Raw genomic sequence first — 277,859 nt, forward strand, 5'->3', positions numbered from 1 at the left:
TATTTCCCAATCCAACTCCTTGCTAATAGTCTGGGAAAGCAGTAGATGATCCCAAGGCTTTGGGGCCCTGCTCCCATGTGGGAAACTTAGGACAAGCTCCTGATTTCAGCCAGCCTAGCTCTAGCTGTTGTAGCTATTTAGGGAATGAATCAGTGGATGGAAGATTGTCTCTCTCCTCAAAACTCTTTCAAGAAAAATAAATCTTAAAAAACAAAAATTATACAGTTGTTAACAAAGCAAACCAACATAACTATTGTTCTTGCAACTGTTGAGAAAAACTTGACCTCAAACTTATAATCTTCCAAGTAGGAACTTGAAATAGGGATCAAGTGGGCATGTATGGTAATGAGTAGAATTAGCACAGGCCTAAGTAGCAAAACCCCAAGTAAGTTATGAATACTTTCCTACCTTTATTATTGAATTGAACACTGACTATTCCTGGTCAATAAGGAAATAAGGGAAATGATTATTTGCAGTATAGCTTCAGAGTTCCAAATTCAGGCTCTCAAGTTCAACTGCCATTCTCCTCCACCCAGCCTCTCATACCTCCTACATCCAGTAAGTATTTATGGAGCACCTTTTGTGTGCCAGGCACTGTTACAGGGATACTTAATTGCACAAACGAGTCCCCCAAAGAGCCACATTCTGATGAGAAAAATGAAGAAGGGAGTATGATATACAGGTCATCCCACTGAGAATAAGTAATGTTGCAGAAGAGGTGGGTGTTGGAAGTTCGAGTGGCCAGAGGTATCACTGGGTTGTCCTTGGAGTAAAGTCCTGAAGAAAATGAGCAGATAAGTCCCTGGAATGTGGGGAGTACAGCAGGTCCTAATGGGAGTGCTATGGGAGCCAGGGATGTTCCGGGAACATCAGAGAGATGAGTAGCTGTAGCAGAGTGAGAAGAAAAGTTGGAGGAAACAGAACAGGAGCTAGGGCAGTAAGTATAAAGATATGGAGATGGGGACCCTCTAGAGAGTTCTGAGTAGAACGCTAAAATGATCTCACTCCTATCTGAACTAAATCAGTTCATCTACTGTAGGTAGAATAATGGAAAGTAGTAAGGTTGGAGAAGTAGAACCAGTTGGGAAGCTATCATAATAACCTGAATATGATATGATACAGTGACTTGGGCTAGGGTCGTAGCATTCTGGGTAGGTTGGCTAGGACCTGCTGGCTGATGGATGTGGGCATGAAGAAAGAGGGGCTTACAGTACCAGGGTTTGGGACCTGGGAAACTGCAAGAATAATGTTGCTGCTTGACATAGAGAAGGCTGAGGGGAGCAGGATTTGGAGTAGTACAGACGCTCATCTTGAACACGCTTGAAATGAGATTTCAAGTAGCCTGTTGGGTATGAGCCTGGCTCATAGGACAGGGTTGGCAGGTGATCACAATTTGGAAATCAGCAGCAAATCCTGGGACTTAAAGCCAAGAAGTTGGGTGACATTACCAACAAGAAAGCACATGTAGACAGGGGAGAGAAGAGGTTCAATGATGGACACTCAGCATTAGAGTTCGGTCACTGGGGAAGGCACACAGGTGAATGAACAGTGTGTGAAAAGAGCCAGGCACCGTAATCTGTGAATTAACAAAAGGTGCTCCGAGGAAAAGAGGAAGTCATCTGCTGTGTCATGGTGCAGATTAGTATGGTCAAATCTGAGAAGCAACATTTGGATTTGATAACATGGACGAAGTGATGATGTAACAGTATTGCTGAAATAGAAGCAACTTTCTTTGAAAATAAATGTTTTGGAGCTGGATTGGAAGTGGAGCAGCCAGAACTCAAACACCAATGGGATGATGGCACCACAGGCAGAGGATTAAACTACAACATGGCACTAGCCCCTGAAAAACAATTTCTAAAAAATTTTTAAATGATCTCAGTGAGCTATTAAATTTTATGAAAAATGAGATAGTTGGACTACTTATCGAGGGGATGTATTTATATTTCATAACCTCGAAATTGATCAATTTGATTAAAAGGTCAGCCATCAAAAATAGAGAATCAAAAGTAAATACAAAAATGCTTTAATCATTTTCTTCAAAAGCTCCACTTCTCTTAACTTATCCCCTAGAAATGCAGATTTAGGGCCTGGTGCAGTAGCCTAGTGGTTAGAGTCCTTGCCTTGAATGCACCGGGATCCCATATGGGCACTGGTTCTAATACTCGCAGCCCCACTTCCCATCCTGCTTGTGGCCTGGGAAAGCAATCGAAGATGGCCCAAAGCCTTGAGACCCTGCACCTGCGTGAGAGACCTGGAAGAAGCTCCTGACTCCTGGCTGCAGCCATTGTGGTCACTTGAGGAGTGAATCAACAGATGAAAGATCTTTCTCTCTGTCTCTTCTCCTCTCTGTAAATCTTTCCAATAAAAATAAATCTTTTAAAAGAAGAAATACAGATACACAATAGTAAATGTAAATATTACAAAAGCACTGTTTTTGTTTTTAAATGGAAAGGTAGCTTTCCAGAGAGGAGAGAAACACACACATATACATACACATATATATAATTTTTTAAAAAGATTTAATTTTCATTGGAAAGTCAGATTTACAGAGAGAAGTAGATAGAGAGAAAGATCTTATATTCACTGGTTCATTCCCAAAGCAGCCGCAACAACCAGAGCTAAACCAATCAGGAGCCCAGAGCCTCTTCCAGGTCTCCCACGTGGGTCCAGGGTCCCAAGGCTTTGGGCTGTCCTCGACTGCTTTCCCAGCCACAAGTAGGGAGCTGAATGGGAAGTGGAGCATCCGGGACACAAACCAGTGGCCATGTGGGATCCTGGCATGTGCAAGGCAAGGACTTTAGCCACTAGTCCACTGTACTGGCCCCATATATTTAGATTTTATAACTGTTAAAAAGAATGAGGCAGAGAAACCTATATATCCTGTGGGAAGATTTCAGAGTTTAGAGGGGCAGTTATTGTGTTCCAGCTGGTTAAGACGCTGACTGCAGCACTAATGTCCCATATGGGCAGCAGTTCGTCTGGCTGTTCCACTTCCAATCCAGCTCGCTGGTAATGTGTCTAGAAAAGCAGTGGAAAATGGTCCAAGTGCTTGGGCCTCTGTACCCACATGGGAGACCTGGATGAAGCTCCTATTTCCAGCTGCAGCAAATGGCTTTCCTGTGCTGCCATTTGGGGAATGAACCAACAGATGGAAGATCTGCCTCTCCCATCTCTTACTGTGCCTTTCAAATAAATAAATCTTAAAAAAAAAAAAAAAAAGAGCAAGCTGTAGAGTAAATATAGCCATCTTCTTTCTATGAATTTAACATTAAGCATTCAAATAATTTATAACTTTGCATGTATGTCCCTGGGTACATGGGATAAATACCCAGAAATTGTACGAATAGCCTAGGGAAGTTCTGAAAAGATACACATCCCATTTACAGCAGTGGTATCCTTAACAAGACCAGCATTTGTGGATTGCTGCATAGGAGCTACCCAGAGGCTTCACTCTCAGAAAGCCATTACTTTTTTTTTTTTCTGGAGGGGGGGTTTTTTATTCTTTTTCTTCTATTTCTTTTACTTTTTACAGTAACATTATAAAGGTAAGGACTGATGAGTGTTCTCTTTGCCAAGTACTGCATTGAACTTCTTGTTTTATCTCATATAATTCTCACAAGCAGGTAGTGTTTGCTTTTATCTCCATTTCAGAGACGGAGGAAGGCACCTCACAGTACCTTATGTGCCCAATAGCACGTCTTAGGGAGATCCTAATGTTTGTCTTCGGGCTTTGTGGGATCACCTTTTGACTCCAGCTTTGAGTTGCCTTTCCCACCCACTACCTCCCAGCACCAATGTATGGTTTGAGGTGGTTTTGGGTGCTGAGTGGAAAAATAGCTTGCCTGATGCCATCTCGGAGGGCAGGACACTTGACTTCCACAAGCCATTGGTTGTTAGTGCCTCAGGAATAAACTGAAAGATGTATGGAGTGGAGCTGGCATGTTGGCTCAACTGGCTGATCCTCCTTCTCCAGCCACCAGCATCCCAGATGGCCTCCTGTTTGTGTCCTGGCTGCTGCAGTTCCATTCTAGCTGCTTGCTTATGACCTGTAAATCAACAGAGGATGGCCTGATGCCTCGGGACTCTGTACCTACACAGAACCAGAGAAAGTCCCTGGCACCTAGCTTCAGATCAGCTCAACTCTGGTCATTGTGACCATCTGGAGAGTGAACCAGTAAATGGAAGATCCTTCTTTCTTTTATCTCCTTCTCTCTGTAAATACACCCTTCCAATAAAAAATATATAAACCTTGGGCCCGGCGTGGTGGCGCAAGTGGTTAAGGTCCTCGCCTTGCACGCCCGGGATCCCATATGGGCGCCGGTTCTAATCCCGGCAGCTCCACTTCCCATCTGGCTCCCTGCCTGTGGCCCGGGAAAGCAGTCGAGGATGGCCCAAAGCTTTGGGACCCTGGACCCGCGTGGGAGACCCGGAAGAGGCTCCTGGCTTCAGATCGGCATAGCATCGGCCATTGCGCTCACTTGGGGAGTGAATCATCGGACAGAAGACCTTCCTCTCTGTCTCTCCTCTCTGTATATCCGCCTTTCCAATAATAAAATATATATATATATATATAAACCTTGAAAAAACTCAGATCTACAGAATTGATGATCTAGTAAAATAAGCCTCATCCATCAAACCTGTGATTCTGAGTTCGAAATTTCTCAGTTAGGGCCTGGCAGTGTGGCCTAGCGGCTAAACTCCTCACCTTGAATGCCCCAGATCCCATATGGGTGCCGATTCTAATCCCGACAGCTCCATCCAGCTCCCTGCTTGTGGCCTGGGAAAGCAGTCGAGGACAGCCCAAAGCCTTGGGACCCTGCATCCATGTGGGAGACCTGAAGGAAGCTCCTGGCTCCTGGCTTCGGATCGGCACAGCACTGGCCGTTGCGCTAACTTGGGGAGTGAATCATCGGACAGAAGATCTTCCTCTCTGTCTCTCCTCCTCTCTGACTTTGTAATAAAAATGAATAAATCTTTTTTTAAAAAAGGAAATTTCTCAGTTAAAAAAAAAACCCAAGTAGTTCGCAGTTGAGTTTTACAGTGATGCTGCCAATGAAAACCAGTGAAAACAGTAGGCCACGGCCGGGGCTTGACTCATGGGGGAGTCTTCTTTGGTCATCATCATCATCATCACGGTGAAAGCGAGGGGGATGGAGTGGAGACAGGGTGGTGGCCAGAATTTCTGCGGAGAAGTCACCAAACACAGACAGCAGGTATTCTCAATGCATGCCAGGCCCAGGTGGAGCTGGGAGTGGAAGCTTCACTCGGTGAATTCACTGCCAGCATAGCCAAGGGGACCTCGTTGGCTCCAGACTGAAGAGCAGATGGCCACACCTCAGGTCCTTCCTGCCAGGGCCGGGCAAGGCCAGCTCAGTGCCCGCAGTAGCCAGCCAAGGACGGACTCCCGAGGAGCGCTGCCCCTGGTCTCAGAAACTAGGAAATAGGCTGCTCCTCCACCCTCTCCCCAGGAGCCTCCTCAGGACTGGTGCCCTGAGAACTGAGGGGTCTCAGGGCTGCTTACGTGCCTCCCAGGACCTCATCCTCCACCTTACCCACCACCCAGACCGGGAAGCCCATCCCGCCTATCTTCTTCCCTCGTTGGTTTGTTGGGTTTTCTTTTTCATTCACTTCTAACTCTCCCAAGCTGGGCGTTCTCCGTCGACATAGTCCTCCTCACCTTGGGGTGCCAGCAAACCTTCCCTTAAGGTTAAGCTGAGCCTTCAGAACCACGAGCTGGTGCTGGGTTCCGCATCACGTCATACAATGCAACCCTGCCCCGCCCACAACCAAAGATACGCCCCTTTGTCTTTGCCACGCCCACAGAAGCCCTACCCCATCCGGTCGGGTTGCCGCTATATTGGCGTCACCCAGGCTAACAACCTGGAGGGTTTGCTGCACCCTTCCAGTCAACAACGCGCTCTGTGTCACAGCTCACGGCCTCGGGCTCGTCCACCTGCCCTGTTGGGCCTCTCTTTATTGCCCGCCGTGATGCCTCCTGGGCCTCCTCGTCTAGAGCAGGCCTGAAGCTGCCTCCGGCCCTCGTGGGACGAGGCCTCCCTCTGGTGAGCTGGCCGGGCCAGGCTGGGCCAGGCCGTGTGGCCGCCTCGAGCTAGCGTGCTGCAGCCTGCGGGTGCCACATCTTGCACGGAGGGCTTCAGTGGCTCAGGACTAGGGACCATGTGCCTTCAGAATCGGCTTTACTTAGGAGTTTGTTACGGAAGATTGGGACAGAGTGATCAAATACGAGGTCACCGTGGGAATGGAAAGCCTGAACCTGGCAAGAACCAGCCCTGGGAACCCCAAAAGGTGGAAGGGTATGTAAATGACCTTGGGCAGCTATTCCTAACTTGTCAGCAACGGTAGTTGAGAGAAAACGACTGGCAAAGGGGACCCAGGGATAGGCTCCCAAGGGTGGGGTACAGGGAGACAGGCTGCACTCCCCCCGGAGGGGGGGGATTTCATCTGCGCTCCCCACCAACCCCAGGGTCAGGGTCTCCCGAGAGCCTGGCATCTGCTCTGCTAGCAGGGAGATGGTGGGCATGGCGACCTTCCAGGGCCCACCCTTGGGAAATAAAGAACAATGGCACAGCCTCAAAGATTTTCAGGGACCCCGGGGCTTAATAATGAAAATGGTTGACAAACCACTTAAAAGAGGGGGGAGGGGTTGTTTGGCTTCCCATTCAGTATGAACAGATGTTTTTGAATATTTTCTTCACCGTGTGCCAAGTGCAGCACCAAGCTTGCATTCTCATACCACCTTAGCAACCCTGAGCAGTAAGTATTGTTTTCCCAGTTTTAAACATACAGAAATGGAAGCTCAGAGCAATGAAATGACAGGCTACAGTAACACAGCTATTACATAGCAGAGTCCGACATATAAAACTTCAGTCTTGGTAGGAGAATGAATTTAGATAAGATACATACACATATACGGGGCTAGTGTGTGGAGCAGTGGTTAAAGCGCCACCTGGGACATCTACATCGCTCATCAGAGCATCTGGGTTTCGGTCCCCGCTGCACATCTGATTCTGGGAGGCAGCAGCGGATGGCTCAAGGATTTAGCTTCCTGCCACCTACAACAGGACAGCTGGAGAGAGTTCCTGGTTCCTGGCTTTAGCCTGACCCGGCTCTGACTGATGTGGTAGAGTAACTGGTAGAGTAACCAGTGACTGAAATTTCTCCATCTTTATCTTTTGCTTTTTTTTTTTTTCCCTTAAGATGTATTTTATTTGAAGGGCAGTATTACAAGAGGAGAGGAGACAGAGAGCTCTTTCATCCACTGGTTCACTCCCAAAATGGCCACAACAGCTAGAGCTGGACTGCTGCAAAGCCAGGAGCCAGGAGCTTCTTCTGGGTCACACATAGGTGCAGAGGGCCAAGCACTTGAGCTGTCCTCCACTGCTTTTCCAGGACATAAGCAGAGGGCTGCATGGGAAGTGGAACAGCCAGGGCTCAAACCAGTGCCATATGGGCTGCAGGCAGACTTAACCTACTATACCATGGCATTGGCTGCTCCTTTTGCCTTTCAAATAGTTTTTTTTTAAGGATTTATTTTTTATTGGAAAGGCAGATATACAGAAAGGAGGAGAAACAGAGAAGACAATCATCAGTGCACTGATTCACTCCCAACCGTCCACAATGGCTAGAGCTGAGCTGATCCGAAGCCAGGAACCAGGAGCTTCTTCCAGGTCTCCCACGTGGGTACGGGGTCCCAAGGCCTTGGGCTGTCCTCAACTGCTCTCCCAGGCCACAAGCAGGGAGCTGGATGGAGCAGGTCCTCCAAGATTAGAACAGGCTCTCCTATGGGATCCTGGTATGTTCAAGGTGAGAACTTCAACCTCTACGCTATCACGCCAGGCCCACAATAAATTTTAAAATTGAAATTGAAAATTAAAATTATATGAAATTGGGGCTAACATCATGGCACAGCAAGCTAAGCTGCCACGACATCCCATAAGAAGGCACTGATTTAAGTCCTGGCTGCTTGCCTTCTGGTGAAGCTCCCTGCTGATGTGCCTGGGAAAGCAGCAGAGGATGGTGTGAGTATTTGGGCCCCTGCTGCCCTTGTGGGAGACCCCGAGTTCCTGCCTCCCTGATTACTAGCCGATGAGGCTATTTGGAGAATGAACGGGGACAGAAGTGCTATCTCTCTTTGTCAGTATGAATAAATGTATGTCTTTTTAAAAGTGTAGCAACTGTTTATGAGTTTTTGTGGGTCCTATAAAAACAAGCATTAACCTACCTTCAGATCCAGCAATTATCAGGGTGTCTTCTCGTAGTTTGTGCCGTATGTATGAATTACCCTGTGTTGCTTCTGTTTTCTGAAGAGCAGTGCAACACAGGGGAGAGACACAGAAAAGGAAGCAGATCTTCCATCTGTTTCATTTCCCAAATGGTTGCAGTGACTGGAATTGGATCTGGCGAAAGCCGAGAACCTGGAACTCCGTCCGGGATGTCAGAGTTCCAGCCATTTGGGCCATCTCCCATTGCTTTGCTAGGTGCTTTAGTAGGGGCTGGGTCAGAAGCAGAACATGTAGAACTCAAACTAGCACACTGGTGTGGGATGTTGGTGTCACAAGTGGTGACTTGTGGTTTAATTTGCCATGCCACAATGCCCAGCCCCTGAACAATTCTTTTATATTGCATTTTCTCAGTAAAAACAACTATCATGTTTTCTGTCTCCAGACTGGAATGTTGACCGACAGGGAAATCTGGCATATTGGGTGTGACAATATTGAGAGGAACTGCTCCACCCACTGATAGCTGGACCCACCTGTTGCTGCTAAGGGGGAAATGCGAGGTGTGACTATCACTGTTTCAGAGCTCTTCAGGATCCCATTAGATAGAGCCTATTCCCTCAAATTGTTGACTCCCAATAGCAACTGCGTCCCTTGTTCATTCTGCCTCTCTGTAAGGTCAGCTGCCTTTGGGCCTTAAGATGTGTTATTAACCAGTTGCATTCTTGGGCAGCAGGCTGTGACCACACTCCTTTTGATGTGCAGCAACTTCCTTGAGCAGGAGCAGTGTTTTGTGGAGTGTTAGGACAGGAGGTGGGGCTGCTGAGAACCTGTGTTGGGGGCTGTTGGTAGAAACATGAGTAAGGAAGGCAAATCCATATCCATGCTGTGATCTACTTAGGACAAATCTCTGACCCTTTCTTGATGGAAAGAGTCTGGTGTAACTGACTTGCTACAAGCTGGCTGGCTGGGCCTCCCATGGGGCCACAGGAAGGGTTCCATGTTGGTCTGTGCTGTTGGCAGATTAAGCACTTAGTAGGTGGTCAAGTCAGCCTTGGTGGAGGAAAGTCCAGAAGTGAGCTCATCATGGTCTCCAAACTGGCACCATAGGTACCCTGTTGCCTGGGCTTGTTGATCCAGGTGCTGAGAGGCAGGGAGAAAACAGAGCACCTGACATTTTATAAAATATTGTGTAACATGTTTTGTTCCTGTTAAGAGCCTCCTTTGAAGCCAGCCACATGGTTCAACAAGCTAATTCTCTACCTGCCCGTGCTGGCATCCCATAGGGGCACCAGTTTGTGTCCTGGCAACTCTACTTCCCATCTAGCTCCCTGCTTCTTACTTGGGAAGGCAGCAGAGGATGGTCCAAAGCCTTGGGACCTGGCACCTGTGTGGGAGACCTGGAAGAGGTTCCTGGCTCCTGGCTTTGGATCGGCTCAGCTCTAGCCTTTGTGACCATTTAGGGAGTGAACCTGTTAATAGAAGATTTTTCTCTCTCAGTCTCTCCCTCTCTGTGTATATCTGCCTTTCCAATAAAAATAAGCATAAAAAAATATGCCTCCTTTAAGGTTGGACCCTCTGGTGAGCAAACACCTTCACCTTCCAGGTTTACGTGGAGACTCCGCTTTCCATCTTCCGGACCTCCTTGTCAGCAGGGTTCCAGTCACATTCCTTCTACCTTCCTGTCATTGCGTCCACACGGGGCCCTGCTCTCGCCGTGTCTCAGATAAAGTGGACAAGCAAGCGTGTCCACTAACAGGATTTTCTGTACCACTGTCCTCTGGGGCCACCTGGGGCAGGACTGTAGAGCTGTAGCTGTCTACTTTGTCATAATGCGGACAGCATATCTCACAGAGCCATCTGTAAGCCAAGACTTTTTTTTTTGTCTTTCTCCATCAACTGATCACAAGGAAATTTCTATGAGATTTTGAGACTAAGGGAAAAGACACAAGGAAGCAAGAGACACGGAGGAGGGAGTCTGGGCCACCTGCTAGCACAACTTCCTGGGCTGTGACCCTGCCAAGCCCAGTCTGTCATCTGCCATGTCCATGTGGTGAGATTGCTGCTGGGCATCCCCAGTGCCATGGTTCAGCGGGTAACCAAACACGGGTGTGGACTGGTAAATGAGCCGCAGTAAATCGCTGCTTGGGATGTTGGCATCTTGTATCAGAAGACTTTGGACACCAGTCCATTCCCATATGGGATGCCAGCATTGAAGGAAGTGTCTTCACTTGATATGCCACAGTGCTACACCAAACTGCCTCGAATCGAGTCCCACCTCCATTTCTGATCTAGTGACCTGCTAATACACACCCTAAGGGAGCAGGTGATGATTCAAGTATTGGGGTCCCTGCCCTCCATGGGGGAAATCTAAATTGAATCCTGGACACCTGGCTTCAGCCTAGCCCAGCCCTGTCAGTTATAAGCATTTGGGAAGTGAACTAGCACATGGAAGATCTCTCTCTCTTTTTCTGTCTGAGAAACACACAGTGGTATGTGTTTTCTTCCAGGTGCCAGCAGCAAGTTCCAGATCAGTTAGCTCTAGCACAAGCTGTGGGTTTACTCCAAAGCCCGAAAGCCTGTCCTGTGACTTTCTTGTCAGTGCCTGCTGGAGGGTAAGACCACACCCAGTCTGCCAAACACACTTTGGATGTTGTTGGAACTATTAGATCACAAACGCCAAGTGCAAGAGCAGCTTGTACTGCAGTCTGGACTTGGTACCAAAAATTCTCTTGTGCTGGCTCTCCATCAAAGTTATTTATTTAGCATGTTACTTTACATTGACTTCCTATTTTTTTTTAAAGATTATTTTATTTTTATTGCAAAATCAGATGTACAGAGAGGAGAGACAGAGAGGAAGATCATCCATCTGATGATTCAATCCCTAAGTGACCGCAATGGCCGGTGCTGCGCCGACCCAAAGCCAGGAACTCTTCCATGTCTCCCACGCGGATGCAGGGTTCCAAGGTCTTGGGCTGTCCTTGACTGCTTTCCCAGGCCACAGGCAGAGAGCTGGTTGGGAAGTGAAGCTGCCGGGATTAGAACCGGCACCCATATGGGATCCAGGTGCGTTCAAGGTGAGGACTTTAGCCACTAGGCCATGGCGCCAGGCCCAATTTCCTATTTTTTTATTTAATAAATTTAACTCTATCCTAGGCTATGACATTTGTGATGAGCTGGCTATATAAATATATATATATATAAATAAAAAATATATATATAAATATATATATACATATATATAAATAATATATAAATATATTATATATATATTATATATATTATATATAAATAATATATAATACATATATATATAAATAAAGGATATATATATATATATATATATATCCTTTATTTTTATCAAAAAGGCATATTTACACAGAGATGGAGAGACGGAAAGATCTTCCATCTCGCCTGAAAATGAGCATATCCAACACCAGGAGCCAGGAGCTTCCTCCATGCCTTGCACATGGATTCAGGGTTCCAAGAACTTAGACCATCCTCTAGTGCTTTCCCATACCACAAACAGGGAGCTAGATGGGAAGTGGAGCAGCTGGCACATGAATTGGTGTCCATATGAGATGTCAGCAAATGATGGGAAAGGATTCGTCAGTTGAGTCACTGTGCTGGGCCCTGGGTCTATTTTTTTTTTTCCTATGTATAAGTAAAATAAAGACTTGAAAGCAAAGCCTTTCATCCAAATTAGCCCAAGTGCTTTGGGTGGCACAGAGTTATTCCTTTGTGAGACACTTACTAGCACAGGAAAAACATGCTAAGCGTAAGCCAGGCTGGGTCTGGCACAGCAGCCTTGCAGCTAAAGTTCTCACCTTAAAGGCACTAAGATCCCATATGGATGCCAGTTCTAATCCCGGTGGCCCCATTTCCTGTCCAGCTCCCTGCTTATGGCCTGGAAAAGCAGTCAAGGGCCCAAAGCCTTGGGACCCTGCACCCGTATGGGAGACCTGGAAGAGGTTCCTGGTCCCTAGCTTCAGATCGGCTGGGTTCTGCCCGTTGCAGCCACTTGGGGAGTGAACCATTGGCCGAAAGATCATCTCCTCTGTCTCTTCTCCTCTCTGTATATCTGATTTCCAATTAAAAAATTAAAAAGAAAAAAATTAGTAAGGCAGGCCTGGCCCAGCAAGGCCACAGTACACTGCAGGAGGCCAAGGAGGTCCTATTTTATTTTATTTGTTTGAGAGGCATGGAATAAAAGAGGTATATAGGCAGCCACAGCCCATGGCTCGCTCCTCATGTGCTTAGCAACAGTTGGAGCTCGAGCCAGGGTTGGAACCCAGAGCCCAGAACTCTGCAACACGGTTCTTGACTGCCAAGTTGGGAAGGAAAACAAAAACAATTTGTTGTTGTTGTTGCCGATATTGTTTCACATAAAGTTTTTTTTTTTTTAATGTGAAAAAGAGATCTGTCTTCTGGGTCACTCCTCAAATGCCCTCAGGAGCTAGGACTGAGCAGGTTGAGGCCAAGAGCCTGAACTCCAGTGGAGTCTCACTAAGTTTCACTTCAGTGGTGAATAGGTTGCTTCTAGACTCATGCCACGTAGGAACCTACTCACCCTGCCCGGCTCTGGATGGGCCTGTGTGCTAGAACAACACGGTGGAAATGATGCTGGGTGGGATGGTGCTGGTGCAGTTGCTAGTTTATGAGCCACAGTCCCGAGCCTGCAGCCTGCGAACAGTAAGTGTTGGCTGCCCTGAGGCTTTTCTGCCGTGTGTTAGAGCAGCTTTAGTGAGCTTTGTGGGTGGCCGCCTTTGGAGACCAAGGTGGTTAGTTTTTCCAGATGCATCGTCTCTTCCCACAGAATCTGCCCCAGTTTGTGTTGGATTCCTTTCTGCCCCCCTGGTAGCCTGAATGCTTTGAGAAAGCTGGCTTTCCTCCTGGCTCCCAGCTCCCAAGATGGCTTTAGTGTGCGGCCCAGAGCTAACCTTTGTGACCACGAGTTGGATCCAACCTTCAGACAAAAGCTGTCTATGACAGAGGCAGAGAAACAAAAAACAGGCCTTAAAACAAGCTGAGGCAGGGCCCGATGGCATGGCCTAGCGGCTAAAGTCCTCGCCTTGAACGTGCCGGGATCCCATATGGGCACCAGTTCTAAACCCGGCAGCTCCACTTCCCATCCAGCTCCCTGCTTGTGGCCTGGGAAAGCAGTGGAGGACGACCCAAAGCCTTGGGACCCTGCTCCCGCATGGGATACCCGGAGGAGGTTCCTGGATCCTGGCTTTGGATCGGCATAGCATCGGCCGTTGCCCTCACTCATCGGATGGAAGATCTTCCTCTCTGTTTCTCCTCTTTTCTGTCTATCTGTCTTTCTGTCTATAAATCTTTAAAAAAAAAAAAAAAAAAAAACACCAAGCTGAGGCAGCCCTGAAGTCCTCCGTACGTGACCCTTGGCCAAGATGATGGGCACATTCTCCTAGCCCCAAAGGATGTATCAGGAGTAAGACCTCTAAGGTAATCAGTATAAGAAAGGGATTTCAGGATATATATTTTAAATGTTAAGATAAAAAATTCTTTGTCCTGGGATTGACATTGAGGTACAGAAGGTTTAAGTCGCCGCTTGTAACGTTTGCATCCCATGTCAAATTGTGAGCTAGTCTCATCCCTGGTTCAAGATTTCAAGACTGGACTACTTACTCTAGCATTGTCTTTTCTTCCTTTCCTTTCCATTTTTTTTTGTTTGTTTTTCTCCCTTTTTCTCTTCTTACTTCTCCCTTTCTTCAAGATTTTATTTGAAAGGCAGAGTTACACTGTGGGAGGGATATATACACACCTATACATGTAAAGGGGTCTTCCATTTGCTGGTTCACTCCCCAAATGGCCACAATAAATGGCTGGGGCTGGACCAAACTAATTCCTGGAACCTGTAATTCCATCTGGGTCTCCTACACGGGTGCCATTTACCCAAGAACTTGGATCATCTTCCACTGCTTTCCCATGCACATTAGCAGGGAATGGGACTTGAACCAGCACTCATATGGGATGCTGGAATCACAGGCAGCAGCTTAACTCACTGTGCCACAATTTTGACCCAGCTTCTTGCTGATGAGCCTGGAAAGGCAATGGAGGATGGCCCAAGTGGTTGGGCCACCACTGTGGGAGACAAGAATGAAGGTCCAGGCTCCTGCCTTTGACCTGGCCCAGAACTGACCTAAGAAGCTGTTGGGGGGCCCAGTGCGATAGTGTAACGGTAAAGATCCTCGCCTTGAATGCGCCGGGATCCCATATGGATACCAGTTCTAGTCCCGGCATCTCCACTTCCCATCTAGCTCCCTGCTTGTGGCCTGGGAAAGCAGTTGAGGACAGCCCAGAGCACTGGGACCCTGTACCCGCATGGGAGACCTGGAAGAAGCTCCTGCCTCCTGGCTTCTGATTGCGGATACTTGGGGAGTGAATCCATCTTATGGAAGATCTTCTCTGTCTCTCTTCCTCTCTGTGCCTCTGCCGTTCCAATAAAAATAAATCTTTTAAAAAAAAAAAAGGAGAAGCTGTTTGGGGCATGAACCAGAAGGAGGATGATCTTTCTGTCTCTTCCCCACTATCTATTGTTCTGCCTTTCAGATAAATAAATTTTTAAAAAAGATTTTTTTAATTTTTATTGGAAAGTCAGATATACAGAGCGGAGAAGAGACAGAGAAGATCTTCCATCCATTGATTCACTCCCCAAGTGACCGCAACAGCCAGAGATGCGCTGATCCAAAGCCAGGAGCCAGGAAAGTCTTCTGGGTTTCCCATGCGGGTGCAGGGTCCCAAGGCTTTGGGCTGTCCTCGACAGCTTTCACAGGCCAAAGGCAGGGAGCTGGATGGGAAGCGGGGCCTCCAGGATTAGAACTAGTACCCACAATAGGATCCTGGCAGTGTGTACAAGGCAAGGACTTTTGCCACTAGGCTACCCTGCCAGGCCCCTAATTTTATTTTTTTATCTCCTAGTGGTTTAAATAGACTATTTTATGAGACTTGTTTTAGATTTACAGCAAAACTGAGTAGAAGTACAGAGTTCCCCGATACGGAGAGCCTCCTCTGCTGCCAGCCTCTCCCCCACACCGTGAGCCTACGCACTGGCATACCAGTAGCCCTGAGGCCGGAGATCACATCAGCGCTCCCTTTGGGTGGCACACGTTGTGGGGTTGGACCAATGTAGAATTCTGTATATCTGCCCTAGCAACCTCATACAAAGTAGACTGAAAAATTCCCCTGTATTCTGCCTGTCAGCCTGCCTCCCTCCCATCCCTGTCCCTGGCAGGTACCAACCTTTCTACTGCCTGCGTACTTTTGTCTTTTCTTGAACTGCCTATGGTTGGACTCACAGACTATAGAGACTTTGCATAATGGCTGCCTTCACACAGTAATGTGCACTTAAGTTTCTACCTTGTCTTGTTTCTTTTAGTGCTGAATGATATTTTGTTGTACAGATGCTATGGTACCAGACTAAGTCGTAAGCAAATGGGTAGAGGGTGGAGGCTGGATCTAATTACACTGTCTGATGGTGCGCCTTTGGAAAGTGATCAGATTGGGTTAGGTTGCTGGGGTGAGCCCCCTAATCAAATCACAATGGCTGTGTTAGAAGAGACCTCATAGAGGGTGGGTGTCCACAGTGCTCCCTGCCTCTCTGCTCCCTGGCTGGCCACATGACCCTTTGACTCTTTCGCTACATTTGTTCCCCCTCCCACTGCCTTCGCATGGACCACCCTGTCTTGGACTGTGAACCTCCCAAACCGCAGGCTGAAATCAACTTTTCTTTTTTGTTTGTTTGTTTTAAGATTTGGTTATTTTTAATGGGTCAGCAGATTTTATAGAGAGAAGGAGAGACAGAGAAGCTCTTCTATTGGTTGCAAATGACCACAACGGCCAGAGCTGAGCTGATCTGAAGCCAGGAGCTAACTCCAAGTCTCCAATATGGATTTAGAATTCAAGGGCTTTGGACCATCCTCTGCTGCCTTCCCAGGGTACAAGCAGGATTCAAACCAGTGCCCATATTGGATGCCAGTGCCACGGGGCCAGCCCCAGTCTGTTTCTTCATTACTTCTTCTCACATGTTTCAGTTGCGGTGACAGAAAGCTGACTATACCTTTCTCCCCACTCCCCAGTTTCTTTTTTAGTTGAATTCTCATCCTTGGTAATGACTGTTCTGTTCTCTATCCAGACAGTTCTGCTTTTCACACATGCCATATCAGTAGGGTTAAGCAGTATAGAAACTTCTGACACTGGCTTCTTGTATTAACTGAAAGCCTATAAGACTCATTCACATTGTTACATATTTCTTTTCTTTTCTCATTTTAAAGGCAGAGATATATGGAGAAGGAAAAACTGAGAGGTTTCCTGTCCACTGGTTCACACCCTAAATGGTTACGATGGCCAGGACTGGGCCACACCAAAGCCAGGAGGCAAGAGCTTCTAGGTCTCCTACATGCATGTAAGACCCCATGCACTTGGGTCATCCTCCACTGCTTTCCCAGGTACATTAACAGGAAGTTGGATTGAAAGTAGAGCAGCCAGAAAATGCCATAAGAAATACTAGCACTGCAGGTGGTAGATTAAACCTCTATGCCATAGCGCCAATTCCTTTCATATTTCAGTACTTCGTTCCCCTTTATTAAAAGCTGAACAAAAGGGCCCGGCGCCGTGGCCTAGCAGCTCAAGTCCTCGCCTTGAATATACCAGGATCCCATATGGGTGCCAGTTCTAATCCTGGCAGCTCCACTTGCCATCCAGCTCCCTGCTTGTGACCTGGGAAAGCAGGCTCAGACGGAGCAGAGGGCAGCATAGCCAGGTGCGCATGGAGGATATGGCAGTCCATCGGAACCAGCAGAGGATACCTGGCATCACAACAGAGGACAGAACAAATTAATCAACTAGCCCAGCTATATGTTGGCAGTGAAAAAAAAAAAACTGGGCCAATGGAGACTCTAAGGTGGACTATGTCAATCAGTGAATTCTGCAGCAACCTCATCGTGCTTGGAATGGCAAGATTGGCAGTAATTCATAACTGTTGAACTGTCAAAACCACTTGAGTAAGACACTCGGAGCATGCCCCACATCAAGGATCTGGGATGGGTGGGAGACTGAGTGGGGCTTCTCCCTTTATCTCCCGTTTTATCCCAGATACAGGAAAAAAAAAAACATGGAAATAATAGTCTTACCTACTTTCCTGTAGCCTTTGAACCTTTGTGCCCTCGTTAACTATGTAGATTGTCAAAATAAAGAAAAAAAATGGGGAAAAAAGCTGAACAGTATTTCATAAGAATGACTGATCCACTGGTTGAAGAAATCTGTTTCTAGCTTTTGTTGACTTAACCAAATTGCTACAAACATTTGTCTGCAGGTGTTCATGGGAATACAACTTTTTAAGATTTTTACATTGAAAGTATTACATGGAGGGGGAGAGAGAAAGATGTGCTATCTGCTGGTTCACTCTCCAAATGACCACAATGGCTGTTTCCCTTCCCTTCCAGATCCCTGCTTGTGTCCTGGGAAAGCCGTCTAGGATAGCCCAAAGCCTTGGGTCTGCAGTCGCATGGGAGACCTGAAGAAACTCCTGGCTCCTGGCTTTGGATCAGCTCTTGTGGCGACTTTGAGAGTGAACCAGCAGATGGAAGATCTTTTATTCTTTGTCTCTTTTTCTTTCTATAAATCTACCTTTCCAATAAAAATAAATACATCTTTTAAAAAAAAAGCATCCTGACATATACATTCCTCCAGAGCTCACAGGCAGGACCCAGGCAATACCTGGCCCCTGATCTTAGTCATATTTCCCTGGTATCTCAGCTAAGATGTTCATGATCCCTGAAGTCCAGCTGCTCTGTTGTTTTTCTTAAACATCTTTCTGTTTTGGAGACGGACAGTGAGTCAGAGTAAGCCAAAAAGCACTAGCTCTCATCTGCTGGTTCACCCCACTGGAAGGTCTCGGCTGGCCAAAACCAGGAGATAGGCGCTCCATCCCAGTCTCCCATGGGTGACAGGAGCCCAGTCACTTAGGCTAGTTTCTGCTGCTTTCCAGGTGCACAGGCAAGAGCCTGGACTGAAAGCAGAGTAGCCCAGCCTTGATCTCATATTCCAGTATGGAATGCTGGCATCATGGTGTGACCGCTAGGTCACAGTGCCAGCCTCTGTCATACACATCTTCTGCTGACTTCCCATCAACAGTGATGCTTAATTCTCTTCTCTTCCCATTGAATGCAGGTCTTGCGTCTCACAGGGATGTGGTGGTGCAGAGTGACACTGTCAGACTTCTGAGGAGTATAGTTTAGAAAGCTCAGTGAGCGATTCTTCCCTCCCCGCACTCCACACCCTGTGTTTACCCCACCCTGCCTCTTTCTCTGAGCCAGCGCTTGGGACCCCAGCCCCATGCTCTGAGAGTGGCCTGAGCTGTTGCTCAGAGGACAGGCTTTCCTCACCTAGCATTTCCTGGGGAGCAAATTTGAGAAGAAAATGTTATCCATGTTTATCACTGACAGGCTTGCAGATTTCATTTTATACATAGTAATGTTACCAAAGCTGACCTTTATCCTCTGGGTCTTACCTCTTGTCCTCCTGCCCCTGCCCTTACCCCTGTTCTCTGGAGCACTCAGCAAAATCTCTTCAATGTAACAAGCTTTGGGAAACCTAAAGCCAAAAAGGAAATTGTGGTGGTTGTGCGTTCAAGGTATTTCTTCCATTCTTTAGATAGTTTTACATAGACACACACAGCTCTAGCAGAAGACCACATTTCCCTGCATTCCTAGCAGCTAGGTGGACCCATATAATCCCAGGCAATGGAGTGGGAGTGGAAGCAACAGGTCCCATTTCCCAGGCTTACCAATTTGAATATGTGCTCTTCTAGACTCTTTCCTATTCCCAAGAGATGGAACACAAATGGGGTAGTATCCCAGCTGCAGCCAAGCAGATGAGGACAGTAGCCTGGAAGATGGAGGAACAAAAGAATGGCAAGAAACCTGGATCACGAGGCCCTTTGTGGTAGCTTAGTGGCTAAAGTCCTTGCCTTGTACATGCCAGAATCCCACATGAACACCAGTTCTAATCCCATCCAGCTCCACTTCCCATCCAGCTCCCTGCTTGTGGCCTGGGAAAGCAGTCGAGGATGGTCCAAAGCTTTGAGAACTTGCACCCGCGTGGGAGACCTGGATGAAGCTCTTGTTCCTGGCTTTGGATCAGCTCAGCTGTGGCCATTGTGGCCGGTTTGGGAATGAATCGATGGACAGAAGATCTTCCTCTCTGTCTCTCCGCCTCTGTACATCTGCATTTCAAGAAAAATAAATTAATATTGAAAAAAAAAAAGGAAACCTGGGTCACAACCCCTGGTGTCCACCTTCAAATTAGTTTGATCTTGTTGGAGTGACTACACTACAAGTGTGTGTTGTGTATATGAGATGGGGTGGTGTCTGTTATGTCTGATTGACATCAGTCCGACTAATTGGGGAAGTATCTCAACCCTCCCCAAGGAAAAATCAAAGTGGATAAATCCAACCAATGCTCAAGGAATTACCCTACTAGAAAGTCTTATTCATTTCACTTATTTGAAAGGCAAAGTAAAAGTTCAACCTTCCATCTGGTGGTTCACTCCCCAAATGCCCACATCCACCAGGGCTGTGCCTCTCATGTAGGTGGAAATCCAAGTACCTGAGATACCTGCTGCCTCGTGAGATGCGCAATAGCAGGAAGCTGGAATCTAAAGCAGAGGCAGGACTCTTGTCTCCCACAGTCTGATGAACTGCCAGGATCCCAGGCACTAACTGCTGCCCCGAACACCCACCTCTGAGAAGAGACGGGTCTTTTCTGAGGAATGCTGTGTAACTGACCCTGGCAAGAGGGAGAAATTGCCTTCAAATGGCACTACTAGGGGAGATGCTGCAGGGCCCATGGTGTTAAATTGAGGGTAGGATTTGGATATAGGGCAAGGCAGGGAGCCATTCAAACGAGGGGAGTTGAGCACAAGGTGGCCTTCGGAAGGGTCCAGATCCTTTGGGTGGAAACAACAGAGACATTTTGTGATTTAAAGCAGTGCTAAACATAAGCCCATACTTTGGGCTAAAATTCAACGTGGTAATTTCACAGGTTTATTCTCCTAAAAGCTTTTTCATGTTTCTATTAAAGAGCTGTCTGCAAACAAATCTTTAGTTGATGAGAAGTTTAAACATAATTACATCTAGTATATCACATGCATATTTCAGTGCTTTATTAAATCCTTCAAAGAACATAGTTTTTAGAGGGATAATTAACCGCTTTAGAATGTTCACAACACAACCCAACAGCCAGCCATAGGGTTCGGATCTAGATCTGTCTGAAGACCACCGTAGCCTTCCATGTCTTCATGACAGCTGCTGCCATGTGTTGGTGACCCACGGGTCTGGGGAGTGCTAGCTGCTCAGTCCACCCTTCCCCCTTGCAGTAGTAGATTTTCTGGTCATAAGGAAACATGTCAATCAGGACTTGACCATCATGCCAAGTCTCTACTAGGCTATGGTGTTTGGTTAGAGACAGGCATGGAAACCACGCAGGACCAATCAGAATTCTTCCCTGGGATCCTTGCACAGGATCCTTGCACAGGCAGTGAGAACTGCCTCCTGGGTTATTTTACCCCCAGGAAGATTAAGCTGGTGTTGCTCCAAGAAGGAAGACATATTTGGGTAGAAATGAGCAGAAATAAAAGATGCACTAGATCTAGTACTGCTGGGTATTAGACCTAATCCAATGACCTGTTCCCATGATCTTTCCCAATGACTGAGCCAATCAGGTCCCTTTGCATTGAATTCTCAGCACTGGCAACCAAGAGCCCTGACCACGAGAACAGACAAAACTGCTAGGTGTCCACAGCATGAGTGATGGAAAAGAAGGGACTGTCTGTACAAGCTGTGTTACAGATGAGCCTTAGAGAAGTCCCACCCAAGCAACTGCACGCTGGGTGATTCCATTGACAGAGAAGGCCCAGGAAAGACAAACGAATCGAGAGGCAGAAGATGGATTGCTGGTTGCCTGACAAAAGGGCAGAAGGGAGACTAGCAGGAATGGATGTGAGACACCCTGTTGGAGCAAGGGGAGTGTGGTGATGGCTGCACAGCTTGGTAAATTTGCTAAAAATTTGTTGAACCATACACATGAAATGAGTGTTATATATACATAAAATAAGTTATTAAAACACAGATGTGCAAGGTCTAGATTAGCTCCTGTGTGGGAGGTGCTTACGGAATGGTGCCCTTTCCTCACCTGCAAACAGCTTTGGTTTCTGAATCCACAAATCTGTGTGTGCCTGGTCTCTGGGAAGGGAAGTGGGGACATTCTCTTTTTTTCCTTCCTCCTCAGGGAACTCCATGGAGGGTGCTAAGAGGAGACACTGTCCTAGGTGCCATTCTGGCCAGCTAAGCCATCTAGGGCCTGGGGAAGGAGGGAGAGCTCAGGAACTGCTGAGGTTCGGAACTCCCCAGCACCACCACCGGACCCCCAACCCAGGAGGTCATTGGCCGGCATCGGCAGGATCTGCCCTGGAGCCAGGAAGCCACCTGCAGCAGGTTTCCTTGCCTCAGCCCCTCATCCTTTGCAGGTCTTCAGCCTCAAGAAGGGGAACCATCAGCAGCCCAGCAGGACACTCAGACACTGCCAAGGGTGCCGAGTACCATCCCAGAAAGGAACTATTTCTTCTTTTCTTTTTGTTATTGTTGCTCCACTTCCAATCCAGCTCCCTGCTAATGCAGCTGGGAGAGCAGCATAAGTTGACCCAAGTGCTTGGGCCCCCTACACTCCTGTGGGAGACCTGGATGAAGTTTCTGGTTGGCTGCTGGCTTCAGCCTGGTTGAGCCCTTGCTGTTCACCTGGGGAGTGGACCAGCAGATGGAAGATCTCTGTCTCCCCACCCCATAAACTCTGCCTTTCAAATAAAATGTAAAAAAAAAAAAAAAATCCCAGTGCTTCCAGAACCTCTCCGGTTACCTCTGCTGCCTGCCGAGCCCCACCCTCCTCCTGGAATGATCACCAGAGCCACCGTACCCCTCCAAGAACTACTCTTCCTGGAAGTGAGTTGGAACTCCGGCTCACCTGGTCCTTCTGACTTTTTAAGCTTTTTATTTATTTGAGCGGAGTGTGTGAGTATGTTGGGTGGGCATCTTATGTTGGCTGGTTCTCTCTCCAAATGCCTACAGCAGTCAGGGCTGGGCCAGGCTGGAACTGGGACCCAGAAACAACCTGAGTCTCCCATGTGACGGTGAGCCAAGTTCTCCAGCTGGCCCCTGTTGCCTTCCAGGGTGCCCCCTGGCAGGAAGCTGGAAGCTGGAGGAAAGCTGTGACTGGAACCCAGACCCTGACACGGAATGCTCGCAGCCCCACACAAGCCTTCCTGAGCCGCTCCTCTCTGGTTGTTAGTCACAAATGGCCTTGGCCTTCCGGGGCATCCTATCCAAAATGTGAGCACTTTTGCCTGAATTTTCATATCCCCCCGTGAACTGAGTGGCTCACATGCCACCTACGTTCCACTCTCGGGGTGACGGACGTTCCAGGAGAGCCCGGGTTGCACTTAGCCCCATGCTACCTGGTTTCTACACTTGTACGGGGGAACCTGTCAGGTGCTCTGTAATTATCATGCAAGAATGAATGATAGGGGAAAAAAAGTTGGGACAAATCCGCGGGCAGCCACAGCCTTCATGGAAGTCGGGGAGCCCAGGCTGGTGCGTGCGCACGGACCCCTCCCGCTCTGGAACTTCGTGGTCTACAAGATGAGAGCGGGTACCAGGCCCACCCGCAGTGCCGCGGGAAGGCTGGTGCCGCGGAGCTGCTTGATCCGCAGTCTCCTTCCTGAGCAGCCACAGGCTGGAGAGGCCGCCAGGCCTCCTTGGGTGCAGCCCGGGCAGCGTCCAGGAACTCCTAGAAGCAAGCGGAGGACGCTAAAGGAGAGAGGCAGGGCTTTGTCCTGGGAGGAGGAGCCGGGGTAGCGCGCGTCACGCGGTGGCTCGGGTTCCGGCGCCCACGCGCGGCGGGAAGAGATGGTGGGGGTCCCCGCTCGCCCAGGGTAGCCATAGCCTGGCCCTTGCAGGGCCCAGCAGCTCTGCTCGCTGGCCGCTTGACCCCGGAGCTGCCCTTTATTTATTTATTTCGGTGCAAGAGGCGGAGCCATCTATCTTGCAAATGAAAATCTTTCCAGGAAGTTTGTGCCTATTAATATTTCAGTTCCTGGCAGCTGCTTTTAAGTGCTGGGGCGGGGGAGGGGCGGGGAGTGGGCCAAGTTCAAGGCTGCAGAAGAGGCAGGAACCCGCAGCTGCCTCCCGCGGCGGACTGTCCTCGATTGGCCTCGGGCGGCGGGGCGAGAGGCAGCGGTAGAGCTTCCCAGCCACCACCGCTACACCCTTGCAGCAGGCGCCGCGTAGGAAGATGGGACCTGCCTAGATTCCCTACACCCACCCCCCGCTGGGGTGGGGACTCCCGCGAAACAACGGCTGCAAGAACCGCGGACCCCGAGGCTGCCCCGGCCAGGAGCGCACTGGAGCGGAGCAGGAAGCCAGGCCGGGAGGGGAGAGGGGAGCTAGGGACAGGGCCCGCGGTGCTTGCGCCCGGGCTCCAGCGGCACAGTCGGAGGGCACTGCTGCAGGAATTTGACGTTATACAGCCTGTCCGCTTCCTCCAGCCACCTCGCAAGGTTATTATCTGCAATCCACCCAAGCGGAAATTGGAGCTCGGGGGAGTTAAATAAGCCTGTCTCGGCCGCACTCCTGCTTTTGGTCATGCAGGCTGGCAAGAAAAGAACACACTTGGCACCTCATGCAGCTGTGTTCCCCTGTAGGATCAGCCGGCAGCGCGATCCTGCACTAGGGGGAGCAAAGCAGACCAGATTTATGGAATCCCCACCCCCCCCGCCCCCCCGCCCATGACCTGGGCAGGCAGGCCTGCCCTTGCCTCCTGCAGCACCCATCATTTGGCTAAAGGACACGCGTTTTCATGCCCTTCAGGCGCATATTTAGATAGGTCCACCATCCAGGGGTTCCTGGCCAGGGTTGTCTCCAAGGTGTGACCCGAAGTCCTGGTGCACACCACCGGGTCACACTGTCTACCCCAGTCTGCTGCAGACACCAGGGTACGCATCCTGCTCTGGAACTCCTCTCTCCCCACCCCCCAGCTGGCTCTGCATGGTGTGGTCACTATAGTTTGGAAAAGAGGAGGGAAAGCTGTCCCCTGACCTTTCCTCCTTCCAACCAGTGCTCTCCTGTTCTTGAACCCTCTCCCCTTATACCTGCTGCTCCCTTCCTGCAAGCACCTATGTTCCTCCCATGTGGCCTGAACCCCACTGGCAGCTGGGCAGGAGGGGAGGCGGGGACCCATGCAAGGAGAACTTGCCATGGCAGTCTCCCCTGATCCCTCACCTAGGGAAAGCATGCCACGGAGAGCCCCAGCAGAGTTGTAGGAATGGTTGGCAGTGCCACCCATCTCCCTGGGATACTGGGTTCAGTGATCCAGTGCAGGAACTTGAGCCTCCCACAGGCCGCCAGGGAGGGCATTTCAGTGGTCTTAAGCATGGCTGCTTCTGTCAGTCTTCCCAGCTCTGAGCCGGGCCTGCTGCCATTTACTCTCATGCCCACTAGCGTGTGGCAAGGGAGTTTGTAAAATCAATGCCTTCTTTCGGCTTGGGTGGGCCAGCCCCTGCCAGCTGCCTTCACTTCTGCCTGCAGCCCGGCCAGGCTGCCTTTTGCAAGGACCTGGAACAATGACGGTAGCATCAGCTGTTTTAATGCAGAGTTAGGCACACAATCCTTGCTAAAAATAAATACAAAGGAAAACCCCAAAGTGGCTAAGCTTATTTTAATACCTTTCATTTTCCTTGTTCCTGGTTCTTTTGTCTTCCTTTTGCTCCTGCTTACTGCATTTCACATCGGGCCCACCCTGGGTGCTGCCAGGGCTCCCATCTGTGTCCTGGACTCACAGCCCCATCTCGACCATCAGTGCCAAAAAAAAGGGAAGATGCTCTGAGAGACATGTAGAGTGGTGGGAAGAGCATTCCCACTCTGAGATATGGTAATTAGGAAGGAGCTTAGTAGCAGTGGGCCAGCATCTCAACACCCCACCACCCAACCCTCTGCAAGGAGCCCTTCCCATTTGCAACGCCCCAGCGTGAGACCCGGCGAGCAGGTGATGCTTGCTGCTCTTCGCCACGGCAGGGAACAGATCTGAGAGTCTTTGAACTCTGGGGCCCTATACTGCTGTCCAGGCTGGCGCACACCTTTGGGTCTCACACAGGAAGCAGCAAGTGCCCTCCCTTCAACCCCTGGGTGGAAGAAGCAGCTTCCACCTGCTAGGGATTCGCAGATTTTCTCTGCCTGCCCACCCAGCTCTCTGACAATGGCCCATGAAAGCCTACACAGGAAGATGGAACAAGAAGGCAAAGGCGGGAAGGGGGGGGCGGGGAGGGGAGAGCCCAACACCTGGACCCTCTCAGGGAGCTCCCGCCCACTCCCTTTCCCTCAGGGTGTGTTGCCTGTTCCTACTCCCTGTGTCTTGCCCTTTATGTTGGAAAGGAGACATTTTAGGTCCTGTCTTGTAGCAACCCTGGATTGTAATTCCCTCCCGCCATGCACTTCTGTGGTGCTCTGTTTGCTGTGGGGGCTTGTTGGATTCTGCAATCTCACTCTCACTACAAGCAGCTGCCACCGTCTCTGCTGGTACTCTCTATTCTCGTTTCCCTCTCAAAGCTTGCCCTTCTCAGGGTCCTCCCTGCAAGAGGTGGTGCCTGGGCGTTCTGAATCGGTCAGGCTGGTATCCTTGGCTGTTGGGTCTGTGTGTGGATTACGGGGAACACAGCTAGAATTCAGGCAGTTCTCTGAGTGTAACCTGGCCTTTACTTTCTGCCTGGCTTTTTCATGTGTCTTGGGGTAGGTGTGCAAGACCAAGGATGGTCTTCAGCTGAGGATGGGTGAATGGCTGGGGCCTTCTCCTGAGTGTGATGCCTGCTGAGGCAGGAGTGCCCCCTTCCAGACCTGAGGAGGTGATGTTTCCCCACTGAGGAGGAAGCTTCTGACCTGAGTGTAGCGTTGCTGGCCATCAATCGGGGTGAGGTTCCTCATTGCCATGGCCAAGTAGAACCTTGGCATGGTGGTGGTGATTTGGCACAAAAGGGGGAATGCTGTTTGGATTTCTTTCTGTACCAACAGCACCCCACAGGCATGTGAATGTTCCAGAACTCTGGCGGACCCCCTGTAGGAAGCGTGGCAAGCACCAGCTCCACAGCATGACCCAGTATAAGAAAGGCAAAGGGGCTCCATGTGCAGGGAAAGCGGTTCTGTGCTAGGAAGCAGAGTAGCTATGGTGGAATGACGAGGCTGGTTTTCCAGAAAAAGCTAAAACTGCAATAAAGATGGTGCTGCAGATACAGAAGAACGTTGGCTCTTGAGAGACGAGAGAAGGCAGGTGATCTAGTTTTAACCTTTACCTTCTGTTTTGTTATGAATAAAATCTTAAGGTTAAATAAATCCAAAAACTGTTGTGAGTTGACAGATTCCATCTCCCAAATGAGTCGGAGGCAGACTCTTAGTCCTTAGGCAGAAGCTCGGGAATCTGTTCACTGGGTGGTGGACTGCCCTGTACCCCACCACAAGCAGAAGAGGGAGGCAGCCCCGACAGACCACTGCTAGGGGCATCTAAGCTCACACTGGCATGAAAAACTATCCAATTAACTAAGCTAGCCTTGGTGCGAGGTGAAGAAGGGGGAACTGTCAGGAATTCTTATCTTCGCAAGGTTGGACATTCTTTCCTCCCTGGGTTGTAAAAGATCTGTGTTTTGGCCTGGACTGTCAGGGGGAAATTTTATAGCTGAGGGCTAATCTGAGGATGGAGGGGGAGGTCGACCACCTGCAACCCAACTGCCCGCCACCATTAGGAGAAACAATAACACCATTAATTACATCAAGCTGTCCAATGGGCAAGTGTTTATATGGACTATGGTAGTGAGGAACTGAAGCAAGCGTGGTTTACAGAAGCCAGTTTTGCAGTCACCCAAGTTTGCAAGCAGACAGTGGATGTCTTCCTAACATTCTTGTCCGCATATGTGTTTCCCCAACTGAACATTTGTTTTTATGCTCACCCTGAGACTTATGTAGACTTAAGGCCTGACAAAACTGACGCCATTTTCAGACCAGGCTGGGCAGGGCTTCAACACCTGTATGTGAGCTGGGTTAGTGGGAGAACCAGGCTGGGCTAACCAGCAGTACCCGTTGGTACATGCAGGAGCCAAAGCAAGTATAGGGTGGTTGGGCTATGCTGCAGCATTGGCTAGCCAGCACTGGGACTGAAGGAAAAATACTGTCAATCTAGACTGCAGAACCACTGCGAAGTGCCAGATCTGGTCCTGGGAGTGGCCCAAGTAGGGAAACTGTGGGCATTTTCCTCTTGTGTTGCAACTCCCACTGGTGAGCATGAGAACCAGGTCTGGGAGCAGGCCTGGCTAGACAAGCAGTGACATCCACCAGAATGAGTGTGGGCTGAAAAGTGGGGTCAGTTGGGTTGAGCTAGGCTTCAATGCCCATTGATGTGTATGAGACAGAATGGACCAGTCTGCTGCATATAGGAACCAGGGCTGGGGGTGGGCTTGGTGGGGATTATTGAGGGTTGCTGTAACTAGGCCACAGCTCCTGCTAGAATATGTGAGGGCCAAATGTGTGGTGGGAAGGGTCGAACTGGGCTGCAGCATCCATTGGTTTACATAAGAGATGGGGCTGAAATGGAACTGACCCAGCTATTACAACTACCAGTGTGTGCATAGGTTGATGTGGGTGAAGGACAGAACCATACCCTATTCTGGCAAGCACACACAAACTTCATGTCTAGGGTTACTTCAGAAGAGGTTTCTTTGGGGATCCCTCCAACTGAATTTCTGGACTCAGAACTCCAAACATGGGGAGAATCATAGGATCTGTGGTCTGGCCATAGAGTGTATGTGTCAGAACTGGGCCTACTCAGTGGGCTAAACAGAACAGTGGACAGCATACGCAGATGCACATGGAGGATTTGGCAGCCCATTGGAGCCTGCAGAGGACATCTGGTACCATAGCAGAGGAAGAAGGGCAGAACAAATTGGTCAACTACCCTAGCCAAGCTTGACAGCAAATATCTGGGTGAATGGAGACTCTGGGGTGGACTGTGTCAGCAGATGGACTTTGGAAAGACTTCCTCTTCCTTGGATCTGGGAGACTGACAGTAATTCAGAACTATCAAAACCACTTGAACAGAACCCTTGGACCATGCCCCACATCAGCGATCCTGGGATGACATTGGGTGACCGCCCCGCATTCCCAGGTACTGAGGTGGTTGGGAGGCTGGGTATGGCTTCTCTCCTTTCTGCCTTTCCCTCAGATACAAGAAGCAAAAAAAAGAAAATTTGGAAATAACAGTTTAACCTGCTTTCCCCTAAACCGTGACCCTTCTCACCCTAATCAACTATGTAAGGATAAAAACAAAACAAACAAACAAACAAAAACTATGATGCTATTTTGAATTTTGGGGCTGTCACAAAACCAGATGCTGTTTGGGAGGCTGGCGGTGGGAATGAATGTCGCTTGAACTCTGGATGTTGTAGGGGCTGCTGTGATCTGGGGAGGCAGGTCAGAATGGGAGGCTGAGCCCGCAGGTGGGAGCAGCAGCCATCAGCTCAACAGTTCATTAATGAACACCCGGACCCAGGTCATGCATAGGGTGGAATGTACCACACAGCTCTAAGTGCTCCAGCTCCTGGCCTGGGGTGCTTCCAACCAGGTCCACCCTGGGAACTATAAATGCCGGGGTGGGAGCTGTGTCCCCTCTGACTCTGGACTGCTGCCCACTGGGTGCAGCGAGGGAGGGGTCAGATGCCCTTGTCTTAAAGGGGCCCCAGTTGATGGGAGGGTGACAGGTGGGACAGGAGTTATGAAAGGCAGGGGTATGCTTCTTTATTTTCTTCTTCCTTTTTTAAAGATGAATTTATTTTCTATTGGAAAGACATATATATTTAGAGAGAAGGAGATACAGAAAAATAATCCATCTGCTGGTTCACTCTCCAAATGGCCACAACGGCCGGAGCTGAGCCAATCTGAAGTCAAGAGCCAGGAACTTTTTCTGGGTCTCCCACACAAGTACAGGGTCCCAAGGCTTTAGGCCATCCTCCTCTGCTTTCCCAGACCACAAGCAGGGAGCTGGATGGGAAGTGGAGCAGCTGGGACATGGACTAGCGCCCATGGGATCCTGGAAGAACAGTGAAGGGACAGGATTAGCAAATCAGGTCATTGCGCTAGGCCTAGGAGCATGCTTCTAACAGGAGCCCCAGGGGCCATCTGGAACTCCCTGGAGCCCAGGCTGCCTGCAGGGAGATACTCAGAGCCAGACACACTGACCCCAGGTCCAGGCTCCTGGAGGTGGTCATAAGGCATGAGTGGCAGAGCCAGAGCATGAATGGGGTCTCTGGACTCAGGGTGTAGCCCCTGGGGGATACCTGTCCCTAAGGCAGGAGCCCTCAGTGGCCCTCAATGTTCTGTCAGCTACAGACCACATGGGTGGCATGTCCTGACTGTCACCTGACAAAGGGAGAAGCCCTCCACTGGGTGAGGGCAAAGACTTAGAGACGCCAGAGAGGAGGTGCAGGCCATGTCCGTGGCCCCTGGAGTCCCTGGTGGCTTTATGGTCAAGACTCACAGTGTATGTCTCTGCAGAAGGCACCCAGGGCCCTGCCTGACAGATGGGGAAACTGAGTCCCCAGATAACGCAGCTTCTACCCTGGAGTCGGGGGGTGAGACACATTGTATGCACGACCTACCAGCGGCTGTCCTGTCCCCTCTCCCTGCTGCAGAGCTCCATTGCGGGGCCTGTCAAATCAACCAGGACACCGCAGTCACTCCCCAACACCCTCCTCAATGTAGAGTGGGCCAGGGTGGCTTCCCGCAGAGTCCTAGAGCCCCATGTGCTGGCCCCTCCAGCCTCCTGTGCCCAGGGAGCTCTGCCAGCTCGGGAAGTGAGTCCTGTCATGCCAAGGGCAGGGCAGGTGGGGCTGCAGAGCCAGTGGGTGTCCTTGAGTCTGGTGGGGGAGGGGCAGCTCAGCGTACCTGGGGTGATGACGGGGGAGGAGAGAGTCCTTCAAGTGAGCCGCCAGGAGCAGCCAGCCAATACACACTAGGAGGCAGGGTGTGCAGGAGGGAAAACCGAGGCCAGGCCAGGTCCCCAGGCCAGGTGGCGGAGTCCCGACTCCATGCAGGGGTGGATGTAGAGAGAATGAATGAACCCGGCTTGGAGACAGGTTATGTGAGCCCAGAGTACACAGCTGTCCTGGGCCCTATAGCCACCTTGGTCCAGGAAGTCCCGATTTTACAAAGGAATCTCTTCCAGGTCTCTCTCACTCTGTTACCAGGGTGACCGGCCTACAGCGAACTACTGGGAGAAGCCCGTGGTAAGTTTGTGCCCTCCCCACCACCCCTCACCATGTGGGTCTGAGTTTAGACTTGCCGGGCTCAGGGAAGTCTGCTCGTGAATCCCATCCTTGGACGGAGCGGTGACAATCTCACAGCCCAACAGGTGCCCAGCGACCAGGTACCTGGAAGGTAGAGATCTCGGCTCCCACCTCTTAGAACGTCACAACAAAGCCATCTGTATGACGTCATCCATGCCTGCTCTGGGAAAGTCCCTCCGCATGGTCTCCGGGGTGACTTTCACCACGACCACAGTGGATGTGGCGGGGCGGGGGGAGTCTCGGAATGCGCCCCAGGACCCAGAGCGAGGCTCCAGGGGAGGCCGGCACCTGCAGCTACCCTCATCCCGAGGTCACACAGCTACCGCACTCGGTTCTCCGGCCACTGGCCTCTGGCCGGCTCGGGCTCCGACCCATAGGGTACTCGGCCAAGAACCTTCCCGCGCGCCGCTCGGGCCAGCGTGCCGCGCTCGGCGGGGTCTCCGGGAGCCGGGGGCGCGGGAAGGGCCGGGGCGAGAGGGGCGCGCGGGAAGGGCCGGAGGGGGCGGCGCGCGGGCGCCCTCTGGTGGAATCCCGGGCCCCCGAAGTCCCGGAGGGGGCGACCACGGCCCCGTGGGCCCCGCGCGTCAGAGGCGACCGGGCCGCGCGTCCCCTTGTCTTCAAAAGGAACACGCCACACTTGTCGCCACACTCGAGCTTCAGGGGAACGGAGCCCCGGATCTGTGACACCAGCGAGGCGGCCTCGTGGCCGGGCCCTGAGGGAGGAACGGGCGGGGACAGCCGAGCGGAAATGGTGGCTGCGGTCACTCCGCGCCGCCCCCGGGGAGCTTGCCAGGGCGCGGCAGTCCGACCCCACCCGGTCCGGGACGGAGGGGACCGCCCAGCCCCGGGTCCCCAGGCGGCGCCCGTTTCGCCCTTTGTTTCCCTTTGTTCCGGCGGACATCCGCGAGCGGAGGGCAGCGGGGAGCGGCCCAGGCCCCTGGCGACCTTCGCCTGCGCCCACGCTCCTGCAGCGACCCCCCGGGCGCCTTCTCCCGGGAGGCGGAGAGGCTGCCCCAAGCAGCGAGGGCGACCCGGCAGGAGCATCAACCTCCAGCCCCTGTGTGTTTTTAATTTTATTTTCCTTGTTTCCGGGACCCTCGCGGTGGCGCAGCTCCCGGGCGGTGAACCCAGGACCGGGAGAGATGGTTCGCGTGCGCCAATCCCAGGGGTGCCTGCCCGGGGCGCCAACGCCGGGGGCTGCAGAGAGCTCAGAGCCCGACGCGGGGTGCGGGAGCTTGGGTGCGGTCCAGATGTCTGCTTCGACGCGGGGCCTGTGCCATGTCGGCTGTGGCTGCGCCGGGAGGGGACCTGCAGTGGCCTTCTGAGCCTGTGTGAGCCAGGAGGACGCCCCTCCCCACTCCTGCCCGGGGAAGTAGGGGCGCTGAGTCTGGTGCAGTTGCCCAAGGGTGTATACACGCGCGGTCCCCGTGTGCTGCTGTAGCGGACACTCCCTTCCAGGCCCTCGCTGATGGGGGAGAGGAGTTGTGGACAGAAACCCAGACCGTGGTCAGGGCACGCGTGAAGGGGTCCCCGCCGCCTTGGTGGGGTAAAGCTGGGTGAAATGAGCTGGGAGTCTTCCATCCCCGCGCAGAGGGCGGCTTGCTATCCTGTGTGCATTCAGTGCCCCACCAGCAACGAGGCCGGACTCTTGTGTGTCTTGTGGGGGGGAGACCCCTTCTCTCAGCCTCTGAGACATGCTCACTGGTGAGGACACCTCCTTCCCACCCCGTGCCAGGCCAGGGAGGGTCCTGGATGAGCTCCCCAAGTGCCTTGGGCCTGCCGGGGAAGCCCAATGATGCCACGGGCATGGTGTGGCAATCGCCTGTAGTAACTTGCCGGCTGGCTGGGTAAGCAAACAGCTTCCAGCCTTGCCAGCGCCCTGACCTGCGGCAGGAACCACAGGTGCACTGGCAGAGGCCTCGCGCATGCCCAAAAGGGACGGAGCTCCTCCTCCGGGGCTGACCAGCAACTGAATCCAACCCGAGTAGTCTAGACAACACCTGAGTCAGTGTGTGGGTGGGGCCTAGGCAGCAGGGTCCTGTCACTGCCACAGCCCCAGCCAGGGCAGTCCGGAGGGAGTGGGTGACCGCGGTGCTCACCCCGCTACTGTGCTGCAGCATTGCTAGACACAGCCCCTACCCAAGAGTTCCCCGGGCTGCAGGGCACTGCAGAAGGACCAAAATTAAATGGCCAGCTTTGCCTGGGTCGGCCTCTGCCCAGAGCAGAAAGGAATAGCGGGCCCCTCCAGCCCTGCCCGTGGTGGCTCACACAGCAGAGGTTGCCCCCAGACATGGAGGGCCCACGGGTGCTGGCCGGAGGCCCTAGAGACAGTGGCACCCTGTGGGGAGGCCGGTGTGCTGCTGCCAAGAACTTGGGGGAGAAGGGGTCCCAGAGAGGGAAGGGATTAGCGTGGGAGAGCCAGGCCTGATCACCAGGCACAGCCCAGCCGCAGCCACTGCACTGTGGCAGGTTCTTTTTTTTTTTTTTTTTTAAAGAAAAGATGTAATTTACGTGAAAGGCAAAGTTGCAGAGATCTTCCTCTGCTGGTTCATTTTCCAAATGGCCACAAGGGCTAGGCCAGAGCCAGGCCCACGCAGGTGCAGGGTGGCAAGGCTTTGGGCTCTCCTCAACTGCTTTCCCAGCCACAAGCAGGGAGCTGGATGGGAAGTGGAGCAACCAACTAGCCCCACACAGCCATGGTAACTGTTGGCCCCTTGTCTAGTTTTTTGTGTTTTTTTTTTTTTTTAAGGATTTATTTTTGTTGGAAAGGCAGATTTACAGAGACAAGGAGAGATCTTCCATCCACTGGCTCACTCCCCAAATGGTCACAACTATTGGAGCTGGATTGATCCAAAGGCAGGAGCAGGAACTTCTCAGTCTCCCATGCGGGTGCAGCCGTCCTCAGCTGCTTTCCCAGGCCACAAGCAGGGAGCTGGATGGGAATTGGCTGTTAAGGCTGTTCTGGCTGTTAAGGCCATTTGGAAAGGGAACCAGGAGATGTAGGAGTCTCTCCTCTCTGTGAATCTTCCTTTCCAACGAAAATAGATAAGAGAGAGAGACGGAGTGTGAAAGGGGTGGTTCTCTCAGTCCTGCCCACACCTGGGTCCTGATCAGCTCTGGCTGCACTTTCATGGCTTTGCAGAGGGCAGCTTCAGGTTTCTCTGAATGAGTCCAGCTGTGTGTCCCCGGCTGCGCTGGGCTTGCAGGAGGCATGGGTTGCACTGAAAGGGTGCTCACTCTCCCGACGGAATTTGCCTGGTCTCTTCCTGATTTGACAAATGCCCACTTGACAATTATATACTTGAAAGAGAGATGGCGCCTATCTGCTGACCCACTCCCCATATATCAGCCCCGCCTGATCCAGCAGCCCAGGATTTGGTCAAGCCAAAGCCAATAACCAGAAAGTCTCCATGTGGGGTAGATAGGACCCAAGCGCTTCAGCCATTGCCCACTGCCTCCCAAGGTGTTTGCAGGAAGCTGGAATTGGCACGGGAGCTGGACCCAAAACCCAGCACTCCTGTATGGGATGTGGGCATTTCTGTACCAAGCGCCTGTTTTTTGTGCACAAAATGAAGTCCAAAGGTACAAGGTGTGTGGCCAGGTAGGTAAGTGGAGCCTGGGCTGCAGGAGCAGATGTGCCCACGAGAGGGCGCCAAAGCCAGGCAGAGGCGGGCAGCCGGTGGTGAAGCCCAGGGTCTGACCCCCAGCTCCCGCGAGGCTCCGCTAAACATCGGGGCGCCTGCCAAGGGTCATACAGGCTGTGTCCCGCTCAAGGGCTCTGGCCGAGGCGGGGCTGAAACGCAGGCTGGCTGTGTCATTGGCACAGGTGCAGAAAGTACCTGCAGTTCGGGCAGCAAAGGCAGACAATGGGCCCTGCGCCGTGCAGAACCCGCTCCTGCAGAAAGCGCAGGACCCGGATGGGAAGGTGGGAGAGGGCGCCCTCTCCTGGCCACTGGGAGTCAGCGCTGTCGTTAGCCGCTAAGGTCACCTGTGATCAGGCTGTAATTGGGCTCCAGCCTTGGGGCCCCCACCTCGCACACACAGCCCTCACCCAGGGAAGGGTTGGCACAGCCCCTACCCAGGAAGGCTCCACCTCCAGTTCTATCCCACCTATCACTCCATCGGAGTAAGTCCAGAGTTGGCCCCCTGCTCCTCCACCCTGGGTGGCGGCACCCTGGCCTGTTCCTCTTTCAGCATCAGAGGCTGCCTCTGGCTCCCAGGCCTGGAGCTGAGAACCGGCCTTGGAAACAGGGTGAACTTGCAGATATGTGCCTATGGGCTCCTCTTCCAGCTCCTGGCACTGCTGGCCTGGATTCCACCCCGTTTCCTGTCACGCTGCAGGGCCCAGCCCCAGCCCTTCCGTAAGTGTGGGTCTGACCAGTGCACCTCAGGAACGGCAGACTTGTGGAAGGTGGCACCTGCCCTTCCCACATATGCCAAGCCCGTATTTCTTTTCTTTTTTAAAGATTTACTTATTTTTATTGCAAAGTCATCAGAAATACAGAGAGGAGGAGAGACAGAGAAGAATATCTTCCGTCTGATGATTCAATCCCCAAGTGACCACAATGGCTGCTACTGCGCCAATCTGAAGCCAGAAGCCCAGAGCCTCTTCCAGGTCTTCCACACAGGTGTAAGGTCCCAAGGTTTTGGGCCATCCTCGACTGCTTTCCCAGGCCACAAGCAGGGAGCTGGATGGGAAGTGGAGCTGCTGGGTTAGAACTGGCAACCATATGGGATCGCAGTGCGTTCAAGGTGAGGACTTTAGCCGCTAGGCCATCACACTGTGCCCCAAGCCTATATTTATCTTTCTTTCTTTCTTTCTTTCTTTCCTTCTTTCTTTCTTTCTTTCCTTCTTTCTTTCTTAAAGATTTGGGTTTTTTGTTTGGTTGGTTTTTTTTTTGGGGGGGGGAGACAGATTTACAGAGAGGATAAAGAGAATTTTCCATCCATTGATTCACTCCCCCAAATGGCTGCAACTGCTGGAACTGAGCCAATTCAAAGCCAGGAGCTTCTTCCAGGTCTCCCATGTGGGCACAGGGTCCTGAGGCTTTGGGCCGCTCTCTACTGCCCTCCCAAGCCATAATCAGGGAGCTGGATGGGAAGTGGAACAACCAGCTCACAAACCAGTGCCCATATGGAATGCTAGTGGCTATAGCCAGAGGATTAGCCTGTTGAGCTATCAGATCAGCTCCCAAACTCAAATTTCTCTGTTGACACTGAAGGTCCCCTCTGTCCTGCTGCCACAACAGGATCTGATCCAGCAGGTGAGAGGGGTGTCTGGTATTGTCGGAACCCGAGGGGGCTCTGGCCACTTCCCAGGAGACACTTCTTCAGCGATCAACTTCCACGGCAGTCCCCAAGGAGACGTGGGCAAGCAGCAGGGACCTGCACTCACGTGAGCTCATGAACAGCAGCAACTGTTGGGTCTGAAGTCCAGACAATGAAGATGTTGCTGGGTCTCCTGCATGGGGGTGGGGGAAAGAGGCCTGACCCATTTCCAGTGGCAGACCACCCCTAGCTCCCAGGCCCAGAGGAAGGAGTTTTGGAGGAGCAGTGGCTAGGGACCTTTGCCAGAGCAGGGCAATGAGGGGGGGCTGTGATCAGCCATGTGGAGGCCTCCTGGGCCCCAGCACCCCAGGCCTGGCATAGCAGGGCCTCACTCAGGCCTGAGGGAGGTCTCCAGGTTAATGGGCAAAGCTGCTGTTTTGGAGGGCTCGGATAAAAGTGGGCTCCTGCACTCAGGCCAACATGTAACCCCCAAAGTCAGAAATTAAAGGTCTGGGAGAGGGAACTCCCAGGCTTTGTTCAGTCCTGGTGTTGGGAGGGGGGCCTGGTGGGTGGGCCTTAGCTCACGGGGCATGCCCAGGCCCCGCCCTGGAGAGGCTATAAGAGCTGGCGCTGGGCCTCTCTGCCTTCAGCTGGGCACTGGGACTGTGAGTTCCTGGGCATCTCCTCTGCTCCAATATGCCTCCAGCCTCCCCCAGTGGCCAGGCCCACGGTGCTGCCTGGTTCCAGACTGTGCACCTCCAAAACGGTGAGCTGGGTTAGTCCCCTTCCTTCTTCAGTAGTGCTGGAGAAATGGGTGGTTATTGCTGGCTGTCTTTGCAGTGCCAAGAGAAAGGGTGGCACTGGTTTACTGGGAAAGCTTTGGACACAAAGCTTTGTGTGTTCCGGGACACAAGGTGTGGGAAGCCCAGAAGGCTTCGGGTAGGACCGAGGCGCAGCTCAGGAGGTGCTTAATGGCCAGGAGGTTGGCTCCGAGGGGAATAGTTGGGAGGGGGGCGGAGAAGGAGGAGAAGGATGTGGTTGTGGACGTGAATTTCGGGAATTGGACGAAAGGTGGCTACTGCTGCGTGATGGGGACAGAGAATCTGTTATTATGGCGCTCTTGTCCTGCGACCTAGTGGGAGGCCGGACTTGCGGGTGGAGGAGCCGTCGGGGCAGCCGAAGGGGCTGTAGCGCAGGTGTTACTGGCCGTTGCTGGTGAGGTTTGAGATGAGAGGGTCAGGAGCAAGCAGAAAAATGAGGCAAACCTGAGCCTGGCCAGAGCACCAGGAAAGAGAGCTGCTGGAGGGATGGTGGGAAGGTGGGAAGGTGCTCGGAGCTCTCAGAGGCTCCGCTCCCATTGCAGGGTGGGTGCGTGGGTGCGTGTGTTGGTGTGGAGGGGCTGGAAAGCTGGGTTTGTTGCCTGAACCCCTGGCTATGTCCCAGACCCTCAGCGTTTTTCCTCCTCACGTGGGGCTGCAGTCCCGGTTCGAATGGGGACAGGTGCGATCTGACTCCTTGCTGGGAGCGGATCTCGGTGTGGGGGCCGCTGGAGGCGTGTTCCGCAGGTGTGCCCAATACAGGAGTTAAACGGCTCAACGGCAATTTGCACTGAGACCCTCAAGGGAAGCCTGAATGCCCGGAGCTGTGCCACAGGACTGGGGCACCTGGTGGGACTGTGCCCAGCGCGGCTACAGTGGAGACCTCGGAGAGGCTGGAGCGCTTTCAGCGTGAGACGCGGCGGTGTGTGGGCAAAGCCTCAGGTGTCTGCGTGCGGGGCACGAGGGCCACCAGGTTAAGTTTCCGGGTTGTGTTGGGAAAGAAGGGGGCACCTCGCAGAGGGTGTAATGGGACGTAACTATTACCAGGAGTCCCTCTCAGGGCAGAGGAGCTGTGGTGAGGAGACCCCCACCCCGGAAGCCCCTGGGTGGGCTGCTGTGGGGCGGGGCTGCCCGGCCTCTGTGAGCTCAGCTGCTGCCCACAGAGCACAGGGAGCCTTGGGATTTACAGAGAAGTAGACAGAGAGGGAGAGCGTTCATACGCTGGTTCACTCCCCAAGTGCTGAAAATGGCTAGAACTGAGCTGATCCAAAGCCAGGAACCTCTTCTGGGCCTCCCATGCGGGTGCAGGGTCCCAAGGCTTTAGGCTGTTCTCCATTGCTTTCCCAGGCCACAAGCAGGGAGCTGGAAGGGAAGTGGAGCAGCCAGGGTAAGAACTGGTGCTCACACGGGACCTTGGCGGGTGCAAGGCAAGGATTAGCTACTAGGTTATCGCTCTAGGCCCTGCTATTTTTTTTTTTAAATTGAATAATTTAATTTTAGAGGCAGAAGGATAGGGCGTTCCTGTTCACTCATTTATTCTGTAAATGCCTGCAAGAGCCTGGGCTGGGCCAGGCTGAAGTTGGGAGCTAGGAGCTCCATCACACCAGTCCATGTGAAAGCTAGGGCTGGGGCCTATCAGCCCACAATTGTGCTGAGGGACACTGCAGTCATGCCCAGACTAGACAGTAGCCCCTACTCTGGTCTTCACACTTACCAGTGGGAACCACAACCAAAAGCCAAGGCATCTCCTTTGCCCCCCGACCAGGTCTGTTCCAGCCATAGAGCTTGTGTGTACCAGTGGTTGCTGTGACCAAGCTTGGCATAGCTCCTCACTTGTCTTGGCTTTTGCCTTTAGATCCTGGCCAACCTGGCTTGCCCCCAGTCCCAACTCTTCACTGGCAGGTGCTAGAACCTGACCCTGCTCAGTCTGTTCCCATCCCTGGTTCATGCAAACCACTAGGTATGACAGTCTAGCCTGGCATGACCTGCGTTCCAGCCTGGTTTCTGTACTTGTCGGTTAAGGTTTGCTCAGCCCTGCCCAGTCTGGCCTCTTCCAAAACCAACCCACAATTAGCCAACAGTTGCAGTTACCTTGCCCAGCCTGCGCGACCCCCAGGCCTGGACCATGTGCTCACCAGTGGGAGCTATGACCCACTAGGAGGGTTTCCCAAGTTCCCTCATTTGGCCCACTCCCAGACTCAGATCTCATGCATACCAGTAGATGCAGGCCCAGCAGAGCCTGCCCCTCCATCTTGGCCTTGTATGAGCTGGTAAATGTTGTGGCTTGGTCTACCCCACACCCTGCTTTAGGATGCACATGTGGATGCTGCAGCCTGGACCTGCCCAGGCTGTTCTTGATCTCTGTACCTGTGAGTGATGGCAGGCTCCATGGTCACTTCTAGCTCAGCCTATCCCTGCCCCAACTCCTGAGCTAACCAGTGGGACTTGTATTTCCATAGACTTTTACCTATATGTCCCCAACAGAATCTACCCCCGGACCTGGTTCTCTCACGTGCTATTTAGTGTCATGGACCTGCCTAATGTGACATATCCCTCGTTGCTATATTCAGTCAGGTACACGCCGCTGGGCCCATGGGTGCCAATTCTAAACCCTGTGGCCCTGCTTCCCATCCAGCTCCCTGTTTGTGGCCTGGGAAAGCAGTCGATGACGGCCCAAAGCCTTGGGACCCTGCACCCATATCGAGACCCAGTGGAGGCTCCTGGCTTGGGTTGACTCAGCTCTGACCATTGTGGCCAGTTGGGGTACGAACTGTCAGATGGAAGATCTTCCTCTCTGTCTCTCCTTCTCTCTGTATATCTGCCTTCCCAATAAAAACAAAATCTTATTTTAAAAATTTTTATTTATTTTTTAAAAGATTTATTCATTTTCATTGGAAAGGCAGATATACAGAGAAGAGGAGAGACAGAGTAAAATTTTTGGTCCGATGTGTCACTCCCCAAGTGAGTGCAACGGCTGGAGCTGAGCCAATCCTAACCCAGGAGCCAGGAGCTCTTCTGGTTCTCCCACGTGGGTGCAGGGTCCCAAGGCTTTGGGTTGTCCTTGACTGCTTTCCCAGGCCACAGGCAGGGAGCTGGATGGGAAGCAGGGCCGCCGGGTGTAGAACCGGCGCCAATATTGAATCCCTGCGCATGCAAGGCAAGGACTTGTGCTGGGCCCAAAAACAAAATATTAAAAAAAATTGCATTATTTGAAAGACAGAGTTATAGAAAGGGAGGCAGGGAAAGACAAAGATCTTCCATATGCTGGTTCACCCCCCAAATGGTCACACTAGTTTGGTCTGAAGCCAGGAGTCAGAAGCTTCTTCTGGGTCTCTCTCCCACATGGGTGCAGGGTCCCAAGGCTTTGGCCTATTCTCTACTGCTTTCCCAGGCCACAAGCAGGGAGCTGGATGGGAAACTGAGCAGCCAGGACTTGAAGTGGCACACACATGGGATACTAATGCTATGCAGGCTATGGCTTAACTAGCTATGCCACAACATTGGTCCCCAAAACATTTCAAACTGCATTTTCCCATGAATGTTTGAAGTACCCTCAACAGTCCTACAGCCTAACTGTGGGATCCCAATACCAGTGTGGAGCATGCCAGACCTTCCCCCGGTTTGCTGGCAAAGCTTATGAGGGCTGGGGGAGCGTCCAGCCATGGGTTCCAAAGGAAAGCCCCTGAGGTGGCAGTGCTGTGCAGGCTCAGTAGAGGGACAGCAGGGCTGCAGCCAGTTTCCCAGGGACCTTTGCCATTAAGGAAGCAGATGGAAGAGACTGAGCCAAAGGAGAGGGTGGCCACGTGCCCAGAGGGCCAGCAGGAAGCCAGGGTGGGGACAGATTAGTCAGTGGACCACAGACCTTGAAGGAGGAAGCAGTACGCAGGGCCAGCAACTGCCAAGAAGCCTGGGACACAAAGGTGCCAGTGGCATTATCCAGGGGAGGTTGGTGACCCTGGGCGGAGGCAGGGCCAGCCCAGGCAGCGTGGTCAGTACCAGCAAGGCACATGGAACTTCTTCTCAGTGGCCTGTGTGTGTGCTAGAAACGAGGCAGCGCAGGCGCAGACGCAGGCCTGAGGGGCTGGCTACTCCTTTTAGGTGCAACTTGAGTGTGCTTGTGGGCTGCAGGGATGGACTGGAGTTTGATGGATGCAAGGGGTCTCGGAGGAAGTGGGCAGCACATGTGGGGTGGGAAGCTGGGCCAGCCCAGGTGAGGCGGCCACAGGGCCAGGAGGCCTGCAGGTAGCGAGTGAGCTCACCGGTTGGAGAGGGGTGGTCCAGCAGAAGCTGGCACCTGTTGTGGCTCTTTCAGGGAAGTGGGGTTCATGCAAGGGTGCAGAAGTAAGTCAGGCAGGGCGCTCAGGGGGGATGCAGGTATTACCCTGGCAGAGAAGGCAGCTGTCCTGACCTTGTTTGGTTTAGGCAGTGTGACTCCAGCCCAAGGGCCGGCTTTAACAATGCAAGCACCAGAGAACCAGAGAACCATCCCATGGGGCCCAGCCAAAAGGGGTCAAGGCACAGTCACAGGTCAGAGGCCAGTGTTGGAACAAGTCCTGGCTGCTCCACTTCCCATCCAGCTCTCCGCTAACAAGCCTGGGAAAGCAGTGGAAGATGGTTCACATGCTTGGGTCTCCGTCATCCTTGGGGGAGACGTGGATGCAGCTCAGGACTCCTGGATTCAGCTAGCCCTGCCCTGGCTGTCGTACGCATTTCAGGAAGGAACCAGGGGGTGGGAAATTTGTCTCTTTCAAATAAATCTCAACTTCTTAAATATCAACAAGCACAATCCCATTGCAGCACACTTACCAAAATGGCCTGAGAGAACCATGGGAGGGGGGAAGCCTGTGTGGGAACTGCTTTGCTTCTAATCCGGCTTGGATTTGTACTGCTAGGAAGGCGTAGGGCTTCCTTTCTGTTGTCATTTATTTATTTATTTTTTAAGATTTATTTTTATTTATTTTTTCATTGGAAAGGCGGATATACAGAGAGGAGAGACAGAGAGGAAGATCTTCCGTCCGATGATTCACTCCCCAAGTGAGCGTAACGGCTGATACTATACCAATCTGAAGCCAGGAGCCTCTTCCGGGTCTCCCACACGGGTGCAGGGTCCCAAAGCCCTGGGCCGTCCTCGACTGTCTTCCCGGGCCACAGGCAGGGAGCTGGAAGGGAAGCGGGGCTGCCGTGATTAGAACCAGCGCCCATATGGGATCCCGGGCGTGCAAGGCAAGGACCTTAACCACTACGCCACCGTGCCAGGCCCTCTGTTGTCATTTAAAGGGGGCAGAAGTGGACAGCAGCGGCTCCCTGGGTTCTGACCCTGAACCCTGTCATGACCTCCAGGCCTCAGCCTGGCAGAGCCCTCCCAGCCTTTGGCCCTGATCAGCCAGCAGAGGGTCCAGCAAGGAAGAAACCTGGGCCCCCCGAACCCCCCTCTGCCTCCTCACAGTTGGTAAATTCTGGTTGGGTGGCTGGGTACACACACTTTACACACTTGGGGTTCAGGATGGGGGTCCCCTAGGAAGAAAGTGAAACAGAGATGGGGGATGCGTGTGTAGACATAGCCATGCTGGGTAGTGTGGTATAGAACACCAGGAAGTCCCGGATCTCCACTACCAACCCTCAGGACGTGCAGGCTCGCTGCTCTGGTGTGTGACCCAGGGTTTCTGAGGGAACCAGCTGTGGGCATTCCTGTTCAGTCCAGGGAGTGGGAACAGGGCTGCCATTTGCCACAGGACCAAGTCACATTGTAGTTTTCAGCTGCTCCAGCTGTCTGCCTTCATTTGCCCAAGATGGCAGAGGGGTCAAGGCCAGTGCTGGGATGAGAGACTGGGCTAATCCATGTGTTCTCATATACTCATCAGTCTGCAAGAACAAAACAAAGGCAGACATGCCTCCCTCCAGGGCAGTTAGCCCCACAAGGTCCCTGGGGCCACAGGGGGCTCTGCTTGGGGGCACACGCTGCATGGTCGCTGAACAAACCACCTTCACCCTCACCTGTCACCCATGACTAGGACCCTGTGGCCCAGCAGCTGGCGATGGGGAGCCCCCTCTCATTGCTGGACAGATTCAGCAACCCTGTCAGCTGACAGTACAAAAAGCAGGGTTTGCAAAAAGCATCTGACCAGCCTATGAAGCTGACTGGGAAGTGAAATTGAAAATGTTATTGAAATCCGGGACTGGAGCAATAGCCAAGCAGCTAATGTCCTTGCCTTGCACATGCCGGAATCCCACATGGGAACAGATTCTATTCCTGGTGGTCCTGCTTCAAATCCAGCTCCCTGTTTGTGGCCTGGGAAGGCAGTTGAGGATGGTCCAATGCCTTGGGACCCTGCACCAATGGAGACCCAGAAGAAATCCTGGCTCCTGGCTTCGGATCAGCTCAGCTCTGGTCATTTCAGCCACTTGAGGAATGAATCAACAGAAGGTAGATCTTCCTCTCTGTATATCTGATTTTCCAGTAAGAAAAAGTTATTGAAATCCATGTAGCTTTTCCAAGTATGCATTTTCCTATGGGTTATTTCGAAGTCCCTAATACTTAAATTCACCCTTAAATAAATAAGTTCCTTCCTGAAGGTTATGGAAAATGGAAGTTACAACATGCTTTTGGTTCAATCAGTTTTTAAATCCATGCAAGATGTTCTTTAAGTTCATCAACACGGGTACTATAAAATGCAGAACTCAGTTTATTTTGGTTCACAATATTTATTTGAAAGGCAGTTAAGAGAGGGGCAGAAATAAAGAAGAGAGATTGCCCATCTGCTAGTTCACTCTTTAAATGCCTGCAGAGGGAGGGGCTGGGCCAGACTGAAGGCAGGAGCCTGGAGCTTCTTGGGACTCCCATGAGGGTGCAGGGGCCCAGGCACTTGGGTTACCTTCTGTCGTCTTCCCAGACCACTAGCAGGGAGCTGGAAGGGAAGTGGAGCAGTTGGCACCCAAACTGGCATCTATATGAAATACTGGCACTGCACAGTGACTTAACCTGTTACACCACAATGCTGTTCCACATGCATTCTTACTTCAAATTTTCTGTGACTATTCTGAAGTACTTCATATGGTAAGAGAATGTCACTAACCAAAATACAGAGGATCATCCAAGAACATTCATCATTCATGAAAAGGCAGCTTTTACACATGGTATGATAGCAAAGTAAGTTTTCAGGCGAAAAGTTGTACAATAGAATGTTAAGGACACATTAACTATGTTCTACTAAAGGGGGAAATAAAAAATGTTTGACTAAGGCATCACACATACAGTTTGCCATAGTGGTTGGATTCACCAAGGCAAGCCTGGCACAGGATGCGTTCTTTTATATAAGCTTTTATTTACTTTTATGGTAAGGCAGATGTCTAGAAAGGAGAGATCTTCTATTCATGGTGTTCACTTCCCAGGGGGTGGCAACTGCCAGAGCTGAACTGATCTCAACCTTGAAGGTGTGAGCCCCTCCAGGTCTCCCACACAGGTGCAGGGTCCCAAGGCTTTGGGCCATCCTCGACTGCTTTCCCAAGCCACAAGCAGGGAGCTGGATGGGAAGTGGTACCAGCAGATGCAAGGTAAAGATTTAGCCACTAAGGTATTGCATTCAATGTTTCCCTCCTAGCCCCCCCCCCCCCCTTTTAAGACCAGGAAGACTTATTTATTGGATAAGCAGAGCTAGAGAGGGAGACCTTCCATATACAACTAGTTTACTCCCCAATTGGCTGAGTCAGCCTGAGGCAAGAAGCTCAGGACCTTCCAGAGTGCAGGGCCCAAGCCCCTGGACCATCCTCAGTGCCTTCCCAGGTGTGCTAGCAGGGAGCTGGGCTGGATGTGGAGCAGCCGGACTCAAGTCAGCATCCCGTTGTTTCCCTTCAGGAGTTACACAGGGAGATGGAGATGTGTGTCTCCATCTGCTGGTTCACTCACCAAATGACTGCAGTGCCTTGTTTGGCTCAAGCCAGAGCGAGGTGCAGATTCCAGGTATCACACCTGAGCCGTCCTCTGCTGCTTCCCCAGGCACATTAACAGGAGGATGGATTGCAAGCAGAGCAGCTGAGTCTCAAAGCGATGCTCATATGGAATGTCTGTGTTGCAGGTGCCAACTTATCCCCACTGTGTCTTGGTACACTTTTTAGATTTACTTGGAAAAGAGATGTACTTTTTTTTTTTTTTAAATTAAAGTACTATTAAAAGGTCAATAAATTAATAGGGAGAAAAATTAATACACGAAAGGATCAAAACTAGCCAAACACATTGGCTGAACTAGCTAATCCTACAAGTGCTAGGATCCTATCGGGTGCCAGTTCCTCCACTTAGTGGCAAGGACTCCCAAAATTAGGCCATAATTTACTGTTGCCCAGTTACATGAGCAAGTAGTTGGGCCAGAAGGTGACTGATACTCAAACCAGCACTTCCAAATGGGATACTGATGTACAAAAAAGCAGTTTAACCCACTGCGCCACAACATCCTCCCTACTCATCTACTTTGGTCATCTGTTCATTTCTCTACCTGAATTATCACCCATTGATGTCCTTTACCCATTTTTCTTGGGTATTTTATTTAAACACTTATTTTAATTGCCAAGTCAGATATACAGAAAGGAAGATCTGTCTGCTGGTTCACTCCCCAAGTGGCCACAAAGGCTGGAGCTGAGCTGATCTGAAGACAGGAGCTTCTTCTGGGTCCCCCATGCGGGTGCAGGGTCCCAAGGCTTTGGGCTGTACTTGACTGCTTTCCCAGGCCATAAGCAGGGAGTTGGATGAGAAGCAAAGCTGCCAGGACTAAAACCGGTTGTCCATATGGGATCCTGGTGCATTCAAGGTAAGGACTTTAGCTGCTAGGCTACCGCGCCTGGCCCTAAAATCTTAAAGAAAAAAACAAAAGGGACTAATGATCCCATGTCCACCTTTTGGTATCTACTTGTGAAAAACTCATGCAGGTTTGCAAAAGACAAATCTGGTTAGAATAATCAAAAACTTGGAAGAACCTAATCATCAGCAAGAGAACATTAGCCAAAGAGCTGCAGTACAGGACACACAGCAGATGAACAGAATAGAGCAGTACTTCTTAACAGGGAAAGTATCAGAGACACAGCTTGGAATTTAGGGAATTGGTTAACATGTTCACACTGATAATCTACCATGTCACCCCCCAAAACACCCCACCATCAAAGTATAAAAACTGCTTTTTTTATGTGTCATTAAGAAAAAGTTAGAAACCGGCATTTATAATCCAATTTGTATATCCCTCTTTCCAGAAATAAACTTGATCACTTTATCCCAGGGCTGTGATGAGCAATGAGACACAAACCTGCAGTTGAGCTATAAGCAAAGAGCTAACTGGCCCTTCTGTCCTTCACTGCAGTGTCCATGCTGCTGAGACCAGCCACTTGCTGTCCTGGTCCAGAGTGAGCACCCAGGGAAAATCCCAACTTGCAAGTGGAGTGTCCACTAACAACACAGAACAGCTTCTGCTTTGCATTACAAAAGATATAAAGCAAAGTAATAAGCATTTAAAATACTGCAACATACTCAAAGCTGATGGAGGACAACCACCTAGCCTTTTTTTTTCCCCCAGCAAGAAAGCTGAGAATCACAGGTTAGCAGTAACAGAAAATTCAAATTGACTTAAGGAGATTTTGAAGTGGGAATGGAAATGAAGAGCTGGCCTACCACAAGCAGATACACAGACCTGCCCTTTTATGTTGCTGACTGAAGTGACAAACTAAGAAAACGCCTAGACTTGAAGCAAGGATAGCTTTGGTTTTAGACTGTGGCACACAAGCCCCTGAAGAATTATTAGCAGTCGTTTATGACCGACAACTGGCTGCTTCTCTTCAAGACAACATGACCAAGACCCAGAAACCAGATTTCCAAGATGCATTAACATGAACAGTTTTTTTTTTTTAACATTTTTTCCTTTATGTGAAAGGTAGAGTTACAGAAAGAGCGAGTGAGCGACAGAATGAATTGATCTTCCATTCACTGCATCAGCTTGCAAATGGCTACAATGGCTGGGGTTGGGAAAGGCACCTAGAATTCTATCCAAGTGGGCTGCAAAGTTTCCAGTAGTTGAGCCACTTTCCCTTGCCTTCCCAGGCACGTTAGCAGGGAGCAGGATCAGAAGTAGAGGAGCTGAGATTCAAACAGGCACTTAAATGGGATGGTGGCACTGCATCAGATGGCTTACCTCCCCACACGACACCTGCCCTTCACAGGTATCCTTAATCTGGCTTGTGGTGTCCCACCCAGCAGCAACAATATGATTACCTTGTCTTTCCAAATTTCAAAACAAAACAATGAAGCTGCTTCTGGACCACGCTGCATCTCCGCAGGTCACTCTGATGGCCTGGCTCCTGGACGCCTCCCCATGCTGCTGCTTGGCAGTCTTCCCTGAGCAGCAGCCATATCCAGGGAAGAGATGGAAACAGGTTGGTGCTGCACTTCAGCAGGGCAGCAGCCACGTCTTGGGAGACCCTTCTGCTATGGTGGCACAGGCCAGTCTAGGATTTAGTCATGTGCATCAACGGGTCTGGAAACTTTTAAATCTAGCTCTTGCTGCGAGTTAAAATAATAATTAGGGAACTTTTTTTTCTTCAACTGGATCCCTTTTAAACAAACCATTTAGGGCCAGGCGTATTAGCACAGTGGTTAAAATCTTCACCTTGCACGTGCTGGGATCCCATATGGGCGCCGGTTCTACTCCCGGCAGCACTGCTTCCCATCCAGCTCCCTGCTTGTGGCCTGGGAAAGCAGTCGAGGACGGCCCAAAGCCTTGGGACCCTGCACCTGCATGGGGGACCCAGAAGAAGCTCCTGGCTCCTGACTTCGGATTGGCTCAGCTCCAGCCGTTGCGGTCACTTGGGGAGTGAACCATTGGACGTAAGCTCTTCCCCTGTCTCTCCTCCTCTGTGTATATCTGCCTTTCCAATAAAAATAAATCTTTAAAAAAAATTAAAACATTTCTTGCCCACCTAGATGATGAAATTCTGTACCAATGCTTGAGTTTCTATATTAATGAAACATCAACAACTTACAGATAAACATTTTAATTGATTAAATATATTATTTTCAAGATCTTTTTGAAATCGCACTTTTACTGTACTAATCATCAGCCAAAGGCAATAAAAAAGTTTAAAACCCAAAATGTTCTAACATGAACACATGACAGGACCTGCTGCTATGTAAAGTAACACACATTGCTCCCAAGAACAGTATTTTTAGAAGATAATTCATCTTAACCTGTGCAAGGATAAATTTGTAATCAAAGGCTGGAAGAAATATATATTAGTGCCTGCTTTTTAAAAGTTTATTTTACATTTTAAATACAGTATTTTTTCTCATTGAAAAAAAAAGTCAGGGAATGCCTAACTCTGTGGTTCTTATACCATATGTACACAAGAGCTGTCAGACAGCCTGACAAATGCTTGGGATGTAACAGGATGGGCATCTGTGATCTGGGACTTCTGAACCAAAATTTTAAAAACACAAAGGAAGCACTAAGGAGAAAAACAATCCAGTTTCTGAACAAAGAACAGATTAGGTACATACAAAACCAGGTATTAAAAAACAAGTAAATGCACACAAACACAAAACTCAGCAGCCCATCTGCAGTGAAGTGTGTACGCCGCAGCGACTAATGGAAATCCTCCTTCTTACAAGAAGTGATTTATGACGTGAAATTGAAAAAAATTAACTTTCAGTAATAACATATAACATTGCATGTATATTGCCATCTTTATCATTTGTCTAACACCCACCCTTCTCAAAACAATCTTGAGACTAGCCAATTACGTACACAGTTTGAGGCAATTAATCCATATTTGTTTTTAGTAAGGAAAACAAAGATGTACTTTTTCCCATCAATGAAGACATAGATTAAAGCTATAAAATTTTAATGTGGGCATATGTATTTCCAATTTGATAGTGAAATCCTGTCTGTCTTGTGTGTAAGTGATAGTGCAAACGAGAAGAAAACGGGCTGTGTCTGGCAGTAATTTCCATTTCAGTGCAATGTTGTCCCCACATACTGCATTTGAACAATTTTACATATTTTAATTCAGTAGGTGCCATTTTGAGTTTACCAAGTCCCTAACTGTATGCTCTGTAGAGCAAACGGTTTCAATTTGAGATGCTGTATCAAAGCAAGACTTAATCCTGTTTGCTACTGGTAGTATAAAAACCAATAGAGAAAAAAGGCCTGAGTTGCGGAGGTTCCCTCAAGAACATTTGCTACATTTCATGAATCTTGATATTTCAATTGTCTTTTGGGTTGAATATTTAAGATTATTTTAGAAAATAATCCTCTGTAATATAACTAAACAGTGTACCCAAAGCAGAAGCAATCTGGGTTATTCAACCAGAGCAAGATCAAATTGACAATTTTTTTCTATACTCCGTGAGATCTTCAGCCTTAAATTTTAGAAATGGTAACCTTTGATCAAAGCCAGCTGCTTGTAACATACCAAATTCAAGGGTGCTGTAACTACCAGCTCCTTAAAACACACAAAGCAGGCAATAAGGGACTAACCATCAGCCAGGTGGGGTCAACACTGGGGTGTTTTATTTTGGAGACTTTAAATATTTTAACATTTAGCTCATGTAACTTCAGCATCCACTAGTGACTCTGTTGACCAGCACCTGAGGGCTGCATGAGTCTGGGAATCCCTCTTAACCCCAAAGAGTTAATGCTAAAGCATCTCCAGGAAATCCTTACTCCCAACAAGAGTTCACGAACCATCAGACCAAAATCAACAGGGTCAACACTGACTCTATGCTCCATCCAAAGTCAAAAGAAATTTCCAAGTTAAACACCATATTCTGCCTAACCCTAGATTCCAGACTTTGTTAGCATCTTTATCTGGTATAATAGACTCTGTAGTAGACTGATTTTGACCTCCACAAAGAATAGGAGTTGTCAAACTTGAGGAGATAGACTCCTCTTCCTGGATACTGGTGGCTGCCAGCGTACACTTCCTCGTGACAGTCCCGTCGATACACAGGTACAATCTCATCCAGTAGAGGCTTGGTGGCATTCTTTTTGGCTTTCTCTTCGGGAGTGACGTTCTCTGTGAGTAAAGACAAGTAAATGAACAGATCAGGAAACCATATATGCACCAATCAACTAGCTTGTCTTTGAAAAACTGCTTCTTAGTAATCCTCTCAAACCCTTCTACAACATAAATGTGAGCATGCACTAATTAATGGATTTAAGTATCTAAGTACCTCCTATATCCCAGCACTGAACTGGTGGGCCCTGGAAGCTCCATTCTCTTGTCACCACTGCTCCTATTTCTGAACCTCATTTTGCACTTCCACATGCATCCCAATCCTAATTCTCATGCATTTAAATAAGATCAATTTATCTAATCTCCCAGGTCTCCCACATGGGAGCAGGTTCCCAAGGCTCTGGGTCATCCTCTAATGCTTTCCCAGGCCACAATCAGGGAGCTGGAAGGGAAATGGAACAGCCAGGACAGAAAATGACATACGCTGGGCCTCTTTTGTTTTTAATCCATGTGAAACACTCTAGCTCATTTAGCTTAAGACTAATTTGGGGGGCCAGCATTGGGTGTAGTCTGCAACAGACACTGGTGCCTGTTTCATGTCTGGGATGTTCTACTTCCATTCCAAATAAGGAAGGCCCAAGTCCTTGGGCCCCTGTCTTCCTGTGGGAGCCCTTTTAATCTGCCTCTGCCACTGCGACCATTTGGGAAATGAACCAGCAGATGGAAGAGTTCTTTCAAATAAATACATCTTCAAAATTGCACAACTGGAAAAGATGAACAAAATAATCTTATTAACTTAAACAAAGTGAAGAATTAAATGGGATGAGGGATGGCACAGCCACACCTGTCACAGGAATTTTGGCGTAAAGCAATGAATGAAAGATTTTTGTTTTCAGATACATTGAAAACAAGTCCCTTTAAAAATTTTTTTCATTAGGGCCAATCTGATAGCCTAGCAGCTAAAGTCTTTGCCTTGCACATGCCATATGCCACTTGCACATATGGGTGCCACTTCTAACCCCGGTGGCCCTGGTTCCCATCCAGCTCCCTGCTTGTGGCCTGGGAAAGCAGTCGAGGATGGCCGAAAGCCTTGGGACCCTGCATCTGCATGGAGACCTGGAAGAGGCTCCTGACTTCAGATTGGCTCAGCTGCAACTATTAGGGTCAATCAGTGAACCACTGGACGAAAGATGTTTCTCTTTCCTCTGTATACCTGACTTTCCAATAAAAATAAATCTTTAAAAAATTTCAAAAACCCACAGGAGGAGGGATTACGACATCCTACTTCATCAGAGAAAACAAACTCCTGTCTACTTGGAGAGTAAAGAAAAGTCAATAACCAAGAAAAATTGTATTCTTCCTCTATCTGCAATTAAGTCTGAAGTTTCAATTAAACACACATATGGATTAAGACAGATGGGTAACTGAAATATGTGAGTTCAATCTTCAAGTGGGGTAAAGCTATGTTGACTCCTAAATAAAAAACACCAAAATAAACTCACAATTCCATTTCCCACCAATTTTTTAAAGCACCTTTGTATAGGAAATACAAATTTAGAAAAATTTCAGAACTGACAAATTCTTGCTCCTTTAAAATGATCTCACGCATTCAGCTTTTCAAATATACAAAACTGAATTTAAAAGGCATTCAAAAAGCAGTGTGACTGCAAACTGCAAACCCTGGCATACAGAAAAAAACTCATGTTCAGGGCCCATCTCACATAGGACGGTGGTGTTTCTCACAACCGTGTTAGCCTAGGCTGAGGCTGCTCCCTGTCTATAAAGTATTGATCAGGAAGCAGAACGCTGGCTGAATCTGAGCTGTGTCCCATTTCTCTCATCCTACAACCCGGCAGTTACTGAACAGGGAGCAATGGTTCTACCTTCTTCTTCCTCGTCGTCATCACTGGACTCGCTGACATGCACGCTGACAGCGGTGTTAGGAGAGTCTGTCCATTCAAAATACACCCCAAACCCAATGTCATAACTGTCTGTGGCAAATTCCCAAAAGAGATAGGATCCTTCTTCATGGGTAGGTACTCGAACAGTGACCACTTCTCCTCGGCCCACTGTAATCACAGAATCCGCATCCTGCCGAATCTTCTCTTTAAAGTCTTTGATTTGGGGTCGTGTCCACATGGAAGGAGCTGCTATCACTGGAAGCGATTCTAAAGACAACAGGATTACAAAGCTACAGAGAGGCAGCAGCACTCCCAGGACCGCATGCCCAGTTGTACCGAGCTTCCAAGTTTAACATGGAACCTCAGTGCAGCTAACATTCCAAGGTCTTAGAGGGGTAAAAATGCCTCCCTTGTTAGTGTTGCCCCAAAATTACTAAGCACAAGTGCTTGAAGGTCAACAAATCAGTTCAAGTAACAAATGCAATCCACAATCTTACAAGTGAGTTTTCCAACATTCTAATTATGTACGAGGATTTAAACTTTCTAACTGGAAGGAAACAGTGCTTTGACACCAGTCTACTTGTTGAGAACAAGCTTCTGGGGCTATTCCAAAGAGGTTCAAACAGCAGGAAACTTTGGCTAGATTAGTACCCCAAGAATGTGAGAAGTCCTGTTCCTGAGTAGTATCTGTGTACACCACCCTACTCAACAGGAATTACAAAATCTTGGTCTCAATTAAAAACACTTTTACAAACTCTTGCTCAGAAAAAAAAATGGGAGAGGGGACTGGAAACCAAGGGTTTCAAGGTTTATTCTGAAGCTTTTTTATGCTAATTATAAAAATCTCAGAAACCAAATATCTTAATGAACCACACTACCCCCACCGAGCTGCTCTTGTTCTCCATGTTTAGTTAATTCCTACACTCTCACTTCACCTGTCCCTTCCTCAGGCAGGCCTGTTCTGACCTCTGACTAATCACGCTCTCACATACTAAATTGTACATGTTATGTGTGATTCTACCACACCACGGATATACGACTCAAAAAACCTTCAACCAATTATTAAACTGATGAATGAGCTGCCCATTGGAAGCTAGCAGAACTTAAGAAATGCTAGTTTACCTTCTGTGCATCACAGTACCTTAAGTCTCAAAAACTGTGTTTCAGTACATGGTAGCCAGCCTCCCACATGGCCCACAGTGATCCCCATAGCCCGGGTCCTCATGCGCCTGGGAGGCGACCATCCACAATGTATCAGGGTTGCTATGTGTGACTGATACAATACAGTGGGAATGCTGATGCTTTACTTCCAAAATTAGCGCATAAAGGACACTGCCACTTCTGCCTTTTCCCCTTTGGGTTCTATACCCTGGGGAAGCCAACCACTTTGAGCTGATAACATGTAAGCAGCCCTATGCAGACTCCTGCCAGCAGCCAGCACTAACAGGTTCACCAAGTGAAGGACACATTTTGAAAGCAGAATCTCTAGTTCTAGTCAAGCCTTCACATGACCACAGCTTCAGCCACTGTCCTGACTGCAGTCTCTTTGAGATCCGCAGCTAGACCCATTGAGCTACCACTCCTGAATTCCTGACCCTCACAAATGGTGTAAAACTGTTAAATACCCAGTGTGGGTTACTTAAAGATAGTAAATTGGGTATGATTTGCTACACAGCAATGGAAACTCAACATACATATAAATGACATCTGATTTGCTTTCCTGCAGAAGCGGCAGAGGCAGACTACACAAGAGTGCTCCACCTTGACAGATCCAGGTAACTATCTTTGAAAGCTAGTGCCACCTGCCTGACACCTGTTCTTCAGTTTGAATTGCATGAATACATAAGCGGAGCCATACCTTTTGGTCCATTCTCCAGGGCTTCTTCTGCAGTTTCTGGTTCAAGGTCTTTTTCAGAGTTCTCAGTATGGGTTGTGGCCTGTCCATTTACTGACAGCATATCACTTGAAACAGCTGCATTCACTTTTGAAGATGTAGGCAAAGAAGCCCCAGCTGCTACTACTTCCTGTTGTTTCTGTAATGCTGCCTACAAGTCAAGAAATAGCAAAGATATGCTGACCAAGACGGCTAAGACATGAGACATTTATCCTGGTGTGCATTTGGCCTTCACACTTGTACTCAACAAGTAATCTCCAAAATATGATTAATAAAACAAAAACTGATAAGATTATCTATAATGAGTAGGAGTTGTGTAGTACTAAACTGATAATTAAAAATGATAAAAATTTAATGTGGACAAGAAACATTTCTGTGACTGGACAGTCATTAGAAGAACCAGGAAAAATTAAAGTAGGTAGAAATAACTTTAAGTAAAACTGATAAATACAAAAAAAACTGAACACAGTGTGGGAGATGGGGTCAGCACCATGGTGCAGCAAGTTAAGCTGACAGTACTACCATTTCATAAGGGCACTGATTTGAGTCCTGACTGCTTCACCTCTGATCCAGTTCCCTGCTGATGGCCTAGGAAAAGCAGAGACAGATGGCTCAAATCCTTGGGCTCTGCCATCCACATGGGAGATCTGGAAGAATCCTGCTCTGTGTAAGTGTGTGTATGGATAACTCTTTCAAATAATAAAATCTTGTATTCATTTATTTGAAAGGCAAGGTTATAGAGATAAAGAGAAGAAAGAGTGGTCTTCCATTTGCTGGCTCACTCCCCAAATTAGCCTTACAGCCGGGCCTGGGGCAGGCTGAAGCCAGGAATCTAGAGCTTCTTCCACATCCAATATATGGGTTCAGGAGCTCAAATACTTGGGTCGTCTTCTGCTGCTTTCCCAGCTGCATAAGTAGGGAGCTGGATCAGAAGTGAAGCAGCTAGGACTTGCATTGGTGCCAAACGGGATTCTGGTCGGCATCACAGGTGGTGATTTAACTTGTTACCATGCCATAGCATCAGCCCCAATAAATAAATCTTAAAGGAAAAAATTCAAATACATAAAGTGTGAATTAGGAAAATTAAAATTGCTGAAAACAGTCACAAAAGCAATTAATATAGGTAGAAACTGTAATGGGCAAAATCTGATAATATACCCTCAAAGTAAGAAACACATCAAATACAAATAGTTATTCTAACATGGACAAAAACAATCAATTGGGACCTGGTATTTAGCCACATCCTACACTGAGTGCCCGAGTTTGATCCTGGCTCTGATTCCTACCTCCAATTTCTCACCCATGCAGATTGGAAGTCAATGGTGATTGCTCAAGACATTTGGTCCCTGACACTTGCACTCAAGACCTGTACTGAACTCCTGGGTCTCAGCATCAGCCCAGTCCAGAACTAGTTGTTGTGGACATTTGGGGAATAAAACAGAAGATAGGAGTTCATTTATTATCCATCTAATCTCTGTCTCTCAAAAACAAAAACCCAGAGAAAAATTATGATCACAGTTAACTTGAAAACTACTAATCATGGTGCAAAAACATGCTGACCTAAGAATTAAAAAGGCTTACAAAACACAATTTGAGGTAAACAATATTTTCTCAATGAAAATCACTTTATAAGTATTAGATTGTTTATAAATATTAAGTTAAAGTGTCCCAAGTCAAAATGAGACAATAAAAGTAAATCCAAAGTACAAGAATTTGGGGACATTCCCATTCTAAATCAAGAATTGAACTACAACATACGTATAAGAAAAATGCACAAATCCTAATCGTCCAACTTTATCAGTTTTCAGAAATCAAGCATCTCTGTAACTCTGCCTTCTCCACAGGACCCCTTTCCAGACACCGCCCTACAAGGGTAGAATTATTCTCACTTGTAACACTACGGGTTTGAATTTCACATAAATGAATAACTAATATGATATATGCTATGAAATGGCTCTAGTTTTAAATATATACAAAGCCCTTTTAAACCCACAGCTTAGTGATACTATAATATTTTAGCCCATCTGTACACAGTTTCATTTAATGCATCATTTACAGATCAATTATGTAAATGAACATCAACACCCCTTTCTTTTGCTAGTCCAAGCTGGTAACATATTTAACACATTTTAAAATACCTTCTTCCAAGGCCTAGATTTTTAATAACTTCCAAATTAATTTTCCATGTGTCAGACTCCATAAAAGTGCACACAACCAACACAAGTCAGCATGTTCAGAACAACCAGAAAGTGGAACAGCATTTTTCATCGGTGAAATAGCCCCAGCTCAAATGCTCCTTTTCCACCAAGCTGTTCTTGAAGTTCCTTTAGCAGAATAAACAAACCTCAATCTCTGTAACCCCACTGCCCAAGAATATGCATCTACATACAAGAGACTGTGACTACCCACCGAATCTTTTCTACACTGTGGGAAATTCCAGAGAGAGTGAGACTGAGAGGAAATGCCCCAACAGTCAGGGCTGGGCCAAACTGAAACCAGGAGCTGGCAACTTGAGCCAAGGTTCCCAATCAGATGGCATGGATCCAATTACTTGCATTTTGCTCAATATGTACATTAATACTTTATAGGACTGAAGTTCCCTTTATTCTTTTCTTAGTGCCTGTCCACTTTTCCCAGAAGCAATCAATCTGAAAAGCTGAGTTTCTTCTAATCTCAATTACTGTGTTCTAATTATTTCAACAATTCTTAGTATTTTGTCCTCATGACTTACTTCAGATTGACAGTAAGATCTGAACAGGAGAATGAAGATGGCGGAATAGGCGGGATGCTGGACTGTTGCCATTGTCCATGCCTACAATGCTGGTCATTTGACTATGAAGAGCTATACTATGGTAATGATATGGGGGAACTCAATGAGGGGTAGAAGGGGAATTGGGAGGGGGAGAGGAAATCCTGGGGCCTATAGAACTATATCATAAAATCATAATTTAAAAATGACAAAAAAGATCTGAACAAGAAAGTGCATGAACTACTTTATCAAAGGTTTATCTTAATGGCTATCTAAGAAGCAAGGAAAGGGAAATAGCATGTTGAATAGGCTTTAGAGGACAGAGAGGAAAGCTCTCAAAAATAACACTGGTTGGTCCTGGTGTGGCAGCCTAGTGGCTATAGTCTTCGCCTTGCATGCACCAGGATCCCATACGGGTATCCCAAGCTGCTACACTTTCCATCTAGCTCCCTGTCTGTGGCCTGGGAAAGCAGTTAGGGACAGCTCAAAGCCTTGGGACCCTGCACCCACATGGGAGACCTGGAAAAAGTTCCTAATTTCAAATCAGCTCAGCTCTGGTCTTTGTGGCCGCTTGGAAAATGAATCAGCAAATGGAAGATCTTTCTCTTTGTATCTCATTTTCGCTGTGTATCTGTCATTCCCAAAAAATAAATAAATCTTTAAAAACAAAACAAAACAACAACAAAAAACACTGGTCTTGAATGAACTCTGGTTTGGCATCCTTTACTTCTCTGGTAGATTTCTACTGGGGAGATGAGGATGGAATTCCTGACTCTTGGCTTCAGCCTGGCCCAGTCTCACCTCGTTGTAGGCATTAAATTAGCAAATGGAAGTCTCTCTCTCTTTTTAATGTTTTTAAAAGAGGCCATTTGTTCTATACATAAGAAATAAAAGATGAATATAAAATCAGTATTTTCTATGTAGAGAGAGTATTTTCACAAGATAACTATTTTATTCCTTTGACACTCGTGCAAGGTTAACAGGGTAGGTACTTGTTTTATATTCTATTCTTATACAGTGAAGTAAAAACTAATAAATCAGAGCAATAGTAACTAACTAAGATTAAAGCAAAGCTGCAACAGAATCAAGACTGTTTCCAGACTGGTATTACTGTGCCTTTCCACCTAAATTATCCTAATACTAAACGCTACAATGTTGTGGTGAGCACTCTCTAGCTATGGTGCCTACACAAAGTGAAAATGGACCCACTGTAGCTCTGCTAAAGTGGCCTATGGCCTTAGAGGAGAGGACATCAATATATTGACTGAAGGATGTCTTTCCACCAAGGCCAGCTGGCCAGGCCCCCATGCTTCCAGGAGCACTATTAGAATCGATGCCAGACTCACTATAATACCACTGGCCTATGCAGCTCACCCAAACCCAAGGAGAATGGCTATATCATTTGCTACTTCAACAGCATGTTTTCTGTTGTAACTGCCAGTGCAACACCAAGTTCTGTCTAAAAGACAATTTAGAAGTTACACTATACCTTAGAGACTAACTAATGCAAAATGCATTGGCAATTGCTAAAAAGAACTTGAGTTTCCATGAAACTAAAAAACTTCTCTAAGGCTAGAGTCTGGTGGTGTCTATCATACCTGTTGCTGTGCAAGCTGGACTTGATACAACTGCTGCATGTACTGCTGATAGTGTTGCTCCTGCAACTGGCGGATGAGAATTTGCTGCTGTTCGTAGTTCCCTGGATACTGCTGGGCTGCATACTGCTGGAACTGCACGGCAGTCTGGGAGTTTAAAGCTGCCATTATCTGCTGCCTAAAAACATTAAAAAATATACACTAGTCTGACTACAGGAGACTGTTCATAATAAAATAAATGTTATTTATTGTTATGGCTTATAACTCAAAAATATCTACGCTAATAATCTATATTAATCAGCTTGTGTTACAAGCTCTGAATAAAGATTCATGAAAATAAACCTGACCTCTAAATTTTTACTTCAGAACATTATCGCCACCACTATTTTCATAATCCTGAACATTTACTATACACATTCTATGTGGCATGCCATGTTCATTCAAAGCATTTCCACGTCCTAGCCCATGAGGTCCATTATGGTTCAGTGACTTGGCTGAGATTATACTGCATTTGAATGCAGGACGTCTAGCTTCAGAGCTCACAGTAGTGAAATACAATGCTGCAAGATGATGTTGTTACACATGGCAGAGGGGAGAGATGCTGCTGCCCATGGCTTCTCTACTTCATATGTGAAAAATAGTTACACAGCTAGTAGTGGATGACTAATTAGTATAAAGCCAGTAAAAATTTCTGTATGTATACCATTTTATTTAAAGTATGATTTAAAAAAAATACTAAATACATCTGTGCATGCCTGGCTTAAAGATACTAATTTCTACGAACTATTTCAATTCTTTTTTATTTTGTTTCATACAGGCACATGATGCTTAACCCAGTAATGTGATCAACTTGATAAACTTGAAGCCATCTTACTAATGGACAAGTAACAATGCAAGTATCAGTCATATCCCCTCAATGTAGCACGACAAGGAGTCTACCTAGGGGATCAGTCCTGAAAAACAGAACATCATAGTCTCTCTTCAGGACAAATGTGGCCCTGCAGGAGTTTAAAGCAGGCACTGAAGCTTTTTCTGAACAACTGTCCTAAAATAATGAAGTAAATTCAATGGACCCTCACAGTCTGTGGTTTAACCTATATATACCGTGTTACTCCAAGAACCCCAGGCCTTCTTATGGGTACAAGTCACTTCTTCCTTGTATTCACAGCTCCTTCGTCAAGACTATTATTCAGAAACAGTCCCAGATCGCACAAATCCAGGCTCCAACAACTTTGTGTAGGCCAAAAAAAGGGAGTGATAATTTTTAGACAACAGGAGTAAGGCAGCAAATGAAAGCAAAAATGAGATCATATGAGCCCAGAGTAGACCAAGCAATTTCCAGGTTGTGAAAGCTAATCCCAACCAAAAGATGCTTAAGATAAAGCCCTTTCAGCAATATCAAATATGGATTCTTTTCAAGTCACAGAATTTTTCTAGAGTACATAACGGTAAAATTTCAAGTGGCAACACAGTGGCGGTCCATTTCTTATTTAAAATATAATTCACACAACAAGCTTACTTTTGCTGCTCTAACCGGAGTCTCTCCTCCTCTATTCGCCGCCTCTCTTCCTCCTCCCGCCGGAGCCTTTCCTCCTCCTCTTGTCTACGCTTCTCTTCCTCCTTCTGCAGACGTTCTCTTTCTTCCTCTTCACGCCGCCTTCTCTCCTCCTCCTCCTTCCTACAGTAAAGGACAAAGAATGAGTCCTAATAATCAAGCTGTTTAAAATTAATTAACAACTTCATTTCCCAGTGAAAACTGAGAAAACCTTTTACTAAATATGTAGCAATATCCATCAGACTCTGAAACCTACTCACATCACTAGGCTTATCACACTCAAGATCACATCAATATTTACTGCTGCAACAGAAGATGTCCACAAATAAGATACTTTTTACAAAAAGATTTATTTACTTATTTTAACTGGAAAGTCGGATATAGAGAGAGGAGGAGAGACAGAGAGGAAGATCTTCTGTCTGCAAGATACTTAAATAAGGGGCACTGGTTCCAGTCCCAGCTGCTCTACCTCCAATCTAGCTCTCTGCTAACACTGCCTGGGAAAGCAGAGAAGGATGGCCCAGAGTGTTTGTGCCCCTGCACCCACTTAGGAAATCCAGAAGCTACTGGCTTGAGGCTGACCCAGCTCTGGCCATGTGGCCATTGGGAAGTGAATCAGCAGAAGGAAGATCACTGACTCTCTGTTACTCTTTAAAAATAAGTAAGTTTGGGCCTAGCGCGGTGGTGCAAGTAGTTAAGGTCCTCGCCTTGCACGCCTGGGATCCCATTAGGGAACCGGTTCTAATCCCGGCAGCCCCGCTTCCCATCAAGCTCCCTGCCTGTGGCCCAGGAAAGCAGTCGAGGACAGCCCAAAGCTTTGGGACCCTGCACCCGCGTGGGAGACCCGGAAGAGGCTCCTGGCTTCGGATTGGCATAGCATCGGCCGTTGCGCTCACTTGGGGAGCTTCCTCTCTGTCTCTCCTCTCTGTATATCTGCCTTTCCAATAAAAATTAAAAAAAAAAAAAGTAAGTCTTTAAAGGATTTATTTATTTTTATTTGGGAAAATCTTCCATCTGCTGGTTTACTCCTCAACTGGCTGCAACAGACAGAGCTAAGCTGAAGCCGGGAACCAGGAGTTTATTCGAAGTCTCTCATTTGGGCCATCCTCTGCTGCTTTGCTAGGCCACCAGCAAGAAAATGAATCAAAAGAGCAACAGCTCAGATATGGACCAGTGCCCATTTGGAAAGCCAGTGCTTGAGGATGGAGGACTAGCCTGAAGAGCCAGAGGGCTGACCCCAATAAATACATCTTACAGAAAAAAAATAAAAACACTTAAGGATGCCCTCTACAATATGCTCACAGCACTAAAGGATCTTCCTATCTAACACCTGCCTTAACCATTCAAGTACACGCGCTCCAAAAGGACTAAGACTGCTTATCGTGTACCATTACATCCTCCAAGTTTGCAGAAAGAGTAAGTGCTCAACAACCATGTACAGAAGCGTACAATGCCTTAAGAGAAGGACAGAAGACCTAATGTAAAGGAAATGGTAACAAAAAAGCGAACACAAAAAGTTCTAAAAGACATACCCCAAACTGGTCAAAAAAAAAAATTTTAAAGATGTATTTATTTATTTTTTTTAAAGATTTATTTTTATTATTTTTTTATTGGAAAGGCAGATATACAGAGAGGAAGATTTTCCATCCGATGATTCACTCCCCAAGTGAGCGCAACGGCCGATGCTATGCCAATCCGAAGCCAGGAGCCTCTTCTGGGTCTCCCACGCGGGTGCAGGGTCCCGAAGCCTTGGGCCGTCCTCGACTGCTTTCCTGGGCCAAAGGCAGGGAGCTGGAAGGGAAGCAGGACTGCCGGGATAGATCCGGCGCCCATATAGGATCCCAGGCGTGCAAGGTGAGGACCTTAACCACTTGGCACCACTGTGCTGGGCCCAAGATGTATTTATTTTTATTGGAAAACCAGATAGAGGAGGAAAGACAGAAAGAAGATCTTTTGTCTGTTAATTCACTCTCCCAAGTGGCCACAACACCAAGAGCTGAGCTAATTCAAAGCCAGAAGCCAGGAGCTTCTTCCGGGTCTCCCACATGAGGACCCCAAGGCTACCACAATTGACCCTGTCAAATTTTTTTAATGTTAACTGTACTTCCCAAATCATTCTTGAATGTTTGGCCCAGTAAAACACTGCTTGGGACCCCATATTTTTATCTCGAAGAATGTGACAGTTCGGACTTGGCATGATAGCCTAGTAGTGCCTGATGTTCACTTGCACGTGCCGAGATCCCATATAGGTGTCACTTTTAATCCTGGTGACTCTGCTTCCCATCTAGCTCCCTGCTTGTAGCCTGGGAAAGCAGTCGAGGATGGCCCAAAGCCTTGGGACCCTGCACCCACATGGGAGACTTGGAAGAAGCTACTGGCTCCTGGATTCTGATCAACTAAGTTCCAGCCATCACGGCCATTTGAGGAGTGAACCAGTGGACTGAAGATTTTTCTGTTTCTCCTTCTCTCTGACTTTCCAAGAAAAATTTTAAAAACTTAAAATATTTCACATAAATAAATAAGCAAACAAACAAATAAATAAATAGATGTAACAGGGCCCAGCACAGTAGCCTAGTGGCTAAAATCCTGACCTTGTATGTGCTAGGATTCCATATGGATGCCAGCTCGTGTCCTGGCTGCTACACATCCCTTCCAGCTCCCTGCTTGTGGCCTGGGAAAGCAGTCGAGGATGGCCGAAAGCCTTGGGAGTTTCTACCCTCATGGGAGACCCAGAAAAATTCCCTGGCTCCTGGCTTCAAATTGGTTCAGCTCTGGCCTTTGTGGCCACTTGGGGAGTGAATCAACATACAAAAGATCTTCCTCTCTGTATATCTGACTTTCCAATAAAATTAAATAAATTAAAAAAAAAAAAGAATATGAGTTTTTGCCTATGAAAAGAAAGTAGAACTGAAGGAAAGGTAAGAAGACTTTCAGTGTTGGGCCCGGTGCGGTGGCGCAGTGGTTAAGGTCCTTGCCTTGCACGCCCGGTATCCCATATGGGCGCCGGTTCTATCCCGGCAGCCCCGCTTCCCTTCCAGCTCCCTGCCTGTGGCCCGGGAAAGCAGTCGAGGACGGCCCAAAGCTTTGGGACCCTGCACCCGTGTGGGAGACCCGGAGGAGGCTCCTGGCTTCGGATTGGCATAGTATCGGCCGTTGCGCTCACTTGGGGAGTGAATCATCGGATGGAAGATCTTCCTCTCTGTCTCTCCTCTCTGTATATCTGCCTTTCCAATAAAAAAAAAAAAAAAAAAAAAAAAGACTTTCAGTGTTTCATTTTTTTTTTAACAAAAGGAAAGTTCTCTATGTGAATGATATTTATGTATTTTTTTCTGAAATTACATTTTTAAGGACTAGTGCCATGGTGTAGCACCTTAATCCTCAACCTGTAGTATCAACATCCCATATGGGTACCAGTTCCAAACATCAGATCCAGCTCTCTGCTAACAGCCAAAGAAAGCAGCATGTGATGGTCCAAGAGCTTGGGTCTCTGCACTCATGCAGGAAACATGAAGAAGCTTCTGGCTCCAGATGCCCTGGCCCTGCTCCAGCTGCTGTGGTTTCTCGGGAGTGAACCAGTAGATGGAAGGCGTATCTGTCTGTTTCTCCCTTTCTTTCAGTATAACTCTGACTTTAAAGTAAAATACATATGTTTTATTTTAAGATTAATTTTTATTAGAAAGTCAGATACACAGAGAGGAGGAGAAACAGAGAGGATGATCTTCCGTCCGATGATTCAGTCCCCAAGTGGTCACAATGGCTGGAGCTGAGCCGATTGGAAGCCAGGAGCCAGGAGCTTTTTCCAGGTCTTCCACATGGATGTAATGTCCAAAGGCTTTGGGCCATCCTCGACTGCTTTCCCAGGCCACAAGCAGGAAGCTTGATGGGAAGTGGGGCATCTGGGATTAGAACAGACACCCATATGGGATCCTGGCACATGCAAGCAAGGCAAGGGCTTTAGCCCCTAGCCACTGCACCAGGCCCCACACCTACATTCTTCTACAACTCATAAATGCCTGCTCACGTTAGGAAATTAAAGCCATTACTGTAACTTGAGACCCAAGGGAAGACACCTGGTCTAGAACACACACTCCACAAAATATAATCAGTCTAAAGGGCTGCACAGGAGGAAAATAGTCTGTACCCTCAAACTTCACCTTTTTTTTTCTTGTTCTTCCTTCTCTATCTGGTGGGACGCAACGTATGTTGAAAAGAGATGGCAACATCGATTTAAGAGCTTGACAAATTCTACCATCGCATCTTCTTTAGACATGTTTCCCAGGGCTGCCCACTCTCTCCTGCAGGGAATAACAAGAAAGGTTTCCCACGTTTAAGAGTGAGAACTTGTCTGAACTTAAACCAAAATGTGAACTAATTCTCAATTATGATTAAAATGAAAATTAATTATAACCTAAGAAAAATGCTCAAAACTTGAAGTTTCAAAAGCATGTGATTTAATAAATTTAAATTTACTAAATTATACAGGTCACACACTTCAAGTTAACTGCATTTTCAATAATTCCCATACAGTGCTTTAATTTTCTTACATTTAGCCTTAACTGAACAAAATACATTCAATGTACTATGCTGCTGCTCTACATCCCAATAAGGTCATCAATTAATATGTATTTTAAATGGCTGATGCTAATATTATTTATGTTTATAATCAGATGAGTAAACTTCCATAATATTTAGCCATAATCATTTCTAATTGAAAAACAGATAAATAAGTGAGGTCTCCAGCTACAAAGAAAAATGCTATGGTTCTTTTTCTAAACTAATGAATCAGCTACTTACATGTAACCAATTGACACCCTTTCTAACACTATTCTCATTAATTTATGTATACCAAAAAATATTGTTACCTCCGGTCATTCCCCAACACATCAAAGAATCCAACTTCAGGACAAGTGTCTGGATTATATGGACCCATTAGAACCTGCTTATGCAGTGCTACAAGTTTTAGCTTCTCTTCATAAGTTGGATGAAATGCTTTGCCATCTTTCTCTAAAAAAAAGAAATACAAACAAAAATTAGCACTGGCAAAATACATAAATTTCATCACGATATAAAGATTTAGCTATAAGGTATGTCACAAACTGTAAACAATATTAGAGTTGAGATACTTACTTCAGGTTCGAAATTTCAAATACATTCTAAGGCAGAAACCTTCTATGCTGATTTATTTATTTAGAGAGGGTATGAGAGGGAGAGAGGGAGAGAGGGAGAGTACCTGTGACAAGCTATCTTTTATCTGCTGGTTCACTCCCAACAGCCAGGTCAATAGCCAGGGCTGGACCAGGCTCAAGCTTATAATCTGGAGCTTCTCAATCTCCCACACATGGGTGCAGGATTACAAGCATTGAGCCAGCCTCTTTTGCTTTCCCATACACCTTAGCAGGGAGCTGGATTGGAAGTAAAGCAGCCGGGTCTTGAACTGGCACCCACATGGGATGCAGGCACGTCATGCAGCACTTCACGTGCAATTTTATTACAGCCCCTATCTTCTTAAGTCATCTTCATTCTCATAAAGACTATGGGTAAAATTTCCATCTGTTGGGCCAGAGTCTCAAAGAAGAAAGATAACACTAAAAAAAGTGGTAGACACCAAGGAATTCCATTTCTACTAGTTTTGGGTCCACATGTAAATTTTTTATTGTATTTATGGTTTTGATCTGTTTAATGATATTTGCTCCAATAGAGACTAAAATTTGAAAACCTTATTTAATACAGAGTCCTTGGACTTGCATGGAAGTCAAGATAAGACACACTAGTCCCTCTGGGTTTTTTATGGTGTTGCTAAGTAACTACAACTCTCATGGAGTGTCAGTTGCTTTTTACCCAGGACATAAAGCAGGCTCCTAGGGACTCATTCCAGAAGAGCACTCCCTATTTTAGGTGAAAGGGCATTCCAACAGCTCATCTGGCAGGTACACTTAATGGACTGTCACCTTCAGCATCTCAGGTAATCCAAAAATGCTCAGTGTTAGGAAACCTTTGGGACGTGAAAGACAGCAAATCCCACCTGTTGGTGATTCTCTGAGAAGGAATTCCAGAAGCACTGTATCACACACTACAAATACCCTCTCTCAAGTTAAAGTCAGACTTCTGTACAAAATATGAAATGTTAACAACATACTTGATTGCAGTCCTTTATGATGTATTCTTTACAAATGGATAATGTTTAGCAATCAGTCAGTGAAAAGGAAGAAATACTCACTGCAGTCAGGGAAAATGGGTTAAAAATGGGTCTCTAAACTAACACTACTGTGCAGCTGGACCTGTTCCATAAGCAAGAGGGAAGATGGGATGAGACTGCATCTGCCTAATCTTGTAAGTCTGTATCAAAATAAAAGCCTGCAGAAAATGTGTAAGATCTGGACCAGAGGAGAGAAAATTAGAAAAGCTTGGTGTGCCTGAGTCAGTGTCAAAAGTGGACACTGAATCAATAGTCCAAGTGAAAGGTAATAACCTCCTACACCTGTCAGGGCACTCAATTTGGCCCAGGGGAAGCTCAGTTAGAGGCGGGGCAACTGTGTCCTGTTGAAGCAAATCTCTCCAGGACTCCATAACCCAGGCTAAACTGGAGGATTTTAGTACATGCACTCTCCCTTTCCAATTCACATTTATCTAATTGGAAAAATAATCCATCTTCTTACCAAAGCAATCCTAAAAAAGACGGAAACTTATTTGCATCCATTTTCGGTGCTCATAATCTTGATGAGGCTGCAGAATGCAGAGATGGTACTGGGGAAAGAGTGACATGAGGCTCCATGAACTACAACCTTGAAATCCAATCAGGGACAGGCCATACCCAGGGCTGAAGCTGACAGGCACTCCAATAAGCTCAGAAGCCAGCCAGGTAAATCATTACAAAAAATGCTTAATAATGAGGATGCAGAGGAAGTGTCCCCAAACCAAAAAAAAAAAAAAAAAAAAACAAGGATAAAACGAAAATCCTTCTGCCTATTAAAGTTTATTTTCATTTCTTTGAAAGGCAAAGTGACAGAAGCATGGTATCTTTCATTCACTGCTTCACTTCTCAAATGATTACAAAGCCAAGAGACCTGGTTACAGTGCCCTTAACATAAGGGAAAAGTTACAGAGTATTAAGGGTATTGATGTTGCAGCTGAAACAGTTTAAAAATAAAATGATCCGGGCCAGGTGCAGTAGCCTAGTGGCGAAAATCCTCATCATGCACGCGCCAGCATCCCATATGGGTGCCGGTTCAAATCCAGGATGCTCCACTTCCCATTCAGCTCCCTGCTTGCCTGCAAAAGCAGTCGAGGATGGCCCAAAGCACCTGCACGGGAGACCTGGAAGAAGCTCCTGGCTCTGGATTGGTTCAGCATCAACTGTTGCGGCCACTTGGGGAGTGAATTAACTAAGAAGATCTTCTCTGTCTCTCGTTCACGCTGTAAATCTGACTTTCAATAATGAATAAATAAACCTAAAAAAAAGGTGACGCTGCTTGCTGCAGCCATGAGCTGCAAACAATGGAGATCCAAGACGACACCTGCTAGAGGCAGCAAGCAGCCAGAAATAGGACCCCCGAAGGTCCTAAGGCATGCCCGAATGGGCTGACCTTAGGGCTAGAGCAGTGCATACATTATAAGCAAAAGGCTGGCCGCATCTGCTAGCAGGTGCTGGGACTAGTGGCAAGTCCTATCAGGCTAGACCATTGAAGCACCTGGAAAGTGCAAGATCCAGGGCTTCAAGTGGGCATTTTTTCCTAGCAGGGAATTGTGGGCACCCCTCTGATATGCTAGAGCTCCCATCAATGAGCATGAGGATCAGGGTTGGGGTCAGCTCTGGCTGGACAGGCAGTGGCATCTGCTGGCATGAGTGTAGGCTGGATAGTGGAACTGGTTGGGTTGAGCGAGGCTTCAATGCCCACTGATCCATACTAGAGTTGAATGGGATGTTGCACACACTGGCATGCACAGGGAATGGGGCTGGGTCAGACCTGGCAGGGGTGACTGGGGATCGCTCCAACAAGGCTGCAGTTCTTTCTGGTATGTGTGAGGGCAGTGTGTGTGGTGGGCAGTTAGGCTGGGCCACAGCATCCACTAGTTTGTGCATGAGATGGGGCTGGGGACAAAACTGCAACCACCAGTGCAGGCGGTTTTAGGCTGATGTGGATGATGGACTGAGCCGGACTCAAAACTGGCTGGTACACAAAGGAGTCAGGTTGGGATCACCAACCACCGCCCCCAAGGAGATCACTGGACTCAGAACTCTAACCACAGTGAAAATCATAGGATGTGTGATCTGACCGTGAAGTGTATGTGTCAGAACTGGGTCTCCACAGTTGCTGAGGCCTGTGCAGTGGACGGCATGCCCAGATGTTCAAAGGGGACCTGACAACCAGTTCACTGAGGCCTGCAAAGGATGTCTAAAACCATGGAGGGCAGAACAAACTGGATAGCTCTCTCCAGCAAGTTTTTCTCCCCTTTCCCTTTTAAAAAAGATTTGTTTATTCTTATTGAAAAAGCAGCTTTACAGGGAGGAGGAGATACAGATAGATCGATCTTCCAACCGCTGGTTCACTCCCCAAGTGGCCACAATGGCCAGAGTTAAGCCAATCTGAAGCCAGGAGCTCAGAGCCTCCTCTGGGTCTCCCAAGTGGGTGCAGGCTCCCAAGGCTTTGTGCCATCCTCAACTGCTTTCCCAGGTCACGGGCAGGGAGCTGGATGGGAAGTAGATCAGCCGGGACACAAACCGGTGCCCATGTGGGATCCCGGCACATACAAGGAGAGGATTTTGTTTAAGATTTTTTCCATTTTTATTGGAAAGGCAGATATACAGAGAGAAGGAGAGACAGAGAGGAAGATCTTCCATTTGCTGACTCACTCCCCAAGCAGCTGCAACGGCTGAGCTGTGCCAATCCAAAGTCAGAAGCCAGGAGCCTCCTTCGGTTCTTCCACATGGGTGGTGCAGGGTCCCAAGGCTTTGGTCATCCTCAACTGCTTTCCCAAGCCACAAACAGGGAGCTGGATGGGAAGCTGGGCTGCTGGAATTAGAATGGGTGCCCTATGGGATCCAGGCACATGCATAGTGAGGACTTTAGCCACTAGGGCCCAATGAGAAGAAATTTAACCACTAGGCTACCACACTGAGCCCTCAGTCCAGTTTTGACAGCAAGTATCTGCGGGAATTGAGACTAGGGCAGAATATGTCAACCAATACCCTGGGATTTCCCCAACGCTGGAGCAATGAAATCAACAATGTCTCAGAACTTTCAGAATCACTTGAGCAGTACCCTCCGATCATGCTCCACAATGTCCTAGCTTCCCCTGGCAGGCGAAGGAAGAAACACATCGCCAGTCAGCCTACCAGCTGCCACAGCCTACTCACGCTGTCCCAGATGAAGGTGCCTCTGGACTACACCACCACTTCCCAGGAGGAACCCCAGGTAACAACTACTAAGGAAAATAAACTCAAAAACTTTTTAATCAACACTGGAGCGAGGTACTCACTTCTAAACACCTAACAAGACCCTCTTGTCCTCCAAGACTATGGCTGCTACTTTCCACGAGTCCCTCGTTCAGCCTGCTGGCCAGGTTGAACCAGGATGAGCCAAGTTGAAGCCAGAGGCCATGAGCTTCTTCCAGGTCTCCCATGTGGGTGCAGAGGCCCAAATACTTGAGCCATGCAGAGCCCTTTTTCCCAGTTCATTAGCAGTAAGCCAGATTGCAAGCAGAATAGCTAGAATTCAAACTGATGTGCCCATAAGTGATGCCATCATGGCAGGCAATGGCTTTACCTACTATGACATAATACCAGACCCAAAATAAGTCAACCTTAAAAAGAAATAAAAGGAACAAATTTCTCAACCACCTGTAAAGCTTTGAGCTGTCTGAAGAACAAAGAAACTACCACCAGATTGGGGAGAGGCTAGAATGCATACCCATCACCAAAGTACAATTACCAGGATTCTTCGGAATAGCTGTGTTATATCTGGCTAGATTCCCAGCTTCAGACTCATGGCCAAGCCCCCTTCTGAAGCTCTCAAAGGAAATGATAATGAGCCACTTAACTGGACTGCAGAATGTCACAGGACATTTCAATCCATAACAGAAAAGCTCCTATCAGCCCCAGGCCTTGGTTTCCCAGATGTAAGAAAGTCATTTGATTTCTTTGTGCAAAAACAACAAAGAATAAGCCTTGGGGTACTGACATGAAATTTAAGTAACACTGAGAGGCCTGTTGCATATTTTTCTAAGGAACTGGACACAGTATATCAGGAATGCCCAGTGTGTTTTCAATAGAAACTGCAACATATGACGTCTTAAAAAAAGGCTAGAATGTTCACCTTGGGAGAAGCCTATTACAGTGCACACCTGAACTCTCTGTTCGAACAAAAAGCGGATATCAGCTTACTTCTGAGATTACACAAATAGAGGTGATACTACTGAATAACCCAAACGTAAAACTAAAGATAGTGTTCAATATAAACCTAAGCCGTCCTGTCTCTAATAGCAGAAAAACATAATTACTGCATGTAAATAACTGACATTTACTCCAGATCTGATTTGACTACTCAGCCTTTGGAAGAACTGAACTTGGAGATGTGTACAAATGATAGCAGCTTCAATGATAAAACATGCCAGAAAGCAGGGTGTGCAACAGTGACTCAGCGGGACCCAGGAAGTGGCGGTCCTCACATAAGATACCCCTGCTCAAAAGGTAGAGCTCACACCCCTCACAGATCTTACACCTCTGGCAAAGAAATAGGCAACTCTAAGTAAATGGTTCCTGCAGCACATGGAGCTTGTTTAACCTCCAAGGAAAAAAGACAATTAAATATGTGAAAGAGATACTGGACTTTTTAGAAGTCATTATGCTGCCAGAAGAAATGACCACGGTATACTCCCCAGGTTATCTACAGTTGCATAGCCAAGGAAAACAATCAGATGGATCAGGAGGCACAGAGCTAAGACCAAAGAGGCCAACTGAAGGATTCTGCACTTATCATAAGTGTGAATTTATCCCTATTTGAACTTCACTTCAGAAATGCACCTAGCAAGAAGAGATGAATGGGGATTTCATATGGTACTCAATGGCCATTTTCACTTATAATGGGAGAGATGAAACCCATCACTGGTTACATAAATTCACTGTCTGGTTTCACATGCAAAAGACTATCCAAACATCATCCAGAATTATTACTTGTACTAGAAATAATCCCAAAGTAGGACTACCTCTAGTAATCAAGGGATGCAAACTCAAGGAGCAGAACCAGGAGATAACTGGCAATGGACGCTATGGTTAAGCCAAGAACTAGAGGAAATTATGCATACTTGTTAATACTCAGACACTTTAAAGAACAGGCTGAGGCCTTCCATGCTCAAAAACATCTGAGGTAACAAATGCTTATTAAAAGAAATCATTACCCACTTTGAGTTGTCATTTTCTTTTCTTTTCTTTTTTTTTTTTTTTTTTAAGATTTGTTTAATTGGAAAGGCAGATTTACAGAGAGTAAGATCTTCCATCTGCTGGTTTATTCCCCAAGCAGCCGCAACAGCTGGGCTGAGCTGATTCAAAGCCAGGAGCTTCTTCCAGGTCTCCCATTCAGGTGCAAGTCCCAAGACTTTGGGCTGTGCTCGACTACTTTTCCAGGCCACAAGCAGGGAGGGAAGTAGAGTAGCCAGGATACGAACTGGCATCCATATGAGATCCTGGCACATGCAAGGTGAAGACTTAAGCCACTAGGCTACCGTGCTGGGCCCTTTACTTGATCTTAAATTATTCTTCAAAAAACAAAGCTACAAGTAATAACTGATTCCACTTGTTTACAAACTGGCTAACTCATTAGGTAAGATCAATTTATTATTATCTACCCAGGTATGGAAAATAAACCCCTGGTAATTATCTCCCACACCCTAGGCAATGCTGGAAATCTTATTAACATCTAAGTTTCCAAATTCTGCGTGATATACCTGGATATTTTTTAATGTGGAAGATGCTCCTGGTTCTATACATGTCTTGATGGCTGGCAGGTGGGAGGTATTTGCTTACTAGTGGTCTATAACCCTATTATTGGGCTCCTTTCTTGTAAGAAGCCACCTGTCTCCAAAAAGCAGGGTTTAACCTATCTCTCCTCTCTGTAAATCTGACTCTCCAATAAAAATAAGTAAAATTTTAAAAATCTATGACTACTATAAAGTTGTTTGTAAAACACTACTATTTGTTTAGGAGAGTCCATTTTCTACCAGATGATAAATCTGCTTCATTTCAAGCATCTGGTAGAACTTAGTACAGGAAACAATGGCAAATGATGAATAAAATACAGAAACTGACGCCAGCATTTACTAAAATACTAGTCTAACTTTGAGCACTAAAAAATGACTCACTAAATAGGTAAGTTTCAGAGCGTTAAGGATATTGCTTTACTGTCTGCCTTTTTTACGCCTAGACACACTTACAAATGTAAGTGAAGCAGCAGATGGAAAACTTTATTGTAAATACAGTAAATCAAGTATTTTTTAAATAAAGAGGCTTTGTTTTCAGGGTTAACCCCAGTTGAGGAGTCAAACAGGCATTTTCCTTGAGGAACCTCAATACTTTCATCATGCTATGTTCATAGGTACTAGCCACCAGAATCATGCTCAACAAATACAGCTACTGAAGTTGACTTTATGGATCAATTCTGGCGAGAGTAAGCAAAGCATGGGGCCAGCACCATCGATCAACAGACTAGCCGTCCACCTTCAAGTGCCAGCATGACATACGGATATTCGTGTCCCAGTTGCTCCACTTCCCATCCAGCTCCATGCTAATGTGCCTGGGAAAGCAGCAGCAGAAAGTCCAAAGTCTTGGGATCCTGCACCCATAGGCAGAGAGCTGGAAAAAGCTCCTGGCTCCTGACTTCAGATGGACTCAGCTCCTGCCACTGCTGCCACTTGGAGACTGAACCAGCAGATGAAGGATCCTTTCTAGTCTCTCCTCTTTGTAGATCTACCTTCCTAATAAAAAATAAATATATCTTAAAAGAAAAAGCAAAGCAGAACATTCATTCTTGTAAATTGCACTAACATTTCCATTGAGTCTTTTTATCTATTTACTAGTTTTAAGAAATGGGGAGTTCTCTATTAAATACTATTACTAGGGCCTGGCACGATAGCATAGTGGTTAGAGTCCTCGCCTTGAATGCACCGGGATCCCATATGGACACTGGTTCTAATCCCAGCAGGCCCAGCTCCCTGCCTGTGGCCTGGGAAAGCAGTCGAGGACGGCCCAAAGCTTTGGGACTCTGCACCTGCGTGGGAGACATGGAAGAAGATCTGGACTCCTGCCTTCAGATCAGCGCAGCTTCGGCCACTGCAGCCACCTGGGGAGTGAATCATTGGATGAAAGATCTTCCTCTCTGTCTCTCTCTTCCTATCTGTATATCTGCCTTTCCAACAAAAAGAAATAAATCTTTAAAAATAAATACTATTATTAAATCTTCACATTATACTACCATTCTGATTGGAAACAAATTCCATCCCATATGGGATCCCAGTGCATTCAAGGTGATGACTTTAACCACTACACTATTGCACCGGGCCCAGAACAGTCATTCTTGCAAACTGCATTGACATTTTTACTGAGCCTTTTATATATTTACTAGGTTTTAAAAATATGTATTTAATAGTTTTAACAAAGTGTTCTCTATTAAATACTATTACTGAACATTCACATTATATTACCATTCTGACAGGGAATAAATTCTGTCCCTTTTCTTATTTAAAGATTTATTTTATTTTTATTGGAAAGTCAGATATACAGAGAGACAGAGAAGAATATCTTCTGCCCAATGATTCACTCCCCAGGCTGCAGCAACGGCCAGAGCTGAGCTGTTCCATGATCAGGAGCCAGGAGTCTTTTCTGGATCTCCCACGCAGGTGCACAGTCCCAAGGCTTTGGGCCATCCTCCACTGCTTTCCCAGGTCACAGCATAGAGCTGGATGGGAAATGGGGCCGCCGGGATTGGAACTCTTACATTCATTGGTTCACTCCCCAAATGGCCACAACAGCCAGGGCTGGACCAGGCCAAAGTCAGGAGCTTCAGATACAAAGGCCCAAGCACTTGGTCAATCTTTCGCTGACTTCCCAACAGCCCTGCCCCAATAATCATACTTTGAATATGACAGGAGGACAAAACTTTGGAAATGTATGTTCTCCAAAATTATTTTAATTCCCATGCACTTTTTTCTTAATTTGAAGTTGCGTACTTCCAAAGTAATAACAAAGCACAAGAAAAACCAGGATTCAGGGAAAAGCAAACTGGAGTAAAAGGTAAAGGCAGTTTCCAGGAAGACATCTGGGGAAAAAAAAGACTCAAGAATTTAACGACATCTCAGACAGCTGTCTTAAAAAGAAAGAAAAAAAACTTTACTGGGGCTGGTGCCATGTCATAACTGATTAAACCTCCATCTTTGTGCCAGTATTCATTTGAGTGCTGGTACTAGTCCCAGAGGGCTGTTCCAGTTCTGATCCAGCTCCTTGCTAACAGGCCTGCAAAAGCAACAGAAAATGGCCCAAGTATTTGGGCCCCTGCACTTGGGAGACACAAAAGCTGCTCTTGGATTCTGGCTTCAGACAAATCCTGCTAAAGTAATCAGTAGATAAAGATTTTCTCTTTCCCCTTCTCTCTGTAGCTCTGGACCTATATGGGAAACCTTGCGGGGGGAGGGGAGATATGGTGGAAGCTTCAGGCTCTTGGCCTCTTATTGGCCCAGCTCCAACCATTGTGGCCATTTAGGGAGTGAACCAGCAGATGAAGGATCTCTCTCTGTCTCATCTCTGTAATTCTACCTTTTAAATAAAAATAAAGCTGGGCCTGGCGGCGTGGCCTACTGTCTAAAGTCCTCGCCTTGAACGCGCCAGGATTCCATATGGGCGCCAGTTCTAATCCCGGCAGCTCCACTTCCCATCCAGCTCCCTGCTTGTGGCCTGGGAAAGCAGTTGAGGAAGGCCCAAAGCTTTGGGACTCCCCACCCACGTGGGAGACCTGGAGGAAGTTCTTGGCTCTTGGCTCCGGAGCAGCACAGCACCAGCCGTTCAAGTCACTTGGGGAGTGAATCATCGGACGGAAGGTCTTCTTATCTCTCCTCCTGTATATAAATCTAACTTTGTAATAAAAATAAATAAATCTTTTTAAGAAAATAAAGCTAAAAGAACAGTATAAAAATGAAAGCAGGGCCCGGCACGGTGGCGCCAAGTGGTTAAGGTTCTCGCCTTCCACGCCCGGGATCCCATATGGGCGCCGGTTCTAATCCCGGCAGCCCCGCTTCCCTTCCAACTCCCTGCCTGTGGCCCGGGAAAGCAGTCGAGGACGGCCCAGGGCTTTGGGACCCTGCACCCACACGGGAGACCCAGAAGAGGCTCCTGGCTTCAGATCGGCATAGTATCGGCCGTTGTGGCTCACTTGGGGAGTGAATCATCTGATGGAAGATCTTCTTCTCTGTCTCTCCTCTCTGTATATCCACCTTTCAAATAAAAAATAATTTAAAAAAATAAATAAATCTTAAAAAAAAATGAAAGCAACAAAATTTTTTCTAAAAAATTAAGGTTGGAACCCTGACATAACAAGCTAAGCCTCTGCCTGTGCTGCTGGCATCCCAACTGGATGCCAGTTCAACTCCCAAATTCAGTTCCAATCCAGCTGCCTGTTAATGAGCCTGGAAAAGAAAAAGAAAAGGGCCTGGCGCAGTGGCGCAGTGGTTGAGGTCCTCGCCTTGCACGCCCAGGATCCCATATGGGTGCCGGTTCTATCCCGGCAGCCCCGCTTCCCATCCAGCTCCCTGCCTGTGGCCTGGGAAAGCAGTCGAGGATGGCCCAAAGCTTTGGGACCCTGCACCTGCGTGGGAGACCCGGAAGAGGCTCCTGGCTTCAGATCGGCATAGCCAGCATCGGCCGTTGCGCTCACTTGGGGAGTGAATCATTGGACGGAAGATCTTCCTCTCTGTCTCTCCTCTCTGTATATCCGCCTTTCCAATAGAAAAAATAATAAAAATAAATCTTTAAGAAAAGAAAAAGAAAAGAAGTGGAAAAGACCCAGACGTAGCTCCTGGCTTCTGGCTTTCTGGACCAGCCCAGCTCTGACCACTGTGGCCATTTGAGGAGTGAATGTGCAGATCAAAGATCTCTCTCTCTCTCTCTCTCTCTTCTCTCTGTAATCCTATCTTCAAAAAAAAAAAAAAAAAAAAAAAACCACAAAGCAAGCAAGCAAACAAAAAACCCTTAAAAATAAAGGAAAGTGCCTGCCTGGGAAAGCAATTAGAATATAGAAGATGGGAAAAACAGGGATGGTTATTTTTCATTACAAATTTTATGGTACAATTTGACCTTTTCAATTGCTTTGATTTCTACTTTGATAGAATTGTAAAAGGAATAAATTCATACACTTTTTTTCAGTTAAAAAGATATTCTGACATGCAGTCAGCTTAATATGGTCCCCTATGTGTGTGCCCTAATTCCTGGAACCTATATGCATGTTACGGTAGGGGAACCAAGCTTGTAGCAACCTTATCCTAAATTACCCTTTCAGGCGCAATGTAACCACATGAGTCCTCATAGGTGGAAGAGGAAAAATAATTAGAGGCCAATGTGAAGATACTGGTTTGCTGGTTCAGAAGATGGAGGATGAGGCTATAAACCAAAGCGCACAGGGTTTCCTTAGAACCTGGACAAGGCAAAAAAACAGATTCTCCCCTGGAGTCTCTCCAAAAGGAACAAATCTCTGCTGATGTGGTGATTTTATCCCTGGAAGATCCATTTTGGATTTCTAACCTCTAGTAAGTGTATATGTTGGTTTTAAGCCACTGAATTTTGGTAACTTGTTACAAGAGCAAAAAAAAAAAAAAAAAAACAAAAAACACTAATTCAACATACAAAATACACACAGTGTCTATGCTATTATCTTACTGAATCTACAAATATTTAACTTTAAACTTCTCATAAGATAGCACAAATAGCATGTTAAGGGGGCTGGCATGGTGATGCAGCAAGCCAATCTTCTGCCTCCAAGAACTGACATTCCATACAGGTGCCAGTTTATGTCCCAGCTGCTCCACTTCCCATCCACCTCTCTGCTTGTGGCCTGGGAAAGCAGTGAAGGAGGGCTCAAATCCTTAGGCCCACGCTCCCACATGGGAGACCTGGAGGGGCTCCTGGCTCTGGATCAGCTAGGCTCTGGCCATTGTGGTCATTTGAGGAGTGAACTGCGAAAGGAAGCTTCTCCCTATAAAATCTGTCATTCAAATAAAAATTGATACATTTTTTTAAAAAGTAACTTGCAAATAGTGTTATAGTTTGTTACCAAGCCCAAAGCTCTGAAACATAATTACCTTCCACACAAAATTAATTATACAAAAATTATGCTCACATTTCAATGGCTAGCATATAGGAGAGATGTTTTCACATGCTTCTCCTTTCTCTAGAAGTAATTTTAAGTGGATACATCACATTATTCATATTATTATTTGATTAAATGAATGCCATAAATCCAATGGGTTGGAAGACTTATTGAACACAGGTGACTGAGCTGCTAAACCACAGTTCAAATCCCCTCTATATATCCATCTGCCAGTAACTTATGCTTGAATTTCTGGTGATAAGAAGCCCTGTCCCAAAACAGTCTACTCCATCGCTGGGTAGCTGAGCTGGGATCTCTCATTTCTATCCAGAGTCTATTTCTTGTCCTTAGCATCAGATAAAACACATCCTACAGATCAGACCTCAAAATAGTCACAAAATACTCATGACATGTCCTGGGTTCTCAATCCTGCAGGCTAACCACCGCTTTAATTCAATCAAAACTCACAATGACCTAAACATAAGCCCCAGCTTCACTATTTAAGTGTACAATAGGAGAAAAGTCGTCTCACTTTTCTGAATCTCAGCTTTTTAATTTAAAAATGTATTTATTTATTTGGAAGGCAGAATCACACAGAGGGTAAGACAATATGTTTTTCCATCTGCTGGTTCACTCCACCACGCTGAAGCCAGGAGCCAGGAGCTTCCTTCGGGTATTGCATGTGGATGTAGGAGGCCAAGCCTTTAGGTCATCCTGTGCTGCTTTCCCAGGGACACTAGTAGAGAGAGCTGGATCGCGAGTGGATCAACCAGGTATCAAACCAGCACCCATGTGGGACCTGCACATAAAACTGTAGACATTGGCTTAACCTACTATGCCATATCACCAGCCCCAGAAACTCAGTTTTTCCATCAATAAAACAGACATACTACTCTCTTAGAGTTCTTGTGAGGGTGAGAAATCAAAGTTCCAAAGTCTTTGTATAGTGCCTGCACACCACAGACATTGACAACAGCAGCCATTATAATACCACTGCATTCCCCCTGACACAAGTTGATCTCTCTGAGGAGCTCTATTTTGACCTTAACCTTATAACACCTCCAACTGAAAGCAGTGTCTCAGACTGATTGGCCTGATGAAGAGCACAAGAGCCTCTCTTCCCTCATCCACAGTACCACATTGCTATTGCAGCAGAAGCCCAAGATCACATCCATTTCCTTTCAAGGACATACTTCCACTGTTGCCTCACAGGAGGCATACTTTGAAAAACCCATCTCTTAATACTAAAATCAAAAGCACATTTCTGGGCCCGGAATGATGGCTCAGTGACTAAATCCTCACCTTGCAAGCTCTGGATTCGATATGGGTGCTAGTTTGTGTCATGGCTGCTCTATTTCCCACCTAGCTCCCTGTTTGTGGCCTGAGAAAGCAACAGAGAATGGCTCAAGCCTTAGGGATTGGGCCCGGCGAGGTGGCCTAGCGGCTAAAGTCCATGCCTTGAATGCGCCGGGATTCCATAATGAGAGCTGGTTCTGATCCCAGCAGCTCCACTTCCCATCCAGCTCCCTGCTTGTGGCCTGGGAAGGCAGTCGAGGACGGCCTGAGGTTCACCTGAGTGGGAAACCTGGAGGAGGTTCCAGGCTCCTGGCTTCGGATCAGCCGTTGCGCTCACTTGGGGAGTGAATCATCTGACGGAGGATCTTTCTCTCTGTCTCTCCTCCTCTCTGTATATCTGACTTTGTAATAGGAATAAATAAATCTTCAAAAAAAAAAAAGCCTTAGTGATCTTGCACTGGAAGAAGCTCCTGGCTTCAGATTGGCTCAGCTCCACTTGTCATGGCTATTTGGGGAGTGAAATAGTGGATGTAATATCTTTCTGTCTTGCCTTCTCTCTGTAAATCTGCCTTTCCAATAAAAACAAATCAATCTTTAAAAAAAAATACATTTCTCCCATGATGGATTGGGAAAATAAACTGACTGATACATTGTTTGGCAATAAGAAAAAACAATACAACACAGTATTCCTCAATTACTATGAAATACTTAGGAAATTATCTAACAGGTATCAAGTACTTCGTAAATTTTTTAAAAAGAGTTTTTGGAAAAGGCAGAGTTTGGCAGAGTGAGGGGAGGAGAGAAGGAAAATGAGTGAGTGAGAGAAAGATCCATCTTCCATCTGCTGGTTCATTCCCTAAAGAGTTGTAATGGTCAGAGCTGCACAAAGCCAAAGCAAGGATCTCTGGAACTCCATCCAGAAGTCCTAGGTGAATAGTAGGAAGCTGGAAGGGAAATGGAGCAGCTGTGCCTCAACTCAGTGCTCATATGGAATGCCAGCACTGCAGGGAATAGCTTAATCTGCTATGCCTCAACGCTGGTCCCAGTACTCAGTAAATTTTAAGATTTTACACTCCCCATCAATTCAAACACTCCATAATCAATCCTTACTGATTTCGCATTAGCAGTAATGTATACATCTAGAGAACATCAACAGCTACATAATCTGCAAAGAATTTACATTGTTTTTCATAATTCTTACACCCTTTGAGCTTAGAAAGACACAAAGAGCTTAAAGAATTTAGAAGCAGGGTGAGGGGGGAAAAATCCCAGAGTGTACTTTACTATATAAATAATGGGACACAGTAGCTCTCAGTATAGTTAAATCTAAAAAACCTAAACATCTTATTTTGGGTGTTGGTTATATGCTCACTTTGTGAAAATTCACCAAGCTACACAATTAGGATCTGTACATTTCTCTTCATAAATGAAGAAGGGAGTCCTCAGGCAATACTGAAATAATTAAAATACATATACAGGGGCTGACGTAGTGGTACAGCTGGCTAATCCTCCTGTAGCACTGACATCACATATGGGCACATGTTTGTGTTCTGGCTGCTGAACTTCTACCATCCAGCTCCCTACTTATGGCCCAAGAAAGCAGCAGAGAAAGGTCCACGTGCCTCTGTACCTAAGAGGGAGACCCAAAAGAAGCTCCTGGCTCCTGGCTTCAACCAAGCTCAGCCTTGGCTGTTGCAGCCACTTGGGGAGTAAAGCAGCCTTTCAAATAAAAACAAGTAAGTCTTAAACACATACATACAAACAGAGTGCACTGAATCCAAAGAAACACTATTACACTATAGTCTATACTATTACAAAAGACAAAGAAAAGGAAAAATAAACTCAAAACTTCACAGATGTTTCATTGTAATAAACTTGAAACTATCTGTGCCTAGACCATTTAAGTACAGGAGAGACACATTAATTATATAAATTACCAACAAATACATGACAGCTGTATAATATCTCAAAACATTTCTGAAGTCATTTGTAAAAGTTCTTGCAAATGTTTACGGTTAAAGATATCAACAGGAAAAACAACTATTTCAGCTGTCACTGCCATTATTATTATTATTCTCTGAATATGTAACATTCTGCTAATACACTGGATATAAGCAACAGTAATATTAGCAGAACTATATTACCCCATAAAGAGGCCGCCAAAACTTTAGTTCCTCCAAATCCAACCACAGATTTCCTGTGTGTGTGTGTGTGTGTGCGCACGCGTGTGCACATGCAAATGTGAAAGAGTTACAGGGAAGGCAAAACAGAGAAAAGCGAGATTTTCCACTCCTGGTTCACTCCTCAAATGGCTGCACTGGCCAAGACAGAAGCCTAGAACTCCATCTAGGTCTTCCCATGTGGGTGGTAGGAGCCCAATTAATTGGATCATCCTTTGCTGCCTTCTTAGGCACCACAGAAGGTAACCAGGTTGGAAGTAGAGCAGCTGGGACTTGAACCAGAACTCATACTGGATCCTGGCGTCACAAGCGGCGGCTCAACTAAATGCACCACACCACCAGTCCGAGTTTCCCTTCACACAGAACACCCTCAAAACCACTCCCTCCCACCTCCAATACCTGTCTACTGACAACGCCTGGAAGTAACGGCCAATTCAGCCAACACTGAGCACTCACTCCTACCACTCAGAGTAGACAGTTTCCCCACACTTTATTTTTACAGATATCTGGGACGTTCCATAAAAAGATCATACTTAGAAAAATAGCTTCATCTTTTCGTCAGCCCTCAATTTTTTTCAAGCAAATATATTAAAGAAATTCCCAAATGCCATAACACAGCTGGAGAGAAGTTTGAACATCACTTTTCACCTCCATTAATCAGAAGTCCTTGTAATCAATCTGAGAACCAATCACACCACTTACTCCTAGGGCAGGTTTTTTTTTTTTTTAGATTTTTTTATTTTTATTGGAAAGGCAAATGTACAGAGAGGAGGAGAGACAGAGAGGAAGATCTTTCATCCGTTCATTCACTCCCCAAGCGGCGCAACAGCTGAAGCTGAGCCTATCCAAAGTCAGGAGCCATGAGCCTCCTCCAGGTTACCCACGCCGGTGCAGGGTCCCAAAGCCCTGAGCTTTCCTTGACTGCACTCACAGGCCGCAGGCAGGGAGCTGGATGGGAAGCAGGGCGGCCAGGACTAGAACTGGCGTCCATATGGAAACCTGGCATGTTCAAGGTGAAGACTCTAACCACTACACTATCACGCCAGGCCCAGAGCAGGTTCTTCAAATGAGAAATGGGGATAACAGCCTCACAGAAGGGCTTAGAGGACTAAGAAAACAGTGTATATACAGCCTTCAGAAGAATGAAAGGCATTTACTGAGTATCTGCTTCATAATTATTGGCAATCATTAATCGGGAACTTTAAATTAATGTTCTGTGCTGTCATATAGTGAGCTGATGCCATCTGCGATACCAACATCCCATACGGACATTAGTTATAGTCCTGGCTGATCCACCTCTGATCCAGCTCCTTCCTAACACATCTAGGAAAGCAGCAGCAAGGCCCAAATACTTGGGCCCCTGTCACCCACATGCAAGACCCAAAACGGAGTTCCTTCCATAAACAAATCTTTAAAAACAACCGATGCAATACTAAAATTTAAAAATAAATAAAAATAAGAGCAACTGATGCAAACAATTTACCATCTTAATTTAATGAGGTGATAAAGTACTAGAAAAGGAAAAACCTATCCAAAGAACTCTTAAAAACCAAAATACAATTCCCCAGGTTAACTCCACCCAAGAAGTGTTAAGGTTATATAGTGAAGTGAGCTCTCTTGGCCCCTAACCCAAAAGGTAAGACTATCCACTTTAATTGTGTTAACAGAATGAAGAACTTTGTTCCTTCATTTAAACGCCTTCCAAGGTACCCTATCTTAACCTCACATAACGGCGAAACTATTTACAATGACATTCCCATTCTCCCAGGATGAGAATCCAGCTCACCTTTCCACCTCTACGCACCAAGCTGTCTACTGCTGACACACATGCTGACCTTCTAGAATGCTATGTGCTCCCTCAGTCCTTCACACTGCAGCTGTCACTGAGCCTGACTCCTCCTCTGCACTACAAGCTCCATAAGAGCAACAACAAATAACATCATAGTGGTAACCCAACATGGAAATTTTTTCCAAAATAAGAATTCAACAGGGGCCAACATTGTAGCACAACTACTTAATGCACCACCTGGGACACCAGCACCCCATATAGGTGCCAGTTTGAGTCCCAGCTGTTCCATTTCTAATCCAGCTACCTGCTAACGTGCCTGGGAAACCAGCAGATCATCACCCAAAGGCTTGGCCTGTGTGTTCATGCAGAAACCAAGATGAAGCTCATGGCTCCTGGCTTCAACCTGACCCAGCAGATAGAAGACTGATCTTTTTCTTTTTCTTTTAAACAAACAAAATCTTTATAAAAAAATTTTTAAAAATTCAATAATGTTTAAAATTTAGAAGGAAAATCACTAACTTACATTTCCTCATATGTAGAGAATGGAATTGACAAATGTTTATTTTGCTGTAAGCTCACACATACATACCCACACAATCCTGAAATCAATACAAGTCTTCAAAAATCTAAGCATATGAAAAAGCTGCACATATTTCAAGTTTTTCTGCTCCATAATGAACTTATCTTTTTTTTTTTTAAAAAAAAAGATTTATTTTATTTTCATTGGAAAGTCAGATATACAGAGAGGAGAAAAGACAATGGGGAAGATCTTCCGTCTGATGATTACTCCCCAAGTGACTGCAACGGCTGGTGCTGTACTAATCCAAAGCCAGGAGCCAGGAACTTCTTCCAGGTCTCCCACACGGTGCAAAGTTCCAAAACTTTGGGCCGTCCTCGACGGCTTTCCCAGGCCACAAGCAGGGAGCTGGATGGGAAATGGAGCTGCCGGGATTAGAACCAGCACCCATATGGGATCCCGGCGAGTTCAAGGCATGGACTTTAGCAGCTAGGCCATGCTGCCGGGTCCTGAACTTATCTTTCAACTTTCAACTTTATATTTCCATGAACTTTTCTGAGATACCCTTTATTTTCTTATATTGTTTTGCTTTGCCTTTAGAAAACCAAGAGTAGGTAGTTGACATAATGTGTCTAGTCACTGGCATAGGACAACCGTAATCAAGGAAGGAACAAAAAACCTGATTCCTGATTGCCAATCCAAACTATTCAAGAAAAAAAAGCTTTCAAAATTCTTATTCCACAATGATTTCATAAAATGTATTTTTCTTAATTCTTGACATTCTAATGCAAAACTCATAATGTAATGATCTATTAGAAGCCCTCATTAAGACTGATAAAAAATGCCAGGAATTCTCAAGATGTCACACATTAAAATAAAGTCTGCATTACTTGGCTCACTCTCCCTTCCATCATTAGTCTGTCTTCACATCCTTCCGGTTAGCATCCCGGGAGCTAGCCGTCTCTTCACTGCTCTCGGATGCAATGATCCATGCAGAAAGGCAGGTTTTAGTTGCCAAACAGCTATTCCTCCTTCTAAACCACTTGGATGTGGCTCTGAGTGTTGAATTTAACAAGTGAGCGAATCATATCCTTCAGTGTAGCTTTTTCTCTAAGGTGACTGTGACTGATAATTGGCCCCCAAATTATGGGTTTGCTAAAATTCTTGCCACTCATCAGATGATTTAAATAATGAACACAAACATGTTCAAATAATCTCATGGTTAAAGTCACTGAATCTGAAATCTGAGATATCAAATTTTTTTTAATCCAGCTCTAAATGTACATGTGAAACTAGCTGGGAAAAGTTAACCATCTAGGAGTTGATGTGGTAACCAGAACCAAGCTTCCTGAATCTCACAGCGATGTGATGCTTACTGCACCTTATTCAATGTTCTAATCTTTCAAAGAATATATAAGTACCTTCAAACAAGCAAGGTCAGAAAATGAAATTACTCATTTCTGTTAGTCATGACAAAAGTGAAGAATGTTAACTTGGTATTTTTAGATTCCCAATCTCTGCTAACAGGTAACTAAACCTTTAAAAGTAAGATCCAAGAATAAAAAGGGAAGGTAGAATATATATGAATTGTGCAGAAACGACTACATTTTTATACTAGTAGGAATATAGTCATTACTACAACAAACTCAATTCCAGCCAGGGAGCCAGTCCACCTCCAGTGTCAGCATCCCCTGTGAGCACCACTTTGAGTTCTGGTAGCTCCACTTCTGATCCAGCTACCGGATACTGTACCGGGGGAACACAGCAGAGTTTGGCCTAAATGCTTGGGCACTTGCACCCACATGGAAGACCTGCAGAAAGCTCCTGGCTCCTAGCTTCATACGGCCCTAGCTGTGGCCACTGCGGCCATTTGGAGAACAGACCAGAGGATGAAGATCTCTGTCTTTCTCTGTGACTGCCTTTCAAATAAACAAACTGCAGCCAGATAAGCAAATAAATGGCAGCCAAAGATCAAGTGAATTCAAAACCAAGCCACTACCAATTTCTGAAGCTAGCAAATACACTGAGGGCTGAACTTACTGTGCAACGAAAAGGAATCGTTCAAGGATAAACTTTATAACAAGAAAGAATGTAGAATATTTGAATGTTCTGGAAAATTTTAACAATCAATCAATCATTCTGAAAGAAAAAAAAAACCTAGCCTATATCATTACACTGAACTATTCAACTTCAGTTAATAAAATATGGACTCCAAAAGGCACTCCCTCTGGGGGGAAGGTGTCATGAATAAGCGGTTCTGGAATGTATGTGGAACCTAGCAACCCCTTTTAAAGTTTCCTGTGCAGATGTCTAGCTCCCTGACCCTCCCCCACCAAGAGGGCAACATCTTTCAGAGTCAAACCCACAGCCCTCTCAGTAGTCTTTCCCACTAACAGCATGTGACTGCTACCGCCACCATTGCACCCAGTGAAATAAACGCCAAGACATCACACACCACAGCCCTGCTCCAAGACAGGAGACAACGAACGACTCATTACCCGAAAAGCACAGAATGCACTCTTCCATGCCGCCGCCAAGTTACTAGAAGGTAGCGGACCTTCCGCTCAGCGCAGCCTGACCAGCCAGAGGGAGCAACAGAGCTGACTCGACTTCCAGCCTTGCCACATCAGTACTGACAGGCGACCAGCTCCTACCCGGGGGTGCCTGGGAAGCTATGTGTGGGGACCCACGGATTTCTTCCGCTCAAAGAAAAGCAGAGAAATCGGTGCAATCTGATGTAGCCACCATGGAATACAGAAAAGTATCAGTTATTAAAAAAAAAAAAAAAGGCAAGCCCAAATCCAGAATGGGCTCGTCGGGGCTGGGGACCTGGCCACTGGACACCATGGACGCTAGGCTAGTCCCCCACGCCCTGGTCACCTCGGGAGGGCAGGACGCGGACGGTCCCGCAAAGGGTGTGACCCAGTCAGCGAGCTCGCAGTGACAAACTTCGCGGACCCCGCCAAGGACGGCGGCCCAGCGCGGCGCCGGCCGGCTCACCTCGGAAGAAGCGCAGCGCCAGGCCGTGCAGCTCCTCCAGGCCGAAGCCCCAGCGCTGCTCCAGCCGCCGCGCCTCCTCCGCCGCGCCCCCAGCCGCCGCCTCCCCGGGCTCCCCGGGCTGCTCTCCGCCGGCGCCCGGCACCCGGCCAGACCCCGCAGGCGGCGGCGGCAGCGGCGGAGGCAGCAGCGGAGCGCCCTCCGCGCCGGGCCGCTCCTCCGGATCTGGGCTCAACGTGAGGCCGTCGACGGACACCTCGAGTCTCTCGGCGTTCAGCACCGCCGCCATCTCCGGCTGCTGCGCCTCCTCCGCGGGGACAGGCGGCGGCCACGTATCGACTTCCTGCTGACCTCCAACCTCCGCTTACCGACACCGGAACTTCCGCTGCTGAGGCGGCCCCGGAGCTCCAGAGCGGGGCTGGAGCCTGGGACCCCGCCCCCTCCGGGAAGCCCGGCCACACCCCCTTCTGGCCACCGGCCACGCCCCCTTCGCGAACGCTGTGCTAGACCGGCCTTCCCCCGCTCTGGTCTCCTCACAGTGTGTTCTCGACCCCAGTTCTCCGCCACCACTCGGGTCGTCCCGGTCAGCCCGCGGCTGCCTCGGGTCTACCCGGTGCAGGGTGGGCCCGGCCGGGTCCAGCAGGCCGTCTTCACCGCTGTGCTAAGTTGTGTGTGGGGCAGAGCCCTTTTGCCCAGCATGGTTTGGTTTGGTCTCCCTTGCAGAAAATGCCAGACCTGAGCTGAGGATTCATTTCGCTTTCCCAGCCTGTTGCAGACAGAAAGATGGTGGCTTTGCAGGAACTGAAGCTCATAGAGTTAAGGGGACTCTTTAAAGGAGGAAAAAAGTATGAGATGGATAAAAAAAAAATTCCTTACATACTTAAAAGTCATAAATAACCTGTTAAACTAAAACACATACACACAAAGACCACCCCACCCCACCTTTTTTTCCCCCTAAGTTGAGAAGCAGAAAGAGAAAAGGAGCTCCCATCCACTGGTTTGTTCTAAAATTCCAGCAAAGTCTGGGACTGGGCCCGGTGTCCACTGGGAGCTGATGTCTATCCAGGACCCCCACGTGGGCAGTAGGAACCCAATCACTGACCTGCACTGCCGCCCCCAGGGCCTGGCCTAAGGAAAGCACCCTCCATGAGAAGGAAGCCCCCACCCTTCATTGAACCGCCACACCCAACACCAACATGCTGTAATATTTGTTCACTGCCTGGTAAGTTGCTGTAGGATAACCCAGGAACAAGACACATATTCCCTTGGCTGTGAATTAGATTCTAGGGGCACTGACTGAATAGGATCTTTTCTTTATGTGTTTTGGCTGCATACTTTTCATCACTTTTCCTATGGCAATTACTTCATAACATTTTCTATAAAGAAATGTGATAAATCGGCTTTTTTTTCTATGGCACAATTGATTACATTTGTTTGTATTGATAATTGTTTCTTTATATGGGAGCTCATTTCTTTTTTTTTTTTTAATGGTCATGTAAGTCAGTTTTATTGCAAGCACAGTGTTTTGTCAAGCTTGATTTTAAATCTTTGCCCAACATTGTTAGGAATTGTTTACTACTATAGTTTTCATGATTCTGTGACTATATTAAAATTTACATGAGTAAAGTTGAACCTCTCTCCCTTTATTTTTGTATGCAGCCATTGCCTATTTTGCTGCTGGACCTGGTCTTTTTCTATCTTTACTGCACTCTTTAATAGCAGCATTAAACCTTTCATTAAATTAAAACTGTTTCTCAAAAATGAATAAAATACTGAAAAATTATTTGCACATTTCTCTCAGTTTCACAAGTCATAACTGATATTTCTTCTTAGTTTTTAGAGTGAACTGTCAAGTTTGGGAAGATCTCTATCAAACTTTCCTCGTACAAAAAAGCTTTACGGTTTTAGAGCTCTTTGGCTGTTCCTTGGCAAGTGTGTGTTTAAGCTTACTTTTATTTCTTTGGAAGGAGACCAACAGAGACATGGGGAGAGATAGAAAGAGAAAATCATGCTTGTCCATTGCTGGTTCACCCCACAAATGCCCCCAAAACTATGGCTGGGTCAGGCCAAAGCTAGGGTTAGGAGCAGTTCTCCCATGTGGGTGACAGGGACCCTAGTACTTAAGCCATCACCTTCTGCTTCCCAGGGTACATGTTAGCAAGAAGCTGGATTAAAATTGGAGATGGTACTCCATTTTAGGACTCCTATATAAGAATAACTATACCAAACAGTGACTTAACCACTACACCACAGTATTTGCCCATTATGTGTGGGGTTTTTTTGTTTATTTGTTTGTTACTGGTGTCTGAGAGAGATTATTCAGTTTAAGATTTATCTGCTGGGCCCAGTACGGTAGCCTAGTGGCTAAAGTCTTCTCCTTGAATGCGCTGGGATCCCATATGGGTGCTGGTTCTAATCCTGGCAGTCCTGCTTCCCATAGCTCCCTGCTTGTGGCCTGGGAAAGCAATCCAGGATGGCCCAAAGCCTTGGGACCCTATATCCGCATGGGAGACCCAGAAGAGACTCCTGGCTCCTGGCTTCAGGTCAGCACAGCACCGGCCATTGCAGTCTCTTGGGGAATGAATCATCGGACAGAAGAGCTTCCTCTCTGTCTCCTCCTCCTCTCTGTATATCTGACTTTACAATAAAAATAATTTTTTTAAAAGATTTATCTGTTATATTCTAACAATCTGATTTATTAAGATAAATGAAGCACATATTGTTGCATATAAACAGATCAACTGTAGTAAAATTACAAGTTTATGTCCTATAAACAGAACTTCTAACTTCCCTATTCACATAGCTCACATAAAAAAATATACTACCTCTATGATTGAATGGATGCCAGTTTCATATTTTTTTATGAGTGAGAAACTCCCATCTAATTAAGCGTTGAAAGAATCAATTCCTCTGCTTATAAATTTCCCCTTCTGGTGTTTGGAAAGACGTTCTATAGCCAGCTTCTCCTTTTCTTTCTAACCTTAGTTCTTGTCTACTACCCACATACTTCCTGTGCCAGACAGCACAGAGCTCCTGCCCTCTGGCCCTGCACTGTTGTGACACGGTGCTGGCTACTTTGGCATAATGGGCAGTAAGTGTATCCCAGAAAGCCATTCCCACACCCACAGTGAGCAATAATTGAACAGTACACGGAAGTGACCTCAAACCACTTAAATGCATGCCCTTAAATCCAAGCTAAATGTGTCCCTTATGCAACCATCGCTGCCCTAGCTGGATTCTCCAATGTCTATTGCCATTCCAACAACTCCTAATGTACAGAAGGGAGAAACACACAGCATTCTGAAACAAACTCTTCTAAGATTTTTTTTAAAAAGATTTGTTTATTTTTATTTATTGGAAAGTCAGATATACAGAAAGGACAGAGAGGACGCTCTTCTGTCTGATGATTCACTCCCCAAGTGACTGCAATGGCTGGTGCTGTGCTGACCTGAAGCCAGGAGCCAGGAGCCTCTTCTGGGTCTCCCATGCGGGTATAGGGTCCCAAGGCTTTGGGCCTTCCTCGACTGCTTTCCCAGGCCACAAGCAGGGAGCTGGATGGGAAGTGGGGCGCCAGGATTAGAACCAGCATCCATATGGGATCCCAGCGCGTTCAAGGAGAAGACTTTAGTCGCTAGGCTTCCATACCAGGCACAACAGCTAACTCTTTTTGCTACTATTATGGAAAGGCAGATTAACAGAGAATAGGAGAGACAGATGAAGATCCTCCATCTGCTGGTTCACTCCGCAAATGGCCACAACAGCCACAGTTGAGCCAGGAACTAGGAGCTTCTTTGGGTCTCCCACATGGGTGCAGGGTCTCAAGGCCTTGGGCCATCCTCTGATGCTTTCCCGGGCCATAAGCAAAGAGCTATGTGGGAAGTAGCCCGGACACAAACCAGAGTCTTTATGGGATGCTGGCACTTGCAAGTGGAGGATTAGCTTGTTAAGCCACCATGCCAACCCCTAAAACAGCTAACTTTTAAAACAGTAACACAGGGGACAGGCACTTGATGTGTCGGTTAGTTAAGATGCTGCTTGGGAAGCCCGTGTCCTATATCAGAGTGCCCATGCTTGGGCTGGAGTCATGGCTCCATTGTGAGCTGATCCAAGGCCAGGTTCAGGAGCCTTCTCCAGGTCTCCCACGCAGGGGCAGGGTCCCAGGGCTTTGGGCCATCCTTGACTGCCTTCCCAGCTGCAAGCAGGGAGCTGGATGGAAAGCTAGACCACTGGGACGTGAACCAGCACCCACATAGGATCCTGGCACATACAAGGCAAAGACTTTCGCTGCTAGGGTACTACATTGGGCCCCAATATTTTAAAAAATAAGGTTAAAATTTAAAAGAAAACCTTCACAGAAACAGTTGACTCTGTGCATACACTGCTAGGGCCGTTCATGGCCCTTGGAAAGAGCTTCCATAAGAGGCCCTGAGCTAAAGCAAACTCAGTCCCAAAACCAGTGCTAGCACAACAAACCCTAGGTTTTTCCAACTTAGTTTAGATCTCAAGGGCTAACATGAAGTAGTTTAAAAGGAGGCATATAACAAGGAACATATGAATATCTACAGATATAGATAGATATATTTCATACATTTATCTGTATGACCCAGTGCCCTGCCCTTTTTATTCAATATCTGTTGAGGGTGATAATGAGATGGGTAAGCATAGTTTTACTTCATAGAATTATAGATATTGTTTTCCATGGTGTAAGCATTTCTTCTGTAAAAAGAAGTTACTGTGGGCCCGGCGCGGTGGCGCAAGTGGTTAAGTCCTCGCCTAGCACGCCTGGGATCCCATATGGGCGCCGGTTCTAATCCCGGCAGCCCCGCTTCCCTTCCAGCTCCCTGCCTGTGGCCTGGGAGAGCAGTCGAGGACGGCCCAAAGCTTTGGGAACCTGCACCCGCGTGGGAGACCCAGAAGAGGCTCCTGGCTTCGGATCGGCATAGTATCGACCCGTTGCGGCTCACTTGGGGAGTGAATCATCGGACGGAAGATCTTCCTCTCTGTCTCTCCTCTCTGTATATCCGCCTTTCCAATAAAAAATAATAAAAATAAATCTTTAAAAAAAAAAAAAAAAAAAGAAGTTACTGTAAAAGTGAGTATGGATACTAAAACCTGTAGGATGTATGTAGGAAGACAGATAAAACATGATAAAAAATTAATCTATTGATATTTTTATTGTCTTGGAATTGAGCATATTGAATATTCCTCAAAAATCCAAACATCTTCCAGAACAAACAGCTAAATCTCTTCAGAATAGAATCCTGAAAGGCCGTGCTGTGGGTCATTCCTCTTGGTGCCCAAAAAAGATGGAAGGCCATACCTTCCCTACTCAGTGTAGGAGATGAGGTGCAGGCACTCACTAGAACAAGAGGCCCACTGCCACGTGGATGGAAACCACCTGCAAGGCCCTGAGCAGCAGGTGTGCTGGGAGGCCTGCGAGTATGCCTTCCAGAACTCTTCCTGATGACATGGGTGCTACTCTGAGAGCCAAGAGTCTAGGAGACTTTTCCTCTGCATCTTTAATGAGGTATGATTAATGTATAGCTGTGCAAATACTAAAGCTTACAATTTGATGGGTTTTGAAATATGCATATAATTGCAAAACCGTTACTACAATCATGAGAACAAACAGGTGCCAGTGTGACAGGTTAAGCTGCAATTGCCATATCTGAGGGCTAGTTTGAGAGTCCCAGCTCCACTTTGCCATCCAACTTCCTGCTAATATCCCTTGGGTCCCTCCCACCCAGCTGAAGGCCCAAGTGCAGTTTTTGGCTTCTTGTTTTGTCCATTTGGGGAATGATCAGCTGATGGAATCTCTTTCTCTTGCTGGCGCACTCACTCCTGCTCTACCTCGCAAATAAATCTTTTTTTTTTTATAATGTTTACATAGTTGATCAGTCCAGGATCAGGGTGAGACCTTTGTTTCTTTTCCTTCTTCCTGTATCTGGGGGAAAGGGAGAGACGAGGGGAGAAACCACACTCAGCCCCCCGACCGCCTCAGCACCCGGGGATGGAGATCAATGTCATCCCCAAGTCCCTGGTGTGGAGCATGCCCCAAGAGTTCTGCTCAGGTGGTTTCAATAGTTCTGAAATGCTGTTGATCTTGCAGATGCAAGGATGAGGAAACCTTTCCAAGGTCCATTGGTTGACACAATTCCCCTCTGAATCTCCATTTGCTCAGATATTTGCTGCTGTGCTTCACTGTGGCAGTTGATCAATTTGTTCTGCCCTCTGTCCTCTGCTATGGTACAGGTGTCTTCTGCAGGCTCCAGGGGTCTGACATAGCCTCCATGTGCCTCCGGGTCAGTGCTTTGTCAAAGCCACTGAGGAGGTCTAGTGTTGACAGTTGCATTCCCTTGCAGACTTTTTTTTTTTTTTTAAGATTTATTTACTTTCATTGGGACAGCAAATCTACAGAGAGAAGGAGAGACAGAAAGATCTTACATTTTTTGGCTCACTCCCCAAATGGCCACAATGGCTGGAGCTGAGCCGATCCAAAGCCAGGAGCCAGGAGTTTCCTCTGGGTATCCCACATGGGTTCAGGGTCCCAAGGTATCAGGTCTTCCTCTGCTGCTTTCTCAGGCCACAAGCAGGAAGCGAGATGGGAAGTGGAGCAGCTGGGACATGAACCAGAATCCACATGGGATCCGGGCACCTGAAGGGGGAGGATTAGTGAATCGAGCATTGCACTAGGCCTGAGACTTGTCTCTAATCTCTCATCTTTTGGATATGAGGAGGTCCACGGTATTACCATAGAGTGCTGTTTTCAGAAACCTTTGAAATCTCTTCTCTAAGTCCATTCTTACCCACACAAGAACACTTCCAGCTTACCTACTCTGCTGTGTAAATTCCGATTGGGCTCCATCCCATCCACTCATTTTCCAGGTAGAGGACCACCATTTCTTTTTTTTTTTTTTTAAGATTTATTTTATTTTTTTATTGGAAAGGCAGATATACAGAGAGGAGAGACAGAGAGGAAGATCTTCCGTCCGATGATTCACTCCCCAAGTGAGCGCAACGGCCGATGCTGGCTATGCCGATCTGAAGCCAGGAGCCTCCTCCGGGTCTCCCGTGCGGGTACAGGGTCCCAAAGCTTTGGGCCGTCCTCAACTGCTTTCCCAGGCCACAGGCAGGGAGCTGGATGGGAAGAGGGGCCGCTGGGATTAGAACCGGCACCCATACGGGATCCCAGGCGTGCAAGGTGAGGACTTTAACCACTGTGCCACCGCGCCGGGCCCGAGGACCACCATTTCTAAACTTGTTTTCTAAAGTTTCTTCCCTAAAATCCACCTCTCCTTTTTTTTGTGTGTCACATACTTCGACTCCCTCTGTTAAATACTATTACATTGCCAGAGAAGCACTGAGTTCAGCATTCTGTTCCTGGCATTAATGGGAGAACTGGTGCTCAGCGCCTAGGAAAACGCTGCCATCGGTCATAAAATTGAATAGCGCAGCTTCCTTGAGGAATGAAGACTGTTTTGTGCAAATTGACTGCAAGCACCTGGAAGGCAAAGGTCATAGTCACTCCCACCATTGCCAGCACAAGACATTGGGAAACCTCGTCGTATGCAGAGTGTTTTATTGGGTGAATGAATGGAGGTGTGATTGCAACTGTGACCTATAATGGTCATTCAGCTGAGCCACACTGGAGGAGAGCCCAGGATACGAGGTGTGGTAGGAGGCATGAAGATGAGGGGTGGCAGTGTCTAAACGAAGACGCCTGTGTCCAGCAGGAAAGACCATGGTGGGGCAGCAGCATGACGGGTCAGGGTGAGGCTGCAAACGCTGGGATTTTTTTTACCTACTCAGTCACCTTGAGCAGGTTGCTGAACTTCTGTTTCCTCTTTTATAGAAGGGTAATAATTATAGCACCCACCTTTCAGGCTGTTGAGAAAACTGGATTCACATCACTGAGCAGAAGTTCTGTATGACATATACGGAGCTTTAAGAAAAGCTGAGCAGTGTTAGACACAGTGTCCCATCACAATGGAAAAGAGGGGTGAGCCACCAGGGAGGGGCTGTGCGCATATCACAAGATAAAGCGCCAACTAACATCTTTCATTAAACCTACAGGAGCTGGTGCCTACCAAGCTTTAAACTTGAGTCTGTTGCTAGGTTTGTAAAATTGGATATTTAAATGTAAAAATCTAGATGTATGGCTAAGGTTTAAAAAAAAAAAATGAATGCAATCTGGCAATCGTGGGCCCAGCATCAGGGTTTGACAGCGGAGAACGAGGGTTGCCCAGAGGGCATCCCCCATATGACAGACACAGCCACTCATGACATCTGACCATGCTCCACACAGCAGGAACCTGAAAGTGAGCCGTGCAAACTGATGACCAGGTTTGAACTCTAGCAGTTGAGGTTCTCACCAAGCTGGTCACTCATCTGGGTCCAGTCCTGCCTCTGTAACAGGAGACCATAGCCAATGTGGCTTACAGTTAACAGAAATGTATTTCTCACTATCTCGAAGGTGGGAGAAGTCCCGGATCAGGACGCCAGCAGATCTGGGGTCTTGCCCTTCTGACTGTGTCCTCACACACAAATTCTCTGGGGTCTCTTGTAGGAGGAGACCCTCTGAAGGCTCCACATTAATGACCTCACCACTCCCCGAAGGCCCTGACCCTAACACCATCCTGTTTAGTGGCCAAAACATTCAGCACCACTGTAAGGCGTTCATATTGTAACTTGCTAAAACAGAAGAAAAAGAGCAAATTCCCCTCCCCCCACTGCCCCGGTGTGGGTTTTACAGTGGAAGAATTTAGAAATGACATTCTAGGCAGAAGGAGCGTCTTTTGATGAAGTCCTGAGAGTCAGCAGGACTGGGCATGTTCCGTTAATGTCGGTGGAGTCAGGGGAAGCGGACAGGAAATGAACAGCGGAACGAGGTAGAAGCCGGCCACAGGAGACTGTCCCGCAAGCAGGGGGAGCTGGTGGAATCATGCCATGGAAGAAGTGGCTAGCAGCAAGAAGGCCAAATGGAAGCTTCTGACAGCCCCCTTAGCGAGGACGCTGGGTGTACAGTGAACTGAGTCAAGCAAGTCCGCGAGCAGATGAGGGCAGGCAGATGAAGGAGGCACCTGTCAGCGTAGGGACTTTAAGCCCACTTCCTGGGCCTCTATTTCCTTATCTGTAAAAGTGGACATGACTTCTCTCTGGGTCTTGTCACTTCTCTCAGCAAAAGGGCTTCAGAGCCTAAATAGATAAGGTTGTTTTGCTATCGCTACTATCACCATTGCTCCCCAAACCACTCCTAAGGGCCACTGTCCACCAATAAGTCATGTCGGTGCTTTCAGATTCAAAAGAAAAACTCTAGCCAAAGGAATTCAAGTATAGGGAAACATTTCCTATAGTCCTATTACTGGGGGAAAAAAGTCTTCCATTTGTCCTGGAAACTAATATTCCTATCACAGTGGTGATGGTGATTACAACACAGTGTCTTCCAACTAGAGGAGATCAAAGATCTCCTTGTATCAAAGATCTGTTCAAAAAATAGACTGAGGCCTAGGCTTGAACGTCCCTCGCGCCCCCTGCTGGCTAGATGCGGTAGCTCTGCTCCAGTAGGGTGAGGGGCTGCTTGGCATCTTTGGTCACTCCAAGGCCACCTGAGCCTGGGTGGGAGAAGAGAAATGCAGCTGAGATGGGGAAGAGGAGTGGCCACTGAGGCTCTTGGCGGAGCTACCCCAGACAATGAGCTGTGAGGAAGACATTTTCCACATGATCATTATAGAAACCCAAGTTCAGTCAGCCATGTAGATGGACAGACTGTATTTTCTCTCTCTTCAGTCTGTGGAAATTTAAGTTATGCAGATGTTATCAGATGGAAACTAAGGAGCATGTGGCAAAAAAAAATAGCTGTGTCAGGAAATCAAGTAGTTCAACAAATAATAACAGCTGTAATCATTACTGTGTTATTTGGATTTTGAGTTCCTAGGTTTTTAATAGCTGAACTTTAAAGTGTGTTTTTTTCCCCTCTCATTCTACTGAAGCATCAATTCTTATACTGCATTTTCTGTTCTTTTTCTTAAAGACACCATCCATTACCATACCTGTATAAGTGTCAGATCCCACAAAATCCAGTTGTGCTCTCACGGGTATGCTTCAGGAACATACTCCTGAAAGAACACAGAACTAAAGCTCCAAAACAAGCTCCATCACTCACTTGTCCTGAAACCATCTCAAGCTTTTTTTTTTCCCCTCAGCTTCATCACAGTTTCCTACAGGGCTACGCTGCCACACTTGTACCTGCACTAGAACTCCCAGGTGGCCAAGCTAGACTAACCAAAGTCCCCGGAAGAACATGACCTGCGACTCCTCATGCATGCTGTCTTTCACTTCCTCACACAGTGTCTGGGGTCACTGAGTTGTTCTCTAGAAAACTGGCAACAAGCAGCTAGTGCCGTGGCTCAACAGGCTAACCATTCACCTGCAGGCACTGGTATTCCACGTGGATACCAGTTCTATTCTTGGCTGCTCCACTTCCCATTCAGTGTCATGCTTATGGAAAGCAGCAGAGAATGGCCCAAAGCCTTGGGACCCTATACCCACATGAAAAATCCCCAGGAAGCTGCTGGTTCCTAGCTCTTTGGCCATCTCATCTCATTATGCTCATTTGGAGAGTGAACCTGTGGATGGAGGATCTCTCTGTCTCTCCTTCTGTATGTAAAATAATAAAAAAAAAAATTAAGTGGCAAAAAATGAGAAAACCAGCAAAGGTAAACAAATAGGAAAAATGGCAATTGAGTCCCCAAGTGCTGACAAGATGATGCAAAGCAGGTGATATAACTGCTTGGTACAGTGTAGGAAGGCCTCTAGGAAGAAGGCGGGCTTGAGATCTCGCTGAAGTCAATAAGCAGCAAGATGTGAGGGGCACAGCCTAATGGACTCAAGAGAGGCAGGCTGGACTTGGAGGGAGCTGTGTCAAGGGTCTTACATGGTTAAGGCTGCCTATCCCAGTGATGTGGCAGAGGAGTGCTTCTCTACACAGGCATTGAGCTCACAGACCTAGCCCAGTTCTGGCACAGAAGATGTCCAGTCAATGTTTGAAGAAATGGAAAAGTCAGCAACTTTCATGATAATGCCAGGAAGCTTCAGAATTTCAATTGCAGCTCACTAGCTTTCTAACTATTAGAACTTGCCTTTACAGAGTGACAGTGAGGGCCCCAGTGCAATAGCCTAGTGACTAAATCCTCACCTTACATCTACCAGGAACCCATATAGGTACTGGCTTGTGTCCCAGCCACTCCACTTCCCTTCCAGCTCCCTGCATGTGGCCTGAGAAAGCAGTCAAGGATGGCCCAAAGCTTTGGGACCCTGCACCCACATGGGAGACCTAGAGAAAGCTCCTGTCTCCTGAATCAGCTCAGTTTGGGCCTTTGTGGGCACTTGGGAGTGAATCAGTGGACAAAAGTTTTCTCTGTATCTCCTTCTCTTTGCAAATCTGCCTTTCCAATTAAAAAAAAGAAAAAGAAAAAAGAAAAAAAAAAGTGCCAGCACGTGCGACTGAGCACGCTGTAGGTGCCAGGGCTCGGCTGAACTCTTGTGCATTTAGTCTTATTGAGCTTCCCAACAGCTGTGGATGATATACAACTTTGTTCCCACTGAAACCTCAGGGGGAACCAAGTCACAGAGGCTAAGTCATGGATGCTGGTGGTGCACCCTTGCCTGGAGCTGGGGGAGGAATGAGGATGTGTGGCCGGGTCCGCTTTCCCCAAAGCCTCGGCGCCAGTGAGGTCAGCCTGAAGTGCAGAGCCTGTGGAGCCCAAGCTGCCACGAGCCATCTCATCATCACTTTCTGTGGCTGACAGTGTTCCTCGAGTGTGTGGGGAGGGGCTGGGGATCCATGCAAGGCCAAAGTCCAAGGGTCCAGGTCCCCAAGCCCCCAAACACTGAGGCCACCACTCCATCCGCACATCCCAGAAGCCAGGCACTTCACATCCTGACCCCTTTATTTCTGAAACACTTCTGGAATTGGATGTTGGGGTCCCATTGCCCTTTGAGGAAGAAGACACAGAGGCCTGTGAGAAGCTCATTCAACAGCTGCATGAGCAGCATGCCAAGCACACTGGACTCTCAAGCTAATTCATGTGACTTTGGAGCCAGTTCTATCCAGTTGTGCCATCCTGTCCATGAGACACACTTGCTCAGGACTCCCATTGCCACATCCATAAAATAGAACTATAGTAACAGTACCTAGCCAGGGCATTGCTGTGGGCATTTATCACAACTCACATATTCACAACACAGTATGGTGACTGACACAGTCCACTAAATGCCAACTTTCTTTCTACTTTTCTTTTTTTTTTTGGAAAGTCAGAAGACAGAGAAGAAGATCTTCCATCTGATGATTCACTCCCCAAGCAGCCACAGTGGCTGGAACTGAGCTGATCTGAAGCCAGGAGCCAGGAGTTTCTTCCAGGTCTCCTACATGGGTGCAGGGTTCCAAGGCTTTGGGCTGTCCTCCCCACTGCTTTCCCAGGTCACAAGCAGAGAACTGGAAGGGAAGCGGGGCTGCCAGGATTAAAAGTGGTGCCCATATGGGATCCCGAAGCATTTAAGGCAAGGACTTTAGCCTCTGCACTGGATGTTATTTCTACTTTTATAGAAACCTTCCAGAGAAAGCACAGCTCCTGCTCTACCCCCAGGAAAAGCCAGTCTGTCGGGAGGGGAAAGATCTACCTTCAGTGTGTGCCACCAAGCCATTCAGTGAAAATCTAGGCTCACTGGTCTGAACTATGAAAGTGCTTGTGTGCTACAGCGCATTTTGTCAGCGTGGAATGTGCTACAGGGAAAGCCCCAAGAGTTTTGGCACCAGAGAGCTCCTGGGGATACTATCTGCTCTCCCTGCCACGGTGCGTTTGGAGTCCAACCCAACAGGGACTACTCTCTGGGACACAAAGCCCTGCAACCTTCTCCTCCAGCCAGGCGAGGACCAAGTAGAACTCCAGTCTGGTGGCAAGGGCTGCATGAGTGCTACGATGCAGAATCTACTGAATCCCCATTGGGCAGAAAAAGTGACCCATGCAGGCATCCCAGTGTGTACTCTCAAAAAGGTGCCGGGAGCATCTAGGAGGATGTCTTAGTATGCAAAAAAAACACAAAAGGATGTTATTATGGTTACAAAAGCCCAGCACAGAACTTCATGTATGGTTCTTTCATGTGACTTAAGATATTTATGCAGATGGGACAAGTAGAAATTGCCAGGATGGTTGAGAAGGGAGTTTAACCTTCCATTTTCTCCTTTTCTGTACTACCTGCCTTGTTCTAACCATATACATCCTTTTTTTTTTTTCCAAATGCTGTGGAGGTGTCTCTGGGAAGATGCTAAGTTTTTGGAGAACCTTTTGATTTCATACATGATTGTATGCTTATGTAAAACCATCTTTTTTTGGGCCCGGCGCGACGGCACAGTGGTTAAGGTCCTCACCTTGCACGCCCAGGATCCCATATGGGTGCTGGTTCTAATCCTGGCAGCCCCGCTTCCCTTCCAGCTCCCTGCCTGTGGCCCGGGAAAGCAGTCGAGGACGGCCCAAAGCTTTGGGACCCTGTACCCACGCGGGAGACATGGAAGAAGATCTGGACTCCTGCCTTCAGATCAGCGCAGCATTGGCCACTGCAGCCACTTGGGGAGTGAATCATCAGATGGAAGATCTCCCTCTGTCTCTCCTCTCTGTATATCCGCCTTTCCAATAAAAATAAAATAAATTTTTAAAATAAATAAATAAATAAATAAAACCATCTTTTTGTCAAAGTCTACTGCAGGATTTTTTTGTCAGTTGCTAGCGCTAGGGTAGTTGAAATGCCTCCTGAAGCCAACACATAATAGATGCTGAATAAACATTTGTTCAATAAATTAATAGCCATGGTGTAAAGGTCAGAGGCGTTTCTTTCTTACCTTTATTTCTCTCAGAGACTATTTCCTGAACTGAATCCACCACATCAGCCCTTCAAGGGTGTCCACAGTCCCTGAAGAGCAGATTAAGGGACAAGGCTTTGTTAGAACTTTTGCAGCCTGCCCCTCTCACCAGAACCTCAGCTGTTGCGTATGTTCATTCAGGAAACACATACTGGTCCCTTCACATGAAGGAGCTTCAAAAGATTCATGGAAATACACATGATTTTTAGAATTGAATATTTGTTTTCTTTCTTAAAATTACTTATTTGAAGGGCAGAGTAACAGAGAGAGATGGAGGGAGAGAGAGAGAGAGAGAGAGAGAGAGAGAGAGAGAGAGAGAGAGAGATTGTCCATCTGCTGGACCATTGCCTAGATGGCTTCAAAGGCCCTGGCTAGTCTAAGCTGAAACCAGGAGCCCAGAACTCCATCTGGGTCCCCTACATAGGCGGGGACCCAAACCCTTAGACCTTATTACTTTCCCATACACATTAGCAGGGAGCTGCAGCAGAAGCAGAAGTTGGTTCTGAGACTTGAACCAACTCCCACATGGGATGTTGGTTTCATAGTTGGCAACTTAACCCACTGTACCATAATGCTGGCCAGATTTTAAAAATATATATTTATTCATCTGAAACACAGAATGAGAGCAAGAATGAGAACGAGAGAGACAGAGAGCCTTCCATCTGCCGATTTATTCCCTAAAAGCCAGCAGCAGTCAGGGCTGGGTCAGACCAAAGCCAGCAGCCAGGAACTCCATTCAGGTCTTCAACATGAGTGGTAGGGACGTAGGTACTTGAGCCACCATCTACTGCTTCTTCTGGGTGTACAGGCAGATATACAGAGAGAAGGAGATACAGAGAGAAAGATCTCCCATCTGCTGGTTCATTCCTCAAGTGGCCGCAACGGCCAGAGCTGATCCGATTCAAAGCCCGGAGCCAGGAGCTTCTTCCTGGTCTCCTACCTGGGTGCAGGGTCCCAAGGCTTTGGGCTGTCCTCTGCTTTCCCAGGCCACAGGCAGAGAGCTAGATGGGAAGCGAAGCAACCAGGTTAGAACAGGTGCCTATATGGGATCCTGTCAGGTGCAATGTGAGGACTTCAGCCCACTGAGCTACCACCGGGCCTGAAAATACATTCTTTTAGGAATTGTGTCACTGGCAAAGTGGACTCCTGTAAGTCAGTTGTTTATTTCTTGCTTGAGGGTTAGGATTCCTGGAAAAAAAGAATCCTCAAGACCTGCCCAGGCATCAAAATGTTTTCTATGGCAGAAATAAATGACTTTGTGGGACCAGCATTGTGGCATAGAGAGTAAAGCTGTTTCCATGCCATGCCATGCTGGCATCCCAAATGAGTACTTATTTGTGCCCTGGCTGCTGCACTTCAAACCCCTGCTTATACACCTGAGAAAAGCAGAAGTTGACCCAAGTGTCTGAGCCCCTGCCACCCACATTGGAGACTCAGATGAAGCTCCTGGCTTTGGTCTGGATATTATAGCCATCTGGGGAGCGAGCCAGCTGATGGGAGATCTGTGTGTATGTATGCATGTGTGTGTGTGTCCCTCTCTCTATGTACTTCTTTCAAATAAATAAATAAATCTCTAAAAGAAAAATGGTGTTATCTATAGGGGAGAGAGATGACGGCTTGAGTCTTGCAACTGAGAACTCTGAAGTGTTGGCTACACCACTCCTTCAATTTTCAAAGATTTGTAGTAGTTAGAGGTTGATTTGCAATCAGAACAGCAGGGCAAGGGAACTTTGTGCTGAGGAAGGGAGGCTGTGGGATCGTGAGTGGCCAGGGTGCGGTCTGCAGAGTTCAGTTTCAGGTGAAGGCCGTAGATCTTGCCTGCTGATCACCAGGCCTGAGAGAAGCAGTAGGGCGTGGGTGCAGGCTTGGGCGGTTCTAACAGCCAGCAGTAGCCGTCTCACTGCATCTGGTAACAGTGGGAGGTCCCAACAACGCCCAGGAAGAAGTGGTGTGCAGGGCCCAGCACAGGAGGACAGGGCTGTAGCTGTCCCAGGTGCCAGACAGCAGATAATAAAGGTGCTAATCAAATACAACGCCAATTAAAAAAAGACCTTGCAAGTTGCGAGAGTGCAGGCCGGCCACACCCTCTGCCTCAGCCCAGGCCAGTGCGCCAGGTTCCACCTACTGGGTTGCTGTTGTTGTTTTCAAAAAGAAACAACAGCTTTCAAGTTACCTGGGAAGCAGGGCTGGCAGCTGTGGTGTTAGGGTGTGGAGCAGCCATGAGCCTTAAGGAAACAAGATTCACTGCTCAGGGCATGGCATCGGGCAGTATTTTCTTTTTATTTTCCATTCTTAAGAATTTTATGTATCAGTTCTTAATGTTAATATAACTCTACTTAACCTATTTCAATATTTCATGCATTTTAATGAGTATCAAATATAAATAGAACCTCTAGTCACAATAGGATTAATGTGATCATACAAATGTGAATGACTTATACTAATCATCAATGAAGGGGTATTCCCCATTTCTCACTAATTTCTATCATTTTTAAAACTTGCCTTTATCCCTTTATCATATTTATATGAAAGGTAGAAAAACAAAGACAAACAAAGATCTCCCCACTACTGCTCCCTCCCAAGGTGCACGGTGGCAGGAAGTTGGAGTTGGGAGCAGGGCCAGGACTCCAATCCTGGTACTATGATACAGGACACATCTGTCCTGAGGGTTAGCGGAAAGTGGGTGAGACCACTGCCCACAAACTTACTTTTTCCTCCTCCTGTATCTGGGGGAAGTGGAGAGACAACTGGAGAAGCTGCACCCAGCCTCCCAACCATTTCAGTACCCGAGAATGGGGAATGGCCACCCGACATTTACCCAGGGTCCCTGATGTGAAGCATGCTGCAAGGATTCTGCTTAAATGGTTTCGATACTTCTGAAATGCTATCACTCTCACTGATCCAAGGATGAGGAAATCCCTCCAGGGTCCATGGGCTGACACAGTCCACCTAGAGTCTCCATTCACCCAGATATTTGCTATCCCCACTTGGCTGGGGTAGTTGTCCAATTTGTTCTGCGCTCCTTCCTCTGCTATGGTACCAGCCGTCCTCTACAGGTCCCAATGTACTGTCACATCCTCCATGTGCACCAGGATATGCTGTCCACTGCTCCATCTAAGCCACTGAGGAGACTCAGTTCTGACACATACACTCCACAGTCAGACCACAGAGCCTGCGGTTTTCCCCATGGTTGGAGTTTTGAGTCCAGCAATTCAGTTGGGGAGGATGATCCCCAGAGAAACCTCATCTGAGGTGATCCCAGACTTGACTCGTGTGTGTTTGCCAGTATGGGGTCTGGCTCTGTTCCCCACATCAGCCTACACACACACTGGTAGTTGCAATAGCTGAGTGGGCTCTGTCTCCACCCCATCTCTTAGTCAAACCAATGGATGCTGTGCCTGAGCAGAAACTTTACTGCTATACCAAATGTTCACCCCGACTTACTTTTTTTTTTTTTAAGATTGATTTCTTTTTATTTGAAAGTCAGATATACAGAGAGGAAGAGCTTCCTTCTGTTGATTAACTCCCCAGGTGGCTGCAATTGCTGGGGCTGAGCTGACCCAAAGTTAGGAACCAGGAGCTTCTTGCAGGTCTCCCACTTGGGTGTAGAGTTCCAAGGCTTTGGGCTGTCCTCGGCTGCTTTCCCAGGCCATAAGCAGGAAGCTGGATGGGAAGCAGGGCCGCCAGGATTAGAATTGGCACCCATATGGGATCCTGGCGTGTTCAAGATGTGGACTTTAGGTGCTAGGCTATCATGCCAGGCCTGACTTACTTTTAAGTTAATCGTGAAATCACATTCACACAGCACTGTTGGAAACCGGTAAGCATGGCCTTCCTAGGCCCACTTACCAGAGGTAGATTTCTAACATATCTTTCCCTGAAATTTTCCCCTGAATGCTTCTATACAGGTGCAATAAACACAAGCATACACAGTATAGTTGCAACATACGAAAACCACATACAAAACCATGGTGTTTGTATGCATCCTGTTTGGCAATTGGCTTTTTCCATTTCATGATAACTTGTGGTATCTCTTGCTATGATAGCATAGTTATAGCCACTAATTCTTTTTCTTGGGGTCTAGATTTCCTTCCTACTCAGGGAAGGTGCCCCTTTGCACCCTTGGGGACCTGGTCAGGGCAAGGGGAGGGACGATGGGAAGCATAGCAAACAGGCATGATTAACTCCTCCATGCAAGCATCTTTCAGAAGGGCCAGGGGTAGGAGGAAAGGAGAAAGTTAGCAGTAACAGTGGTACAAATACAGCAAAGAAGATATAATTCAGGAGCCTACTGCCATAAGTACAGTGACCCCCACCATGGGGTCCTGCAGCAGGAAGGGGAATGGGGCTTAGCTTAGAATACAGCACAAGCAAATGGGACTCTACCACCAGACAGCTGAGTGAGCAAGGATCATGGCGAAAAATGACTAACATTAGAGCAGTGGAGTGGGGGCTAAACTGACCAAACAGGATTCTCACTGCAGACAGGTCAGGAGGCTCCCACACCATTTGGGGGCCACCGGCAAATGTTGAAGGTGGGAGGTCCTTGCTGCACTGATTGGCAGGATTCTTTGCTAGTGCTGGTTACTCCAAAGAATCCACAAATGGGCCTAGGAGAAAGGGGAGACACCCGGCTAAGGTTTGATTGATCTGTGATCTTCAGCAAGGGTTTGAGACATGCAGCTGGTAGGATACCCACACTACATGGATAAGGAGCAGCGATGGAGTGTTGGGATATGGTAGTGAAGGGGTCAGAATGTGCTGTCAGTCAGGTGCGGTCTCTAAGTAGAAGCCTGGAGGACTGAGTTTTCAGTACATTATTTTGATCCAGACTCCAAAGCATCAGGATTGTCACCTGTATCATCCATAGCAGTACCTACAGTCTTGAATATCATTGAGCCATGAAAGGACCTTGGGCCAACCTCGAAAACACTACACAAGGACAGGAGCCAGGCATGAAGGTCACACCTTGTATGAGTCTTTGTGGACTGTCCAGAAGTGGCAAGTCCATAGAGTTATAGAGCAGGGTGGCAGTTAGCAAGGACTAGGGGCTGTGGGGTCAGGGGGTGGTGGGGGGGAGGCGGGAAGGTGCTCCTTTAGCAACCATGAAGCTAACCTGGAAGCAGAGAGAGGTGGAGATTGTGCACACAGCAAGGGTGCTATTTTCCTGCGTGATATACAGTAAGAGGATGAGTTTCGTGCCATGTAAATTTCACCTCATTCAGGAAAGAAAACAAATGGTTGGAGGGGAGAGGGACTGTGCTTACCACGCGGCCACTGGGAGGTTAAAGCAGGCAAAATCCAGGATAGTTTTGTGCCCAGGACCGGCACACAGCTACAGCCAGCCAGGGCCAGCTAGCGCCAGCTCTTGTCACAAAGGCACTCCTCTGTGTGGAGTAACATGGCTCCTCCTCCCCGTCTCTGAGCAGTAGCAAAAGCCGCTGCACAACACGGGGTCCCACTGTGCTGGGCCCTTTCCCTCTCTGGCCTTTCTCCCACTGCTTCCCAACCCAGGAAAACCTGCCGGGCACACCCCCACCTGAGGCCTTTGCATTCCCTTCCGGCCTCACCTGCAGGTACTTTCCTAGATACTCTGGGAGCTCAGCCAGTCCTGAGCTCCTATTTAAAACTATAATCCTGTGCCTAGCACAGTAGCCTAGTGGCTGAAGTCCTCACCTTGCATGTGTCAGCATCTCATATGGGAGCCAATTCGCACCCTAGCTGTTCCACTTCCCATCTAGCTCCCTGTTTGTGGCCTGGGAAAGCAGTTGAGGATGGCCCAAAGCTTTGGGACCCTGCGCCCATGTGGGAGATCCTGAAAAAAACTCAAGTTCCTGGGCTTGGATGAGCTCAGATCTGTTGTGACCACTTGAGGAGTGAACCAGCAGATGGAAGATCTTCTCTCCATCTCTCTGTAAATCTTTCAAAAAATAAACAAAAAACCCACAACTGTAATCCCCTCCCTATTTCCTCATGTACCACTTTTTCTTTTTTTAATTACTAAGGTATCCTAGAGTTCTTTATTTTTTGTGAAGTACACACACACACACATACACCCCATAGTCAAACCCCCACCCCAATCTGCTGATTCATTGCCTGCAATAACTGGGGCTGGGCCAGGTTAAAGCCAAGAAATGAAAACTCCAAAGAGGCCTCCCAGGTGAGTGGCAGAAACCCAAAGATTTGCTGCCTCCCAGAGTGTGTGTTGTCAGCCCAAAGCTGGCTCAGGCCTCAAGGCCAGGGACTTCACTATGGGATGAGGCATCCCAAGCAGCATCTTAGCTGAACTGATCAGCACCTCCTCTTCGTACTTTCACTTCATACAACTTCTAGCAAACTGTATAACCACACCACACTCAATTCCTACATACTTAACCCTCCTTGTGGTCCATCTCCTCTATTTGCTGGTTTCTTCTCTGTTGTGTTCCCAGGGACCTGGACACTGCAGCTCAGCTGGACACCTCACAGGTGCAGGTGAACGAGCCAGTGGTGGGAGGCCAGCTCATTTCCCCAAGGAAGCTTAAGTCAGACAGAGGGTGTGTCTAGGACTTGAGGAGTGAACCAGCAGATGGTTTACTCCTCTCAGGGCTGGGAAATTCTCTACTCCCAGGGAGGAGGGCACGCTGAGCAGAAGGCAGACCCTGGCAGAGCCAGGCAGTATCGGTTTGGCCTTCCATGCAGTGTTGGAGGACAGGGCCAGCTGGCACCTTAAGGCTCAGTTCCTTTGGAGCTCTGGCTCCATTCCGTGAGGCTCCTGAGTGGCAGGAGGGGGCAGAGGAGCACTGAGGTGGGCAGCTCCGGCCTTGCTATGGCCTCAGAAGAAATCGGGAGTCCCCAGAGTGCTGTCAGGGCCTGAAGGGCACAGGGAGGTGTGGGTGGACCCCTCCCTACCATACACAGGCCATAAGATCTAGGCCTGCTGGGGTCTAGAACCCTCCCAGGAACTGGTGAACATCTAAAACTGCTGCCATCCATGTCTGTTTCAGGCAAGTACAGAAGGGAATGCTGGCCTGGAGTCTTGGACAGGCAGAGGGAGGGGAGCCCAAATGCAAGCTTCAGCACCTGCCCCCACCCCCCCCCCCGCCCAGCTGCTGACAGTTCCAGAGCTGGTAGGGAAATCCTTGCCACTCTGCCTCTTGCCTTGGGCTTTCCAACCAGTCAAGTTAAGGGGGAGTATAAAACCTGATAGGAAAAGTTCCCCCAAAGACAAAAAAGACAGACGGGATTTATTTTAATTCTGGCATCTTTTGTCTTCTTGTGCACCATTGACAAAGTGGCTGGAAACCAAGACTCGAACTTGCGGAGCACATCCCCAAAGTGCTTGGAAGTCCCCCAGAGCCCACTCAAGTGGTGAGAAAGTGAGTGGTGTCTGCGGCATCATGGAAGTCTAGATCTTTCCATCCCAGTCCCCCAGGCATGTTGTATAGCAGAAACAATGAGGTGCTTTAAACACTCCTGGTCCTGGGCCCAGCACAGTAGCCTAGCAGCTAAAATCCTTGCCTTGCATGCGCCAGGATCCCATATGGGTGCCGGTTCATGTTCCCGCAGCCCTGCTTCCCATCTAGCTCCCTGCTTGTGGCCTAGTAAAGCAGTGGAGGACAGCCTGAGGCTTTGGGACCCTGTACCAGTGTGGAAGACCTGGAAGAAGCTTCTGGTTCCTGGCTTTGGATTGGTTCAGCTCTGGCCATTGTCGCCATTTGGGGAGTGAATCAGCAGACAGAAGATCTTCCTCTCTGTCTCTCCTCCTCTCTGGATATGTGCCTTACTAATAAATAAATAAATCTTTAAAAAAATAATAAAAATTTAAAAATAAGTCTTTAAAAAAGCAAAACAAACAGAACAAATTCCTGGTCCTGGGGTTTCCTCCCCAAATGCACATTCATTCCATCTGGGATATGGCCTGGCATTAGGATTGTAAAACAATGTCCCCAGGAGATTCTGCAGGGCTTCTGTCTCCTTTCACACATCTGAAAGGGGAGGCCCAGAGAAGGGAAGGCCTGGTCCAGGTGACCGAGGCTGCCTTTCCAGCCTCTGGCCGCCGGGCCCCACTTCCTGGGCACACGGTGCCAAGGCCCCCCCTCCTCAGGGAAATGACAGCTTCTCTTCCTTAACAGGTTTCCTCTGGCTGCCTCCCCCAGCATCCTCACGCCCCAGGTGTGGCTGATTGGCATGCTAATTCCCCACTGGCAGCACCCTCTAGGTGGCTTCGCAACTACCTGCCAGCTGACCACTTCCTCAAGCAGCAGCACTAAGGCTTCAAACACTCCAGAGAAAGCGTCAGTGGCCGCAGGGCCTTTCATCCCATCCTCGCCTTTCATCCCAGGCTTTTCAAGTGTGGCGACCAAAGAGTCCCCCGGGGAGAAGGTGGCAGGGGACTATCCGTTCCCCATTTCACTGCCGGCAAAACTGAGGCTCTGGGAGAAGCTCTTGGTGGCTTCTGGCTGTCAGCTAATCCCTTTTGAGATAAACCAGAGAACATAACCCTGCAGGGGCTGCAAGAAATTGTTCTAGAAGCAAACAAGGAGCCTGACACCCACACTTGGGTGGATACTTGTGTTTCCTGGAACCAGGCACTTTGCTGCTTCCCTCTGCACCTCCAGGAATTCAAGGCCCTGGCATCTCGCCCCACCCCTGCCTGAGCAGCCACCCTCTGGCCAGACCCCTAGCCTTCAGCATAAACCCAGGGCCCACCAGGAGCTCACAAGGGCAGGTGGGAACCAAGGGGAGCACACCTGAGAAAACACCGTCTGCAAAGCAAGCATGTGAGATGTGCCAGACGGGCAACAGGGGCACCTGCCTTGGGCAGGTGGAGGCCATGGGTGGTGAGAAGGGCTGGGGCAGACTTAGAGGGAGTGTGCCCAGCACCACCCCACCCTCAACCTTGGTTGGTCTGTAGCATCTTCAGCAGCACCAAGCTCACAGGGTGGGGTTGGCTTAGCAGCCAGGGAGCAGCGTCTGGGACCTGCTCCTCGCCTCACACGGATCCACACCAGCTTGTGCTGGCTTGGGGCTGGGCTTGCACTTGCCTCCTAGGTAAGCTCTTCTCCTCCCCCACGGACCCATTTGCCAAAGCCCAGAGAAGTTAAGGGGCTTGCCTGAGGTTCCACAGCCGATGTGAGACTGGCATGAAGACAAATTCAAACCTTTCTGTATTACTCCTGGCATTGGATGCTTGGCCTGAAGTAGGCAGGAACTGCACACTCACACAGCAGTCCAGCATCAGAGGCCCCTGGCCATGTTCATTTATTCATGGTGCACTCATGGAACCTGTACTACATATTAGCACTTGAGCTGGCAGATGGGGTGTGACTGAGTTGGGCTCCACTGCTCCCAGCCTCCCAGCAAAGTCCTATATCGGAGAGACTAGGAGCATGACAGGAGGGCTGGCAGTGCTTGCAGAAGACCTTGATGCAGCCTTGGGGTCAGGCAGGGCTTTTTCAGGTTCACATACCTATGTTCTTTCACTGGCTGCAGACGGGGCTGGTTCCAGTAGCGGAGTGACCCCTGGCACCCAAGTAGACTCGTGCTGGGAGAAGAAGCAATGCGGAGGAAACAGGAGAGGCCTTTCAGAGTCTGAGAGGGGCACTGTCCAGCCAGACCTTCCTCACCCAGGCTCTGGACCCAAAGGGCCACCTGGACCTTCAAGAAAGAAATATCACCAAACCATGCTATCTATGATTTCCATCTCACTGTAGTTCTGGATATTCTGTGCCATGTCGGAGCCTATCCCTGCTCCAGGCTGTCCAAGTACTTTCCACCAGTGCAAAGGCTGGACCCAGTGGGACTCACGGTTCTTCTGCCACCTGCCAGGGTTCATGCCAGGCACTCCCAGGGCAGGAGTGGCCCGGGTTCCACAGCACAAGGCGCCACTGACCCTGTGCCTTCCTCCTGGCTTCCTCCATGGTTTGAAGCAGCACGAGGCCCTGGCCAGTGACATATTCTAGGACATCCCGGCCTCCAGGGCCATGGAACAACTTATACTCTGTATATTACCCAGGCTCACATGCTCTGTCACAGTAACAGAAGACGGGTAAGGACACAAAGAAATGATATTCTGGTTAGGGAAATAGCATTAATCCACATAAATGGGGGCCATTAATCCACATAAACGCACTGGTGGAAAGTACTTGGACATTGGCTCAACTGGCTAGTCCTCTACCTCCAAGCACCAGCATCCCATATGGGCACCAGTTCATGTCCCAACTGCTCCACTTCCCATCCAGTTCTCTGCCAGTGGCCTGGGAAGGCAATAGACGATGGTCCAAAGTCTTGGGACCCTGCACCCACATGGGGAACTGGGAGGAAGCTCCTGGCTCTTGACTTCAAAGCAGCCTAGCAAGCCAACAGATGGAATATGTCTGTCTGTCTTTCTGTAACTCCACCTTTCAAATAGATTAAATAAATAAATAAATAGCTCTGGTAAATCACATTTTACACACACACACAAGTCTTGGTTACTCTACTTCTGATCCAGTTTATTGCTAAGGCAGGTGGGAAGCAGCAGGTGACAGTTTGAGTGCTTTGGTCCCTGCCAGCCTCAGCGGGAAACTTCAAAGGAGTTCCTAGCTTTGGCCTAGATATTCCAGGCATCTGAGGAGTGACCCAGTAGATGGTGGATCTCTGTCTCTGTCCCATGTCTCTCTTTGCCTTGCAAACATTTTAAAAAATTCACCAAATACATTCTCTAAGTATACATATGTATATATAAATATAAAAAGGGTTGATTGTGGCTGTCCCCAATAGAAATATCTATGAGGTTTTTCTTTTTCTATGGTTTATACTTGACTTCTCTGTAATACTCACAGAACACAGTAATTTTTAAAAAAGATTTATCTGAAAAAGTTACAAAAAGAGAGAGGGAGAGACAGAGATTTTCCATCTTGTGTTTCACTCCCTAAATGGCCACAATGGCTTGGACTGGGCCTGGATGAAGCTGGGGAAAACGGGTGCTCCATCTGGGTCTCCCACATGGGTACAAGGGCCCAAAGCAAAGAGCAAATAGTCAGGCCCAGGATTTGGTCAGCCTGGTTCTGACCTCAGCCTCCCAAGCACCTTGTCTCCTGCATGGCTATCTAGCACAGAACAGGGAGAGGAGAGGCCCCACCCATGAGTTCACACATGCCAAGGTCTATTGTAGCCAGTGCCATTGGGAGCCTGCAGAGCCTGCAGAGCCTGCAGTTCCAGGTAAACCCTTGTGGGCCCCCTGGAGGAGGTGTGGAGAACTTTTCGTGGTGTTCTGCAGCCACAGCTTGCCTGGAATTGGCCTACTTTGCAGAGTTCCTGGGGTGGGATCCTGGGCCCAGCACTGCTGTCTGCACCTCCAATGCAGGAGGCCAGAGCGAGCAACCCTCCACGGTGGGATAACACCCCACTTCTGACCTGGGGGCTACTGCGGGGATCTGCTGGCTAGCAGTGGAGGGCAGCATCACGGTCCAGGCTGGGGCTGGGGCCTATCTCTCCCTGCAGAAATACAAGTGGACAGTTTCAAGCTGACCCTCTCTGCAGACCTCTTGTCACTTAGGCTTACATGACTTCTGTACTTCTTCATCTGGGGCGAGTGTAACAACAGATAGGAAGCAGTCCAGGAGGGGCCAGTGTTGTGCAATGTAAGTTAGTCGTAAGCCTGCACTCTTATATTTACAGCAGGCATCCATGGCATCTTCAATTCCTCATTAACCTCTGAGGAATGGACTTACATCCTACAGGTGGCCAGAGACCATATGGACCAACAATGCCTGGATGGCCAATCTCTCTTGCCAGGAGCAGATACAGTCCCGGAGGCATCTCCCAATGAGACTATCAGGACCACCACCTGCAATGCAGACCTCCCACATGGGGCTGGTTCAAGTTTTGGCTGTTTTATTTCACTTCAGCTCACTGCTAACATGCCTGGGAGAACAGCAGAGGATAGTCCAAGCGTTGGGGGTCCCTACTACTTATGTGAGAGACCAGAATGAACTTCTAGGTTCCTAGCTTTAATCTGGTCCAGTCCTGGTCATTGCAGCTGTTTGGAAAATGAACCAGCAGATAGATCTCCCTCTCTCCATCTCTTCAGACAGAGAAGTTTATTTGTGAAATTAACAAGTGAATGTGAAAAAAGCACCTCCTGGGAGAGATCTGGGAGATGAGTTGTCTCCTGAAAGAGGAGAGGCAGGGGTGGAGGAAGAGAGAGAAAGAAAGAGAGAGACATCACTCTGTCTCTCTTTCTCACTATAACTCTGCCTTTCAGATAAACAAACAAATAAATCAATCTTAAAATTCCTGGAAATGCTCTGGGACCCAACCCAAAGCCCCTTGCCCAGGACAGTGGGCCTCCCACACAAACCCTTGTTTGCAAGAGGAGAAAAAGAAGGCAAGAACTGTTGACTAACAACCTCGATCTTCTCAAAAGACTGGACAATGTTTCATGAGGGTCAAATTCAGATTTTACTTTGTTTTAAAGATTTATTTATTTTTATTGGAAAGGCAGAATTGAGAGAGAGAGAGAGGGAGAATCTTCCATCTGTTGGTTTACCCCCCTAAATGATTACAACAGCTAGAGTACATGATTACAACAGGAACCAGGAACTTCCCCAGGTCTCCCACATGCTTGCATGGGTCCAAGGACTTTGGCCATTTTCTGCTTCTTTCCCAGACCATAAGCAGGGATCTGTATCAGAAGTGGAGCAGCTAGGATTTGAACCAGTGCCCAATGTGAGTCTGGCACTGCAGGTGGGAGCTTCACTTGCTGTACCACTGTGCCAGCTTCAAACTTTTCTTTTTAGAACTATATATATATATATATTTTGCTGTTTTGCTTAATTTTATTCATTTGAAATCAGAGAGGGAGAGAGATAGAGAGGGCTATTTTACTGGTTAACTTTGGGGAATTCCCAAATTCCCCAACAGGCAGAACTAGGCTAGGACAAAGCCAACAACCAAGGACTCAGTCTGAGTTTCCCACATGGGCTTCAGGGCCCTAAGTCCTTGAGCCATCATCTACTGTCTCCTGGGGTGGGCATTATTAAGAAGTTGGATCAGAAGTAGAGTGAATGGGATGTGAACCCAGGCCTTCTGATAAGAGACAAGCATCCCAAGTAGCTTCTGGATTGCTGAGCTAAATGCTTGCCCCCCAGGTTTTACTTCTACAGTGGATATAGCTTTAAGAAAAGATTCCCTGGGAAATGTCTGGTGACTGTACTGCCCAAATTTTGCTGCCAAGACCTGCTGGCCTCCCAAGTCTCACACCAGCAGGAAGCTAGATCAGATTTGGAGGTGGAACTGGATTCCAGGCACTTGGATACGGGATACAGGCATCCTGAGCAGTGGTTTCACCTGCAGCACTACAAGGCCTGCTCCTAACAATGTAGTTTTGCCTCAAGGTGTAAGTTTTAGTGCTAATATCCAGCATAAATTCTTCAGTTGAATACATTATAGAGACCCATTTTCTTTCTCTGGTTTCTTTGGCCCCCAGGGTCCTTCCCATGCACTCAGCATGCCTGGCTGGGTGTTCTGGGAGGCATGGGAAGGATTTGTTCAGGCTGGCCCATGGCAGACTGCCTAGAGAAAACTCCTAGCTCAGAACTTGCCTGGCCCTCCCCTCCCCAGCCTCTAGCTCCACGCAGAAGGCCTGAGGCCCATCTCTGTTCTGGTTTGTAAAGCCAGCATTGCCTGAGACAACACACCTTACTATCCCAAGTGGCGTTTTTGTTAAGTTCAGTATCGTCCACATTTTTAAAAACACACTCTTTAAGATTTATTTGTTTTTATTGGAAAGTCAAATATACAGAGAGAAGAGACAGAGAAGATCTTCCATCTGCTGATTTCACTCCCCAAGTGGCTGCAACAGCTGGGGTTGAGCCCATCAGAAACTCGGAGCCAGGATCTTCGTCCGGATCTCCCACACGGATGCAGGATCCCCAGGCTTTGAGCTGTCCTTGACTGTTTTCCAGCCCACAAGCAGGGAGCTGGATGGGAAAGCGGGGCTGTCGGGACTGGAACCGGTACTCATATAGGATCGCAGTGCGTGCAAGGCAGGAACTTTAGCCACTAGGCTTGCACCAGGCACATGGCCATACATATTTTAAATATCTATTTATTTATTAGAAAATAAGATTTACAGAGAGGAAGAGAGAGAGAGGAAGATCTTCTGTCTGTTGATTCACTCCCCATGTGGCTGCAAAGGCTGGAGCTGAGCGGGACAGGATCCAAGAACTTCCTCCGGGTCTCCCAAATGGGTGCAGAGTCCCAAGGCTTTGAGATGTTCTCCACTGCTTTCCCACGCCACAAGCAGGGAGCTGGATGGGAAGCAGGGCTGTCAGACTATGAATTGGCACCCATATGGGATTCCAGTATGTACAAGGCCAGGACTTCAGCTGCTGGACTGCTGTGCCAGGTCCCAGGCTATGCATTTTTAAAAGAAGTACTCCTCGGGCCCAGCGCCATGGCCTAACAGCTAATGTCCTCGCCTTGAACGCGTTGGAATCCCATATGGGTGCTGGTTCTACTTCCCATCCAGCTCCCTGCTTGTGGCCTGGGAAAGCAGTGGAGGATGGCCGAAAGCTTTGGGACCCTGAACCTGCGTGGGAGACCCGGAAGAGGTTCCTGGTTCCTGGCTTTGAATCGGTGCAGAACCACTGTTGCGGTCACTTGGGGAGTGAATCTTCAGACAGAAGACCTTCGTCTCTCTCCTCCTCTCTGTATATCTGACTATGTAATAAAAAAAAAAAATCTTAAAAAAAAAGAAGTACTCCTGATCTTTCTGAGACATATGCAGAAATGTTGGCAGATAGAATAAAATTTCTGAGATTTGTTTCAAAATATTAAATATTCTGGCTTGTGGGTAAGAGAAAGAGTATGAATATAGAAAAGGGACAGCAGCAACATCAAGGTGAGAAACGTTTGAAGCTATTTCATGACAGTTCATTGTACTAGTCTATCTTGTGTGTTTGAGATTTTATGGGATAAAACAGTTTTTTGTTTGCTTGTTTGTTTTAAAGATTCATTTATTTTCACTAGAAAGACGTACAGAGAGGAGGAGAGACAGAAAGGAAGATCTTCTGTCCGATGATTCATTCCCCAAGCGACCACAACGACCTTGCTGCGCCCATTCAAAGCCAGGAGCCAGGAACCTCCTCCAGGTCTCCCACGCAGGTGCAGGGTCCTAAAGCTTTGGGTCGTCCTTGACTGCTTTCCCAGGCCACAAGCAGGGAGCTGGATGGGAAGTGGAGCTGCTGGGATTAGAACCAGCACCCATATGGGATTCTGGTGCTTTCAAGCTGAGGACTTTAGCTGTTATGCCACAGTACTGGGCCCATAAAACAGTTTTTTAAAGAGTGTTTGAGCACCCGGTGTGATGGCCTAGTGGCTAATGTCCTTGACTTGCATGAGCCGGGGTCTCATGTGGGTGCTGATTCGTGTCCTGTTTCCCATCCAGCTCCCTGCTTGTGGCCTGGGAAAGCAGTTGAGGATGGCCCAAAGCCTTGGGATCCTGCACCCATTTGGGAGACCCGGAAGAAGTCTCTGGCTTCTGGCTTCGGATGGGCTCAGCTCCAGCTGTTGCAGTCATTTGGGGAGTGAATCATGGGACAGAAGATCTTCTTCTCTGTTTCTCCTCCTCTCTGTATATCTGACATTGTAATAAAAATAAATAAATCTTTTTTAAAAAATAAAAATACATGGCCATTAAATCATTATATAAACGGAAAAGCAAAAACCAGACAATTCCCACATATCATCTTATATCCAATGTTTAAATGTCCTTTTTTGTCCCAGAAATTAATGTTTATAGGTGATTGGTCTGAATTGAGATTTAAATATTGCATTTGGTAGATGCATCTTTTAGGTCTCTTTAAAGAGAATTTCCTTCCCTCTAACTGTGAGATCTATTGGATGAAGCAGGTGGCAGCTCGTGCCATGGCATTTCCCAGTCTGTGCTGTGGATTGAAGCACTGGAGTGGTGAGTGACCTGGGTGTAGGGACTCAGAGCTGAGTGAGAGTCCTCTGCAGCGTTTTGGCACTAAGGAGTCAGCCATGGTCTGTTTCTACAAGGAGGTCAATGCTAGCAGCCGTGAAGATGGCTGCTCTGCCCCTCTGTTTCAATAGAAGCAGCAAATGCAGGTAGTCTCTTATGGGCTTTTGGGGTAGTGGTTAAGCCACACCTTGCGATGCTATATCCCAGGGTCTAGGTTTGAATCCTGGCTCTGCTTCCCACCCATCCTTCCGGGTGATGCACACCTGGGAAGCAGCAGGGGACGATCTGAGCATCTGCATTTCTGTTGCCCACCTGGGAGAACCAGTTGGAGGTCCTGGCTTCTGGCTTCCGCCTGGCCCAGCCTTGGCTCTTGCAGGCATCTGGACGAGTGGACCAGGTAATGAAAGATCTCTGTTTTTTGTTTTGTTTTGTCTTAAAAAGAAAAAGATTTATTTATTTTTATTGAAAAGGCAGATATACAGAGAGGAGATATAAATCTTTTGTCCACTGGCTCAATCCCCAAGTAGCTGCAAAGTCTGGAGCTGAGCTGATCCTAAGATAGAGAAAGATCTTTCTTCTGCTGGTTCACTTCCCATGTGGCCACAACAGTTGGTGCTGTGCCAATCTGGAGCCTGGAGTTTCTTCCGGGTCTCCTGTGCAGGAGCAGGGTCCCAAGGCTTTGGGCTATCCTCCACTGCTTTCCCAGGCCACAAGCAGGGAGCTGGAAGGGAAATAGCTGGGACATGAAGCGGCACCCAAATGAGATGCCAGTGCATGCAAGGCAAGGACTTAAGCCACTAGGCTACAGCACTGGTCCTGGTTTCTTTCAGGTAAATAAAACAGCTTTAAAATTATTTTTTCAAAAGAATAATCTAACTCTAGAATTTTTCTCTAACATTTATAACTCCTGCATTTCTTCCTCATTTACTAGGTAAATACTTCCATAAGGGGAAAATGTTTAACAGTGTTCCTCCCTTGAGTTATAGTCCAAGAGGAGCGGAAGGTTAAATGCTTGCTTCTTTCTGCTTACATACCGTGTCCCTGAGACCCTTCCATAGGACATTAATTTTGGTTTTCAAAACACTCATCATGAGATAACGGGTTTTGGCATGGCTGATGTGTTTCAGTCTTCCCACGGGGGCTCAAGTTTGGCTAGCGAGGGCTTCTTCCAGTCATTTCTTGGGAGTGCCCATTGCTACCTGGGTAGCTTATTGGCTTTCTCATTCGCAAATACTACACACTGCAGGCCACAGATTTGCAGCCCTTTCTCAAAGCAGCATCTTTCCCCTTCCTAGGAGTACAGGTCCACAGAGTCAGAGCACAAACAAATCACACTAAGCCAGGAACAAGCAACCCATTTCATACCAGGGCTCTTGGGGCATGTGGTAGGGGCTGCTGTTACAGAAGCTGCTTGGGACAACCCACAGCCCAGATCAGAGTCTGTGGGCTCGAGTCCCAGCTCTGCTTCTGACTCCAGCAACCCAGCCAGCTGCTCACATGCAGCCTGGGAGGTGGCAGATGAGGATGCGAGATGGTCACCCCTGTGGGAGACCTGGTCTCTGGTCTCTGCCTCAGTCCTGGGTGCTGGGAGTATTTGGGGAGTGAACCAACTGGTAAAAATCTCTCTCTCCCTCTTTCAAATTAATTAATTAACTAAAACAAACAAAAACCCTGTGACACTGTACAAGTGATAAACTGTAAACAAAAAGTGTGTTGTGAGCTGAGTCTGGGACTGAGGAGATTCCAGGGAGATAGTTCAGCAGAGCTGGCCACACTCCTTAGCAGCTAGGGTCCCAGCTGGAACACAGAGCTGATGAGTTCAAAAGGAAAGCAAGGAAGGAAGGCCAAAGTTAATTCCTCTTCCATCAAAACAAAAGTTGCAGAAGGTTCAGGTTACTGTAAAAACAAAGTGCCCAATTACCCATGAGAGAGTGCAGCTTATTTAAAACCTCATCCTGAAATGGATTAACATCTATTTGAAAGTGTCCTATTACATTCTAGAAACAATAGGGATTGGTTTGGTTAGACCAACTCTGGGTGGCATCTTCGCTGCCTGGAGGCCTCCCAGCTTTCCTAGGTAATGCAGTCAAAGACTGTGTTTTGGAAATATTCAATACATGCAGGCTGGGATGGAATCCAGCACGATCTCAGGTTGCTCTGGGTGTCAGCTACCACACTAATCAATTATTGCTGAGTAAGAAAAGGGGTGCTGCGTTGTCCTGACACCTCACGCTCTACTTGTCCTTGTCCACTGTGGTTTCATAGGGTGTACACAATTTTCACTAATTCTGTGCTCACTTCAGAAAATTGAAACAATTTTCACTGATTCAACATCATGGCACATCCATCCTGAAGTCGGAGAACTTTTATGGCAGAGTTAAACTGTATGATTAGGAGAAAACAAAATAATAGCAGCAAAATGAGGTAGAAGTCAAATGTTGAAGACACTTGCAAGTATCCTAAACTTTTAACCAGCAAGTGATCTCCAATTGCCACTTTCAAAGAAAGTCTGTCTATGCATGTTGAGAATATTTAACATGCTGTTCAGTCAAATTTCCCTGAGTCTGGTACCAGATGAGGTAAGTGGACGATCCAGAATTCTGCTGGAACAGGAAGAGTGGGAGTTTGGAATGCAGATCTAGTGTAAAATGTGATACCAGGGCCCTACTTCTCTGCACCTGCACATAAAAAAGTTTCCCGAAGAAGAGTGATTTGCCAGATGACAGGTTAGGGCTGTGCTGGTGATGGTGGGCACCACAAAATATATGTGGGTATTTACATTTAAATCCATTTGAATGGAGGAGAATTAAACATTCAGTTCTTCTGTGACACCCTTTTCAAGCGCTCAAAGTAGGCACATTGCAGAAAGAGATGTGAAACTAGGTTGAGGACCAAATGGTCTGCTCATTGCTTCAGTTGTTCAACTGTGTAGACTTGAAATGTCCTGAGACTGAAACGTTCTTTCAACTTCACTGGTTTTCCATGAGGAATCGGGATGGGAGAGACACAGAAGTGGCTTTGGGTAAAAAGAATTTTGGGAGAAGAAAAGGAATCATTCTTAAAAAAAAAAAAAAAAAACCCTCAACCTGTTGGGTCTCCAATGCCTCTTGGTTTGTGACTTGAACGGATGTGGTGTTGAGTAAACACCAACAAAAGGTTTCTTAACGTTTTATCACTTTTCTGGCACTTGCATACCCTTTGTGGGGGGTGTTGTCTTTCAGTCTAGTAACCACTGGCTCTGAAAGAAACTTCAGACACCCAAGAGGCCTGGGCAGCCAGAGCAGAGGAAATCAAAGGAGGCCAGGATCAAAGGAGCAAACAGCCCTGCGGATCTCAAGGTGGCAGTAGAACCATTGACTCCCCTGGGCTCCTGAGCCAGCTCCCGGGCAGCAGAGGGGCCTAGTGAACAACAAAGCACATCCCGGGAAGAGAGTACTTAGCACTTGGCGAGGAAAGGCAGGCCTCTGTGATGGGGTGAGTTGGCAGCAACAGCAGCACTGGTGGGAAAGGCCGAGGGCACCCGCGTGGCCCCAGCCCTGCTTTCCCCTGCCGCCTCTGGCCTTAACCAGCCTCTCCCCACCCTGTAGCATGTACCTGGGAGGCCAGACTTCTATTTCTCCTTTGCTCTGCTTCATAGCCACAGATGCTGTTCACAGTCCAAAACAGAATCCATGGCCAGAGCTCAGCACATTGAATGATGGGCTGGCCCTGCTGTCAGAGCTGCACAATCCAAACCCTCACCTTCAGCTGACCCTGAACTTGACTTTGCTGTTGGAAAAGCTGACATGCTCCTGTTGAGAAAAGTACTTGAAGAAACCTTACATTTCAAAATGATCTACTTTAAGAAAATCAGTGAGCTCTCTCCATTTTGCCATGTTTCAGATGGGGAAATGTGTACACAAGTGTTCATGGTATGTTTGCAACAGGTAACTGAATAAGGAATCTAGAACTTGGGTTAGGTTAAAAATTACTTACAGTTTTACAAGGATTTGACCAACAAAAAGAAGAATAGAAAATATGTGGATTTCCAGTGAAAAGACACAAGAGAGACTCAACCCTGTGGCGGCTTCTATCTCGCCATATCCTTGAAAATCCCAGGGCTTCAGGGAAATCCACTCACAGAGGGAAGTACTGGCTTCTCTCAGACCTATTCCATCTGTATTTTGGTTGTACCATTAGTTTTAGTTTTTAATTAGAATTCACCAGTTTTCCCACTCACATCCTTTCCAATTTCCAGGATCTAATCCAGAATATCCCATTGCACTTAACCACCCAACAATGAGCTGGAAAAGGGACTTACAACCATAATGCATACACATATAATTTAGAAGTCACGTTATTCTGAAGGGGATGGAAGGCTTGCTTCCTGGCCCTGGGTGTCCATAGTGGCCTGAGGGAGGTCCCGTCTTCAGCACATCTGGCACATGCCATCCAGTCGTCACTGAAAGCCAAAGGAGGAAGGACGGGGAGAAGTGTACAAGTCTCATTTCCATACAGAAGCTATCATGCAACAGAAACTCCCAGGAAAACAGCCGTGAACACATCAAACCTCAACTGAATGCTGGGGTTCTCACCACCCCATTCACAGAGAGAGAAAAGCCTGAATTACAGTACACATTTAGACTGAAGCACTCCTGGCCAGGGCAGCCATGGCCTTTGCTTTCTCCACAGGTCCACTTTCCTGGCAGGCTTATGTTCCTTCCACCAATGAGGCTTGCACAGAAAGCCCGGGGGAGGGGGGGTTCCACAGAGACCTATTGGAGAATTCCTGTGACCCCAGAGTATCGGACTTACTCTACACCTGGCTGGTAAGCTTCAGCTGGCAGCCAGCAGCTGGCAGACCTGAGCTTTCCTGTGTGCCTGGTCCCCTATAGCCACAGCTGTGAATGCATCCATTCCTGCAGCCTCCACAGGGAACCTAATGGGCCTAGTGTGCCTGAGAGGGAATCACCGCCAAGGCCAGGAGGGGCCAAGGCTGCCCTGCCTCCCTGGTGTAGGGCAGGAGGAGGAGGGCACGCAGCAATCACAGCGATCATGTCTGGTAGTCAGCTTGGCACACCAGCTTTGGCATCACCAGGGCCCTTGTCTGGACTGCAATGTATTTCCTGATTTGTAAACATGCGGTGCTTAATACCTACTTTGTAGGACATGGAAAGTCCCCCAGCCCAGCACCATGACACTTCTCAATGGTTTTTAGAAATAAGTTCAAGAATGAACAAGCATAGAAAAATGCCAGGTCTGACCTTCAGTTCCATACATCCTAGGTCAGAAATCCAAACCATCCAGTGTAGGAAGGGGAGGGGAAGGCACAGAAAAGCAGGCCACGCGGTCTGGCTGCTTGGGGTCAGGGATCTGGTTTCCTGGCACCCCCAGCCTCGCAAGAAGGTTCAGGTCCCAAACTCATAGCAGCAACTCCAAGAACACTTCCTGTTTTGACTGTGGGAACCAAGTTGAAGTCAGCCTGGTTCTTTGGAGATTATCTATGGTGAAAAAAGCCAGGACTTGAGTGCCAGGAAAGACCTTCCTAAGAAGGCGTGACTCCTAAGCCACAATGGCTTCCCGGGGACTGGGAGCAGGGGGATGCAGGCCATTCTGTAAATGACCGCCGCGGACACCTGTCCAGGGTCCAGTCGAGCAGCTGTCAGAAGCTGATACTGAATGTGGCCTTGAATGAATGAAGAGGGGGGCAGGGAGCACAGATCCATAAACCACAACTGAAGACCAAAGGCTGGGCAAGAGGGGCAGGTGAAATGTGCTGTAAAGGGGCATGGCAGTCACATGGAGCACCTGTGACACACACACACACACACACACCACCCACCCCGCTCCACCTTTAACTAGACTCTCGGTCTAGGGTGTCGCTGGGCATCTCCAGAAAAGCTAAACCACAGGGCATAACATGCTGCTGGAACTCCAGGCAGGGCAAGCTGCTTTATCTTCACCCTCTGGGCCAGGATGTGTTAGAGAGGTCCGAGGTGCAGCACCTTGGCTGTTTGACCAACCTGCTCCAGGGTCTGGCACATAGCAGGGGTGGTAAATAAACAGCTTTGATGACGGCAGGCAGGATCACGGTTGAGGCAGAGGAGACCCCGAGCAGCCCCAGGCTCCAGGCCCTTCTGTTGGGTCGACCTGGGCTGTGAGTTGCTGAGCGCCGTGCCACCCCCGACCCCCGGGGCCCACGACTTCAGAGTCCCGTGGGCTACCCCACCCTGAGCAAATCTCTTGGGGATGTGGATTGCGGCTGCGGGGCTGACGGGGCGGGAGGCAGGGGGAGGGGGACAGTGGAGGGCCCCAGACCCAAGTTCGCGCCTCCCTCCCCATCCCACGGTCTGCGGAAGCGATTATTCCCACCGGCGTCTGGCGGGGCCGGGGGCGGGATCACACCCGAAGAGACACGGGCCTCCCCGCGTCCACCGCTTTGATGGCGCCGCCACCGCCGGCTCCCTCCCCTCGGGCCGGGGTCGGTATAACTGGGGCCGGGTCCCTGGCCCAGGCGCACTGGGCTCCAGAGCTATGGCCGCTGCAGGGTCCCGCCCGCTCCAGTTCGCCGACGGCGCCGTATTCCCCGCCTTCCGGCCAGTCCACGCCACCGGGCCCTTTCCGCCACCCCCAGGCACCGGGGCTGGCCTGCTCCCCGCGGGCCCGCACTCCGAGCGCCGCGCCCACGCGCCCCACGCCGGCTTTCTCTCCCGGGACCCTGTGCCGGCCGCGCCGCCACCAGCCAGCCTGGGCTCGCCGGCGCCGCCTAAAGGCGCGTCGGGCGCGTCGGCGTCGCAGCGCCGCAAGCGCACCTCGTTCAGCCCCGAGCAGCTGCGGCTGCTAGAATTGGTCTTCCGCCAGACCATGTACCCCGACATCCACCTGCGCGAACGCCTGGCCGCACTCACCTTGCTCCCCGAGTCCAGAATCCAGGTGAGCTGCCCTCCGCGTTCGCAGGTGCGCCCCGGCGCGGAGGCACTGCGCGCGTCAGAGCCGGGATCCCCAGAACAGTTGCTTCTCTTGGACCTTGGTCTTCCAGACTGTAGAATGGGGATGGGATCCGGTGTCTTTTGCATAGGGTGAAGGTGAGGGCTGAAATAAGTCTGCACTCAGTGACTCCCAGCTCTCAAGAGCTGGTCTCTTGAGACGGTTAGGAATGTAATCCTCAGCAGGAAGGTGACATAGGCTATTTTATGCTCCCCCTCTCCTCCGCTCCCCCCAGGGGAAAACAGGGAGGAGACACAGCTGGAATTCCCCTGTGGTTTTAAGTTTGGGAGTGATGGTTGGAAGGACATGGGCAGGCTCAGCACATTCCCTGCTTGCTACTTTCTTGGCAGGTGTTCCTTTAAGGACTTTGTTTCCAAAGGATGTATGACATTCTGTGTAGAGCCCCAAATCCGTGGCCCTCCTTTCCACTGTTTGCAAGGTCTAGCGCAAAGCGTGTTTATAATGGAGCTTAGATCAAAGTCCCACTGTCTGCAGTTTTAAGCAGCAGCCTTCATTTGACACCAGTAGAGGGTAGCCTCCCTCTCTTTTCCTCTGCACCCTGGTGGTGCACTGTCAGTTTATATATATATATTTAAAGTTTTATTTGTTTTTATTGGAAAGTCAAATATACAGAGAGGAGGAGAGACAGAGAGGAATATCCTCCGTCTGTTGATTCACTCCCCAAGTGACCACAATGGCTGGTGCTGCGCCCATCCAAAGCCAGAAGCCTGGAGTCTCTTCCAGGTCTCCCATGCAGGGTCCCAAGGTTTTGGGCCATCCTCGACTGTCTTTCCAGGCCACCAGCAGGGAGCTGGATGGGAAATGGGGCCTCCGGGATTAAAACCAGTGCCCAAATGGGATCCTGGTGCATGCAAGGTGAGGACTTTAGCCACTAGGCTACCGCGCCAGGCTAGTCAGTTTCTATTTTTAAATTTATGTTCATCTTATTTCATCATACGTTAATCTTATTTCACAGATGGGAGGACAGGTATCTCCCATTTGCTGGTGGGATGCCAGCAGCAAACTGCCCAGGAAAAAGCCTGGAACTCGAATCTGGTTCTTTCCAAGGAGTATCAGAGACCCAAGGACTTGAGCCACCATCTGCTGCCTCTCAGGGTGTTCCTTAGCAAGAAGCTGGGTCCAAAGTGAAGGTGCGACTGGGGCTAGAGGACTCTGATAATGAGGGTGCAGGTGGCCCAAGCAGTTCGCAAACTGGTGTGCCAAAAGCCAGCCCCTGTCCTTTCAACGTGGGTCCTGAGCTTCCTTATTAGGGCACCTTCAGTATTTGTGGAGTAGTGAACAGAAAAATGTATACATAGAAATGAGATCTGTGTATCCCAAAACAGTTTTTTTTTCCTCCCTCCTTCCTTCCAGGTGTGGTTCCAGAACAGGCGTGCCAAGTCCCGGCGACAGAGCGGGAAATCCTTCCAAGCCTGCAGCAGGCCGGAGCTTTTCCCCAACCCCTGTGCTCCTGCAGCACCCGCGGTGAAATGTTTGAAGCCCCAGCTGCCTCCGGAGAGCGCCCTGAACTGCTTGCCAGATCCCAGCGGAACTGGAGGGGGCGTGCCTGACTCTAACCTCCAAGGCCAGCATTTTGAAACCTATTCCCCTCTCTCTGAAAACACGGGATCAAAGCTGGACTCATGGGAGGAACACGTCCTTTCGGCCTTCGGCAACTTCTGAAACTCCTGGGGGAATTCGGGATAAGCTCGGAGGACTGATAGATGGGGCAACGCGCAAGAGGATCTGGTCCTTTCTGAAGTCCACGTTAGAGGTGACTTCCGTGGTTAGTTTTGCTGGCGGTTCCGACAGCTCTCACCCTTGAACGTGCCTCCCTTTTGTCCAGGAACCTTGGCTCCCTGTCGAGGAGTTCTGGCATCTGTTTTCACCTGTGTCTGACATTTAGTGGGGTCTGCACCCCTGAGCCATCTTGCCAGGCCAAGACTGGCTCAGAACTCGTCGTCTTCTTCCCAAGAACCCCTCATAACTGTCAATCACCGTATCTGCTTTTATGGTCTGTCCAAGGATTATGACGTAAACTCCCTCTCACCCATCTTCTCAACCCAAGTTGGATTACCAGGAGCTATTACTTTTGTTTTCTGGGTGCTTTTTCAATTGTCAAGTAAAAATTATAGATATATTTATGGTGTACAGCATGATATATGGATATATTGTAGAATGGCTACATCCAGCTATTTACTGAATTAATCCACATACTTTTTGTAGTGAAAACACTTTAAAAATCTTAGGATTTTCAAGTATACATTGTTATTTTAGTCATAAGATAGTCTCTTGAACTTACTTTTCTGTCTCACCAAGATTTTCTATCCTTTGCCCAATGTCCACGTAACCTCCCCGCTGTTTTCATCCAGATTATTTTAAGAGCCAATCTGTAGTAGCTGCCAGTTGGCATGAAACTCCCAAAACTTTGTTACTCTCCCAGATAATCAGTATCATCTTTTTAAAGAAAACTGTTTTACAGTGAGACAGAGAAGGAGATGGACAAGATCTTCCATCGATTGGTTCATTTCCCAGATGTCAGGAGCCAGAAACTCAATCTGGATTTCCCGTGTGGGTGTCAGGGATGTGAGGACTTGAGCCACCACCTGCTGCCTCCCAACATCAGCAGAAATGCAGAAATTGGGAGCAATGCCAGGCCTCAAGCCCAGGCATTCCAACATGGTATGTGGTGTTTTCATTCTTGGGCCTAACCCTCTACCCTGACATCATCTTTATCTACAATATATATACATCTTAAGGTCACTGATCCAGAACATGTGCCTCTGTCTTAAAGCAATTTTTAAAGATTTATTTATTATTTATTTGTAAGACAAAGTTATAGAACCTTCCATCTGATAGTTCACTCCCCAAATGACTGCAGTGCCTGAAGCTGAGCTGATCTGAAGGCAGGAACCAGGAGTTTCTTTCAAGTCTCCCATGTGTGTGCAGGGGTCTAAATGCTTAGGCTGTCCTCACCTGCTTTCCCAGGTGTATTAACAAGGAGCTGGGTTGGAAGTGGAGCACCCAAGACTCAAACCAGAGTCCATGTGGGATGCCAATGCCGAAGGTGGCATCTTTACTCCTCAGTCATTTCTTCGCTTTGGAACAAACTAACACCTTTCTCTTCCAAAACACCTGATACCCTTCCCTACCCCTTCCCCTCACCACTGCCTCAATGCAGTTCTGATGTGTGAAACTTTCTCTAACCCTGATTTTGGGCCTGTTGCTTTGATCATTCCCACATCATCATTAGCACTTGGTCCTGTACTTCTTGTGAAACTTGAGTGGATAATTAATTAAATGTTTTTCACAAGTGTTTTCATGTCATTTCTTTTTTTAAAATTTATTTATTTTTATTACAAAGTCAGATATACAGAGGATGAGAGAGAGGAAGATCTTCCGTCTGATGATTCACTCCCCAAGTGAGCGCAATGGCCAGTGCTGTGCCAATCCAAAGCCAGGAACCAGGAACTTCTTCCAGGCCTCCCACACGGGTGCAGGGTCCTAAAGCTTTGGGCTGTCCTCGACTGCTTTCCCAGGCCACAAGCAGGGAGCTGGATGGGAAGTGGAGTTGCTGGGATTAGAACTAGCACCCATATGGGATTCTGGCGCGTTCAAGCCAAGGACTTTAGCTGCTAGGCCACGGCGCCAGCCCTCCATGTCATTTCTGTTTAAGTGATTTCTGTACATTAGCTTGCTCATAGTGTGGTGCCTCATGGCAATTTACATTATATGAGCATGCTACTGCGCTGAGAAACTTAATTTGGTTAAGAGAAGAGGCTTGCTTGTCCAGTAACTTCAATAAAATTTTTGGTTTGAAGTTTATTTCTTAATTTTCTTTTTTTAAAAATTTATTTTTATTGCAAAGTCAGATATATAGAGAGGAGGAGAGACAGAGAGGAAGATCTTCCATCTGATGAGTCACTCCCCAAGTGACTGTAACAGCCTGAGAGGAGCTGATCTGAAGCCAGGAGCTTCTTCCGGGTCTCCCACGAATGGGTGCAGGGTCCCAAGGCTTTGAGACATCCTTGATTGCCCTCCCAGGCCACAAGCACGGAGCTGGATGGAAAGCGGAGCTGCTAGGACTAGATCCGGTACCCATATGGGATCCTGGTGCATATAAGATGAGGACTTTAGCTGCTAGGTCACCGCACTGGGTCCGTAATTTATAATTCTTAATGTATGTATAAATGATTCTAAGCTATCACCAGATTAAATAAAGGAAGGATTTTAAATTCCTGGAGGGCAAGGGAAACTGAGTGTGATGTGACCATGGTTGAGTTTTCTGGGTAACTGTGCTAAAGTAGCCTCTGGTCTTTATGGTCACTGAAGAACTTATGGTGTGCTGAGGGTCTTAGAGAACGTGCCAAGGCACTTAAGCAATCATGGAAGAGGTGTCTTTTTTAAAGAATTATTTATTTTTATTGGAAAGGCAGATTTACAGAGAGGAGAGACAAAGTGAAAGATCTTCCATCTGCAAGTGGCTGCAACAGCCAGAGCTGAGCCAATCCGAAGCCAGGAGTCAGGAGCTTTCTCGGGGTTTCCCATGTGAGTGGCAGGGTCCCAAGGCTTTGGGCCATCCTTGACTGTTTTCCCAGACCACAAGCAGGGAGCTGAAAGGGAAGTGGAGCCCCTGACATGAACTGATGATCGTAAGGAAAGCCAGTGCTTACAAGGTGAGGATGTAGCCATTTAGCTATTGTGCCTGGCCCCAATTCTATCTTTTAAGATTGGCACTCTGGCTGCGTTGAAAGAGGGCTGATATGTACTTGGGTGGTATACTAAGAGATGAATTCAGTGTGCCAGGCTTGTGCTAAAGCAGTCACGGTAATGAAGAAGGTGAGATGGATGTGCATGGATTCCAGGGGGAAAAAAATTGAGACAAATCTTTTTGTTGATTCTCAATGGTATTAAGTGAATATGAGTTTTATAATTAGTGTAAAATAACTCAGAACCAAACCTATATAAATAAAAAGTATGTGTGCCTGATTGCTCAGTCTGGCTTTGACAGGTTTCTTCAGAGCTCCAAAAATGTATTCATCAGGGACAGTGTCATTTAAGTCAATATCCAGGTGACACAAAATGACTACTCAATTATACAGAGTTCTCCCCTAAACAGAAATAAAACTCAAATTCTTTGGACAATTTTTAGTGTTAACACATGCTAGCACTGAAAGATAATCAGTGCTTATAAAACGAGCCACTATTTAAGCATGACAAATGAGCCTTCAGCACCACCAAAGGAAAAATGTATAAAACATCCAATTCTAGGCAGAATATATTTAAATCAAAATTTTCTCTAGGTCTACACCAGGCCAAATGACAGGCAGGTGCACTATGTCCAGTGACCACAGAAAAAAAGAAATCCTCCATAAAGATAATATTGGGTACTTCAGAATAACAAATTAATCTGTATTATGTCCCCTAAAAATAAAATTCTTCAAACTTTTTAAACAAAAGGAATATTTATCAACTTATATTAATTGAGAACATAGGCAATAACTTTCATAGATCAATTTATTTAGAATTACAAATATTAAGAATAAAAGATTTATGCATCTCTTAGTTAACATAACAGTTTAGCTCAATATAAACTCTGCACTAAAGGTTTGCTGTGGCACAATACCAACAAAGAATACAGAAGCATTTTTAAACTATACAAAAGTTTCAAATGGAAAAGAATCTTGTTTTATTATACATTAACATATATAAAAGTCTCATTTTATGAGACATCTAAAAGAATCAAAACCACCGCTATAGCTCTATCTGAAAACTCCAAATCTGAGGACAATTTATTATATTTTCACTTTGTAATATTCTATATTAAAACAAAATTCCAAATACATATATTTTTACAAGATTAACATTTTAGAGGGGTTTTCTTAAAAAAAAAGAAAAGAAAAAAACAAAAGAAAAACAAAAATGCAAGAAAACAAAACAACCAAAACAAACCTTTCTTCTGCATTTCACAGCACTGGTTATTACATTTGTTTTCCTTATAAAATCTTTTCACCTTATAAATTGTATACTGCTGGATTTTAACCAGTAATCTGGTTTAAAAGTTGTGCAAATAAACAAAAATATGAAAATAGTGTGTTATCAGTCTTTTTCATCTTAATAAATCTCATAACAATAACACTTTTTGCCCTGAATCAATGGGAAAAGACACGCCAAATCCACTTCTGAAATTTAGCACTTTGCAGTAATGTTTTTTTCCTGCTCCTTCATTTTCTTTCAACAGTTTTTTTTATAAATTATGATAAATTAAAATATTATTATAAAATGATCTATAGAACCATGTCACATTGCAAGTATATGCCATATATACTTGTAAAGTTCATATGTCCCATTATATTCCAGTGGCTTCCTTAACACTAGGACTTTCCACACCTCAGGATGTATCTTCTGAGGACCGAGATGGTGCTCCACTAGGCCAACCGGAGTGAATTTTCCAGGCGGAATTTCCACATTGCCACCAGGTGCACATAAAGACCATGTTTCTTCATGTTCTCCACTGCAGTAGTTGTCTACATGTCTTGGGTTGAATTCATGCACATTTGAAACAATGGTTGTTTTTCTTCCATGAAATTCTATTTTGTTCAGACGTTTTTCAATTTAAAAATACTTGCTAACAAACATTTGTAACATAAGCAATGCTACTGCATCTAAAAGATAAGTTAATATGATGGCAGACAGCACTGCTGGCTGAAGCAGTACAGTATATGAAAAGGACACTAGAGATTCAAGTCTCCCTTCTTTGCCAGCTGTGAGATTACTCGGTGTCAGAAGCCTACTGAAAGGAACGGGACTTATCCGAACCAGCGCCCTCTGCAGTCGGACTCATGCACCTGCTGCTCAGTCTCGGTTAGTGTTATTTGCTGCAAAGGCATGTAAGTTTCCCATCTGGCTCAAGCCGCTCTGAATATGTGCAACATGGATTTCTACATTATTCTGGAAGCAACTGAAGAAAGAAGGAGCATGGTTAATCACTTTATTTTACAACATTATGAACAATTAAAAAAAAAAAGCTGAAGGTGAAGATAGTTGAGGACAAGAGCTAAACTAGATAATCACAGGGAAGAAGTGACTGCCCAGATGCAATTGCCAGGATTCCACTCCCGTGAAGGCTGACACAGCTTTGCGCTGCTCCGAAGCAGTAAAGGGGCCACAGAGGAGCTGGGAAAAGGGGGTGAGCCCCTGCAACTGGGGGAACTCCATTCTCCACACTGAGTTTCCGTCCTAACCACAAATGCAATTAGTTCATATCTCCTGCTCCTTCGACATAAAAAAAATTAATTTGTGAAATTTCTATTGTCAGTAGACAGAAGCTCTGGGGTGGTGCTGCAGTCCAATAGTTAAGCTGCTGCCTGCAATGACTGCATTCCACATGCTCCCTGCTAATGTGCCTGGGAAAGCACTGGAGGATGGGCCGAGTATTTGTGTCCCTGCACCCCCTTGGGAGACGTGGAAGAAGTTCCTGGCTCCTGACTGTGGCCTGGAATAGAGCTGGCCATTACAGCAATTTGGGGAGCGAACCAGTACATGGAAGTACTGTAACTCTGCCTTTGAAATAAATAAATAAATCCTAAAGCATACCTTAAATATAAAAATACAGGAATACTTGACAAATATGCATAATTCTTAAAAGTTGTACTGAAAATCACTATGAATTTAACATAAAAACCATTAGGTGTACCTAAGGAATTACCTGATATTAGAAGCATCTATTGTATTCTTGATATCATTTAATGAATCTGTAAGTGATTTGAATTCAAAAGAATTCAGGTCTCCTCCTTCTGCCAGACACTGAAGAAAAAAAATTTCAAGATCAAGTTGAATTATAACTCAAACATAGATACAAAATCAGCACCATTTGCTTAGCATAAAAATTAAGAAAAAATTCACTGAAAATTACCTTAATCTGTAATAAAATTGCAGTCAACCTGGAGATTAAGTCTGTTAGATTTTTGTTTTCAACACAGGGATGTCCCGTTGAGGAGTTGGCATGCCGAACAATTTCCTGGGCCTCTTCCTCACACCTCCGTCTCAGGTCAGTGGGCTGGTCTGCAGGCTGCAGGCCCTGGTCTGGAGCAAGCTGAACAGAGACCACGGAAACTTGAGACGAGCATTCGTGAACTATTATTTCTGTATGTGTTGGTGTTCTCTTTTCAGCTGTGGACTTTCATCAAACCAGCGCTTGTAACTAAAATAACATTCACTTCCAGCTTCAAATAATTCTCTTATAGCTTTTAATATTCAAATTAGACCAACTATCCCAACAGTATCCTATGCACAAGCCTAAGAATATTTGCTTATTCTGTCTCTTTAGACAACTGTATCTGAAACTGTTTCTCAGTTGCTTAAGCCCTTAATAATTCTGAGGTGTAGCAGTCAGTCATTTTGTGTAATACTCTTCCATGTGAATTTATTTCCTTATGATTAGAATGAAATTTACTTTCTTTTTGGCAGAAATACCACAAAAGTAATGCTGAATTCTTTCTGTGTTTCATTACTGAAGGCATATGATGCTGATCTGTCCCACTGCTGACAATGTTAATGTTTAGTTACTTGGTTAAGTGGCCAGATTTCTCCATAGTGAAGGATTTCTCCTTTGTAATTAATACATATTTGTGAAGAGGTATTTTGTGCAGAGAATGTAAAGATTCTATTTGTTATCAATTTTTTTTAAAGATTTATTTATGTTTATTGCAAAGGCAGATATACTGAGAGGAGGAGAGACAGAAATGAAGATCTTCCACCCGATGATTCACTCCCCAAGTGAGTGCAATGGCAGGTGCTGTGCCGATCTGAAGCCAGGAGCTTCTTCCACACAGGTGCAGGATCCCAAGGCGTTGGGCCGTCCTCGACTGCTTTCCCTGGCCACAAACAGGGTGCTGGATGGGAAGTGGAGCTGCTGGGATTAGAACCGGCACCCATATGGGATTCCGGTGCCGTCAAGGCAAGAACTCTGCCGCTAGAGTGTGTGCCGGGCCCTGTTATCAAACTTTTACCTACCAATTTTAGTATCCATCAACAATTTTTGTCTATGTCAATTATTGTGATGATTGCCAAATCATGTTTTTCATTTTTTATCACTCTACATTTACAAGTTGCTGTGTATTATATGGAAGAACTCTCGCTTAAAAAAAATATCAGCAGAGACTCATGGCTTATTTTATTCTGTGGGTTATAATCTCTTAATAAATGGAGATATAGTTGGTGGGCATTGTCAAGCCAACTCCTTTTGGCATGGCCCCACCATTTTTGGGGACATTTTATTTCCTGGGCTCATTTTCCACCTTCTTGGCCATAGGTCTGAAAGGAGTCTCTGTTAAGGAGCTCTGCTGCTTGTCAGCAGGGCACAGTGTTTAAAGACCACACTGTGGGCACTAGGTGACGTCCTTGCCACTAGGGCATCACTGCTGCCAGGCTTGCTCAGCAGGCAGAGACCAACGGCACACAGTCAACACACTGTGCTCCAGCCTGGAATAACTTTGTCCTTTCTTTTGAAACATAGGAAGGTTTGTCTCTTTCTGCTTGTATTCATTTTACAGTTTCTTTTTTTACTTCTTAAAAAAGATTTATTTATCTGCTTAAAAGGCAGTTAACATCAGAGAGAGATTTTTATCCGCTGGATCACCTCTACAAATGGCTGTGACACCGGAGCTGGGACAGGCTCACGCCAGGAACCAGGAACTCCATCCTAGTGTTCCATGTGGTTGCCTTGGGCCATTTCCGTGCCTGTGAAAGCCCATGTATTTGTGCCTTTACCAGCCATGAGAAGATACCTGAATGAAACTCCTGGCTTTGGCCTGGACTAGCCCTGGCTGCTGCAGTTACTTGGGGACTGAATCAGAGATGGCAAATCTGCCTCTCCCTTTCTCTGTGAAATTCTGATTTTTGAAATAAAAAAATAATTTAAAAAAATGTGATTTAGGGGCTCAGAGCGGTAGCCTAGCAGCTAAAGTCCTCGTCTTGCACACGTCAGGATCTCACATGGGCAATGGTTCTAATCCTGGCAACCCTACTTCCCATCTAGCTCCCTGCTTGTGCCCTGGGAAAGCAGTTGAGGATGGCCCAAAGCCTTGGGACCCTGCACCTACATGGGAAACCTGGAAGAGGTTCTGGGCTCCTGGCATCAGATTGGCACATCTCTGGCCATTGAGGCCATTTCAGGAGTGAATCAGTGGACAGAGGAGCTTCCTCTCTGTCTCTCCTCCTCTCTATCTGCCTTTGCAATAAATATAAATAAATCTTAAAAACAAAAGTGATTGGGCTTTGCGGCGTGGCCTAGTGGCTAAAGTCCTCGCCTTGAACGCCCCAGGATCCCATATGGACGCTGGTTCTAATCCCAGCAGCTCCACTTCCCATCCAGCTCCCTGCTTGTGGCCTGGGAAAGCAGTCGAGGACGGCCCAAAGCTTTAGGACCCTGCACCTGTGTGGGAGGAAGTTCCTGGCTCCTGGCTTCGGATTGGCACAGCACCGGCCATTGCGCTCACTTGGGGAGTGAATCATCAGACAGAAGATTTTCCTCTCTGTCTCTCCTCCTCTCTGTATATCTGACTTTCCAATAAATAAATGAATCTTGAAAAACAAAAAAGAACAAAAGTGATTTGTTTTAGGGGTCAGTACTATGGCATAAAAGGCTAATCCTCTACCCATGGCACTAGCATCCCATATGGATACTGGTTCGTGCCCTAGCTACTCCACTTCCCATCCAGCTCCCTGTCAGTGGCCTGGAAAAGCAGCACAGGATGGACCAAGGCCTTAGAACCCTGAAATCATACAGAAGACCTGGAAGAGGCTGCTGGCTCCCATTTGACTGGCCCAGTTCTGGCTGGTGTAGCCATTTGGAGGGTGAGTTAGCAAATGGAAGATCTGTTTCCTCCCCTCCTCTGTAATTCTTTCATTTAATATAAATATTTAAAACTTATTTATTTATTTATTTATTTATTTATTTATTTAAAAGGCAGAGTCAGAGCAAGGGAAAGATAAAGAGAGAGAGAGAGATAGGTCTTCTATACACTGCTCCATTTCCCAAATGGTCACAACAGTCAGGGCTTGCTAGGCCAAAGCTGTGAACTTCTTGTGGGCCTCCTAAATGGGTACAGGGTTCTAAATAATTGGGCCATCTTCTACTATTTTCCCAGGAGCATTAATTAGGGAGCTGGATCTGAAGTGGAGCAGCCGGGACATGAACCAGTATCCCTATGGGATGGATATTTATTTATTTGGAAGGAAAAGTGAGGTAGAAAGAGATAGAGTACCCATCCTGATTCATTCCCAAAATGCCTGGAATGGCTGCCCTTGCTAGGTCAGGCTATACCCAGGACAGGAACTCCATCCAGGTATCTCATATCAGTGGCTGGGACTCAACCACTGAATCTTTGGCCTAGGGTATGTATTATCAGGAAGTCAGAATTGAGAGCAACTGAAAGCAAATCCAGGCAATATAGGATGTAGGTATCTGAAGTAGCATCTTAACCCCATATCAAACACCTGATCTTCATTCTCCTTCTTTCCTTTTATTCCCGCCCTTCCTCTTTCCTTTCATTTTTAAAAAAGATCTATTCATTTTATTAGAAAGATGGAATTACCGAAACAGGGAGAGCCAGAAAGAGATCTTTCACTGGCTCACTCCCTAAATGGCTTCAACAGCCTGAGCTAGACCAATCTGAACCTGGAGCCTCTTCTGAAACCCCCATGTGGAAGGAGAGACCCAAGGACTTGGGCCATTTTCTGCTGCTTTCCCAGACATATTAGCAGGTAAGTAGGTCAGAAGTGGAGCAATTGGGACTTGATGGAATACTGTTGTCACAAGTGGCAGCTTGCCATGCTATGCCACAATGTCAGTGCCCCTCAGTTTTCTTACAGTGGTAGCATTCCATTGTATGGCTGTACCACAAATTGTTTAGCCAGTTTCTTACATGTACACACCTTTTTAAAAAAATTCTACAAATACCATGATGCCACACTGAATGATCTTCATTCCCCTACAGATTCTTCTTAGGACTTTTAAAAAGTTTTTTTTTTTTATAAAGATTTATTTTTTTTATTATTTTTTCATTGGAAAGGCGGATACACAGAGAGGAGAGACAGAGAGGAAGATCTTCCGTCCCATGATTCACTCCCCAAGTGAGCGCAACGGGCCGATGCTATGCCGATCCGAAGCCAGGAGCCTCTTCCGGGTCTCCCACGCGGGTGCAGGTTCCCAAAGCTTTGGGCCGTCCTCGACTGCTTTCCCAGGCCACAGGCAGGGAGCTGGAAGGGAAGCGGGGCTGCCGGGATTAGAACTGGCGCCCATATGGGATCCCGGGCGTGCAAGGCGAGGACCTTTAACCACTTGCGCCACCGCGCCGGGCCCAAAAAGTTTTAATTTGATACAAACATATACACATAAGGTATATAAATCAACAAGCATACAGACCAATTTTTCACAAATGAAACATGCCTTAGGAGTGAGCAAGCGGGGTAAGGAACAGAGCCTTACCTGTACTGCAGTGGCGCTCCCAAGCCATCCTGCAGTTTTGCCTTCCTAGTATCACCCCCATCCTGAAAGCAGAGCTTCTCAGAAGAGCTCTGGCTGCTCATGAGCTCCACAGAATGAAATCAGACACACTTTGCTGTCTGATTTTAGTGGCTCAACTTTGTGAGATTCAGTCATGGCATTGTGCTGCAGTTAGGTGCCCTCATTCTCACAGATAATAGTATTCCATGTTTATCGTTTCCATTCTACCACTGATGGGTATTGGTGGTTTTAATTTCTGTCAACAATAACCAGTGATGCTATGCAATGCAGGAGATAGCTGAGGGTTAACTCAGGAACTCTGAGATTGCTTTTCGGCCTTTTGGCTAAGATCAAGTGTAGAAACTTTGAGAAAAGCAAATTCCAAAACTCTTGGCAGGTGTTTTCATAGCCAACACTAAGGACCCCTAACCCTTAAAAATGCAATTTTCACATTTGGAGTCCCAAGTTCCAGCTGCAGTCCTAGCTTTGATTCCTGGTGCACTCGTGCTCCCATAAGAAGTGAACTTTCTTTCCTGTAACAAATTTCTCTTGTTATTATTTGTGTGAGCCTCATTCAATTCATTGTCAGGCTGAAAAGAACCTGTACTTGGTCCTCACCTCCCTACTCTCCACTCCCAGAGCACTAGTAATTTTTTTCGTAATATTTATTTATTTTCATTGCAAAATCAGAAATACAGAGAGGAGGAGAGACAAAAAGGAAGATCTTCCATCCCGTTGATTGACTCCCCAAGTGGCCGCAACAGCCAGAGCTCACCCCATCCAAAGCCAGGAGCCTGAGATTCTTTCAGGTCTCCCACTTGGGTGCAGGGTCTCAAGGCTTTGGGCCGTCCTCGACTGCTTTCCCAGGCCACAAGCAGGGAGCTAAATGGGAAGCGGGTCTGCTGGGATTAGAACCAGCACCCATATGGGATCCTGGCGCATGCATCCTTAGCTGCTAGGCTATTGTGCTGGGTCTAGCACTAGTGGTTTTTGGCAAATACATGTTCACACGTGTTTCACCTGTAATCAAGATAACTATTTGTTCAAAGCATTCTCTAACATGTTCTTATTTTAAAATCAATATTCTGCTCTTACAAGAGCTTTGTGAAAATACAATTACTTTGATTCACTAGGAATGGAACCTATTCCAAAGGTCTGGGATACTACAGAAAGATTGAAAAGGAATCCATTTCTGCATCTGTCATCAACTTTTTATGTCATCTTGGGTTGCTTGGCCTGTACTTCTCACGGACAGCTGTTAGTCCAGGGGAAAATCTATTTATCAGAACAACACATACTATTATAAAAGACAGAAACACTTATCAGGAAAACAAAAACAACTGGGAACCAATCTGAAGGGATGTGCAAGCCATCCTCACAGTTTACACATGTGTGCCTATAGTTTGCTCCCCCAGTTCAACTCAACTAGGTAAATAACATTACCTAGGGCTTACTTTTGGGATTTACCTACGTGGCTATCATCATAAAAAGCTAATTGTTTCAGAATTTCACATCACAAACAGAGGTGGCGTTACTGGAAATGTTCAATCTCAAAAGAATGTAAATGCAAGAACATTCTAAATTCATTTCAATCATTTCATTCTCACCCTGGAATGAGTTACAACTTGAGGTAAAATCATATAAAAAATCATATATAAAATCATACATGAATGGCAACTGATAAATATTCCTGTGATCTATGTTATCTGAGATCCAAGAATTCATGGTTCTAATGTAAAGCTTAAAGGAAGGAGAAGCAAAATTGTGTAAACAGTATGACAATTTTGTGAAAATGAGCATTCACTGGGCCCAGCACTACAGCCTAGTGGCTAAAGTCCTTGCCTTGCATGCGCCAGGATTCCATATGGGTACCAGTTTATATTGTGGCTGTTCCACTTTCCATCCAGTTCCCTGCTTGTGGCCTGGGAAAAAAGTAGAGAATGGACCCTGCACCCACGTGGGATACCTGGAAGAGGCTTCTGGCTTCAGATTGCTCAGCCCTGGCCATTGTGGCCAGTGGGGGAGTGAACCAATGGATGGAGATCTTTCTGTTTCCTTTTTGTAAATCTGACTTTCTAGTTAGAATAAATAAATCTTTTAAAAAAAAGTGGGGGGGGGGGGACAAGAAAAAGCATTTGTTGTAAAAGAAAAAAAACAGAAAATACATAAACTAAGATATACCCTTTGGTGTAGTGGAATTAAAAATAATTATTTCTCTATACAAAAAGAAAATTTAAGCACTAATCATTTGTAAACTCAAACAAATAACAACAACAAAAAAATCCAGAACTGAATAATTATGGTATATAAAGTACTCTTCAACATTGATACTACGAGGAAGTATATTTTAAAATGATTTTATTGGGCCTGGTGCAGTAACCTAGTGGCTAAAGTCTTTGCCTTGCATGCACCAGGATCCCATAGGGACACCAGTTCATGTTCCGGGTACTCCACTTCCCATCCAGCTCCCTGCTTGTGGCCTGAGAACAGCTCAAAGCCTTGGGACCCTGCCCCTGTGGGAGACCCAGAAGAAGCTCCTGCTTCCTGGATTCAGATTGACTCAGCTCTGGCCATTGTGGCCACGTGGGGAATGAACTATTTCTCCCTGTCTTGCTTTCTCTCTGTAAATCGGTCTTTTCAATAAAGATAAATAAATCTTTAAAAAATCATATTAAGGGACCTTACAAAGATAATGGCTTAGATTTTTCTAAAATGTACAGATAATTATTAAGCTTCAGATATAAAAGTACAGGCAAATTCATAAATTACCCACCTCATAGCAGTACTGTTGAACTTTATGCAATACTTTGTTTAAGTCCTTATTCAGCTGTTCAAGTTCTAAAACAATTGTTGCATATCTCCGCTGAAATTCAATGCCAATGGGCATGGAATATGATTTCTGAGAAGAAAAAATAATCAGATCTTGAAAATTCTTATTTAACCAATGTAATTTCAATTATATAAAAGTCAAATTGATGTACCTAAAACAAATTAAGTTTATTAAATTTGTCTATAAATATAACAGTTCTTGTAATAATATTTCTATTTTGCAGAATACTTTTTAAAATATATATATGTATTTTGAAAAGGCAGATTTATACAGAAGGAGAGAGAGAAAAAAGTCTTGTATCCACTGGTTCACTCTCCAAATGGCTGTAATAGCTGGAACTGAGCCCATCAGAAGCCAGGATCCAGGAACTTTTTCTGGGTCTCCCATCTGGGTGTAGGGTCCGAGGCTTTGGCTTATCCTCCACTGCTTTCCCACGCTATAAGCAGGGAGCTGGATGGGAAGTAGAGCAGCCAGGATTTGAACCGGTACCCACATGGGATCCTGGTGCTTTTTTTTTTTTAAGATTTAATTATTTATTGGAAAGTCAGATATACAGACAGGAGGAGAGACAGAGAGTAAAATCTTCCTTCCAATGATTCAATCCCTAAGTGAGCACAACGGCCGATGCTATGCCAATCCAAAGCAAGGAGCCAGAAACTTCTTCCAGGCCTCCCACGTGGGTGCAGGGTCCCAAAGCTTTGGGCCGTCCTCGACTGCTTTCCCAGGCCACAAGCAGGGAGCTGGACGCAAAGTGGAGCTGCCAGGATTAGAACTGGAGCCAATATGGGATCCCAGGGCGTTTAAGGCGAGGACTTTAGCTGCTAGGCCATGCTGCCGGGCCTGGGATCCTGGTGCATTGTAAGGAGATTATCAGACAACTGAGCCATCACGCTGCTTCTGACCTTATTTTAGGAGTGTCATTTTATTTGCCAGATATTATAAAATATATATGTATTTATTTATTTGAAAGATGCAGACAGACAGACAGTCAGAGATTATATGCCATCTTTTGATTCACTCCCTAAATGACTGCAACAAGGCTGGGCAAGGCCAAAACCAGGATCTAGGAACTTCATCTGGGCCTCCCACATGCATGGCAGGGCCAGACACTTAGGTCATCTTCACTACTTTCCAAAGCATATTGGATGGAAAGCACAGCAGCTAAAATTCAAATGAGCTCTTTATACTGGATTAATTTATTGCACCAAAATGTAGTCCCTGCCTTTTATTTTTTCTTAATTATGTCTTTTGGTGACACATTCTTAACTTTTTAAATTAGTGTTTATTGGGATCAGCACTGTGTTGTCATCAAACTAAACTGCTGCCTAGAATGCTGGCATCCTATGAGCAATAAGTTCAGGGTCCAGTTGTTCCACTTCCCATCGAGCTTCTTGTTAATACACCAGGGAAAGCACTGGAGGATGGTCCAAGTGCCTGGGCCTCTGCCATCAGCGTGGGAGACCTGGATGATGCAGCTCCTGACTCCTGGAGTCAGCCCTACCAGCATGTGGTAGCTTGATATGTCCCTCTCCCCTGACTGCCTGTGTAACTTTTCTGTTCCAACAAATGTATCAATGTTAAAAACAAAGTAATAAAATGTACACACACACACAGCTCTTTCTGCTTCTACATTTCCTAAATACAACAGCCACGACTGGTCCACACGCATGAAACCCAATGTGAGTTGTCCCTCATGGGTGGCAGGGATTGAAATACCTGAGCCATTATTTGCTTCTCCCCTGTAGTATGTATTAGCAGAAAGCTGGATTACAAATTGAGTAGCTGGGACTCAACCAGGCATTGTGTGGATTACAGGTGTCTTACAACACTGATTTAATTGTTACACCACATATCTATTTACAAAGTTCTTAATTTTTAATATAGCTTAATTTAACAATGTTTTGGTACTGCTGTCAAAATTCCTAAGTGTAATCTCCTACATTCTCCTCTGTTTAAGTTTTATAGTTTTGCATCTTCCCTTTAGATTTGAAACATTATCACTCTGCCTATGGTATGAAGCAAGGATTGAGTTTCTCACCCATACTGATGATTCTACCATGATTTCAAAGATCTTTCTTTTCCCAATGCTCTGTAGAATCACTTTGTCATAGATAAAGTGTCCACATTTATACAGGCCTCTTTTCTGGGCTCTTTATATTCTGTTCCACAGCCTACTCATTTATCTTTTTTTTTTTTAATAATTATTTTTATTGCAAAGTCAGATATACAGAGAGAAGGAGAGACAAAGAAGATCTTCCATCTGCTGATTCACTCTACAAGTGGCCAAAATGGCTGGAGCTGAGTCAATCTGAAGCCAGGAGCCCGGAGCTTCTTTTGGGTCTCCCACGTGGGTGCGGGGTCTCAAGGCTTTGGGCTGTCCTCGACTGCTTTTCCAGGCTACAAGCAGAGAGCTGGATGGGAAACGGGTCCACCGGAATTAGATCCTATGCTTATATGAGATCCAGGCACGTGCAAGGTGAGGATGCCAGTCACTAGGCTACTGTGCCAGGCCCTGTTCATCTATCTTGTGCCAGTGTTAGAGTCCTTATTTAGCCCATCTTTATAATGTCTTGATAGTCAAGAGAATAAGTCACTGTACCTTGTTCTTCCTCAAGAATATCTTAGAGCGAACAGTGTGATGGCTCATTTGGTTAATCCTCTGCCTGCAAGTGCCAGAATCCCATATGGGTACGATTTCATGTCCCAGCTGCTCCACTTCCCATCTAGCTCCCTGCTTATGGCTGTGTAAGTAGTGGAGTATGGCCCAGTTGGGACCCAGCACTTCCATGGGGGACTGGAGAAAGTTCTTGGCTTCTGGCTTTAGATCAGCTCAGCTCTGGCTGTTTCAACCTTTTGGGAAGTGAAGTTAATGGATAGAAGATCATTCTGTATCTGTCTCTCTTACCAACTAAAGAATGGGTAAATGATTTGTAGCCCGCAGATACACAGCACTGAGTTGGTGCTGTGGCTTAGCAAAATAAAAGGCTACAGCTTGCAATATTGGTACCCCATATCACAGCAGAGACTGCAATGTTGACTGTTTCACTTCTGATCTAGTTTCCTGCTAATTTGCTTGAGAAAGCAGCAGATATGGTCAAAGTACTTGGGTCCCTGCCACTCTCATGAAGTTCCAAGCTCCTGGGTACCGCCTGGCTTAGCCCCAGCCATTACAGCCGTTTGGGGAGTGAAGTAGCAGACAGATGTTTCTTTATGTCTCTTCCTATTTCTGTTAATTTGTCTCAAATGAATAATTTTTTACATGATTTATTTATTTGAAAGGTAGAGCTAGGGGCCCACCGTGGCCTAGCAGCTAAAGCCTTTGCCTTGAATGCACCGGGATCCCATATAGGCACTGGTTCTAACCCTGGCAGCTCCACTTCCCATCCAGCTCCCTGTCTGTGGCCTGAGAAAGCAGTCAAGGACAGTCCAAAGCCTTGGGGACCTGCACCCACATGGGAGACCTGGAGGAGATTCCTGGTTCCTAGCTTTGGATTGGCATAGCATTGGCTGTTGTGGTCACTTGGGGAGTGAATCATCAAATGGAAGATCTTCCTCTCTGTCTCTCCTTTCTATATATCTGACTTTGTAATATAAATAAATAAATCTTTTAAAAAAAAATGAAAGGTAGGGCCTGGTGGCGTGGCCTAGTAGCTCGAGTCCTCACCTTGAACACGCTGGGATCCCATATGGGCGCCAGTTCTAATCCTGGCAGCCCCACTTTGCGTCCAGCTCCCTGCTTGTGGCCTGGGAAAGCAGTTGAGGACAGCCCAAAGTTTTGGGACCCTCCACCCACATGGACCCTGAACCATCGAATAGAAGATCTTCCTCTCCATCTCTCCTCCACTCTGTATATTTTCCTTCCAATAAAAATAAATATATTTTTAAAAAGAAAAAAGATTTATTCACTTTTATAGAAAAGGCAGCTTTCTTCCTTCCTTCCTTCCTTCCTTCCTTCCTTCCTTCCTTCCTTCCTTCCTTCCTTCCTTCCTTCCTTCCTTCCTTCCTTCCTTCCTTCCTTCCTTCCTTCCTTTCTTTCTTTCTTTCTTTCTTTCTTTCTTTCTTTCTTTCTTTTTTGAAAGCAGATTTTTACAGAAAGAAAGGACACAGAAAAACCCTCCATCTCCTGGATCACTCCCCAGGTGGCCACAGAAGCTGGGACAGAGCCAATTTGAGGGTGCTGGGTCCCAAGGCTTTGGGCCTTCCTATACCACTTGTCTAGGCCACAGGCAGGGAGCTGGATGGAAAATGGAGGAGTCAGGCCAGAAACCAGCACTCATATAGAATGTCAGTGCTTGCGGGCTGAGGATTACCCAACGTAGCTATTGTGCCAGCCGCTCACATGTACTATTCATTTGTAAGTAAATGCTCTGCATGGGTATTTTACAAATCTGAGTTTGCAGGTCCGTTGTGGTAGTCTAGTAGCTAAAATCCTTGTCTTGAACACATCAAGATCCCATATGGGTGCCAGTTTGTGTCCTGGTTGCTCCACTTCCCTTCCAGCTCCCTACTAATGGTGTGGGAGGGCAGTGGAGGATGGCCCAAATCCTTGGGGTCTTGTATCTACATGGGAGACCTGGAAGAAGCTCCTGGCTTTGGATTAACTCAGTTTGGCTGTAGCAGCCATTTGGGGAGTGAGCCAGCTGACAGAAGATCTTTCTGTCTTTCCTTTTCTCTTTATACCTGACTTTCCAATAAAAAAATAAGTATTAAAAAAAATATTCTGGGTTTCCCACGTAGGGATAGGGATCCAAGTGACAACAAGTGCTGCTGTGACGGGAACCCAAGAACTCTGACACAGCCTGCAGGTATCTCAAGTGGTATCTAAATTACCTTGCCAAGTGTTCTCCCTACATATATGTCATTTCAATACATTTAAAATATGCTTAAATAATCTCAAATAGGAAAGGTGTGTTGAAATTAGTAAGTTAAGACAAATGTTTCTTGACTTTAATAAACTATGTGTTTCAGGACTGGTTTTGTGGCACAGGGGATTATACCACTGCTTTCAATGCTTGTATCCCTTGTGGGTGTTGGAATGAGATCTGGCTGTTTCAATTCTGATCCAGAAACCTAATACTAAAGCATCTGGGAAAGCAGCAGAAGATAGCACAAGGGCTTGGGCCCCTGCACCCATGTGCTCCTAGCTTCAGCCTGGCATAGTTCTGACCACTGTGGACATTTGGGAAATGAACCAATGAATGGATGCTCTCTTTCTTGCTCTCTTCCTCATCTCTCTGTAGCTTGGCCTTCCAACACACACACACACACACACACACACACACACACACACTCACTCACACACTTTAGCTTGAGCCTTATATTGTAGTAACTAGATAAAAAACTTGTCAGAAAGGGGGAGGGGGAAGGGAGAGTCCTGCACCAACTAAATTGTATTTAAAAAACAAAACAAAACAAACAAAAAAAGATTTTAAAATTGTCAGAAATATAATTAAGACACCTGTCATTGTTTTATCATAAAAATGAACACTGTGGGGATGTGTCTGAGTGTTTGCCACAATGGTTAAACTGCCACTTGAGATGTCTACATCCATATTAAAATTCTGATTCAAGTCCCAGCTCAGCTTCTAATCCAGCTTCCTACTAATAATGCATACCTTGGCAGACTGCAGGTGTCAGCCCAAGAACTTGGGTCACTCCCACACTTGTTAGAGAACTGGACTGAGTTCCAGACTTCTGATTTGATCTGGCCCAGCCCCGACTATTGAGGGCATCTGGGGAATGAAGCAGTGGAGGGAGTATCTAATCTCTGTTTATTTGTCAGAGTTGGAGCTAGGTGGAAACAGGGTAGACAGACATTTTTGTTAATTGGTGTTAAGAACACTTAGGATTAAAAATACTAACGCATGGAGCAATGTGCAGTGTCATACAGGACTAAACCACTACTTATGATTTCAGCATCCCATGTAAGACTGCTGGTTTGAGTCCTAACTGTTTGGTTTCCAGTTCAGCTCCTTGTTGATGTGTCTGGGAAAGCAGCAGCAGATGACCCAAGTGCACGGATCCCTATTACCAATGCAGGAAACCCAAATGGAGTTCCTTTTTTTTTTTTTTAAAGTTTTGTTTTATTTTCAATTTTCTTTGTAAGGCACAAAGAGAGAGAGAGAGAGAGAGAGAGACTAAGACTTCCTCTGCTGGTTCATTCCCCAAATGGCTGCAATGCCCAGGGCTGGGCCATGCTGAAGCAAGAATCCTCACATATGTGCTATTAGGAAAAAATGGAGATTGTAACAAAGCAAGAGGAAGAGATTGGAAGAAGAGGGAGGCACAACTCCTACATAGAGGATGTTCAGGGTGAGGGAAGAAGCTGATTCCTTACTCGAGACACCAAATGTTAGAACAGAGATACATAATACAAAAAAAAATGGAGAGTGAACTCACAGCCAAATTGTATTAGAGATTAATAATGGAAACTTACATACATTTTGATTTACTTTTTTTGAAATACTCTTTGTAATCTAGTCAGCATAACTTCCTTAATCAGAGGAAGCAATTCAATGGATTATATGTTCATGCAAACGGATGAAGAATCTAACACACCCAGTAATCCTATTTAGCTATACAATCAACACTACATTGTTAATTTACTTAGCATGTAGACAGTATAACAAGAGCTACTGATGTTGAATGAGAATTTGAAAATAATATTTATCTCAAGATTTTCTTTCATATTTTGAAATCATAAGGTATAGAAGAACACACTATTTAAAAATATTTATTTAAGCAAATAAAAAATTCTTACCAATTTTTCTGCTTCTGTGTTCATTTCTCTTAATTTCTTGATATGCTCCTTTTTAATCATAAGAATTTTTGATAATTTAGTCTAGAAAGAAAAAAAATTAGAATAGAGGCATTTAGGCTTACCAGACACTAGATTTCCAAATTTTCATTTGGATATTTTAACAGAAGTGTCTCAATATAAGTGCAAAGTATTTTAATACTTTAAAATTCATTATAACTTACATATGTTCAAAGAACTAAGATGTCAACTGAATAAGTATATACTGCCTCAAAATAGACTATCGTTTGTCTTAGTACAACTAAAATTGGAAAATGGGAAAAACTGTAGGCCAATATGCATAACTAAAAAGAACTGAAGTACTAATATTAAAATATATAAATTTACAGTGATTTATTTAAAAGGCAGAGTTATACACACAAAGACAGCAAGGAAGAGAGAGACACATATCAATTTTCCATCTGCTGGTTACTCCCCAACTGGCCATAAGAGCCAGGGCTAGGTCAGATCCAAACCAGGAAACTAAAACTCCATTCAGTCTCATACATGAGAGGCAGGAGCCCAAGTGCTTGGCCCATCTTCTGCTTTCCAGGCATATTAGCAGAGATCTGGACTGCAAGTACAGCAGCTGGTACCCAAACTACGGCTCAGATAGGATGCTGGCATTACAAACAGCAACCAAACCACTGTGCTGACCCCTATATGATTTCTTCTTTTTATTATTATTTTTTAAAGATTTATTTATTTTATTGGAAACGCAGATGTACAGAGAGGAAGAGAGACAGAGAGGAATATCTTCCGTTTGATGATCCACTCCCCAAGTGGCTGCTACGGCTGGTGCTGTGCCAATCCCAAGCCAGGAACCTGGAACTTCCTTCCAGGTCTCCCACGAGGGTGCAGGGTCCCAAGGCTTTGGGCCATCATCGACTGCTTTCCCAGGCCACAAGCAGGAAGCTGAATGGGAAGTGGGGCTGCTGGGATCAGAACCGGCACCCATATGGGATCCCAACGTGTTCAAGCCGAGGACCCTAACCTTTATGCTATCGTGCCGGGCCTGATTTCTTATTTTTCAAATCAGCCAAACTAAAGCTCACCAAAAAGACATCTTTTTTTTTTTTTTTTTGCTTATTTTCAAAGTGTTTTGGAATTGCAGATATCCTAAAACACATACAATGATAAAAGAATGTTAAATAGAAATGATCATAGGAGTTGGCATTACGACATGAGGCCAAAATACTGTCCATGATGCCGGCTTTACATATGGGAATCCAGTTTATGTCCTAGCTGCTCCACTTCCAATCTAGCTTCTGCTACTGGCCTGAGAAAGCACTGCAAGTTAGCACAAGTGCCTGGGTCCCTGCCATCCCTCAGGAGACACCAAAGGAGCTCTTTGCTTCCGCCTTCTGCCTGGCCCAGCCCCTAGCCATTGCAGCCACTGAGGAAGTGAATCAGGGGATGAAACATCTATTTCTCTCCATGTCTGCCTTTCACATAAAATAAAATCTAAAGAAAATTTATCACATGAAAAATTTTATTTGTACTAAGACAAACCATAGTCTAGTTTCTAAACAAACAGCAAGATATTCAGAGCAATTCTTACCACTTGGATAAGGAATTCTACTGGAAAACCACCTAATGTTTCAGTGTCAGAACCAGATATTTTACTTCTCCAAGGTGATTGGCCTAATAAAGGATCACTATCCTATGGAGATAAAAGGGAAAGGAATCATTTAGTGACAGATTGTTCAAAAGAAAGAATCCTATTTTTAGGTAAAACAAAAATCCTATTATAATTATGTTCAGATTCAGTAAGAAGAAAAACACTTGACAACTTAAGATATATAGAGCCCTCTTTGAGTCATAATAGATGTGTACTTTACAACAACACTGTCCATGTTCATAAAAATTAAATTATTGATCGCATTTAAAAAAAAATTACTTACTGTAATTGGTGACTGGAGGGGTGGAGTATAATGCAACCGTGGTGGAGTCATAAGGAACCGAGAAGGCCGCTGTTTTTGTCCAAAGGCAGCAATTGGCATTGTCTCATGAGGTTCATTACTCTTTGAGAAAACAGAAATCCACACAAAAAGAAATTTACCAATTGTTCAAGCTTTAGAAACACTGTATTTCATAGGCTACTGTGATTGTGCAATTAGCTAATTCTCCACCTTCAAGCACCAGAATTCCAAATGGGCACCAGTTCATGTCCCAGTTACTCCACTTCCATCCAGATCCTTGCTCATGGCCTAGGAAAGCAGAGAAGGACAATCCAATGCTTTGGAACCCTGCACACATGGGAGACTTGGAGAAGGCTCCTGGCTCTGGACAGGATTAGCACCAGCTGTTGTGGCCAGCTGGGGCATGAACCAGTGAGTGGGAGATCTTTTTCTGTCTTTCCTTTTCTTTGTAAATCTGTTTTTCCAATAAAAATAGAAAAATTTTTAAAAATACTGTATTTCAGCTAGAGATATATAGACATATACTGTAACTGATGATTGTATTAAAGTTTATTTTGTGGTTTAGTATCTCTACGATGCAGTATAATTGTACAAAGACCAAGGGCTACAGCTTAAAGCGGAATATGCAAATACTACTTTCCTTCTAAAAGACTGAGCATGCAAAAGAGAAGAATCTAGGGAAGAAAAATAACAAAGGATCAAAAGAATTTCAAGAATCAAAGAATAATACTAGAGTAGTCTATGATGACAACCTCTGGTTTTTTGCATTTATGCCATCTAATAAATTCTGCCATAATTAAAGCTAACTCTAACTTTATCCCCACCAAAATTTGAGAAATTACAACAACAAAGCAGAAAAGCAATTTCCAAAAAGAGGACATTTGAAGATTGCATCTTTCAAGTAAAAATTTACAAGGGGTCATTCTGCTCTAGACATAGTCCAAATCCTCTTTCTTCCCTGTTGCCAAAAGGCTGAGAAATGATAAGACAGCTTTTAAAAAGCACCTGTCAGAAAAGAAACTATCTTCTGTTCTATTTTTGCACAAAGGAGACAGAATTTTTGTTTTAATTAAAAGGTCACAATCAAGTCACAAATAACAAAAGAGCCCAAAGTGAAGAATTTAATTTTCAAAATGCTTTGAGGAAAACTATTAGAAAACACTAATTCATTTTTTAAAAGCAATTATTCATTTTTCTTATTTGAAAGGCAGATTTACAGAAAGGTGGAAAGACCTCCCAATTGGCTGCAATGGCCAGATCTAGGCCAATCCAAAGCCATGAGCCAGAAGCTTCTGGGTCTCCCACATGGGTGGTAGTGTCCCAAGGCTTTGGGCGATCCTCCACTGCTTTCCAGGGCCACAAGTAAGGAGCTGGATGGAAAGCAGAGAAGTTGGGACATGCACTGGTACCCATATGGATTCCTGGTACTTGGGAGGGAGGATTAGCTAACTGAGCAATTGCACTGCGCCCTAGAAGTGGAGAAGCCAGGATATGAACTGGCACCCTTATAAAGATGCCAATGTTACAGGCTGTGGGCTTAAATCACTGTACACAGTGGTTTAATGTGACCCCTAATTATTCATTTTAAAACTTTATTAGATTGCATATTTACATTAGTTTAAAAATTATTTAGGCGCTGCAACAGTGATATAACACTAATCCTCTGTCTTTGGCACTGGTAACCCATATGGGCATCGTTTTCTTTTCTTATTTTTTTTGGGGGGGGCATAATTTTCTATCCCAGCTGTCCCACTTCCCATCCAGCTCCCTGCTTATGACCTGTGAAGTTGCAGAGGATTACCCAAGTCCTTGGGACATTGCACCCATGTAAGTGGTCCTAAACATGCTTATGTCTTCTGACTCCTGGCTTTAGCTCACCTCAAGCCACTGTGACTACTGTGTGTGACCCAATCGATGGAAGAACTTTCTCTCTGTTTCTCCTTCTCTCTCTAAATTTTTCTATCAAATAAAAATAAATGAAGTAAAAAAAATTATTTGGGGGTGAGTCACATGGTTCAGTCGCTAAATCCTCACTTTAAAGCACAGGAATCCCATATGGGCACCAGTTAGTGTCCTGGCTGCTTCATTTCTCATCCAGCTCCCTGCTTGTGGCCTGGGAAAGCAGTTGAGCATGGTCCAAACGAACCCTGCAACCACATGGGAGACCTGGAGAAAGCTCTTGGCTCTAGGCTTTGTATAATGTTGGCTCTGGCTAGTGCAGCCACATGGGCAGTGAACCAGCAGATGGAAGATCTTTCTGACTCTCCTTCTGTCTGTAGATCTGTCTTTCCAATAAAAACAAATAAATCTTTTTAAAAAATATTTAATTGTTTTTATTACAAAGTCATATATTTACAGAGGAGGAGAGACAGAGAGGAAGATCTTCCATCCGATGATTCACTCCCCAAGTGACCACAACGGCCAGTGTTGTGCTGATCCGGAGCCAGGAGCCAGGAACTTCTTCTGGGTCTCCCACACGGGTGCAGGGTCCCAAAGCTTTGGGCTGTCCTTGACTGCCCTCCCAGGACACAAACAGGGAGCTGGATGGGATGTGGAGCTGCCAGGATTAGAACCAGCACCCATATGGGATTCTGGCAGGTTCAGGGTGAAGACTTTAGCCACAGGGCCACGCCTCCAGGCCCATAAATATTGAAAGAAAAAAAAACATTCAGTGATATTAAAAAATTATTTGGAGCTGGTAATGTGGTGTAATGCCAATATCCCTCCCATATGAGCACTTGTTCAATTCCTGGCTCTCATCCAGCTTCCTTCTAATGTGCCTGGGAAAGCAGAAGATGACTCAAGTACTTGGGCCCCCATATTGACATGGGAGATCCTAAGGAGCTCCTGGTTCTGTTTGGCTAGTTCCGGTTGCTATGGCCGTGTAGGGTATGAACCACATGGAAGACCTCTCTGTCTCTAATTATGCTTTTCAGATAGATAAATGAAAAAATAATAAAAATAATAATAATAAAAATAAAAAATTTAAAGGCCCCACTGCGCCGGGCCCTTAAAAATTATTTTATTAAAGGTGAATAATTTCCATGTTGTGGCTAAATAAAGAATGAATGTAGGGCCTGGCGCAGTGGCGCAAGTAGTTAAGGTCCTCACCTTGCACGCCCGGGATCCCATATGGGCGCCGGTTCTATCCCGGCAGCCCTGCTTCCCTTACAGCTCCCTGCCTGTGGCCTGGGAGAGCAGTCAAGGATGGCCCAAGGCTTTGAGACCCTGCACCCGCGCGGGAGACCCGGAAGAGTCTCCTGGCTTCGGATTGGCATAGTATCGGCCCGTTGCACTCACTTGGGGAGTGAATCATCGGACGGAAGATCTTCCTCTCTGTCTCTCCTCTCTCTGTATATCCGCCTTTCCAATAAAAAAATAATAAAAATAAATCTTTAAAAAAAAAAAAAAGAATGAATGTAAAATGATGATCCAGTAATGAATGAAATAGAACATATCAGAAATTTTTAAATAATCTGAATTCCACTGTTAGCCTGACAGAAAACAGCTCTATAACCCTGAATAAATTACTTAATGTACTCATATCTCAGGTTCAGTATACAAAAAGTGAAGTAGTTAACATTCAAGTTGTATAAGTGTAAAGGAAAACAGGAACAAGTGTAAGATATTTTTTGAAAAATTTTAAAGCCTGTTTATTTGAAATGCAGAGTCACATGCACATACAAATATGGAAAGTGAGAGATTCTCCATCTATTGTTTTATTCCCCAAATGTCTATTTACAGCTAGGGTTGGGCCAGGAGCCTAGGATTCCATCCAGGCCTCCCAATGGGTGTTATGGGGCCAAGTACTTGAAACATCATGTGCTGTGTCCACAGATGCACTAGCAGAAAGCTGTACTAGAAACGGAAGAGACAGAATCAAACTAGCATTTCTTGAGGATGTCTCAAGAAGTGGCTCAGCACTCTGTGTTAAAGCACCTACTGATATCCTAATTTTAAAAGCACTTTTAGGAGGACTATATTTTAACCCAACAACTGAAATAAAAACAGTGTGCAACTTCTTATTGAAGACTGGCCAGGAGGAATCAGTTCTGCTACTTTAAAATACTACTGAGAGAGAGTAAGGTACAATAGAGGGATTCTCATCTCTGGCATATGGAAGACTTCAGTACAGTTCTGCTCCAGGGATTTAGTACAGAACTGGGAACCCCTAAACAGTTCTTCCCTCTGTCAGTTCAAGTCCTGATCCTATCATCAAACACAACTTACAAGAAATCTCTAACAATTTAATAGCTATAAAACATAAATATAAATATAATAGAACACAGTACTTACAAGAACTTCATAGTCAGGGATGGTGTGGGTTCCAAGGCCTGCCCTATCAAAGGTTACTCTATATGTAGCATTACAAGAATCCACAGCATCTATTTGTCCAGTGAACAAACCATCATGAACACCTCGTAATCGTGCTGAGAAAAGAAACAGGCATGATCCTTGAGATATACAAAGAGTTGTCAAATAGAAAACCGTCCTAAGTAACTTACTTTTATTTAAATAACAGAAACATTTTTTGAAAGATTTATTTATTTGATGGGCCTGGTCTGGTGGTTCAGTGGCTAAATCCTTGCCTCTATGTGCCAGGATCCCATATGGGTTCCAGTTTGTGTCCCAGCTGCTCCACCTCCCATCCAGCTTCCTGCTTGTAGCCTGGGAAAGCAGCAGAGGATGGTTCAAAGTCTTAGCAACCTGCACCCAAATGGGATATCCAGAAGAAGCTCCTGGCTTCAGACTGGCTCAGCTCCAGCTGTTGGGGCCACATCTTTCTTTTTTCTATTTTTTCTTTTTTTCTGTCTGTTTAAATAAAGATTTATTATTTATTTTATTGGAAAGTCAGATCTTACAGAGAAGGAAAGCCATTTGGGGAATAAAAGAGCAGATGGAAGATCTCTCCGTCTCCCTCTCTAACTCTGCCTTTCAAATAAATATTAAACAAACAAAAGACATCAATATCCTGTATCAAAGTTCCTAGGATTGATTATCAGGTCTGGATTCTTACTGCTTCCTGCCTATGCAGATGCATGGAGACAGCAGGAATGACTCAAAGAAACTGAGTTCCTACTTTGGCCCTGGTTATGCGTTGAGTACTAAGCCCTGGCCATTTGAGGGGATCTGGGAAATGAACCAGGTAATGGGAGCTCTCCTGGTCTCTCAAAAAAGACGGTCAAAAACAGCCATTCTGTAACACTGAAAATGAATCACTGTAACAAATAATTGTAAAATGCTTATTGCTGAGAAAAATAGTTGAGGTCTCAGCTTAGAACAGACAAAATCTTGTTACATGAGGTTATTCATATTACCACCATTACCATTAACTTTGTTAGCAAAAATGGGTTTTATTACAGAAGGACTGGTCATGAAAACGTGCAGTGTTGTTGTTATAAGGAAGACTTGATGAGGGTCAGTGGGCAAAAATCTGTGACAGTTAGTTAATAGCTAGTTAAAGTAGTAAACTTGTCCTCAGCACCGTGGTCTAGTTGCTAAAGTCCTCACCCTGAACATGCTGGGATCCCACATGGGAGCTGGTTCTAATCCCAGCTGTCCCACTTCCCATTCAGCTCCATGCTTATGGCCTGGGAAAGCAGTTGAGAATGGCCCAGAGCATTGGGACCCTGCACCCACAAGGGAGACCTTGAGGAGGGCTCCTGGTTCCTGGCTTCAGATTGGCTCAGCTCCGAGATTTGTGGCTACTTGGGGAATGAAACAGCAGATGGAGGATCTCTCTTTCTGTTTCTCCTCTCTATAAATCAGACTTTCCAATAAAAAGTAAATAAATATTAAAAGGAAGAAAAAGAATACTTTTGCTTTCTAAAGTTAGTTTCATTATGTTAGCTGAAAGTTACAAGTCAAAATAATAAACTTTTCTTCACCTACCTGTAACTTTGGTTCCAATAACCAGAGGCAAAGGAATTTCATCTGGGAGATCTTTGAATTGTGAAACATCTGCAACATTTCTTTGTTGTAATAGCCTTATTTTCTCCCGTTTTTGCTTTAAAGCTGACCTTTCTTCCTCGAAAAATGCAGAAGAACACCTAAAATTACAAAAGTCATAAAACCATTAACTGTCCTATACAAAAATTTTAAATTTGTCCATTTCGCTGTTCTTTTTCATTTTCATTCTTTTTAAGTACTGTATTTAATTACGGTTCCTAGAAATTCTCTAGTTTCCAAGCATATTACCTTTAATTTCTTCAAAGGAGGGGGGGAATAGGCCCTCACTAGATACAGCTACATAAACAGGTCCAGTTTATTCATTTCTACAAAACCACAGAATTTGATCACTATCTTAGACAAAATTGTGTGTAGAGCTTAAGGACAAAGTTCAATATTCTAATCAGAAGAACACAATACTTTCTCTGTAACCCAGTGAACACACTAATACAGGAATTAAGAATGAAACTTTTCACTGTGTACATTTCAATCAAATTTCTTAAAAATGCTCTCAAGGGCCCATCTTGCTCCCATTTTCAAATTCTACAATGAACAGAAATATTTATACATGACCTTCATGCCATTTCGACTATCACCTTCAAAGGAATACTGTGAACTCCAGTCATGTAAACTGTCTCAAAAACTAAATAACGAGTAAAAATTATATACACAAAAGGGGGCTGTCACTGTGGCTCAACAGACTATTCCCCAGGAATAAACACTGGCATCCCTTACGGGTGCTGGTTTATATATTAGCTGCTCCATTTTTCCATCCAGCTCCCTGCTTATGGCCTGGGAAATCAAAATAGGATTGCTCGGGCCCAGTGCGGTGGCAAAAGTGGTTAATAGCCTTGCAAGTCCTCGCCTTGCACGCCCGGGATCCCATAAGAGGCTCCTGGCTTTGGATAGGTATAGCATCGGCCGTTGCGCTCACTTGGGGAGTGAATCATCAGACGGAAGATCTTCCTCTCTGTCTCTCCTCTCTGTATATCTGCCTTTCCAATAAAAAAAAGAAAAAATAGGATTGCTCAGGCCCAGCGGCGTAGCCCAGCAGCTAAAGTCATCGCCTTGAACGCCCCAGGATCCCATATGGGTGCTGGTTCTGATCCCGGCAGCTCTACTTCCCATCCAGCTCCCTGCTTGTGGCCTGGGAAAGCAGTTGAGGACGGCCTAAAGCCTTGGGACCCTGCAACCCGTGTGGGATGCCTGGAAGAAGTTCCTGGAACCTGGCTTTGGATTGGCACAGCATCAGCCATTGTGCTCACTTGGGGAATGAATCATCGGACGGAAGATCTTCTTCTCTGTCTCTCCCCCTCTCTGTATATCTGACTTTCCAATAAATAAATCTAAAAAAAAAATTATTAAAAAAAATAGGATTGCTCAAGTTCTTGGGTCCCTTCACCCATGTGAGAGACTCAAAAGAAATTCCGACTTTGGACTGGCTCAGCTTCAACCTGTGGTCATTTGGGAAATGAAGTAGTGGATGGAAGATTTCTCTCTCTTTGTAAAACTGCCTTTCAAATAAAAATAAATAAACCTTTATAAAACAGGTAATCTGAAAAAAAAAATCAAACTGCACATTTAATTATATGATACCTAAGAAAAATACAAAACACTTATAATAAATAACTAACAGGATACACTAAACATATAATCAAGTATTCTAAAAAGTTGTGCTTGGCACTCTAGTCATTTTGAAAATAAAGAAAATAAATGTAGCTATGATACTATCAGCTATAATCAATATCAAACAAAAATATGATTTTTACCTCCGTGGTTTTCCCATAAGTCTTCTTATTTTTCCCCATTCTACTCTTGTTAACTTTCTTGTTTTCAAATTAGGAAAAGATTCCTTTAGACACACACAGAAGTCATTATCACCTTCAAAAAGCGGTCTGTAAAATAGAAATGGTATTTTAATGGTTAATATACAATGTGTATGTTCTTAAAAGACATGTAATTCAAAATATACACTCTAATTTTCCCTATCATACTAACAATAAAATGTCAATTTTTATCTCCACCCCCCCCACACACACACAGCACACACAAAAGCACAAATTCAAAATGTTACAACTGAACTAATCCTTGGCATGTAAAACAATTGATGTGTAAAAGTTACTCAGGAAATCCTGTATGTGCTAGAGATTCTAGGAGACACTGATTTTTGTTCAATCTGCAATTTAAGAATATCCTTTGGGAAGCTATCCTGGCTTTGGCATTACATCTGGTAGATACATAACATTAACAACAAAATATCTTTGTCCCAAAGGTAATACCATCACCAAGGAGCTCTGTTTAGGACCTAGCCAAGTTTAGAACACTGGAGAGCTCTAGAGGGTTACATTAGTTTTATGAATCCCAGATCAAACAAGGACATGTTTAAACTAATGGAAGGCCTGTGGGACAGAACAAAACAGCTCCATCTATTCAGGAGTTTGGAAACCAGGATCCACTCATGACAATGATATAAATACCTAGGGTTCAAATATGAATATTCATGAGTCACAAGCTTTAGAGGAGGCAATCTGTGTGGAAAGTAAAGCAGTGAAGTAAGTACAGATAAACAGCCAGCAAAGGAAGGTCCGTTGATAGGCAAATGACCATGGATTAAAAATCAAAATATTTCTTCAATAAATCCTATGGTTGAATAATTGGATTTCAGCCAAATATTTTATTTTGTTATTTATGAATAAATAACGTGCTCAATACCATCCCTAAAATATTAAGACCACCTTCCTAAAATTCTTGAGTTATCTTTGTAATTCATAATTTCTCTATTACACTAGCACTTAACATTTCAAGCTTCATAAAATAAATCATATTCTTTGCAATTAAAGTTGCTTTGCTTAGTATATCTGTACAGTCTTAGTAAATTATAATATGGAAGTAAGCTGTCCTTTAATTTTTCACAGGAATATCTAACCTTTTCTCTAAAAAGAGTGAGGACAAAAACTATGAGAAATAGAAAAAATGAACTGGAATGAAGGACAGACAGACTCAAGAAAAAGGATCAAATTAGACCTATTGAAAATGTTGTAGCTTATAACATTTAAAAACTTAAATATCTAGTCTAAGCAATATTCGTGATACCAACCATGATACATACTTATCTATATTTGAATAGAACCATTCATATATGCACCATTTATGAGCTTTTGGAAGCTTGAGCAGGTTACGTAAACGAAAACCAATCTTCTGTGATGCTTTCTTATCTGGTGTTGACATTGTTGCTGTAAATTTCTATACAATAAAACAAAGATTAATTACAGTTCCAATAAGTAAAAATGAAAATTTTTAATACTGAGTATATATATATGCAAAGTGATAAATTACATATAATTACAAAGATTCAACATGGGATTTTTTTACATTGCCTAACATTCCTTCTTACTTACTGGAGGAGGCTAAGAGAGTGAGAAAAAGAGAGAAAAAATTCCAATCTGCTGGTTCATTCCCCTATGTCCATAAAGGCTGGGGCCAGAAGCCAAGAACTCAATTCAGGTCACCCTCACAGGTGACAGGGATCCAGCCCCTTGAGCCATCACTACTGTGTTCCAGGGTGTGAAATAATAGGAAGCTGGAATTGCAAGTCAGACAGCAATCAAACCCAGGCACTGCAGTGTGGGACAATGGCACCTTAACTGCTAGCTCAAATATTCACCCCTAAATTATTTCTAACAAAAGCAAAGCCCTTAGTTTCATAAGACATTCTGATAAGAAAGGTGAATTATTTGCCTTTACTATGTTTCACTGCATTAAAAATTGCTGGAAGAAAAGAAGAAATATTATAATATGGAAGTACATTGTCCTTTAATTTTTCACAGAAATATCTAACTTTTTCCCTAAAAAGAGTGAGGACAAAAACATATGAAATATTCCTAGACTGCTGTGAGGAGACAAACACATGTAAAGATTCAAGCAGTCACAAGGCCTAGAAGTTTTCATCTGTGCATTTTATACCAAACCAGAGAATTCAATAAATATGTAACACAGATAACACAATCAGCCAAAAGTATCAGAAAACTCAGAAAATGTTCGTGGGTATGGATATTAAAAATCCTTGGAATCAAGGTGGCTGAATAGGGTAAAGACACATTTAAACAGAGAAATATTAGCCAGTGTGAAGCAGGGAGGGCACATTCCAGGAAATAGAAGAGGATAGAACAACAGCCAGAGGGGTACCTGGACTGACAGACACAGGAAAGCAATGAAAACAATGGTGTGGTGTTGCACTGACTGATACCTCAGTAGCATTCAGCAAATGGTGATCTGAACTCCACTGACAGCTAGAACTCCACCAGCAACAAGGTGGAAAAGGACATTTACCAGGAGCCCTAGAGGTGAACCCAACAAAGAACTGCCCATCCTGCTGGTCTGTTTGATTTGACCAGAAGTAGAGAAAGAGCAGCAGGTCCCAGATGGGTGGTGCAGGAACAGGGTGGATTTCACAGCCCAGTCCTTCTCCTAGAGCCAATTTAAGGGCCATTTTGTTTAAGAAGGCAAGGGCTATGGGGCAGGACTGTGCATGCACAGAGCTGGGAGTGATCTCATTTCTGACTCTGTGAACTGCAACTTACATCTTACAGGTCCAACCCAAGACACATGTGGGTAGCCCTCAGATCTGATAGCCAGCAGATCAAGAACTCTACTAGTGGCACATGAAGTGCCATTTCTTACAGTGTAGCAAAGAATTTAAGACTGCAGGGACAACAGTGAGCTGCACATGTGCTGAGCTCGGTGAGAACTCACAGAACACAGTGCATTGCACTGGTCCCACAGGGAAAATAATTCTGACTATGGTAACATATGGGTCAAAATAGGTCCGTGTGGTCCTCAGACCTCATGGCTAACAGGTTCCAACAAGATCAGCACAACAACAACCTACTTATTTAGGACACCTGGTGTCTCTCCAATCCTGGGACCCACTCAAACTGGAAGTGGGAGAAAGGTTGTACAGACAACAGTGCAGCCTCAGCATAGGATCACAGGAGGTGGAGAGTGGTGAGCCAGGAGCTGGAGCCACTGAGACCATGATGCAAATCTAACATAAGAACTCAGACCTGAAACTTGTTGGAGGGAGTGGCACAAGCGACTGCAAACAAAGAGCTGTGTGCCAGGTCTGGCGGCATGGCCTAGTGGCTAAAGTCCTCACCTTGAACACGCTGGAATCCCATATGGGTGCCAGTTCTAATCCCGGCAGCTCCACTTCCCATCCAGCTCCCTGCTTGTGGCCTGGGAAAGCAGTCAAGGATGGCCTAGAGCATTGGGACCCTGCACCCATGTGGAAGACTTGGAGGAAGCTCCGGGCTCCTGGCTTTGGATGGGCACAGCATCGGCTGTGTGGTCACTTGGGGAGTGAATCCTCAAACAGAAGATATTCCTCTCTGTCTTTTCTCCTCTATGTATATCCGCCCTTCCAATAAAAATAAAATAAATCTTAAAAAAAAAAAAACAGCTGTGTGCCAACTGCAATAAGTAAAATTGAACTGTAGACCTGTGGGTGACACAACTTAGAAACCTGCTCCGAGAAGAAACTAATAAGCCGAAGTAAAATGACCAAGAGCAAAAGAAGAGACAGAGGCAAAATGAATATTACAGAAGATTCCCATGCAAAGGAACAAATCCCTTTGCCAATCTCAGAATTGACTGAGGAAGACATCGACACAATGGGGGATACAGAATTCAAAACACTTGTTTTAAAGCTTCTTACCAACAAGAAGCATTAACACAGGAGTTCAAGGAATTAAGGAATATGTCACACTAAAAATGAATCAAATGAAAGCTGATATACCAGAAATGAAGAATATAGTAGAGCAAATTAAAAGTAGAGTGGAGAGTCTCCAAAATAGAATGAAGGAAGTAGAAGAAAGAATCTCAGAACTGGAAGCTATTTTCTTTCTCTTTGTCTTTTTATTTATTTATTTATTTTTACTGCAAAGTCAGCTATACAGAGAGGAGGAGAGACAGTGAGGAAGATCCAAAGTCCGATGATACACTCCCCAAGTAACCACAATGCAAAGCCAGGAGCCAGGAAATTCCTCCAGGTCTCCCACGTGGGTCAGGGGCATAAGACTTTGGGCCATCCTTGACTGCTTTCCCAGACTATAAGCAGGGTGCTGGATAGCAAGCGGAGCTGCCGGGATTATAATTAGTGTTCATATGGGATCCCGACAAGTTCAAGGTTAGGACCCCAGCCGCTAGGCCACTGTGCTGGGCCCGGAAGACATTTTCTGACACTAGGGGGAAACAAACAAAAAGCAGGAAGCAGAGCTGGATCCGGCCAAAACAACTATTCAAGAATTGAAAGACGGTATGAAAAGGTCAGAACAAGAGTTATGGGAGTGGGCCCGGAGTGGTGGCCTAATAGCCAAAGTCCTCACCTTGAACGTTCCAGAATCCCATATGAGTGCCAGTTCTAATCCCGGCAGCTCCACTTCCCATCCAGCTCCCTGCTTGTGGCCTGGGAAAGCAGTTGAGGACGGCCCAATGCTTTGGGACTCTGCACCCATGTGGGAGACCTGGAAGAGGTTCCTGGTTCCCGGCTTTGGATCGGCACAGTATCGGCCGTTGCGCTCTTTTGGGGAGTGAATAATTGGACGGAAGATCTTCCTCTCTGTATATCTGACTTTGCAATAAAAAAATAAATAAATAAATCTTAAAAAAAAAAAAAAAAGAAGTGAAGCTCTTGGTCCCAGCACATTAGCATAGTGGTTGAGATCACTGCCTTGCTCTTGACAATATCCTGAATGGGCGCTGCTTCCCATCCAGCTCCCTGCCTATGCCTGGGAAGGCACTTGGGGATGGCCCAAGGCCTTGGGACCCTGCACCCAGGTGGGAGAAGCTCCTGGCTCTGAATCGGCTGAGCTCGGGCCGCTGGGCTGCTTGGGGAGTAGGCAAGCAGATGGAAAATCTTTCTGTGTCTCCTCCTCCCTGTCAATCAGCCTTCCCCCCAAAAATAAGTTAATTAAAAATAAATAAATAAATAAAGAGAGAAGTCAGCTCTTGGGGCCAGGGCCAGTGCTATGCCTAAACAGGCTAATCCTCCACTTTCAAGTGCAAAGATCCCATATGGGTGCCAGTTTGTGTCCTAGCTGCTCCACTTCTCATCCAGCTCCCTGCTTATGGCCTGGGAAAGCAGAATATGGCTAAAGTCCTTGGGACCCTGCACCCCAAATGGGAAATGTTTGGTTTTAGATCAACCTAACTCTGGCTATTGTGGCCACTTGTGGAATGAACCAGCAGATGGAAGATCTTTGTCTCTCCTCTCTGTAAATCTTTGTTTCAAATAAAAATAAATAAATTTTTTAAAAAACGTAAGCTCTCTCACACTCTTGCTTTGTCTCACCATGTGACATACCCTTTTCCATTCCATAATCTTTTTTTAAAAAATGTATTCAGAGTCACAGAGAAAAGAGAAGGGACTGTGGAGGAGAAAGGGGAAAAGAGAGAATATGAATCTTCTATCTGCTATTTCACTCTCTAAATGGCTACAAAGGCCTATGCCGGACAAGGCCAAAACCAGAGCTTGAAATTGCATTTTGGATGGTCAACAGGAGCAGCTGTGATCCAAACACTAGGGTCACCCTCAGCTGCCTTCCTAGGCATGTTAAAGGGAGCTGAACCAGAAGTGCAGAAGTAAGGACTTAACTTGGTAATCATAGCAGATCATGGCACTACAGCCTCATACTATGATCTTGCAGGAATATCCTCATCAAAAGCTGAGCAAATGTCAACAGTAGACCATTAGGACCATGAGTCAAAATAAACCTCCTGTCTTTATAAATCAACCAATTGTGGGTATTCAGTTACAGTAACAGAAAATATACAAAGAAACATGAGTTCCCACTTCCATCCAAAAACCAGTATCAGACTCAATGTTAAAAACATCAAAAACATTTAAACTAGGAAAACTGGGGGGGGAAAAAAAGCACTATAACCATCTTTTTAAACACTATCTTGAGCCCAGTGCAGTAGTCTAGCAGCTAAAGTTCTCACCTTGAATGCACCAGGATCCCACATGGCAACAGTTCTAATCCTGGCAGCCATGCTTCCCATCCTGTTCCCTCTTTGTGGCCTGGGAAAGTGGTCAGGGATGGCCCAAAGCCCTGGGACCCTGAATCCATGTGGGAGACCTGGAGGAGGATCCTGGCTCCTGTCTTTGGATTGGTTCAGCTCCAGGTGTTGCGGCCACTGGGAGGATTCTTCTTTCCGTATCTCCTACTCTCTGTATATCTGACTTTCCAATAAAAATAAATAAATCCTTAAAAATAAATAAATAGGGCCTGACACTGTGGCCTAGCAGCTAGAGTCCTCGCCTTGAATGTGCCAGGATCCCATATGGGCACTGGTTCTAATCCAGCAGCTCCACTTCCCACCCAGCTCCTTGCTTGTGGCCTAGCAAAGCAGTCGAGGATGGCACAAAGCCTTGGGACCCTGGACCTGCGTGGGAGACTTGGAGGAGGCTCCTGGTTCCTTGCTTTGGATCGGCACAGCACCGGCCATTGAGGTCATTTAGGGAGTGAATCAGCATACAGATCTTCCTCTTTGTCTCTCCTTCTCTCTGTATATCTGACTTCGCAATATAAATAAACATTAATAATAAATAAATCTTTAAAAAAATAAAACCACTATCTTGATAAAACTGGTCACTTAAGTAAAAGGAATAAAAATTGGAAAGATTAGAAAACTACTATTTAAAGATGCTATGACTGTCCCTAGGAAATAATAAAATCAACCATTAAAAACAGGAAGAAACTGTAATAAACTGGGTGAATACAAAGTTGATACACAAAAATTGGTATTTACAAAAAAAAAAATCACTGTCTTTTCTACTTATAAATGAGAATTGGTCACACAATTAAACAGAAGAAATATTTTGCTTAAACAATTTTTTTTTTAAATCTACTGAGGGATTTTTAAGGACCTAAACAAGTATAACAACTAATTCTTGTGCAGGTGGTCTTAAAATTACATGCATCCTGTTTCCCAGAGCTGAACTTAAAATATGCAATCCCAATAAAATTGCCAACAGGACTTTATCTTATGTTAATTCTAAAGCTTATATGGAAAAACAATGTTCAAGAATACTTAGAAAAACTTTAAAGAAAAAATAATGTCTCTCAAGGCACTGAAACAATGTAAGTTCATGTTAAAACATTATAAGCACCTACACAGACAGCTTGGATACAGAAAGCCTAAGATACTCCAAATACACAGAGCAATTTAGCCTGTGATGAAAACAGTATTTTGAGCATATGTATAGAAGATGATTTACACAGTAAATGCTACCAAGACAACTAAATAGACCTCTGCGGAAAAAAGATTAGGCTACAGGCTTCCCACATTCCTTATCCCAAAATAAATTACAGATTCTTCTTAACTTCAAAATTTAAAAATCAGGAAATAAAAAAAATGAGAATTTTAGAACTAGGAAATTGAGACTAAGCAAGGTGAAGAAGCCATTATAAAAAGGGAACTAAGCTATATTTGATATTAAAAATGTTTAAATATATTCTGTTGAAAGAAAGATAAAAATAAAGTCAGAAGACAAACTGTAAAATATGGGAAAAAATTTACAATGAAAATAAAAACCAAAGGGGTAATATTTTTAGTATATAAAAAAAATTATAAAGAAGAAAATAACCAACACTGCAACAGGAAAAAAAAAAAAACTACAAACAAAATTTTTAAACATGTGAAGAGTCTAACCCTCACAAACGCAATATCAACTAAAACAAGTAAAAGGTGACTTCCAAATATACCAGATTAGAAAACATCTGGATTCGGTTATACAGAGTTGGCAAACATATAGGAAAATGGGAATGTTTGTTATATGTTGTAAAAAGAATAAGCAAGTGCAATTACTTTGCAGAGTAATTTTATACTACTTTAAAAACTTTAAATGTGCCTGTCCTATATTCGAGCAATTTCACATTTTAGGCATCTGCCCTAGAGAAACAGTTACAAATTTATACAAACGTGCTACACAATGAATTGTTTGCAAGAATAAAAAGTTTGACACTATTTAAATGTCTTCAAAAGGAGGAATTTATAAATTTGAGTCATACAACATATTGACTACTGCACAACAGAAAATACTGAACCCTGTTTGCTGATTCATCTCAATCAACATGGCCAAATCTTAAAAAAACAGTAGGAAAAAAAAGGATAGGATGATACCTGACATTAAAAAAGAAAACGCTATATATCAATATCTATTTTGTGTAAAAACAATTTTAAAAATATTTATTTATCTTTATTGTAAAGTCAGATATAGAGAGAGGAAGAGAGACAGAGAGGAAGATCTTCCATCCATTGATTCATTCCCCAAGCAGCTGCAATGGCTGGAGCTTTGTGGATCCGAAGCCAGGAGTCAGGAGCCTCCTCCAGGCCTTCCACACGGGGTGCAGGGCCCCTAGGCGTTGGGCCATCATTGACTGTTTTCCCAGGCCACAGGCAGAGAGCTGGATGAGAAGTGGAGCTGCCAGGATTAGAACCGGCACCCATATGGGATCCTGGCCTGTTCAAGGTGAAAACCTTAGTTACTAGACTATTGCACCGAGCCAAAAACATTGTTGTCTAAGGGTAAATAAAAGTTTTTAGAGGATAATAAATTATGTGACAGTGCTAGCACTAGGTGAGTGAAGGCAAATACAAAGATAGTAAATTGAGATCAAAATTAGCTTTTTGCTTTTTATTATCAGCTTTTATTTTAGAATAATTGTATGAATAATTGTAATTTGCAAAGATAGCACGGAGCTCACCTATGCCATGCACTCAGCTTTTTGTGACGTCAATATCTTACAATAACCATGCTGTATTTGTCAAAATTGGCTCAATACCACAGACTTTAAACTACAAAATTGGCATAGTAACTACAGACTTTATTTGGATTTCACCAGTTTTCGCATTAGTCCTCTCTCTGTTCCAGAATCTGGTGCAGAATATCATATCATATCATATTAACAAAATCAACTTTTTAATGTAGGAAAAAGAGGCGTCTGTAAGCCACAAGATGCTTAGCATAAATAACAATTAAGCTACTGTTAAATGTTTTTATCACAAAAAGTGTTGTTTCTTTTTACTGAGTATTGAGCCAGGTTTTTAAATAGAGTATTAGCAGCTCACAATAGATATAAATAAAAGTATATTTAATTCTTGAGTTTGGGGGGAAAAACATTCACATTTTTGAAGAATAAATTACTATATTTTAATGGATAGATTATTTGGTAATATCTTTCTTTAAAAGCAAAGATGATTACACATCTCACAGGATAATTCAGTATAGTGTATTTGCTTTTTAATTCATTTTAATTAATTATCTTTATTTTATTTGTAAAGCAGAGACACAGAAAGAGTTCCTCCATCTGGGTCTCTTCAAAACACACAAGAACCAGGAGTGGGCCAGACAAGCCAGGACTGACCATCATTCAGACCTTCTCTGCGGCTGCAGGATCCCAATACGCCTTCCAAGGTGCACATTAGTAGGAAGCTGGACTGAGAGCAGAGCAGCCGAGATTCCAATCAGGCATTCTGATGACTGATGCTAGAGTCCGAAGGGGTATCTTAACCACTATGCCAACTATCTAACCCACATCTTACAAATTCTTAATATCCTCATTATGGCAAAGCATTACTCAACAATTTAAAAACAGAGTGACTGATACCAGGTATAAGATTTTTAAATTGGGCCCGGCGGCGTGGCCTAGTGGCTCAAGTCCTCGCCTTGAACGCGCCAGGATCCTATATGGACGCTGGTTCTAATCCCAGCAGCTCCACTTCCCATCCAGCTCCCTGCTTGTGGCCTGGGAAAGCAGTAGAGGATGCCCCATAGCCTCGGGACCCTGCACACGAATGGGAGATCTGGAGGAAGCTCCTAGCTCCTGGCTCCTGGCTTTGGATCAACTCAGCTCTGGCCACTGCAGCTACTTGGGGAATGAATCAATGGATAGAAGATCTTTTTGTGTCTCCTTTTCCATAAATCTGCCTTTCTAATAAAAATTAAATAAATCTTTAAAAAAAAAAGAAAGGTGGTGGGGCCCGGAGTGGTGGCGTGGTGGCCTAGTGGCTAAAGTCCTCGCCTTACATGTGCCAGGATCCCATATGAGTGTTGGTTCTAATCCCAGCAGCCCCACTTTCCATCCAGCTCCCTGCTTGTGGCCTGGGAAAGCAGTTGAGGACAGCCCAAAGCCTTGGGACTCTGCACCCATGTGGAAGACCCAGAAGAGGTTTCTGGCTCCTGACTTTGAATCAGCACAGCTGTGGCCGTTGCAACTGCTTGGGGAGTGAATCAATGGACAGAAGATCTTCCTTTCTGTCTCTCCTTCTCTCTGTATATCTGCCTTTCCAATAAAAAAAAAAAAAAAAACTTAAAAAAGTTTTTTTTCAGGGCAATAAAAGCATTTTAAACCGATTGTGATAGTGGTTGAACAATTGTGTACATATATTAAAAATATTAAACTGTACACTATTAAGTAGATAAATCATGATTTGTGGATTACATCTCAGTAAAATTAGCTGCTATTTATTTATTTAACAGAGAGAGGTTCAATCTACTTGATCACTCCCCGAATGTCTGCAATTGGTAGGACTGGGCCAGGTCAAAACGGAAACAAAGAATGCAATTCAGGATTCTTGCCTTGGTGGCAGAAATCCAAGTACTGCGTCATCACAGCTGCTTGTGAGGGTGTGCGTCAGCATGAAGGTGGAGTCAGAAGCAGTCAGGACTCAAATCCATGCACACTCCGACACAGAATGTGGCCTTCTCATGTGGTGTTTTAACCACTGCAAACACCTTCCCCTGTTGATTTATTTATCTTTAAAGTAAAATTCTGTAGATGGGATACCTGCCTTTGTACATCAGCCTCCACTTCCTGACTTCATGATCTTAAGCAATACATTAAATCTCTCTGTCCATTTTCTCATCTGCAACATGAGACTAACAAAACTAAAAACTAACCTCCTGATCAAAGTTTATACCAGTGGAATACATACGAAATACTTAGATCATAACCTGGCACACAGTAAGAATCAGTAAAATTTGGTTTTCATGATTTCTCTGCTCTGGATGGTACTCTGAATAAATATAGAGAAAATGCAATGGATGTAAGGAACCAGAAGTGTAAGGGTGCAAGCCATATCATGTGGCATGACAGGAACCATATCGACATGAAAACTAATAAACGGGAACAAGCGTCTGACAAAATGGCTTAAGGCCCCACCTGTGAGGCGCCCACAGTGGAGTACCTGGGTAGGGCCCCAGCTACTACTCCATTTTGAAAGCAGTTTCCTGGTAATGTGCATCCTGGGAGGTGGCAGATGCAGGTTCAAGTGTTCGGTCTCACTGACTACAGGGAGTTCTGCGGTCCTGGCTACGGGGCATTTGAGGAATGGAACCAATGAACAAAGGATCCCTCTCCTCTAACTTATTAAATTTAAAAAATAAAACTAGAAAAAAAAAACTCAGAGGATATAAAAACTCACATTTTTAAAGTAGGCTCATATCATGTTTGTCCTGTATTGTTCAGAAGTAGAAAGGACTTTGTAAAATTGCTCTAGTAGGAATGATGTACCTGGGAAGGAATGCAGTGGACACGGTTGTGATAGGAAAGTTTCAAAGACCAGAGTTTCCTTTACATCTGTGGATCATCTAAACTATTCTAATAATTTAGCTTTGCAAAGTCAAGCTATTGTTAGCTATTTCTGTAGTCACTGAGTCTTGTATTTAACATGCACGATGCCAAGAAATGCTAATATTTTAGTTTCAATCAGATGAAATGTTAGGTATATTTGTCCTAACATTTTTATTTATTGTATAGAATATTTCATATTCTACTGTTTGAAATTTTCATAAGATAGGTGAGAGGTTTTATTGGGAGGCAGGTAGGACAAATTGCTGGTCACTCCTTAATTTGATGCCAAATTCTTGGTTAAGAAAATCACATTTGGCAAATCTTGTTTTATAACAATTTTGAAGAAATAGTAAAAGGTAAGTAGGGAATGACTATGTAAGAAATTATAAATTTGATAGGGAGAAAAATACATTATCTTTCCTACTTATACAATTATTATTATTTTTATTGAATAACAGAGAAACAGGGTGAGACAGACACACACAGCATCCATCTGCTGGGTCACTCCCCAAATGCTTGCAACAGCCAGGAATAGGTCAGAAGCCTTTCTGGGTCTCCCATATGGGCAATGTGGGCCCAAGTCCTTGAGCCATCACCAGCTGCCTGCAAGGGCACGCACTGCCAGGAAGCTGGAACCAAGAACAGAGCCAGAATTCAAACTCAGGCACGTTGATGAGGGTATAGGCATCATGAGCAGTGTCTTCACTATGACAAACACCCACCTCATACTATCCTTCAAGTTTCTATTTCCTCATCCAAGTTTTGTTTCTTTGATTCTTAAATGTCCACAATGACTTAAAAAAGCAACAGATGCAAAAAAAAATTATTTCATGTGATATATTTTCCTTTCTAGATAATGAAAAGTCTTCGTCATACTTCCCCCAGTGATAAAGCATCTCTCCCCTCTTATTTCTATATTAAATTCCAAGTTGATTCCATAATGCCAAATCTACGTAGTGTCTACTATCCTCACATTTAAAAGAAGGGTGTGCATACATAGGACTGACAGCTGCCTTTCTACTCTAAAGTTGATAAAAAAATTTAACACATTTTCTGGGTAACCAAAATAGGATCTGAGCAGCAGTACCAAGTTTCAAAAAACAACCTGTTACTCAAAATGCAACAGGACAAATAACCTTCATTACCAGGAGTGATCCCTAACTTCCTTTCACACAAAACAAAATTTTAGCACAAACATACCTGTGGAACCATTGCAACCCTCTGGTTTCTCTTAGGTGACCTTGTATTTATTTGTCTGTCATCTTCTTCAGAAAAGAGTCGACTTCGTTTTGAATTTCTGAAAGGCTTCATAGAAATTTTTTATTTAATGAAAAAGCTGAACAATTTCCATTTTTGTTCCAAAATATAATTCTATACTTGGAAAATATCCCTAACTCTGGATTATCAGCATTAAGAAAGAACTAAGTGTGGCTAATACACGGTCCAAAAAGCCAAATGTAAGTAATCTTAGATTTGGGAATTAGTAAGATATATATATATTCATGTAATTTGTTTCCGAGTGAAATACCTGATAATTAAACCAGAGCTAGAACTCAAATCTTCTTAGCACATGGCAGCCTTGGATCATAATGAGGAAAATAAGTTCTGGAAATTTGAGCTCAAATTACGCTGTTGCTTCAGTTAATACCAGCTGGGTATATTCCATATGACTGTTGCATCATGCTAGGCTGGGACAAAGATGCTAATTTCCTCTAGAAGAGTAAGCCTAAATGTATGTAATATTATACTTTTTCAGCTGTCAAAAACTGTGAAAGGGGCAGGTGTTTAGTCTAGCAGATGCTGGTTGGGATCAAGAGCACTTGGGTTGGACTGCCAGCTCTGCTCCCAGCATCAGCTTCCTGTGAATGCACACCCTGTGAGGCACAAGAGGGACGGTCCAGGCAGCTGGGTCTCTGCCCCCCAGCTAGGAGATCTGGAGAGCATGTGTAACTTCTGGCTTTGGCCTGGCTCAGCCAACATCACAGGCATTGGGGAGTGAACCAGAGGATGGGAGATATCTATATCACTCCCTCCATCTCCTTCTTTTTACCTCTCAAATGAAATTATTTTAAATTGTCAACCAAGTTTCCATTTGTAAATAAAAATACAAAACACAAACAGATACTTGATAATTACCTGTAAAACTAAAAAAAAAAGAAGTTAATTACCAAAAGCATATAATACACTTAAAGAGTCTGTAACATGAGAAATTTCAGGCTATCCTGATTTCCTCAGTAGATACAAACAACAGAAATAATATCCCAATAAGATCAAATCCCTTTTCAAAGCTTTCTCCTCCCACTAAAGACACACCTTCATGCCTGTCTGGAAGGGAGTCAGGTACATGGGGCTAACAATATACAGGCAGAAGAAAAAAAAATGTATATATATATACATTCATATATACATTTATATATATATACAGGCAACATCCAATTAGGTGAGAGGAAGTCCCTTCTACCCAGCCCCTTCCCCTGGCTCTGGGCAGAGGAGGAAGAATGGAATGACAGTGATGGAGCTGACAGAATGAGGAAATCCCTCACATCGACTGTGGTCAGCTGCCCCAGCAACTGCAACTGCTGCTATTCCAGCTCTAACAAATACTCCTGGCTGGGCAGCGAAGAAACCTAGGCCTTAAAAGTGCTAATCATACTAGTTATGTGTTCATTTCACTTCCCACCTCTAACTATACTCACCCTCGACCACCCACCACTTATTTATATCTTTTTGCAAAGGTCACACCTAGGTAACATTTTTGCATTTCCAAAAAGAGTTTGATTTGGAGTTGCTGGAATTTGTTTTTCCCCAATTAAAAGAGACCATAATTACTTAGCAAATGGTTAACAATGACCAGATTATGTCTACAGACTATTTATTTAAAAACATCAAATATAACTCAATGATAACCAAAGGCTTGATTGGTTGAAGTTGGGATAAATAAAACATTATAAACTGCTTACTGTGCTGTAATAACTTACATATGACAACAATGGATAATTCAGCTGCATTTCAAAGTGTAAGAAAAATTCATCTCTTACCATTTCCACAGCAGGGCCTGCATTCCTGCCTTTCCAAACAGGTGTTTTCTGTAAAGAACTGTACTTTTCATTCCATGTGTTAGATAAACTTCCTTCTGTAATGAATAATTAAGACTAATAAAATTTAAAGGATTTTATACAATAAGCATCACTTTTTAAATAACAGCAACACATATCAAATATTTATCCATGTGGAAAAAATACAAATTTTAGATTACATGAAAAATTTCTTCTGTATTTTTCTGTCCAACTTCCTAAATAATTTGATAGAGCAATGCATTGTCAAAGGATTAAATGTCCATACAGAAACACAGTTTCCCTTTTTTCTTATCTCTTAAAAAAAGTTTCATTTATTTATTTGAAAGCCAGAGTTACAGGAAGAAGAGGCAGAGACAGAGAGAGAAAGGTACCTTCCATCTGTTGGTTCACAACTGCCAGGGCTGGGCTAGCTGAAGACAGAAGCTTCATCAGGGGTTCCCACATAGGTAGTGGGGACCCAAGTACTTGACCCATCTTCTGTGACTTTCCCAGGAGAATTATCAGGGAGCTGGAGTGGAAGTGGAACAGCCAGGTCTTGAATTAATGTCCATATGGGATGGTGGTGACACAGTCAGTGGCTTAACCTGCTTCACTACAGCACTGGTGTCCTTTTTTCTTTCTTGCTGGCTTTTAATAATCGCTCTTTCCAAACGCAAGGTACTGGGATTCTAACCAGTACTCTAATACAGAATGCTAGCTTTTCAAGTGACAGCCTAACACACTGTACCACAACAACAGCTCCTCTTTTTTCTATAAGAAATTTATATTAAGGGCCTGGCATGGTAGCCTAGCACCTAAAGTCCTCACCTTGATTGCACCGGGATACCAAATGGGCTCCAGTTCTAACCCTGGCAGCTCCACTTCCCTTCCAGCTCCCTGCTTGTGGCCTGGGAAAGCAGTCGAGGACGGCCCAAAGCCTTAGGATCCTGCACCCACATGAGAGACCAGGAAGAGCTCTAGGGGTCCTGGCTTCGGATCAGCTCAGCACCGACCGTTGCGCTCACTTGGGGAGTGAATCATCGAACGGAAGATATTCCTCTCTGTCTCTTCTCTTTTCTGTATATCTGACTTCCCAATAAAAATAAAATAAATCTTAAAAAAAAATTATGTTGGGCCCGGCAGCGTGGCCTAGTGGCTAAAGTCCTCGCCTTAAACGCCCCAGGATCCCATATGAGCACCGGTTCTAATCCTGGCAGCTCCACTTCCCTTCCAGCTCCCTGCTTGTGGCCTGGGAAAGCAGTCGAGGATGGCCCAAAGCTTTGGGACCCTGCACCCGTTGAGATATCCGGAAGAAGTTCCTGGATCCTGGCTTCGGATTAGCATAGCATCGGCCGTTGCGCTCACTTGGGGAATGAATCATCGGACGGAAGATCTTCCTCTCTGTCTCTCCTCTTCTCTGTATATCTGACTTTCCAATAAATAAATAAATCTTTTAAAAAAAGAAAAAAGAAGACTGTTTCCTTATTTGAATATCAGAGTTAGAGAATCAGGAGAGACAGGTTCTGGCTCACTTCCTAATTGGCTACAGTGGCCAGGGCTGGACAAGCCTCAAGCCAGGAGCCGAAGACCTTCCGCTATTTTCTGCTGCTTCCCCAAAAACATACACAGGGTGCTGGATCGGAAGTAGAGCAGCCAGACTTGATACAGGAGGCCAACACTACAGTTAGCTGCCTTACTTGGTACATCATGAAGCTGGCCCCAATGCAGCAGAATCCTAAAGAGTTTTGTATAAGCTAAATCATGTAAAGTAAATTAGTCTATTGTACCAAGTTAGGAAGGATACATTGAATAATTTCTTTTTATAATTTCTGAGTGTCAATTCCATAAAACTATAGGAATTAAAAGCTATCAGATAGAATAGGCATATGGCTAACAATAAGATGCTCCATGGGACATCCACATCCCATATAAAGTTTAAGTGCCAGCTTTTTTGCATCTGATCTGGTTTGCTGCTACTGTGTTCCTGGGGAGGCAGCAGATGATGGTGCAAGCACACAGGAGATCTAACTTGAAGTTCTGGGCTCCCGGCTTTAATCTGACCCAGTCTGGGTTAAATGCTGTTCCAGGCACTTGGCCAGTGAACCAATACATAGACGATCTCAGTCTCTCCGTATCTCAAAAAAAAAAAAAAAAAAAAGTCTGAAAGAGTTACACAGAGACGCAAAGACATAGAAATCTGCCATCCATTGATTCACTCCCTAGACAGCAAAAATGGGCAAAGCTGGGCCAGGCCAAAGCCAGGAGCTTCATCTGGGCCATCAATAAGGGTGGCAGGGGCCCAAACACTTGGGCCATCTTCTGCTATTGTTTCCAGGCTATGAGCAAGGAGTTAAGTGGGAAGTGGAGCAGCTGGAACACAAACCAGCACCCATATGGGATGCTGGTACTGCAGGCACCCATCACAAAGCTGGTCCTGAAAATAAAAAATTCTTAAAGCTAAAGTTATGAGTGAAAACAGCTAAAAGCTATAATGAATAACTTAGAAGAAAAAAAGAATAGGCTCAGAGTGGTAGCCTAGTGGCTAAAGTTCTCCCCTTACATGTTCCGGGATCCCATGAGAGTGCTGGTTCATATCCCAGCTGTACCACTTCCCTTCCAGCTCCCTGCCTGTGGTCTGGGAAAGCAGCAGAGGATGGCCCAAAGCCTTGGGACCCTGCACCCCCATGAGAGATCCAGAAGAGGCTCCTGGCTTCGGATCAGCTCAGCTCTCGCCGTTGTGGCCACTTGGGAAGTGAGCCAGTGGATGGAAGACCTCTCTGTCACTCCCTTCTCGCTGTAAATCTGACTTTCCAAGAAAAATAAATAAATCTTAAATATATATACATGATATCCAAATTAGTCTTACAAATTAAATTTCTAGTTTACGGCATATCTAAATCTTACCTTTTAAACTGACAAGGGCTTTTGCTGAAGAGCCTGTAATTAAAGATAAAACAAATTAACAAGTATTTCATAATCAACATGAAGGACAGAACACTTAGTTTGGAGGCAGAAGAACTGTTTGGTGTTAGCACTGTTGAGATTGAAGTGGTACTGGGATGTGCTGCTAGAAGCAACTCCCAGACAATTCAAACTATAGACCAGAACCCAGACAGAATAAGAAGTGGAGAGAGACATTTGGAAGTCTTGATACATTCCAATTCTGAGACAGGAAAATGTAAAATGAGAGAAAAAAGAGAAGAGTAAGGACAGAAGTAATTCTGGATCCTCATTCATCCTCTGGCATTGGAGGAAAAGAGAAAGCAAATGGACATTCATTGAGGCAAAGATCAGAACAGGTAATGGAGTAGAGAAGACAGAAAGTGGAGATGACTGAGACTGTCATAGCAGGTAAGAAGTCCCTTCGCAGTCTAGAAACCAGGTACGCGCAGCACAAAACAGTGGAGATGTCAGTGAAAGTAGGAGGGGTTCACTAAACAAACCATAACTTACAAGAATTAGCTGGAAGCTTCCATGAAAGCATAATCTTAACTACTTAACAAACTTCTTAGAAGATTTTGCTGCAGATAATTCACTTTGATGAACATCGGACTAAAGGTTCCAGTGTGAACAAAGCATAGGAGCTATAGATGTAGGGAAAAGGAGAATATGAAAAACTTGTTTGAAGGTAATTAGAGTCATGGGTAGGAAATCTCCACAGCCATGGAGAGTACACATAACCTTGAAGCTACCAAGAGGAATAGAGTTCATTTGTGAAGAAAGTGGTAAGCAGTGCTAAATGCATGCCAGTCTGTGCTCCAGGCAATGGGGGCACAAGAGCAATCCAAACAGCCCAAGTCCCAACTTCTGTGGAAAGTATTGTTCTGGAGGGAGGCAAATAGACATCCAGTGATGATAAATGCCATCAGCGAAAAAAGTAAAGCAGGATGAGAGAGAATGTGGAATGGGTGTGAAGAGATGAAAGGTTATCTTTACGTAAAACATTCATGATTAGCTTCTCTGAATAGTGATATCTGAATAGAGACTTGAAGGAAAAAATATAAGGAAGTATAAGAAAGAAGTATATGCTACAAGGATATCCATCTCTGACAAAAACCACGTTAGAGCACCTGACTTACAACTTTGAACACTTTTTCCTTTGTGGCCGTTGAGGCTCAGCAGGTGAAGATGTACTTTGGGATGCCCACATCACATACTGGAACATCCATGCTTCTGATCTAGCTTTCTGCTAATGCGCCTTGAAGGCAAGTACTTAAGTCTCTGCCACCCCTGTAGGAGAATGGGTGGAATTCCTGGCTCTCAGGTTTAGCCTGGCCTGGCCTTAGTTGTTGTAGGCATCTGAAGAGTGAACCAGCAGATAGAAGATCTCTGTCTCTTGCCATTGTGCATTTTACCACACACATACATGAAAGAAAGAGAAAGGGAGAGAGAAAGAGAGACAAGGAAAAGTCAGAAACTTCCATCTAGATCTTCCTTGAGTAGCAGGAACTCAAGAACCTGAACCATATTTCCCTGATTTTCCAAGTGAGTTGGACAGACTCAAATCAGCACTCTGATACTGAAGGCAGGTGTCCCTGCGGGCCCTTAACCCACTGTGCCACACTGCCCACCCCAAAAGATTCTAGACTGAGACCAGCTGTGTCTGAATCTTGGCTTTGCCACTTTCTTACAGTGATATCTTAGTGGGTTAATTGTCTTCTCTACGCTACTGTCTGTCACAAAATAGAGATTAAACAGGTTATTAAGGGAAGGTCTTCAAAAAGTCCTGTGAAAGTGATTATTATGAAAAAGTTCTGTGGATTTCAAAACATATTTGCTCCATAAATAAACTTATTTTTTAATTCCAGTTTCCATGAACTTTTCAAGCACCCCCATGTGTTAACAGGGCTTAGAATAGTGCATACACAAGAGAGGACGGAAGACAGAACAAATCAATCAACTATCCCAGCCATGTGTTGCCAGTGAAAATCTGGGCAAACGGAGACTCCAAGCTGGACTATATCAGCCAGTGGATTCTGTAGCAATTTCATTGTGCTTGGAATGGTGAGATTGACAGCAATTCATAACTGTTGAATTATCAAAATTACTTGAGCAGGACCCTTGGAGCATGCCCCACGTCAGGGACCTGGGATGGGTGGGAGGCTGGGTGGGGCTTCTCCCTTTATCTTCCCCTTGACCCCAGATACAGAAAAAAAAAAAATAGTGCATACAGTACACAGCTAATTTTCTTATAGTGCTTATTCTGGGAATTCCTTTGTTCCATCAAAAACAGTCAATCAGGTGAAGAACATGAACCTTCCAGATGAGTGAATCTGATTAAGTTTGAACTCTGAATGTCTGCCATGAAGACTAAGGACTGAGGTTAGCCCAGGAACAAATTGGACGAAACATCCATTCTCAGAGGTTACATTGTAGTGAAAAGAGGCCCACAATAAGTAAATACATAAAATAATCATCACTAAATAGGATGATCTCCCTGAGGAGGGTTACTTCATAGTTAGGGGAGGCCCCTTTCCGAAGTAGCAAGAAAAGAACTGAGAACGAAAGTGAGCAGAAGAAAGAGATGGCCAAAAGCCCTGAGAAGTGAGAAAAAATGGAAGGGCCTATTGTGCGTGAGAACTACCAGAGAGAGGGAAGTGTAATGCATGGAACCAGGAAAATGAAGAAAAACAGGTGCAATACCTGCCCTGGTGGGCCTACTAACCAGATAATCACACAAATATTACACAGCTGCCACTAAGTTACACTGTGGCTTGAAAAGATTTTTTTTAAGATTTATTTGTTTTTATTAGAAAGGCAGATCAGATTTACAGAGAGAAGGACAGAAAGAGAAATAGCTTCCATCCACCAGTTCCCATCCCAAATGGCTACAATGGCCAGAGCTGAGTTGATCCAAAGCTAGGAGCTTCCTGAGTCTCCCACATGGGTCCTGGGTCCCAAAGTTTTGGGTCACCCTCGACTGCTTTCCCAGGTCATAAGCAGGGAGCTGGATGGGAAGTGGGGCAGCAGATTTTAGAACTGGCACCCGTATGAGATCCTGGTGTGTGCAAAGTGAGAATTTTAGCCGCTAGGCTACTGCGCTGGGCTCAAAAGAGTTTTACATATTTTCAAAAGATTGCTTGGCTGTGGGTATGTGAGGGAGGAAATTTATTAATTGGAGGCTGAAGTGATTACAGAAGAGAGGGTGACAGGTTGGGCTAGAATGATGATAAGCAGAATCCAGTAGGTATAGCATTACAAGACTTGGTAAAGGTCTAAACATTGGAAATCAAGGAGAGAGAAGTGCCAAAGATAACCTGTATGGCTTCTGACAGTCAGTCAAATGCAAAGTGGAACAAACATTAAGACAGAATCTACTGTAAGTATCTATACGCTGGACAGTATTATGAGGTGGACTTTCAAACTGTCAAGTAGAGGGCATCTAAAAGAAGACATGATATATAGACAACAGATATCAAGAACAGGAGCTCTTGGGCCCGGCGCGGTGGCACAAGTGGTTAAAGGTCCTCGCCTTGCACCCCGGGATCCCATATGGCCGCCGGTTCTAATCCCGGCAGCCCCGCTTCCCTTCCAGCTCCCTGCCTGTGGCCTGGGAAAGCAGTCGAGGACGGCCCAAAGCTTTGGGAACCTGCACCCGCGTGGGAGACCCGGAAGAGGCTCCTGGCTTCGGATTGGCATAGTATCGGCCCATTGCGCTCACTTGGGGAGTGAATCATCGGACGGAAGATCTTCCTCTCTGTCTCTCCTCTCTGTATATCCGCCTTTCCAATGAAAAAATAATAAAAATAAATCTTAAAAAAAAAAAAAAAAAGAACAGGAGCTCAGAGGAAAGAGTTGGGGCCTGTTTCCTCATCTTTAAAATCAGTATTAAATCAATTAAAACAAGAATTAGCCGAGCAAATACATAATATAGTTTGCATATATCTGGCTCACAGTAAGTACTCAATAAATGGTAGTTTTTAATCACTGAAAATGTTATAATGGTGACATTATAGTAGCTGGTTGCCTGGACCAAAGTTGGCAAAATCTGCTACTTGCGACATTGAATGCAAACTGTTTTTGCTTTACAGACCTCTGCTCCAGTTTCATTGTTAGGCCCATTAACTCTACCATCAATTCCATATAAATCAAGGATTTATGTACAGTTGGTCCAGGCCATTTGTGTCAAAAGGTGAAACAATTTCTACTTTCTACAAAGCTACAATCTAGCTAAACAAGATCCACACCCCACCTCACCACACACACACACACCTTGCAATGCACTAGAGATGTCACAAAGTAACAAACCACTGGGGTATACAGTTTGAGAGTCAGGTGTTCTGCATGAAAGCATAATAGCTAGAATAGAAACTCGGGAATGAATCCCAATCCTTACAAAGAATGACAGCAAGTTCTCAATAGAGGACAAATATTCCTAGAAAGTTATAAGGAAGTTACTTCAAACACCCCTGATTTCAACAGAATTACTAAAACACCTGTACTGACTGTAATCTCTTAGAGGTAGGTATCATCTGTCATGATAAAGACAAGGATGAAAGAGACAAAAACATTTTCGCGTGACAAGCTCAGCATTCTTATTACTTGCAGACATCCTAAATCATAGGCCCCTGTACTCTCCCAACAAGAGACCTCAACAGGATTCACGGGGAGGTTGTCTACGGCTGCATCCTGGCAGACAACACCTCACACATCGACTGAAATAAAACTTCAAATCCAGGTCCTCAGCCATACTAACCATACTTGAAATGTTCCACAGCTCGGCATGGTGGTGGCTACCCTGTGGGACATCACGAAAGAGACTATTTCCAGCAGTGACAAAAGTTCTCTAGGGAACTTTGTCACAGGCCAGTGACAGTGGTGGCCTGGATAACATTTAAAACACTTTAAAATAAAACTTTTCCCCAATCTGGCAACCTGAACTATTAACTTTATAGCACATGTGACCTCATACACAGAATTGGCACTCACTTGAGCTCTCATTTTAGGAATCTATGTATTTGCTTTGTGCATAGATACATAGTACCTGAGCCTTCTGTGTTTGTTACATGCAATCCCCTCCTTCCCCTCAAATGCTAGGTGTACATGAACTGAGCAATGAGTGCGGGTTCAGGACACTTTGTAACTAACAATTTGTCGTTTTATTTAATTTACACAATAGAGAAAATGACTAAATGAGGTTCCACTGTTTTAAAACCACTGAATCGGTGCTTTGCCCTGCTCATCACGGTGGGCACACTCATCTGAGTTATCAGGGGCAGGGAGCAACTACATGGGGCGGTGTGCGGGTTAGGTGTCAGGCAGGGCACAGCCCCTGCGAGCTGTGTAGGTGTCACTCAAGCGCCAGGAGGACCCCGACGACCCTGAAGACACAGACACACGGAGCAGTCTGTAGGATGGGGTGATCTGAACACTAGACAGCCCGTCTGGATGATCTCCGCCAAGCTCCACGGCCACCTGTGGTCCCAGGGGGAAGGGGCCAAGCCTCTGACACGGAAACACTTCCAGCGGTGGACACACCAATGAGTAGGGTTGGGGGGGGGGGCAGTGGAGATCACCGATGCCTATAGAGGTGGGAGCTGTGACAGGTCAACATCAGAGGCCAAGGACAAGAATGGGCAGGGACCACCGCGTGCCCAGTCCGAGCCCGCCCTCGGGCCCCCCGGCCCGGCGAGTTACATAACCCGGCGGGCGTCTCTCGGCGCCGGGCGAGTGGTGCAGGCGGCGAGGACAGCCCCGGCGTCCGGGGGCCGCTCTGCCTTCACCTCGGCCGGGGGCCGGAGTCGGGCCAGGGAAGCAGCCACAGCCTCCGCCCCACACACAGTGGACTCCTGGGCTTTCGGTTTCCGGCCCTGGCGCTCCCACAACCCCAGAAACCAATACACAGACACCATAACAAAGGCGGCGACGCGGCGGCAACCCCGGAGTAAGGAGGACTAGGGGACCACGGTGGGGCTGGTAGTCAGCCCGCCTGCCGGGTGGTGGGCACGGCCGCTTATCCCGGCCGGTACAGGCGCGGGGCAGGCGGCCGGCGGGAAGACGGGGGTGCTTGAGGTGCTACTCACTCTCGTCAGGCAACTGGTCGAGCTCCGCCATCTTGAACGAGCCGCGCCGCTTTTTCAAAGGCTGCCCGCCGCGGTGCATTGTGGGGCGGAGACTGTCTTTGCGAGGGAGGTTCGAATGCGGAGCTCGCTGCCCGCGGCGCCGCGCCGAGCTGCTCCCGCCGCGGCCGGCTGAGGCGGGCTCGGCTCCGCCCGCCCGCGCCTGCCCGGGGAGGGGGTGCCGCCGAGGGGCCCTCGCCTCGCTCGGAGCTCCCGCCGCCCCCCTTCCGCCGGAGGGAGGGCGCAGGAAGGCAGAGCCGAGAGGCCCGGCGCCCGAGCGCGCGGGGAGCCGTGCCAGCTCCGGATCCCGCCCGGGCCCCGCTCCGGCCCTCGCCGCCCGCCCGCCACCCCTCCGGGGCTCGCTCCCGGCGCGCGTTTCGCGGCTCACGCTGCAGCTGCGGGCAATGCGGACTTGTTTGTTCCAGAGGGGAGCGCGGGAGGGAGGCCGCGCGAACCTTGGCGGGGGCAGGGAGGGGCACCTGTGGGTCCTGCGGCGGTGAGGCAGCCCTGGGTTCCTGGTGGCGTCATGCGAGGGGGTTCTACGTTCTCGGCTCCCGGAGCCCACGTTTTCTCGGGCGCGGGCACCCGTCCCTGCTGAGAGCTCAGGCCACAGCAGCCCCACCGCCTGCAGGTCCGCGATGTGGGGTCCCCGTGGCCTTGCCTGAGCCGGAGCCACCTCTCGGACAGAATGCATGCGGCCAGGAGAGGTCGTGAAGTTGGCAGTTGGGTCTGTCCGCGAAATAACTGCGCCGCTCAGCTTCTTCCATTGCACGTTGGCACACGCACGCAGGGAGCCCGGAGAGGATTGTCAGAGGGCAGCCGGAGCTTTGGTGAAGATGCGGGCGGGTTCCCGCAGGAGCGTCCGGATCCGTCCTGGCTGGCTCTAGAGAAGCCCAGGAAAGATGACACAATTCCCGTCTGTAACATTGCCCGTCATAAACAGCTGCTGCTTTTTTTTTTTTTTTTTTTTTTTTACTAATCTGAAATATGTTGCCTAGTCTTTTTCTTCCAGGAAGGTATTGGGGGTGGGGAAGTGGGCTGGTTAAGCAATGTGAAGACACGGATGAATCTCAGAAACTTAAAAAGTTGAAAAGTGGTGGAATACTATGAGAGTAAGCCTGCAAAGGTCAGTTAGGGCTGGGCACTGGACTTACATACTAAGGAGTTTAGTTTCAAATAGTTGGCATGGCAAGTTCCATTTGTGTTGGGGAGCAGAATTTCGAGGGGGAGCAAGATAGGAGCTTGGCAATGAGTCAGGAAGCTGTTGAGGGCAAAGGGAGGCTAAGATGGGAGTCCGGCTGCCCCTTGTTATCTTAATCCAGTTTGTTTCCTGATTCTCCTCGCCTTGGTTTCTCATCTGTGCAGTGCAGACAACAGGTTGATTTGAGGGACAGAGGAGTTGCTAGATGGGTGAGAGTTCCTAGCAGGTAGTGGTTGGCTGCTGGACCAACACATCACAGCATAAAAGGGAGGCAGTGGCAAGCCAAAAGATTCTGAAAGTCCCTAAGGGTGAGCAGGAGAGAGATTCATTAATGATGCCAGCTTTGTGTACTGGGCAAGGACACCTAGCTGAGACAAGTGGGGAGAAAGCTTAATTTTACAAAGTAATTCTTTGTTCTGATGAAGGTTTACCCTTCCTGCGCCCCATAGCTTGGCCTGGGCTGCCTTCTAGAAGATCAGAAAACTGGTCGCTGATGTCAGCACCTGCAGCCGTCACAGCTTGCACCTTGCTGTCAGTGTGAGGAGGAGATCAAGAACAAGTTCACTCCTCCAAAGAAAAGGAAGGAGCAGAACGTGTGAAGGAAGCTGGTGGGGCAGGCGTGATTGTCTGGGTATCATGAAGCCAAGGCAAAGCCGTTCTTTTTTCCTCCCAGTTTTAAAGCTGCTGCTTTAAAACAATATTTTTTGGTCCTTCTAATTATCTATAAATGAAGACTTGACGCGATCCTTTTCCTAGGCTGGTCCCCAAACCTGTATTCCAGCTCCAGGTCTACCAATACAAGTATCATGTGATCACACTGAAAACACTTAATTCTTCTTTGAGGATCCTTGTTATATATATAGCAAGGAAGTTAGATTTAAAGATTTATTTTTATCTTTGTATTTTAAGATTTATTTATTTTTATTGCAAAGTCAGATATATACAGAGAAGAGGGGAGAGAGAGAAATACCTTCCGTCCGATGATTCACTCCCCAAGTGACCACAACGGCCAGTGCTGTGCCGATCCAAAGCAAGGAGCCCAGATCCTCTTTCAGGTCTCCCACACGGGTCCCAAGGCTTTGGGCCGTCCTCGACTGCTTTCCCAGGCCACAAGCAGGGAGCTGGATGTGAAGCAGGGCATCCAGGATTAGAACTGGTGCACATATGGGATCCTGTTGCATTGAAGGGAGGACTTTAGCTGCTAGGTTATCGCACTGAGCCCTTTTCCCTTTATTTTTGACAGTCTTTGTATAGATGATTAGGACACAAAGGGTCAAGGGCTACAGGAAAGTGGGTATGACTATTGTTTCCACATCATTGCTTTTTTTTTTTTTTTTCTGTATCTGGGGTAATGGAGAGATAAAGGGAGAAGCCCCACCCAGCCTCCCACCCATCACAAGTCCCTGCTGTGGGGCATGCTCCAAGGGTCCTGCTCAAGTGGTTTTGATAATTCAACAGTTGTGAATTGCTGCCAAATGGTCCTAGCAGATGGAGCTGGATCGCTCCGTAGGTGGGAGCCTACTCTGAGTCATCCACATTGGTGCAGGGGCCCAAAAGTTTAGATAGTCCTTCGCTGCTTTCCCAGGTCTTGAGTGGGGAGCTGGATAGGAAGCAAAACAACTAGAACTTGAAATGGTGCCCATGTGGGATGCTGGCATCATAGGTGGCTTTACCCACTGTACCATAGTACTGGTCCCTATTTTAATTTTTGACTTTTTAAGATTTATTTATTTATTTGGAAAGTCAGGTTTATAGAGAGAGGAGAGAACGTCCATTTGCTTGTTCACTCCCTAAGTAGCCACAGTGACCATAACTGAGCCAATCCAAAGCCAGAAGCCAGGAGCCTCTTCCGGGTCTCCCGCGCGGGTGCAAGGTCCCAAAGCTTTGGGCTGTCCTCTGCTTTCCTAGGCCACAAGCAGGGAGCTGGATGGGAGGTGGAGCAGCCAGGACATGAACCAGCACCCATATGGGATGTATCCCAGGCGCATAAGGCAAGGGCTTTAGCGACTGGGCTACTGCACTGGGCCCCCTTATTTAATGTTTTTTTTAAAGATCATTTGTTTATCTGAAAGAGTGAGAGAGTCTTTGATGTTTGAGTTTTTTAAAGATTTTTTATTTTATTTTTTAAGATTTATTTTTATTTTTATTGCAAAGTCATATATACAGAGAGGAGAGAGACAGAGAGGAAGATCTTCCGTCCAATGATTCACTTCCCAAGTGAGCGCAACGACCAGTGCTGCGCCAATCCAAATCCAGGAGTCAGGAACTACCTCCAGGTCTCCCACACTGGTACAGTCCCAAGACTTTGGACTGTCCTTGACTGCTTTCCCAGGCCACAAGCAGGGAGCTGATTGGGAAGTGGAGCTGCCAGGGTTAGAACTGGCGCCCATATGGGATCCCTGTACGTTCAAAGTGAGGATTTTAGCCACTAGGTCATTGCGCCTGGCCCTAAAGATTTATTTGTCCCGGAAAGTCAGATATTCAGAGAGGAGGAGAGACAGAGAAAAAGATCTTCTGTCTGCTGATTAAGCCCCAAATGGCTACAACAACCAAAGCTGAGCTAATCTGAAGCCAGGAGTCAGGAGATTCTTCTATGTCTCCCAAGCAGGTACAGGGTCCTAAGGCCCTGAGCCATCCTCAACTACTTTACCAGACACAAGCAGGGAGCTGGATGGGAAGTGGAGCATCCAGGATTAGAACCGGTGCCCATTTGGGATGCTGACGCATGCAAGACAAGGACCCCAGCCTCTAGGCTACTGTTCTAGACCCTCAAAGGAGATTTTTAATGAGTAAGATCAAGATCCTGAAGCATTATAACTATTGATGGGATGTGACTTAATGTGTGTGATCACACCGAAGTGATGGTTACCAACAAGTGGAAGCTATCTTGCCAAAGCAAAGTGGGAGTGGAGATGTAGTGGTGTGACATATTAAGCCACCACTTGTTATACCTTTATCCTCCATTAAAATGCCAAATTGAAAGCTGTCTACTCTGTGTTTGATCCAGCTTCTTGTAAATGTCCCAGGGAAGGCAACAGGTGATGGGTTACAGAATTGGGTCCCTGTCAGCCACATGGGGAGACCAGCTTGGAGCTCCAGGCTGCTGGCTTGGACCTGATTCAGCTCCTATTGTAGACATTTGGGGAAGTGAACCAACGCATGAGCCATTTTTATCTCTTTCTCTGCTTTTCAAATGAATAAGTAAATCTCTTAAGTAATCTATGTTAGGGCCCAACACGATAGCTAGTGGCTAAATCCTTACCTTGCAACCGCCAGGATCCCATATGGGAAGCAGTTCGTGTCCCCGCTGTTCCACTTCCTATCTAGCTCTCTGCTTGGGTCCTGGGGAAGTAGCCAAGGACAGCCCAAAGCCTTGGGACCCTGCACTGGCATGGGAGACCTAGAGGAAGAAGCTCTAATGGATGGAAGATATTTCTCTGTCTCTCCTTCTTTACATAGATTTAATCTCCCTTTCCAATAAAAGTAAAAAAATGAAAAACCATCAAGGTCTCTAAGATAACCATCTTCCATTCCCAGATGCTGATGCAGCTTGGCAGCTAGGAGTGGCCCCCTTCCCCAGCCCACGCTCCGCTACCTACAGATAAAGGAGAAAAAAATGGTCCTACGCACCTTCTTCCCTGCCCCAGCCATGCATACCCTAATCAGAGGCCCATATGGGTATGCATCCTCCTCAACTATGTGAACAACATTAAGAATAAGATAAAAAAAGTAGTAAGTGAAAGACAACCCTCAGAGAGGGGAAATATTTGCAAATCATATAACTGATAAGGCACATTCATCCAAAATATGATTTGGAAAGTTTATAATTTCAAAAATAACCCAGGGTCCAGTACAGTAGCCTAGTGGCTAAAGTCCTCACCTTGCATGCACCAGGAACCCATATGGAAACCAGTTCTAATCCTGGATGCCCCACTTCCCATCTAGCTCCCTGCTTGTGGCCTGGGAAAGCACTGTCCTGGGACAGCCCAAAGCCTTGGGACCCTGTACCCAAGTACAGGAGACCTGGAGGGGGCTCTGAACTCCTGACTTTAGATCAGCTCAGCTCTGGCCATTGCAGCCACTTGGCGAGTGAATTAGCGCACGAATCTTCTTCTCTGTCTCTCCTTCTCTGTATATCCGTCTTTCCAATAAAAATAAATAGATCTTTAAAAAAGGAAAGAAAACCTAATCCGAAAGTAAGAAAATTATTAACTAGACATGTCTCCAAAAGAGGATGCAATAGACCATAAGTGCCTTAAAGGATGTTCAATATTGCTGTTAGGGAAAGAAAAAATAACATCACGAGACACCAATTCACACACACCAAGATAGCTATACTCAAAAAGATAACAAGTGTTAGCAAGGATCTGGAGACATTGGAACCCTTTTACCCTGCTCATGGGATTATAGAGACATCTCCTATGGGATACAGTAAAGTGGTTGTTCAAAAATAAACCTAGCGGCTCAAGTCCTTACCTTACCCGTGCCCGGATCCCATAGGGGCACCAGTTCTAATCCTGGCAGCTCTGCTTCCCATCTAGTTCCCTGCCTGTGGCCTGGGAAAGCAGTAGATGACGGCCCAAGGCCTTGGGACCCTGCACCCATGTGGGAGACCTGGAAGAAGTTCCTGGCTCCTGGCTTTGGATCAGCTCATTTCCGGCTGTTGTGGCTGCTTAGGGAGTGAACCAGCGATAGAGGATCTTTTTCTCTGTCTCTCCTTCTCTCTATAAATCTGACTTTCCAACTAATTAATTAAATAAAAAGGTACAATCCAGCAGCTCTACTTTAGTGATTCAAGGGGCTGGCACTGTTATATAGGACCCAAACAGATAATTGTATATCCATGTTATTATGTGTGTGTTGTGTTTGTGTGTGTGTGTGTATTAAAAGCAGAGTGAGACTCTTTCATCCAGTGACTCCCTAAAGTCTGTAACAGCCAGGGCCAAAACCAGGAATTCCACCTGGGTTTCCCATTTGGGTGGCAGAAATTCAAATACTTGAGCCATTATCCACTGCTTCCCAGACACCTGTGGGGAGCTGGATTGGCAGCCCCATCTGCCAGGTCTTGAACTGGTGTTCATGTGGGATGCCAGCATCACTAGTGGCTTTACAATCTCTGGCACATCACCAGGCCCTGTAGAATGGGCTTTTTAAGCCACTTATTAAAGTCAAAAGGACACTAGCTGAACAACGTAAAATGGTAAATGTGAAGATGGACATCCAACTTCTGTACTTTCCACCTGATCTTTTCTGCTGTACATTTTGTTTACCAGCCTGTAAACTACACTAGAATGAGAAGCTGCTTTTCCTGTTGGACCCAGGGGGCTATAGGATGATGCACACTGAATCCCTAACAGATACTGTTTCTCTAGAATGGTTCCTAGGAGGGTCATCAAGTTCTTGGTTCCCCTGAGATCCAGCTGAAAGTACCATTTTGTTGGAGGGAGGGAGAGAGAAAAGGTGGGTGAAAGAGAGAGAGAGGAGGTCATTAAACCTATTTCCTAAGGCTGTAGTGAGAATTAAATGGGATCCTTTATGCAAAACACCTGGCTCCCATCCTAGCACTCAAACTCCAGGTCCATACCACTTTTTTCCAACGTCATTTTCCTAAATGGTACCCAGAAGAAATGCTTGCTGTTAGCTGTTTCCTGAGACACTGCTTTTAAAGACATCAGGCTTAGCACAATTTACAGGTCTGTTCCAGGCTATTTATGCAGGGCTTCTTTTTTTTTTGTCTGCATAATGGAGTGGAGGTGAGGACGAACAACACCTGCTTGAAGGACTAACAGATGTCTTAGCAGAACAAACCATGAGAAATTGACATCCTCCTTAGAGACACATACGCCCATATCCTCAGATACAATTATTGTCCAGATTTTCTCAAGGTGTTGGGGGGCATCTATCAGGAAGCCATACCAGAGCAGGCCGTGCAAGGAGGGCAAGCTCAGGGCTGCTGCTTTGGTGCCACGCTGAAGCTACTGCCTATGATGCTGGCATCCCCTGTGGGTGCTGCTGGTTCAGCTTTAAGCTTTTTCACTTCCTATCTGGCTCCCTGCTAATGTACCTGGGAAAATGAAGTCCTTGGCCCCTCCCTCCCTGCACTCATGTGGCTTCTGGCTGGCCCAGTTCCAACTGTTGTGGCCATCTGGGGAGTGAGCCAGCAATGAAAAATCTATGTGTGTTTCTCCCTTTCTCTCTGTATCTCTGCTTTCTATTAAAAAAAAAATTTTTTTTTAAATCTTAAGGAAAAAAAGATCTGAAGAATGGTAGATATGGATTTGATTTTTTAAGTGAATGAAGGAATGAATTGATATCAGAGAAAGAGAGGGAGAGGTAGTGCTGTCCCCTTCCCAATGCCTGCTATAGCCAGTGCTGGCTGGGCCAAATCTGTGTGTCTGACTTTCCAATAAAAATAAATAAATCTTAAAAAAAAATAAGGTAAAATAGATCTTTAAATCTAAGATTAAAAAAAAAAAGGCAGAGGGGCCTGGCGCGATGGCACAGTGGTTAAGGTCCTCGCCTTGCACGCCCGGGATCCCATATAGGCACCAGTTCTAATCCCGGCAGCCCCGCTTCCCATCCAGCTCCCTGCCTGTGGCCTGGGAAAGCAGTCGAGGACGGCCCAAAGCTTTGGGACCCTGCACCCGTGTGGGAGACCCGGAAGAGGCTCCTGGCTTCGGATAGGCATAGCATCGGCTGTTGCGCTCACTTGGGGAGTGAATCATCGGACAGAAGATCTTCCTCTCTGTCTCTCCTCTTTGTATATCCGCCTTTCCAATAAAAATTAAAAATAAATCTAAAAAAAAGGCAGAAAAGGTAGGGCCACAAAGGCAAGAAGGTGGGGCTTTGTTCCCAGCAGGGTTCCTTTACCCTTCTTCCAGAATCCTGACTGCTCACCAACAATGGAGATTCTATAATCCAAAGCTTCACTCACCAATGTTTCTTTGCTGTGCATTGGTGCAAAGCAGGGGAGACCAAGAAGAAAAATGTAAACAGCTTCACCAAATATTTCAGGAGTGGGGTTGTAAGTCAACATTGGTCTTGATTATTTGTAAGTTTTTATTTATTTGTCTTTGAAAGGCAGAGCATCACAGAGAGATTGAGTTTTCATCTGCTGGTTCATTCTTCAAATGACTACAACAGCCAGGGCTGGGCCAGGAATCAGGAACTCCAAGTGGTTTCCAGTGTGTGTGGCAGAGACCCAAGTACAAAGGGCCATCATCTGTTGTCTGCCCAGGCACCTAGCAGGAAGCTGGATGGGGAGAAGAGCAGCAGAGGACTCACACTGGCGCCCTAGGATGGGATACCAGTGTCTCAAGCCACAATTTAAGCCACAAGGATGGTGCCCTTCATTAGTTTTGTCATCTACATATGATTGGCACTGTAGCCAACTTAAGATTTTTTTAATCAAAACAGAACACATGTTTAATAAAGTGCACAAATCTTAAATGTGTGACATCACCTGACCATCTGTTTCTTTTAAATCAACTTTTAAGGAGCTGTTGTTGTGCAAAGCTGGTAAAGCTACCACTTGTGCCACCAGCATTCCATGCAGATGCTTATTTGAGTCCCAGCTGCTTCACTTCAGATCCATGCTAATGCATCTGGGAAAAGCATCAGCGGATGAGCCAAATGCTTGACCATCCACTTGGGAGACCTGGAAGAAGCTCCTGGCTCCTGGCTTTGGAATGGCCCTGCTGCAGCCATTTTGGACACTGGGGAAGTGACCCAGAGGACTGAAGATCTCTCCATTTTCTTTCTTTTATTCCCTTGTAACTCTGCTTTGCAAATTAAAATATATATATATATTTATTATACATATAGTATTATATATAATATATATAGTAATGCATTATATATATATATACACACGCACACATTTTATTTTTTGGAAAGGTAAATATCCAGAGAGGTGGGAAGACAGAGAAGATCTGTCTGCTGATTTACACCCCAAGTGGCTGCAGTGGCTGGAGCTGAGCCGAACTGAAGGCAGGAGCCTGTAGCTACTGGGCCTCCCATGTAGGTGCAGGGTCCCAAGGCCTTAGGCTATCCTTGACTGCTTTCCCAGACTACAAGCAGAGAGTTGGATGGCAAGCATACAAGGTGAGGACTTTAGCTACTAGGCTACTGTACTGGGCCCTAGATTTGTTTAAATCAACTTTGAGGGGCTAGCACTGTAGCATAGTTAGTTAATCCTCTGCCTGTGCCACCAGCATTCCATAGTTGTCCTGGTTTGGGTCCCTGCTTCTCCACCTCCAAGATGGCTCCCTGCTAATGGCCTGGGAAGGCATTGAAGGATGGGCCAAGTTCTTGGGCCCCTGTACTCGTGTGGGAGACCTGGAGGAAACTCCTGGTTTCTGTCTTCATAGTGGTCCATCTCCAGCTACTGCGGCCACATAAACCAGTGGATGAAAGCTTTCTCTTTAATTCTGCCTTTCAACAAGGTAAGGATGCATCTTAAACTCAATCAATAGATAAATCAACATTTACTGAGGTAAAGGTTATCTATGAGACACATCTGTTGTAAGTGTATGACTTGATGCACTTTGACACCAGTGTATGCATCACCATGATTATGATATATAACATGTCCATTACCAGTGAGGGTTTCCTAATATATATTCCTTGGCAGTCAGACCCACGCCCGCCAGTGCTAGGCAACCACTATCTGCTCTTTGTCACTATAGGATGATTTATATATAAAGATCTCCGAATGTAGAACTTTGTACAAAAAGCTATATAGCTACGTCCTAGGGTTGGGGGAGGGCGCCTGGATTCTCTAGCTCAGCAACAATGTTTTCAGGATTTGTTTGAAAGGCAAAGAGAGAAAAAGAGAGATTTGCTGGAATATCATCAATCCCCAAATAAATGACTGAAATATCCAGTGCTGGGCCAAGTTGAAATTAGGAACCTGGAGCTGTCCAGGTTTCCCATGTTGCAGTCAGAAGCTTAACCCACTACGCCACAATGCCAACCCCTCTTTTCTTTTTAAATGAAAGCATTTTATTTTTATTTACTTGAAAGGCAGTGTGTCTGCGTGCATGGGGGAGGGGGTGAGATGAAAGGAGAGAGAGACAGAAACAGCAGTGTTTCACTGATTCATTTTCGAATACCTGAAACAGCCAGGTTTGGGGTTGACTGAAGTCAGGAACTCAGAATTCCATCCAGGTCTCCCACATGGGTGGCAGGGACCCAAGGACTTGAGCCATCCTTTACTATTCCCACAGTGCCCATCAGCAGTTAACTGGAGGGGAAGCAGAGCCAGGACTGGCCCCTGGACACTCTGGCCCGGAATGCAGGGACCCCAGTGATGTCTTAGTCTCTGTAGCAAATATCTACCCAAGATGATTGTTTCTGAGCCTAGTCCTGAGGCCTGGCACAAGTGTCACAGGTGGCTCTGATCGGGCCTCTCCACGGGATTCAGCCTGCCAGTGTTGGTGACTGCTAGTGTCGGCGACTGCACAGCTGGCTCTTGGTCTCATCGTTTCTGTCCCTTTGCTCAGAGCAGCAATTCTTTGCTACATAGCAACATTTCAGAGTGGTCTGCTGGCCAGCCTCCTGGGCCTCTCTGCTGGAGTCTGTTTCTCAGAGTCACCTCTCAAAGCCTTCTTGGCCACTTTTCTGGTACTAGTAATACAATATACATTCTGGTGTGTTATAGACAACAGTCTTAGGTTGGCTGAGCACCAACCCTGAGGTTGTGGAGGGACCACATGTGCTAATGGTCTTCGTGCTAGCAGAGTGACAACTGGGGTAGTGTAGGGGCAGGTGAGAGACCAAGCCCAGTAGGCTTTCAGAGCAGGCTTGTGGATCCTTGCTCTAATCCATTAATCACATGAAGAGATTAATCTATTCCCGACGGCAGAACCCCAGTCACCTTGTAAAGGTCACTTGCAGAAAAGTAGGATGAGAACTGTACACGTAGCTCAGTTACGATCCAAACATTTTATGTATAGAAAGATGACTGGAAGGAAATCTGTTACAATTCTAAGAGTAGTTATCTTTGATTATTAGTTAGCAATTATTGATTATTTTTTACTGTTCCTGTCCTATGTGATTCTAGACCTTAGAAGATTAATTTTGCATACCTGTGTAACTTATTTTGCATCATATAATAATAAATCCTATTTTTATTTATATAGTAATAACAATAGCAGTAATATTAATAATTGTTGTAATCTTTGTGTTTCCTCAAACTTGTGTGTTGCAATATTAACACCAAAGCGATGGTAACCCCAAAGCGGAGGTGGGGCCTCTGAGGGGATTAGCTCATGGGGATTAGGTCTGGAACCGGACTGGGGCCCTTAGGAATAGGGTCCTGAGGACTAGGAGTTTCTTCCACCAAACAAATGGTGACACAGTGAAAAGATGGGGTCTATGAGCTTGGAAGTGGGTCCTCACCAGACAGCAACTCTGCTGGAGACTTGATGTCAGACTTGAATCTGCAGAACTGTGAGAATGAATTTCTATGAGCCACTCAGGCTATGGAACTGTTTCTGTAGCCTAACTACCCGAGGGGGAAGTAATGGTCATAGTAGTTAACGACTACAGACTGCCTGCTGCATCCCAGTCATCGCTAACGTGACTGAATTTGCTCTCACCACCTTGTGAGATCAGCTCCACTGTTGACCCCACTTTACCAAGGCACCAAGAACTGCAGTTGGTTTCGCAGTCCCAGGGCCAGCAAGCAGCAGCCTGGCAGTAGCTACGCCTCACCTTGCAGCAACCGACCAGCAGCTCTGGTTCTCTGTGCTACAGACACCGCTCTTATCAAAGGCTCCCTTTCAATTTAGCTTCTCCATGATGCCTGTTTATTAATTTTAAAAAAAAGTTATAATTGCTGAGATAGGAAAGAGTGACATGGGCTTCTATTAGTCACTGTCAAGCTTTTCTGTTTGAAAGGAATATTTGCATTTTCTGACATTAGGGACAATTAGTCACCCGTCAAATTCTGCATTAATAATGGATTTGTCGTTTGTGCATGATAATGTGTATCATTTGGCCTGCAGCAAGTGTCACGTAGCTGTGACTGAGAGTTCACCCACTAGGATGTCATTAAGCTGTTTAGTATTTTTTGTGCCCACATAAATCCTCTGCCTCGAGTTGGTTCACCAACCACACATTGCTGACATCTCATATCTTTTTTAAAAAAAGATCTATGTATTTTTATTGGAAAGGCAGATTTACAAAGAGAAGGAGAGACAAAGATTTTCCTTCTGCTGGTTCACTCCCCAACTGGCTGCAGCAGCCAGAGCTGAGCTGATATGAAACTATGAACCAGGAGGTTCTCCCAGGTCTCTACACAGGTGCAGGATCCCAAGGTCTTGGGCCATCTTCTGCTGTTTTCCCAGGCCACAAGCAGGAGCTTCATGGGAAGTGGAGCAGCTGGGGCATGAACCGGAATCCATATTGGATCCCAGCTTGTGCAAGGCAAGGACTTCAACCACTAGGCTATTGTGCTGGGTCCTTAAAATTGAATCTTTTTTTTTTTTTAAAGATTTATTTTTATTATTTTTTCATTGGAAAGGCAGATATACAGAGAGGAGAATCTTCCGTCCATGATTCACTCCCCAAGTGAGTGCAACAGTCGATGCTATGCCTATCCAAAGCCAGGAGCCTCTTCCGGGTCTCCCATGCGGGTGCAGGGTCCCAAAGCTTTGGGCTGTCCTCGACTGCTTTCCCGGGCCACAAGCAGGGAGCTGGAAGGGAAGCGGGGCTGCCGGGATTAGAACCGGCGCCCATATGGGATCCCGGGCATGCAAGGTGAGGACCTTAAGCACTGCGCCACCGCGCTGGGACCCGAAATTGAATCTTAATAGCCACCATGGGGACCATCTTTCACAGGAGAGTCACAGGGCCTTCAGGACTTCAGCACAACTGGAATCCAATAACCCCTGGGCACATAGGGCACGACTGTCCTCTGGGTAAGGGTATGAGTGCATAGCAAAAAGCCAAGTTGAGGAAGGAAAAGAGGCCTTGGCTGTGGGCAGGGTGCGTGACAGTGACCTCCATAGTGTCATCAAAGCCTGTGGAGATTAGCACTAGCACCACCATTTAAACTATTCTGGGCAATGGTTTCTATTTCTGTGGTGCCCCTTTCTTTACAAAGTCCCGGCACAGTAGAACGGCAGGGAACCTGCGTGACTATCTGCAGCTGTGGCGCTAAGGGTCTTGGGTCTGGGCTGAGACTCCAGTGGGGTCTGCAGACCCACTACGTGCATGACGGGGGTGGTGTTGTGATGCATTAGGTCAAGCTATTACTTGCAAAGCCAGCATCTCATATTGGACCGCCAGTTCAAGTTCTGGCTGCTTTGCTTTCCTAGCTCCCTAACACACTTGGCAAGGCACTGGAAGATGGCAGCTCTGAGGCTGCAGTGCAAAGCTGTTGCTTCTTTCCTTTTGATCAGGGCAGCAACGAGAGCGAGTGTGCACAGGAAGCGAAGGACCTGCCTCCTGTCCATCACCAGGGAGAGGAGGCAGGAGCTGCTGTCACCATCTGCTTCTCACCAGCCTCCATTAGCACCCTACCGGCTACTCTGCCTGCTGGCTCCACAGCTTGGGCTCGTGTTGGTTCCGAAAAACAAAATCCTTCAAATCTGTATTTCTGGAATTCTTCTCAAGTGCTAGGCAGACATGGAAATCACAACAGCTTAAAGCTTTGCTGTTGGCCCTGCACCAAAATTGCACACTGCCTTATTCAAATTGAAAAGGCCCCGCCTGGTCCCCGAGTGAGCACCACATGGCTAAAATTAGCCAGGCCATCTGCTGAGACAGCAGCTGGGCTATTCTGAGCCCAGCAATCTTGCCTGGAAGTGGAGCTGGGCCTGGGGGGACAGTGTGGGAGAGGCTGGTGGCTCTATGGTCTAGGGAGATGTTGAAGAATGACAACTGACAGGGAAGGCCACTTGTGGTGTTGTTTGCCAGGGGATAGGTCAGGTACCTGCTGTCCGTGTCCTGGTCACTCTCCTTTCTGGCCTGGAGTTTCCTGTTTGGATTCAGACTCCTTGCACAACCATCTTCTGGGATTTCATTAATAATGACAGCTGGCCGAGACTTATGGGAGACTTTATTACAAGCCAGGAACCCCATTAAATACTTATTAGCACCCCAGATTTTGGGGATTCATTACAGCTAGATTCATTTCCTTCTGAAGCCATGATGAAGAGGATTGGTTGAAAGCACCACACAGGCAGTCAGAGCTCAGATGATCGTAAGAATCCAGGGGTTTACCGTGGGGACCCTAACTCCTACTTGTCCTATCTCTGGACAGGGAGACACCCTTCAAAGTTCAGAACCCACTGCATGAAGAAATGGCCTGGGAAAGCAGTTGAGGATGGCCCAAAGCCTTGGGACCCTGCACCCATGTGGGAGACTTGGAAGAAGCTCCTGGCTCCTGACTTCAGCTCAGCACAGCTCCAGCTTTTGTGGCCACTTGGGGATTAAATCAGCAGACAGAAGATCGTCCTCTCTGTCTCTCCTCCTGTGTATATGACTTTCCAATAAAAGTAAACATTTTTAACAAAGAGAGATATGAAGAATTTCGGTGTATAAATGTGACCCAGTGTTGTGGTTGGTGAGAGTACCTCCTTCAACACTGCCACCCCACATGGGCAGAGTCCCAGTGACCCCACTACTTGTACCATCTTCAACCGCTTTCCCAGGCCACGAGCCAGGAGCCTGATGGGAAGTGGGCTGCAGGGATTAGAACCAGAGCACATATAGGATGCTGGCGTGAGCAAGGTGAGGACTTGTCACTAGGCTACCACACCAGGTCCCATGGCTCCACTTCTGACCCAGCTCCTTGCTAATATGCCTGGGAAAACAAAGGAAGAGGGCTCAAGCCCTTAGGCCCCTGCCACCCATGTGGGAGACCTGCATAGCGTTCAGGGCTCTTGGCTTTAGTGTGGCACAAGGTGGCCACTGTGGCTATTTGGGGAGTGAATTAGTAGACAGAAGATCGGATTTTTTTGGAACTCTACCTTCCAAAATCTAAATGAGCATACAGTTTAATATGCATACGCCCCTTCCTGCCAGAAATCCTAGACTTGTCCAAAAGCTCCCCTTCTTGTCCAGCTTCTTGCGTATGTGTGGGAAAGCAGCATGCAGTGGCTCAAATATCTGAGCTTCTACTACCTATGTGGAACACCTGTATGCGGTTCCTGTCTTTGGCCTGGCCCAGCCCTGGCTGATGCAGCCATTTGGGGAATCCACCATAACAGGTGGAAGATCTCCCAAAGTCTGTATTTCGAACTCCCTTCCTCTGCATTACTGGGTCAGCACAAAGAGCTCCTAAGAGCTAGGTCACAGCCTCATCTTCCTTTTTTTTTTTAAAGATTTATTTTTATTATTTTTTCATTGGAAAGGCGGATATACAGAGAGGAGAGACAGAGAGGAAGATCTTCCGTCCGATGACTCACTCCCCAAGTGAGTGCAACGGCCGATGCTATGCCTATCTGAAGCCAGGAGCCTCTTCCGGGTCTCCCATGCAGGTGCAGGGTCCCAAAGCCCTGGACTGTCCTTGACTGCCCTCCCGGGCCACAGGCAGGGAGCTGGAAGGGAAGCGGGGCTGCCGGGACTAGAACCGGCGCCCATATGGGATTCCGGGTGTGCAAGGTGAGGACCTTAACCACTGCGTCACCGCGCTGGGCCCCACAGCCTCATCTTCTAATTAATAGAGCCATTTTCTCTCAGAGACTAAGACCTCCAAACAAAAACTGTACGTGTGGTATTACAAGTACTAGCAGTAAGAGCAGCTTACTCTAACCTCTGTCTCCAGGCTCATGCGCTGTGGCTGGTGGTGATGATACACAGCAGTACATTCTGATCTCTGATGTAAAGCATCTACTGCATCCTCTTCCAATGGAACCTTAGCCCTTCGGGGTATAGCCTCCCAACTGGAAGCATGGTGAGCCATTCATTCCACCTTTACATGAGGTCACTTCTGGGGGCTGGGCCATATGGGGTAACTCGTTGATTGATGGGTACACACCCAGTGCTTAGGAACCAAGCTCCTCAACCAGAGCCATGCTGTGTGCGTGGCCACAAAGATGGAGAAGCACTGAGTCTGCCTGGCATGTGGGAGACACCCTGGCACCTGTTCTTAGGTCAGGGATGGGATACCCTCTATGAACACAAGGGCCAAGCCACGAAACAGCAAGTCTCCAAACATGTATCTTACAACCCAGAGACACACTGGCAAACTGTCACTAGTCTTAACCATGTGACTGGCCCTGACTAGTATTTGACGAGTATTGAAGAGAAAGATAGCATTTCTTGTGACACTCGACCCCTGCTGAGGTACCCTTGGTCATAAACAAGACCCGAGGCCGAGGTCCCAGCCTGGAAACGTGGTGGCAATACCTGCTGCATCCAAGAAGTGATTCGCAAGCTTTTGGGAAACGTGTTCAAGAGTACTATGAGCATGATAAAATCAGTCCGATGGGTCAAAAATATGCCCAGCCGCCGTCCAGGTCTCTGCATATACGCATTTTCTGAAGCAGCCAAGGGACTGGGATGCCTTCTAGCTAGGAGAGTGAGCAGTTTACACCTGAAAAGTTCACAGGGCTTGCATCAGCAGCTAGGCTGCAGCTAGCCCAGGCATCATGAAGCGTCAGGCTGACCCCTCAATGGCAGCTCTCTAAGAGGGCTAGAATGCTGAAGGAGCTCTCTCAACCTCTGAGAGAGGACAGCACCAAAGTGTGAAAAAAAAAACTACGGCTGGAGTTATGTGTGGTGCCTCCCAGCAGCGCTGGGGCCAGCACATGCTGCCCAGGGCCATGAGATGTGGGTCTTGCAGTGCTGGGCAGTACTGCAACTCAAGAACACTCCCGGGCACACAGTTAGGTGGAATAGCTCATGGGACAGGTGTAGAGCAGCACCCCAAGGCTCTAGATTCAAGCCTGGTTTTCCAGACATTTTAATCACTTGCTTGCTGTTAGCTGCTTCCATGACACAGAGTTTGAAAAATAGAAAATGACTTCTGAGATGTAATAGAGTTGGTTCCTTTGAATTTTGATTACAGGGAACTCATTAAGCAATCACTCCAACCTAAAAATACTTAGTTTGGTCAGGTGGTGAGATGGTTTAATCACCTTTCTCTGTGCTGTTAAAAAAAAAGTGAAGAGTATGGAATATTCAGGATTTACAGAGTGAGCTCAAGAGCCTCTGGGATGGCAAAGGGTCTCCAGTCAAAGGTGCCAAGGATTCTTATCAAACTGTAAACAATGAGAATAGGCAAACACAAACCTGTCATAGAAGTCAGTTACCTGTCTATACTTGGACCCTACCTAACTCCTTTCCTGTGCTTGGTACAGCCTGCAACACTCCAGTGTACCAAGCCAAAAACAGTATTGCTGATACACTGAGAGTGCTTCATGTGGCAAACACTGCAACAATGCTTTGTGTCTTTACTGACCTGCATAGGGCCTACCCATGGCTTTCCTCACCAGATTTCACAACACTGGGTTGGAGACCATAGCTTTGCACGAGGTTTACAGAACCCAAGCCCTGGCTTTATGGCCCTGCCCGGGTGGTTTTCTTTGCTCAGTGATTATTGGAGAGGCTACCTGGCCAACAATATTCCTACTGGCCTCTGCTGAAGGGCAGGAGGGCTATTAGACATGTTCCCAGTGTACATATGGGGAAATTCAAGTGTCAACATTTAGCTATCAGTCAAATAACTGCGTAGCCATGTGAGGCAATGAGGGGCACGCCAATCTTCCACAAAACTGTACTGTTATCTCTGATAAACCCAAGAGGACACAGTGTCTTCTTATGCTGGTTCCTGTACCCAGGAAGGTATTCCCAGTGCACAAAGCCTGGTTTGCTGCTGCCATATTCTGGGATTGCAGAGATGCACATATTTGCAATCCCTTTGTAGTCTCTTTGGATCCTGCACTGTGAAGACTGAGCCGCGTCCATAGCGAGAATGAGACCACACACACAACACACAAATACAGGAGTTATTTACATTTTAATCGAGAATGACTATTAGCCCATAGGTTGCTATAGTGGTATTATGGTTCATTTTCATTTGGAAGACAAGATTAAGATTGCTCATTGGAATCTAGAACTTAAAAATGTAACTTTCAATTTACTACATTCTTTATCCTGAGAGCTTTCAAGTTCAAGTATTTCTAGAAAAGGAAAGGGCTGTTTGCTTCTAAGAATACGAATATGTTATAATGTTCCTCCATTTGGTCTCTTCAGACGCATCACCAAAAGCCAAAACCCAAACAAATCCTCCCCAGAAACTAAAAAGGGGGGAAAGAAACAAGATAAAAAAGAAAATCTAAGGTATGAAATTAGTTTTTATTTTTAGCTCAAAATAAAGGTTTAACATTTTCTCAGAATCAAAACTAAAGAGGAACACTTAGAAAAAGGTGGAAGGAAGCCTGCTTTTCTCTCTACCTAGAGAGACCTGTAAGGCAGCCGCTCTACCGTGGCTTGGTTCTTTCCATGGGGCTACACTAAGCAAACAAAACAGAGCAAACAGAACTTCTCCCTGACGTCCTCCTCCAGCCAGCTCCAGATACCGGGGCTGTGTTCGGCAGGGAAGAAGCCCCCAAACACGATGCAAAACAAGGGATGTGAGAAGTTGGGAACCACCTGACCGTGTTCACGTGAAAGCCATCCTAGGGAGATCTAGCACAGGTAGATCAGCAGGTGAGTGCGGCCTCCAGCCTGCTGGGCTCTGGAACGCAGCAGGGGAAGCCACAGCAGAGCTGCAGGGGGCAGCTGGGCCCTGTATCACTGTTCACCACAGGGATGTCTTGAAATTGAATTTCAACTTCAGCAGATACTTCAGATTTACCTGAGCAATATCATAGACGATGTATCTGGAGGAAGGCATGTTAAGGAACCCATGGTTGCACTTTGCAGAGTGAATGGTGGCACCCCCTTCCCCAGGGACAGCAGGGTGCCCAGAGCCCTGAGGTGTGGCCCGGGGAGGCGTGGTGGTGGTGGTGGTTAAGGTCAGCGAACCCTCCCGGGCAAGGGAATCCTGGTACCCTGTGAACCAGGCCTCAGGGAGTCAGTCTGACTTATTGCTGTGCTCCGGGGTTGGTAGAGGGGACCATGCAAGGAACCTGGTTACCCTGAGACACACTGGAAGTGAGTGTGACCAAGGCCACCCCAGGGCATCCTGGTGCATCTGTGTGTCCATCCAGGGCACATGCTTGAAAGGATACTCATTATAAAGCAGACAGGTGTCGTTGACACCAGAGGAAATGCCAGTCCCCAAGGGAACTTCTACACCATCCAGAGTAATACTAGCCGAAGGGTCGGGGGTGGTCTTTCCCAGACCTGCAAAAACAAGTGCAAGCTGTATGAATGGAAATGGTGACAAAGGACGTTGACAATGTTCCAGGAAAAGGGGAATGGTTTTACATTGCGTCTCTGTGTTCACTTTAAACATGTAACTCCTGCACTCTATCCCTTGGGTATAAAACTGTGAGCTATATAGCTCAGGACTTCCGGGCATCAATCTTCACAGGTTGTTCCACAAGCAGCAGCCTTCTGTGGGGGCCACACTTCTACTGCAGAGAATTCTAAAGCTGTCACTTTAAGCAGGCAGCTGAAGGCCCTAACTCCTCATGTGCTGGCCATCTCCAGTAACAGTAGGGTATTCTAGCACCATTATGCCCCAGGAGAGCCTTCCTGCTGCTGTTCAGACAATGAGGTGAACAGTGGGTCTAGGAAGCAGCTGGCTTCCATGCCACTAGGAAGCCCAGCTGCAGCCATATAGAATGGACGTGCCTTTACAACAGGAGCCTTCAACTGCTTTGGTAGCTAGCCAGAACATGGCCTCTGTGGAAAGAAAGCCCATTCCCGGGTTGCATAGGGAGCCAAGCTGTGTTACCTTTGACGCTGTGTTTGCCCTTGGGTAACTTGCTGATATGTGAAGCGTGCTTCAGTTCATACCTATTCAAGAGAGATGGGCTCAGAACAGCTTTCAAAAGGATGGGCCAGCTGAGCTGAGTGCCCTCAGAACCCACTCCATCCACTGCTAGGAGCTAAGGGGTGCTTCCTTTTGTAGAGCTTCTGTCCCACCATCACTGTTATGGGGCCATTCCAAGGACAGGCCCGGAATGGGACTATGAGCAGCTGCACTGCAGGTTTCTGTTAGCCTGTGATCCCTGGACCTTAGGCCCAGGAGATGCCCTTACTTTTTTGGGTGCAGCTGATAGGACCACATTGGCTTAATCAGGTATTAGGTATTCTTTGTGGAGAATGTGAAACTAGGTTTGCGAAACCAGTTCCATGTAAGTTAGTTTCAGAAAGTCTGGCAAGGCCAGGGCTGTTGCAAGGCAACAGGGCAGCTTCTGTGCTATCCCACACCCTCTTCTCAGCCACAGAAAGGGCATTCAGCAGCAGCTCCTGAGGTGAGTCCATGTTCCCTTCTCTGCACCTTCCTTGACTCCTTAACCCGAACTGGCTTCTTTCCTTACAAGCCAAGAGTTCTAACTGGCAGGGACTCCAAGGCAGTGTCCTTCCCCAATGCCCACTCCACCTGGCCCCATTAACTGGCCCCGGCTTCAGAGCCAGGTTACTCACATGTTTCCAAGGGCAACTTCTCCCAACAGGATTAAGCCTATAGGGTCTCCCTGAGATGTGTGACAGTAGTTGGCGCTCTTGGAGACCATGTCAGCAAAATAGATCCCTTTCCCGAACATGTAGCCCGTCTGGAGGGTTGGAAAAGAGAAAGTTGAAAACCTTTTCCCAGGAAGTCAGGAAGTGATTCAGTGTGCCTATGGGAGCCAGGCCCCTGGGTAAGTGCTGTAGTCCTCCCCTTTACCCGCAGGAGGTCTGAGCTTACAGATGGGCCAGGAGGCTGAGGCCCAGGAATTGTTAAGAGTTACTAACCCCCTTGACCCACTTTCCTTTCCTCTCAGACAAGGAAAATCACCTCATAGGGCTGCCGTGAAGACTGAATGAGTCAATACGTGGTAGACCAGTGCCATGTGAACACCCAAGGAGGGCCGGCCATTTTGCCTATTCCCTTCTCTATGTGAAAAATGGGACTGAGAGTGCCTAGGCCATCTGCCCAGTTACATACAAGTGCATAGTACTGGTAAGTGCCATGAAAGCTTTTCCCTCTTCACTGTTTACAACTCTGAGAGGTTGGTAGTGGCACTCTAGGACCCTGTCCAGCTGGCTACCTCTACAACCAGCAGGTGACTGACCCTCCCTCAAGCATGGGCGAGGCTTTCCTTATGGATTACCCCTTATGAGTGAGGAAGATGTGGAAACCCATCTCACAGAGGCTGCCCTGCCAGCCAGTGGCAGACAGGTATGAACACAGGCTGCCCTTTGGCTCCAGCCTGGAACATGCCCACTAACACACTTCATGAACGTTCACAGCAGGCCCTGGTCTGGATACTTCTGACACGGAAACCATGTCTGAGAAATCTGCAGCAACACTATCAACAGGGCTGAGGTCTGGAGGGAGAAGGTAGTACAGGTACTATCTGGGGGCTTTGGCCTCAGGCATCTTTAAACTGGCCCCTTGTTTATGGGGGGCCCAGAATGTTCTCTCTAAAGGATCCATAATACTCCCCTACCTAACCCCACCCATCCCCGGGCCAGACAGGCACGTACCACAGGCGCTTCGGGCGGGGCTATCCGCAGACCTTGGGACAGGATCCCAGCAAAGTTGGTGGTCCTGGACCCATGCCACAGTAATTGTCGGTTATGAAGCTGCTTAAAGGGCTTATAGCGTTGGCTCTCTCCTTCACGCTCTATCTTAAAGATCTGCTCAAGGCATTTAAGGGGAAACAGAAGTCAGGCATTACTCTGGTTAATGCAAAGATTCAACAGGGTATGAGTCGGGACCAGTCTCCCTGTAGCTAGAAAACTGAAGGTCGTTTGCAGAATGGAAGATGCTAGGTAGGCCAAGAAGAACTGAGACCTGTCCAGGGCCTGCCCAGTAGCAACTGGCCATGGCACTCCTGTGCAGATGCTTGCTTACCCGAGCAACCCTATGGTGGACCTCTCAGTGCTTCACCCTGATTCTAAAACCAGGCTTACGGATAGGACATATCCTTTCCTAAATAAAAAGCCACCCCCAAACTCTAAGACTACTAATTTTCTCGTTCAACAAATGAATCACTTCCTCTGGTGATTTGGCAAAGTAAGCCGCTCATTTCTCTCCTTGCCCAGGATGGAGGAGTGGGCAGGCCTAGCTGGCAGGAGATGAAATGGGGTGGGGAAGAAGGGGGATTTCTTACGTCAACAACTTCCAAGTCATATGCATTGTGCGTTGTTGCATGAGTGTTCTTCACATATTTCCTGATGACCTCAGCTTCTTCAGAGTCTTTGTCAACCACCTACAACACAGCATTCGGAGATTAAAGGAATGGTGACCACAGAAGAGCACCAGGGAGGCAAGACGCCCGTCCACGGGCTCAGTGGATGCTCAGACCAGTAACATGTGCCATAGCAGAGGCCCAGGGCCAGCCTAAGTTCCAGGCCTATCCACTGGGCAGTCCCACTTTCCCAACATATCCACCCTTTCTACTTGAGTTGTAGAGGATTTCAGGGTTGTATTTTCTGTGTTAAAAATTCCTTGTTGTGGGATATCAGGACAGCCAGAAGCATGGGCTCAGTGTCAGTGAACAAGACTCTGGAGTAAGGAGTTCCAGCTTGTCATGAATTTGACATGATGGACGGTGATGTCTGGTCCCATGGCTAAGCCATTCATCCGGAAACCTGAAACCCACATTATCAGGACATGATGGACTGCAGTGTCCAGTCACGTGGCTAAGTCATTCACTGGGATGCCCGAGACCCACATTATCAAATGGCCAGGTTTGAAGCTGGCTCTGCTCCTCATTCCAGCTTCCTGTTAATTTGCAATCTGGAAATCATTAGGTGGTGGCACACCAGTTAGGTTCCTGGCTCCTGGTTCTGGCCTAGCCCAGCTTAGCTGTTGTGGGCATTTGGGAAGTGGACCAGTGGTTGGCCAATCTGTGTACTTCTCTTAAAAAAAAGAAAACAAAACAAATATGGCCTGGTGCAATGACTCTGTGACTAAATCCTCATCTTGCAAGTGCTGGGATCCCACATGTACGCTGGATCATGTCCTGGCTGCTCCACTTCCTTTCCAACTAGCTCCCTGCCTGTGGCCTAGGAAAGCACTAGAGTACGGGTCAAAGCCTTGGCACCCTGCAACAGTGTGGGAAACCTGGAGGAGGATCCTGGGTTTAGACTGGCTCAGTACTGGCCATTGTGGGAGTAACCCAGCAGATGGAAGATCTTTCCGTTTCTTCTTCTCTATAAATCTGACTTTCGAATAAAAAAAAAAAATTTAAAAAATAATTATTGAAAGCAGCAAATGTGCACTCAGCTGTCAGGATTTTTGAGTGCAGAGCCATATACCCGGACTCTCAGTATGGCTATCAAACCACTGTGGGGGAAGTGCTGAAAGCTCTACTGTAGAAAGCTGAGGGTAGCATGCAGAGGCCATGTGTGTTCCTTGCACTTCCAAGTCCTTGTTCTAAGTTCAGGGCCCTGGGGAGCCCAACCCCTGCATTACAGCTGCCATTGGGCTTCCCAACAGTCTCAAAAAAGAGTTCCCCTCTTGACCAAAGGAAAGGAACTTCTGGTAAAATTCCTCAAAAATCCCATCTGTACACTGGGGTGGGGAACCTCTTCTCTGCCAAGGGTCAACTGGATACTTATAGTATTGTTTGTATACCACGGGAAATACTCAACTTAAAAATAAGGCTGTTATAGATACTCTGAATTTCCAGTCCTGCCTGTGGTTACCTTGGCAGGGTCAGACCAAATGACAGTGCAGGCCTCATATGGCCTGTGGGCCAGACATTTCCCAGCCCTGCTCTATACCATGCTGAAGCCCCCAGCATGGAAGCCTGCCTTCAATCTTGTCCCATCATTAATAGCCAAGAAGCTGGCAGATTAAGGACCACCAGCAGCAACAACTGGCAGCTTGCAACACCTCTGAGCTCTGGACCACTGCTCTCAGTTAAGACACTTGCAGAAGGGCTGGCTGGGCTTGTTACCTTAATGTCTGTTTTGAGTTTCTCATAGTTGACATCAATGGGGTCCTTGCTGCTATCATCAGACCCACCCCTGAGCAGACTGTAGGCCACCTCAATGTCCAGGAGGTTGTCCAGCATTTCCACCTTGGCCTGCAGCAGAAGGAAAATAAGCGAGTTAACACCAACCGGTCTGGCATAAGAAATCTATAAGTAGGGTTAGGCATCTTGCATAGTGGTGAAGATGCCACTGAAGGGGCCCACATCCCATAGCAGAGTGTTCCACTCCTGACTCCAGATTCCTGCTAACGTGTCTCTAGGACACAACAAGTGACAGCTAAGGTAACTAGATCCCTGCCTACATGGGAGGCCTTGCTCAGCATGGGTTGTTGCAGGCATTTAGTGTCTGAACCAGTGGGCTGAAGATATGTGTGTGACACTCTGCTTTTTAAAGAAATAAATCTAACTCAGCTCTTTCTCAAAGAAATAAAATGCAAACATCCGTGCAATTTTATGTTTCCTGTTTACCAGTTTGAAAATAAAGGGGATGGGGTACAGTTAGCCTAACTGCCATTGGGACATCAACCAGAATGGTAGGGTCTGAGTCCAGCTCCCTGCTAATGCAGACCTTGGAAGCCAGCTGAGTCAGATCTGGCTTTTGTGGGCACCTGGGAGGTAAGTCAGTGAATGGAAGATCTGTCTGTGAAAAAATTAAAAAGTAGACCAACATACAGACAGAATCCAGCACAGTTGGGGGTAGGGGAACCAACATCTCCCAGAGTCAGGGACAGTGGACACTTAGAATTCCTGGGATACCAAGGAGGCCTCACTGCCCTGGGAGGTGACAGCAAACTCTTCTCTCACATGCACCAATGGCAGTGGGGACCAACCCCACATCCCACACTTCAGTCAGGACCTTTCGTGGTTCCCCTAAAAGCAGGCAGGGTGAGAAGCTTCCTGCCCAATAGCTCTGTCTCTTGGCCTGACTGGGCACAGCAAGGGCAGGAAAGGCAATCAGTGCTGCCCAGCTGTCTCCACCAATGTGAGCAGAAACCTCATTTCACAGTGTGGGCATGGCTACCTCAGGATCCTGAGGTGGACAGCCCCAAGAGAACGCGGCGCTACCTGCACGCTGTCCGTGTTGTTCAGGAGTGGGGGCTTCTTCATCCCGAAGTCGTGGGGGATCAGAGTGTAGAAGCGATTGGAGAGATCCAGGATCTGAGAGTCACTGCTGCCCTGGGACACGGCCTGGAGGAGTGGGGAGGAATGAGCCAGGGCTGAGAGCAGCTCTGAGTCCCATACCTGGCTGGCCTTTCTCCTCTCCCAGGTCACCTGCGGCAGGACTGAGCCAGAGCATGCAGGAGCAGGACCTATGCATCCTAGCAGCAGGGAGTTCACAAGCTGTGTTTCTCACAGAAATTCCCTCTGAAGAACAAACTATGCTGTTATGTGAAGCCCTTCTCCCCTTCCAGGGAAAAGGTCAATTATAAAATCTAGGAGGTGGGCTTACAGGTTTTGCTGAAAAGCCCTTCCAATATGTTGCATGTGTGAAAAATTTCTATAATAAAAATTTATGGGGAGGGGTTGTGATGAAGTGCAATCAAAGTCTTGTTATATACCAACCTCATTTCTGAAGTGGGGAGATGGCTTTCACTGTGCCTGAAACAGGTCTAGGTGGGCAGACACAGGGGAGCTAAGCACCACAGTGCTGTTCAGTGCTCTGTGTGCAGAGGGTGTGCATTAAGTGTGAGAAGAGTTGGAAGAGCTAGACCCTGTATACTGTTGATATGGCAGGTAGCCTTGGGGTCCATGGAAGGTCCTGAGGCAACAACCTGGCACTCTTAGATCCAGTTCTCATCAAGGTATGGACTTTGTCAAGTGGTAAAACTCCTTTTGCCACAGCTGGCTTGGGACGTGGGGATGGATGCTACTCTGCCCTTCCACCTGGGAATCTGGACCAGGAAAAAGTGCTTGGACGGAAAACTTGGCATTTAATGGCCATTTCGGGGCCTTTTCTCTAGCACTGGCCAGAAAGTTCACTTCAACTTCTCAGCTTGTTCTTTCTTAAGTGGAGTCTGCATCCCATCCTCAAATGGAGGCGGAGCCTCCAGTCCCTCTAGGAGGTAGTGTGAACTCTGGGGGCAGGATTGTGGTGCATGCTCAGTGAGTGTGAGCTGTGGCACAGTGGAGTAAATTGGCTTAGGGAACACCTGCACCCCATGCTGGAGTGCTGGTTTGAGCCTCAACTACTCCATTTCTGACCCAGCTTCCTGACAATGCATCCCTGCCACCTACGTGGGAAACAAACAGTTCTGGACTGCTCTGCCTTTTCAAGAAGAAGAAAATAAGTAATTAAAAATATGAATGAAAGAAACTAAGACAAATTGTTTCCTATTCAATGACTTCCTAGTAACTGCAAAAAATAAACCCTTCTAAGGACACACAAAAGCAAAGTATCTCCAAGAGCAGCACCACACTGTTCATCAAGTTGATAGGGAGTTCATGACAAATCTGTAATGGAAACCATTTGTTAGTTTTAGGAGCAGTAGGCACTTTTCATATTCAATAAGGTAAAAAAAGAATCTAAACCCTTATAGACTGCAGTCTGGTACATTTATTTCATGAACATAGCCCATGCCAAGGTGAGACGCTGGCCAAGGGAGGTGGCCGGGAGAGCCCCCGGGGCAGCCCTGCTCACCTGCTGGACCTCACTGAGGATGGCATACGCAGCCTGGATCTGCCTTTTGCTTAGCTTCCCCAAAGGCATTTTCTGAAGGTCAATCTGTGGAGACAAGCAGGTGCAGGTGTGTCTGCGTGTCCCCCCACCCTCCCCCAGCAGCTGTGGGAAGCAATCAGAAGGCTGCAGGAATTCCCAAGGAGACCCACACCCTAGGTCCACAGTAAACAGCCCAACTCCAATCAGGGTACTGGGAGCCCATGGGAAAGAGTCTTGCTCAATTTATGGCCAATATCAGCCAACTCTGACTTCCCCAACCCACTCACAGCTCACACAGTCCAGCACTTCCGCAATAAGACACAATTCCCATCCAACTTCAAGGTGAAAAGGAGAGAACACTGGTCATGGTCTAGATCTCAATGTCCTGCCAGGTGCCCTTCCTGAGGTCCTGGGGCCAAAGGCAAGGGAGCCATCTCCCAGACAGGAATCCAACCAGAAAACAAGCAGTAGAGATTTTTAAAAGGCGAAACTTATTCTCAGAAGGACAGGCTTTTGAACTTCTATTCAATCAGTGCTCTCCTTTCCTGATTAGTCAACCCAAAAGGCTCCCCCATTCTGCTCCCAACTTTTCTTCTAACATTAGGTTGGTGTTTGGTACAGTGGTCAAGACACTGGGAAGTTTGACTCCCGTGTCGGAGTGCCTGGGTTAAGGTCTGGGTCTGCTTCTGAGTACAGTTTCCTGTTAATGCACACCTTGGAAGGCAGCATGTGATGAATCAAGTACTTGGGTCTCTGCCACCACCATGAGAGACCCAGACGGAGTCCAGGACTTCTGGCTTCACTTGGGAAATGAACCAATGGATGGGAAATCTGTTACTCTGCCTTTTAAATAAAAAACACACAAACGCATACTATGAATTATATCCCATGCAGCTAGTGGCTGATGCCCTCTTGCTGTCACCTTACAGAGTAGACTGTAGAATTTTCTGTAAGTGGGCTAAATCTTGAACTTCCTGCTACCATGATCGTTGGCTGTTCACCCACCCACCCTATTAGCAACAAGAAGGGATCCAAGGGAACATGCTCCATAACACACCACATTTTCTAGCAAGTCAAATGACCCCTGACAAGAGAACAAGCACCAGAGGCCTTGGCAATCACAGGCCCAAAGACTGAAGGATAGGAACTAGAAGCTGGCATCTGATGATTTCTGCTTCTGGGTTAGAAACCAGCAAATAAGAACCGCCAGGATGCCCTGCATTGATTCAGCCTCCAGGGAGTGCCCAGATAACCAACTCACTAACCTCATATTCCACCATCGCTTTCTTCATACTTTCCACGTCGAATATCATCTTAATGAGCTCCTGAACAGGCTTGGGGAGCTTGGATTTGGTACCAGGGCTGACTGTCAGCTTCTTAACCGCCTCCTCGTCCTTCAGGGGGGGAAAACAAATACAAAGATTAGGAAGAAGGTCGATCTAACAAGCCAGGCAAAGTGGCAGTGATGGTGCAGAGGTGTGGCTGCAGACAGCTGGGACATACAGGATGGAGTGCCACCAGCAAAACTGCTTAGTGTCGGTCACAAAAGGCGTGAGGGAATGACTTTGCCCAAGGACCAGACAATTCCTGGGCATCCACAAGCTCTCTTGGCTGCCACACAGCAAGTACATGGGCTGACCAGACCTGCTGCCCTGCTACCCAACTTGGAAGTCATTTTAGGTCATTGTGGAGGTGAACCTTGGGCGATTGGGTCCCAAGATGGTGAAATCCTTTTTTCCTTTCTCTTGTACTTCCACCCCCAGGACTGTTATAATCCTAAAGTGTATATGTGTATATACAGTTACTATGGACCAGGCCATAAGTCCCATTTCCTGCCAGCCACATTCACAATCGGAGCCTATCCAGGAGCCTATCCTCTTTTTTGTTTCCCCTGCCGCAGGCTGGCTCCCTGAGATCACATGACCTCAGCTTTACCCCTGACATCTGGAATCCCAGGCAATGTCAACAATTCACTGTTCAAGAAACCCCCTTAATCTCTTTTCATTGTCAGAATTGAGCCCTGTGAGGGCAGGGACCTTGCTCTGTCCATCACAGTGTGCCTAGCAACTAATAAGGTGTTAGTTGTGCAGGGGGAAGGTAGCTGACAGAGCTTTGAACAGACAATCTGCTGGGTCTAATCACACCAAACAGTTCTGCACTGTGTTCGCGCTCACGGCCGCTGTGGTCACCTTCAGAGTGCCTAATGTAATTCTGAGTCTTACAGTAACTCCACTAGAGGGTGAACAATCCAGGTGCTGAGCAGCCAATTTGAGTGCACGTACTCTTGAGCCAGGAACTCCACTTCTAGTGGCAGTAATCACAGAGGTACACAGTCTAGCACATGCTTGCAAATATTCAAAGTGTATCAAAGCGGGAGGGATTGTGCTAATAAATTCTGAAATAGGCCGTCAATGCAAAAAATACACCTCAGACTGCAAAGATCTCACACAGAAAGAAAATTTCCTTATTAATAATTTTTGTTGGGCCCGGCGCGGTGGCGCAAGTGGCTAAGTCCTCGCCTAGCACGCCCGGGATCCCATATGGGCGCCGGTTCTAATCCCGGCAGCCCCGCTTCCCTTCCAGCTCCCTGCCTGTGGCCCGGGAAAGCAGTCGAGGACGGCCCAAAGCTTTGGGACCCTGCACCCGCGCGGGAGACCCGGAAGAGGCTCCTGGCTTCGGATCGGCATAGTATCGGCCCGTTGCGCTCACTTGGGGAGTGAATCATCGGACGGAAGATCTTCCTCTCTGTCTCTCCTCTCTGTATATCCGCCTTTCCAATGAAAAAATAATAAAAATAAATCTTTAAAAAAAAATAATTTTTGTTGGTATCGATCACAGATTCAATTTGTAGACTATGAGTCACTTACTTAATCAGCACTTTCTTTTTGCTTTTTAAAATGCAGCTACTGAAAACAGTACCACTGTCTACATAGCTTACATCCCATTTCTTCTGGTCAGTGCTGCTCCAGCTACATTAGGGCAAAAAGTGTGTGGCTATCCACAATAGAGAGGGCAGGATACCAAAGACCAAAGATGACATATACTAGGGATTCAACGGCAGCTAATTCTCGGAGGTTTTTATATTTGGAGTCAAATCCATCTACCTTTAAGTCCAAGGTCTCAACCTCAATATTACGTGAAGTACCCAAGAATTCCCCCTTTGAGAACTGCCAGGCCCCAAACATTGTGAATTAAAAATTGTACCAACCTACAAACCTCTTTTCATTAAAAAAAAAAGTACTTCTCAATTTAAAACTTATTTTTTAAAAAAGTAAATTATGCTGCCAAAACTCAAAACCAAACCTACACAAAATTTTAAGAAATAACCACATATGCATGCTCTGTATGTACTTGTCTATATAAAGACTACCAAACTGTAGCTACAAATGAGTCCAGAACTAGTTTTATCTTAATGATACTCCAGGGTCACATGACCCAGGATGAAGGAAAGCCTCATGCAGAATTCACAGACCAACTCCTGTCATTTTAGGTACAACCTCACACACTGTTCTTTCACAGTCTCTCAAAAGTGTCACTCCTGTTCTTACTTAGGCTCCACCTCATACTTCATGGCACTCTTTTTTGTATCCACTGAGATAATCATACTGTTTCTTCCCTCATTCACATAGTACAGTAACATTTGAAAATGTTGAACCAACCCTGCATTCCTGGGATGAATTCCACTTGGGCATGGGGCATGAATCCTTACATGCCAATAGATTGAGTTAGCTTGGTGTTGAGGACTTTACATTCATATGATCTTGCTCTGTCATGTCTTTCGAGTTGAGAAAGGTTCTTCTACTTAAGGGAGAAGAACTGGCATTAAACCTCATATAAATGTTTGGTAGTATTCACCAGCGATGCCAGCCAATCCATGATATGTAGTTTAAATAACTTGTTTCTTCCTTTCATCAGAAGTGTTTGGGTGGTATAAGTAATTACCTGGCCGTAGTCAATTTCCAGAGGGTAGAACTTCTTGGGATACTTTGTGAAGTTCTTGGAGTGCCAGGCATTTCCGGTCTTTTCCTCATATAACTTCATGAAGTGCTCGATGGCATCCTCCTTGGATGGCATCTGCTCCAGCTTGTTACTGCCAATCACGGTGCCCACGCGGCCCCAGGACCTGAATATCCAGTACCTGTGGGGGCGGGGGAGAAGTGGGACACCAGCTGGTCACGTTTTAGGATAAGTGTCTCTTCCCCACCATTTTGCTAGTGGAGGAAGAGCTTTAAACACTTCTAAAAGATGGTGACTGACAAAAAGAATGGACAGCTGTTAAGTTTAAGATAATTTAAGAATGACATCATATGGCCAAAGGAACTATACAAAACTCCCAAGAACAGGATTAACATCTATCTTTGCAAATAGGCTTAAAGAGTGAATAATGGACTCTGATCACCTTCACATTAAGATTCTCTTATTTCTCCCAGAAAAACACAGCAAGTACATTTGGAGGTCATGTATTTAATGACAATAGCGACAGTAACTGAAGATGTACCGTACTCTAGCAGTAGCATAGATCTTCTGACTCAGCCTAGAGGCCAAGACGTGATGAAAGGCAGAAGTGAGAGCCTTGGCAGGTCTAGCCATCATTTTTGTTTTCCATTTCAGCCAATGGCACACCCATTACCTGGAGTGCCGTGCTGCTTAGCTTTAGCTACTTAATGCTGATTTTTCTTTTGCAAAATGATTTTATTACAAGAGACATACAATAAATCCACATACAAGATTTGCATGCATTTTAAAGCTGAAATTGGGACTTTTTGTGGGTCTTCTGCACTACTGCCTAGGAGTGTATGAATTCATTTTCTGTGGGCTTTTTTCTGTAGACATGTTTAGAAAGAACCACCCTGACTGATGCTGTCCCTAATAGCCCGTAGTACCCTCCGACTATAAAATCCACAGCTAAGCTGCTGGTTGAGACACCTGTGTCCCACACCATGACTGTGGGATGCCTGGGTTATACACTGACTCTGGCTCTCAACTCTAGCGTCCTGCTAATGGAGGCATCAGTGATGGCTCAAGCAGAGGGGATCCCAGAGAGACCTGGGCAGTGTTCCTGGATCCCAGCTCTGGACTTCCTGGCTGTTGTGGGCATTTGGAGAATGAACGCCCTCCTTCATTCTTCAACAAGTAGATAAAAATTAAGAGAGAGAGAGAGAAAAAAAAAAGCCAGAGAATCTCTAAAAATCAGCAATTCTAAATCACTAACTGGCCAGGTGTGATAGCCTAGCGGCTAAAGTCCTTGCCTTTAATGTACTGGGACCCCATATGGGCGATGGGTCCTAATCTCAGGGGCCTCAGCTCCCTGCTTGTGGCTTGGGAAAACAGTGGAGGATGGCCCAAAGCCTTAGGACCCTGCACCCATGTACAGAAAACCTGGAGGAGGCTCTGGACTCCTGGCTTCATATTGGCTCAGCTCCAGCCATTGCAGCCAATTGGGGAGTGAATCATCAGATGGAAGATCTTCCTCTCTATCTCTCTTCCCTGTATATCTGACTTTCCAATAAAAATAAAATAAATCCTGGGCCCGGCGCGGTGGTGCAGTGGTTAAAGTCCTCGCCTTGCACAACCGGGATCCCATCTAGGCGCCAGTTCTAATCCCGGCAGCTCCACTTCCCTTCCAGCTCCCTGCCTGTGGCCCGGGAAAGCAGTCGAGGATGGCCCAAGGCTTTGGGACCCTGCACCCACGTGGAAGACCCGGAAGAGGCTCCTGGCTTTGGATCGGCATAGCATCGGCCGCTATGGGAATAGCGCTCACTTGGGGAATGAATCATCGGATGGAAGATCTTCCTCTCTGTCTCTCCTCTCTGTATATCCGCCTTTCCAATAAAAAAAAAGAATCCTAAAAAAAATTTAAATATAGAAAAGAGCATCCGTCCTCAGTCACCACTAGAATTTAGTTAGTGTCCCTGCCCGAATCTTCCACTTACTCACTGGTCCTGTTTTCTCCTGGTTGAAGCAAGAGACACTGAGTCACTACACAGGGACTACCATGTCCAAAAGCGTCCAAATAAAAAAAGACAGTCAGTGCCCCCTTCCAAATTTGAAAATCTACCCAAGTCTTAATACTTCTCAAACTTGATATTCTGACTTTTAAAATGTATGTTTAAACTTCCAATGGAGACCAGGGACAGCATGTGGGATACCAAACTGATGACTGGGGTCAAGGACAGCAATGCTACTGTGGAAGGAACATCTTCCTTCTCACACGAAAAGCTGCAGGCTACATTTCTGCTCCTTCCCAGATCATGGGAGCGATCTGGCTCTCCCAAGGCTGAAGGCCCAGTACTTCACAGCCCAGCTGTAGGACAGGCCCACACCTGCCAGACTTACTGAGTCCCAGAGCTCACCTGCTTTCCTTGTCATCCTCCAGCAGCTGCAGCTTGTAATAGGAGTTGGTTCCCTTAACGATATCCACCAGGCCAAGGGTGGCACTGAACACCTTCCCGCCTTTCTCCAAGACGTGTGCAGAGTGTTCCAGACCTGTCCCCAAGGGAAGACCCTTCCAATGTTCTCTTGTCCTCTTTCCCTAGAGGAGTGGCCAGTGCTCCCAGGGCGAGGGGTGGATGGGCCTGCTAGGACACAGCGGCACCACCTCTGAGAGGTTCCTTAACAGATGGAGGTATGCTTGGGTCTGGGGGCAACGGTGCGATCTCCCCTGCTCCCCTTTGGTGTGCGGCAGATGAACAGAGCCCTCTGCTCACATTCCTGCCTGCTTACCAGAATCGGGATCTACGGCAGCTCCTCCTTTGAGAGTTAATTTCATCCTCTTTTCAGATTTGTTGTTACCTTGGAATGGGACAGAGAAATGCAAACAGTTCTACAGATAGAACTAATGAGTGGTTTTCTAGCAAGGAATGTATGTACTGCCTAACACCCCCAAGGGGCCTGCTGTCCCATGCCCAGTGAGAACTGATTCGAGAAAACAGGTCCAGGCAACACACAGAAGCTCCACACAGGCCAATCCAGCAGGCCTGAGGTGGGAGCCACGGCAGAGCAAAGTAGTGCAGGGTTACAGATTCCTGCAGTTGGAGGCTCTCACCTTCCTCCTTGGCTGGTCCCTTGCTCTTCTTGGAAGCCACAGCGCCTGACTTTGCTTTTGGAGCCGCTGCTTCCACGGGCTCTGTCTTCACCTCCGCCCCCCAGGTGGACAAGATGTGCACAGAGAGCAACTCCTGCAGGGTCTTGGTGGAGCTGGAGATATCCTGGAGGAAATCCTCCGACACCACGCGGACGTTGGCTTCCTTGACTTCCTCCATCTTCTTATTCATCTTTTCTACTTCCTCTGTTCAAATAAGAAGGGACAGTGGCATGTACAACTGCTCAGTATGTTTAAAACCAAACTACAGGGCCCGGCGTGATAGTGTAGTGATTAAAGTCCTCGCTTGCATGTGCCGGGATCCCATATGGGCATCGGTTCTAATCCCGGCGGCCCTGCTTCTGACCTGGGAATGCTGTCAAGGATGGCCCAAAGCCTTGGGACCCTGCACCCACATGGAAGACCCAGAAAAGCTCCTGGCTCCTGGCTTCGGATTAGCACAGCACTGGCCATTGGGGAATGAATCACTGGACAGAAGAACTTCCTCTGTGCCTCTCCTCCTCTCTGTATATCTGCTTTTCCAATAAAAAAAAAAAATCTTTAAAAAAGCAAATTAAAAAACCAAACTACAGAGTGAACACCCCAGGCCGAAACCAGTGCCGTGGTATAGTAGGTAAAGCTGAGTCAGTCCTATAGTGCTAGCATCCCTTATGGGTACAAGTTAGAGTCCTGGCTGTTCTGATACAGCTCCTTACTGGTGTGTCTCAGAAAACTGTGGAAGATGGCCCAGGTTCTCAGGCCCCTGCCACCCATGTGAAAGACCTGGAGGAGGCTCCTGGCTTCAGAAAAACCCAACTGTGGCCATTCTAGGTGTGAGGCAGCAGATGGACAATCTCTCCCCTCTCTCTGCTAACTCAAAGAAATCAATCTTAAACAACTAAAATTCCTAGGTACCTGCAAGCCCTCACCATCCATTGTTCTTTCATTCTATTTATTTCTTTTTTAAAGACTGATGGCGCATTCAATGTGAGGACTTTAGCTGCTGGGCCACGCTGCTGGGCCCCCTCTTTTAAAAAAGATCCATTTATTGATTGATTTAAAAAAAAATTTCTTTTTAAATTTATTTTTATTGGAAAGGCGGAGAGACAGAAAGGAAAATCTTCCATCTGATGGTTCACTCCCCAAGCGGCTGCAACGGCTGGAACTGAGCTAATCCGAAGCCAGGAGCCAGGAGCTTCTTCCGGGTCTCCCACGTGGGTGCAGGGTCCCAAAGCTTAGGACTGTCTTTTGCTGCTTTTCTGGGCCACAAGCAGGGAGCTGGATGGGAAGTGGGCAGCTGGGACATGAACCAGAGCCCATTTGGGATGCTGGTGTGTGTTAGGTGAAGACTTCAGCTACTAGGACACTGTGCCAGGCCCTCTTTCCAGTTCTTGAGGGTTCAATGCCTCTGGGCACCTGTCCCCCAATGTGGAACCCCAGTGCGAACGTTATCCACAACTGCTCTAGCCCTGGACCATGCTGCAGTGCAGCACATCTACAGAGAGACTCTGCATTTCCCAAACAGTAAGCTACTAATTCTTGCTCTGAACACACATGACATATCTGGCATGACATGCCACAGAGCAGCAGCCCATGGGACAAGCACTGACTTCACAAGGGGCCATTCTTCCTCAACAAACTCCTTCACGGCCATAAGACATGACGGCCACATGACGGCTACATCTGACAAGGAAGTAGAGACTCACTTTGTGTGCTAATGCACAAGGAGGCCTTGCTGGCGGTCCCTGTCACCTTCCCTCCGAGCTTCTCGACAGTGGCCTTCACCTCGTCCTTGTTCCGGGACAGCTTCCCCAAGGTCAGGATCTTCATGTTTGACAGTGGCTTATCTGGGATGAGAGAGGAGACTTTTGAAGTGTGGAGGAGGAGCAGGAAAACCTAGCACTGACTGTTTGGGGACAGGCCAGGACAGAGTGCAGAGTCCCATGACCCTGGCATCCAGCTCCCAGAGGAAAAACTCGAAGGAAACACAGGCGAAGGGCCAGTGGAGAAGCAGAGCACAGGACAGCCTGTACTGCCTGAGAACTACACACAGAAGGAACAGGCAAGGCCTGACTAGGAGAGACTGCTCTGTAAATGGGGTAGCACCCTGGGTCTGCTCCACATACAAAGAAGGCTGTAGCTGGACCAAGTGAGGCCTGAGGGCTGCAGCCAGAGTATAGAATGGTAGGTCGCAAGCTCCCACTTTCTGCCTAAAAGCAATCTGCAGTTCATACTTTAAAAATCTATTTAAAAACCTAAACGAGTGGATGCCAGTCATTCTTGTCCAATACAGCTGCACCGAACCGACTGGATCCAGGCAAACAGCAGCAGCCTCCTATTCACAGTGTTTGGTCAGTCCCGGTTGGCAAGCCTAGGCCAGGGCGCACCTTTTGCCTGCTCTGAACAGGGCAGTGCTGCGGGCTTTTCCAGAGCCAGAAGAGTGGCAGGAGAAGTCTGTGTCTGCCCACTTAAGGGGAAACCTGCCAAGTCTCCAAAGGACAAAACCAGTGTGACCCAGGTGCATTCTGCAAGTGAGAGGAAATCTGGGGAGGAGGCACACACACCTGGGCCCATCCTGAAGCAACACTCTGGATTGGGGACAAGCCCTGCATGTGCCCTGTCGTGACCACGGATCTGCCCTGGTGGACAGAAAGAAGGGCTCTAAGGGGTTTACGTTCAGGACAGAACTTCACTAGGCCATGGCCCTGACTTTAGATCATGCCACATGCCACTGCATGAAGGGGTATGGAATGGGTCTCTTCTGCCTGTAAACACTGATCTGTGCTTGCTAAGCTTTCTCCCTGGCCCTAGCCAGGGACTTCTGTCTCCAGATAAAACAGAGATGGAAACCTCTCACCAGGCACAACTGGCAGGGGCAGAGCAGTTGAGCTGGAACAAGGCTCAGTGCGCAGCCAAGCAGGACACCCCGACTACCTTTCCCAGGGATGGGGGCCATCCTAGTTTGTCTAATGACACCCTTGCCTGATTTCCCAGAATAAGAGTCATCTGCTCTTAATGCCCACTTCCCTCCACCTCCAAGCTCTGCCCTCCACGCGTGTCACCCCACGCAGGTGGAGCTTTCCCGAGAATAAGCAGAGACCCCAGGAGACCTCAATTCCAGGTGCTAGGAGAATCAGGACAAAGGAGTCCTGCTGAGAGGCTCCAAGGGCAGAGCCCCAAGCCCCTGGAACCATACCTGCTGGAGCAGAGGAATTCATAGCAGCAGGGGCGGAAACTGTGGCAGGCGGGGGTGCTGCTGCCGGGGCACTGGTCTCAGGGGGGAATACACGGTCCTGCCTTTTTAGCTTCAGTTTCTTGAGGTAGGTGATTTCCCGAAATTCCTAAAGAATTCAAGATTCTCTTTTTAATAAACTAGTTCCTCCTTGTCATAACCACCAAACATGCGAAAGGGGATCTGGCTTGTGCTAATGAAACAATCTCTTTTTCCTTCCTTCTTACAATAAAGAACAATGCAAAACAGGAAAACGGAATGCCTCTAGGAAGAAAGATGGCATTACTGTCACTATGGTACTTACGTTTAGGACTTTCATTTTACAATCAAACTGGCTTTGTAGTTGTTTTAAGAATCTTTTCCTCTAAGAAAAATGAGCAATGATCAGATCTGCCCAGGGAACCAGTGCTGGGGCCTACTACCACCTCCCTATCTCCATTCTTTTATTTAATTCATTTGCTCCTTGGTATCTCATTCTCCAATTGCCTGCCACAGCCGAAGCCAGGCCAAGCCATAGGTAGGCACTGGAAATTCAGTGTTGGGCTCCTGAGTGAACAGCAGGGACCCAACCACTTAGGGCACTGCCTAGTGCTTCCCAGGGTATACAGAGTAGGAAATTCAAACCCAGGCACTGATATAGGATGCGAGTGTCCTAAGCAGCGACTTAACTGTGGCTCCAAAGGTTTGCCCTCCACCCCTTTCTTGAATTATTCTCAAGAATTAACAGGTTTCTCTGGGACCTTGCATGCCCACTCTATGATTCAAAGAGCCCCAGGACTACATACACCATTACTACCAGGTCAGGGTAACATCTTTCTTTTCTTAGAGGGGAAAAAGAGTGCAGAGAGCCTAACAGACTTAATTACAAAATCTTTTCAACAGCACAGTTCATCCTCTATTCCAGGAGATTTACAAAGTGTCTTTCTCTTGATGGGTGATCAAAAATGCCAGATGCATGAGGCTCTGGAAACAACCACAGTTCCTCTGCTCATTTAATCTATAAATGGACCCTTCTTGGTGATACCAAATCCCATCAACGCCAGCTGGATAAGGGCCTAACAACACAGAATGTCCAACACATACTGAGCACCTAATCTATGCCACCTACCACAGGGAGGCTAAGAACACTGTTTCTGTGCTTGAGGCGGAGGCTCAGTATGGAGTGAGCTAAATATATGAAGACATAGTTAAATGTAGGAGCTGAGTTCTAAACTGGAAGTGAGTGAAGGTGATGGAACAGTTGGATTCCTGGGGTGGGGAGGAGAGGGGGAGAGCACTCACAAGCCAGTCATTCACAGGAAACCCCAGGGAGCTGCCTGTGGCTGGGAGTGAAAGAAGTAGGTAGTAGGATGTGAGAGCAATGGGCAGAGAAAGGCGTTGGTTAAAGGAAGAGGCTGCAGAAGCCCAGAGTCAGCTCATGGAGAGACCTCGACACTTAACACTGGGGCCAGTCCCAACACAGGCTGTGCTGGACAGGATCCTGGATGTGCATGTATTCTTTTTTTTTTTTAAAGATTTATTTATTTATTGGAAAGTCAGATATACAGAGAAGAGAGACAAAGAGGAAGAATGTGCATATATTCTTGCAAACATCTGCAGACATACTACAGTTGGCACATGAACAACCGAATAGTTGGCACTGCTTGCCAGCATCCGATTTTCTCCTTCCAAGATAGTGAAAGGTGTTCAAGTACCACATAATGGTCTCTCTCACGTTAAATGAAGGGGGGATAGTGACAAGGTCAGATTCACTCTAGAGCAGATCACTCAAGTGTCAGGGGCACTAGTCACAACAGCTCCCCGGCTAACCCTTTCCAGTAGCAGAACAGGTGGCAGGGGGTGTGTTTATATCCTTGCCCCAGACAGGCTGGCCCCAGTTCCTGCAAATCTCAAAGTAGAAAATTCGAGGCTTGTCCAGCAGCCAGGGCTCTACTGGTGCAGTTTCATAAACAGTTCTCCAGTTGTGGTTCCACACCAGGTGAACTCTACATGTAGGTCCCCTCGAACAGAGTCCTGGGTGATGTGTGAACTCTGGTCCTGACCCTCCCTCTAGCACCAATGCAAGGAGATGCCGTTAAGGAAAAGCTTATCTTAAAAGCAGGAATTATCATGTTTGTTGACCATATGTTCCTTACTGCCCAGAATACAATGGGCCTCAATAAATCAAAATAATTCATGGCCTTTGGAAGCAGTTGAACAAACCTTGACTCCACCACTTGAGAGGCACTTTGGCTTTGTATTTGTTCAGTCTGCAAACATATGAAACCAATAAAATTTTATGTTCTGTGATAAAGTCTCTGCAACACTGCATTGCAGCCTTGGCAACAAGACCTGGCAGTTGTGAGAAGGCCAGCCAACAGATCCCTTACCTTTGGGGTCACCCAGTCCTTCCGGTTGGGTGTCTGTGTCTTAAACATACACTTGGTCCAGGCAGTGACGTCCCCGGTGCAGTAATAAGCATCACTCTTGAAGACCAGCTGACCCGAGCATTCCTCACAGGGAAGGAGGGCACCGAACAGCATGCCATCAGCTACACGGTCCAGGATCTGAAGCCAGGGGAGAAATGGTCAGAGGCAAGGTGTTTCAGAGGAAGCCACTGCACTTTGCATGGATCTCGCTCACTGAAACACACAGGCTTGACTGGGGCTCTTGAACTCGCTCCTCAATGCAGCTGGCTTGTAATGCAGAAATAAAAGCAGCATCTAGAGCATTCACTGGCTCTGTATGAGGTACTGAGTCAGCCTCAGCTTGAGGGGATGGGCAAGGAAGGGGCAGCTGGGAAAACACTGGGTTTCTGGTGAGCCCCTGGGGAGTTTGGGCAGAAGGTGGCAGAGAGCTACACTGGCCAAAGTATGTGGCATGATCATCCAAGGCAAACACACGGCCACTGCAGTCCCCAAGCAGAATTCTACAGCAAGTGTTAACATGTCGAAACCTCTAATTGGGACTGTCCCACCCAGCCCTGGGGAAATGATGACCACAATGGCAGTGACAACTACCAAAGCTTTATTCCCTGAAGTGAACGTCAGCAGGTGTGCAAACAGAGGGCCTCCCACACTGTCAGGCATGTCCCACTCCAACCCAGGGCCAGCTTACCGCCGACTCCCCAGAAGGCACTTGCTGCTTGTTGAAGATGAGCAGCTCTTTTAGATCATTGGTCGAACATGCTTTCTTCAGCTCATCCTTGATGTTCCAGATCATTTCATTCTGGGTCTAGAAACGAGACCTGGTAGCTAAGAGACCAGCTCTTATCAACTGGAAGAAAGGTCTGCCTGGGACACACTGGGTCCCCAAGCACACACTCAGGAATTAGCTGAGCTGACCCCCAGCTGCTCAGCAGATTTTAACTCCAGTCATGCTCAACAGGTCTCAAATTAAACCTGAAGTAGGGACTCTCAAAGGGCTGGGCTGCAGCAGAGGGGGCATGTGCAACAACTGGGGCTGGAGACGGGCCTGGCAGGTGTGGTTACTGGGAGACACTCCAACTAGGCTGCAGCATGTGCAGGTATGCACAAGGACTGGGTCTGTGGCAAGCTGGCTGGGCTGTGCCACAACAACCACTGGTTCATGTGAGGTGGAACTGACCAAGCTGCATGCACTGGATTGTGTTGGCTGTTAAAGATGACAGACCACACCTGACTCTGTATTGGCTTGTATACTTAAAAGCCTGAGGTTATCCCAGGTGAGGTTTCTTGGGGGATTCCCTGACTGGACCACTGGATTCAGACCTTGGCCACAGGGAGAATCACAGAATGTGTAGTCTGATTTGGAGTGCATATATTGGGACTGGGCCCCCTCAGCTGCTGATGTCTGTGCAGTGCACAGCACACCCAGGTACACAGAGGGGACAGCAAGATTATCTAGGTCAACAGGGGACATCAAATGCCCCATCAGAGGATGGAAAGTAGAACAGGTTAGACAATTCTCTTGGCCAAGTCCTGGGCCTGTGGATGCCCTTAGGTAGACTCTGTCAAGCATCAGGTCTTGGAAAGATTTTTTCAATTCTGGAGGAAGAGAATCAACAGCGTCTTAGAACGATTAAAATCAGTCAAGGAGCACCCTCGGAACACTCTTCTCTGTATCAGGGTGCTTAGGGTGTCAAGAAGTGACTGTCTACTATCCACTGATGCTAATGTAGTCTGACAGCACGGAGTAGGCCCCACCCACTCCTCCACTTGGGACACAAGAGAAAAAAGAAAAATAAAATTTGAAACATTTGTCCTACACACCTTCCTCCATACCTGACCTTTCCTACCTTAATCAGAGGCCCACACGGGCAAGCATCCCTCTCAACCATATAACAATATTAAAAATAACAAAAGGAAGGGTGGGGGAGTCTTATTGATAGCACCAAAGCCTTCAGAATGTACCCTGCAGAAACCAGGTCTCTAGGCTGGGCCCAGCTCCCATGAGTGAATACTGCCAACATCCAGAGGCCACAGGAGCTGGAGGGTGCTGCTCTCTACCAATCTTTTCTTATTTGAAGAACAGACAGACACACACACACCCTCCATATCTGCCAGTTAATAACAAAGCAGAGAGCAGGGAAGACTGTCCATGTCAGTCACAAGGGGGGCAGAGACCCATGTGTGTAGCAGGAAGTTGGAACTGGGGGCAGTCAGGACTTGAATGCAGGCACTCTAACATAGCATGTGGGCATCCCGGTGGCATCTTAACCACTGTAAGAATGCCCACTTCTCTACCACTCTCTAAGTAGGAGTGGTTCCAAACACCAATTTCTTAGCAATATATCATACTCAGTATCACAGAGGGACATACTTAGCTGCTTCTGAAAACATACTTTCAAAATTTTTATGAAGAGTCAACTCTCTGTCGTGTACTTGGACTCTCACAAGTGTCTGGCTAGGAGGTGGACAAGCTTCCTTATGGCAGAGTGGCAGCCAGAGTGCTCTGCCACAGGGTCTCATTGTAGAACTGTGGCAAGTCCCTCACCACCTCAGCCCCAGAGCCCCTCTGTGTGTAAACTAGAGAAGAAAATGCCTGCTCTGTAACACCCCAAAGATTCACAATTGGCAACAACTGAGGACTTTGACTCAAAGCTGCAGTTACACATGTTTGCATATATTTTCCAGCGCCACTGTCAGGGACCCAGCAATTTCCCCTGCTCTCCTCCATCTTACAGCTCAGCACATGGTGGGGCACCATGTAGTGTGACGAGGAAGGCCAGGGTACAAGGTCAATTGCAAGTGGCACAACTCCTTGACCTGTAAGACCACAGCCAGCAGAAATAGAGAGGCACCAGGTGAAGGGAAGCATTTGGAGGTTGTGACTTTGCTTCCTTCTCCAGCATCATGGAAAGAAAACATATGGAAGAGCCAACAGAATACGGCTGTGGCCACTGAGATACAGGCCGTGGCTCTACTGCCGCCAGACGTGGTACACAGCTGACATTTTTATGCCCTGTCACAAATTTCACCAAACCTGTGATTAAGAATCAATGCTAATCTTTATACCACAAGCAAAACTGAATGCTCATACAACGGTTTTCACAAAGCAGCCTGACTGTTCCTCCCAGACTTTCTCAAGCATTTGGCATTTCCTGATGTGTGTCACTTTGATGTCTCTCTCTGATCACTGATCAGACGGTTTTCTCCTCTCTCACCATTATGCCTTTTACCTTTAAACAGGAGATTCTCATTTTGAAAATGTGGGAAAGCTACCTCTTCAAGAACCTCTGGCATCTTTGCACTTAACATCACAGTTTCCAATGCCTGTAAGTGATCCTGAAGGTGCAAACCATCTCTACCATCCTGGTGTGAGGCAAGTGAGTGGGGAGAGGGTCTGGCTGTGGCATTGGCAAAATGTGGATTTTCTCCTGATTGGGAGGAAAGAAAACAAGCTGGAGAGAAGCCATATCATGTGGTGATGTTTGTTAGTCTAGTTAAACAGGATATACCTTCACAATTTACTTGCTAGAAGTTAGAGAAGCGAGATAGCTGGGCTTACCTTGAGTGCCTTCTCCAGCTTACTGTCCTTGTCTTTCTCTTTTTTGGATTTTTTCTTGGCCACTTCATCTATTCCATCCACCTCATCTCCTTTCCTTTTTCTGAAAGAGATGTGGCATCTAAGACTCATAACAAGTCAGGCACCCAGTGTACAGCAGGACACAGTCTGGGGTCACTTGAACACTTGTTGGGCCCTGCTCACACTCCCCAGTGCCCCTAATTCCCCTGTTCTCAGGAGCTCACGGTCTCCCTGGGTAGCACCTGCAACCACCATTAAGAACATAAGTCTCCAGCCAAGTCAGGGGGAGGGGGCTGGAGGGTTGTTCCAGAGCCTTAGAATATGCCACCACATACAAGATTCAAGGCTCAGGTTCTATCTAAAAAACAAAACAAAACAAACCAACCAAACAAACAAACAAACAAAAAACCCCACCATACTGTTTCTTTGCTTGGTTCTGTCAGGGGCTGTGCTGGAGATGAGCCCACCCAAGTGCCAAAAGGGGGCCTTTCAAGCTTAAGCACAGGACTGCTCCTGAGGCCAAGAGGCCTTTTTCAGAGGCTGGGCCGCACTGCCTTTTAAAGTCCTAAGCAGTGGCAGTTGGAGCCTTGCTAACTAGCCCACCCAGTAGCTGAGACATAGTCTTAGCTGACACAGGCCTAATGTGTTCACCTCACCCATAATGTAAGACAAAAGTGCCAAGGACTTTTTGGGATTGTGGTGATGAGCAAATGCAACAGCCTAAGCACAGCATACACAGGTACTTTGTACCCTATGGTCACTATGGCAGTGAGAGTGGCCTGTGACCTGCTATGTACTTCCTGTTCCATCATCATGTCAACAATCTGTGTGTTGTGAACTGAGACCATCTGAAGACTGCTCTGTAACATTGGTCTGGGTCCAGGAAGCAGAATGCACATGGCCCTGCCACACTGCCTTTAATGTGCATCCCAGCAAGCAACTCCAGAGGCACCTGCGCAGGGTCAACAATAAAGATCAGGCAGTGACCACAGATGGTCACTGAAGGTCATTCCTGCCCTGAATACTACCCCACAGGAGAGCTGCACTAGTCCCAACTCCAAGCCAGGAACTTATGACCCACGGCCCACAGCTCCATTCAAAAATGGCCACAACTCTCGCAGCAACATGTCTGGAGACCCCTTCCTCCATGCAGAGGGGAGTCCTGAGTGGGTTAGAGGAAATGTGGCGGTCACCCAGGCAAGGAGAATCCCGGAAAGTGGACCTGACCATGAGGATCCAATTCTGACAGGTAGACTGGACCAACAGTAGGTAGACCTCCCAGGGGAGTAGGCTCCTGGCAGGGACTAGCTATGAGTAGGTGCCGGACGTTCCCTGCAGCCCTTCTCTGCCCTGCCTCTGTACTTCCACAACTCTGCTCTGCCCACCCTCTCACGGCCAGCAAAAGGAAACAGGAGTGATGTGAATTCTGCAGGGCCTTTGGGCCCTTAGCTCCTCTCCAGAAGCCCTGTGCTCTACCCACCCTTCACTCTTGACTCCTGGGAGCTGCTTCTTCAGGGCCTCTTTGTCTTCTGCAGAGAGGAGGTTGAAGCCCTTGAGCTGGCTCGCACTGTACTCAGGCCGGAAGCCCAGCTCCTCTCTGTTTTTGACGAAGCAGTTAGGGTGATACCAGCGGTCGATCATACCCAACTGTGGCTTCTCTGGGTCTAGCATCTTCTTGGACAGGCGCATCTGACCCTATAGGAAAAAAGTGTGTATGGTTTCTAGGGAATGACACAGGTGGAACATTGTGGGGTCAGATTATGCACTGCCAGTGACAGACCATGGTCCCAGCCAACAAATCCAGGCCACGGCAGGACACAGCTCTCTGCAGCTCAGGACTGTGCACGACCCAAGCCCCAGTGCCTACACCTTCAATGGGGGCAATCCAAAAGGATGGCCACTGGCCTACCTGCCTGTACACATGAGGAAACAGTACTGTTTCTCTGAGAATTTTTTTTGCTGATCTGGGGCAGCACAGGAACACCTGGGCCAGGCCCTGATGCTACACAGGAATATTCTATCTCAGGAATATTTTTTTTAAAAAATTTGCTCACTTCCATTTTTTCATAGACAATTTGGTCTCAACATATAGGAAGTCCCCCTTTCAACTCCCCCAAGACTCAATAATAAACCCAAAGGCAAGAACTCAGTTATGTGATTACAGGCCTGGGAGTCTGGGAGCTTTTAGTCAGGGCTGCTGTAGTTACTCCAAACTCATGCCAGGCCCAACAGCACCCTCTGGCCCAGAGCACCTGACATTGTCCTGCAAGGAAAAAAGACTGTCATTCTAGCCTCAAGTTTTTGACAGCTGAAAGAAACAGGAGAAGATCTAAGCAATTCCATGCTTATCCTGCTGGGTCAACTGTTTCCTGAGTGACGCCCTTAAGGAGGCAGAAACCTTCAAATGATGTTGATGTGATTCAATTAGCATTTGGGGGTACCATCAGAGGAGAGTGAGAAGCCTGCAGGGCACTGGCCTTCCCTTCCATATAACTAGGTGTCAGCCTTCAGAGATGAGAACTAGTAGGTAATGAAGTTTCCCTGATCAAATGGAAGAAGGCTGGAGGTTCCTCCCAGAGAAAAATACTTATCTCTAGCCTTCCATGAAACACAGCCTTCTTTGTTTTGGTTGTTTTGAAGTTCTTTGTATATCCTGGAGATTAGCCCCCTATCACTTATGTAGTGTGCAAAGATCTTCTCCCACTCTGTGGGTTGCTTTTTAACTTTGTTGATTGTTTCCCTTGCTGTACAGAAGCTTCTTAGTTTGATGAGGTCCCATTTGTTTATTCTGTTCTCAACTGCTACTGCTTTTGGTGTCCTTCTTAGAAAGTCAGGACCTACTCCTAGGTCTTGCAGGGTATTTCCTACATTTTCTTGCAAGAGTTTGAAGGTTTCTGGATGTAGGTTTAAGTCTTTTATCCATGTAGATTGGATCTTAGTGTATGGTGATAGATGTGGGTCTATCTTTGTTTCTGCAGGCTATCAGCTAGTTGTCCCAACAACATTTACTGAAGAGGCCTTCCCATTTGCTTGGACTGTCATTGGTCTTTTTGTCAAAGATTAATTGGCTGTATCTGTGTGGGTTCCCTTTTGGTGCTTCTATTCTATTCCATTGATCTTCCTCTCTATCTTTGTGCCAGTACCAGGCTGTCTTGATAACCACTGTTCTATAGTATGTCCAGAGGTCCGGAACTGTGATTCCCCCTGATAACTTCCTGTTCTTCAGGATGGTTCTAGCTGTTCCTGGTTTTTTGTGCTTCCAGATGAACTTTTGAATCATTGTATCCAGTTCCATAAAGAATGTTTTGGGCAATTTGATTGGAATTGCATTGAAAATATATATTGCTTTTGGTAGTATAGACATTTTAATGATATTGATTTTGCCTATCCAGGAGCATGGGATGTTACTCCATCTTTTGAGGTCTTCTTCAATTTCTTTTTTGAATAGTTTGTAGTTTTCTTCGAATAGGTCTCCTGCACTTTTGGTTAGATTTATTCCCAGATACTTCATACTTTTCTCTTTATTTTGAATGGTACTTGTTGGGTAGATCTTTTTCCATCTTGGGGCTATTTGCGTACACTATGGCTGTTGATTTTCATTCATTAATTTTGTACCCTGCCACTCTGCCAAACTCTCGTATAAGTTCTAGCAGTTTCTGTATTGAGTCTCCTTCTATGTACAGGAATATGTCATCTGTATATAGTGAAAGCTTGACCTCTTCGTTTCCCATTCATATGCCTTTGATTTCTTTTTTTTGTCTTATGGCCTCTGCAAGTACCTCTAGGACTATGTTGAACAGTAGTGGTGATAGCGGGCATCCTTGTCTTGTTCCAGATCTCAGTGGGAAGGGTTCTAGCTTTTCTCTGTTCAGTATGATACTGGCGTTGGGTTTTTCATAAATTGCTTTGATTATGCTGTGGATTTTTCCATTTATGCCTACCTTGGCTAGAGTTTTTAGCATGAAGAGGTGTTGGATTGTATCGAAAGCTTTTTCTGCGTCTATTGATACTATTACGTGGTTCTTGTTCAGGAAATGGGCACGGGAAATGGGCAAACATTTCACAAAGGAACAAGCCCAAATGGCAAACAAACATATGAAAAAATGCTCCAGTTCCCTGGCAATAAGGGAAATCCAAATTAAGACATCGATGAGGTACCACCTAACACCAGTAAGATTGGTCCACATAAAAAAGAACACCAACAATACCTGTTGGCGAGGATGTGGGGAAAAGGGAACCCTACTCCACTGCTGGTGGGGCTGCAGGTTAGTACAGCCTTTATGGAAATCAGTATAGAGAACACTTAAACAACTCAAAATCTGCATACCATATGATCCAGCAATAGCACTCCTAGGAATATATCCAAGGCACCTGTTTCACGACAAATCAACATCCACCCCTATGTTCACAGCAGCACAATCAGTAATTGCAAAAACATGGAAGCAACCGAAATGCCCATCAGCAGAAGATTGGATAAGAAAGCTTTGGTTCATCTACTCCATGGAATACTACTCAGCTATTAAAAAAAAAAACAAAATGCAGTTCTTTGTGGCTAAATGGGCCCAATTGGAAACCATAATGCTAAGGGAAATGAGCAAATCCCAAAAGGTTAGATACCACATGTTTGCCTTAATTTAACCTGTATTTTTTTTTGATCCTGTCACTGATACTGTCTCAACACATGTGTTTCAAAAAATTGAACTTGCATTGTTTTTGACGTATTGTTTGCTCAATACTATGTCGATCGATTCCATGGCACTGTGTATTGTTGCTGATGTTTTTTGGGGCTTTTGGCTGACCAGGATTTTGCTCTGTTGGCTTTGCCTTCAGACTGGGGAGGGCCTCCCCAAGAAACCGTTAAATGTTATCAGGACAATAAGATGCTGGACTCAATGCTGGGTATGTGCTCGCAATGAAGGAATCTCAACTGAACTTGAACTGTGGTTATGCACCATGGGGGGAGGGTTGTGGGAGGAGCGGGGGAAATCCAAGCACCTATAAAACTGTATCACATAATACAATGTTATTAACAATAAAAAAAAAAAAAAAAAGAAAAAAAAGAAACACAGCCTTCTTCCCTACCGCTGCTGAGTCTAGAGGAGACTCAGGCTCTCCCAACGCCCTAGGGATGGTGGTAGCGACACACACAGGACTGCACCAGCAGCAAGCATGGCCAGACTTGTCTGGAAGGAAGGTACTATCATTGCCAGTTTCTACCAAGATCTTCCCTTCAGTTTTAGCTTTTCAGTAAAAATATAATTTTCAATGCAAGCAGTTCACAATGTTTAGACACAGGGGCCCTGAAGCACTCACCTTTTCTATCTTCTCCATGCAGCCCTTGCACGTGCTTCTGTTGGATTTGGCATACTCAGCTGCAAAGTCACCCAGAGTCTTCTCTGCTTTACTCCCAATTCCATCCTGGCCTTTGCCTGAAGGGTCAAATACACAGCAATGCTCATCAATAACCTCAGAGCACCAGAGCTGCCAAAACTCTCATTCCCTCCCAGCCTCGCAAGGATCTTCTCACCAGGGCGCTTTCCATGTCATCACTGTCTAGAACAACTGTGGTTTGTGACTAAGGCCTCCTGGCAAGGCAATGACTTTCCTCAAACAAGTTTTCCGAAACAGCATTATGCTGTTAGTCAGTTGCCTGACCGCAACTGTTCCCTCCGCACTTTCATTCTCCGTTGCCTCTGAGGTGCCCCCTCCACTTTGGAAAGTTCTTAGTAGGCCTCGGTGATATGGTGTAGTGTATTAAGCTGACGTTTGCAATGCTGGTAATCCGTTTGGGCACTTCTAATCTAGCTTCCTGCCAAACTGTCTGTGAAAGCAAAGGAGGAAGGACAAATGCTTGAGTCCATGTACCCATGTGGGAGACCTGGAGGAAGGTCCAGGATCTGTGAGCTCTGGGGGTGGGGGTTCTGGCAGGGCTGGGTCTCCTGGCCCAGGTCCTCGGGCCTGCCTATGAGAACTGGTCCTTCTGCAGACCTATCCCGACACTTTCTGACTAGCTGAAGCTGTCTAGCCAGATGCCCCAAGGGTCCTTCCTAAAGAAAAGGAAAGGAATGTTGGACTACAAGTTCCATCCCCAGCTGCTAATTCTATGTAAAAAGTTCAAAACCTGACTCTTGTTCTGTGGACTGCAGCTCTGCCCAGACAGCCCATAGCTCTGGTCTGTAAACCTCTCTCCCATGAAGCTTCCCCCACCTTCACTTTTGGGTCTTGGGATTCCATCTCAGTTTGGTAGGAGGGGTTGCCACATGTTCCACCCTTGCATACTCTAAACTGAGACACCAGGATAAACAAATGCAAAAACAGAACAGTTTTGATAAGAATGTAGATAGACTGGCAGGAAGATAAAAAAGTAGTTTCTGTAGAAAACAGTATGCAAGATGTCTGAAGAATTAAACACAGAATTCCATAATAATCCAATGACTTCACTTCCAGGTACATTCGTCGGAATACACAGCCGGGGGCATGAAAGGAGAGTCTTGTCTCAATACCCACATTCACAACACATTGTTCACAATGGCCAAAATGCGGAAATCATCCCAAATGTCCACCAACATATGACTGGACAAACAAAACTTAATTTGTTTATATATTATGTCTTACAAAGCAAGGGAATTCACACAAGCTAAAATAGGGATAAACCTAGGGGAACTACAATCATGAGTGAAGTAAGGTCACAAAACTGAGCATTATATAACCCACTTACGTAAGGGTTCCTAGTGTAGTCAAATGCAGCGACAGGAAGAGCAGCAGTTACAAGGGCCTGGAAGGAGTCAGTTTGGATAGATGAGAAGGTTCTGTTGATGGGTGCATAGCAGTGTGAATGTACTTAATGTCACTAAACTGTGCATCTCAAATGGTTGAGATGACACATTTTATATTACAGATATTCGATCTTTACAAAGTAACATGAGTTTAAAAAATTTGTTTTCCCAAGTATTTGTGCAGGAAAACAGAAATATCATCTCCTGTCTCCCCCTCAACAAATCCAAGGAGATACCTTACAAGGTCAATGATATTTATTCCTCAATTACAGGAGCTGGGATGAATTAAGCTTTGTATGTAACTAAAAATATTGGTAGTATCACAGAACCACCCAGAAAGTGCATGATCTGGGAGCGGGCCCAGTAGGGAAATAGTGGGCACCTCCCTTTTGGGTCACCACTCACACTGGAGAGCATGAGAATCAGGACTGGGGCAGGCGTGGCTGGACAGAATGGCACCCACCAGTATGTGTGTGGGCTGGATAGTGGAGCTGGTTGGGTTGAATTAGGCTTCAATGCCCACTGACATGTATTAGAGCTGAATGGGATGTGAGACAGACTGGACTAATCTGCTGTACATACTGGCAAGCATGGAAACCAGGGCAGGGGGAGGGCCTGGCGCAGGTGTGTGTGTGTGTGTGTGTGTGTGTGGTTATTGTGTAGTTACACTGACTAGGCTGCAGCTCCCACAGGTTTATGTGAGGGCCGAGTGTGTGCTGGGCAGAATCAGGCTGGACTGCAACACCCATTGGTTTCAGTGGAAGACAGGGCTGGAAACAGAACTGACCCAGCAATTGCAACCACCAGCTGATGGGGCGATAGACTGTGCCGGCCCTGTACTGGCAAGTACACAAAAGAATCTGGTCTGGGATCACCTCAGATAAAGTTTCTTTGGAGATCTCTCCAATCAAACTGCTGGACTAAGAACCCAACCATGAAGAGAAGTGCAGGTTCCATGGTTTGTCATGGAGTGCAAATGTCAGAGCTGAGCCTCCTCAGAGGCTCAGACAGAGCAGTGGACAGCAAAACCAGGTGCACGTAGAGGATATGGCAGTCCATCAGAACCTGCAGAAGATACCTGGCACCACAACAGAGGATAGAACAAATCAATCAACTAGCGCAGCTATATGCTGGCAGCGAAAAACTGGGCAGACTCTAAGATGGACCATGTCAACCACTGGATTTTGCAGCAACTTCATCATGCTTGGAATGGCAAGATTGGCAGCAATTCACAACTGTTGAACTATCAAAACCACTTGAGCAAGACCCTCGGAGCATGCCCCATATCCAGGACCTGGGATGGGTGGGAGGCTGGGTGGGGCTTCTCCTTTATCTTCTCCTTACCCCAGATACAAGAAAGAGAGAGATTGTGGAAACAATTGTCTTACTCACTTTCCTGTAGCCCTTGACCCTTTGTGCTCTAATTAACTACATAAAGAATGTCGAAAATAAAGAAAAAAAAAATTGGTAGTTGTTAATTTTATGATTAAGATGCATTCACAAAACAGATACACAGAAAAATTATGCCTTTTTGTACATTGTTACTTGATACATTTAAGTTGTAATGGGATGCAATATAGCTAGATCTCTAAATCTACAATTTCTACTATCTTAAGTAGAAAAGAGAAATCAGAGTTAGGAAAAGTTTTATTACACTCATCCCCTAAAATGGACACACTACTGACTCCTTTCTTGGAAAATTTCCTATAATTCTGCTTACCAATCTGAGTGTTATTACCAGATTCTCAGTTTTCTGCTGGAGTCATGCATATGAAGAATTGGAGAAAGAATAGACAGACAATACAATTCAACACAGGCACAGACAGTTCAGTTCCCACCAGCATGGTAGACTTTTTGAGAACAGATTAAACCAGGTCACATGAGGAAGGCAGAAAAATGAGAATGCAGTCTCAGAAGATTTCCTCCCAAAGGTGATGAAAATGGACTTTTTTTTCCCCCTTCTTCTATAAACCATTTTAATTGTATGGTCATTGCCTACTTCAGAGTCTAAGAGAACTTTGGGACTTGTTCTTAAAGCTTTACCCCATTTTCATCAATCTAATTTCAAGACCTTGCCCCGAAAACAGACTTTTAAAATGAAAACAGCTAGCAAATTAGTTTGAGGACATCAACAAATTGATTCTATTGTTTACAAGAAGCAAAAGATGTTAATACAATAAGGTGGCTAGCTCCTTCATGAAGGAGAAGAAAAAAAGCTGGAGGACACTACAACTTGAAGACATTGAAAAGTTACAGCCTTCAAGGCATCGGTAAAAGGACAGACTCCCACAGAAACAGTCCACTGACCTTTGGCAAACAATCCAGGAGAAAGCTGGAGGAAAGACGGCTTCACAGCAAATGGTGTGAGACAATCACAGGCAGAGAATCTAGACCCGGATCTTACATCCTTCACAGAAAGTAACTTAAAATGGATCACAGACTTAAAGGTAAAACACACAACTACAGCATGCCGCAAGGTACCACAGGAGAAAATGTGGATGCCTGTTGGCTCAGTGATAATTTTTTTTTTCAAAGATTTCATCATGCTTGGAATGGCAAGATAGCAGCAATTCAGAACTGTTGAACTATCAAAACCACTTGAGCATTGCCCTTGCAGCACGTCTCACATCAGGGACCCTAAGATGGGTGGGAGGCTGGGTGGGGTTTCTCCTTTATCCCCCTCTTACCCCAGATGAGAGAGAGAGAAAGAGAGAACATGGAAACAATTGTCTTACCCACTTTCCTGTAGCCTTTGATCCTTTGTGACCTAATCAACTATGTAAAGATCATAAAAAAGGTTTTTAAAAATTTATTTCTTTTTATTGGAAAGGCAAATTTATAGAGAGGAGACACAGAAAGACCTTCAATCTGCTGGTTCACTCCCCAAGTGGCTGCAACAATCCAAAGCCACGAGCCAGAAGCCAAGAGCCTCCTCCCAGTCTCCCATGCAGGTGGCAGGATTCCAAGGCTATGCGCAGTCCCCTACTACTTTCCCAGGCCACAAGCAAGGAGCTGGAAGGGAAGTGAAGTAGGCGGGACATGAACTGACGTCCATATGTGTCCAGGCACATGTAAAGAGAGAACTTCAGCCACTAGGCTACTGCACCAGGCCCTCAGTGGTAACTTTTTAGATAACATCAACACAGAAGTCACCAATAAATTAGACTTTACTAAAACTGCACTGTGAAAGATGTTGAAAAGGATCAGGAAAAAACATTTGCGAAGACATTTGCAATACAGGGCTATTGCCTAAAATAAACAACAATGATCCAAATAGAATAGGATAAAAGATCTGAACAACCTTGCAATTTAAGAAGTACAAATGGGGGCCCGGCGGCATGGCCTAGCAGCTAAAGTCCTTGCCTTGAACACCCCAGGATCCCATATGGGCGCCGGTTCTAATCCCGGCAGCTCTACTTCCCATCCAGCTCCCTGCTAGTGGCCTGGGAAAGCAGTCGAGGACGGCTCAGAGCCTTGGGACCCTGCACCCGTGTGGGATACCCGGAAGAAGTTCCTGGATCCTGGTTTCAGATAGGCATAGCATCAGCCGTTGTGGTCACTTAGGGAAGTGAATCATCAGACGGGAAGATCTTCCTCTCTGTCTCTCTCTCCTCTCTGTATATCTGACTTTGTAATAAGAAAATAAATCTTTAAAAAAAAAAAGTACAAATGGGAAGGAAATAAGCACACGGACCAATGTTCAACATCATTCAGCATAAGGGGCACAAACAACAGCAATGAAATACTCTACATCTATTGGAATGGCCAGAATCTAAAACATCTCCACCACCAATACCAGGAAAGATGTGAAGCCAAAGAACTCATTCATTGCTGGTGGGAATGCAAAATGATTCAGCTATGCTGGAAGACAGTTCAGCAGCTTCTCATAAAACTAAACTTTCTATCTGATTTAAGCAACCACACTGCTTGTTACTAATCTAAATAAACAGAAAGCTGACATCCACACAAAAAAATCTGCCATACACGATTTTAGAGGCTTTGTTCATAACTGCCAAACTTGCAGCAACCAAGGTGACCAGATAAACCATGGTACACCCAGATGATGGAATAATGCTTAGCGCTCAAAAGAAATGAGCAATCCAGCCCAGCAAAGACATAGAAGAGTTGCAGATGCACATCAGTAAGTAAAATATAACCTGAAAATGGGCTGTATGATTTTCATGTAGACTTATAAGACATTTGCGCAAAAGCTAAACTATGGAGACAAAAGATCTGTGGTTAGGGGCTGGAACTGTGGCACAGCATATTAAGCTGAATCCTGCAGCGCTGGCATCTCCTGAAGGTGCCCGTTCCAGTCCCTGCTGATGCTCTTGGGAAAACATCAGAAGATGGCTCAAGTTTTAGGGTCCCTGCTACCTACATGGGAGACCACAGGAAGAAGCTCCTGGTTCGTGGCTTTGGCAGTTGCGGACATGTAGGAAGTGAACCAATGGATGAAAAATTATCTTTCTTACAAAAAAAAAAAAAGTACTTAACAGGGCTAGAGAGAAAAGGAAACCCTGCATGTTGGGCACAGATCCAAATTCACAGAACAGACAACACCAAGAGTGAGGCCAAAATGCAGCATTATCTGAGGCCATGCTTTAAAAAAGAGATTTACTTATTTTTGATTAGAAATTTAGAAATACAGAGAGGAAGATCTTCTGTCCATTGATTCACTTAAGTGGCTGCAATGGCCAGAGTTGAGCTGATCTGAAGCCAAGAAGGGTCTCCCAGAAGGGTGCAGCGTCCTAAGGCTTGAGCCGTCCTCCATTGCTTTCCTGGACCATAAGCAGGGAGCTGGATAGGAAGCGGGGCCACCAGGGGACGAACTGGAGCCCATATGGGATACTGGTGCATGCAATGTGAGGACTTAAGCCACTAGGCTACCACACCTGCGGTGTTGCTTTGTATCTGCTCTGGTTCACCTCTCTTCAAGTTGGTTAGGAAGCCATGCTGCAGCTGTGGTTCTTAAGCATACCAGATTTGGGGGGGGCGGGGGGTAGTGTAATGGCTCAGTGGCTGAATCCTTGCCTTGCATGTGCTGGGAACCCATATGGGTGCCGGTTTGTGTCCCAACTGCTCCACTTCCCAACAGCTTCTTGTTAATGTGCCAGGGAAAGCAGCAGAAGATGGTCCAATCTCTTGCAACCCTGCACCAGGCTCTTGGCTTTGGCAGCCAAGCTTCCGGCTATGGCAGTCATCTGGGGGGTGAAATCAGTGAGGAGAAGCTTTCTTTCTTTCTTGCTCTGCAATTCTGCCTTCCAATAAATAAACAAATAAATAAATAAATCAAAAAGAAAAGAAAAGAAACTGGAGAGATGCCCATGGAACTAGCAGTGGTGACTCACTGGATTAGAATGACTTCAGCAGCCACAGTTGGAGACTGTGTGCGTAAAAGAAAACGATGTCCTAGCAAAGGGACCAGGTCTGCCACTTACCAAGACTTTGCGGATCCAGACAGACACCTGGTTGTGCAGGTTCTAAGCCATGGGATGGCTTCCAGATGAGAACCCAGAAGGGACTTGCTGATGGTGCTGGGGCTGTGGGGCAGATTATTGCTAACTGTACTGAGCCAGAGTTGAGGCCAAAGGCAACCATGCCAGATTCCTCTACAACTGCAGTAAGAAACTGGCTAGCAGCTGTGCAGAACAGAGTGAACTCATGCAAGCCATAAACGCTGGGAGGCAAGGCAGGGTTGAAGATTACAAACACGCTGCTTTGCTGGGGGATGTTAGTGGAAGAGGGGAGGACTCTGTGGTCACTTTAATGTGAGATTAACACTGCCTGTAAAAAAATAAAATCTACTAAAATGGGGGTGGGGAGAACAGACCAACAGAAAAGAAATTCTTCAAGGGACCCAAAATACAGGGATTTTGCATACAACAACTTTTTCATACACAGAGAAGGTACATTTCAGCAAACACAGAGATGAGGAACCAAAGCTTTAGTTATCTGAGGGGGTGGGGCAAAAAAAACCCAACAACAACAACAAAAATACCAAACCTCCAAACCACAGCCATGCCTCACATCACACTTAGGACGAATTTCAAATAGATGAAGTCTGTGAATTTCAAAATAAAATTAATCATTCAATGACATGCACTCAAATCAGTTCATTCCTCTCCCCAGGTCTGGTACCACAGCCTTGGGCTTAGACGCCCCCTCCTTCTCAGGCGCAGCACCAGCCTGGAATGGCCTCCAATGACCACCTCATGGGAGAAGCAGTGCTGTGAGCACAGGTGACCGTCCTACCCAGGAAGCCCTTGCTAGATGCAGGAGACACATGGTGTAGAGACAGAGGAATGTGATCCAAGTGCAGAGGGAGCACAGCCCCAGGGGTGATTCCCGGCAGTGAGGAGAGACAGCAACAGGAAGGGACTGAGGCTTCTCACTTCCTGTTCCATGCAGCTTCCTGAGGCTGTGGCCAGCTTGATGACACCCCATCTCACTCAGGGATGAGTCCACAAGACACAAACTGTGCAAGGCTCAAAGATACACAACAGACAACGGCACCCATCCTGAAATGAACAGACTTTGTTCCTCGTTACACAGCAAGAGTATTATTCCCCAGGTAATCCAGGGAAGACTGATTGTAGATAGGAGAGTGTGCCCAAGTCACAGCTGTATGTAAAGTGTTGCCTTTTGATGTAAGGGTCTGGCAATTCTGGCATCCACTGGAGGGCAGGAATCAATTCCCTGAAGATACGGTGGCCATAGAGGGACAAGTCTATCTGCCGTCCTACTTCCCTTTCTGTCCTAGGATGGCATCTCTGAATAAGGTGTTTCTGCTCCTTTCAGCCAAGCTGTCAGAGGAAACCATGGAGATCAGAGCCTGTGTGGGGTGAGAGGGAGAAGAGGCAGATCCTGGCAACGCTCCTCTGCATGACACCGTTGTTCAAACCCACACAGACACAACGCCAAGAAGCAACCCTGACACAAACAGCACTGTGTCAAGGTTAGGCCCAACTACTGCTGTGATGACTGTGCCATTCAGTGGCGATGCCGAAGGTGGAGGAAGCTGGGGGAGGGGGCGGTTCGGGATGTACACACACTCCCACAGCACTGCTCAGTTCTGCTGTGAAACTCAAATTACCCCATTATAAACAGAAACATAGCCACACCCGACACATTTCTAGCGCTTGGAGGAAAGCATCACTCAATAGACAGTGCTGGGTCCCCGAGGTGCTGCTGTAATAACCTGGGCAACTCATTCCCAATTCTCACAGGAGCAGACACCATGAGCTGGGAAACTTTCTCCACTTGCCCAGAAGCTTCTGGAAGGGTTGAACTCACAGTCCCTGCCATCTGTACGCACCAGTCACCCCTCCAGCCTCTGCGGTCTTCTTGATTTTCTGCTGGTCATCCCACCGAAGTTCAGAGAAGCCGTCCACTTCCACGTCGGGCTGCCGGATGGAGTGGCCCACCTTCCAGAAGCACGAGAAGTGGTACCAGTGTGGGACTTTTCCATCGAACATGGGCGACTAGAAGGAGGCAGAGACAGAGGGAGGTTAGTAGGCAGCTCACCTGGGACCCCATACTCACCCAGCCTACTTAGCCCTGGCAATGCATACCACTCCCTCTGCAGGACTGTTCCCTATATTCCACGGGCAGAGCTGCAAGTGGATGAGAAACTGCCCCCCGCAACACATTTCCTCCCCAAATCCTCTCCAACAGCTTGGAACACAGCTGGCGGCTGTTCCTACCCCATTCTCCTGGGCCATAAAACAAAAGCTCTGGCAAAGGCCAGACAAATGCTGCCTTCACACCTGGACTCAAAGGGCTTGTGTGGCCCAGAAAGGACTTTGTCAGAGCCTCCGAAGTGAGGAATAATGAGCAAACAAGACCCATAATGAGCAAGGCAGAGAAAATGTGTCAGAGGAAAGTGTCAAGCTTGTAGCAGCAGCAGCAAGCCCTGCAGATGTGACAGAATGAATTAACTTCAGCGAGGGTAGTGTGTGAAAGAGGACAGTTCGGGGCAGCAGGCGAGCGGGCCTGGAGGTGAACTGTCCGCTCAACCCCAGCCGCCAGCCAGTGTAGCCATGCAGAGGAGACAACTTCCCTGCTAGACATGTCTTCCTTCTGGAGCTGCTTCATAGTTGAGGCTGGTACTGACACACTCAAGGTGGGGCCTTCCACTGTGTCACAGGGTCAGGTGCTGCTCCCAAGCCCCATCAATGGTGGCTTTACAGACTGGATGGGGACAGTAATTGGGCACAGGAGAAGGGCCTTGGCATCTCCCAGATTCCTTATGCCTTTAACAAGCAGTCCTGTACAACCTGTTTCAGGGTTGTGTGTGGCAGGGTGATGAGGGACACAACCAATACCTCCATTTTACAGATGGAGGTGGTGAGGTTGCAGGTGGTGGTGGTCACGCTCACAGGAAAATGACTCAGCTTGAATTTGAATGCGATGCCACAGTGCTTATGGCACATTGCCTGCCCAAAGCACCACTGAGAAGTACACACACTGGGCTCTGCCCCAAGTAAGGGAGAGAAGGATGCCAACATCCTGGAGAAAGAAGGCACTTGACGGTGGGTTTCTTCCCACACCTGCTGCCCCTGGGCCTGGGGGCTGGGTAGTCAACCACTGGTGAGGAGTACTCTTGTCCCAAGCTTAGATGACCATCAGGGTCCAAACCTTCAGTGAAGACAACCCTTGAGCAACACCCAAACACGCCGCACTGCCTCAGAAAGGCCCAAGCAAACATCAAACCTCCGGCCTCAGGTCCTAAGCCAACCACCAGCCAGCCGCTCAAGTGTCCTTCCGAGTAAAGGAGGCCACCCACCATCTTGCCTCTCCCAGGCAGCAAGGCCACAAAGCACAGTGCCTCAGTAACAAAGGCTCACACCCTCAGGGGACCCATCCCAGCCTGCCCCAAGGCCAAGGCTGAAATATCAGGTATTTGGTACTCAGAGAAACAATCCTGCTATACAAACGTAAAAGAAGGTGTTTATGTCCAATCAAGGAGCAGAAAGGCTTCTTTCTTTCACAGCTCAGGCCAACTTTAAATTCCTAGTTAAAATCCCAATTTAATAATAGTTCCTCTGATTATCAAGTGTCAGGAGGCAATTCTAAAATAGACACAAAGGAACTGGCTTATACTGAAACAATGATCAAAATACTGAAAAATTTTGGGTTACAATACAGCTTTAAAGTATTAAAAACAAAATAGACTCAGAGCTCATTCTAGTGAGGCAGTAATCATTTTATGAGGGCTTTGACACAGCTCTGGCCACAAAACAGTATGAAAATGTATGCAATTACTGGTGGTACCAAAAATCACAGGTATTGGAAGTTGGTTTCACGGGACAGTGGATTAAGTTCCTGCCAGCGATGCTGGCATAGGTGTCAGAGCCCTAGTTCCGCTTCTGATCCAGCTCTCTGCTAACGTGCCTGGAAAGACAGTGGAGGATGGCCTGTGCTCTTGGGTATCAGTCACCCACGCGGGAGACCAGGACAGAATTCCTGGCTTGTTGCAGCCATATGGGAAACTGAAACAGCAGATGGAAGATAAGTCTCCTCTCTCCCTGACCCCTTTTTCTAACTCTGCCTCTGAAATGTACTGGGTATGGCTAGTATGTCCTTGTTTAGCTGCAAACAGTCACGGTGAGTCTTATCCTCATTTTTGGAAAAACAAAGGTGGTAGTTTTTTCCAGACTCCTCTCCAAGGTCCCATACATGGCCAGCATAGGATTTCCACAAATGGGACAAGCACAGGTTGGTTGCCTCCTACCCTTGGGGCAAACTGGAAACTCTCAGTGGGAGGATTAGGCTTTTCAAGGTCTTGCAATGCAAGCCCTGTGGATCTCTCTATCCCCACCTCCAAGCCCCACCTGGGACGGAGCGGGAGCTCTGTCAGGTGGCTTCTGCTGGCCCACCAGTCGCCCCACCAAGACATAAGCTGGGACTTAGATGTCAAGCTGAGCTGGACAGGGTCCCAGGAGACCAGAAAGACAGCCCCAGGCTTGGACACACTGTGAAAAAACGGCAATGCATGCACAGCTGGCCCTGGGGGCCCACATGACCCAAATGTCTGTCTGTCTGGGCCCTGTCAGGGCTGAAACGCCCAAAGAGGGACTGACCAGTCATTCCTTAAAACCATCACAGCCTCATGCTGAGATAACCCAAGCCTCCCTGACCCAGAGCACCGAGCTTCAATAACAACTTCCCGGCCCGTGGGGTCGTGGGACGCAAACCATCCGGGGGCCTGCAAATCCCCCTCTCATTCCCCTACACCCTAAGGGCCACCTCAGAAACCTCAAGCAATGACGTCAGAGGGGGGAAGCCCCCACTCTTAAAATGCCCAAGCTGACCACCCCGGAGAACCACTCTTACGCAAACCGACTGCAAAACCCAGCAAAAAAGAACGAGTGTGTGAATATGGAAAGTTCAGAGGGGAAATGTTGCTTTAAACTCCCAATTGGGCCCAAAGCGAATGCATGACCCGGAAAAAAAGAAAAGACACACTGCCTTGCATAGTTTTGCATAATTAGAATTAAAAAAAACATACGCTAGCGCTAGCGGCCGTTGGCAAAGGCAGCCCAAAATAGGTTCTTGAAAAAAAAAATACCACTCCTCCCGCGCCAGTCGCCACCATCCACGTAGGACAAAAAACAACCCTTAGCGAACAAGGCAGGTCAGAATGCGGAGCGGCTCCCTGCATGTTTTTCCTCCCCTGGAGGCAAGCGACAGTAAAATGAGCGAGAACTCTCCACGCCACCCACAAGCGGCCCACCATCTCCACAAAAGCGAAAGGGGTCGCCCGCTGCGGACTCCGATTCCCGGGCTTTTGGGGCAAAGTCGGCCGGAAGGGGTCCGCCCGGAGGGCCGCATGGGGCAGCGGGGGGCGGCAGCAGCGTCCCCGGCTCCCGGGGCTCCACGCCGAGGAGAGTGCGTGTGCAGGAGTGTGAAGGGTGTGCGTGTGTGTGTGTGCAGAAGTGTGTGGGGGTCGCGGGTGGCTTCCCCCACTCCACCCCGCCCCGCGCCGCCCACAAAGCGGCCCGCGCGCCGCCCGCACCTGCACCATGATGGCCATCCGGAGCGAGTCCTTGGGGATGCTTTCGCTGCATTTCTTGCAGGAGGCGCGCCCGCTCTTGGCGTACTCCACTCGGTAAAGCTTCTCCGAAGACTCCGCCATCCTCCAGCTCGCGCCACCCCGGCCCTACGAGTCCGCCTCGCCGCCTTGCCGCCTCGCCGCCCAGCGCACGCCCGCCCACCCGAGCGCTGCACCGTAGACGACGCCGCTCGTCGATAGATTGCTGATGTCTGGCCGCGGGCACGCCCCCGGCGCCGGCGTCCAAGGGGCGGGGCGGCGGCGCGCGCGCCCGACTAGCCCGCTGCCGGCCGGACGGCGGCGCTGTTAGCCCGGTGTGTGCGCCGGGGCGTCTGCGGGTCGGGATCCGCCAGCCGCGGGCCAGCCCCGGGACCGGAGCGGGACCTGGCCCGGGAGGAGAGGCACCACCCATGCAACTCCGGTCCCAGCAAGGCTCCCGTAGTCTCGGCGCGGAGCCTCCCCGCAGCCTTCTGTAGTCTGAGGAGACTGGCCCGGCATGGCCCTGGACGGGCTTTCGAACCTGCAGCGCGCAGAGGGTTGGACCAACAGCAGCGGAAACCTAGCTTTTCCTTCTTTGTGGCCTGGATATGTGTGACACAGAAGCCAGCAGTTTCAGCCCTGTGCGGTTGTGGAAAGCACTCAAAACTGGAGATTGTGGTTCTTGCTAGACCGGTGGCCACGAGAGCCGATTGAACGCAGGACTAAAACAAAAAAACACCCTATTCGTTTTATTAATTTGAGACAGTAACATGCCCGTGTGTCTATAAGAATATTCACTTCTGGGCCTGGAGCGGTAACCTAGTGGCTGGAGTCCTCCTCATCTTGCACGCCGGGATCCCATATGGGTGCTAGTTTATATCCTGGCTGCTCCACTTCCCTTCAAGCTCCCTTGTTGCCTGGGAAAGCAGTTGAGGACGGCCCAAAGCCTTGGGACCCTGCACCCACATGGCAGACCGGGAAGAAGCTCCTAGAACCTGGCTTCAGATCAGCTCAGCTCCGGGCGCTTGAAGAGTGAACCAGCGGATGAAAGATCTTCCTTTCTCTCTGTCTCTCCTTCTCCCTGTAAATGTACTTTTCCAATAAAAATAAATCTTAAGAAGAAGAGGCATATAGAATTGAACAGTTTGATTTAGTGACTGGATGGTGCCATGATTCCATTCCTTCTCTGATTTGGCAACTGGGCCACTGCAAAGTGACTTGCTCTCATGATAAGGTTCCAGTCCCTTCTGGACCCCAGGGTCTGCCCCCAGACGTGCAGATGAAATTCATGTGTGGGCAGCAGACTGGTCAGCTGGAGCTGTGGTGCTGTCTTTCTCAGGGAACCAATGACGCTGCAGGAACTTTCTCGAGCCCACTCAACTCTGCTGCCCCACGCCCACCAACAGCGGGACACACTAACCTAGCAGAGAGAAAGCTGGGCATCACAGGATCCTGGATTCAGGCAAGTGGTCAGTCCTTCCACCTGTCTGCACTTGGACCTGCCCAAGAGTCCTACCCAATCAAGTTCCTCTTGCGTTCCATCCGGAGGATGTGTTTGCATAAACCCTATGGCTCAGGCACCGTGATTTGTTCTGTGAAGAGTTCTGTTTTGAAACTTCTGGGATTGTGTCTCTGGAATTGGTAAGCTGGAAGCAACTGTGGCATTTGTGTACTGTCCGGCACAATATTTACTTGGTCTAGGCTTTGGGCCAAATAAGTATTCCTAGGTTCTTGCCTTTTACTTCAGAAAGCGTTTTAAGCGCAGGCACCAACACGGCTGAAACAAGTGGTAAAGTTTATTCTGAGGGTGAGGAATACAAACTAATATCACAAAGAAAAGGGGCAAGTAGGACTCGGCACGGTAGCCTAGTGGCTAAAGATCTTGTCTTGCATGTGCCAGAATCCCATATGAGCACTGGTGCTAATCCTGGCAGCCCAGCTTCCCATCCAGCTCCCTGCTTGTGGCCAGGGAAAGCAGTCGAGGACGGCCCAACGCCTTGGGACCCTGCACCCTTGTGGGAGACCTGGAAGAAGTTCCTGGTTCCTGGCTTCGGATCAGCACAGCGCTGGCCGTTGCGCTCACTTGGGGAGTGAATCATCGGATGAAAGATCTTACTCTCTGTCTCTCCTCCTCTCTGTGTATCTGACTTTGTAATAAAGTCAGTCCCCAAGCCCCGGGTAACAATGAGTATGCCTAAAATGACCCATGGGTGGGTGAAAAATATTACACAGCAGAGGAAGTGTGCTTTACAGACTCTAAGCTAGCTGCCTGCTTAGACCATATCAAAAGGAGTCCTGGGAAGGCACAGAAGGTTCAGAATTGCTGTCCTAGAGCCTGAAAGAGATCTGGCCAGGTCCTACTGCCTGCTTGGCTTCTGTTTGTGTGGCTCCTGTGTGTTTCCACAGATAGATCCAGTGCCCCTCTGCCCTGCACATCTTAGCCTCTGGGCCTTCTCCATCTTCTTGCCCTACTGTTATTCTTGCTTGCATTTACTGCTTCTCAGTGCATGGGTCAATGGCAAGCTCTCAAAGCTATTTATTGAGGAAATGACTGAATCCCACACTTGGCCTTCAGTCTGCACAGACTGCTTTATTAATAACGTAACATGTTGATAACTCACATGTTCATAATGAACCTCACAGGTTCATAGCTTAACATATTTTGCAAAGGGTGTTTATAAATATTATTTTGCTTATTCCTGTTATACCTCTAGACTAGGTTATAAAAACATCAAAAAAAAAAACTAAGAAGTATGGAAGTATGGACTGGCATTTGCTCTAGAGGTTGAGATGCTGGCTGGGCCACTCGTATCCTGTATCGAATGCTTCGGTTTGAATCCCAGCTCTGCTCATGGTTTCAGCTTCCTTCTGGCGTGCACTCTGGAATGGAGGAGGTGATGGCTTAAGTTTATGGGTTCCTGCCACGCACATGGGCAACCTGATAAGAGCTCCTGGTTCCTGCCTTAGGCTTGGCTCAGCTCCCGCCACTGCAGGCATTTGGGGAGTGAGTCAGCAGATGGAGGATCTTGCTATTGCTGTCTTTCTCTGTGTTCTTCTCTCTCTATCACTCTACCTTTAAAATAACCAAATCTTGTGATTTGCAGGCTCACAGTTTTTAAGGCAAGGTTGGTGGCTATTGAAAAACCACTGGGGCAGGCATCTGGCATCTGTATCACTCATCAGAGTTCCTGGGTTCAAATCCAATCTGTTGCTAATTCAGACTGGTGGCAGCAGATGATGGCTCAAGTGGTTGTTGCGTAACAACCTGGGGAGGTGGTGGTGTCTTTCCCTTTGTTTTCTTTCAGTCAAACAACTTTCTCTTGAAGCTTCTTGCCACCAGATGCCTGTTGATATCATTGCCAACAGACAGACTGGGGTCTCCTTTGATCAGGAATGCAAAGAAAAAGATGAAAGTGGCCTTTTGGGTGCACTGGGATCCTTGAACTTCTTCCTCATTTTGTCATTAGTGAAATGGAAAATTTCATCTCTGTTGGGGGCCTTGTCCACTCTTACCATGCCTAGAGGTTTCAGATACTTTCTGCTGTGCAAAAGATGCCTTTGATGGTGTTTTGCCTTTGGTCCTCTAGGCATGTCCTCTGCCTGGGTTGAGTTGTTTTTCTCAGGCCCAGGATTGCCCAGTGCCCACCTGCCTCTCCCTTGCCTGCACATTGTATATAGATAGGCATTCTTTGAAAAGTATTATTTATTTTTATTTGAAAGTCAGATTTATAGAGAAAAGGAGCAATACATAGAGAGATTTTTCATCTGCTGGTTCACTCGCAAATGACCACAATGGCCAGAACTAAGCTGATCTGAAGCCAGGAACCTCTTTTAGGTCTTCCACATGGGTGTAGGGTCCCAAGGACTTGTACCATCCTCCACTTCTTTCTTAGGCCATAAACAAGGAGCTAGTTGGGACATGAACTGGTACCCATATGGGATGCTGGCACCACACGGTGAAGGATTAGCATGTTGAGCCACAGTTCTGGCCCCCTCTAGGTGGGTATTTTCAGGTGCACACGTGAGCTATGAAGGTCTAATGAACTGCTTTTACCTTGGTCATTAAGCCTTTTCTGCTGCCTCATCTGGTCCTCTCCCAACTGCCATTACCTTTATCATCTCATCTGCCACCTAAACATCATTTTTCTCTCCCTCTTCCTTCTCATCAGTTATGGCTTGGACAATGGTTTGGTTGTTTTCGCAAAGGCCCTTGTGGTAAAGTCTTGATCCCAAAAGTCTTACGTTAATGACTTAAGAGTAAAATGTAATCTAATCATGGTGCCTGAAAGTGGAGCCCTGGAAAGTGTTAGGCTATAGAGCCCTTATGATGGAATTGTGGGAACTTTATCGGGCTAGGCTTCATAGAGGGTAGAGAATGAGCATGCTCCCTGACCCCCCGGGTAACAGGCCCCCTCTGACATTTGCTCCCTCTGTCACCAGCCTCCACACCTCTCACACACCAGACAAATGAGGCCTCCCAATCTTGGACCATGAACGTCCCGAAACTGCAAGCGGAAGTAGTCATTCTTCTTTGATAGGGAGCTTTTACTCAGATGCTTTATTTGTAGTGAAAAAAGTTGACTGACTTAAGACAATCCAGGTAGAAGGCCTAATGAAACTAACAAGCACAAAAGACTGCATTTTTATTTTTAAAAATCTGGAATGTAGCAGCACTGGGCTCCTTCCTGCTTTCTCACTTGGCAGCAGCCAGCTGGGTTGACAGGATATGTGCAGCTTCCCCATTTTCCAACTGCCTGCCTGCTGCCTCCAATCCGCTATCCACCACTGCCCTGTAAACCTCTCCAAACCGACTGGTGGGAACCACAGAAACCCTGCCTGACGATTTCCAGTTGTGCTTCTGGGGGTTGACTGGGCTCGACAGCGTGGGCAGGGTGGAGGGAAGCTGCAGCCAGAGGCATCATTCATGGCTGGCATCCTTGGGAAGGTTTCCTTCAGGTGTGGCTGGCTAGGACCTCAGCCAGGGCTGTTGTTAAAGCACCCCATGAGGCTTCAGCCAGTGCTCTGGGCGCCACCACAAGCAAGGCAGCCTGCCTCCCTCCCGCCTCTCCTCTCGGGACCGAATATCTGGCTGTCTTCACATTACTGTTCAAGCTAGTTCCCCTCAGGGAGTTGGTAAGAAAAAGGCCATATGTAGAGGTGAGCTGGAGGTCATAAACTGCAATGCCCTGCCCCGTGTAATTCTGTCCTGTCTGTTTGTCGAACATCCCTTGCCAAGCTTGCTAGTTTTCCATCCTGGACCAAGACAGGAAGAGCCATGCAGGTGTATGTATTAAGCGCCATGTGGAGTTTCATGGAGGTGAGACAAACCTCCCGGGTGACCACATTGCCTCCTAGAAGGAGGTGCTGAGGAGCTTGCTCTTCCGTCAGAGACAATGATGGGAGAAGGTGCTGAGGTGCAGCATCTCTGCTTTCCTTCCCCCACCTCTCTCTCTCTCTGGTCCACTCCACTCCCCACCTATGCCCACATGGGTGTGTGCTCACTTTCTCACCTCTTAAATAAACTTTATTACTCAGTGTACCCTATGTATACTTATACTGAAAATGGTTTTTAGGTGAAAGGTGAGAAGCCTTATCAAAATTAAACCCTACCTCTCCTACATCCTGCAGTATCCTTCTACATACCAAGTCATATTATATACATGTTGTTTTTTTTTGGAAGATTTATTTGAAAAGCACAGTTACAGAGAGAGTTGGAGAGATGGAGAGAAAGGTCTTCTATCCATTGGTTCACTCTCCAAATGAAAACGATGAACAAGGCTGGATCAGGATGAAGCCAGGAGTCAGGAACTTCTTCTGGGTCTCCCTTGTGGGTGCAGGAGTCCAAGGACGTGGGCCATCTTCTGCTACCTTCTCAGGCCTTTAGCAGGAAGCTGGATTGCCAGTGGTGCATATATGGGGCATGCTGGCTGCACAGGCAGCAGTTTCACTGGCTAAGCCATAGCATCAGCTCCTAATCCCCAAAGTCTTAAACTAATGGTGAAGGGATTAATGTTAATGATTGATTGGGTCATGGTGGACAGTTGAACCAATGGGGGTGACTGGAAGATAGGCCCAGTGGGAGATTTTTAGGCTCATCCCAGGAATGTTCTCTTCATTCTTGTGAGCAGGTTGGTTATACAAGTAGAGTGTGCTCCCTGTGTCTTGCCTTGCTCCTGTCTCACTGTGGGAGTCCCCATGCCCACACACATTCTGCCACTCTCATCACCTGGCAGACTAGCGGGCTGCTCAGTCACAGCTCTAAACCTCCCACCTTCCTCCCCTTCAGGCATTTGAGTTACAGTATTCCCAGGCAGACTAACACAGGATGTGATACACAAACACATCCTTTTTGTGAAAGACTTAGATCTGTGTGGCCTAGGCAGTGGCCAGCAGCCATGTGTGAGTCCTGGACACTTGTAAAGTGGCCAGTTTAAACTGAGATATCTATAAGTGTTAAATGCACACTGGATTTTGAAGACTTAATTACAAAAAAGGAGTAGTAAAATACCTTCACAATTTGTTTACAGTGAATTCATGTTGAAATAATATTTTGGAAATACTGGGTTAAATAAAACCTGCTTCTTTTTATTTTTTGTAAGCTTTTATTTTTTGACAGGCCTACAGAGAGAGAGTGAGCGAACTCCCCTCTACTGGCTAAAGATCTCTGACTTGGATGACAGGGACCCAACCACTTGGGCTGTCAGCTGCTGGCTCCCAGCATAGGCCTGGCCCAGTCCTGGCTATTGTGGACTCTCAGGGAGTGGAAACTAGCATGGCAGATGGAAGCTCATTATTTCTCTCTCTCTCTCTCTTAAAAAAAAAAAAGACAGTGAACTCTTCCTGTTGTACTCTCCATATTGTCATTGCCACCTGCCCACTTGAGGATAAAAACAGAAGTGCTAACATCTCAATAACAGGCATCCAGAAAGAAAAAAAGCAAAAACTGGAGGGAAGGAAGTATAAAAGAGATCAGAAGATGGGTGGAATTTCACAGAGGAAATAAAAGGGAAAGCTTTCTAATTATGCCATTATCATGAACTTCAGGAAATCAATGATAAAGAGAAAATCACTAAAACACACGGACAGTGTAGATTACAAAAAGAACCAAACATCAATTTGGCATCAGTGTTTTCAACAGCGAAGTTAAAAAGCATTTATTAGAGACAGAATTAAGTCTATATTTTTTAAAGGTCAATGTTACAGAGAGGGAGAGACAGTCAGGAGGGGAGGGAGGTAGAGGGGATAAATCTTTTATCCGTGGGCTCATTCTCCAGATAGCTACAACAGCCAGGGCTGCAAGGGGTGAAGCCAGGAGCCTGGACATTTCTTCCAGGTCTCCCGCATGGATGCAGGAGCCCAAGCACTTGGTTCACCCTCCACAGCTGGGACTCAAACCTATTGCCCATGTGGGATGCTGGTGCTACAGCATTACCCACTATGACATAAGGCTCATCCTCCCCACACAGAGAAAGAGAGCTGGTTTACTCCCCAGATGGTGCAAGTACCTAAGCCATTGCCTGTTGCCTCCCAGGAACTCGTTAGCAGGAAGCTGGAACACAGCTGGGAGATGACGCTGGACGTTCTGACATGGGATGTGTGGCTATCCCCAGTGGTCTCTATTTATACCATCTGATTGCCAATAATGTTGAATTTGTTTGTTTCAATTTCTTCCTCTGTGAATTTCCTGTACTACCTTTTGCTCCTTAAAAAAAAAAAAAGAAAAGAAAAAAAAGAAGTTCCCTATATGGTTTACTTTAAGCTTCATCTTTTTTTTTTTTTTTCTTTAAACGTTACAAACACGTCTTATTTTATTTCCCTTGTTTGCTCTTAACTTCCAAATGCTCTTCACTGAACATTATGTTGACTGGCTTATTAAGGAGCCAGACTAGAGACGGCAGTACTCTCCCATGGCGAAGGCAGGACGTGTGATGCCAGCAGCCTGTGGTGGGTGGACGCCAGTGGCCCGTGTCGCGTAGGAGGCAACAGGGTGCTTGGTTTCCATGGCTGCCTCCACCTCGTGCCGCCTCCCCTCCTTGTCTTTCCTTCCTTTTAAAAACCACAATATAAACAGCGCTGGTTGTGTCTTTTTCTGATCATATAAATAAGGCTCAGAGCCGTACAAACAAAACTAAACTCCCCTACATGGAAGGATGAGGCAAGCTGCGTGGCACCTGCCGCTGACACCCTTACCTAGCTGGTGGTGCTGTCCCATGGGCAGGGCCCCGCTTGGAACATCTGTTCAGCGCTGTCACCTTGTGTCAGGGCAGAGCCTGCCTCTGTCGCGGCTGCCCAGATAACTGAAGGGATCTGTGCCCTACATGACTGCCCTATAAGGTTCATGCATGAGGGAGGCATATGGCTGTGCTGAAAGGCTCCATGACTGCGCAGCCATGGTGGGACCCAGGGGAGTGGCAGGCTGGTGACTAGGAGCTTCCAGCTATGTCCTTCAAACCACAGGCCTGGGCCTCTCTGGGCCCCTTGTGTCCCTTGCTGTCCTGCACCCCAGATGGAGCAATCTCAACAAGAATTTTGGGGAATGTAGGGGGAATGATTGGAATCCTGCTCTTTCCTCCCAAGAGTCTTTTTGACCTTCTGGCAGTTGATTTTTCTTCCAACAGCCCAGGACCAGCTCTAAAGTGCGGGGGGGACTGGGTAGGGGCTCCTGTGGAGCTGGACTCATACAGGGGTAGTGCAGTAACTCCATACTGTTTGAGTGAGTGGTGGCACCTGAACATAGATCTACTCCAAGGGGACCAAAACAAGGGGCTAACCTTGTGGTACAACATGTTAAGCTGCCACCAGTGGCACCCCGCCTTGGGACTGGGGCACTAGTTCAAGCCCCAGCTGCTTTGGTTCTGATCCAGCTCCCTGCTTATGGCATGAAAACAGCAGAAGATGCTGCAAGTCCTTGGGTTCCTGCATGTACGTGGGAGACCCAGATGGAGTTCCAGGCTCCTGTTTTTGGTCTGGAGAAGCTCTGGCTATTTGAGGCCGTTTAGGGGATGACCCAGTAACTAGAAGATCTCTTTCTTTTTTTCTGTCACTATATCTTTCAGATAAATAATGTAAATCTTTAAAAAAGGGACAGATAACAGAAAAGACAATTTCCTTAGATAACAAATGAATGAGCAATAAATAAATGAATGTAGGGTAGTCCCCAACAATGGTTCTTGTAGAGACAATTGATTTCCTATTCCACCATAATTGGGAACTTTCACTTTCACTTTCACTCTGAGTGTTACTCCGTCTATATTCTCATTTGGCTTGTGAATGAATAGCATAGGTCTCCACTACTTGGAAGTCTAGATAAAAATAAAAAAAATTTAAGATTTATTTTTATTGTAAAATCAGATATACAGAGAGGAGGAGAGACAGAGAGGAAGATCTTATGTCTGATGATTCACTCTCCAAGCTGCTGCATCAGCTAGAGCTGAGCTGATCTGAAGCTAGGAGCCACGAGCTTCTTCCCAGTCTGCCATCCTTTTCTGCTTTCCTGGGTTGCAAGCAGGAAGCAGGAAGCTGGAAGGGAAGTGGAACAACCAGGGCATAAATCACTGCCCATATGGGATCCGGGCATATAAAAGGCAAGAACTTCAGCCACTAGGCTACTGTGCCTGACCCGGTCTAGGTAAGTTTGTTTGTTTTTTTGTTTTTTTTTTAAACTATTTGAAAGGCAGAATTACAGAAACAGAGAGAGGAATCTTCCATTTGCTGGTTTACTTCCCACATGGCTGCATCAGCAGTGGCTGAGCCAGGGCGGTGTCAGGAACCAGAGCTTTATCTGGATCTGCCACATGGGTCCCGGAGCCCAAACATTTGGGCTGTCCTCCATTGCTTTCCCAGATGCATTACCAGGGATGGGGACAGGAAGTAGAGCAGCCAGGATTTGAACTATAGACCATTTGGGCCGATAGCACTGCAGGCTGAGATTTAACTTGCTTTATCTCACTGGCGGCCCCAGTTTGGGTAAGTTTTTACATATAAATTTTCCTGTGCTCTGAACACTTAGCCTCATTTGATACATGGTAAAATAGTAGGCATTTGTTGAGTGGGTGAATGCCTGATGGAACACATACATACATGTGTAAGAGAAATGTTTTTGACTTGCTTTTCAAGGGTTCAGTGCGAGTCCACCAGGGCATGGCAATGGGCAGAGCCCGTCAGGCCTCCTCTGCAGTGTGCAGTTAATGTAGCTCCCCAGTGCCCTGTGCCCACATAGATCTGCCCACATAGATCAGTTTTTACTGAGTACAATTCTCACCGGGCAAATAAGCCCAGTTATTTTAAAACACGAGGCCAACACAAAGAAGCTCACAATTGCCTCTGAAAATTATGTTCTCTCTCGAGCCCACACAGTTGTCCCGAATGCTGTTTCTGAAGAGTGAGGCTTTGTTGTAAAAAAAAATGAGATGCCCTGGGAAGAAGTGCCTGGGCATCTGGGCTGGTTCTGTGGGCTCAGGGTTGATGCAGGAATCCAAATGGTCACAGTGAGCACCCTTGGCAAAGGAGGGCAAAGCCATGAGAAAGGGAAATTTCTTATTTCTTGGCCTCTAGTTTGAAATGCTTTTGTCCTGCTTTCTTGCTAACTGAACCCACCTTATTCTTTTTGGTCTTTAAAACACACACCTCCTCCCCTCCTCCCAACACACATCTAGGAATAAAGAAGAGAAAAGAAAACTACCAATACTTCTCTAAATCAGGAGGGAAATAGCTTTCTAAAACCTCAGTTGGGAATCTTTGGGTTTACAAAACAGCTGCTGTAGAAATGGTTGCATAACCTAATCAGAGTGGCTTTCTCACTGTGTTCACACAGGGACTTCAGCTGCTAGGATTTTATTTTTCATAGTTCTTTTTTTTAAAAGCAGCATCACAATTATTTGATTCTCCTTTCTATAGTACTTCAGAGGGCAGAACATTCAGCTAAAGAAGCACAAGCAATTTCAAATTTTAAGATTTGATTTTCTTGGAGCCCGGCACAATAGTCTAGTGGCTAAGGTCCTTGCCTTGTACGTGCCGGGATCCCATATGGGTGCTGGTTCTAATCCCAGCAGCCCCGCTTCCCATACAGCTCACTGCTCTTGGCCTGGGAAAGCAGTTGAGAACAGCTCAAAGCCTTGGGACCCTGCACCTGTATGGGAAAACCAGAAGAGGCTCCGGACTCCTGGCTTCAGATAGTTTAGCTCTGGCTGATGTGGCCGCTTAGGGAGTGAATCATTGGACAGATTTTCCTGTCTTTCCTCCTTTCTGTATATCTGTCTTTTCAATAATAATAAATAAATATTATTTTAAATATATATGCATTCAACCTTAAAAGACGTATTGTATTAGGGCCTGGTGTGATAGCCTAGTGACTAAATCTTTGCCTTGCATACGCCAGGTTCCCATATGGGCACCAGTTCATATCCCAGCTGGTTCACTTCCCATTCATTCCCTGCTTATGAACTGGAAAAGCAGTAGAGGATGATCCCAAAGCCTTGGGACCCTGTACCTGCCTGGGAGACATGGAAGAAGCTCCTGGAACCTAGCCTCAGATCAGCTCAGCTCTGGCTGTTGAGGACAGCTGGGGAGTGGACCAGCGAATGGAACATCTTTCCCTCTGTCTCTCTTTCTCTCTGTATATCTGCCTTTCCAATAAAATAATATAAAGTAAAACTTACAAAAAACTACTTTTAAAAAGTCATAGTATATTATTTAAATATTATTTTTGTTTTTGAATTTTTCTAAGTGGACCCACACTAAATGAATTATTCTGATTTCCAAGTTTTATTAAGCATCATGTTTTTGAGATTTGTGCATACTCATCTTGACAGGTGGGCTGCAGCTTATTTACATTGCTGTATGGTATTCCATTGAATGTCTTCTCTAGTCTGCTATGTATGGATATTTGAACTGTTTCCATTTGGGACTATTATGAACAATCCTGCCATGAACAATTTAGCAAACTTTCTGCCTTCTGCTATCCCTAGGCAAGAGCATTCCCAGTTTTGTTTTGAGGAACCAAAGTCAGCTTGTCCATTTCTCAAGACATCAAATAGTAGCTAATGTCACAATGGGGTTCAACTGGAATTCAAAAAAATCAAATCTTTTTAAAAAAAGATTTGTTTATTTTTATTAGAAAGTCAGAGATACAGAGAGGAGGAGAAACAGAGAGGAATGGATGGAAAGTGGGGTTGCTGGAATTAGAACCGGCGCCCATATGGGATCCCAGTGAGTCCAAGGCGAGGACCTTAACCACTAGGCTATCGTGCTGGGCAATAAGTATTTATTTATTTTTAAGATTTGTTTTTTTTTTTCAAAGTCAAAAGTATAGATAGAGCAAGAGATATATAGAGAGATCCACATACTGATTCACTCCCCAGATGACTGCCACAGAAAAAGGTTGGGCAGATTGAATCCAGCAGCCAGAAGCTTCTGGGTCTGCCACTTAGGTGACAGGGACCCAAGCACTTGGAACATCTGATTTTTTTTCCCCTATGGCCAATATCAGGGAGTTGGATTGGAAGCCAAACAATTGGGACTTGAACAGGAGCCTGTGTGGAATGCCAGCGTTGCAGGTGGTGGCTTTACAACTAGCCCTCCCCTTCCTGTGGCCTACTGGCAGAGTGGCAGCTTCTCAAGCAGACTGTAAGATGCCTTTGCCACACTAATCTTGTTATGGAGTCAGGAGAAATCTTTGCTTTTATAGAAAATTGAACTAATTTGGCTATTGAATTTCTGGGATTGCAAAGATTGACTAGGGCTGGAGAGTTTGTTTTGTAGGTTGGAAATAAACTGCTCTGTTGTCCACTAGATGGTGTCCAACACACATACACACAACCCCATGCATTTCTGGAAAATGTACAAAGGAACCCAGTCAATTTGAAAGAAACATTATGGGAGCTAATATGCCATGTTTTGATTGCAGAAGAGATATGGAAACTGACAGGAGGGGAGGTAGGGGTGACTTTTATTTTGATTTATAAAAATAAGATTTTTAAATTATCGTTCTTTGAAAGATAGGGTTACAGAGAGAGAATGAGAGAGAGAGAGAATGAATCTTCCACCTGTTGGTTTATTTCCCAAATTGCCACAATGGCTGGGACTGGGTGAGGCTGAAGCCAGGAAATCCATCTTGATCTCCTACATGGGTGGCAGTGGGCCAAGCACTTGGGCCATTTGCTGCTGCTTTCCCAGCATCAGCAAGGAGCTGGATCAAAAGTGGAACTACTGGGGCTTGAACTGGCACTCAAATGCAAATGGTGCAGGCAACAACTTAATCTGTTATTTCACAACAGTGGCCATTTAGACTGTACCTTTGGTTGCTTTGGGAAGAAAGGAGAATTGTGGGATTGTGGGCAGAGAAATTCCAGGGCTGTTGTAGCCATCCCAATATACAGTGATGGTGTCCGAACTAGGTTTGCATCAGTTAATGGAGGGTGAAGGTGAGCTGCAGAGACAGAAAGGACATGCCTTGAGGACAGACCACAAAAAGTGCTCCCTGGATTTGTTATGTTAGGGTCCAAAATCGCCCCTCCGTTGGATAGCAAAGAACCAGACGTGGATGCAATCAGCAAGCAGAGTTTATTGAGGTGGCTAGCCAGGGTCAAGCTCCTCACACAGCCATGCAGGACCAGTGAATGAAGCAAGACCCCGAGCTAGGGACAAGCCAAATTCTTATAGGCCAGTTTGGCTGTTTATGACAAGACAAAACTATTCTAAGCTAAGGGGTTACAGATGCAAAGCAATAGGTAGCATCTGTGAAATACAGACCATGGGGCTATTTTATTTTCACCCTTATCAGGGCCACTGACCCTTACTTACATCCTGAGCCTGGATGTGGAGGGACAATGGGCTCTTGCTCTTACTCTTTTTTTTTTTTTTTTAAGATTTATTTTTTATTATGTTTTTTATTGGAAAGGCAGATATACAGAGAGGAGAGACAGAGAGGAAGATCTTCCGTCCGATGATTCACTCCCCAAGTGAGCGCCACGGCCGATGCTATGCCTATCTGAAGCCAGGAGCCTCTTCCGGGTCTCCCACGGGGGTGCAGGGTCCCAAAGCTTTCCCGGGCCACAGGCAGGGAGCTGGAAGGGAAGCGGGGCTGCCGGGATAGAACCGGCGCCCATATGGGATCCCAGGCGTGCAAGGCGAGGACCTTTAACCACTTGCGCCACCGCGCCGGGGCCCGTCTTGCTCTTACTCTTATCAGTGCCTGCAAAAGACCCACTGACCCTTACAGCCTAAGCCTGGGAGTATGGCCCAAGTTATTTGTAGAAACTTCTCCTTTTTACTTTAAATTCAAGTTGCTTTTGACTTACTCAAACCACTTCTAATATGTAGACCTTTTAACATCTTGGTTGCCTCTAACAGCCTCAATTTTTGTCCGACAAGCTGTAGACTCCAAGAGGATAAAACTATGAGTTTAGCTGTGTTAATATTTTCAGGGCTGCACAGAAGGCACTCTGAAGGTTTTTTTGGATAATAATGAATAAAATGGATACCATATACTGAGTGCAAATCTATTAAACACTTTATATGCATCAATTTCATTTATCACTCTCCAAATGTACAGCTCAGGCACCTAAAATCTCCCAGTCAGATGTACATGGGTAAGTATATAGCAACCCCTTTGCAGCTCTGTGTTTTATACTCTCATACTCAACCAACTGTGGATTGAAAATCTTAAAAAATAAAATTGCATCTGTACTGTCTTCTCAATATTCCCAAAGACTACAGTAGCACATTTACACACATAGCATTTACACTGCATTAGGTATTCTAAGTAACCTAGGGACAGTTTAAAGTAAATGAAAGGATATACCTGGGTTATCTGCAAATACCATTTTATGTAAGGGATTTAAGCATCCACTATGTGCAGGTCCTGAACCAATCTCTTTAGAATAATAAGGAATGACTATATATATATATATATATATATATATTTAATGTTTATTTATTTTTACTGCTAAGTCAGATATACAGAGAGGAGGAGAGACAGAGAGGAAGATCTTCCGTCCGATGATTCACTCCCCAAATGAGCAGAACAACAAAAGCCAGTAGCCAGGAGCTTCTTCCAGGTCTCCCACACGGGTGCAGGTTCCCAAGGTTTTGGGCCATCCTTGACTGCTTTCCCAGGCCACAAGCAGGGAGCTGGTTGGGAAGTGGAGCTGCTGGGATTAGAACCAGCGCCCAAATGGAATCCTGGCACATTTAAGGTGAGAATTTTAGCCTCTAGGCTACTGCCCTGGTCCCGGAATTACTATATTTTGAAAATTCTCCAAAGCCCATCAGACAGCCATGCATGTTTTTTTTAAATCACCTTTCCCCAATTTTTTTTTTTTTTATTGTCAGGAAGCTCCTCTAGTCTTCTCTCCATCTCTCTCTGTATCCCTGCTGGAAATTGTATACTTTGCAGAGTCAGAGTTAGACCCTCATTCCCTGAGGCCCTGACCACCAGGTGGCCTCCAGGGAGCCTGTCCTGGGCCCCAGTTCCTGGCCCTCCTTGCCGGGTAGGCACCTGGACTCTAGGCCTGGGAGCCTAGGCTCTCCCATGTCCCCCTACTGCTTGTCCCCCTCAGTTGCTTCCATGCTCTACCTTAGCTGCCGTGGACTCTCCCACTGTGCTTGAATCTCACACATATGCAGCAGGAGAGAGGCGCAGGGGCCCAAATATACATTTTACAGCTTGCTAAAGTTTAAATGAGAAGTATTTAATTCACTTTAGCAAGAATTCCTCAAGTACCTGCATTGCACCAGCAACTGTGCTAGGCCTTGGCCTTGCTAAAGAGCGCCTGCTTCCACCCAAGCCCCTCCCCTCTTCAGATGTGGCCACGTGAGCATCCACCTGCTCCACAGCATCTGGCATGCAGCTTGCACAGCAAAAGGGAGGTTTGTAGGGGACCACTAGTCTGCTAGCTTCTACGCATGCCATTGCCCCTAAAACTCCACAACACATCCTCCTCCCAGGAAAGCCCGTTAGGCAGACCTGGATACCCAATTGCAAGGAGAGCCTTGATTCTAGAGGTCACTCTGTGTGTGTAAGCAGCTTCAGGCTGGCACCCCAAGTGTCTCCTCCTTCCCAGTCTTTGAAATCAGGATATGTCTGTGGGTAGTCTGCCTTTTTTTGCCTGACGCTTGTAGCTTTCTTCTCTGGGAGGCACATTAGTGTCTTCCTTTGATTTACTCAGCCAGACCTCAGAGACTCTTTGGTCCACATGGCTCTGCCTCCCATGTGGTGGGCAGAAAAGACCTTGGGCTGAGCACACCATCCATGCCCTAAGGCATGGCATTCTCAGGCAGGAGATGACGCAGAGCCATCCCAGAAGCCAGGTCTTGTTTTTTGTTTTGCTTTGTTTTTTAACTTTTATTGCAAAGTCAGATATACAGAGAGGAGGAGAGACAGAGAGGAAGATCTTCCTTCCAATGATTCACTCCCCAAGTGACCGCAATGGCTGGAACTGCATCAATCTGAAACCAGGAGCCAGGAACTTCTTCCAGGTCTCCCATGTGGGTTCAGTGTCCCAAGGCTTTCAACCATCCTCAACTGCTTTCCTAGGCCAAGGTGTTCTGTCTTTACATATTGAATGAGCAGGGGGTAAAGAGAGTGGGCTATCAGAGTGAAGATAGTGGGGGTGCATGACCATGAAGAAAGGGGGCAAAGACACGAGGACCAGACTGCTATGGTACTCCTCTCATGGGCTAAACTCTAGGGGCATCCCAGTATCAGGAAACTCCAATTTGTCTCCAGAGTGCTGACCATGGCTGAGAATGAATGAGAGGCAGTCTTCTCAGTTATAGCCAGGCAGCATCCTGGCCCAGATCTGCACCAGCAAACCCTTGTTCCCTGACCTTGGGCATGTGCATGGCCTTGAGGGTAGGTTTGTGCTGACCCCACAGCCCTTTGCCCTAGCTGCTTCTGTTCTTTCTGTCTTTCCCAAGTGCTGGAGCTGAGCCTGCAGATCTCATGCCAGGGTGAACTTTAGAGTCACCTAGGGGAGCTTTAGAAACCCCCCTGAGGCTTTCTTTAATTGGCCCAGGGTGGGGTGGGCATCATGATTTTTTTAAAACTCCTAACTGAAGCCAGGCCAGGAAGGAGCAGCAGCAGGCCAGCCCCCAACAGGTAGAGCGATGGGGACCAGGTGCCAGCCTCTCAGGCAGCTGGCTTTGATCTGCTCCCCACCTCCTTCCAAGTCCCAGAAGCCCCTGGCACTGAGTCACACATATCCCAGTAAGACCTTCGCAGTGTGAATTTCTGAATGCAGAGCTGCCAAGACATATGGCAAATAAATGAAAGCATTAAATGATTTTGCCAAGAGCCGGGGGCAGAGGCTCTTAGCCCTTGAAGGGAGTTGGATGGGGAGTGAAGCAGCCAGGAAGGGTCTCCAAGCAAAGCCACTGGTGGTGGTGGGCTGGGGATGAGAGAAGGAAGGCAGGAAGCTGGGGGCTCAAGCCAGGAGAATCCCCTCTGTGGAAGGCTGGGACAGGAGTATGTGGGATGTAGGGCCCAGTGCTTGGGGATTGGGCCAATAGGAAGCTGTTGGCTAAATCAAAGTGAGTGTTTGGGAAGCCACTTCCCTTTCTTGGGGCAGACTATATTTTCCCTGCAGCCCTGCAGCCTTGCAGGTGTTTCTTCCCTGAGGAAGAAGGATCTTATCCCTAGGACACAGACTACCACTGGGACTTGCTGGGACAGAGATGCATCCCAGCAGTCACTCCTTCAACCAGATCCTGTTCAGGGATACTCCCACCAGCAGCCCTGGCTCCAGGGAGAGGACAAGGTGAGGGCTGGCCTGGCAAGCCAAACACTCCCCGTTGGAGCTCAGTGCTGATGTCTTGCCCTTATGAGATCACAATATCATGAAGAGGTATAGGTCTCTGAGGGACATAGTGAGGCAGGAAGTTGGCAGGATCCCAGTTGCTGTTACTGGGTTACCCCCTACCTCAACCCTAGACTTACTGAATTGAAAGGCAGAGTTACTGAGGGAGAGAGAGTAAAAGAGATCTTCTATCATTAGTCCACTCTCTAAATGGCCACAGTGGCCCCTAGAGTTGGGCCAGGCCAAAAGCCTGGTCTCCCATTCAGGTGACAGGGGCTCAAGCAATTGGAACATCTTCCATTGCTTTCTCAGGCAGGTATATTAACAGGGAACTGGATCAGAAGTGGAGTAACCAGAACTTGAACTGATGCTTGGGCCCAGCACCATAGTAGTTAAAGTCTTCGCCTTGCATGCGCCAGGATCCCATATGGGCGTCGGTTCTAATCCCAGTAGCCCTGCTTCCCTTCCAGCTCCCTGCTTGTGGCCTGGGAAAGCAGTCAAGGTTGGCCCAAAGTCTTGGGACTGTGCACCTGCGTGGGAGACCCAGAAGAGCTCCTGGCTCCTGGCTTCAGATTGGTTCAGCCCTAGCCATTGTGGCAGCTTGGGGAATGAACCATCGGACAGGAGATCTTCCTGTCTCTCCTCTCTATATATCTGCCTTTCCAATACAAATAAATAAATCTTAAAAAAAAAAAAAAACTGATGCTCACATGTGATGCCAGCACTGCAGTCAGAGGCCTAACTTGCTGTGCCACAGTGCTGACCCTGGGGTTTACACCTTAAAGTACGTGTCTGGGATCCCTGTCCAGAAATAGCTACTGGGAAGGTCTGCCACTGGCTACAGGTTTATTCACACAGCTATCCTGTATGTGGACTCTCCCAGGGAACATGATAAGAGAGCTAGTCTGGACATGGTGATAGGGATTTGGGATTAGTACCCATGGGCAATGCTTGGTTTGCTATTTAACCACAGATAAATGTCTTGGCCAGCAGCACTTTCCCACTAGGCATAAAATTGGATGTCTCCATGCTGGTTTTGGGCCAGGAGCGTGATGATCATAAAACCCTAAGAACAGCTTGGTGCTGGTTCTGGATTGCTCTAAGCAACAGTGAAAACCTCAGAACAAACTAGAAATATATCTTGTGGGAGGCGTGTTGAGTGGGAGAGTCATTGATAGAGTAATTGCTTGGTTAGGTAGCCAGGATGTATGAGTACATATTGAAGCTTGGATTGGAGAGCTGTTAAATTGAATATGACTCTGAAAGATGCTTAAGACCTTTTCTTTAGTAAGTGAAAGTGACATACACACATATATACATACACACACATACGTGTGTGTGTGTGTCTGGGCAGGTTTTTGGCCTAGTGGATAAGATGCCATTTGAAACACCTGCATTCCATGTTGGAGTGCCCGAGTGTGAGTCCCAGCTCTGCTCCCCTTTCCAGCTTCTTACTAATACATATTCTGGGAAGCAGTAGGTGATTGTCCATTTACTTGAGTTTTGCAACTGACATGGGAGATCTGGACTGAGTTGCCAGCTCCTATCTCTGGCCTCCTGGTCCAGCTCTAAGCTGTAGTGGACATTTGGGGAGTGAACTGGCTGATGGGAGAGTTCTTTCGCTGTATGTCTCTTTGACTTGCAAATGAATAAAATTTTTAAAACATAGGTTCCAGTATGAATGAGGAAGCATGTAGTCTGCTCATTCTCCCCATGCCTCATCCCCACCTTTAAGGATTCAGTGCTGCCCTGACCATCCTGGAATTACACAGGAACATGGCAGGGCCTAGAGGGTAAAGTTGGCATTGTTACCCAGTTGGCCAACTTGGCATTGCCTGTGTGAGGTTTGAGGCCCCAGGGCTGCTGGCAGAGCCTCTTCAACCTTCACACAGAGGCTGTCATCAATTTCCAATTAGCTGGCAGCTTGGCAGGCAGCTGTCGGCTCCAGACTCCACGCTATTAGTGAAGGCATGGTCCCTGCTGGAGACAGAACTGAATGAGGATGGGAAGCAAATTAGATGATCCCTCTGGATCAGTCTGTCTTTGGGTGGAGGCTGTTGATTCACCTCTAGTAGGCATGTGGGTTTCTTTGGGCCTATTGGGGTAAACTCTGCCTGGTGTTTTCCTTTGCCTTGAGGTGCTGGGACTGGGAAAGTTCTTTCTCTGGATCTCGACATGAAAGCTCCAGATCTTCCTTCCAAACTGGACAAGCAGGATAACCCTGTCTGAAGATAATCCTGTGGAGTTTGCTGTCAGTTTGGCCTTGGAGTCTGGAAGGGTCCCCTAGGGACTGCACCATTTGTCTACCCACAGATAGATGAGGAAGGTGGGGACTGGGAATTGCTGTCCTTGGGAGTGATGGGGGCACCCCAGACTTCTTCACTTGATCTTAGCCAAAAGGCTGAGAAGCGATGTAGACTTCTTGATGAAGAGCTGACCAAGCCAGGAACCCTGGCAGCACAAACAGACCTGAATCTATTTGCGTACTAGGAGAGGAGGGGCTGGTGGAATTCTATATCTGGAGTCAGCAAATTGAATGGTGGGGGTATGTCATGGACCGCAGTGAAGGATCCCCCAGGGAGCAACACTATTATCTTCTTCGGAGTCTTCTTCTTCAGGGGGCACCAGCTCCTCTTATTGGTTTGCCCCAATTTATCAGATGCAAACAGGGTTTCATAGAACTCAAGGTAGCACTGGCCCAGGGAACTCCAAGCAGGCAATGAATGCTTCTCTGGAGAGACTGCCTGCTATTTCTTCCCTCCTACTTTGCTCACAGCAGGTGTCTGGGTTGAGGTAGGTAGAATCAGGGTCTGTGGTAGATGATGACCGCTGACAACCCGCCTGCTGGTGGAATAATATCAGCAAGTTGTCCAAAGTTGTAATAGAAACTTTATTGGAAAATCCACTCCTGGGCCCCCTTCGCGCAGCATGGAGGGAAGGAGCAAGTGAAAAGGGCCTCTGAGATACATGTTGTGTAGTTTTATACTCCTCTAGAAATGTGGGCTGGCAAAGGGGCTGTCTATGCCCCAATTATGTAAGGAATGTCCGTTCAGGTGTGCTATTGGTTGGCTGGAATCCCACCAGGCCAATGACGTAACTGGTTCCTTTGGCCTGTCCAGTTCCCAGCTGAAGTCTGGGAGACATCCTGGGTCTGGAGCAGATCCAGCCCCTCGCCTCCAGTGCCCTGGGTAGCCATCAGTCTGGATCTCCACACTCCATTGGGTCCTGGTGGTGGTCATCCTCTGCCAGGGCTGGTAGTGACTGTCTTGTTTGGAGACCACATATTGGCACCCTTCCCCTCACCATGTACCATGTGCCATGATGTGCAAGCTCTAGATCTTGGGGTCACTCCTCTGCTGTGGCCTGGAGCAGAGCCCTGAATGGGTTTGGTGGACCTGATTTCTGTCAAGTTACAGCTCCCTAACTTGAAGTGAAAAGGAAGGAAGCCAGCATTTACTAAACTACCTTGCTGATTTCATTTTCACTGATGCATCCTGGTAGTTAGGACACTGGCAGGTGGGCAATGCCCCATCACATATGGGAAGGGCATGAATGAATGGATAAACTTTGAGGTCAATATGCTTCTTCTGTTTTGAAATTTAGAAATTGATCTTCAGGGAGGTTGAACAACTTGCTGGAGGCCTAAAAACCAGTTAACAGTAGGAAGAAATCAGATGGTCAAAGCCTTTTCTCTTCATTTTACAAGTTTGGAGTTGGCTTTGGAATAGAGCTAATGATGCTGTTCCCATCAAGCAATGCATTAAGGATGCTCCTGGGAATAGTCTCCCAGTGGTCCAAGAGGAGAGGGATTCTGAGCCCAGTTTGAGAAGAGTCATCACTGAGATGTTCACTGGTTCTACTCTTGTGGATTATGTCTCAGTCTCAGGGAGAGTGGAGGGCTAGTGAGCTGTGGTCACTAGAATTCTCTACCTCAGTGGAGTCAACTAGGACACTCTGAATGGATCCAACAGAAAATTCAATCCCAAATGACCTGAACCATATTTAACATTATTTCATGTAGCAGAAACATCTAGATGTAATGAAGGCTCTGGGACTGTTAGATTCCAGGGCTTACTGAGACCTGGGATTATTGCCATGTCTTACCATGCCAGCTTGACATGGGTTGCTGTGTGGAAGGATTGGAACTGGATGATGCTCCTCATCAGGTGCAGGAATTGGTGCTGCAAGTGTCAACTCTGATGTCTCCATGTCACCAATGCACTAACAGCCCTGCTTCAGGATCTTTTGGTAAAAGTCTAGAAAGATACGGTCCTTCTTGCACTGCCACCAATCACTGCCCAGTCCAGGCAGCATGAGGGATTCAGTATACCAGTCACATTAGTCCCAGCAACCCTCCTTGGAGCAGGAGCAAGACAGGCAGTTTGCACTGGACAGCAGAACCTGTTTGCCAGCAATCTTGAGATGTCCCTGGGGAATTGGTGAGTCTGGACCAAAGTCTTCTCTCTGTGTGTGCTAGTGGTCACCCAAGGTTCCTGTGGCCCCTCCCAGGTGGTACAGTGAGATAGGGAGGATTTTCTGTTTTTTGTTTTCTTTTTTTAAAGATTTTTATTATTATTATTTTTTTTATTGGAAAGGCGGATATACAGAGAGGAGAGACAGAGAGGAAGATCTTCTGTCCAATGATTCACCCCCCGCCCCAAGCGGCTGCAACGGCTGGAGCTGAGCCAATCCGAAGCCAGGAGCCTCTTCCGGGTCTCCCACGCAGGTGCAGGGTCACAAAGCTTTGGGCCATCCTTGACTGCTTTCCCAGGCCACAAGCAGGGAGCTGGATGGGAAGAGGGGCTGCCGGGATTAGAACTGACACCCATATGGGATCCTGGGCATGCAAGGCGAGTACCTTAACCACTACACCATCGCACTGGGCCCGATTTTCTGTTTTCTTTTTCTACCATGCTACCCTTCTCTTCCGTTTCTTGCTTTCTTATAGTTTTTGGGTACTCTTCTATACTGATAAATGGAAATATAGGATTTTATTAGATTTTTTGGATAGATAATGGAGCTTAATGGCTCAAAAGTGAAAACAATCATTTAAAAAGCAACCAGGGATGGGCATTGGCCTAGTGGTTAAGAAGCCTGTGTCCTGTATTAGAGTAGCTGACTGCATGCAGACCCTGGGAAGCAGTGGTAATAGCTCAAGGAATGGGGTTCCTGCCACCTCTGAGGGAGAACCGGATTACAGTTTTGGTTGCAGTTTCATGTCAGCCCCTTTGATCCCCAGCCCTTGTATGCATCTGAGGTTGGAATTGTCAGAGAGGGTCACTCTTTCTATCTCATAAACAAATAAACAAATAAAAGTACTTAATGAAGGATCTTCTTTACTTATTTATTTTAAAAGATTTATTTATTTATTTCGAAGGCAAAGGTAGAGAGAGAGAGAGGAGAGGAGATAGAGTCCTTGCATTTGCTGTTTCATTCTCCAAATGACTGCAGTGGATGGAGCTGGACAGGTTGAAGCCAAGGGCCAGGAGCTTCTTCCAGGTCTCTTATATGGATGCAGAGGCCTAAGCACTAGGGGCATCCTTTGCTGCTTTCCCAGGTGACTTAGTGGGGAGCTGGATCAGAAGCAGAGTAGTCAGAACTTGAACTGGCATCAGTATGGGATGTCAGTGCTACAGGCACTTGCTATCTTACAGTGTTAGTTCCGAAGGGTATTCTGTCTCCGGTTTATATACTTGATTTCCCATTAGCCCTTGTCTTTTCATTGTATTATTTTTAGGTAATGCTATCTCATAATAGCTTGTATTCTCTTGTGGAGTTTCTTTATCCAGACATAAACAGGTAAAGGAATATTTTATAATTTTCCTCTTTTTTTGCACATGCTTGCTTCTCTGTACTTTTTTCCCTTGCCTAATGATATATCTTGGAGACCTTTATCAGTACAAAGACTGTTCTAATTTTTTACAGGGCATGATAATAACACAATTTAAAAAAATTTTTTTTTAAACTGGAAAGGCAAACATACAGAGGGAAACATCTTCCAAATGCTGGTTCACTCCCCAAGTGGCCACAATGGCTGGAGCTAAGCTGATCTGAAGCCAGGAGCCAGGAGCTTCTTCCAGATATTCCACATAGGTACAGGGTCCCAAGGTCTTGGGCCATCTTCTACTGCTTTCCCAGGCTACAGGCAGGGAGCTGGAAGGGAAGTAGAACAGCCAGGGTTAGAACTGCCACCCATATGGGATCCTGGTGGTTGCAAGGTGAGGATGTAGTCACTAGGTTATTGTGCAGGCCCAATACCACTATTTTAAACAAGTTTCCTACTGGTAGACTTTTACATTATCCCCAGACTTTCACTAATCGAAATGATGTTGTAGTGAAAACCCTTGTAGGTACATTATTTAGCACATGAATTAGTCTTTTTGTAGGATTGGACCTTGGAAGGGTAATTGCTAAGTCAAGGGGGATACACCACTCTAATTTTTATTGACTTGGCGAATCACACTCCAAGAATATTGTACTGACTTATACCACTGCCAGAGTATCTAAAAATGCCTTTCCTCACAGCTTTGCCAATAGGATTTGTTATCAGATTTTGTTTAGCCTGTTTAACTAAATGAATCTCAAGTGTGGTTTTATTTTTATTGGATTGTCATTCTCATTCAATAGAAAAGATACATTCTCATTACTCAGTTCACAGAATCCTGACAAAGGCACATGGTCATGTGACCAATATTCTAGTCCAGACACAGAACATTTTCATCACACCAAAAGGTCGATTCAGGTCCTCATTTAAGCTGTCCTGGGAAACGGCCGCTCTGCCTTGCATCATTGTAAGTCAGTTTTGTGTCTTAGAACGTGATAGAAATGGAAGGATTCCACGTGCACCTTTGAAGATGGGCTTCTCTGCTCAACGCATTTCTAGGGTTTATTCACGTTACAGTTCCTTCTTTTTCATTATAAGGTTGTTGTCAGTTGAATGAATGTACCACATATTTGTTTGCTTTTCATTTAGGTTTCTGTTGGACATTGCAGTTGTTTCTAGCATGAGACTCTATGGATAAAGCAGCTATGGACATTCAAGTTCAAATTTCTTCATGTTCAGGTGCGTTCTCCTCAGTACGTTATCAAGAAGTGGAATTTCTGAGTCATATTAGGAAATGTATGTTTAACTTGGTAAGAAAGGGAGCCAACTGCTTCACAAAGTGGTTATTGCATTTGATACTCCTGTCAGCAAAGCTGGAGCATCTCAAGAGCTCATTGTTCTCATCGGCACTTGATCTTGTCATTCTTTTATACTTTGGTAATTCTGGTGGATGTAGTGTGGCATCTAACCACAGCTTAAATTTGCATTTCTATGATGATGAATGATGTTGAGCCTCATTTCAATGTGCTTACTGGCCATCCAATCTATGATAAAGTGCCTTCCCAAACCTTTTCCCCATTTTTTATTGAATCATTTGTCTTCTTGAGTTATGAGAGTTCTTTATATATCTTCCAATGAGGTTTTAATTTGCATTCCTTTGTTAGGTATGAAGTTGGACATCTTTTCACATGCTGAAGAGCCATTTGTATTTCATTTCCTGTGAGCTGTATATTAATATCCTTGCCCATTTTTCTGCTGTGTTCTTAAGTCTTTATCTTATCCATTTCCAGGAGGTCTTTTAGAAGGATTAACCCTCTGTCTGTGATAGGAATTACAATTATTCTCTCCAGATGTTTATTCATTTTTGGCTTAACTTATTGGTGTTCTTTATCATGCAGGATGTTACTTTTTATGTGTTGAATTTATCAATCCTTTCTGTGGCTCCAGGATTTTCTTTTTTTGGGGGGTGGAAAGGAGGTTGGGGTGTTTAAACTGCACTTTATTTGTGACAATAGCAATGTTCTTTTTATAACTGATGAACCACAGGTGTACAAAAAGTTCTCTGCATGGAACAGCTTTCACTGACTCTTGTATATCAATTGGTGAATTATAAAGATCAGTCATTTTGAATCTGCTCCTCTTTTACAGCACTTCTAAATACTGGTGTGCATGATGCACGCTAGAGATGGGAAAGACAATTTCTAGTATATTTTCTTCCCTTATATTCTGAAAGCAAAACTGACAAAATAGTTGCTGGCTGTGGAGAGTCCCACCGGCCTGCAGATCCATGGCCTGCTGTTGGAAGAATTAATCCCTGGAGTGTTTTGGCCTTTGTAGGGCCCTTGATCATGAGATCCACCAGGGCTCCAGGCAATTGTGCTTTGAGGTGCCTCTGCCGCTCTTACTTGCTGATTCTTTGGCCTCATCGCCCCAGCCCTGCTGGCAGGGAGGGCAGCAATGGCTCTGCCTCCCACACCCACCCCGCTTAGAGAATAAAACAAGAGGCAGGGCAAGAAGATCCTTTGCTGGGAGATACAGTCCCAGCACAGCCAGATAGTAGGTCAGAGGAGTATGAAGTGCTTCCTTCCAGACAAGCCTTGGCTGTTGCTTCAGGAAAGCCCTATGAAGCAGGAGAGAAGTCTTGTCCCTTGTGTATTGCTGTCTGGCTCCTTACTGCTGTGGGCTCACACCTGTGGCTGTGCCCACACTCTGGGTTATGCTCTTCTCTGCACAGTGTGTCTCCTGCCTCCCAGCCCACAGCTCCCCTGCATCTGGCAGTGGCAGGAGGAGGCAGGGGATTTCTGGGTTGGATGGTCACCTGTGGGCGCAGCACTGAGTTTCCCATGAGGTGGTCATTGAAGGCCATACCAGGTTGGCGATTCTCCTGAGAGGGTGGGGGCATCAAGGCCTTAGGCTGCGGCGCCAGCAGCTATTGTTTTCCATGGAGCATGTAATTTAATGGATCCTTCTGTCAATACTCCAAGACTTCATCCACCTGGAATCTGTCCCAATGTGTGATGTGAGGCCAAGGCTTTTCCCGGATTACAGCCTTGTGTATATGCATGGACTAATGGTCTCTTTGTCAGGTAACAGAAGGCCTATATTATGGTGCCCTGTAGAACTTGCTATCTTCTGCTTCACTGGTCTCTTTCTGGGGTGTCTTAATGACTGAAGCTGCTCCTGGAGTCTGACCATGTGACCCGTCCAGCCCTTCTGCCCTAGAGCCCCCAGACTGAAATCACAGTCCCTTCATGCTGCTCTCAGGCCTGGTTGGAAGACGAGTGTGGCAGGTGCTGCCCATGCCTCCCGCCTCTCTTTTGAGCAGTGTAATCAGGCAGCTCCAGCCCCCCATGAGCCAGTCATGCTTGCTGAAACTCCATGCTCTGATTTAGTAGCCAGTAGGCCTAGCCTCCCCACTGCTTTTCTTATCTGTCATTTTCTAGATAGTCCTGCTCATTTTTTCATATATACTCTATAATCAGCTTGTCTGAAGAAAATGGTAGTTTAAAATGGATTGCAGTAACCTTATCAGTTAAGTTATGGATAATTGACATTTTTATTATATTGAGTTTTCCTGTCCAAAAACATGATATAATATTCCATTTGTTCCAGTCTTCCTTTGTGTCTTTCAGTATATTTTTAAAGATCTTGTTCAGTTTTCATTAAATTTGTTCTTAGTGATTGGCAGATGTTAGGATTGGATTTTTTGTTTTTATTTTGAATTTATTTTGCTCGAATTTCAGGGGAAAAGCTGAATGTATATCTTGTGAAATTCTTTGGAAGGATATACACCTATCTGCCCATAGGAAGACAGAGGGACAAAAAAATCCTTCGTTCACTGCTTCGCTCTCCAAATGCCTGCAACAGCTGGGGCTGGGCCATACAGAAACCAGTAACCCAGCAATGGAGCCATCACTTGCTGCCTCCCAGGGTGCACATTAACAGGAAGCTGGAATTGGGAATGGAGCCAGCACTCAAACCTAGACATTTTAATTGCAAATGTCCTAAATGGCATCCTAACTACTGTATCAAGGGCCTATCCCTATCATTTTAAATTAAAATGAAAACAATTCATCTTTATTTTTGTTAAAAGACATACATTGATCAAATTAAAAAAGAAAAAAGGCTCAGTTTTATGCTGCTTACAAGAAATTCACTTTACTTCACAAATAAATACACATAAACTAAACAAGTGAGGTGCTGGAGGATCCAGTGTGGAGCCTAGTGGTTAAGTCCTCACCTTGTATTTGCCAGAATCCCATATGAGTACTGGTTCTAATCCCAGTAGCCCTGCTTCCCATCCAACTCCCTGCTTGTGGCCTGGGAAAGCAGTCAAGGATGGCCCAATGCCTTGGGACCCTGCACTTATGCTGGAGATCTGAAAGAGGCTCCTGGCTCCTGGTTTAGGATTGGTTCAGCTCTGGCCATTGCAGCCGCTTGGAGAATAAATTATCGGATGAAAGATCTTCCTCTCTGTCTCTCCTCCTCTCAGTATATCTGCCTTTCCAATAAATAAATAAATGTTTAAAAAATTATTGTAAAAGTGAGGGGCTAGAAAAATATGGGTCATGCAAATGGAAATGAAAAATGAACTATACTCATATCAGATAAAACAGACTATTAAATCAAAAGCTATAAAAAGAAACAGAGAGGACATTATATATTGACAAATAGATCAATTCAGCAATAAGACATAACAATAAAAAAAAAAAACCCAACACAAACCCACCCTAATCTATAAAGCAAGTGCTATGAGGCTCTTGCTGGTTAAGTACCTCCTCCCTACCCTGCCAAAATCCTTCCCTTAACAGCAGGAGTTCATGGGCAGCGGCTGGTGACAGCCTTCATGGGAAGCCCTATTCCACTCTGTGCGACATTATGGGAACCATGAACTTCACTCACTCAGTGTTAATCACAGAGAAACTTCTTCCCAATGGGAGCTTTGGGTGGTGTCGTGTCCTAAGCATTACTTCTGGCCACTGGAGCCAAGCAGCCCACCAGCTGCTGGTCACCTTCTCTCATTTATGTCCTCTCTCAGTTTCTCTTTTCCAGGCCATATGTCTGGTGTAATCAGGGAAAGCGCTCCCCCCCCCCCCGTGACTGTCAGAAGGTGAAGAAATAAATCACTTTCTTCCTACTATTGAGTCAACTTTGCTCTATCTGTCCCTTGCTTAATTCCTGTTTTTTTTTTAATTCAAATATGTTAAAGATACTTGGACAATGTTCACATTTTATGATTTTATACCTCAAATAAATGTGAAGATTAGACAGGAATCTGAGAGAGAATGAGCGAGAGTGAATGAGAGGTTGAATTGTGTGTTCTAGGGCTGGCTTCGGCTAGTGTTACAATTCTTGCTCATCCTTTAACCTACTTAATGTACTCTGCCCAGCCACCAGCACACCAGTGACAGTCTGCTGCAAATGGCTAAGCTTTCTTTGAAAAACTTTCCCCAGCAGTAGCTTTATTATCCCACCTTTAGCTTCTCCTCCTACTTATTGTGTTTGGAGTGGCTTCGTGAAAGTAAGTGGTGAGCTAGCCTATGAGGGGGTTATTCCTGAAGGCCCTGCTTCCCCAAAAGCCCAGACAGCTGGGTCTGTTGGAGGAGATGAGCCCACATGTTCTGCCCTCAGATGCCAGACATGCCTGTCGCTTCACAGGGCTCTCAAATGAAGGGCTGTTTCTGTTGGGCCACCTGTGGCTGTGGGCAACTGCAAACCCAGTTCAGCTTCTGTGTGCAGCCATGGTCCTGCCTACTCAGGTCCCCAGATAGGAAGGAATGGCAGGGTGGACCTTGGTAACCCAGTCTGGAGGTCCTCCGACTCCGTTTCTGTTAACTTCACTCCTTAGCCCTTCTCCTAGTGAAGGGTGCATCTTCGAACTGGGGATGCCCAAGATGAGCCACATTACTACACTGGAGAACGCTCATGGGGGGAGAGTGAGAGAGTGAAGCTAGCTCCCTGGGAGCCATGCACCTCAGGGGCTGAGATAAGCTCACTGCCTGAATTAAAGGGGAGATCTGTTGCTGGGGAGGAGGAGGAGTGGGTGTTGGGAGGAGAACCGGCGATGGATTCCGTCTCCTTCCCACCCTTGGTGCTCTCCCCTGACTCTTACTGAAGTCAGTCTTGAAGGATTGGAGTCATTTGAAATACACAGAGAAGGAGGTGGAGACAGGGACTGTTGTGGGAGTGTCTGCAGGACCTTGTCTTCCCAGGTCGTTGGAGAGAATGCCGTGACCTGCAGCATCAACCTTCTGACCACTAGATAGGCCCATGTTGCCTGCCCATGCTTACCTGATGACTGAAGCAGCATGGTGATCCAGGCCATTAGTCTTATTTCCAATTTGCCTGATAGTCCCCTTAATCCAATTGTTTTCAGATTTCCTAAGAAGACAATGTTCAGACTGGCTAACTTGAGTTTTCTGATCATCTTTTCAACAGAATACTAAGTGTAGTATTTTTGCTTTTAAACTAATAAGTGGTCATTCTACATCCTGGAGTGATTTCTTTGGAATTTTGGTTAAATCAATTTGCTAAGGCTCTGTCACCCCTGTCATTCGTTTGCTGGATTGAGGGCAAATGGATTTCCTGAACTCACTAGACCAAAGGGGAAACATGGAAGCACATCCAGAAAAAGTCAACATTGCTATGTGATCATGACTGTGATTATGACCACTGGTGTCAAGTGCTAATGATGGTATCAAAACTAATAGTAAAGTGGGTGGATGTATCTTTAAAGCTGTTTCTCTCTTTTTCAATCTCATTATACAAATCTTGTTGTCCAAGATGGCAATTGGTAAGTTAAAGGATGGCGATACCAGGAAAAAGACATTTGGTCATTTTCTAGATAGGTGGATGGGGAAGCTGTAATAATCCACAGTTTGTAGAACAGGGACCTTTGGCCTGGCCCAATTAGAATTAGATTGGAAACATTGAGAAGGCAACTGTGGGTGTGGAGAAACTTGAACCACCATATACCACCTTTTCTTAGTAGGTTAATGAGTACCAGTAACAGCACAAATACATAACCATCGTATCCTCAGAAGGCTCTGGTTTTGGTAAAACCAAACTAAGCCAAACAAATCACACACATACAGGCATACACACTGCCTTATAAATGGAAATTCTATTTGTTTATGTAACAGGGTTGCTTGCTGTTAGGCACCGTAAGATCCAGTTTGCCAGACATGGTGATCAAGATCTCTCCATCTCCATTTGGCCTGGCTGTCCCTGTGGGGTTCAGTGTATGTAGGCAGTGTGGCTAGACTCACAAGTCTCCTTCTGCTACTTCCAGAGAAACCTATGCTTGGCTCTAATTAAGTCACATGTCTTCTTGCAAGCAAATCGCCATGTCATCAGGACAGGTACAATGATGGGCCCATTTTGGTCCAGCCCTGAACACATTACATGGGGCTCCAGTACAGGACCAGATCTGTCACGAACATCCAAATCACTTTGTGTTTCTGCACAGTTGCTGGTAGGAGAGGTCATGCTCAGAGTGCAAGAAGCCCAACAGAAATGGCCCTGCCTTCTAGACGTTTAAAAGCCTTCTCTTTGGCTGGAAGGAACTGATTAGAATCTGATTTCATTCCCTGGGGATTGTTTCTCATGAAGGTTTTTGGCAAGGCAGCATTAAGAGCTGTAAGACTACTGTTAGAATGTTTGCTCCTAAGGGAAATTGAAGTGTTTTTGTGTAGGATGAATGCATGAATTAGGACTGGACAGTTACCCCTGAGGGGTGCCTGCACCCTAAGGAAAGGCATTTCATCTTAACTGCATCCATATAGTAGGTAGCTCCCAATATATGTTCACAAATCCCCCAACATGATGACTGGGGGTGATAGGACCCTCATAGACTGTTATCAAATCTCAGATCAGGGTCATGGTGTTTGCCATATTGTATGCAACCTAACTTAGCAAGGGTGTAAACTGCCATAACTTGAGAAACACCAAGGTCCTTACCAAGGCCTATGGGAACCTATAAATTACAGAGCTCATGGGCACTTGTTCCCACAGTAGGCCGTGTGCCACCCTTATATGGCATCGGCCACATAAACACTTGTCAGCTCTGGGCAATCTCAGAGGGAGGGCTTCATACTGGATCCACCCCACAGATATGGACCTACCCACCCAGACATAGGAGATTAAGGGACCATTCCCAGATACTTCTCTGAGAGGTTAAGGCTCTGCATGGCCTTTTACTTTAACCCCCAAACAACAGGAGTTTTAAACAGAAAGTGTTCCTTAGTAATGACACACCAGATAAACTTTGTTGTGCTGAGGAATCCCATCTCAAATAGGAGCAGTTTGAAACAGTTGCTTCCAGTTGGTGTCCACTGCTCACCAGTAGAGGCAGTGAGGGCTTCTGGTGGTGGGGTTGGGGTGGGGGAGAGCTCCTGGCCTCTTGACAATTTTGCCTATGAAGACAGGGCCCTGTACTGCGCCCAACCTGGCCTGGCGAGGGAGTGTAGAAGGGCAAAGAACAAAAGCCTGCTCAGAAGCCGCTGGCCAGCTTATGGTGGGCATTCCTGCAGAGAAGCCCAGCACCACACAGTCCAGGCTCACCTCCCCTGGTTCCTCTCCTTAGGGGCTCAGGGCCCAGTTTCAGCTCACACACCTCCCGCTATACCTGTTGGCACACGGAGATCTGGAGCTGCCTTGCCTCTGATTACTCTGCAGATGCTGCTCAGCAGAGGGTGACGCATGGAGCATACCTGTCACACACTTGTCTTCCAGCTGGGCCTGAGAGTGGAATAAAGGGGCTGTGACTTTAGATTTGAGGGCCCTGGAGCTGAGTTGCTGGGCTAGGGTCACATGGTCAGGCCCCAGACCCAAGAAGTGGCTGAGTTGGAGCCTTGAGCCATCTGAAACTGGTTGCTTCTGAACCAGGAGGGAGCAGGAAGGACATCTGTAGTGGTGGTCTGTGCAGAAAGAGTTCAGGTGCTGGAGGGAGTGCTTATAGGAGCCTTCAGGCCGTGGCTGTGCCCTGCTCTCAGTCATGGCCCAGAGATGTGTGTGTGGTGGGGACTGGGGAGTAGGGAGAGGTGGAGGAGCTGATAAGGCAGTCTCTAGGATGGCCAGCAGGTGGCATGTGGAAAGAAGGTCCCAGAACCTGTAGCTACAGAGCCCCTTTGACCTGGCATTTCTGATAGTGTCAGGTTTCTGGGAGGGGATAGAACCTGAGCTAGTGTGGGCATGCGGGGTTGGCTTGTGTGTGTGTGTGTGTGTGTGTGTGTGTGTGTGTGTGTGTATGTGTGTGTGTCTCCCCATCTGGTTGAACTCATCCAGGAATATTTTACTGTAAAAAATCCTAACAGCAATCCTCAAGGCTGTAGCTTCTCAGTCTGGCACTCCCTGGGGGATTGGGCAGCCCAGAAATCTGGGCCTGGGGCAGCGGGTAGGGGTCACAAGGGCATACCCCTACCTGGACCTCTCTGTGCTCCAGTCTAGCACGGGTCTTGGGGGGTTGGTGTGAGGAGGCTGAGGCTGAGTGATGGCAGCTTAACAAGCCAGGACACATCTCTGTTCTCAAGCCTTGGAATCCTTTGGGTGAAGTTTCCATATTTTGTGAGCTGACCTAGCTATTTTTGGGCCAGGTGTCCATTAGTATGCCAGGCTGGCTCTGCCAAGCTCACAACATCAGAGTCCCAGACCCAGGGCTGGCAGATAAAGAGGGGCTGCAGAGATGACACAGGGCCTGGTCACAGCTACCTGTCTGGTCCCGTGTTCTCTGATGCCAGCAGGCTATGGGGCCTCCTACCCCTCCACCCATGTGATAACTGAAGAGACAGACTCAGGGCCAGACCTTGACTCCAGACCCTATCAGACTCTTCAGGGAAAGTCAAATAGACAAGTTCAATTAGAAGGAGTAGAGGAAAATTGTTGGAGAGAACGAGGAATTCTTTAAGTGCGTGTTGAAAGCAGGCAAGTGTAGGTGGCTAGGGAGGCGACTGAGCTGGGAGGCAGTGACAGGTTCAAAGGAGGCTGCACTTGGCGGTGATGTTCCGCAGCCATGCTCAGGGACACAGAAGAGGCTGTCAGGCACATGAGGACCAAGGCGTGCTTTTCCCATGTCAGGGGAAAAGGACAGGATCCGTGGGTGGGTGGGAAAGTGATAGAAGCTGCTGTTGCGAAGCCGTGTAGGAATATGCTAGTCAAATGCAAATCAGGTGCAAATGAACTTGAGACCTCATTTCACACAAGCCTTTGATACTGGGGCAAGTCCTGGATGAGATGAAGGACTTTTCTGTAGCAGAGCCTGGCACGGAGTTGGGGCAGCAGGTACCTCTGAGGGCTGCCTCAGGGACCAGAGGGCCTCCTCTGCCAGTCAGCTGCACCTGAGCCATCAGCTGAGCTAAGGATATCATCATTGGTGTCAAGGGAGGCCCATATAGGAGGCCCATATATGAGAGACCTGGGCAGATAGAAAGGTGAGACCAGGCCGACTGGATAGCAAGATTGTTCTCCCTGTGGATAGTTCTCCCTCTGGCTTGCATAGTCCTGGTGCCCTGCTTGCCAGGTTGTGCTGAATGGGGCCCAGGGAACCTACTTAGTGTAAGGTTAAATTTGTGCTAAAACAGTAAGACCACCAAGACTAAAATGAAAGTAAAACAGGGTTTATTGGGATCTGCTCCTGGGTGAGGTTCACCAATCTACAAGAGAGTGAGCCGGAAAAGCCGTGCCTGGACCGAGGTGAGTGCTGCTTAAGTAGTGCTGACAGGGCTTGAGGTACCATTTGAATGATTACAGTTATTCTCAGCGGGAATGATAGGAATGTTTGGTGTCTCCCAGGGACTCTCCGTTCCCCTAACTCCTGGGGACAATTCCTCCTCAGCCCAGGAGGGACATTCAGCCTGCACCCCCCACACCTGTCCCCATGCCCTCCTGGCTAACCCTTAGAAGTCCAGGAGTCCAGATAAGAGGGCTGAGGCCCAGCCTCCCCACTGCTGAGCAGAGCTGGAGCCGCTTCTCCCAGTCTCCTTGTTTCTGATAGAGCAGAGACTTGAAGTTGCTTCCTTCCCACCCCAGTATTACTGCTTTGGGTAACATCTGAAGTTCTTGGTCAAGTTGTTAGCACATTTCCTCCATTTGCTTCAAGGTTACAATAAAGACAGCAACAACAATGTGTCCTCGCACAGGGCTCATTCTCAGCAGAGGATTCCACCAAGCCACAACAAAGGCTGATGGGGGCAAGGGACCAGCAGGTGGGTCCTGACAGCACTTTCCCAGGCAGGTGTTCTCATTTAAGCTTCTAGGTCTTGCATCTGGGCATCAGAATGCCTGGCCACCTGAACCACCTGAGCCTGGTGTCAGGAGCCTGATTTGTCTGATGGAGAAGATGAGATTCACTGGAATGTAGTGCCCTGGCCTCACCGTAAGTCATTTTTTCATCAAGAAGCAGAAATGAATCACTGCACACAGAAGGCAGGTGCCCAAGGGCACCTCGAGGGTCCTGAACCCTGCAGTTCTGACTTGGAGCAGGTGACAGCTGAGGAAGCACAACAGGGCCAAATACTTGCAGGGTAAGGCTCACTCTTGACCTGTTTGAAGGGCAGCAATAGGGCTGCAAGCTATCCTCAATCACATCTCAATCACTGCGTTCTCCCCTGTGGTTCTCTGGAACCCACTCTCTCCACCCCCCAGGCATCGCTCCCTTTGCCCAGCCTATCCACCTCTTTTCTCTCTTTTGTATTCTCCCTGACAGGCAGAGTTTCCTACTTACTGCAAGGGATCTTGCAGACTTTGATCTATCTCATCAAATTGCTCTGTGCATACATCAAAAGTGGAAGTGAGGAAAAAACTGCCTGAGGTGTTTCTCAGGAGATGACAGCCTCATCACAGCGGCCCCCCTGGCTGACAGCCATTGGGAGCCCGCCTGGTGTTGCTAAACATGACCTATATCCTCAGCTAAGAGACAGAGCAGCTCCCAGCTCTGTGTCCACAGTGCTGGGACACTGGAATGGGGCCTTTTTGCCCGGCTGGTAGCTGAGTTTCCCATTTGTCATTCTCTGGCTTTCTCTACAGTTTATCAAATATACTTTCTATGTAATATATTTCTCAATCTGATTTTTGAATGACTTCTCTAATGGAATGATATATATTTTCTTCTGTGACTTATTTCTTTTTCTATTTTATTTTGACAGCTTTTTTTGAGATATAATTCCCCTACCATGCAATTCACTTGTGTGAAATGTACCTTGCCATGGTTTTCAGTGTGCTCACAGAACCAGGCTTCCAACTCCCTAATTTCACAACGTTTCCATCTCCTCTCCGAAGCATCTTCAGTGAGCATTTCCCTGTGCCACAAGTCACGACTCTGCTATCTGTCTCAAGGAGTCTGTCTTCCATGCGAATGCAGTGACATACTTAGGAGAATTTTGGGACTGGCTCCTTTCACTCAGCAGCAGGGATTTTTTTTTTTTAAGATTTATTTTATTTTTTATTGGTAAGGCGGATATACAGAGAGGAGAGACAGAGAGGAAGATCTTCCCTCCGATGATTCACTCCCCAAGTGAGCGCAACGGGTCGATGCTATGCCGATCCTAAGCCAGGAGCCTCTTCCGGGTCTCCCGCGTGGGTGCAGGGTTCCAAAGCTTTGGGCCGTCCTCGACTGCTTTCCCAGGCCACAAGCAGGGAGCTGGATGGGAAGAGGGGCCGCTGGGATAGAACCGGCGCCCATATGGGATCCCGGGCGTGCAAGGCGAGGACCTTAACCTCTTGCGCCACCGCGCCGGGCCCAGGGATTTTTTTTTTTAACAAAATACTTTTTTTTTAAAGATTTATTTATTTGTATTCAAAAGGTAGATTTACAGAAAGAAGGAGAGAGAGAGAGAGATTCTTTGTCTGCTAGTTAACCTTCTAAATGGCCTCAACAGCCAGAGTGCAGGAGTCAGGAGCTTCTTCTGGGTCTCCCAATGAAAATGAGGGGCCCAAGGACTTGGTCCTTTCTTTACTGCTTTCCCAGGCCATAAGCAGATTGCTAGGTTGGAAGTGGAACAGCTGGGACTTGAATCTGTGCCCATATGGGATGCTGGGGCTTCAGGTGAACACTGAACCTGATATGCCACTACTCTGGCCCTTGATGTGTGTGTGTGTGTGTGTTTTAATGAGCAATCAGTTGTTTCTAAACCTGACTATGTCATTTAGGCTCATTCTTATATTTATGCAATTTAATTACCATTACCATTAATTACCATTTCATTACCATAAGCTGATAAAGCCCAAGTGTAAAAAGTTTTCTTGGGGGTAAGTCTTTAGCGCAGTAGCTAAGACACTGCTTGGGACACCTGCCCCTCATATGAGAGTGCTGGGTTGAGGCCCCGGTTATCATCATTACATGCAAGATGAGGACTTTAGCCACTAGGCTACTGCACCGAGCCCAGCAGCTATTTTTATAGGATTACTGTGAGGATTAAGTATGAAGTGCTTAGGATGGAGCAGCATGGGGCGACTGGTGCTCTGGACATGCTAGGCTATGTGGTTCTTGGTTGTGGAGAGCTCTGTTAGGCATTGCAGGATGTTTACCAGTGTGCTTGGTCTTTGCATACTCAATGCCACTAGCATTCCTCGCTGTAGTGATGATACTAAAACCAAACCAAAGAACTCTCCAGGCACTGCCCCATGCTCCAGGGAGTGAGAGGTAAGATCAGCCCCGATGGAGAGCCTGGCTTATGGAAAGTGCCCAACAGATAGGGGCTGTTATTACTCATTGAATGAATAGGTTGTTTAGGGAGGCCCTAGAGCCTGCTGCTGCAGAGTTTGGACTCTTATATTGACTTTACAGGGTTGTTGTGGGGAATACATGAGACAATCCAGACAAAGTATTTAGGACAGGGTTTGCCACATTGCAAACCTCAACAGCAGAAATAATTACTATTGCTATGGCTATTTCCTGCCTCTGAAGAAGTGATTGGAAATCAAAATGTGGACATTGCTCAGGCATCTGGTCCTCTGCCACCTACTGAGCCTGAAGCAGCCCTCACTCAGTGTGCCCTCATCCTCAGCTAGGCAGGAAGTCTGTCCTGGATGCCTCCTGTCCCAGCTGTTCCTATGGCAATTTAAATGTAACTGTAACACAGGTAGGTTTTGCCCACACCGTGGTTTTTATCCTGGTCTGGTCTGGAGTGGCATGGTCCAGGGTCTGTAGGGCTAGAAGCTGGGCAGACGGTGGTCCTAACATCAAGGCCTCTGTTAGAGCCCAGGTACACTGAGGAGGCCAAGCAGATCTGGATGACATCAAGGATTAGGGCAGCAAGGACACTGTGTGGTGCACTAACCCAGGTGTTAGAGACTCGAGCTCCTGCCACTCAGAGCCTCAGAGCCACAGAAGAGCACAGATAAGGAAACAGGGTCAAGCCTTCCCAGGACCAGGGAATGAATGTCCTGAGACAGAGCCCAAAGGCCTTGACTTGGCATGCTTCTAACAAGTAACTATACTCCAGGACCTGCAAGAATCAGGATCAGTTTCAACTGCACAATAACAATACTCAAACTAACAGGGGCTCACGTATTTCTCTTATTGCAAAAACAGTCCTGATTTGGGCAGCCCAGGGCCAACAGACTGCACTACCTGGTTGTTGAGTCCAAGTCCAAAGTGGCAGGAGGACAAAAGGGATGCAGACAGGTGCATCCTCTCCTCTAAAAGACTGCCTTGGGGGGGGGGGGGTGGGGGTTGGGGGTGGGGGGGGGGGGGGGGGGGGGGGGGGGGGGGGGGTGGGGGGGGGGGGGGGTGTGAGTGAGGTGGGGGGGGTGGGGTGGTGGGGGGGGGGTGGGGGGGGTGGGTGGGGGGGGGGGGGGGTAGCAGGTGGGGGGTGGGGGGGGGCGGGAGCAGAATTGAATACTAGGGGTGTGGGGGTGGGTGGGGGGGGGGGGGGGGGGGGTGGGGGGGGGGGGGGGGGGGGGGGGGGTGGGAGTCGAGGGGGGGGGGGATGTTTGGTATGTATGGTAGTGATTGAGTTTGAGTTAGTGTTATGATATTTGGTTGGGGTTGATGTAAGATATGTTTAAAGTTGGGTTGTTTGATGGAGGTATTGCTGGGGGTGAATGGAAGGGGATAGATGTG

General features: G+C 46.6%; 4 protein-coding genes across 9 annotated transcripts; 1 reads left to right on the plus strand and 3 right to left on the minus strand.

Moving 5' to 3' along the window:
• Positions 1–47,786: 47,786 nt before the first annotated feature.
• Positions 47,787–85,903, minus strand: ACBD3 (acyl-CoA binding domain containing 3). Its single transcript, XM_040967773.1, has 8 exons — positions 85,576–85,903; positions 64,314–64,455; positions 63,606–63,746; positions 59,416–59,574; positions 57,900–58,074; positions 53,517–53,703; positions 51,641–51,925; positions 47,787–49,817 (listed from the first exon to the last, which is right to left on the minus strand). Exons 1-8 carry the CDS (start codon positions 85,859–85,861, stop codon positions 49,606–49,608), a joined length of 1,587 nt encoding a protein of 528 aa, XP_040823707.1. The 5' UTR covers positions 85,862–85,903; the 3' UTR covers positions 47,787–49,605.
• Positions 85,904–121,952: 36,049 nt separating this feature from the next.
• Positions 121,953–124,088, plus strand: MIXL1 (Mix paired-like homeobox). 2 transcript variants are annotated; one of them, XM_040968232.1, is made up of 2 exons: positions 121,953–122,375; positions 123,780–124,088. In XM_040968232.1, exons 1-2 carry the CDS (start codon positions 121,953–121,955, stop codon positions 124,086–124,088), a joined length of 732 nt encoding a protein of 243 aa, XP_040824166.1. The 2 variants fall into 2 exon arrangements, with proteins under 2 accessions (XP_040824166.1, XP_040824167.1); XM_040968233.1 differs by having other exon boundaries at positions 121,953–122,351.
• Positions 124,089–127,911: 3,823 nt separating this feature from the next.
• LIN9 (lin-9 DREAM MuvB core complex component) lies at positions 127,912–178,352 on the minus strand. Of its 5 annotated transcripts, none has more exons than XM_040968062.1 (15): positions 178,124–178,352; positions 172,005–172,037; positions 169,083–169,177; positions 167,245–167,349; positions 155,520–155,653; positions 154,180–154,305; positions 152,354–152,511; positions 150,758–150,891; positions 146,444–146,563; positions 146,101–146,202; positions 144,504–144,584; positions 137,687–137,812; positions 130,321–130,500; positions 130,114–130,211; positions 127,912–129,366 (listed from the first exon to the last, which is right to left on the minus strand). In XM_040968062.1, exons 1-15 carry the CDS (start codon positions 178,200–178,202, stop codon positions 129,261–129,263), a joined length of 1,677 nt encoding a protein of 558 aa, XP_040823996.1. In that variant the 5' UTR covers positions 178,203–178,352; the 3' UTR covers positions 127,912–129,260. The 5 variants fall into 5 exon arrangements, with proteins under 5 accessions (XP_040823996.1, XP_040823998.1, XP_040824000.1 ...); XM_040968064.1 differs by having other exon boundaries at positions 169,083–169,174; positions 178,124–178,202; XM_040968066.1 differs by lacking the exon at positions 167,245–167,349 and having other exon boundaries at positions 178,124–178,202.
• Positions 178,353–196,313: 17,961 nt separating this feature from the next.
• PARP1 (poly(ADP-ribose) polymerase 1) lies at positions 196,314–239,372 on the minus strand. The gene is made up of 23 exons (XM_040967794.1): positions 239,168–239,372; positions 235,466–235,631; positions 226,685–226,800; positions 222,852–223,066; positions 221,354–221,453; positions 218,483–218,599; positions 217,756–217,932; positions 215,351–215,495; positions 213,861–214,001; positions 212,119–212,361; positions 211,797–211,865; positions 211,427–211,559; positions 209,016–209,211; positions 206,339–206,467; positions 205,056–205,139; positions 203,483–203,605; positions 202,382–202,510; positions 200,588–200,686; positions 199,959–200,111; positions 198,915–199,042; positions 198,220–198,281; positions 197,549–197,663; positions 196,314–197,197 (listed from the first exon to the last, which is right to left on the minus strand). The coding sequence occupies exons 1-23, from the start codon at positions 239,285–239,287 to the stop codon at positions 197,116–197,118; spliced, it is 3,042 nt and encodes a 1,013-aa protein (XP_040823728.1). The 5' UTR covers positions 239,288–239,372; the 3' UTR covers positions 196,314–197,115.
• Between the last annotated feature and the right edge of the window lie 38,487 nt (positions 239,373–277,859).

This window comes from Ochotona curzoniae, unplaced genomic scaffold (assembly GCF_017591425.1).
Source record: "Ochotona curzoniae isolate NIBS_2020 unplaced genomic scaffold, NIBS_Ocur_1.0 scaffold_4683, whole genome shotgun sequence".
Taxonomy (NCBI): domain Eukaryota; kingdom Metazoa; phylum Chordata; class Mammalia; order Lagomorpha; family Ochotonidae; genus Ochotona; species Ochotona curzoniae.

What these genes read in the sequence shown, in the direction of transcription:
- ACBD3 (XM_040967773.1), bottom strand. Translation starts at nt 85,861, where the DNA reads ATGGCGGCGGTGCTGAACGCCGAGAGACTCGAGGTGTCCGTCGACGGC. An exon ending in GTGTTGGGGAATGACCGGAG is followed by an intron (nt 63,747 to 64,313) that starts GTAACAATATTT and finishes TATTCCCTGCAG; the next exon opens with GAGAGAGTGGGCAGCCCTGG. An exon ending in CCTGGAGAATGGACCAAAAG is followed by an intron (nt 51,926 to 53,516) that starts GTATGGCTCCGC and finishes TGTTGTCTTTAG; the next exon opens with AATCGCTTCCAGTGATAGCA.
- MIXL1 (XM_040968232.1), top strand. Translation starts at nt 121,953, where the DNA reads ATGGCCGCTGCAGGGTCCCGCCCGCTCCAGTTCGCCGACGGCGCCGTA. An exon ending in GCTGCCCTCCGCGTTCGCAG is followed by an intron (nt 122,376 to 123,779) that starts GTGCGCCCCGGC and finishes CCTTCCTTCCAG; the next exon opens with GTGTGGTTCCAGAACAGGCG.
- LIN9 (XM_040968062.1), bottom strand. Translation starts at nt 178,202, where the DNA reads ATGCACCGCGGCGGGCAGCCTTTGAAAAAGCGGCGCGGCTCGTTCAAG. An exon ending in ACACAGAAGCAGAAAAATTG is followed by an intron (nt 137,813 to 144,503) that starts GTAAGAATTTTT and finishes TTTTCTTCTCAG; the next exon opens with AAATCATATTCCATGCCCAT. An exon ending in ATAGATGCTTCTAATATCAG is followed by an intron (nt 129,367 to 130,113) that starts GTAATTCCTTAG and finishes TTCTTTCTTCAG; the next exon opens with TTGCTTCCAGAATAATGTAG.
- PARP1 (XM_040967794.1), bottom strand. Translation starts at nt 239,287, where the DNA reads ATGGCGGAGTCTTCGGAGAAGCTTTACCGAGTGGAGTACGCCAAGAGC. An exon ending in AACTCAAAACAGACATTAAG is followed by an intron (nt 200,687 to 202,381) that starts GTAACAAGCCCA and finishes GCTGTGTTGTAG; the next exon opens with GTGGTTGACAAAGACTCTGA. An exon ending in ACCTGTCTGCTTTATAATGA is followed by an intron (nt 197,198 to 197,548) that starts GTATCCTTTCAA and finishes GCCTTCCTCCAG; the next exon opens with ATACATCGTCTATGATATTG.